The sequence below is a fragment of the Uloborus diversus genome, chromosome 7 (assembly GCF_026930045.1).
Source record: "Uloborus diversus isolate 005 chromosome 7, Udiv.v.3.1, whole genome shotgun sequence".
NCBI classification, from domain to species: domain Eukaryota; kingdom Metazoa; phylum Arthropoda; class Arachnida; order Araneae; family Uloboridae; genus Uloborus; species Uloborus diversus.
The window spans coordinates 140,631,430-140,850,661 of NC_072737.1; the positions used below are offsets into that span (position 1 = coordinate 140,631,430).

The 219,232-nt window shown below is 32.9% G+C and overlaps 5 protein-coding genes across 6 annotated transcripts; 3 read left to right on the forward strand and 2 right to left on the reverse strand.

The window, feature by feature from the left end:
- The first annotated feature begins 8,418 nt into the window (after positions 1–8,418).
- On the forward strand, positions 8,419–68,441 carry LOC129225964 (recombination repair protein 1-like). 2 transcript variants are annotated; one of them, XM_054860530.1, is made up of 8 exons: positions 8,419–8,489; positions 18,190–18,384; positions 18,525–19,733; positions 24,996–25,197; positions 28,217–28,279; positions 40,758–40,901; positions 64,576–64,756; positions 68,188–68,441. In XM_054860530.1, exons 1-8 carry the CDS (start codon positions 8,475–8,477, stop codon positions 68,303–68,305), a joined length of 2,127 nt encoding a protein of 708 aa, XP_054716505.1. In that variant the 5' UTR covers positions 8,419–8,474; the 3' UTR covers positions 68,306–68,441. The 2 variants fall into 2 exon arrangements, with proteins under 2 accessions (XP_054716505.1, XP_054716504.1); XM_054860529.1 differs by lacking the exons at positions 64,576–64,756; positions 68,188–68,441 and having other exon boundaries at positions 28,217–28,289; positions 40,758–40,896.
- A 5,007-nt stretch (positions 68,442–73,448) lies between these two features.
- LOC129225797 (ATP-dependent RNA helicase DDX42-like) lies at positions 73,449–164,995 on the reverse strand. Its single transcript, XM_054860307.1, has 19 exons — positions 164,858–164,995; positions 152,119–152,344; positions 149,161–149,317; positions 143,351–143,412; positions 142,909–143,062; positions 140,347–140,607; positions 138,407–138,514; positions 133,736–133,804; positions 131,735–131,863; positions 124,850–124,949; positions 121,685–121,732; positions 103,907–104,098; positions 101,293–101,373; positions 93,202–93,303; positions 93,013–93,114; positions 90,856–90,980; positions 85,149–85,256; positions 81,381–81,494; positions 73,449–73,769 (listed from the first exon to the last, which is right to left on the reverse strand). Exons 2-19 carry the CDS (start codon positions 152,337–152,339, stop codon positions 73,638–73,640), a joined length of 2,265 nt encoding a protein of 754 aa, XP_054716282.1. The 5' UTR covers positions 152,340–152,344; positions 164,858–164,995; the 3' UTR covers positions 73,449–73,637.
- A 249-nt stretch (positions 164,996–165,244) lies between these two features.
- Positions 165,245–175,420, forward strand: LOC129225798 (uncharacterized). The gene is made up of 5 exons (XM_054860308.1): positions 165,245–165,345; positions 169,641–169,669; positions 169,791–169,862; positions 172,122–172,281; positions 174,600–175,420. Exons 1-5 carry the CDS (start codon positions 165,265–165,267, stop codon positions 174,729–174,731), a joined length of 474 nt encoding a protein of 157 aa, XP_054716283.1. The 5' UTR covers positions 165,245–165,264; the 3' UTR covers positions 174,732–175,420.
- A 12,213-nt stretch (positions 175,421–187,633) lies between these two features.
- Positions 187,634–207,458, reverse strand: LOC129226039 (COMM domain-containing protein 3-like). Its single transcript, XM_054860615.1, has 8 exons — positions 207,191–207,458; positions 204,514–204,619; positions 201,196–201,259; positions 201,077–201,111; positions 199,283–199,343; positions 196,335–196,391; positions 189,161–189,220; positions 187,634–187,785 (listed from the first exon to the last, which is right to left on the reverse strand). The coding sequence occupies exons 1-8, from the start codon at positions 207,318–207,320 to the stop codon at positions 187,729–187,731; spliced, it is 570 nt and encodes a 189-aa protein (XP_054716590.1). The 5' UTR covers positions 207,321–207,458; the 3' UTR covers positions 187,634–187,728.
- A 272-nt stretch (positions 207,459–207,730) lies between these two features.
- LOC129226085 (ORM1-like protein 3) lies at positions 207,731–216,836 on the forward strand. The gene is made up of 4 exons (XM_054860676.1): positions 207,731–207,815; positions 208,855–209,041; positions 212,699–212,850; positions 216,452–216,836. Exons 2-4 carry the CDS (start codon positions 208,868–208,870, stop codon positions 216,585–216,587), a joined length of 462 nt encoding a protein of 153 aa, XP_054716651.1. The 5' UTR covers positions 207,731–207,815; positions 208,855–208,867; the 3' UTR covers positions 216,588–216,836.
- Positions 216,837–219,232: the final 2,396 nt, after the last annotated feature.

Consider the following 219,232-nt stretch of genomic DNA (forward strand, 5'->3'; position numbering starts at 1 on the left):
GTCTAAAGAAGAGGCATGTAAAAATTCAATCGGATGAATTTTAAGTATTCTGTGGCTTTCTCTGAATGTTTCTGAGAAGATGACTTAGTTTAATCGTCAATTTATAATCAGGGAAGCTTTTGAAAAAAAAAAAAAAAAAAAAAAACAAGGCTGCAAGAGCAGCTTATTCATTAGCTCTTATTTGAATTTGATTGATGTTTAGCTCTCATTACTAATTTTGTTGAGTATGCATTATAGCCGTAAGAATCAAAGAAGGTTTTTTCAAAAAGCGTTTTGTTTCAATCTTTATTTTGTTTTCAACGGAGCATCGTTTTTTTTTTTAAATATAAAGTTAGTCAATACTACGCTACTGCATCAAACGAGCTTTATTATGGAAATATCGATAACAAAATGGGCAGCAAAAGAGAGTGCTAGTATACTTTAAAATCTAACATACTCTGTTGCTGACCTTTTTTGTTCTATATGCGTCCCTTTTTTGGATTGTGACAGGTAAGTAAGAATAGTTATTGTCCAACGTTATTTCAATTATGGTGTTTTGATGTTCGTTCTATCTCATTTGCTTGCACAATGTAATAATCATGATAAATTGATAATATTGTTTCGGTAAAAAGCTCAATTAAAAAACAAAATTACTTGATTTTTCTCACGTGTTTTGCTGTTTCAAGTTGATAGGATTTCATTGAAATCAAAAATAACAAATTCAAGTACACAATAACTTCAACCAGAATCTTGATAAGATTTAAAACTGTCTGTGATTCAAATTATCTCTTAAATTTCTGCAAAAAAAAAAAAAAAAAACGCTGTACTTCTCCCGAGTCTCGAGTGCCATATTATGACGACAGCAAAAATGTCCATAGTCGAGTTCCACAATGATACCAGCATATTTTTTCAGTTATTCTTGTTGCTTTTTCAACATTGGGAGTACCTCAAAATTTGTGAACAACCTTTGTTGCTCACCCAGAGCCGACCATAGGCCATTTCAGGAAATGTTATAAGTTTTATAGGAAGCGGGGCACCCATCGACCAAACGGACAAGGGGCCCTCCTTGGCTCTCTGTGGCCCAGAGCTCGCCAAAATATGTATCTAATCATACATAATTGTTTGAAAAAATATAAGAACAAGGATCGACCTAGACCTGAATTGGGTCCACTTTGTGGATACTTCACAAAATTTCACATTGTAAATGCAGCTCATTCACAAAAATTTGCATCATGAAATAAAAGTCAAGATTCAGAGTCTCCCCTCACCATGGGACACTACAGATTGAAAAAGTGGTGACCCGCAATAAAGACTTTTTGTGATTCTATAGCTTGGACATTAACAATTTCCTTCGTACACCTAATTAAAAGGTTGCACAAGCATCATTTTGCCACGTTCATAGCTATCAAATTGAAATATAACCTGGTAATTCAAAATGATTCACTTTTCAAAAATAAAGAAAATTCACAAAATATTTAGCTTTTTCACAAAATGGGGTCCCAAAAAATAAAAACTGGATGGATCCCTGAAAAACTTTCTACAAATTTAGTTAGGTATCAAAATTATTGTCCAAGTAATCTCATTAAGCGGAAACTACCATATGGGTACAGAGTAGAAACTCGAAAATTCAAGGTAATTGGGGGCTCGTATCGATGAGAACTCGGATTATCCGGAAAATTCTTCCAGATTAAATTTGCACCCTTTTTAGAGAATGTATGGAGGAGCCTCTTTTCTTTGTGCAAAGAAAAGGAAGTATTGTCTTCATGGAAAATTATCACAGATATTTCAGCATAAATTTTGCTTTAATTACCTCTAAGCAACTTTTTTTTTCCTCACGAGATCTGTACGCTGTACGTATTTATTTTTAGATTTTAATAAAAATCAATTTTTCGGAACTAAACTGTATAACTGATAATATAAATTAAACACCTCAAATTAAGTGGAACTTCTAACTTTCGAGACTCCATTGTATATATATATGCAAACATGTGTCTGGTTTTATGATTAGTAAATGACAAAAGTACTATTGAAAAATTTAACTAATAAAATGGTTTTTGAAAATTCAAAGCGTTTCTTATTGTTATGCCATACATTAACGTATACAGTATGACTCTGCAACAACTATCTGAATCGCTTTCAGAATTTGAGCAAAAATAAAGGCGATTGCACTCGCTGCAATTTGGAAAATTATTATTCTGTCGGCGCATGCTATTATCCTTCTCTCCGCAGCAGCACTTGTTAGTACACTTAGCATGAAAAGCGTTAGCTTTTCTACTTGACCAATTGATAGCTCTTTCTCTTTAAAAACAGTTTTTCTGAATTTCAACATTCATACAGTAAATACCGTCGCCTCTGCTTAATCGCATAACGGATAAACGAATATCCCGCTTATAAATAAAATATCCCGGAACCGAATATTTACAATGCCGTTGATGCAATGTTAAAAATCCCCACTTATTCAAATATATGGTGGAACTAACAATATTTGTGTAAATGGGGCCGACAGTAGATTAAAATGTACTATCGGAAAAATCTAATAATACGAATGGGGTGTGGTTGATTTGGGTAACTGTAGTTTTACCGTAATTTAGAAGTTTTTTGTTGTTCTAAATAAAGCATATTCTTGTATTAAACATTTTATGTAATGCATATTTCTAATTACCAGTAAAGTTTCAAAGAATCAAAATAGAGAAGATCTTTCAAAATGACTTGTTTTCAATTTAATATTGAAAAATGCAAAGATGGTATAGGTTTACAGTAAAATTTGGTTTATTGTATCTTTCATTTTATGCACATTACACTAAAAAATATTTAAGGGTGCTTAGTGTTCAGTCTCCATCTAAGTGATTTAAATATGGCCAGGGGCAGACTGGCCCGCGGGCCAATGTGCCCTCAAGCCTAAATCAAGCCTTTTAATCAATTTAAAAAAAAAAAACATTTAAGTGCAATTTCCTTTTTTTTTTTTGCGTTCACGAACCTGTGTGACTTCCCTTATCTGTTTCTTTTCTTTTAACTCGTAAACCTGTGTACCATTGTTTTTTTTCCTTTCTTTTTCTCATCTTTTTGTTGCATTTTTTTTTTGTTTACACCTTTTTTTTTGCGCCCTTTGGAGGCCAAGGTTGACGCCCTCTTGCGGGATCCAGTCCGCCCCTGAATATGTTTTTTGAAAATGTCCAAAGATGTAGACAGGACTACAAAACTTTTGCTAGGGTAATTAAATTATGTGGTTGGTGGACCTTCCACACCCTGAACATTCCCATTACCTGAACCTTCGTGGTTCAGGTAATGGCAAAATGAAAAAAAAATTTGACCATGAGAATAACTGGGCCAACTGTCAATATCTGATTTTTTTGCTAAATAAGTACTGTAGGATGCTGGCACATATTCAAGATACTTTCAATCCAGGGCTCGTCTCCTAACTTGCATCTATGGATATACAGTGAAAAAAGTTTAACATGATATATGGTTAACACGCAATGATATATTAGTCCGGACAAAGTATTGTGTAATTTAATTCAATTTTTTAAACAAAAAAAAAATTTAGTCCCTTCAGTTTCATGTTAATTTTTTTTTTACCGTATTTAAAAATAAATTTTTCAAGTTAAAATTTTTTATAGTGAAGCACAGCAATTCTCAACCAGTGGTCCGGCAGACCGGTACTGGTCAGCAGGAAAAAATCATGACCAGTCCTCAAACACTTTTTCTTCATTCACGTTTTAAAAAAAAAAATCCTGTTAAGTTTCCTTTCTTTATTTATTTATTCATTTAATTTTATTACTCTGCAACAATTTTTTAAAAAAACTTTGCTGTCAACACAATCTTTTACGAAGTTTTATCGTTCCCCGAGTCGGAAGTTTTTTTGAGCAATCACGATTGCTTATTGCTTTCATTTGACTGTCCTTGACATTACGGTTCCTTTTTCAGCTTGGACGGGCTGCAGCACCACCGTCCACCCGCGGCGGCGCGGCTGGTCCCGAGCACTCTCCACCTGAATCCACTTTTGCTGGGCCATGTCCTAGACACGCATGCTCATATACACTCCCCTACGTGCGCACGCCTTTACACACGTACACACGCCTACGTGCACACACGTAAGCCTACACACACAACTATACACACGTAACCACCCAGGAGGAGGGACATGCTTGGGGGGGGGGGAGCCGTTTCTAGAAACAATAACTCTAATCAGTAAGGTCTTGTCGCAACTCGTGATTGCAAAAAACATAATTTGAATTCAAAGTTTCGGAATTCAAATTAGAATTAATTGGGGGAAGTAGGTCACAGATTTTACTTTTTTTTTTCTAAAATAAATCCATAAATGGAGGAAAAGCCACAGCCTCAAAAAAAAAGTGTCGCATGTTTTTAATATAGTCTGCAAATATAAGTTTTTTTATATATTTTTTAAAGAAATTTAAATGGTCTGCAAACTTTTTTCAACAGCTTTTGCCAGTCTGCGGGTCACAAAAGGTTGAGAAGCGCTAGTCTAAAACACTCAAATGCTTTTTATGTCACGGAAACGTGTAATACAGTAAACCTTCATTTATCCAGACAACTGATGCCTTCACTCATTTTTCTTTGAGTTTGTACATCGACTTAAAAAAATAAGACAAATACAGTTTAACCCGGATTTAACAATTGTCAAGGGACTGGAAAAAGATATTAAGTCAAGGATATCGTTAAATCGAGGAGCATAGACATTCAATGCAGTCAAACCCAGACCAGTGAAATGTATCCTTAAATTCAGAAATTCATTAAATCAGGTATCGTTAAATCGAAGTTATACTGTAGATTTTTACCCTCTGACAAAAGCTCCAGCTTGCTCTCCCTAGATCTGGCAGTTCAAGTATTTCAGGTGTGTAGTCAAGAGGGCATGATGTTCTCCAACTCTTTAATTTTCCAAACCAGTGTTCATTGAACATACCACTGATTCATCTGTAAGCATTATCCTCCACCTTTTTTTTTTCAGGACTACACCAATTAAATGCTGTAACAAAAATCAGAATATGATTTTTTGAAAATTTCATCAAAAGTTTTGTTTTGCAAATATTAATTTCTTCTTTGATGCATTAAATGTGAATAGTAAGGTATATTGCTCAAAAAAATCAACTTTTTCTAAAAATGTTAGTCTGGTCTATTTTAATAAAAGCTAGAACAGGTAATGATACCCCCTTCCCCAATATGGTTGAACATGGAGTGCCCGATCAACCAAAAGTGATGCTCAAGCTCTGGTAAAAAGTGGTGCCCGCATCCATGAGAAAATCCGTACATTTTCAAAGAAGATGTTGTGTACTAGAAAAGCATTGGAGCATTCACACTAAATGGTAATCAAATTCAAAAAATGCCACTTTCATCCTACTTGTGCAATCTGCAATATATGTTGTACACGTATCCTGGTACAAATTGAGAACTCATTGTTTTTTGCTAAGTTAACAAAAGCTTAACATGTAAAATTAGTACTCAGTAATATTCAGCTGGCAGTCCACTTTTCTATCAGTACCTTTGTAGAGATGTTTAAAGATATATCCTTTTTTGTGTTTTTTGGCAAATTTAGAGAATATTCAGTAGAGATAACCGTTTAAAATTAAAAAATAGAAATTAAAAGTACTATTCTGTAATACAGCTAGAACTATCATATTTTGTCAACATGGAATAAATGCAGCTGCTTTACTTTAAAGAAAGAACTTTTTCAGTTGAAGTTTTGAAACTGGAAGTATTTTGTGATATTTGATGAAACTCTTGTTCAGAAAAAAAGAAACAGAATATATCCTGTTAATATGTACAAGGAATAGAATTTAAAAAGAATTAGTGTTGACATATAAAATTTCCATTTAGCTTGAAGCAAATAAAACTGAATTTTGTTCATTAAAACCAACACACTGAAAATCAAAAGAATCTTAAATGCAGATCTAAAGTTGCAAATTTTAGGTTGACAAAAATATCAACTGTAACAGCATTTTAGGGCCAACAATCATGCGTTAAATATGATAACGAAGCTTTTAATCATTGTTTCAAGCTAAATACAAAAATTTACCATTATTTCAACTTTAAATTCTACCCTACATATGCATCATTCGAGCGTAAAAATTTAAATTTATTTTCTATTCGGAACTCCAGCGCTCGAATACGCTACCTTGCGGTGATTTACAAAACTGCCGATGGAACTAAAACATTGCCACGTTTTAGTTAAATGTGTGTCTGTTGACGTAAACACAGGCAGTTTGTTCTGAGTATTTATTAACGCAATCGATGTGTCTTAGTTTGCTTTCAGCTACAGAAATTAATTCGTCCCCTAAGAATATTCTCGAGCTTCTCAAAATAATGTTAGTTTTCCTTATTTCTTTCAAAAAAGTATTAAATGGTAGACGCGTAAACAAGAAAACTCTGGATTAACAAAATTGGATAACGTTATACCAGGTAAAATTTTTTATTGTATGAATTTGTAAGAATATGAGTTTTTTTTAATCTTAAATTAATTTAACTAATCATATTTTACAGCAGCATTTAGTTGGAATGGACAGTATGCAAAATATTTTCTTGGATTTATTATCGTAGAACAAAATGAAAAATGTTTAACCTAGAAAGAATTTACTTTATTCCTTTTATTCTCAGCTGAAAGGTTTCGCCAAATTTGTTTAGGGTTATAATTTTGGTATTGTGCGAGCAAAGTAGCCTTGGCGAGATTTCGCGTTTTTAGTTAAACCATTTTTAATTTTTATCATGAGTGGAATAAAATGGTAGTAAGATTACAGAATTCGATAAGTGAAAAGAAATAATGGTCAATCAACTGAAAAGAAAACTACCACCATATATCCGTGAGAATTTTGTTGATGATTTAAATAACATGACACAATTAAATCGTAACTCAGAAATTAGAAAAATCGAAACAGAAAATTTTTAAATGAACCGATTCGGGAATTCGAGAGAAATAACTCAGCTACAAATGGAAAAAAAAAAAAATAAGCGCTAGCCAAGCAAGGCAAAGAAGTATCATCTTCTTTCGATAATAATTTGTAATGTCATATTGAATTTTCTAGCATTAATTGTTGTTCTTGTCAGGCCACAATTATTATTTAGTTTTATCAAGAATTGATAAATATCGAATTCAACATCGTGGAAATAGCTGCTTAGAACTACGAACTACGTAGTTTGCATTAATCTTTGACGTTTAGTAATGCTTCTTGAATTCTCATTTCTTTCTACGTGGGCCAGAATATCCACAAGACTTTGAAAATTAATTTAAAAAGAATAAAGCGAAAAAATCATACGTACGAACAAAAATCACAACACTTTTAGCATTTTCTTCGTTACCATGTGCGTTTGTTTTAGTTTTCAATTCCGCCATTAGACAGTGACTTCAGTGCCCCCTACAGTTCGTTGGAGTTGCGAATCCCCACGTTTAAGGACCGCTGTACGAATGAATTTCTAACTTCAACATGCAATGTAAATGTGTTCCTCTAAAAGAACAGACAAAATAAAAGAGTTGATTCCGCCAAAAATTCAGTGGATCAGGTTGTCAGTAGTTAAAAAAATTAAAATGATTTAGAATTTTCGACTAAAATGCACTTTTTCCATTTTGTTCTAATGCTCTCAATCTGCGCGGCAGCCAACAAAATGTAAATAAGAGTAGTTTCGCGGCCTATTTGTGCAAAAACAGTATTCGACCGGTCACGTGACGAATTCGCCCGGCGAAAAAGCGCGGTCGCTCTGGTCGCGACCGAAATGACCACGATCGGAGTTTGTAAACACGAGTGGGTTTCGTTCGGAGCCCCCGAAGAGAGTTTATAAACACTCCTGGTCTCGATCGGTCGCGACCGGTCTCGAGTTTAGAAACGCGCCCAGAGTGTCGGATTCGGGGCCGGAGGGTCCTGAGTTCGAACCTCGATGGTCGAAGACCCACCGTCGTCATTAAAGGGGACTGGGCGACGTTAAATATGCTCGTGGTCTCAATGTCCTCCAAGTGAAACGATACCTCTGGGGGTGCTAGGACCAGGCAGCTATTAGCTCCTGGTCTAGTTCTAAATTCTCATTAACTGTTCGATCCGGCCTGGTTCTAAATTCTCGAACTGTCCATAGATGACACCACCATCTATTGTGTCGTCTTCTGGCACGCAGTCCTTCATTGAGGCCCAAAGGTCTCTTTGATAGTTTGATAGAATCGCGGGGAAAACAACGGCGTTCGGCACTCTACTCTTTCTAGGCGCTAAAGCTTTCGTTCGACGAGCACGACCTCGTAGCAACCGGTAAGTTGATCACGTGCTCGAATAAACCAATCAACAGCATAGAATGGCAACAGGTGCGGTAACCGGTTGATCAGAAAACGCTGCGGTTAGTAACCGGTTACTCACCGGTTAACCGGTGAAGCTTATCAAACGCAACCATAGTATCGTATTTTCTTCTTCACACAACTCAGCACGTTTCGTTACTTGCCGCGAAAATTTCATTATTTCGTTAGTTCCGGTTCCGAGTGGTTTTGGTTCTGTTAGCTGTCGTACGCCATGTCTCGTAGTGGTGTAAGTAATTTTTGTTTTCATTCGTTGAGTATTGTTTATTTACAGGTTTTATGTGTTTTTAAGCAACTGTAAACTGTTTTGGTGCATATAAAGCCAAGTAATATTCCCTAGGTTTAAATTTTGGTATCGCAAATTGAGAGGAGGGGAGAAAAAATTGGGATCAGTAGGTAAATGGTTTGGGAAGTTCATTCTCTTTTAAATGTTGGACTATAGGAGTACAAGAGAGATTATGATGGATGCTGTAACATTTCTCTTCTGTTCGGATCATCAGCGCTTTCATCCATGAGAAAACTAGAAGTTAATTCATAAAAATACAACTCAGGACAACAGGTCTAGGTCTGTTTAATTACTCTCTAACATTATAATTATTACGACATTTATGGACAATGTATCTATACCTAACTATTAGTGTTCATTATTACTGCACGGTGAAATTCCAACTTGATTAATCATACATTTTATTTATTTTTAATTAAAAAAATAATTTTGTTGTAAGATTTTTGACATATAAACAGAATTTTTTAAATAATGCGTAATTAAATTTAAGCAGGAATTTAGTTTTAAAAACTATTATATGGACAAGGAGGTCTATACTACTATTCCAATAAGTTCTAAATTCATCACATGTGTGTCGGTGGTTCTTCTTAAAACATAATTGGTACTCTGTAACTCGGCCGAGTACTTGGTACTCGGCCGAAGTGCTACCCAGTACGTCTCTAATGTAAAATAGAAGTTTTTAGCGCCCTTTTTTCAGGCCGCGTGAAATCCCAATTTCTCTGACCCCCCCCCCCCCCCCCCCCCCCCCCCCCCCGTTTCCTCAATTTAAGAGCCGAAACCCCGAGCTCTAAAAACTAGAGAGAAAATTGTTAAGAAAGGAAAGCATTCCTAAAGAATCCTTTTTGCTTATGATGGGAAAAAAAATCCTTCTTCCAAACGCTTTTTTCACATAGAGAAAACGAATTACATGTTTTGTTTTTTTTTTTAATATTTTTGTGACACTTTAAAAAATGTTAGGTGTGAATTAAAATGTAGTAAGTTCAATAAAGAAATTGCTTGAAGTGGCCCACTCGGCGGTGGGCCCAGTCGGGGATCCCCGACTAGCCGACCTGGCCACTCCGCCCCTGCTGCGAGGAGAGGTTGAGTACATGTACAGTGGCTCTCAAAAGTGTTTGTACACTTTGAAATATTTTTAGTAAAATCAAAATAACGCGAAACTGAATTCGAATATGAAGTCCAATATTTTTCCACATCATTCCTATCCTACGTCATTCTAAATAAATCCCTGAGTTTTTTCAAAATACAGTGAAACCTGTGTAAGTTGACCACTCGCGGTGCAGTACTTTGGTGGTCAACTTAGACAGGTGGTCAACTTATAAAGGTTGGTAATATTTTTTTTTTTTGTTATTTCTTGCACCATGTATTCATTTTTTGAGGAATTCACCCTTGCTCTTGCTGTTCAACTCACTTTCATTGTTTAATATTATTGAAAGCGAAACAATAATTAAAAATACTATTCAAATAATTTTATTAGTTTTTCCTTGTTTTCACTATATTAGACACTTTAGTATTAGAAATTCCATATATGCCAGCTAATATTCTCTGGCTTTTTCCATTTTCAGTTAATTTTAATATTTCATACTTTTTATTAATCTCAAGTTCAGCTAACTTTCTTTTGAAGTCTTTTTATCTAAAACTTATAGCACAAAGAGCAACAAGCTCGACTCTCCCAGTTCATAAAGACCAAATCAAAATGTCATGTCTCTTAATCCCTTGCACCAGCAACATGTAACTTTACTCATTAGCAAGCCCAGATCTGCGGACCCGCAGTGCGAGAGGCCCGCGTCCTTAAAGCGGCTAACAGCCCTAGAAATTGAAGAAAAATTAGAAAAAAAACCCCTAGCATTAAGGCTTATTCACTTTACTATTACACACTGCAGGCCACTAGGGAAGAGCCCTACATATTTTGCTGCAGTTGGAATCAAAATGTATAGATCCGGGCCTGCTCTTTTTAGCACAATTCCTGTGTTGTCGCAACATATTGTAACTGAAAGGAAAGACTTTGAACTTCTCTACTGACACGTATTTTCATTGAACAGAGTGAAAAAGCTATCTCAAATAGAACAATAAATAAAAAACAAGTTTGGAGAATAAAGAGCAGCACTAAGCTTTATGCTGCTGTTTAGTTAGTAAAATGCTGTTCAGTCATCAAAGCATTAAAAACATTTTTAGAAAGCTATGAAAAAAAAAATAATTAAAAAAAAATAAATAATAAAATAAAATAATTTGCTGAAGAAAGTTAAAAAAAAATAAATCAAGTGGTCAACTTACAAAGGGCTTTTTACAATACTCCAGACCAAATTCGGCATACGTTAGTGGTCAAGATAGACAGGTGGTCAAGATAGAGAGGTGGTCAAGTTGCAGAGGTTTTCCTTCATTATATGAGATAGGGCTAATTCCGTTCCTGACAAAAGCGGTCAACATAGACAGGTGGTCAACTTACAAAGGTGGTCAACTTTACAGGTTTTACTGTATTGATATTTTTGAGTGTCCCTCGGTGCACCTCCCCCTCCCCCTGCTGGTTACCAAGAACCTTTTTTTAAATGTAAGAATATGTGAGTTTTTGAATTAAATGCATGACTTTGGATTCATTTGCTCACATCTTTTTGCATTGAAAATACTGGCTCATTGTAATCTCAAAACTTGTCTTCAATATTTTCCACTAACTTCCACTTTTAGCACTGCTTTATCATGTGAATAATTTCTTTCTGATGCTGGAATCTGCTAATTTTTGTGTCTCTCATACAATTTTCATGCCTTGTACATATTTTGCAAACAAGCAAATTTAATTAAAAAAAAAAATTGATTCATTGCTACATTGCAATGTAAGGTTGATGATGCATCATGATGTAGAAATTCCTACATCGCCCAGCCCTAGTTCATTGTAATATGATTTCACTGTATTTATTTAATATAATAACTGGAGACGTACCGAGTACTCGGTAACTTACTCGGTACTCGGCCAATAACTCAAATTTAAATTTTGAGAATAATGAAGTTTGTAATACTTCAATGGAATAAATTTTGATTTTAATGTCCTTAAAGTTAATAAAACTTATATATTAAAAATTATGCAAAAAAGGTAAGTATAGAAAATATGGAATTTTTATATTAAAAATGGATTTTTGCTATAAACAAAAATTAGTTGTAAAAAATATAAAAATACCTTTGCTTAGAAAATAAAAGGAAAAAAAATATGTTAAAAGCACAGTGCAGGAACACTGCAGACACATGTTTTGGCTTACAAGGAATTCCTTTTTCAATGCACAAAATGGGAGCTTGTGGATTTAAAGGCATCCGACAAAAGTCGGATTTTTTTGTTGAATGTCTTTACATTCTTTAGCACACAATGTTATGCACTGAAAAAGATGTTCCTTGTAACGGGAGGGGGGGGGGGGGCAGAAACACGTGTCTGCAGTGTTCCTGCTTATTTGTTTTATCTGCTTTTAAAAATTATTTGTTTGGCGGACTAGAACTATAATTGATTGGTATACAGTGAAATCCCTTCCAATGGACACCCCTCTTATGCGGACAACTTTTAATTCCCCAGTTCCAATGCAAATAACATTATTAAACCTGTGTCCTGGAGACACCTCTCTATTGTGGACAAAAAAAATTGTTCTTTTAGTGTCCGCATTAGAGGGATTTTACTGTAATTTGTTTTATTTCCAACTTGATTAATCATACCTTTTATTTATTTGTTTTTAATTTTGAAAATAATTTTTTTGTAAATTTTTTTATACAAACAAAATTGTTTACATAATGCATAATTAAATTTCAGCAGGAATTTAGTTTTAAAAACTATTATATGGACAAGGAGATCTATACAACTATTCCAAATAGTTCAAAATTCATCACATGTGTGTCGGTGGTTCTTAAAACATAATTGGTACTTGGTAACTGGGCCGAGTAGAGAAAAGCTGAGTGCTCGGCCGAGTACTTGATACTCGGCCAAAGTGCTACTCGGTACGTCTCTAATAATAATTATATATGGTTAAATTTCTTGATTAAAACTTTTGTATATCTTTTGATATAATTTTCACTTTACACATTCAAACTCAAATTTGTCTTTATTTTCCCCTTCAAAACGTTTTATATGAAGGTATTCAACAATCTTTTAAAAAAGAATTGTTTTAAAATGAATTTTGTAAATACAGTAGACCCTCATTTTAGGGGGGGGAGGGGTTACGTTCCATGGAAATGCCGCGTAAATCGAAACCGCATAAATTGAGGCCTAATACTAATGTTGAATTAGGGGTTCGGTTCCATAGATAACAAAATACTTCATTCTAGTGATGACTAATTGTACAATAAGTTTAATGTGTACTTATATCGACTTAAATGCACAACATGCATAAAGAAAACATAAATTAATTTCGTGTTTTGTATAAAGAAGAGCCGACTATGATAGTCTTTTGGCAGTCATAATGAGTTTTTCTCTAATTCTTTGCAGAGCTTTAATGCGTCCATGCTCACTTGCGTCATTTCCATGATAGAATGTCACTAACAAATCAGAACAATCATTTCTATTGTCTAGAAATGGCTCAAAATTTTCAATGTGAACAGTTTTGGTTGTGCGTCACCGCCATCAGTATACTCATTAGTTTTTGGCCTCCTTTGTTACTCCTAAAAGCTCTTCTCCTAGTGAGTTTTCTGAACTGTGTGAGTTTAATAACTTTACTTCTGAAAAGAGCTCTGGAACCAATCTCATAAAATGTCTCTAGTGGCCCAAGCTTGATTACTAGCATGCCAAAATGCATTTGATTGCGCTTAATCTGTAATCTGTAAGAGTTTGGATTTTGAAAGAGGGGAAAATTTTATCTGTTTGCATTTCCGCATTTGCGTAAAATGGAAACTCATCCGCGTAAAATAAAATAAAGGTGTCAAATCTTAAACCGCGTATAATCGAACTGTGTAAAATGGTATACGCCCAAAATGTCGCTGCCAAAATGTCGCCGGTCCAAAATGTCGCCAGTCCAAAATGTCGCCGGTCCAAAATGTCGCCAGTCCAAAATGTCGCCAGTCCAAAATGTCGCCAGCCCAAAATGTCGCCGGTCCAAAATGTCGCCGGCCCAAAATTCGCTAGTTCAATTGGTACGAAAAATTTAAATGTACGTCGATGCTTTTCAGCATAAAAGTTGCGAAAGAATATTAATTGCCTTTCAAAGTAAGTTCCTTCAAAAATTCCAAACGTTTTCTCCTGTCTTAATTCGTAAACATCAGATTAATTCCAGAAAATCAATAGTTTTCAGAAAAAGATACGTTTTTCTGTATACTATTACAAACGTAAACATGCGAAAGGCTGCTGCAACGGATTTCTCTTTCTCGTTTAATCTGATTAATAATAATACTCAAGATGTAACGCAAAGGATCAAGATGTAACGCAAGGATTCAGACAAAAAATTGGTATGGAAGTTAAACTAAACTGTTCTAAAGGCGAATGAAAGAATAGTGAGGCGCGATGTGAATATGGCAAGAGAATAGGCGGTTTCTATTTTTTGGCGTAATGAAGTAAAAACAAATAACTCCTTCACTCTAGCATATTATTACCTTAGCGACAAGTCAGTCATTTAGGGGATCAGGGGGAATGGCCCCCGACTTTGAATTTTTTTTTTATATATACAAGTGGAAGTGGTTTTTATAGCAATCCTATGAAATTTGCATTGGTTATATGCCCGTTATCCTCCCTCTCCCCTTTCACTGGAAAAATTTGAAATCACGGGTCAGGGTGGAAATAAAGTAGAAAGGTATCTTAATGAAATTTAATTTTCTCATAGATTTTTTAACATCACCCTAAGAACTAAAAAAAAAAAAAACTGTACGTTTTCAGTGAGATATACGTTGGTTAAAGTAAGATCAAAACTGTTCTGAGACTTTTTCTGGAAATGAAACTGAAGAAGTTTAACAAGACTGCTCGAGACCTTCCTCTGAGAGGACATTTGTATGCCCTTTGCGACCGGGATTTTGGGACAGCAAAACAAATGTTTAACAGAGATGACAGATTATTGCCGTGGAAATTCCCATGTCTTATGAGTAAAATTCTGAAATTACGTCGAAATGTTCACCGTCAAATCTTTTGAAATCAATGAAACCCGTAACTGCTAAAACAGGTGTCTTTCACTCAGATTTTTGAAAAACGACTCTACGCGATGACAAATGTTTTCAATTCTCAACATTCATGAAATTTATATATTCGATAGAACATCAAGGGGGACAATTTCAGAACAGCTATTTTATTAGAGGTTTTCAAGAGGATACTTTCATGCTTGCGAAGTAGCGCTTGTCAGCTGAATCACATTTTCCAATTTTAAATAGAAAAGAAAAAATTTCATAATGTAGGGTGAAATAACTGATATCAATGAGATTATTCAGATCAATTTTGACCTAGACTTATTTTTAAAATGAGTTTCAAAAAGTAATAGTTCCAGCTCGATATAGCTTGGTAATTCAGAAAGAAAAGAATACTGATAATAATAATAATAAACAAATAAGTTTTTCCCTCTCAGAAAAAATTGCTGTTTTAATTATTGAATTTTTACTACGTAAATTGTATAAGAATGCAAACTCAGTTTTTATTTAACATCCACGCTAGTTAAAGTGCTACAAAAATGAGAGGAATACACGGCTAATTTAGATTTTATTGATATCTTGCTCAACCTCTCATATTTAAATTCAGTATATTTTTCATTGTTTATTTAATTACACTGACTCACGTAAACGATTACGAAACTCAACTTAGAACGAAAATAAGGCTTGTTTTCGTTTAATTTCACTTGCATACTACATTTTTGTATGAATCCTCGCATTACTTCTTGAGATATAGCAGTCACATAAAACGATAAAAATTATTCGGTGATCCATCCTTTTGGGATGACTGAAGCCAAAAATAAATGAGCAACTCGCCCTTTAAGATATACCTGTAGACCAAATTTTGTCTTAACCCTTGTACAGTTGACCCTCGTTTTACACGGGTGTTATGTTCCACGGAAATGCTGCGTAAATCGAAACCGCGTAAATTGAGACCTAATATTAGTGTCAAAATAGGGATTAGGTTCCGTAGATAAAAAAATACTTCATTCTAGTGATGACTAATTGTATAAAAAGTTTAATGTGTACTTATATCGATTTTTATGCATAATATGCATAAAGAAAACAAACGAATTTCGTGTTCTGTTTATGAAGAAGAGCTGGCTATGATAGTCTTTTGGTGGTCATTAAGAATTTGTCCTCTAATTCTTTGCTGAGCATTAACACATCCATGACCACTTGCGTCATTTCCTTGATAAAATCTTCCTTTACTAACAAATCAGAAAAAAAGATTATTTCTATTGTCTACGAATGGTTCAAAATTTTAAATGTGAGCGTTTTTGGTTGTTTGTCACCAGAGTCGGTATCCTCGTTGGTTTTGACCGCCTTTGTCACTCGTAAAAGCTCTTCTTCCAGTGAGTTCTGAACTGTGTGAGTTTAATCACTTTACTTCTGATGGAAAAAGCTCTGGAACCAATCGCATAAAATGTCTCCAAGGACCCAAGTTCGATTATTAGCACGCCAAAATGCAGTTAGTTACGAGTAATCTGCAATCTATAGGAGCTTGGGTTTCGAAAGAGAGGAAAATGTTACCTGTTTGCATTGCCGCATCAGCGTAAAACCGAAACTCATCTGTGTAAATAAAATAAAGGTGTCAAATCTTCAACCGCGTATAATCGAAACCGCGTAAAATAAACCTGCTGAAAACGAGGGTCTACTGTATTACTTTTTGAGATATATCAGTCACAGATAATAAAAAAGAAAGGGAAAAAAAAACATTCGATTGCTCCACCCTCTGGTGTCATTGGCCCTAAAATCTGTCCCCCTGCTGCTTCCTAACATTTTATTTGATTCCGTTCATCATTTTTTGAGCAATGACAGTCACGCATATCGATGAAAACGTTCAGTTACTCCACTATCTTGAACGAATTGACGCAAAAAAACCACGCAGCTCTAAATCATATATGGGTACTTGCGGGTATCGTTCGAATTCTTACTACAGGTTTTGACGTAGAATGGCCCCAAAAAATCGGTCACATACAAACGCACACTATTCTTGAAGAAAAGTTTAAAATAATTTATCGAACGTCAGAACTGAACGCCGTCAGAACGTTTTACAGTTGGTAGATAGCGAGTCACAAGAAATAAGATAACGTAACGCTTGTATTCTATTTGTTTGCTGAAAAACAGCCGAGAGTTGCGAATCAAAACGGAATAATCTTTTTAGAATTTATCAAGAAACTCGGTTAGTCCAGTCCCATTTTTAACGGAGACATTCATTAAAGGCAGTAATCATTTATTCTGCAAATTTGGTGTTAAACAGCATTTTTGTACATTTGCATTTTTCTTACCAACTGAGTGAGCGAATTTTGGTTCTACGACATTTTGGACAGGCGACATTTTGGCCCGGCGACATTTTGGATCGGCGACATTTTTAACAGGCGAAATTTTGGATCGGCAATATTTTGACCCGGCGACATTTTGGACAGGCGACATTTTGGACCGGCGACATTTCGGCCCGGCGACATTTCGGCCCGGCGACATTTCGGCCCGGCGACATTTTGGGCAGGCGACATTTTGGATCGGCGACATTTTGGACAAGCGACATTTTGGCCTGGCGACATTTTGGACAAGCGACATTTTGGCCGCGACATTTTGTCCCGCGACATTTCGGTGGCGACATTTTGACCCCAAACCGTGTAAAATAAACCCGCGTAAAACGATGGTCTACTGTATTTTGAAGTCATGTCAGTTTATTCATTTTTTTATTTAATAAAACTTAACTTTGCACCATGCAGGAAATGAAGTTGTGTTTTTTAGAATGAATGTAGATGTTTTCCCACTTACAATTACTGAGAAAAAGCTTATAAAATGAATAATAATTGTTTAATATATCTAAACCTAAACAAAATATTTCTTGAATTGGTATAAGTTCCAAGTACTAGGAAGTTTTTTCTTTAAAAGAATAGAACAAAACCAATTAATCATTTTCAATGTACATGAGCAAGTCTTGTAGAGCTATCGCCTGAATTATTTTTAAATGAACAAAGTTGTTTGAATGAATGCGGTCATGTACATGTTAAAATCATGAACGATCTTCTGATGAACGGATCATTAAAAAGAAGGGCATTGCCCATTTCTAATTTGTACCTCACTAAGAACATTACAACAGAATACTCGTATTTCAGGCTCTGACTTAGCTAGATTAAAACAGTGGTGTCCCCCTCCCCCTTATGAGGAAAGCCAAGAGTTAGATCCTCCCCTATAACAAAAGAAAAATACTCCTCAACCCCTCCCCACCCCCCAGTTGGGCACCCCTGATTAAAAGATATAGAAGCTTTTGCTATCTTATTTCTACCTGTATCATGGTATGAACAAAACTAAGATTACAAGAAAAAAGCATAGTGTATAATCAGGATAAAAGGAATCTGGTTACTAGCATTCAAATTTGAATGGATTGGTTTCTTATTTACACTGATAATTTCTCTTATCTTCAATTCTGATCATGAAATTTACAAGTTTTCTTATTTTCTTACTAAGCAACGATTGAAAAAACCAATACTTTAATTTTTCCATTCAAAATTTCCTTAATTAAGTTTTATAAAAAATATTTTAGATGAAAAGAAAGAATGTGGACAATGGTCTTTTAGAAAATTTAGAAAACTCTGCTGCTAATCCCTGTAATACGAATGGTCCAAGTGTTGTTAGACGGGGAAGATCCAAAAAGAAAGATATTGAAGATGCTGCTTCAAATGCCTCGGATGCTAATGAAAAAACTATGGAGCTGCCAGCCTCAAGACAAAGAAAAAATGTAAATATTAATCTAGCGTTATTCTGATAGAAATTTGTAAGTATAATAATATGTATATGTGTGTGAGTGTTTTTTTTTAACTTAATGTTTATTTCAATTTTGTAATGTTATAGTTATTTTTGTTTTATTGCTTTTTGTAGGTTAAAGAGCAAGGGATAAAAGGTGGTGAAATTTCTACAAATGGCGATAGTAAAGCTGAGAGTGGAACAAAATCTACTGATGAAGTTCTAAACCCAAAGAAACGGGGTAAAACCAAAAATAATCGCATTGAAGGTAATTTGAAAGTAGCCGATATAAATGAAGAAAGTGCGCCTGTAGAAGAGAGTGAAGCAGATATTGCACCTAATCTTACAAAACCTAATGCAGTTGAAGAAAGTAAAGGTATATTGCAAAATGGAAGTGCATTTTCTAATAACGCTATTGATCCCAGTGAGGAAAGCAAGAAGCCTAATAAGCGAGGTAGGAAAAAGAAGCTGGATGAAAAGACTGGCGCCGAAAATGGCAAAACTGCTGAACCTGAAACTGAAAAAGAAGATCCAGTGGTTGAAAAACTTCCTGTCAAGCGCGGGAGAAAAAACCTGAAGTCTACGAAAATAACAGAAGGTGATAGTACTGAAAGTGTAAAGGCTGCAACAAATGAAAAAGTGGTTCCTGACGTTAAGGACGATGAGAATGTCGATGATAAAATCAAAAACATTGTACCTGAGAAACGTGGAAGAAAAAAAGTCGAACAAATTCCAAAAGAGGAAACTGCGAAAGCTACCACAAAAAGTAATTCTAAAGAAAAGAAAGTAAAATCAAATGAAAATATTGCATCTAAAAAGAAACACAATGTTCCTGCATTACTTGATGAACCACTTATTCAGGAAAACAGTAACAATGAAGAACTATTAGAGATTGAGACAAAAACAAATGAACCTGCTGATAAAAAGAAGAAAAAAAATGCTGCAAAAAAATGTCCTACTGTTGACCTGAAGGACTGTTCTGTTATGTTAAAGAGAAATGAAAATACAGAAAATGCTCTGCAAGAACTTGCCTCTATACCACTTCAAAAGAAATCTGATGAGGATAAAAGTAAAATTACTAAATCAGCAGAAGATCAGGATAACGGTGAAAGTTCAAAGGGCAAAAACAAGAGAGGACAAGATGGTAGTGAAGATGATTTTAAACCAACTAAACCAGCAAAAGTTCCTAAAAAAGCTACTAAATCTTCAGAACCTAAAAACATAGCCAAAACTCCTGGAATTGAAAAGTTAGATTTTAGCAATAAATCAACTAACTCTAGTGGTAAGCCTTGGAACTTTAAAATCTCTTCCTGGAATATCAATGGTGTTCGAGCTTGGCTTGAGGTACATTCGTTTTCTCTCTTTTATGTATTAACTGTCTTTTGTTTCAGCACCTATGTATTTTTTAAATTTAAATTATCAGCAAAAGTTGGAATTTTTTAATTATCAATTATAAGAAGATTTTGAGGCAAAGGGCTCTAAATTCCTATAATGCCATGGTTCCAGGTTCAAAACTTACCGCTACCCATTAAGTATGCTAAGAGTATATGCTTGTTGGATCCTTGTATCTAAAGGTCCCATGGTCAGCGACTAGCAGTTACCATAAGTGCAGGTTTTCTTGAGATTTGCAGCGACCATTCCAGAACTGCCAAAATTGTGGAGGTGGTAGTGCTATAAATCAATCCTTAGTGTCAAACTAAATCCCTATTTGAGTCCCCCGCTCACGGAAGATGGATCAACCCCAGTGGCGCAACCGGGGGGGGGGGGGGGGGGTGACTAGAATGTCTTTCAAAAACATTCTTATTATTAAAAAAGGAATGCACCTTGGGAAAATAAAGTAATTTTAATGAGAAAAAAGTGAAAAAAATCTTAGTGCCTTTTAAAAAGACCCTTAAAATAAAAGTTTTCAATAGTTGTAGATTATTGATCAGTTAAGCACATCCCACACCTTTTATATCTTTCATTTCCCCCCCCCCTTTTTTTTCTCATTCCTTGTCCATCTCAAAAAAGGAAAGTCTTCAAAATGCTAAGCTTTAGAAGCCTCCTCACCCTGCTAAAACCATTAAAGATATTCTTTTTTCTTTCTTTTTAAATTAGTGAAGCAGTTTCTAAGCATAATTTTAATTAAGATCTAATTAAATTAAATATTACTTGGCATTCACTGTGTTCAGGGTTCGCCGATATATATCATGATATATATCCGATATTTATTTAAAAAATATCATGAAATTTTGATATTTTTGATATTTATTTTTTCAACTATGGTATTTTCAATTTAAAAAGTATATTAATCAGTAATATTGTCCATTTATTATTAAAAGTGACCAAAAAGTTATTTTCTGTATTTTTATGATGTATAATACATCATTAATAAGTAATATAATATTCCATTTTTACTTGTATTTTATATTCATGAAATTATTAGTAATATAACAATTTCAATTCTATTGAAAATGCCTAATTAGATATTAAACACTGCTCAGAACAAAAGAAAATGTCTTATGATTGAAAGTGTAATGCATATTATTTACTTCTGAATCATGTAACTGTAAAAGTAAGTAACAGAAGAAAAATGAGTAAAACAGCTAATCCTAAATTAACTCCATTAAAATTAATGGAAATGTAAAATGAAATATTAGATATAAATGATGAAAGAACCATTAATTTTAAGTCTATATAATGTAATTATAATGTAAGAAAATAAAGAGTGATTTGAGATGTATTTACTATTTTGACTACTTTAGTTTCTGCTAATTGAAAATATAGAATATATATCAAAATATCGGACATTTTCATTGAAAATAAAGGATATATATCAAAATATCCGATATATATCAAAATATCGGATGTTTTTGGCGGCGTTTTAACTGAACGTAAACAAAGTTAAATAAATGGTAAGTCTAGAAGATTGACAGTAGCGCTAATTCTATCAAGTTCTATGCATTTACAGCGCTGAAGCATATTTTGGATGGATGCGCGAAACTTGGGTTTTTATATAAGTTCTTTGCATTAACGGATTTGAAGCTGTAATGATTCATTGCAACTCTATTGCTTGGTATTTTTTGAGTTTAGTTTACAAAAGTTGTTGTCAAATACCGGAATTAAAAAGGTTAAAAAATTTCGTATTCTTTTTTCTGTTAAATGTCTTGTGAAATAATGGCACTGCTGAAAAAATTGATTTACCTAACAATGTGCATTTTGGATTGGATCTGCTGAAAGAAAATTATTTGCATTTTTAAAATCAACATTGAAAAATGTCTGTATCGTTAGAAAACAATTAGAAAAACAATAGTTTCATATGTGTTATATATTATATTTAACCAAATGACTATTTTACTATTGCAAATTCACAATTTGCGTCAGATTTTTGCCAAATAAATGGCAGAGAGGTCCTTTGATGCTCAAGATTTCACATAGGGTAGTTTTCGTTCGCAATCGGAACCACCTTACGCCCCCTCCCACCGGGGGTTTCCTTTTACGAATCCAGTTTCCGACGGATCTTTGCCGAATTTGGCACAGTGATTCTTTGATGGTCAGGTATTGTCATAGGGTTTTCGCCTACCTGTGAGGGAAGGGGGGAGGGTGCAAATAAACCACACGGGAGGTTTTCCTTATGCAAATCCAGTTTATGTCAGATTTTTTCCAAGCATGGCACTGTAGTCCTTTGATGCTCAGGAATTCACATAAGTTTTTTGTGCCCCAGTGGAGTGTGTGAAGATGGACCACTTTTAAGGGTTTCTCCGAAAAATCTGTGAAACGGAATGATTACGAAAAATCCAATTGAATTTTGAGTCGTGAAATTGCTCCTTCTACACATTGACAGGAAATGTTAATGCTATTTTTTTTCTTTTTTAAAAAACCTGATTGTTAAATATGCCTCACTAGACGAAACTTTTATTTTCGAGGTAGACCGTGCAACGCTGGATAATGCAACTATTGACATGTACATTAGTAAAGGTATATTTCATAGTTCTGTGTGCTTAGTGGGTGTATGGTGTGATTGTTTCCAAAATTTATAGCTGCATTCTTTCAAGATTTATTACTAGTATTTTACTTTAATGTAACTCAACTTAGAAGTAAAAAGTCTTAATGCAAAGGCTATTAAATGATTAAAAATAAACTGAGACATTAATACGAAATATAGTTTTAAGTATATTCAAATTATTGAGACTGCTCAAATCAAAAGATTTAAAAAAAATAATGAATAGAATCTTTAAATTTTTTTAAGCACTTTTGTCATGCATTGAGCTATATTATTTGCATGCCCCCCCCCCTTCCAGGAAAATTTTGAATTAAAGAACCAATTGCATTTATTATATTTGGTAGTATTTTTTGTTATTTTTCAATATAATATGCACTGAACTATAAATGTTGCCCCCCCCCCTCGAAACTTTGAATTCTTCCACAAATATATCAATACATCGAAAATATCAATATTTGGTGAGGGATATATTGTGGAATTAAAGTTCGGAAATCGCCCAGTCCTAGTTGGGGGTAAACTTCTCGAAATATGGCTCTTAAGCACAGCTTTAAGCTATTTTTTGTCACTTTTGAGAGAGGGGGGGGGGGTATGGCCAGAGTTGGCTTTCTGCCCCGGCAGAAGCTAGTTTTTGCCATGCCAGTGGCAGAAACTGGTTATAACTGGTAAAATCCGATAGAAATTGGCAAAAACTCAAAAGTGTCTCTAATACTCAAATAATCACTAAATGATATTCGTGTAAGTAAAATAAAAAATCATTTCATTATTTAAAAAAATAAAATCCTATACTAGTGCGCTTGATTTAGTTCGAAAAGGGAACTTTCCAATTATTGCAGATGGTTGTAATATTTGGATTAATCTAACAAATTACGAAAAATCATATGGGTGCTTAGGAAAGGGGAGTGACATAAAGAATTAAACAGGCATTACTGATTGTAATTTGCTTGCTTATATGCTTCATCTAAACTGCTTGTGATTGAAATTAACTGTGCTTCAAGAAGAAAATGCCAGAATTTTACTTGCCAATATTAACATAGATTTTCTACCTAATGTCACAGCTTTGCAAAAAAATTACCCACATTTCTCAAAACATATTTTTCCCCTCAAATTTTTACCATTAGCCCAATTACTAGTTGGTAAAGTTAAAAAAAAAAAAAAAACTGTTTAGGTTTTAGAAACCACCTTTTCCAAGGAGCAACTGCACAATCCAAACAGTGTAACATTTGATTTGGAATTGTGATAATATTGTAATTAAATCGTGCTTTTCTTAACAACTAATTATTTTCTCCATGCTTTTTCGATTGTCTGTCAATAATTAATTTTTTTTTCTTTTTTTGGTTTTTGCCAGTTTCTGCTGCAAATGTGGCAGAAAGTGGTTTTTGCCATGCTGGTTTAAACCAGTTTCTACCAGTGGTTTTAACCACTTCTGCAGAAACTTGCCAACCCTGGTTATAGTTTCTTTTGGATCCATGCCTGGTTGGATCTGCTTATGACAATGACTTGTATGACTTAAGAAGTGTCATATATATTAAGATGGGACCTTACTAACTGAATGTGTTTTGCGTAGTTAGTGGCTCTTTGATTTTCCTTACACTGGATGCAATTTTATTCTCTTGTACAGCAAAAATCCATTGTGTTCTGTTTGAGAACCTGGGTTGATAGGTGGATCCTATGAGATCAAGTACTACTCAAAAATGCATGGTAATCAATAAACTTGTGACTTGTGACATACATTACAAATGCGACGACCAGCAACAGGATCTGGGCCCAGCTAGGCTGGTCCTAGTCAGTTTATAAGTCCCCAATGAAGATCAATGGCCCTCTTAAAGCTATCCACCCCCTTGCTCATTACCACCTGTTCCGGTAAGCTGTTCTAAGTGCCCATGACCCTACCAAAGAAGTAATTTTTCCTGATTTCCAGGTTAGCATGAGATTTGAACAGCTTAAAAGAATGACCCCTTGTCTTGCTTTCTGTGAGAAAATTTAACCTATTAACGTCTTTCATTTTGATAAATTAAAACAACTGAATCATGTCCCCTTTGACTCTCCTTTGCTCTAGGCTATACATATTATAAGTCTGTTATCAAAGTCTAAATCTGAAAGTCCTATTACTCATCTAGTAACATTTCTTTAAACCCTTTCCAATACAGAAATATCTTTCCTGAGGCAAGGAGACCAATAGTGAACAGCATACTCCAAATGAGGTCTTACTAAACTCCTATGTAACGGCAGAAGAATTAAATTCTGTACAGCCGAGATCTGAATGTGATTTTTAGAAAATTCTGTAAAAAGATTTGAGTTTTGTTTTGCTCAAACTAGCATAAGTTACAGAAAGCTAACAGTAGTTGAAGTGCTAAAACAGATAGTAAAATTAAAAAAAGAGTTTTTTTCTAAATATGCAAGACTTTTGTAATATCGTAATACAGTAAAATCTCATCTATTCATTTCAGAGGAATAAATGATCATTCCCATTTTAATTACATTGTTTGAATTCCAGTTCAATGAATAAAATTGCAGTTCCTTGAATTCATTGTTTTGGGATTTAAATATAAAAGCTGTGCTTTTTTTTCCCATCTTTATAGATGTTTTTTTCCCAGCCCAGTTATTAATTTCATTTTTCTTTTTAGAAGGACGGCCTTTCATACATTAATCATGAAAAGCCAGACATTATTGCTTTGCAAGAGACGAAATGTTCTGATGATAAACTACCTGAAGAAGTTACAAAAATTGATGGCTATCATTGTTATTGGGTTGCTGGAGACAAAGATGGGTATTCAGGAGTTGGTCTTTTATCAAAGCAAGAACCAATTGAAGTGAAGTATGGAATCGGTAAGATCATTTATTATGAGTTATGTTTTTCATTAGAATTTCAAATTAGATATATCCAGAGATTGTATAAAATTTTTGATTGAAACTGGATACAGTCACTGGTACTTATAATGAGCCCTGATTTTGGGGCATATTTGATTCGATTAAATTCTATCTACCTATAGTGCAAGCAGAAATTTCCTTTGCCCCAACGAGAAGGAAATTTCTTGTTACGACACTGGTACATAGAATTCGATTGAATTGAACATAATCGAGTTGAATTAAGCCCTTAACAAGAAAATCAGAAATACTTGGTTTGTACAATAGAGAGAAGAATAATTCGCGTTTAGTAAGCGGACCCCATTTGTAGTGAGTAATGCATTTGTGATTCATAAAATGCATTGACTTCCCCTTTTCGAACTCGGTTAATCTTTTCTTGGAAAAAATCCTTCAATATTCCAAAATCAATTGATAGTTAATAAGTAGAGCCTGGATTTTGACAACCTAAAATATCTTAAAAAGTGAAAAAAAATTGCAAAAAATATGCAGTGCACTTAATATAAATTCTCTTTGATTTGAACATGAATTTTCACTTGAAACACTATTTCTTAGTAAAGATATACATACAGTGGCTCCCAAAAATGTTCATACACTTTGAAATTTTTTAGTTAAACCGAAATAACGCGAAACTAAATTTGAATATGAAGTCCTATGTTTTTTCGCATCATTCCTATGTCATTCTAAATAAAACCCTGTAGTTTTTTCAAAATATTGACGGATCTTCTTTTTGAAATGGGTCAAAAAACGAAGAGACAGAGAAATAATATGCCACAAAAATCATTGTATGCTCAAATATTTTCGAATTAATTCATGATAAAAATTATCATATGTCGTTTTTTTATTATTTTTGCATTGTGTTGACCCTTAAAAATCATTTGGCTCTAAATTTTTGTTTATTTATTCCTTAATATTGTGCTTATTACTTTAAAATTACTGGTATTCGTAAAAAAACCACAAACGCCATTCGAAATTAGATTTTTTTTTCTCACAGTAGCGGTAATTTGGTTTGAAATGTCTCTAAATTAGTTAAATTATTCCATTCTATAGTAAAGTGATTGATAAAATGCTTTAAAGAAAAGAATCGGACCGAAAACAAGGTAAGAAAAGGTTAACCGTCAAAGTTGACAAGGGTTGATCGGTGATTTACAGTTAAAAAATTAATGAAAAATACACATTTGAGTGCTGTAAAAGTTTCTGCAAAGTTAAATGAAAATCTTTACATTTAATTTTCACCTAAAATTGTTCGCCAAGTTCTCTGATTAAATAGATTAAATGGGGACCTCTTCCCGCAGAAATTTTCTTGGCTGTTCGAAAAACAGAAAACATACGCTTTTCATCGCAAAATCCATGTTAAATAAGCTCAAAACGTTTTGGAATTACGTCTTACTTACAAATAAAAATGAATTCAACATTTTTGGTTAAATTTTTGTATAATTGTAAATAGAAGAAAAAAAATAGAAACTTAATCTGAAGAACTTAGTTGGACCAGCTAATCATCACGGTGAAGGTGTTCTTGTGTGAGGGTTCATATCAACATGAGGACTTGGTAGTTTGGAATTTTTTGATGATATAATGAATCATGCTGTTTATTTAAATATTTTAAAATCCAATTTTAAATTCTTAGCCAAAAATTTAGTTATGGGAAACAACTTAGTTTTTTATCAAGATTTGATTAGAAGCACACAGTTTTCAAAGTTTGCGTCTAGTGCCTCAAAAATTGTCTTAAAGTTTAGAAAATACCCCTTCAATGTCCAGATTTGAACTTAATGTATCATATTTAAAGATATTTTCAGGCTAGATTACGAAAATACAGCTTTGAAACAAAAATAGATCAAAGTGTGGTTGAACACTTACTCAGAAATTATGCAAAAGAAAAAAGAATGAAATCTATGCCCCGGTGATTAAAAGGTGTTGTTGATACTGCATGATATTCTACTTAATAAAAAGTTAGATTCAATAATATATAGACATTTTTAAAAGTGTACCAAGACTTTTGTGACATAAAAGTTCTGGCACTTCTTGGTTTTTGATTTTTAAAAATTTAAGTTTTATTATTTTTAAAAAAATTTCATGTAATTTTGTTGAAAATTGATCATATATCGTATGATTAAATACCTATTCCGAAATATTAATTCTATCCAATGGATAGGAGTCCTACTTATTGAAAGTCGTAGGTGTACGAACACTTTTAGGAGCCACTGTAATTGTCTGAAAATATTCACAATAAAGTAAATAAAGTACATTTTTCATTCAAGTTCACAGTAATGTTAAAATGGCAAAATACTAAACAAAAAATGTGTTTCCCTGTTTTTATTTTTCTCATTAAAAAAAAAAAATCAATACAAAAAAAAAATAATACAGTATAAAAAATCTTTTAAAGGCCCTGAAAAGTTTTTGAAAATTGCACTTATATGAAAAAATGCTTTAAAATATGAGAAAATGCCCTAAAATGTCTTACAAATGCCTAATAAGATAAAAATTGCCGAAAAAATGCAAATACACAGTCAGCAAACAATAGTAACCAAAATTAAAAAAAAAAAGACATTTCCCTGCACTTTGCACCTTTGTTGTTTTTTTAATGAAATTTTTTCTCCTTCATCTCAATAACTCAAAAATTTTTCCTTTCTTCATTCAAATAATTTTCAAACTCCTGTGCATAATGCTATTAGAATGGTTTTTTATCTCCCCCACTTACGTGTCATCAGTGGACAATAGTCAACATTCCAGAATAAACATTATCCTCCTGCCTAACGTATTTTAGTTTGTTTTTTTGTAGTTAATACTTTCTAAATAAGTATAAATGTAAGATATGAATTTAATTGTTTCATCATTAGAATTATTTGCTAACAGAAGTCTCTCCTTGAAATCCAAATGATACAAACTTTTTTTGTCCTTGATAATAGTATTCACATTCAGCTTTTAGCAACTACTTTTTGTGTAATTTTTTTAAATAGATTTTGAATTTTTAACTCGTTTACAGGTATTGATCAACATGACAATGAAGGCCGAGTCATTACTACTGAATATGAAAATTTTTTTTGTTGTTGCTGCCTGTAAGTTTATTATTACGTTAAATTTTTTTTATGAGCATTACAAAAAATTGTATATCATTTGAATTTAATATATTAAAGAAGTAAAATTTTATTATGTGATGAATAGACTCCCAAAATTATATGAAGGGGCACAGGGGTATTTGAAATTTCCACTTGCGTACCATGCATTAGGGCTGGGCCATGTTGGAATTTCTACATTGTGAGGCATCGCCAACCTTACATCGCGATGTAACGATGCATTAGGATGTAAGTTTTTTTTTTGAACTAAACTTGCTTGTATAGCAGTTTCACAAAGTATATACAAGATATAAAAATTATATATCATGCCATACTATAAATTTACTGCTTTCAGCACCAGAAAGAAATTCAGGGTTCGTACGGGTCATGGAAATCCTGGAAAGTCATGGAAAAAAAATAGGCGAATTTCAGACCTGGAAAAGTCATAGAAAATTGAAATTTTCATTGAAAGTCATGGAAATTTATTTCAAGTCACGGAAAAATGTCCTGGACAAGGAGAAAGTAACAGTAACTGAAGAAGCATTAGAAATCTTGAGTGATTTAACAGTATAGCACATAAAAGCTATTAAAAGTGGAAAATTGAACAATCCCAAAATCAAATCTGAATTTTGAAATCTCATTGCATCCACTTCTTTCACATCCGCTTGCTTTTTTTTGCGATGTGATTTTACTGCTTGGACATCACTTAAAAAGCAGGTTGTATTGCATCCGAGTTCAATTCTATCATTCGTAAGCACTTAATTATTAAATTTATCAGAGTTTATCTCAATTTGTTGAAGGTTTTAGAAAATAAAGATCTTTAGTCTGACGAAAGAATACAGAAAAAGAGGAATTCTAAAACAGTAGTGCCCAACATACGGCCCTCAAAACTAATCCATGCAACCCACTGCTACGTTCAATGTCAGGAATCAAATAAGTTCTGGAATTTCTGAACCTATCAATTTATATGCATTTTGAAAATGCAAATAAGTAAACAAAACAAGTATACTTTTGAATCGGAAGATTGATTCATTACTGAATGGTTCTATCAAAAAAGATCTGGTTTACGGCCGGATGCAAGTAAAACGATCGCAGGTCGCTCTCTCGTATTTTACGTCATCTGCGATTTGTGCAATGCAAGTTGTAACAAATCTGCGAGCAACGCGGCAAATTACAACTAAACTTTGTGAGAAGGCAAATCCCGCCACAAATAAACCTGCGAGCGACATTAATGGCGGTTAGCAGATGTTGTGTAGTTGCTCGTTGTAATTTTAAGGTGTTGGAGTTTGAAATTGAACGATAAAAACGATTCAATTCAAATGAGGAATGCCTGCTATCAGTTGACAATTTCTAAAGGAAACAGCAAGAGCAGGAAACAGTTCTCAACAAGTTGTTAATGTCTGGTACTACGTCCAACACAAAATGAGCTGCAAAAGAGTATGCTAGTATACTTTTAAAGTCTACATACTCTATTGCTGACCTTTTTTGTTCAATTCAGCATAATTTCAAATATTTTAATGGAAAATAAGTTCGTAAGAGTTGCCCTTGTCCAAGGTATTTGTTATTTTTAATGCTCTGCTGTTCTAAACATGAGTACAACTAGCTAGCATATTATAATAATTAGAATCTTGGTATTTGTTATTTTGGCAAAAAACTTCATTAAGAAGTTAAATTACTTTGTTTGAAGATACATTTTTTGCTCATTCAAGGCGATAGATTTAATTGTTTACCATAAGCAACTATACTTTTTTTCTTCCTTGTACTTTACTTGAGTAAATGTTTATAACACTGATAACTCTGTTTTTTCAAATTCTACTTAATTCGAAAGTAATCCATTCAAAATGTAAATACGTATATGCTAACAACTTCTATCTCTTGTTTTGAATGTCTGATGTTTTATCTATTATAATTTGAATGCTTGTATGCAAACTGATTAGCTTCTTAAAACTTCAGGTATATAAAAGTCATTAGTTTTTATTGAAGTACAAACCATTTAAAGTTTTCAATTTGATTTTAATATCATGAAAATTATGGTAAGGTAGTCTGAGAATATTGATGATTCCAAATTTCCGTCAATTTCATTGCTGCAATGGTTTTATTTGAACTTTAAAATGAAATAAGGCTTAACAATAAAAATTACCTGTTCCAAGCGCAATATTTGGAACGAGCAAGCCTGAAAAAGCGCTTCCTCCTTTTTCCGCTGGTACAGAACAAGTAAACGTGTATCAGTCAACGTTTACGCAAACTACCGTTCTTTAACTGCCTTTGCAGCTCTGCAGTTAACGAGTCCAATGCCTTACCAAGCAGGCACCTTGTTCGAACTGAAGCCCTGACAGGGGAGGAAGTTTTTAAAATTTAGAGATCAGTAATAAATAAAATTACAGTTGACTTGAAAGTTCGAGGTTCTGTTGAATTTGAGGTACTTCATTTACATTTTAAATTTAGTTTTTTTAGTCGCTTAAAACATATTTTCATTAAAATCTGAAGATAGAAATTTTGCTTCTGTAAAACTAATTAACTTCCAACAGGAAATAAGGAAAAGACATTGAGAAGGTTGTTTCAACAACTCCCAAAGAGACACGAAATATTTATCAACTAAAAGATATGTATTACGACTACAAGATATGTATGGAGATAACTTGATATGCAAAATTGACATTGAAATTTTCAACAAAGAACATGTTAACATCCCTTTTGGAGAATCTGATTGCAGTAAAAAAATAGGTGCACAACTCGACGCTACATGAGTTTCAAAAACGAAATTTAAACCTTTCACAACTAACTGTTTTTGTGTTATGCAAGATACATCTCGTACATGCGCACTCTGATAGAGAAAACTTGTCGAAATGGTAACCGGTGCAGTCAAAATACGTGTTTTGGTTGTTTAAAACTGCGCAAATTAATATGCAGTGATATCGTGAAAACATAAAGTCATAATTTGTTTAGACGTAGTTAAAGCGAAAAATTATGTTGAAATTTGAGCAATAAATTTTTCGTGAGAATATTCTTTTTCTTTATACAAGAAGTAAAATGTGTCCCTTCTATGTCGTTCGAATAGTGTCAATTTTCAATCTTGAAGAATTTTCTGGATAATCCGAGTTATCAGTAATCGGAGGTGACATGAACCCTAATTAACTTGGATTTTTGAGACTGTACTGTATTTCTTTTTTATTTCAAGTCATCTAATAATGAATGTAGGGACACCCTTGAGGATCATGCATTGAAACTCTTACATTTATTATTTTAAATGAAGATTTCCCAAACATTTTTAATTGATTTATTTTCTGATCTTAACCCAAATACGAGACTTCTTTCCTTCCAAAGCTCTGTCACTGGGACAGAAACTATGCCCCCATAAACCTGCTAATATGATTATTCATTAACAAGTTTTTCTTGAAAGCTGATTATTCAATTTTCAAATTCACCAAGACAATCACTCGATAACCAAAGATTTGAAAACAAACAATTGAATTCAAGAAGGCTTTTGGTCTGATTTTAGGGGTCTTCTGTAACATTTGAGGGATGTGTGTCATTGCCTTTGGGGGGGGGGGGATAGACACTACTGCATTATAACCCTATTCAAATAAAACACTTGAAAACAATTATTCGATTATATATCATATTTGGTGACTGGTGCTTAGCCTCCTCGTGAGCAATAGTGCACCCCTCTGCGACACTTTCCCAGATTTCAATTGTATTAAAAAGAGTCAAGATCCCCAAATTTTTATTGTAGTAACCTCTTGATTATCCGCAGAATAGGGTGGCAAGGTAACCGTGGATATGCGAATTTGTGGATAATCTGCAAAAAAAGGTTAAAACGATGCTAATGCATGCAGTAGCTCAAGAATATCAATAGCGCTTGTATAATTTATACTATGGCTGAAACGATAACAGTGTATGTAAAAAATGTATGTCTCTCATTATTGCAAATGAGTTACCGAGAAAATGGTACAGATGTAACTGAAACTGATCAAGCAAGATTAACCAAAAATGCATAGGAGAGAGGAGGGAATTTTTTTTGCACCAGACTGATATTGTGGTCACCTGTTAGCATCTCCCTATTTTTACTTCAAGAACTACTAATGGTGGATTAGCCACATCGCAATTGTTAGGAGTCCCCACGGAACAATGTACATGATAAATGCTTTACATAGTTTTGTGATAGTCAACGAGCCCCCCCCCCCCCCAAATTGTAACTTTGCTACTAAGAATTATAGCACTGGGACACTAAACCATTGTCTCTCGTAAACCCACCCATTTGCACACCTATAATACAACACCACGGCAAGTCAAAAATTGTTGATTTCGAGTAATACAGAAGTCCCGGATTTTTATTAGTTCTATTAAAATGCAAGACCAACTACAAATGAAAAAAAAAATTAACCCTATTTTTGAGATTATGTCAGTGTGTTACTATAAGAATTTAAGCTAAGGCGTATTACATTTAAATTGATTTTTCTCAAAAAAAAGTTTTTGCAGATGTGGCAGTGTTGTACTAGGTATATGATATGATAATTCTTGAACACCTTTCACGCAAAAATATACCATTTAGTGGTGTTCTCCATATAAGCCATATACTCTCAAACACTTTTTAGACATACAGCGTATACCCTCAAGCGTAATAAATTTTCATATTATAACATACTATGTATATGATCACATACACATATTGTGCTTAGTGGATTACGAAAAATTGACGAGAACATCACTGATATCATTTGACTACCAAATCATCCAAAAGAATTGCTTGATAACCAAGCACTTAACAGCATATATTCTACTACAAAACTATACAACTAAAAATTGAAGAAGCAATCATTTGATTATAAGACCATTCAGATCACATGGTGTCCATTCTTTTAAGAGTGACTGAGCACCCTTTAAAAAACTATTGGTCTGTGTCCCCAATAGGATTCTTGTTATAATGGACTAACACCACTAACAAATTTCAATAGCGCAGTCTGCATCATGACCCCCTGTGGGCACCCCTGCAACTGAATTTCTTAAAAAGTCAACCATTTGAGAGGTCCATTCAGTTCTGAAATTGATCAAGAAACATCCTTGAACGGTTGACATATAGCGAATTGCGAAGTCCATTGCGGGAAAACTCGGGGAAGTGATAAACGAGAACATGAGATTTGGTACTTGAGAAGTTCATTGCTTAGGAATTCATAAGCGAGTGCTCGAATGATCTGCAAAAATCGAGTGATATGATTATGAAAACTGGTTATGCTCATTTCCTCATCCCAAGGTAAGTAAAACACATGGTCGGTTGATTAACTTGAGAATATGTCAAAGCTTGTAGGTTCATCTAACAGTAATTTCACGGCCTAATTAGTGAATAAGGCATGGCCTGGGAAGGACCCCCTGCTTTTTAGGTGCCCCAGGTGGCTAAAATTGTTTGGTTTGACTACAAGAGGGGGGGGGGCACAAAAAGTGTTTGACCTAGGATCCCCGCAACATTTTAACGGGGGGTCCTGGTTAATTTTTAGAATGAAGAAGACAAAAAAAAAAAAAAATTGTCCATGAGTGTGGCGGGGTTAACTGTCAATAGATGATTTTAACAAAGATTTTTTGCTAAGTAAAAATAATACGATACTGGAATACATTCAAGAAATTTTCAATCTAGGACTCATATCCCAACTCGCACCTATGGATATACAGTGAAAAAAGTTGATCGTAAATAAGCTTAACATGAAATATGGGTTAACGTGAAATGATATACAGTAAAACCTATAAAGTTGAACACTAAAGTACTACACCGAAAGTGGTCAATTTACACAGAATTCGCTGTAGTAGTACCTATAGTGGGGTAATTCAGTTCTTCAAACATGAAAAAATATTTCAGTCCCTTCGGTCTTGTGTTAAACTTTTCACCGTATTTCAATTTTTTCATGCGTGAAATCTTTATAATCTAGCTCATCTAATTTAGCAATTGAATTTAAGAGTATTTTGCTATATAGCTAGCACTATCCTGTCATCACTGTATAAATTCAGTTGCTTTACTAAAAAGAAAGAGTTGAAGCTTAGAAATTGGAAGTATTTTGTATTATTTGATAAAATTTTGTTCCAAAAAACCCCACCAAAAAAGGTTTCTGTGAGATGTAAAAGGAATAGAATTCAAAAAGAAATAGTCGACAAATAAAATTTCCATTTAGCTTGAAGCAAATAAAAAGGAATTATAAAACCAACACTAATTATTATTTTAGCAGAATCTTAAATACAAATCTGAAGTTGCAAAATTTTGAATTTTCGACTAACAAAAATATCAATATCGTTGGAATTAGATTAAGGAAAAAAATCATGCATAAAATGTGATGGTTTTGAAGCTTTCAGCCAGCTTCAAGCTAAATCAAAAATTTACTTGTATTTCACCTTTAAATTCTACCTTTTTATCTGTGTCATTGCAGTGTTCAAATTTATTTTGTATTCAAAATGTATTCAGTTTTTCCCGCTAAAACAAGCAAGGAAAAAAAGTTGACAGGGTCAAACATTCTGTGTGTCATGCTGCAATAGTTGAAAAAATTAAAATGCAAGAATGTTTAGATTAAATTCGCTTTTTTCATATTTCTCCAGCGTTTTTATAAAGAGTTTCACTTGCAATCCCCTGTTAGAAACATAAAAAACTAAACTATGTGACTTTACTTTAATTAACCAAAATACTGTCAAGTTAAGTGGATGATTAAATGCACTGTTGACACTAAAAGTCAACTTTTGAAGCAAATTTATTGAAACGTAGTGACGACTCATTCAACCTTTGTCCCATTCAATATCATTCCGCCTGTTTATAAAACAAATATCAGACATTTAAGCATCATCATATTCGTTTCACTGCGTTTTTACTTTACTTAACTTTATATGATGAAGACAAATAAGAATAGTTTAGTTTTTTAAGTGCACACTTATGTTTTGTCCATTACGAGTAAATGCTTCAATGAGCCTGTTGCATTCATGCAGAGGTTTTGCTAATACAGTCGAACCTCCATATATCAAACTTCCACATATAGAAATTTTCTATATATCAAAATCCCAGCAAATTTCTATGTTCATTACATAGAAAAATTCTTTCTATGTGTCGAAAAAATCTCTATATATCGAAAAAAATTTCGAGACATTCGTAAAAAAAATTTTCACTTCAGACTCTTTGTCTCATGAAAAATTATTATTAGGGGAGAAAAATTATGCTCACTAAAGGTTGCTACGAAACTCATAAGGAATCTGGGGTTGAGGGCTGTGTAGATAGGTCGTTGTTCCGTTCTGGAGTTCTTAAATTCCCTCAAGTTCATTTCAATTCAGTTGTAACCAGTAACACTGTAAAATCAGTTTCAAGTTATCCCTTTTGTCTGTTGATTATCATTCCCAACAACCCAGCTTCAGTAAAAATCATTCCAGTTAAGTAGATTGATTTTTTACTTTACTCTCGATTACACTGTCAAAACGAAACCCCCCTAATGTTGCGAATCAAGTTAATTGCAGAAGAATGAAGATGTATGACGGCGCAAAAATGAATTTCTGTTATTATTTTATTTTTCAACTTTTATTTAATCCGATGCTCGTACAAATTAGAAATTGGGTTTTATACACGAAAATTAGCTTTAATTTTAGTGTTTTAGGAGATTTGTACGATAAAATAAGATTGTTGCTATATATCGAATTTTTTTCCGGAAATTTGCTATTTCGATATATGGAGGTCCGACTGTACTCATTTCCAAAAATTAGCAAGTTTGAGATTAAATAGTGTGTAAAGAGGTCATGAAAATTTTCATTGAAGTCATGAAAAAGTCTTGGAAAAGTCATGGAATTTTTTCATCCAAATGGAGTATGAACCCTGGAAATTCATTATATTATAAAGCAGTGCTAAAAGTTCAAGTTAGTGAAAAATATGGAAGACGAGTGTTGAGATTGCAATGAGCCTGTTTTTTTTCAATGCAAAAATTTAATAAATACAGATATTGTCCACATTATTAACCATTTAGATAATAATGCTTTTGTGCTAACTAATGTTCGAAATTTGTCTTCAAAATTAAACACAAAGAAATTATCATACTAAAAGTGATAAAATAAGTTAGAAAAAACATTTTTTCAAAATTTACTGGAACTTGTCCTAATGTAAATTTATCATGGAATCCCAGAAGTAACACTTCCATTGAATATACCCCCCCCCCCCCCCCCCAAAAAAGTAAGATCATTCTGTAATCCAGTATCTCCTCGTAAATTTCGATAATCATCTTCATTTGCCCCTCCCTCAAAAATAAATAAATAACACACACACACCAAACATTTTCAGCTCAGCTGGTCAGAGCGTTTTTAGAAATTTAGTTCCCCCTCCATACGAAGGTTTTCTTTTCTAAAAAAAAAAGTAAAGCAAACAATATCATGCATAAAAACAATTTGCTAGTTCCAGAGATTAATGGCATATGTGGAAAGCACATTGTTTAAAAATTGTTGTGAATCTTATAATACTAATACTACAAGCAACTTTCTCTCTCCATCTTAAATGTATCAGTTGGTTTTGAAAATAGGGGAGGGGGGTACTTTTTCTGGATTTTACAAACGTAATTTATTTATTACTTCTATTACATTTGTAAGGAAAAATGCATCGTTTTACCCTCTCCACTCCCCCAACCCCTCCGCGCAAAACTCTGCTACGATTTTAGGTTTTCAAAGGTTGGCAGCTCTGCTCACATATTCTTGTATTAAAACAAGGTTCCTTGTAGGCAGTAGCAGGGGAGGAGGGCCGCACCAGGTTAGAGGTGCAGATCAGCAGTCGCCACTCCCCAAATGGCGGCCAAAAGTTTTCAATGCCGACCAAAAATTTCAGTGCCGATCGCCACTTTGTGACCAAAAGAAAAAGAAAACCCCCAAGCTACCTTAACCCAAGCCCCCCCCCCCAAAGCTACCTTAGCAAAGCAAGCTTGGGCCAACAAGTGTCCCTTCTCCTCCCTGTGCACACCCCTGGCCTTGTCCCCCTAAAACTCTTATAAAACTTACACTGCACGGATTTGGAGCCATGGACTCCCCAAGGGCCGGTCCCCTAGCATCTGGTTATCAAGATGTGCCAAATTCAGCTCCTTGATACTAGTGCTGGACGATATATCGATATACCGCTGAACACCGGTTTCATAGTCATATCATAAAAACTGGTTTTTACAAAAACGAACCCATGATATATCACAGCCGGCGGTATATCGTAAACGAAACCGATATCTTCAAATTTTGAATTCACCGACATTGGAATCGGCTGCACGAAACCGGTTGAATTGCGATCTTTCCGACGGATGTTCGACTTGCCTGAAGATCGGTGATTCCCCTCCGAGACCTGCGGATTCGAAGACTACGCTCCCCCCCCCTCTCCACCGCACGATCGCTTCCCGTCACATAGCGCGAACGGAGGAGTGTTAGTCATCGGTGCATCTGGCATGGACCACGCTTGCGCTGCTTCGAGAGTGGATGGAGGAGGGGAGGGGAGGGGACACACCTAATGACACCGGTATTTGGTAGCAAGCTTCGTCGTTTCGAATTTCGGAGGATATTCGAATTTTGAACTTGTTGCAGCTGCTGAAACCAGTTTTTTCACCTTCTCGAGCTTCACCGAATTTATCACTAAGCTTTTATTTGGAACCGTTCTTTTGATTTTCTGGCGCTTTATTAATTTTCTTTTCTCTGTTCTCCTTACTTCTTTGTTATTGTTACATATTTTAAAATAATTATCGTTGTTTATTGTTCCTATTGTTATTTTTTTAACTTTACTTCTTAGTTTATGCTTTTAGACTGTTTGATTGCAATTTATATCACTATAAGTTATATATAGTTAACACTTATTCTGAGAAGGGTACTCACAGGGAGGGGAGGAGGGGGGTATAGCACAACTTGCGCCATAAAAAAAAGTTTTTTGGACCGGGGGGGGGGGGATAATTTTTTGATTTATTTTTAATCAAAAAATTATTAATTTTGTTCTGTTTATATTTTATTTCATTTATTTATTTAGTTTGTGGGTGTGTGTCATTGGCGTAGCACAGAACTTTTCTAATAAAATAATAATAAACCAATAATATATATCATACCTGCCAACTCTTCCGGATTTCCCGGAAGTTTTACGGATTTTTATGTCCTTTTCCGTTTTTCCGGTTATGAGCAAAATCTTCCGGATTTTTCACGTTTTGTAGGAAAAAAAATTATCTCGCCAATTTTGGCGCTAACGATACTTTTGTGGAACGCGGCATAGCGTTTTAGGCCAAGTAGCCAAGGAAAGGTTGCCGTAAGAGAATGGCACGAGAAGCGAGGCAAGATTATGATGTCACTGAGTGATACAGCGCATGACTTCATCGGGATCCAATCAAAGCAAGCGTCGCGGCGGGCAACTAGGGGCACAATTTTGGCGCCAATTATCTTTTCATTCTCTCAATTCGAGCTGTTTTTGTTTCGTTCTTTTTTTAAGATGAGTAACAAATGTTATTTCCAAACTTTTAAAGAAAGCAATAAAAGTAATATTAACTAAATGAAAGTAAGTTCAATTGATATGAAATTCATAACTAATATATTGTTAAATGTAAAGAGGGTAGGTGTCCTTTTTGATTTTATTTTGCGTTAAAATCTTGTGGATAAAAATAAAAAAATCTTCCGGATTTTTTTGCTCGGAGGTTGGCAGGTATGATATATAAAAATATTTTAAAAAATAAATGAAATAAAAAGGAAATCTAAAAAATAAAAAAGGGAGAGGGTTGAGAAAAGGGGGGGGGAGCAATTGGCACCTTTGAATTCTGATGTGGTTGGTATCTGAATAGTATTTTATAAATTTTAGAAATTGTCTATATAATGCCAAAATCTTTGATGCAAATGATCCCAAGGTGTGTATTGTAACGCTCTGGTACTGTACCTATAAAGGTTGGGAAATTCTTCAAAACTCTTGTTTCGAATTGAAAAAAGTAATTATTAGTATGATCCTGTAAGAATGAGAGCCTGATTTTGATATGTATTTCATAAAGGTGTGGAGAAGGGATGCCATGATAAGTCCCCCTCTATATGTACACAGCTGATTAAATCAATATATCATGATGTTTACTTTCTGATATATCACGATATGCAAATCCAGATATCGTCCAGCCCTACTTGATACATCCTGAGGAAAAAATGCAAAAAAATTGATTCTTGCATTTTTGTATTGATGTTTCAAGATAAATTTTTGTGACTGATATGTTCACACATGTCTTGCTATTTATTTAAAACCAAATTCAGTATTTTGGAAGTTCTTTTGTTATTGCTTTTAGCTTAATTCTACTGCATACTGTTAATATCTTAAGCATGAGAAAAAAAATAACACTTACTCTACTCTATTTCATTTTCTGCACTACTTGTGATTGAAAAAATTCTTTTTTTTTTTGTTTTGAGAAATATTTTGCTACATTTATTTTTTAACTTAAAACAGTAGTGTCTTACAAAGTTATAATCATTTTGTAAGACTGCAATCAATTTCTGAAAAGTGCAAATAAAGTGCTTTAAATAATTTCAACTGTTAGAGAGTCTTTGAAAATTATTTGTTTTTGGAATTCCTTGAAAAGTTCTTCAATTTTGTCTCTTATCAAGAGAATAAAGTATGAATTGTCCAAATGGCCAGAATATTACTCTTTAGATTCTTATTTTAAGATTCTTTACACCATTTCTTTTAAACCATTTTGTACAATTTTTATCTGTAGCACATTTGATGAAAAAGGGGAGGGGGTGTTGTGGAAGTGATAAACTACACTAAAAGCCGATATGAGCAAATGACGATGTGCTTCTCTTTTTCTCCTCTCTCGTTTTTCCTTTCTGTCCATTAATGTCGACGATTTTGCCGGACAAGCAATTTTTATTTTGATTGATCAAAAGAATGCATAACTTTTGAAATACTTTGTTTACCTTTTTTTCTTCATATTTTTGTAGTCTCAATTACTCCGTATAAGGCCTCAAAATACTGATTTTTGTATCTATTTTTCAAAACATTTCTCCTGGACCCCTAAATTTATGGATGTTCTACATACGACTAAAAGAGGACTCTCCTGTTATCCTTACCACTACAAAGGTGAATAAAAAAATAATAAGAAATAAATATAACAGTCCAACGGTGGAATCATTAAAAATAGGACAGAAAACATCTATGTTAAAGATTTTTATGTGTGTATGTGTGTGTATATGTATTTATGTGTGTGTGCTAGGGCAATGTGCGAATCCTGAAAAAAATTCTGGATATAGCTTTGCCAGGATTTCTAGTATGGGATGCCTACATCTCAAAAATAAAAGACGCCTTTGAAATTCCTTCTTAATTAAAAAACTTAACTATAACTTAAAATGATACTTAAGTAAAAACATTATCAAAAAAGAGAAGGATGTAAGCTTTAGTTTTGTACAAAATGCTAACATGTAATTTTAATTTTGTGTTGTAATTTATTTTTAAAAATTAAAAAAATATTTAATAGTACTTATTTTTCCCAAAAGATGTTCCTAATGCTGGAAGAGGTCTTATTCGCTTGGAGTACAGAACACAATGGGACAAAGACTTTCGTTCCTATTTAAAAAAGTTGGATGAAAAGAAGCCTGTTATTTTATGTGGTGACCTGAATGTTGCTCATGAAGAAATTGGTAGGTATTTTTGTTATTGTTTTTGATTAGATTTGTAAAAGTGAGAAAAAAAGTCGTCAACAAATAACAATCTTGAGAAAAAATATTCATTACCAGCAGTCAACTTCAGCATCAAAAGAAAACAAATAAAATTTAAAAAATGTATTTCCATAACTTTTTGCTCTGAGATTTTGCTGTTAAAATATAGTTGTGATTATTATGGAAGAAAAAAAATTCGACAGATAAGAAATGTGATATTAAAATGTGAACTTACAAATTAGTTGCCAACCATTTTTTATTTAACTCCCTCTGCACCTGGAATGTACATGATGTACATCTTGATTAGAGGTGGGCTATGTCTTTTGAAAGAATCATTCATCAGAGGATCATTCATTCTTTTGATCCGTTCATTTGAAAGACTTTGTTCATTTCATAAAGTTGCAGATGATCCCTCTGCATGACATACTCACGAATATTTGAAATGTTTCATTAGATCAGTAATATTCGTTGAAGGAAAAATAACTAAAATCACCTAAAAGTAAGAAAATATGCCTATGAAAAATGAATCAAAAAAGTTTCACTCAGGTTCAGATGTATAAAGCAATTATAGTTCGTTTTGTAAGATGTCGAATGGTAAGATAAGTTTTAGATTCCAAAAATCCCAGGTTCCATTTCAGCATGTCATAAAATTAAGTTAATAAATTTTATTGTATAGAAGAATAAATAAACTGCTTGACATCAACAAATTTTCAAAATTGAACTTACGTGAAATAGTGCATTAATTCAGGGTTCGTATGCTCCGGGAAAACCTGGAATTGTCAGGGGAAAATCAGGGAATTTTTCAAATTTGCCCCAAAAAATTTTTTATTCAAATTTTTTCTCTGGGAATTTTGTTGTATAAGATCTAATCTTCATTTTTATCGATATTTCTGGGAAAAAAATTGTAAAAATTTTGAAGCAGAATGACGCTGGCAATAAAAAAGTGGCTACCCAAAAAACTTCCGTGGGCTTCAATAGTTCCCTTTGACCAATAGTTCCGTTGGTCCGTTTTGACACTCAATAGTTCCGAAGAAAAAATTCCTTCAGTGAACAGGAATTCTGCTTATACTCAACAGGGAGAAGACAATTTACTACTTCATAAGCACAAGCCTGAAGATGGGAGGGTCAATTTGGGAGGTATTTTGATCGGAAAGTCTTTTCAGCTACGTTTGAAACATAGTCGCCATTTTTGGTCATTCACAAGATGGAAATAGACATGATCCTTAAATGCCTAAGTTTCCAAAAACAAAGCAGAATTGGATGTTAGTTGCAAATTACTAAAAATAACACAATGTGCTGCATCTTTTTTTTTTTTTTTGAGCAATCACGATTGCTTATTGTTCTCACTTGACAGTCCTTGATGTTCCGGTTCCTTTTTCAGCTTGGGCCAGGCCTGCAGCACTGTCCCCCGGAATCCACTTTTGCTGGGCGGTGGCGTCCATGTCCTATACACGCATGCTCATACACAGTCGCCTACGCGCGCACGCCTTTACACAAATGCACACGCCTACGTGCACACTCGTAAGCCTACACACACACAACTATATACACGTAAGTACCCAGGAGGAGGGACATGCTTCGGCGGGGGAGTCATTTCTAGAAACAATAACTCTAACCAGTAGAGTCTTGTCGCAACTCGTGATTGCGAAAAACATAATTTGAATTCAAAGTTTCGGAATTCAAATTAGAGTTAATTTTTTATTATTATTTTAAATAATTTCTTAAGAAATGAAAAATTTTGTTTGTAAAAAAATTTAATCTTACCCTCATTGCCTATGCCTTGGATGTAAATGTGCTAAAAACTTTTCAACTGATTTGTAGTTTCATGAATATTTATTATTTTTAAATTGTTTTCATGCTACAAATTAAAAATAATATTTCTTATTGTCTGGCATAGCCGCCATATTTGGTCATTCCCAGGATGGAAGTATACAAGACTTTTTAAGCGAATAAGTTTCCAAAAAACGGCATTGGATGGTTATTTCGATGCAATCTATTAAAAACAACGCAAAATGAGTTTTTTTCCCTGGATAATTCGTAATTATTTTCTTGAAAAATGCTAAATTTTATCTTCAAAACATTTTTTTAAATTCTAATTAATATAGATGCTTATGTGCTAAAAACTGATTATTTTGTCTTAATTGTAGTTTTTTAAGGATTATTAATTATTTATAACTACTTTTATGCTACAAATTTAAAATTCTACTTATCTTAAATTTTTCACTTAGTCGCCATATTCGATCATTTGGTCTTTTGATCGTTGGATTAATGTTTACTTGAAACAATGGACGTAGACATAAATTTTCATAAACAGAATTGGATGTTTTTCTCAATGTAAACTATGAAAATAACATAAAATGTGCAATAAAGTTATGAAATTTTAAAAATTAATTATTTTCTAGAAAAGACAATTTTTAATTTTAATGTAAGCATCCTTTGATATGCGAAAGAAAAAAAACTGATGATTATTGGCACTGGTCTATTATGGCTGGATGTTGATTTTTGTAATTATGCATTATATGGTATGCCAATCGATGCAACAAGTTTATCATATTTATACCGAAAAGTAGTTTTGTATTTTGCTCAATATGTTTTGTGTTATGTACTAAGAAGAAAATAAAAAAGAAGTATTGTAAACTAAAAGCAGACACAAAAAAGTGCACCATTACAGCAAAATGCTATATCATGCATGACAAGTGACATTGAAAAAACGTTAAAATAAGTTGTGCATACAGTAGAATCTCGAAAATCCGAGGTAATTGGGGCTCATGCTACCTTCGATTACTGAAAACTCGGATTATCCGAAAAATATTTAAATACTTCATGATTAAAGTTTTACACTATCCATACAACATAGCTACTCGTATCTTTTCTTCCTTAGCCGAAAAAGAAAAAAGAAAGTATCTTCTTTACGAAAAATGTATCACTTTTATTCTAACATGAATCTAAATTTTGATTACTCTTAAAAGAATTTCGACTTTTTTTCCACGATGACTGTAAGTATTTACAGTGAAACCTCAATAAGTAGCCGACCGGTTAAGTGGTCACTCCGTTTAAGTGGTCGTTTTTCTTAGGTCCCAAAAAAGTCTCATTCACAATAATGTAAAATGATCCTCCTTTACTTGTCACCAAATTTCATTTTACCCGGTTAACTAGTCACTCAAAAATTGTTTTCTAAAATTCCTTTTCCTTATCGGATCTTCAAAAATAGTGTCGGACTTAGTGGAAGGGCTGTTTGATAGTCATTTTTCCATGAAATCTCGATCCTCCGTTCTGGTCGTTCAAAGCATACTTCTTGCTGTGGCTCTGCCGAGTGCCAAGAGTATGAATCAAACTCCTTTCAGCAAGACATACGAAATCTAATACCTGGAGAAAGTTAGCTCAGTATTTAACATCCGTTGAAGGAACTACAAACACAGAATTTAAAGCTTGATGTATGTTAGAAGAGATCATTTTTTTCCGTAAGCAACAACTTCATGAGTCAACATTGAAGGATTGTATTAATGTATCGTAACTACATTAAAATAAGTTGTTATTTAGTAATGTGTAAGTAAGAGAAAATAAAACAAAGTAACTGTCATTAGTATTTTTCCCCCTTTTTAATATTTCCACTAATTTATAGACATCTACTGCCATTCATGAATACTATTTGTAAGGCTTTTTTTTTCTTCCTTAATTTCCCACTCCACATAAGTAGTCACTCTGCATAAGTGGTCAAAAATTTTTGGTCCCTTGAGCGACGACTTAAGAGGTTTTACTGTATGTGTAAATTTGTAGGCAGCCAAAAAATGCATTTTAAAGCTCCCTGAATTCATATCGGCAAGTTTTGTCCTGATGGGGTCTGTATCAACATATGTACATATGGTGCCACGTTGTACCCTTTCTTTTTCCAAAAAAAGAAATGCCCTCTGATATTCCAAAAGAGTATTACAGGTTCTTGAATATGGAAAAACAATTTTAATTTCAAGTTATTTAATGTAGTATGTTGGTCTTTAATGTATGATCTACTCTACTTAATTCACTTGTAGTTAACGAATATTTCATGCTATTAGGAAGTGTTGTTGATACCGATCTCTCAAGACTATTTTTATTGCTTAAATAAGTTTAGTTAAAGAAATTTCACATGTGTAACAGTTATTGATTTTCAGATTTTAATGTAAAGCATTTTTTAAACTCTAAAAAGCCAAATTGAAGTATATAGAAATCATCGTGAATTAAGCAGAACCTCAGACTTTCAAGACTCGGATTTTCAAGACTCTACTGTACTTTGTTTTCAACAAGTAGTAAAGGAATTAAAATGACCTTTTTGAACAAAATATTTAAAATAACTTAAAATTTTAAGAGGAAAAAAAAAGAAATCAGATTTCAGTTCTTTTGCATGGCTACTTTAAACAATTTTGATTATTTTGAAATTATTGCTTTTTAAACTTAATTTTGAATGAAGCGACTAACCTGGAATTTTCTAGAAAACAACCTGAAAAAGTTGAAGAATTTTTTTCCCCACAAGTGTATGAACCCTGTAGTTCAAAATAGTGATATAATACCTCCAAGTGTAGTAGGTCACAGGTGAAAATGAAACAAAAAAATAATTTTGAATGTGAACTTTAGGTTACATTTTAAAATGTGTAAATCACAAAATAAATAATTTAAAAAAAATCAATCAATTGGCGTATAATACAAGAGAATTAAAAAATGTTTGTTAAAACTATGTGCTTTAAATATACATAAACATAATAAAAATATTATAATCATAAACTGTCTACTTTTTAAATAAAAAAACTGGCGTAAGTTGTCGAGTCGAAAACACCCTTTTTTGACCCTAAAACAAACGCCTGTCAGCTAGAGATGAGATCCAAAAGAAAGTGTTGGGTTCCTTTAAATATTTGTTCCGGCTACAACACTGTTTACATACATATAGTGTCACCAATAGACCTAGCGTAACGAAAAAAGTATATATAAATATATTGGTAGCTCAGCTGAAGTACCGAATAACTTAATCTCTTTTTAGTAAATAAAAGTAAGGTTTCAAGGAAATTCTGGAAGGAAGTCTGAGGTGGAAGTACGTCCAGGAGACTCAGTAGCACATACAGCCTTGAAATTTTGTACAAAATTACTTCGAGCTCTGTCAGGGTTGGCCGGATTGGACCCAATGGGTTTTTTTTTTTTTGAAAAAACCCAATATTTAGTCCACTTTTGGTTTTTTTTTAATTTTCTGAGAAGTTAAAAAAAAAAAAAAAATAACTTGAATACTTTCACAATTTAAACTCTTTTTTATTTGTTCTTCACCACAGACAATGGACATAAAAAATTAATGTTGAACTTAATAGTTTCTCTTAACTCTTAACGGCATTAAAAAATACTTCAAAGATTTTATATAAATATATTTAACTTTTTTTCTTTAACTGGTCAATAAATAACAAATTATCTTGACTAAGTCCCTGTCACGTCTGATTTTCTCGATATTTGTAGATTGTACAGAGGAAAACTACTCTAGCTATAAGGCTTTCATGTGAATTATTTTCTGCAAACCAACACGTCACAAATCTCAAATAAACAAGGTATATTTTTTAGAAATTAACAGGTTTTACAAACGGTCGGACAGAAAACAGAATAGGATGTACAATATTTTCACTATCTTACGAAAAAGTTTAATATTTCTTACTCTGTATACAGAGTAGAAAAATAGGCAACATAAAACTCAAGGAAATGTCTTGATTAAGCTGAAATTCAGTAAAAAAGGGATTTAAACTACTTGAGGTTTCTACAGTAGTTTTGCATAACGAAATGAAATACAATTAAAGTAAAATTCGAAAAAAAAATATGGTAATTAAAAACAAAACAATAGATTTTATCACTCGAGAAGTAACTTTGCCCAACTGTTGGTAATCATGGAAACTAAAAAAATCTGAAACTTCACCACTCTTGGGTTTCGTTGTCTTTACTACTTTTCTTCAGAAAATGCTGAATTTTCCAGCCTTTTTTACCCCAAGACAATTTTTGTGCTTTGTCCATATACTTCTACACTACACTACAATATGCTGCAAGCACCCCCATTTTTTCCTATAAAAAAAAAGACAAAAAAAAACCCCACATTTCTTTTAAAAAACCCAGCTTTAGTTGGGTTTTATTTAAAAAAAACCCAAAAAACCCTGGATCTATGGGCTTTTTTAAAAAAAATCCGGGTTTTTGCCAACCCTGAGCTCTGGGGGTGTGCACCTGGGGCTTTATTTTTTAAAACTTGAATTAGTTTTTTTGTAATTGATTTTTTTAAGCTCAAATTCTGCATAAATGGCCTATTATTGCCTGTTAAAGAGGTGAAAAATTACTTACACATATTAATATTATATATTGTTGGAAAGAGTAGAATTTTCTGCGTCCTACGCAATTTGTTTCAGTGCTCTACTTAAATATGGCAGGAATCATTTGCGTTTTTAGCTTGAACTTTTTTAGGCTTAGCTAAAATTTAGGCACTACTTTCTTCATTAAATCTATCAGTAAAAAACGAAGGAATTGTCCTACAGTTTTCTTTTTGACATGACTGAAAAGAGCAGCTTTTTTTACTCCGGATCTAACTCGACCCATGGTCGAAAAACTGAGCTTCTGTCTCCAAAAGGAAAAAAAGTTACAATCATACAGCATCGCTCTCTCAAGTATCAATATTTATCTACCATTTTTTTTTCTTACAATTACTTTAAATACTATACAGAAATATATTATACTAGAATTATTTCTGTACAGTATTTAAAATAATTGTAACAAAAAAATAAATAAATAAAATAAAATTCAGAATAGGGGGTTCAGCATTTAACTTTTTGACTGAAGACGCTCTTAAAAAGCACAGAATTTCGTTTAAAACTTATAAATTCCGTGATTTTAACAAAAATAAAAAGATGTTTTAATTGTTTACCTCTTAACAAAGCGTAAATATCATCAAAAATTCGAAAAATCGGATTCCCATAGCGGATGCAAAGAGATCGCAATTCTCAAAGTGAAGGCATCAAAAGTATAAAAACAGCTTGTAAAAGAAATATTTTTGATAAAATTATTTTAAAATTGCATTTTAGAGTCCTATGATAAACATTTCATTAATATCTGTGGACACAGTTGACGCAAAAAATTAAATAAATAAAATAAACCATCTATTCAGCATTTTAATTTTTGACTCATAAAAGAAAACGGAATTTTGCTTCAAAAACTTGAAATGAGAGTTCTAACAGAAATAAAGAGACTTTTCATTTATTAGCATTCTAATAAAGCGAAATTAGCTTGAAAAAAGAACAAAATATGATTCTCATATCGGATGTTAAAAGATTGCATTTTTCAAAATGTAGACATCTAAAGAAGAAAAAAACGGTAATTAAAAGAGTTTATTTAAAGTTAATCATCCTTGTTAGTATCGAAAAATCAAAACCCATATAATTTTCTCCCAAAATAACAATTAAACATCGCACCACACCGTAAAAACGCAAATATTGACCATCTGGTAAAATGATGAGAATATTTTTTAATCAAGTCATTATAAAGGTTCAATGCCAGATGCTAAGTGGTGATAATTTTAAAGTTGGTAACCCTATCTGAAGCGATCATATTTTCCCCCCACCCTTACTATCACTTTGCAGTTCTAAGTTCATTTCGCAGATATATATTACTATTATTGTTTATTAAATCATAAGCGGAGAAAAGTGCTTACCAATGCCTTTTCAGAAAGTTTACAGCAACACCGCTGCTAATTAGGTGTGATAAAACAAACAACCATTATATTTATTTGGCAGTAGCAATTATTTATCGCTTGCAGGAACATCGCAAGAGTGCCGATTTTCTTTTTTTTTTTCTTCAAAATTAGCCGATTTTGTATAAGCTGATCCCTCTAATTTGACTTTTAAAAAAATCCGAAAATTATCGGTTTATACACAGAAATATGCGTTATTTTGCTTTCAGATTTGTTCTTTCAATAAACAATTTGTGAAAGATCCGATCTTGTTTATCAGAATTTTGTGAAGGGTCCGTTTTGTTTGATCGGGATTTTGTGAAAGGTCCGTTTTGTTTGATCGGGATTTTGTGAAAGGTCCGTTTTGTTTGATCGGGATTTTGTGAAAGGTCCGTTTTGTTTGATCGGGATTTTGTGAAAGGTCCGTTTTGGTTGATCGGATTTTTGTGAAAGGTCCGTTAACGGACCCAAATATCCTCTGGCCAGACCCCTGATCTTCTTTGCCTTATTCAAAAACTTTTAGGGTTTCAATTTCAACCGAAAATCTTGGCTCAACTCAATTCAAGCCCCGAGCTAAAGAGCATAATATATTACTGAGACCATGAATATACAAAACTGCAGTTTTGCAATCTCAGGAGCCCCTTAGCCCTTACGGCTCTGCAAGTTATTTTGAAACCCGGGGAAGGGGTGCTTTTTGATACAAAGAGAGCTCATAATGCGTTTTAAATCTGTTTCTTTCTAACTGAAGATTTAAATCTTTGCAAATCAAATAAGTTTGCAAAGCAATCTTCGGGGGTTGGTGAGCATTAGCGAGCAAGGGGCGAAGCCCCCTAGTTAAAGTCTCACCTAAATTTTTTAGAGCTTCAAAATTATTCCTCAATATTATTCCTTACCAATAAGAACAGAAAAAAAAGCAACACATTTTTAATGGAAGAAAAATTACACAGTAATAATCCTTATATTAAAAATGTCTGGAATATTGAATATAAAATAAGTGACTTAGAAGTCGCCAAGTTAAAAATAAAGCCATATCAACATAGATAGTATATGATAGGAGGGATGTTATAGAAGACAAAAGGATCGCCAGAAAAGTAATAAAAGGTATTTTTAGAAATGCAAAAAGTATGAGAGGGATTTTCGCAGGTACGTGGGACAGGAATTGAAAAATCCAAACATTTTGTTAGTAACCCAAACATATTACACAAAACATTACTAATGAATGCATTGGAAAATTACAATAATGAACTGCAATAGTTAAAGAAAAATGATGAATAAAGCAGAAAGTAAAAAGGTTTGAAATGCATATATTGTACTGCACTGAGAAAAAGGAAATAGTCCAGTTGCATACTTAAGGAAAAAGACCCTCCGTGCGAAATTTCGTGAGGAAATTGTGAGATCAATGCTAATACATTCCTTATGGCCTATATAACAATGCCTCACCGGGTGTTTTGCTTGAACTTGTGTCAGATGGCCTGTGTGACGTCATTAATCCAAGATGGTGGCAGCACTAGGTATTGATGAAAATCTTCGGTTTTAACTGCTTTTTGAGGCACATTATGATATTAATTCAACTTATCTTATAAATTTAATATTTTAATACTATTATATTTAAAATTTAAAAACTAATTACCAATTTAAAATGAGTTATTCATTTAGGGGTTTTTTTTTTTCAATGCAGATTTGTAGTAACTAGTGTTCCCGCTAGGCCGTTTTTGAAGGGCGCAGCGCCCTGCCCTTTTCCATATCAGTAGAATGCGCCCTGCCCTTCTTTTAGATCGCGAAATGCGCCTCGCCCTTTTCAAAAATGAGAAATTGCACCCTGTGTTTTTAAAAAGATGCATCGACCATCATTTCGACTTGCCGCGATATCGGGACAATTTCATTTGTCCAGCGATCGTCTGCTAAAACGCCCATGTCTTATCCTTGTTCCCAGAATTTCACCCTTAAAACGGCCCCGTAAACAAAAGGGGAAGCAAACACCTAGGCAAAGAGGGGATGAGATTCTCAGAACTCAAACAGGCTTATCAGTAGGAAACAAAGGCACGTTCTTCCCTTCTACTGAGGGTGGGCTTTTGAAAGGTTGTGGGAAGGAGTAAGATCTTCTGGGAAGGGAGGGATCTTTGTTTCATTCCTTCCCATCCTTGATCTTCTGAGAATTAACAATGAGAGAGGGAATAGGACATTTTCCTAACATTTCAGCCCTTTGTCTCCGTTTTTCGTCTGCACGTGTAAATTAGGCTTAGCTAATTTTAGCGCATTGCTAGTCCATCTTTTCACATTTGTTTCGGGAAAGTTAACTTTCTGATTGTTTCCTAAGAAGAACATAGTACAAAGCTTACTGGGCTAAAATGCAACGTTATTTTTTAAATATCTTGGATTTTTAACCCCCATCCCGAGCCCCCCCCCCCCCTCAAAAAAAAAAACGTTTGAAATGGAAACATCGTATTGACATTCAATTCTTTCCTTTTTCCTAAGTATTTGTATTATCTTTGTATATGTGTGTGTGTGTGATTCATATAACAGATTATTTAAAACACTTATTGACATAATAAAATGCATACTTTTGACATACTTGTGCTTTTTTCTAACAAAAATAATCTTGCACTGTTTCTTTTATAAATATTATGCAATTGATTTTTAAAAAAATCACGAAATTAAAATGCTGAAATATTAAATTTTCACAAAAATTGTCTGAGATAAAAATCTTAGCTTGACCCAAGCTGCTTATGCATTGCATTTAGGAGCGCCTACATCTGCCAACACATTTGTGTTATGAATTTGAACTCCAAGACTAGGAAATAAAGTCTTTTTAGTTTTGCAACTCGCTACCACTGCATTTTTGAAGCACTGCACACAGTATTTAAAGTTAATTATTCTATTTGAAGTGTAATATATTTAAAAAAGGAGAATTTACACTCATCAAAATTTTGATGCCTACTAGAATACTTAATGGCACAATGCACTTTACTAGGCAGTTTCTTTGTTAGGAAGGGGAGATCAGTAATTAAATACTGTTCTTCTTAAATTAAAATTCAAAGGCTTTTGAAATGCCTAGAATTTTTTTTTTACTCATAGGTAGTTGAAATTATGGTCTGAAAAGTTTTGAAAAACACCCAAAGCCAAGTTTCAGCATTAGCTAAATGTTCCTATGAAGTGTGGAAAATGTGCTTAGCTTAGTTGGCATTTGTGTGTGTGTGGGGGGGGGTTGAGCTAACCCTATTCTGATGACAAGTGCGTTTTCTGGATGAAATCATATTTAATACTAAAGTCAGTGGTGACTGTGATAAAGGGGGGGGGGGAGTCATGGTGCAGACTAGATTGTTTGAATTTTTGCAAGGTGTTTTAAGTGTTATTTCTCTTCGTTTGGGGGGCGGGGGCGCTCAGTACTTTTTGAGTGGTGCATCATTGATCTTGGATGGGGGGACACCGCGTTGAAATAGTGCCGTTTTTTAAAAAGGTGCCCCTTTCAAAGGCCAGCACCCTGCCCTTTTTTTTTCTAGAGTGAACACTAGTAGTAACCAGAAACAGTAAAAAAATATTTTGAAAAGCTTGTATGATAAAATCAAATTTATTATTCCAAAAAACCTGCAAAATAATTTGTATACACGCGTTTCGGGGTTATAAGAAGCATTTTTTTTTTCAATTCAGAAAAAAGTTACAACTTCCGTTACTTAATATTAGAGATAATGATAATTTTATTTAAGCACTCAAGTAATGAATGATTGATTTCATTATCTAAACTCTGATTTTAATTCAAAATATAGATTTAAAGTTAAACAAACAGTTCTTACTTAAAGATCTTCATCTGAAGCGTTATCAATATCGCTTTGTTGGCTATGATTTTCACATAAGTCCTCATCATCTTCACATACAAAGTTCAGTGCATGAAATATTTTGAGATTTGCGTTTACATGAAACAATGCATTTTCCCTTTATGCAGCTGCATCGAACTAATTTTAAAATGGACTCAAGAGCACAAAAAAAGTGTACACATAACTGTAACATAGAAGTTGTCTTTCTCTTCTCATCCGAAGTCTGACGGTGATGTTAAATTTGGGTGCTATTGGTCAGCAAGATGCCATTCCAATACCTCATAATGCGCTCTTAAAATGTAAAGGGACAAAGATGCTCTTGCAGGAGGCAAATTTTAATTTTGAGTCTCCTGCTTGGAAAACATGAATCAAAACATTCTCCTTTATCAGAAATCTTTGTCAGCGGCACATAAACAGAACAAATAAAGCCTTCTTTCAATAACAATTTTATCATTTGTAACGAATTCTTCAGTTGACCCTCAGATGAGTCAGAGGGTCGAGAGTATGTTTGTCAGCCGTCTCATAAATTTTCCAAAAAGAAGGTTTGCCCTTCTAAGCAAGTGAGCTTGTTATATTACTTCCTGACAGAGCATAGAGTCATAATATTCCTCTTGTTTTATCTAGTCCTAATGCGGTCATAATGCTGGTCGCTCTTCAGTTGCTACCTACCCCAGTCAAAAATGTGCATGGACATTGAAATGATTTTAATCAGAACAATGCTAGCAAAAATACATCGGTGTCAGGTGAATATATATGAGTACTGGTTGCTCTTTCTCTAGAAGCATGAAGATAGTCCAGTACTATTTTAACACCCGCCTCTCCATGACTGCTTTGCAGTGACACATTACCTTTTAATGATGACTTAACTTCATTTCTCCAGCTTACAATTAGGTTTTTTTCAATGCTGCGTGTGTATATTAATGCTTTATTCGCCAGATAAGCTGTAAAGTTATCCTTTGTTTTTACATGAGAAAATAAGGTCTTCATGTGTACGTTTTTAATATTAGTACAATAGGTTATTTTGAACTCAGTGGGTGTTAATGTGGGTGTACTTTTTTTTCCGCATGGCGGATTGGCAGATTTTAGCGAGTTTTCAATGTATGTGTCCAACACGAAGTGTGTTTCCTCATAATTTAAAAGAATTTCCTTGATCTTATTATTAAATTCTGCAGCTAAATCATTAAATGTTTTCACTTGCTTTGGTTTCTTCTATGATTGTAGCTGCGCCATTCCATAAAGAACAGCAACACTGTAAGATTCTCTTTTCATTTGCTTCGGTATGCTTGAGTCTTTCATTGGGTTCGGCAAAGAATCTTCGATGCTGCTGTCTACTTTTTCTGAGCTACATTCTTCTAAAACCTTCATTAACTTTAATTTGTTTTATGACAATTTTATCTACCCATCCAGATTAAACGTAGACTATGGAACAGCCTAAAATCCATATGCTGTTTTTAAATCAATATCTGCTCGACTCCTTGATACAACTAGCAGAAGTTTAAATAACGATCGGCTTTTAACTGTAGAACAGTGCCAGCTATATTTGTTGCAACTTTCTTCGTGCTATTTTTACATAGATTTATCTTTTCTTTTTTCATTGGGGCCCAGAAATTCATGTTTTCAGTTTTAATTCTCTCTCATTTGAAAGTGGCGTACATGTCACGGCCTTTGTTTAAAATGCCTTAAATACATCTGTTTGTATGACTTCATTATGTTCAGACTTTATTGTGTTAATAAGTTCATTTCCTTCATATATTATAGGGCTTGTTGATACTCTGATGGCACCATATATACATTGCACATATTCGTGTAGTCGCTTTCCTCTTGAACCTATCAAATGATAATGTTTACTCTTTAACGCTAAACGATTTTTCTATTGAGTTATGTATTTACTATTCTACCAATTACTTTCATACTCCTTTTTTCTTGCTCCAAAGCTTCATCTGACTCTAAAGTACAAAAGGGTACAAAAGACTTTTTAACAGCCCAATTGCCTTCCATGAATTCATTCCGAAGATTTTGTTGCTTTACTTTAAGACGCTTCATAATAGTCAAGTACCATGATATCATATTTGCATAACTTGTTAAATTCAAAGCAAAGAAATAGGGAACGAAACCTTCGAATGAAGAAATGTGTAATTCCCAATTTCCTGATCTAACATACCGTATAAAAGTAACATGGTATCCATTATATGCATGTATAACAAAGCAAGTTTAAATGTTGGTCTTCCAATTGATTCTGTGTCCTCAAATCTTTCATTTTTTCATGTATTTTAGAATCTAGTATTATCTACACTATATTTGAGGAAAGTTCTTTTGTTTCACAATACTTTTTTTTCTTAAAAGCAATTTATTTTTGCATTATATCATCGCATTGAAATTTCATTTCTTCAATATGTATATAAAAAGCATCGAGGGTAACATTTAAATAGTGCAATCCTTAATGTAGAATGTGCTTCTGTAGCCCGTCTAACACACTTTCCTGCAACAATTTTTGACACTACAGATTCACTGTATAACTCAGTCAAATTGTCGTCATGACCTGTACAAGTTTTTGTTTGACAAAGTAAGTTTTAAAACTGGTTTGTATAATCCAATATCCATAGTGATTACTGTTGGTAAATTTTTCCTTAAAATATATTTAGTTACATGTACCGGTTTCTGCATGAACGTAAACTACGTTAATGAAATGAAACTAGCGTTCTAAAAGATGCAAGAAAATCTCCTAAGGCATAATTATACAGTTTATAAGGAATTCTGTTAAACGATTGTACAGTCGAACCTTGTTAAAACAAACTCAAATGAATTTTAAAAGTAAATTTGTCTCAACAGTAGCTTGTTTTATTTGAAAAAAATAGTTTAAGTATAAGTACAGTAGGACGGGGATTGCAAATATAGTTCGCTTTAGCAGTAATTCATTATAAGCGTGTCTGAATTAACGAGGTTCGACTGTACTAATGTTTCATTATTTTATCCTGAAAACTAACAATATTTTTTAACTGCAAAAACTCACCCGAGGTGCTTTTAAACTAGCTTATTCTGAATGCCAAGTCAAAAATGAAGATTTCAGAATTTTTTTTTAAAATGAGTTAATAAACAAATAAATGAAGTATTTTACTTTCAACTTATAATAAGAAAAGTAATAGAATATTAATCAAGCAAATTCACCAGAAAATTATCTCAAAATACCAAAAAATTGAGTCGTTATTGCAATAACTCATTACACCCGCTTTCTTGGATTGATGACGTCATACAGGCCGTCTGACACAAATTCAAGCAAAACACCCGGTGAGGCATAGTTACACAGGCTATAAGGAACATAATAGAATTAGTCTCACAATTTCCTCACGAAATTTCCCACAGAATGTAGTATGCCTCCCTACTAAAATTAGAGATTAAGAGTTTAAAATTTGAAGATTAATGTTTTTTTTTTCTTTTTTTCTTTTTTTTTTAATGCTATTTTATCTCAAGTGCATCAATACAATGTTCCAAACTGCTTACCATTCAAAAGAACGGTCGTTTATTTTTTAGGTGAACGAACGGATCCGTTCATTTTAAAGATTTCATTCTTTTTGACCTGCTTGTTCATGAACGACACATCCCCTAGTCTTGATACACTCATTTGGGGTAATTGAACCATGTTTGAATGAACCAACATTGAAACCAACCATGAAACCAACTTTGCACTGTGTCATATTTTTTAGTAAATTTAACTTGAAAACGAATAGGAGTTCTAATGCTTCATTATTATTTTTCATTACTATTATATCAGGGTGGCGACATGAACTGTAAAAAAAAGTTCCCTGACTTTTCCGTGATTAAGTTCACCAAATTTCCCTGATTTACGTTACCAATGATAATGGTTTTCTTTCTTTGCTCTACTTGAAATCCATTGTATGTTTGTATAAAATGCAGTATTTCAAACGTTCTAAGTTGTGTAAAGTTGTTGAACTAAAGATATATTTTAAAAAGAGGCTACTTTTTTAATAAAATGGTTTTAAAAAAATAAGTAAATTTTTTTTTTGGGAAAAAAGCCTACAAAACAGTATATTAAATTTTTCTACATGGAAAGATTACAGAAAATTAAAAAAAAACTTTACTTTCAAAAACCACTTAGCATGAGAATTTTAAGAAACTATTAAAATTACTCCTAAAAACATATGTGTATTTATGATAGAACTAAAAAGTAATTGAAATTATTTTGAACTAAGTTTTCAAACAATATAATAATTGTTGCAAGAATAACAAGTAATAGTGAAAGAATAGAAGTAATGTAATTATTCTTATATAACTATTTATGCAAAACAGATGAAACCATTTGACATCCATTCATAGGGAGTTTTTCTCTAATCAAGAACATTTTAACAATTTAAAAATAAAGATATTTACTTCAGGGGTCTGTTCAGTATTTTTCACAGGGTCCGTTTTTTTGTGAAAAATAAAATAATTTTGTGAAAAATGAATTAATTTTGTAAAAAATCAAATAATTTTGCAAAAAAAAAAAAATTTTTTATTAAATCGAAATTTTAGTATTTAGAGCAGGCATAAACTGCATCATTTAAACTTAAAGTAGAGTGTTTTCCTCTTCTATGCTGAGAATATCATTCTAGGATGTTTTTCTAATATTTGGCGGGAGGGGGGGGGGGCATCGTTTCCTTAAGTAGCAATATTTATCTACCATTCTACATAATGTTAAAATATACTAATAATATTTCTGCACAGCATTTAAAATAATTGTAACAAAATAAATAAATAAAACTCAGACGAGAGTTCGGCATTTAACTTTTTGACCCAAGACACTCTTAAAATGCACAGAATTTCGTTTTAAAACTTATAAATTCCGTGATTTTAACAAAAATTAAAAGAGGTTTTATTTGTTTACTTCTTAACAAAGCGTATTTATTAAACATCGAAAATTCAAAAAATCGGATTCCCATTGCGGATGCAAAGAGATCGCAATTCTCAAATTGAAGGCATCCAAGGTATAAAAATGGCTTGTAAAAGAAATATTTTTGATAAAATTATTTTTAAATTGCATTTTAGAGTCATATGATAAACATATCATTAATATCTGTGGACACAGTTGAAGCAAAAATAAAATTAAAGCATCGATTCAGCATTTTAATTTTTGACTCATAAAGAAAATGGAATTTTGCTTTAAAAACTTGAAATGCGTGTTCTAACAAAAATAGAGACTTTTCATTTATTTGCATCCTAATAAAGCGAAGTTAGCTTGAAAAAAAAAACAAAATATGATTCTTATATCGGATGTTAAAAGATTGTATTTTTCAAAATGTACACATTTAAAGAAAAAAAAAGGCAAGTAAAAGTTTATTTAAAGTTAATCATCCTTGTTAGCATCGAAAAATAAAACCCATATAATTTTCTCCCAAAATAACCATTAAACATGGAACAACAACATAAAAACGCAAATATTGGCAAGCTGGTAAAATGATGAGAATATTTTCTTATCAAGTCATTATAAAGGTTTAACGCCAGACGCTAAATGGCGATAATTTTTAAGTTGGTAACCCTATCTGAAGCGATCATATTTTTTCCCAACCCTTACAACCCTTTGCAGTTCTAAGTTCATTTCTCAGATATATATTATTATTCATTAAATCATGAGCGGGGGGGGGGGGGGGGGGAGAAAAGTGCTTACCAAGCATTTTCAGAAAAGTTTACAACACCGTTGCTAATTAGCTGTGATAAAACAAACAAAATTATTTAAGACTAAACTTATTTTCAGCTGTTAATATCTTTCCAAGAAGCAAACAACAAGCATTATTGGCAGTAGCAATTATTTATGGCTTGCAGGAGCATTGCAAGAGTGACGATTTTTTTTTTTTTTTTTTCAAAATTAGCAGATTTTGTATAAGCTGATCCTTCTAATTGGACTTCAAAAAAGGTTACAAAAATTATCGGTTTTATCCACGGAAATATGCGTTATTTTGCTTTCAGATTTGCTCTTTCAATAAACTACTCGTGAAAGATCTGAAAGATCCGTTCTTGTTGATCAAAATTTTGTAAAGGGTCCGTTTTGGTTGATCAGGATTTTGTGAAAGGTCCGTTTTGTTTGATCAGGATTTTGTGAAAAGTCTGTTTTGGCTGATCGGATTTTTGTGATGGGTCCGTTTGCGGACCCAAATATCCTCTGGCCAGACCCCTGTACTTAAGTACACAAGTTAACTCTATTTCAAATGATTTCAGCATGTAACGAAAAAAATTCTTAGATTGCTTTTGTAACAAACAACTTTGAAATACAAGGGAAAAAAAGAAAAAAAAATTAGTTAATTTCAAAATATATAAAAGAAGAATACAACTTGGTTATAAAATTAAAGAATCACTTAAGTCTGAAGAAAAGAAAACCTTTAGAATCTGTGGTGACAACAAATAGTGCAACGGCAAAAAACGAAGTTTTTTTTAATTGAAAGTTTAATTTTAGCAATTAAATTAAAAACGCGAAGTAATAACTTTTAAGTTTTTATAGTATTAATTCAAAAGCCGATTTCGATTCTTCTTGACCATTCGATTTCTTCTTGAAATCGTGATTATAGTACACTAATTACTTTGAGACAGTGGAATAAAGGCAGAGGAGCTTAGGCATTAATGAAGGCTTCCTCTTTGCCTGTATGGTTGTTATATAACAAAAAATGTGTGGATGTTGTTTATATTGACTTTCAAAAAGCTTTTGACAAGGTACCGCATGTTGCTCTTCTCAGCAAGTTAGCTGACATTGGAATAGGAGGAAAAACTTTACTTTGGGTTAGAAATTGGCTTACTGGTAGGAAGCAAAGTGTAGTTGTGAGAGGAAATCATTCTAATTGGAGTGATGTTTTAAGTGGGGTTCCTCAGGGATCAGTTTTAGGGCCTCTTTTGTTTATTATATTTATGAATGACATCAATGAAAATATTTCTGGAAGCATGAATTGTTTTGCTGACGATGTAAAAGTTATGGGGATTGTCGAAAATGAAGAACAAGTAAAACAGCTGCAAGAGGATTTAGATCATATTACTAAGTGGGCAGATAAATGGGGTATGGCAGTTAATGTAGGGAAATGTCAAGTGCTACACTTAGGTCATGGAAATAAGCGTATGAGATATCATTTACAGGGTTCAGTCATAAATCAGGCAGAAAATGTTATGGATCTGGGTGTCTTTATAAATCAGGACTTCAAGTTTAGTCAACAGTGCAGTATTGCTAGTAACAAAGCCAACAAAATGCTTGGGTTCATCAAGAGATCTATTTCAAACAAATCTAAGAAAGTTCTTCTGCCTTTATATAGGAGTTTAGTAAGACCTCATTTGGAGTATGCTGTTCAGTTTTGGTCGCCTTATCTGAAGAAAGATATTTTCGTATTGGAAAGGGTTCAAAGAAGGGTAACTAAATTAGTAAGGGGACTCTCAGATTTAGATTATGATACCAGACTTAATAGGCTTAACATGTATAGCCTGGAGCAAAGGAGAGTCAGAGGGGACATGATTCAGTTATTTAAATTTATCAAAATGAAAGATGTAAATGGATTAAATTTTTGCGGGGAAAGCAGGACAAGGGGTCATTGTTTTAAGCTATTTAAATCTCAGGCTAACTTGGAAATCAGGAAAAACTACTACTTTAGCAGGGTCGTGGGCACTTGGAATAGCTTACCGGAAGAGGCGGTAATGAGCAAGGGAGTGGATAGCTTTAAGAGGGCCATTGATCTTCATTGGGGACTAATTAATTGACTAGGACCAGCCTAGCTGGGCCCAGAGCCTGTTGCTGGTCGTCACATTTGTATTTGTATTTATTTGTATTTTACGTAGCATTGAAAGCGTAAAAGGAAATTTCAAGCTAGGTAAAATAAACAACTAACAGACACAGAAGCAATCTTAGGATGTTCATCCTGTGGTTAATAAGTAAGATTCAATGCTTTGACGTTGAGGAAAAAAGATGCACAAATGTGTGGCAGTGTATAATCGCACCTAATTAATTTTACTTTTTTTTAAAACAGATAATTGGCGGAAAATGCGTAGGGAATCCAAGTACTTAATTTTGTAAAGCAAAAAAAAAAATTTTTTTTTCCTTCATAAAATCAATTTTCCCTGATTTTTTGTTATTTTTTCAAAATTCCCTGACTTTTCCCTGATTAATAAAGTTCCCTGGCTTTTCCCTGATTTGTCGCCACCCTGTATATTATACTTTGTATTCAAAATTATGAATGAATCACATTTTTTATGCCTCTCAGTCAATCATTTTATTGGCATATTACTAAATGCATGATGAATGACCTGCATTACTAACAAGCACATAGTAACTCGCTTTGTATTTAATTTTAAATATTTGTATCCCTAAATAAATATTTTTAGTGTTTTTTGTTGCAAAAAGCCCCCCAAATTATCTGGCATGCTAGAAAATTCGAATTTCCCGGCATGCTGGTCAACCTCACTTTTTTCTATCATGCTGGCTGATGCAGGGTAACAACTAGAGATTCACCAAATATTTAGTTGGTATTCGGCAACCGAATGTAAACAAATTTAATTGTTCGATAATTGGTAAACGAACAATATTTTTTATACATAGCATGAAGGTTACAATATTTTATCACTGTACAAAGTTAATTCAAATTGTTACTTATTAATTTTACCACATTAAAAGCAATTTGAATGTAAAAGAAAACACTCAGATGTTAAATTTAAATTTTGTTGATTTTGAATTTCTCTTAAATTATATGGCACATTACAATTTGACTTACTTCTCAAACTCATTTAAATATGACACACCATAACCAGGAAAAGAAAAACATAGTAATAAGTAAAGTCAATTTATTACTACTTAATATTAACTGCTTATTTTTTTATTTTGCTTTAATTTCTAAAGTTTTGCACCATATGAAATATTAACTTTTGTTTAAAAACAACCTAATTAATATGAATCATTGTTGACAAAATTTAATAATCCTTTGTAATGCTTGAATTTCATTCCTCATTTTTTAATGATGGTACAGTTATTTATCAGTTATCGAAAGGATTAACATATCAAAAAACCACTTGAATAATTTGTACTGATATTTTGAGCAACTTTGTATTTGTGTGTAAGATAAATGTAAAGTTCTTTATTTATGATATAGCATGTTTTATATGTTTACTATATTAGTTTATTTTTGCTTTAGGAAGGATTTACTTTCAATTAATAACTATACATACTGTATAACAAATAAATACCTTTGTTCTGAAACTTCAAATAATCAGTAATCCAACGTTAAGTAGTACAAAAAATTGCAAATTATTGCAGACACGTGTTTCGGTGTTACAAGGAACACCTTTTTCAATGCAAAGAAATGTGAGCTTCTGGATGAAAAGTCATCCGAGAAAAGCAACACGGTGGAACAGGAGATAGTATGAATATCAAAAAATAGAAATTAAACAAAACAAAAAAAAGATAAAATGACACCTAGAGGCAAAATTTATTATATGATTCCATCAGGAAAAAAACCGTTAAGTAATAAATTTTCCAAGAAAACCCATAAACAATGCAAAAAGTCCAAAAATGAAACCAATCTGAATAAATTAGCAATAAATTTACCAGCGGGAAAAGCTATGTATGGAAGCCATGTATCAAATGGAGAAGTGCAGGAAAAAACAGAGTGAAGGATAAACATATTGGAATTAGTTAATCAACAAAACGAAATAAGAAAGCAAAAAATGAAAAAAATAAAAGTAAGACATGTACGACTTTTACATAAAAATAATAAAAAATTAAAAAAAACTAAAACAATTTTAACAAAGGAGTCCACACAGAAGAAAAATAGGGAATTGCAGTAAGATCGTTAACTAAATTAGAGCGGTTCCTCAGGATGTGGAAAGATTCCCAAAAATCAAGATCCAACAAATAGAGATTTCTAAAGATCCTAGTGAAAATGAGTTAAAAGCTATTTCTTCTGCTGTCAAGTCTGTTCAATCTATTCCATTAAATGTTAAACGCTCTGTTATTCCTTCTATTGCTAATTGCGCTAGATTTTATGCTTTACCTAAGGTACATAAAGCTGGCATTCCTTTCAGGCCGATTGTTTCCAATATTGGTACGGCTTCTTATAAACTTGCAAAATATTTAGTCTCTGTGTTTTCTCCTCTTATGAGTCATAATGTATTCACTGTAATAAACTCTATCTATTTTGTCAAAAAAATTCAGAATTGCGTTCCAAATAATTCTTTCATGGCTTCTTTTGATGTGAACTCATTATTTACGAACGTTCCGGTCGAGGGTTCATTGTTATGCCTTCAGAGTAGACTGTCTGAATTTCATTTTACCTCTAAGGAAATTGAGGATTTAGTTTTCCTTACTCATACTTGTCTTAAGCAATGTTCCTTTGTTTTTAATGGTAAATTTTATTCAATGTCGGATGGTTTGGCAATGGGAAACCCACTTAGCCCCATCCTTAGTGATATTTACATGCATTACTTTGAGGTCAAGTTGTTTCAGAAACTACAGTTTCAATTCTATGTTCGCTATGTTGATGACTGTTTTGTTCTTATGAATCACGATCAACTAAGCATTGATGATGCTTTATCTATTTTAAATTCCATTGATCCTCATATTCAATTCTCTTGTGAAAAAGAACAGAATAATTAAATTGCTTTCCATTTCTGGATGTTCTTGTTTCTCGAACTGAGTCCGGTTTTGAAACTACGGTTTATCGCAAACCTTTTGCTGTTTCATTACCCCCACATAGATTATCGTTTCACCCTCCTAATCAAAAATATTCCGCTTTCAACACATTTGTTTATCGTGCAATGAATATTTGTTCTTCACCTGAGCTTCTTCATGCGGAACTTAACTATTTAAGAGCTGTGGCTGTTGATAGAGACTATCCGCCCACCTTAGTTGATTCCATTTATAAAAAACTTTGCAAAAAATCTCAAAATATTGTTCGTAATAGAATTTTTTACACTAAGAATTTAGTTGTTCTACCTTTCTTCCCTGGTATTAGTTTTCAGGTTGCTAAGATTCTGAAGCGATTCCAATTCCAAGTGGTATTTTCTCCTATTAATAAACTTTCTTTCTCTTCTCTTAAAGATTCTGTTCATCCTCTTAATTGTTGTGGGATCTATAAAATTGTTTGCAATTGCGGACTCGGATACATCGGACAGACCGCCGTTCTTTAAATTTCGGTTAAAAGAACATCAAAGCTATGTGAGAAAACAACAGTTGAATAAAGCCAGTATTGCTCAACACTGTTGGGAATCGAATCACTCTTTTGATTTTAACTCTTATCAAATTATCCAAAAATGCCCCAATTCGTTGGATCTTGATTTTTGGGAATCTTTCCACATCCTGAGGAACCGCTCTAATTTAGTTAACGATCTTACTGCAATTCCCTGTTTTTCTTCTGTGTGGACTCCTTTGTTAAAATTATTAACTAATTCCAATATGTTTATCCTTCACTCTGTTTTTTCCTGCACTTCTCCATTTGATACATTGCTTCCATACATAGCTTTTCCCGTTGGTAAATTTATTGCTAATTTATTCAGATTGGTTTCATTTTTGGACTTTTTGCATTGTTTATGGGTTTTCTTGGAAAATTTATTACTTAACGGTTTTTTTCCTGATGGAATCATATAATAAATTTTGCCTCCAGGTGTCCTTTTATCTTTTTTTGTTTTGTTTAATTTCTATTTTTTGATATTTATACTATCTCCTGTTCCACACTGTTGCTTTTCTCGGATGACTTTTCATCCAGAAGCTCACATTTCTTTGCATTGAAAAAGGTGTTCCTTGTAACACCGAAACACGTGTCTGCAATAATTTGCAATTTTTTGTGCTACTTAACGTTGGATTACTGATTATACATACTGTAGATCAAATAATGATGTTAAATAGAAAATGTATTTATACTTCTTGAAGTAGATAAATATTTTCTATTTTAAATTGGCGTAAAATTCAAATATTAGTTTTAACAGTAAAGTTTGGTGTTCGGTGCATCTCTAGTAATAACAAACTGAGCACAAGATTTGTTATTGAATCAATTCATTCATGTTTAACCATGCATTTAAGAAAATGATTTCTCTAACCCTGAATTAATTTTCATTAAATGATTCATGTTCAATGTAGCTTTACTTTTATTGGGATCATCCATTTTCTTTCATTATTTATGTGACATAGATTTAGCTAATCCTAAAACCAATAAAAAGAATGCTGGATTTACAAAGGAAGAAAGAGATGGGTTTTCTGCTTTACTAGAAGAAGGTTTCTTGGATACATTTAGACATTTGTACCCGGATGTCAAAAGTGCTTATACTTTCTGGACTTACATGATGAATGCCCGAGCAAAAAATGTTGGATGGTAAGTCATTTTCTGGTAGTACAGTGAAACTTCTATGAGCGACTACCTACCTCCACAGGGCTCATAGTCCTCCTATATCTCCTATATTTTCACAATTTTTCAGATATTCTCCTGTATTTCCTATATTTTCTCACTAACTCCTATATTTTTTTCATCAGATGTTAAATGCTACCCAAAAATGCAAAAACCATTTTTTCTGTTTTGTCGATGTTGACATATATACTAAACTTCTGTTTAATTAATTTTATTTTTATGAAATGTACAAAATATAGATGATTTTGCTTGCAACTTTTAACTTGTTTTCAATTATTTTTTCCTTTTAATGAGTTAACTTTAATTGTAATAGTAAGTCATGTTAACTTTAAGTTTACGGCTGTAAAGATTTTGAAAGCTTTTAATTTTGTCTCATATAATCTTACATGTAGTTCAAATGAATGGTGGTGGCTGAAAGGATTGTTTTTGAAAATGCTGTGTACAGATTTTGATACCAACTGAACTTTGAGTACTTCCAATGTTTCAAAGCTTGTAGCTCGCTAAAAAATGTCTTGATGAACAAAGCCATTTTATGCTTTTTTCAAGTTTGTTCTTTTTTTGTGTGTAGATTTTTCAAGAACTTCAGGAATTGCTATAATGCCATTACAATGAGTGCCGGTAATTGAATCAGCTATTTTAATGGATCAAATCCTCAAAAACAAAGCAAAATCCAGTTTTAACATTAAAACATTGCTGAATATTTGAATCAAACATGACACTTTAATAAATCAAGCATATGAGACTGACCATTTCCTGCAAACGTGATGCATTAGCGTAGTCTTTTTTTCTTTGGCTTCATTTAGTAAAATTAGTTTTTTTTTTTTTTTCTGTAAGTAGTGAAATGAAGGGGAGGCAGAGTGTTGCACACATTTTGTAATGGTTTTCTCGAGAAAAGTCCGACAAAACCAGTGAGACGAAGAGAGACGTGGAGTCAATGGGACTTGTGCTCTCGGCTTTCTCATTGTTTGTGTTAGCATTGAAGCAATAATGTATTAATACCGAGGACTAAGGGTAGATTTATGACGTTAAAAAAAAATGTCCAAGTTAATTCTTACCTAGTTCTAGCAATCAATAAGAGATGCATTTTTCAAAGCACATAAGTTAAAATCTAAATTTTGTAATTGCTTTTTCATGCTGTTTTGCACTAAAATTCTTTAAATAATCAGCGAATGAATATTTTGAGTGAGTAGTATACTTGTAATGATATCTCGTTTGACTAAAAACTTCATTTAAATTCTCTTAAATTGTATGTAGAATTCTACGTTTAAAAATAAAAGAAAAAATGCACACACAATTTTGCTTAATTGAATCTAAATTGTTTGAAACAAACATGATTTATATAAGTGGCCGTGGGTACAAAAATTCATTTGCTCTCACATCTGTTACTCTTCACATTACTATGACTTCGTGCATTATAGAATTGTATTGATAATGGCGCTCAGGTTTTTTTTTTTTTTTGTTCGGTGCTTCAAACATAATCGATTCTATACATTTTCGAAATTCCTGTATATTTTCTACCTAACTCCTATATATTTTTCCTTTTAAACTCCTATATATTTTGCTACCATACTCCTATATTTTTCCTTTTAAACTCCTAAATTTTTCCTTTCAAACTCATATATTTTTTTCCACTTGCTATGAGCCCTGCTCCATTAATGACTAATTTTCTTCACTTTCGATGTTCCTTTCTACAGGGGTGTCCCCCCTAAGAACAGGGGCGCACCCCCCTAAATATCGCAAAGACCCCTTCTCCAAAATCAAGAGCCCCCCACCCCCATAAAAACTATCCCTAAAAAACAACCCTCCTAAAAATTTCAATGGGTCAAGTCTGTTGCCGGTGGGCAGCGCTGCAGCAAGCTCATCTAAGTGTTGCTGATCTGGAAAAAATATGAGGGTTTGATTTGTATATTAAATGGGAGGTGTGATAGTTTTGAATACTTTTGGGAATATGTTTAAAAGAAAAATCTTCATGAAATGATGATCCTTTGCTTCCTCGGGATCGACTTATATCAAAAAAGTGAAAACAACCAAGCCAGCTCACGGCACACTTTCAAAATAACCAAGGAGTACTACAAGGCACTTTACATTGAGGTTTGTGATATGGTGCAATCTTACATCAACTGGACTCACACACGTCATTGCAATTGAACAAGAGTGCTTGCTTTTATTAAACAGAAGTGAAACAAATTTTGAAAAATCAAACTGAGTTCTTCAAAAATGACTTAGACATTGAGAGACTGCGTTTACACTTGAATATGTTAGCTGATATCACTAATAAAAAAACAACTGGTCTTAAAAAACATGCGAAAATTAAATTACCTGTGCGTGTTTGTATTTATTTTTTCCCTTTTTCAAAGCCAAAAAATGTGTCGGGCTTGTCGATTTTTCGAGGTTCTAATGTTGATCATATAACTTTAAAATGCTTAAAAAAAACTTTAAAACTCACTATTTTTCATCTCAAATTTAGAAAGTTTCCCACAGCAAGACCCCAGGTTTGCCTCCCCCCCCCCCCGCCCCCAATTTTTTTCCAGTCTGCGTTTCTGGGAGTGCCTTTTCATTCAAGTCAAGTGTCTTACTTTATATCAGTGCCTATCTACGGCACTGCAAGACTCCCCATAAAATAGAACAAAAAAAATTACTAAGACAAGTGACATGATTTAGTTGAACCAGAAAATTCGTAAACCAATTTTTAGATTGTTTTACTTTGAAAACGCCATGTCACATACTGTTTATTTGTTAAAATTATACACACCAGATAATATGGCATTTTCAAGGTACAAAAATCTGACCTTTATTTGAGGTGGGGGGACCTCCGAGGGATTACATAACCCCCTAAACCCCGGTGATGTCCAGCCCCCTAATAATTTTTGCAAGTCGGCGGCCTGGCATCGTCATAACATCAATATTAAATAATGAATGGATAGATAAATTAAGAAAAAAAGTTCACATTTTGTTCTTATGAATACATGATAAAAAGCAAAAGGCGTTTTTACTAAAAATTTTGCCTGGGCGCTGCAAATTGATTTTCATACTTGCTTGGTGTGTGCAGATACTTTACATATTTATACACAAAAGTGATGACTAGCAACAGACTCTGGATCCAACTAGGCTGGTCCTAGTCAGGTTTTCTATATTATGCAGAAAATTGAAGAATATTTTTTATTAACAGCCTAAAAAGTTTTAAATGCTACATTTTTCCCATAAACAGTCAATGGTTTTCCAAGTAGAGTAAAAGTTGTTTTCTCAGTTCCTGTTGCAACTCTGTAAGAGTTGGCGAGAAGGCGGATAGAGACCCTTTGTTTCTTGAAATTGCCATCCTTACAGAGTGGCTGACAGACTCCTGATTTTTTCACAGTAAAAAATGATAAAATCAATTAAAATTATTTTATTTTTTCCAGGCGTTTGGATTACTTTGTCATATCAAAACGCTTTGAAGATTGCCTGTGTGATAGCATCATTAGAAAAGATATCTATGGAAGTGATCACTGTCCCATTACTTTGTTCCTGGCAGTTTAGTCATGTTATGACATTTTTAAAAATCCTTTTCAATTTCCATTGTTTTTTATAGTAATATTCTTCGAGATGAAAATTGTTCAACTGTGATAAGTGTACTTCTATTCATTCTCATCATTTTATAAAATAAATTTTTTAAAGTGTGTTGTAATTTGTGTTTTGATTAGATCATTTTTATAGTTTTAGAAAAAAAAATTGGCTGCGGTCGACTAAGTCATGAAATTACTTATTTTATGGAAAAATGTAAAAGGATTCTGATTTTTTTTTTTTTTTAATTCCTTACAATTCAGTAGTTATGTGATTTATTTCATAAATTTTGGAATTTGCAGAATGAACACAATCGAGAAATCATCGAATTGCCAGGGAACTTGAACGTTCTGGAACAGTTTGGGGAAATTTCCAAAAATTGATCTGAATTTTTTCGTTATTTGAAATTTACTTCAAAAATTTCTCAATGTACATATTTTACTAATATTGTTCTTTGTAGCATTATTAAAATTAAATTCTAAAATCGTGTTACTGTAGAAAGTTCTTAGATTTACTGTTTATTCTACTTAATGCCTAAGTTTTGAGAAATGCATTTACGTAGTCATACAGAAAATAAAATTGGGGTTTCATTGTAATTAAAAACTCAAAACACTTCAAAATATCATACAGGGTGTCTAATCAAAAAAAAAAAAAAAGTTTCAACTTCCCTGACGTTTCCAGGTTTTCCAAACAAAAAAATTTTTCAGGTGCTTTTTCAAAGGTTAGTTTAGCTACTCTCGTTATTTTTAAGCACTTTCATTATACTTGGCCTGATTGTCATGGAGTAATCTGAGGCCTGCTTTTGCTTATATCTCAGCAAAGAGACCACTTAGAGACTTCGGGATTTCACTAAATGATTCGCTTAATCTTAAGGTACAACTTAATGCTGAAAACTTAATATTCTAAAAAAAAAATATTTCAGGATGAAAAACTGGAAATTCATGTCATTTCCCTATTAAACATTAGAATATAAAACCCATTGCTACCAATTTTATTGCTTTGCAAAAGTAATGTTAATAGTAATCATAATGAAAATTGTGAATCAAGGCTTCTCTGAAGCAAGCATGACATGTACACTGTCATTGCTCTTGTCGGATTTTTATCCTCACCTACACCAATGATTGATCACAGGGCTAACTTGTATGTTGTGAAACGTAAATTACTTTGGGAAACCTTAAATATTTAAATCAATTAGCACACAAATAAATCATGAGAGGAACATGGATTAGTTTTTAGTGCCAATTACTTAAAGTTTCAGGCACGCATATAGGTTTTTCTTTCTTTTAGTATGGAGCATTTAAATGAAAAAATAAGGTGAAGTTTCGTGGTGGTAACATTATTTTATTTCTGAAGTAAATTTACACTAAAAAGAACAAAATAACAGATTTTTTAAAAAATACTAAGTACTTTTCACAATGCACTCAAAAGGTCAAAATAACTTTCCTGGGTCAGCAAGAACAATTCCAAGTATTCCTGTAGTTTTCAATGATTCCAAGAAACTGACACTACAAACGAAGAAAAGTGCGGCTCAAGTCATTTCAAATCAAACTTTCCCATTAAGAAAAATATGCATGTTTCAACACTCAAATTTATAATTGAAAGCTAGATAACGATAAGAGAGAGAGAGAGGGGAATTCTCTTCATGACTGGAGCCGCACCTTTCTTCATTTGTAGTGCAAGTTTCTTGGAATCATTAAAAACTACAGGAATACTTGAATTGTTCTTGCTGACCCAGGAAAGTTATTTTGTCTTTTTGATTGCATTATGAAAAGTGCTTAGTATTTTTTTTAAAAAAACTGTTATTTTAATGGTTGGATGTGCTTATGCAACATTTTATTGCATGTTACACTTATGTTTTGAACTATTACATCCATCCCTGAAACAGGCTTTGGTTTTTGGGAAACTTTTAAGTTTTTGTTTTGTTTTAAGTTTTGATTTGCGAAATTTTGAGAACTTTTAAGAAATTACTTTATTAAATTGTTAAACATCAATTACACCTTTTCAGACAGGAAAGGGGCCATTAATTTACCAGCCTAGAGTCTTATTAAAAAACCTTGCAATTCTGATATCACCGAATTAAAGAAACCCAACTTTGCTTCCAAAATTTCACTGCACTTCCACATTGATTTTACTGTGTTATAGGTATTTGTATTCGGTTTAACATTTGCAACCTCTGCCTTTTGAACAAAGACTTGAGAAAAGTGTGGCAAAATGTCTAAAGCCCTTTGTGCAACAGCTGAGCTCTCTACCCTCCGAATCAAACAAAATTTTGTTGGAAAAACTTTTTTTTTGTTGACATTTTTAGTTTGTTTGGCTCCGATTCAAGAGGAATTGTTTCAAAGCATTTAAACATAAATTAAGAATCAAATCTCTACAGAAATACTACACAAACACCCAAGTAATACTGAAATTTGAGCTATAATCGATAAAATAGTTTACACCCTTCTCTTAATTACTATAAATAGCTTATCTTATAACTGGTATGGGAAAACTAAAGTTTTTCATTGGTACTTGCAGAAGCAACATAAGTACCATTGTAAGGGGGATGTAAACTTCTCAACCCTCCCGCCCAAGGTAAACTGGAATGTGCAAAACTAGAGAACAAGGTGTTTTTGAAGAACTGGTTTAAGGAAAGAAATACTTTCTTATTGTAATTTTAAGTTGCATGAATTTCTGACCAAATTTATTTTACTAAACTGCATAAAAGGAAAAATCTTTTGAAACTGGTTATAATTTTTAAAATACTTAAGGTTTTCTGCATGCAAAAGTAAAATTTCCCGACATTTCCAGTACAAAAAATTTCCCCCCGACATTTCCATGTGGGTAGACACCCTGATCATATCACATTTTTCCAATTTCCAAATACTTTTCGCTGTTCCAGATCAAAATTCAAAGAAATTTTTAAAGGTCAAGACAATCATGTTTATACTAGCAGTACCCGCTTGGCCTTGTCCATTTTAGAAAATTAAAAAAGTCATTTGGTTTGCTTGTATATCGACATGTAACTTCTGTTATGCATTCAGTAATATTGTTTTTCAAGATCTCTACATATAGTGGGCAGATTTGAAAATTTTCCACCTACAACTAGGCCATTCTATGTGACGGAACGGGACATTTTGAGTATTTTTTTTCTCAAGATTTTTTTTCATAAATACAAGTTAGAAATTATATTTTAGATATCAACAGTAAAGATTTGTCATAATAACTATGTAGCAGATCAAAAGTTATTGTTTGAACGACATGCAATAAAATGCCCTGTTCTGTCATGATCATTTTATTGCGTGTGATTATTATATTTTATTTATAGATGATAAGTTTAATGTTCTACGGAAATCTTATGACAAAACTTACTGTGTGTGTTGCTATCAAAAATAAAAAATATCTAGCTTGTTTTATTTGTATTTATACAACAAAATATCCCAATCCACCAAATGGAATGGTCGAACTATCAATTGATTAGTCTTTATTTCATCAATAACTCTATTTTTTGCAAGAAAAATGCATAAGAAAGCAAAATCATGATTGCATACACAGTAGGCGCAGCTTAATGTGATCACGGTTAACATTATCATTCGCTTAATGTTATATTAGAATCACGAAGACCCGGAACACTTTTATATTAACATGCATTAAAAAAATTGGATATTGTAATCATTGTTTTCGTTTATTGTTATCACTTTTTCATCGATTTTTATCTTTTTCTCTTTTTTTTTGTTACTCAATCAACAGAAATACAAAGGAAAATAAGTTCCCTTCTTATTGGTAAAGAAGAATTTTTCTCTTTAAACTTTGAAAGTTACAAAAAAAAAAAAAATGTAATGAGATTGAAAACAAAATGAAAATTTAAACAAAAAGCGAAACCGTGCTGGAAATGATGGTGAAGTTGGAATCTGCTTTGAAACTGTGGTTTACGAATGTCAGAGAAAAGGATCCGCGAGTAAATGGTCCGTTAATGCAGAAAAAACTTAACTTGAAAAACTTTTTTCTGTTTTTTAAAATGAGCAACAAGACTTTAGCATCGGAGGGATGGTTTATTCGATGGAAAAAATGAACTATGCATCCTGCTAATTTATAATTTTAAGCTACGTTTAATTGAGTAATTGTGATTTTAATTTGCAGTTGTAAAAATAAATGCTTCTTAATTGAAAAAAAATCTTCATTTTGTGCGTCCTTGATTCCTTTCGGCTATTGTTGTCAATTGGTTGGTTAATGTTATCAAAATATATTTGTCCCTAAGTTATCACATTAAGCAGTGTGTACTGTAATTATGTCCGCTCGTCACTGAATTTGAGGTATCTTATGCGATACTTATAAAAAATCTTGTAAATGTTTTGCTAAGTGTTATGTTAAGAGTAAGTGTTTTAACTCTATTTTTTGCGAGAGAAATGCATAAGAAAGCAAAATCATGATTGAATATAATTATGTCCACAGGGGTGATTGTGGTCCGGTATTTTCGGACGTATTTCCGGTATTTTCATGTCTGAAAATACCGGAATTATGTTCTTTTTTCGTTATGCTTTTATCTCCCTACCTCCGCAATTTAGTTTAAATTATATAATACTCATCAAATATACATGCAAGAGCCTTAAGATGGACAACTATCCCTTAAGATATAAAAATGTCAAGATAATTTGTATAACACCAGCTCAAAAGTAACTTAGTAAGCCATTAAAAATTTAATTAAATTTTGACACAGAACTATTTAAAACTATGGCAAAGGTGCACTTAAGTAATAGCGGCCAAAGATTACTCCCCCCCCCCCCACGTTCTCGCTTTGAAACTTTCAGGTATTTTTTGATGAACTCACAATCACCCCTGTCTTGTCACTGAATTTGAGGCATCATCTTATGAGATACCTATAAAAAATCTTGTAAGTGTTAAGAATTTCACATTTTTAATTATTGACAAGAGCTTTATATATTTCTAAACTTGAAAACAAACTGGAAGCTGGAAATATTCATGTTATTTCAATTAAAACTTGTAGTTTACGCATAAAATAATTGCAATATGAACTTGCTGCCTGGATTTAAATCCTAACTATGCTGAAAATCAAATTTGTAAGAATCCTGTTTTAAGAGCAGGTATTTAAAAAAATTGTCATGTGTAAATGAAATGGATTTATTATATTTTAGCTTTTATAAGTATACAACAGACTGACAAATCAGGATTTTACCAAAGAATGAAATTCTTTACACAGATGATTTGAGTTGCAGCAGGCAGTTATGTACAAATATAATACATCTCAGATATAAAAACTGAAGAAATGACATTCAATTGTCTGTTCAAAACTATACAAAATGAGAGAAGTTTACGAGTTATCCCAACGACTTTTTTTCCTCTCCTTTCTATTTTTTTCTTTTTGTTCACGGGCTGCAGCTTCTTTAGCACTCATTTTCCAGGCAGTGTCAGTAGCTGCTGTGAACTGGGATTTATACTGTGCCTGGATGAAAAATTTAAAACATGAGCTAAAATAACATAACTATATACAGTAAAACCTGTCTACAACGATACTGTTGGGACCTTAAAAAAATAATGTAATAGACAGGTTATCCTTATCGAAAGTTTGATTATTCATGCTGACGTTTTGCTGGGGCCAAAAAAAAAAGATATAGACAGGTTATTGTTATAGACAGTATCGTTATACATAGGTTTCACTGTAGTTAACATTATATTTTTAATATGCATTATTGGAGATTCAAAATTTCTGGAAATTTTCAGGCGGCGAATAAACGTTTTCCACCCATTTTCTTCTGGAAAAATTTAACTTAGGCTGCAGTTCGAAAAATTAAATGATTACAAAAAGAGTAATTTTGGACTGAATTATGTCAGACCAAGCAGAAATATTTGATATTTTTGTGTGGAAATCATTGTTTGGTTATAGACAAGCATTTAAGTTGTTAGCATGGCACAAATAAAAGGTTTACATGATGAACAGACAAATTTCAGATGATATAAAATTAAAAAAGAAGCGTTTAAGATACATATGCAAGCTATAAGCTGCGTAGGGGCGCAGTATACTGATATGCAAGTATAACACGATAGTAAAAAGTGAAGTGGTAACACAAGCAGAGACACTTGGAGCAAATAAGTTATTTGACATTTTTTACAAGCTACAGGGTTGCCAACCTTAGGGAAGCAATTTGAAGTTGTGTGGAGCAGCTCTGGTATTTTGCATAAAATTCAATAAAAAAACCTAAAACCACTTATCTAAAATTATTTTTGAGCTTTGATAATCATTTTAAGTACTAGCATAAAAATAAAAAAACAGCTTTAAACACGATGTCATGCTGGAAAATGCTCTATTGGGTTTGTAACCCTGCAAGCTATGAAAAAACTGAAGAAAATTTACAAAAAAAAGAGAAAGACTTACAGCAGTATTGTTTTTTTCTACAATTATTTTAAGACGGGTTAAGTAGTCCTGCATTGTGGATTATTCTAATTAAGGTAAGTAGTACAACAGTACTTTACTTGAGCATTTTATACACGACTTTATTCAGATTTTTCCTTGTTTTTTAAGTTATTTTTTATTCTTATTGATTCTATTAAATTGAACTGATTTAACTTCAATTTAAAAAGTTATAAGCTAGTAAACTGAAATTTTTTAACACATTAATTTTAGAAAGCCTATTTACCATGCTTATTTCCTGTTAAGTGCAGATGAATTGGTTTTGCCATGTCCTAAGGAAAGACCCTATATCCAGGTTCAACTGTATACATACAGGATCAGGCATACCAACCTCTCGTATTTGAAGAGGGTGCTTGCTGTATTTGTATAGTTGCATTGGGGGTACAGTGACCAGGGGGGGGGGGGGGAATTGAAGTAGTGTGTTGTGGAGAAGTAAATTATTTCTGGTGTTTCTTTGATTACTACTCGGCGAGCATTTTGCATTCAGTTTCGGTTTGGCCGACATATCCTGTTTGGATAGAAAAACTATCATGCTGTGAAGTCATTGGACAGGATCCTTCTGACACTCCTATCAGACAAACCCATTGCAGATGCTTGTTAAAGGAGATTCCTAGATGAATACTCTCTCACACACAGTTTCCAACAAAGGTAGCACTGTCCCCGGACTCCCATTTCCCAGCATTGTCAGGAAAATGTACCAGTAAATAAAATAATTTATTTCTGACAGCGACTGCAGTATATTCATTCAACACTTTTTTTGAATTGAACCTTATTATCTGTTAACTATGCGGTACATAGCAAAGGTATTAAATATTTTTCACAAGTTCTTTTGTAACATTTCATGTATATCTGATTTTATATTCTGAAATAATGCTTGATGAACTAAACAAAAAGGTGTTAATTGCAAGTGTTAATCACATTACTAAACACAATAATTACTCAGTATCTTTATAGCGGCTTATATATTTTTATGATATTTTGCAAATTGTAGTCTCTTTCTTCGATTAATGGCACTCACAAGTGGCTTCCTTATTGTAACACAGCTTCTTAGTCCAGATTTTTGAAGTTCTTGTTGAATTGTGCGCTTGGAAATTCTTTTACTTCCCTCATTGAAGAGTGCTGTGAGTTGAATGGTCGATTTCTTGTGATTTTTCTTCACTAATCGCTTCAGAGATCACCGGTCATGTTCGTCCAGAATGGATTTAGGATCACAAAGATGTTGCGAACACAGGTAGCTTCTCCGCCATCTTTTTACCTTTTAATAATGCGTTGAACAGTTCGCAATCCTATACCACTAATTTCAACTATGTCTTTGCATTTTGTCCCACTTTGGTACAGGACAACAATTTGCCCACTTTTGAACTCGGTTACATCACTTCCTTGAACACAACTACCGATTCCAGCCATGTTTACTTCGAACTAAACAGTCTCCTAGTGCAACGCCAGCATTTTAAGCTTGCATTGAGCAAAGATTTATGCAAATATCTGTAATACTCCTCGAATCACCTTCTTCCAAAACTGGAACACTTAAAATTCGGCCGCAACTTTATTTTTGGACACTTAGTGTATATTCTCTTTTTTTTAATACAGATTAGTATGTAACACAAAACATATTGAGCAAAGTACAAAGCTATTTTTCAGTATAAATATGATAAACTTGATGCATAGATAGGCATACCATATAATGCATAATATCGAAAATCAACATGAGTCGATCATAGGCCGAAGCCAATAATCATCAGTTTCTTTTCTTTTGCATATAAAAGTTGTTTACATTAAAATTAAATTTCCTTTTCTAGAAAATAATTAATTTTTAAAAACTCATAATTAATTGCACATTTACTTCCAATAACATTGAGATAAATATCCAATTCTAAGAAAAAATATAAGATAATACGTAGATTTTTGAATTTGTAGAATGAAAATAGTTATAAAAAATCAACAATTTTTAAAAAACTACAATTAAGACAAAATAGATAGTTTTTAGCACATAAGTGTCTAAATCAATCAGAATAAAAAAATATGTTTTGGAGATAAAATTTCGTATATTTCCAGAAAATAATTACGAATTATCCACCAAAAAGGTTTGCACATCTTGCGTTGTTCTCAATAGTTTGCATTGCAATAAACATCCAATGCCATTTTCAGAGACTTAGGCACTTATAACGTCTTGTGTACTGCCATCTTGGGAATGACCAAATATGGCGGCTACGACAAAAATTAAGAAATAATTTTTTGAATTTGTAGCATGGAAACATTTAAAAATAATAAATCTTCGTGAAACTACAATTTAGTTGAAAAGTTCTTGGCACATTGTCCAAGGCAATGAGGATAAGATTAAGTTTTAAAAAATAAATTTTCATTTCTCAAGAAAAAATTACATATTTAAAATAAAATTTAAAAAAAAACAAAACAATTTGCAGCACATTTTGGGTTACTTTCATTAGTTTGCAGTTAAAGAAAATATCCAATTCTGCTTTGTTTTTGGAAACTTAGGCATTTAAGCATCGTGTCTACATCCATCTTATGAATGACCAAAACTGGCGACTACGTTTCATACGTAGCTCAAAAGACTTTTCAATGAAAAACGATTTTTCCGATCGACCCTACCTCTGCAGGCTTATGCTTCAGAAGCAGTAAATTGTCTTCTCCTCTGTCGATTTAATGCATAATTCCTGTTCACCCTAGGAATTTTTTTCTTGGGAACTACTGAGGAGCAAAAGTAGCGCCCGCAGAAGTTTTCTTTGGGTCGCCCTTTTTTTTATTGCCAGCTTCATTTTTCCTCAAAACTTTTACATTTTTTTCTTGAAACATCGATAAAAATGAAGATTTGATCTCATGGTACAAAATTCTGTGGGAAAAAATTGGACAAAAAAATTTGGGGGGCAAAATTGGAAATTTCCCTGATTTTTCCCCGACATTTGTAACTATATCATTTTCCCTGACAATTTCAGGTTTTCCCGGAGCGTACAAACCCTGTCGAATATAATGTACAGTTCTGTTTTTGAGCTTGAATTTCGAAAAATTATCGGGGGAGGCTCCCCAGAACCTCCTCTCCCCTCTAATGTAAAATATATAACTAAAACTGTTTTTTAAACTTCAATTTCGAAAAACTGCTGGGAGGTAGTCCCCCGACATCCCTTTTTTAGACTCAATATTATCCTCACGATTAAATTCAAATTGCTTGTAAAGGTCGAGTAATATAGCCCCCTGCTAAACCAGAAGCTAAATCTTCTATCTCTCTCTGCACATTGAAATGTGTATGAAACAATTAAGAGCTGAAAAATGCGTATCTCCCCCCCCCCCCCCAGTTCTCTGACTTGGGATGCCCTAGCGCACCCCTTCAAATGCTATGGAGCAATCCCCACGAACGACAGTCCCTAGAATAAGATAAAAAATCTGGAAAATTAACTCCCCCGAAAATTTCCAACAGTGCAGGTTGTGCCATGTAGGCACCCTTTGAATACTAGCATTTCCCTCTCAACAACTGCTTGTATTCCTTATTCAATACATGCAGTAATTTAGAGGATGGCCTGTTCCCTTGCAGCGAAAAAGCAGTAGGTGGCAAAAACTGGAAGATTAAAAGCAAAGCATTTCGAATCCGAACACTGAAGTTGTTTTCGGAAAAAGGGGAAAGGGAGAAGGTTTTTAATTGCAATTTGTGTTACGGTACACCTCCATTTCAACAAAAGAATTGTTCGTAATAATGACATTTTTAGTACGAAATGAATTTTTAATCAATCTATATTGCACTTTATATTTTGTTAAAAATGCAAGAAATCAACTTGATAGAAAAATGTAAAACAAGATGAATGGATGTGTAAGGGGGGAGAGTGGCATTTTGAGGTGTTGCCCCACCTTGGAAAATTCCCAGATCCAGCACTGGAGAGATTTAACTCCTAAAATTCTATCCTTGGGCATGGTCTTGGTATGGTCTGAAGTAGGCCAAGTGTTTTTGTTTTCAGTACAAAATATGAGGCTGTCAAGTTTGATACTTAAACATGAATAGATTTTTACAACAGAAACATGTCGACTAAGTTGGAACCAAATGCAAAATGCTCACTATGTAATAATCACAGAACCACCAGTACAAATATACTCCTCCGCTACACACGGCAATGCCATTGCGACTACTGCAAATGGGATTGTCAGCCTTGCTTAATCAAAAATCGTAGGTTCTAAGAAATATTATTTGATTTACCGGGGTATTTGATAAGGCAGGGAGATTGCCAACAGGTAGCACTAGCTCTCTTTCTTTGCCTGCTATCTCAGTGTTTGTTAAAATGCCAACTGCATGACAAAAATCATATTGGGGTCTATGCTTCACAAAGTGTCGAGAACACCTTGGTGTTGAACCTCATCCTACACCCCGAAGAGCATTAGAAGATGATATAAACAATTCAAAGACACAGGTTGTTTGTGTAAGTAGTGGAAGCAGTTGATGCAGACATGCTTGCAAAAGTTACGACGAATTTGACTACTGTGTAGACATAGGCCGTGCATCCGAAGGTGGACAGATTGAGCACCTTTAATTTTGTATGTAAAAAAACTTTATTATTATCATTGTAACATAAAATTTATCTGAAGTGTATTTTTACTTTCTTCTATATCTAATACATAGAAGAAAGTATTGGATTCGTGCAAATTTTCGAATTTCGAATTTTGACGGATTCGAACGTTTTGAGGTGTGCTGAGTCCATTTCGACTATTTTTGGAAAATGTCTGTCTGTCTGTGTGTGTCACGTCTGTGTGTGACCAGTTTTTTGTGGCCGCTCTACAGCAAAAACTACCGCATGAAATCGAACGAAATTTGGTACACATATGTGCCCCTATGTGAACTTGTGCCCATTGGTTTTTGGCGCGAATTCCTCCAAGGGGGGTGGAGCAATGGGACATTTTTTGAGTTACGCGTGCTTGCTATTCCTCAGGAAGTAACTGGCGGAATCAGACAAAATTTGGTCCATATGTTGTCATTAACAGGAACAGGTGCTGATTCAATTTTGGTGTCAATAACTCAAACGGGGGTTGAGCTATAGAACGTTTTTTGTCGTCGATTGTGACTGCTGTATCTCAAGAAATAATGAACAGAATGAAAGAAAAATTTATCGGCAAGTAGTCCTTAGTGGGTATAAGAGCTGATTTTATTTTGGTGTCAACAGCTAAAAAGGGGGGTAGCGCAATCGCCCGTTCTTTTTTTCCATTGTGAGTGCCCTATCTCAAGAAGTAATGCTGCGTTCTGGTTGAAATTTGGAATATATGTGAATCCATACGTAAACAGGCATTGGTTCAATTTTGACGCCAATCGCTCCAAGAGGTGTTGTTTTGTTTTGTTTTTTGAATAAAAATAGCTTTATTAATGCAACAATAAGAAAGATAAATCGTAATAGATTGTCGTCTGCGTATTTCTCGTGATTTTAATTGAATGGAAATGATCGGAAATATTATCTCAATGATTTAAAATTTTTAACTGTTGCCATCTTATGTTTGTTAACAAATAAAATATTTGTAATTAATTCAAGCAAGGCTTTTAAAATAACTTTCAATTTTCGCTCTTTGCTTTGCTTTTAAAATAATTCAGACATTGGGATGGTAGTCAAGTTTTTGCATGTGTAATTTTGTTTTTGTTGGGAATATTGCTTCCTCGTCAAGCATGGGGAGGGATCAGAAAAAAAAAGAAAAATATAGAAGAAAGTTTCGTGATGGCCACAACATACTAGTTTTAATAGTTTTCATAACATATGCATTTCAAATCAGGTTATTGTTTTTTAAACATCCTGTGTAATACATATGAATATTATAAAAAAGTAACTTTCAACTAGAGTTATGAAATCTTTGTTTTAGCACCTCATTTCAATACAATATTTTTGGAAAATGATCTGAAATCGTGGATTGCTTGTTCCAAAATCTTTTGGGAACACTGTTTTAGCTCCTTTTTTCTGTTCTTGTTTGGCGTGTTTTACACATTTAATATTTATCAATTTATTATCGTCAGAAATGTGTATATTTTTTTGTTATTTAATTTGATTATCAACAGCGCTGTTTATTGTTTTTATTTTCATAATGCAATTACAAAAGAAATTATATCGAATGGAGGAAATGTTTTGATGTTTTCTCGCCCGTTGATGGCAAAAATTATTGTTTTACATTTTTACATCAACAATTATTCTTCCTTAACTCATTTCTAAGTTATTCAAAAATATTTGTGAAAGCTGATAAATATTATTCGATTATCCGAGGAAATTATTCGATTGAGTGGGGATCTATAACATTGCATCTATAGGGAAATATTTGGTTCCGACAGGTTTTATTTGTATAAGCGGGATATTCATTGATCCGTAATCCAATTAAGCGGGGCTGACAGTATACTGTTACCGATTGATGCCACCTTTATCACTTTATCGACTGCCTTTCTGATTCTAGAAATAAGGGAAGATTATCTATTTTTGCTTAAACAAGGTTCTATAGTAATTTGAACAAGTTACATTGAAGAAAAATTGGTAATATTGTAAATGCGTCTTTTTATCTTAGAGTATAAAATACAAGGGACACAGAAAGAAACCTGCCTGAAGACACATGCATCTGTTTATTAAATACCATATATAGTATACAATTATTTTTGTAATGATAAAAAGTTGCTTTTATTACCTGAAAAGCAGATTTCATAGCAGATAGCCTGTCAGTTTGAGGTCCATTAAATTTTGCAAAATTAGAGTGAGAAATGCTGGGCAGGCTATCTTTCTTGCTTGATGAATTAGAAAACTGAAACAAAATATTTATTTAGGAATTTTTTCATCAAAAGTATTTATAAAAACAAGTAACATTGCAGTATTTGAAAATGGTGCATAAATATGAAAAAGAAACATTAAATATAAATGCAGCAAAATTTGTAAAGGAATTTCAGCAAACAGTTTGTTCTAGAATACAAGAAGCTTCTTACTTCATGTGTTCAGATCTTTACTAATATTATAAAGAGAGAGGGCAGATTTTTGTGTGTTTATATGTTCGAGGTAATCTCCGGAACCACTGCACCTATTTGAAAAATTCTTTCACTACATGAAAGGGGCTTTCTTACTGAGTAACATAGGCTATAATTTGGAAAAATCCGATATATAGTACTTTTTTTATTCCAATTTAGGCCCAAAATTTCACGTAAATTGCCTATTATTGACTATTAAAGGGGTGAAAAATTATTTGCACATATTAATATTTTATATCATTGAAAAGAGTAGAATTTTCCGCGTTCTAAGCAATTTGTTTCAATGCTCTTACTTCATTACGACGGGAGCAATTTGCATTTTAATGTCGAACTTTTTTAGGCTTAGCTGAAATATTGGCAATACTTTCTTCATTAAATCTATCAATAAAAAGTAAAGGAATTGTCCCAGAGTTTCCTTTTTGACACCGTTGGAAAAAGCGACATTTTTTACTCCAAAAATATCTCGACCTATGGTCGAAATAGTAACCTTCTATCTCCAAAGAAAAAAAGTTACAAGCCATTAAAAATAAAGTTTGAATAAATCTAATCTCCATTAAAATTACTGATGTTTTGTTTTGAATTGAATTGCCATGGTTACGTCTTTTAGCTTTGCTTCATTTTAATATCTTAAAGGTCCACAAACTTGGCCCCACGGAATTTAAGCAATGGGGAAATGTTTTCGCCAATTCTGCATATTTTACGATCTATGTTATGATAATTCCCGCAGACAATGTAGAAATTGCAGGAAGAGTTTGAAAACTAAGAGTCTTAGCTATTTTCCCAATTGTCGCCAAATTTGTGGACGCCAAAGACCAAGGGGCAAAGTTCTTCGGACATGGCCTTGCTGATAGTGGCAGAATCAAACAAAATGGGGTTGTTTCCTTCAGTCAAAAGAAGTACTTTTAGTCACTGAATTTTTTTTTAACAGAACGGTTCAAACACTTGATAGTTTATTGAATTTTTTGAACTTTTCAATTTACAAAGTTTGAACAGAACAACATCTGTCGGGTCCTCTAGTATTTAATAAAGTTGCGAGTGAACATGACAACGACAAAACATGGTTTTTACACCAAAAGTAATTGATTTTAGTCAACCATTGTTGAACAGGAAAAGAAAAAAAAAGCTAATGAAAAGTCAAGAAATCAATAAAAAATGGAAGCATTCACAAGAAATACTGGAAAAAATGATTTTTTAAACATCAGAGTTCTGGAAAAATAATTTACCAGAGAGTGAGAATTTTCTCCATCCTGAGTTCCTCAAAAGTATCGTCTATTGACTATCTGAGACAGCTAATTGCAGAAAACTATTCAATGTTTGACTATTTCCGAAAGATCACCTTAGCTAGAAACACTAACTGCTACAGTTGTTGCTTAAACCAATGAGATGCTTCAAGTTATTATGATTGATCTCATATAAAGCAGAAAATGTATCATCAAAGCTGATCTTTTTAACAAAATAAAGATTATTACTTTGGAGCATTGCATTGAAAGCCATAGCAGTTGGAGCATTTTCAGAACTTTGTGTTATTTATATAGTATCTTTTTAGTGTTGCATGTTGAAGATAATTGCACCAAGATGGAGGGCTCCACTGCAACTTAGTAACATAGTTTACTCTTTACTTTTAAACAACTTATGCTTATCTTACGTAGATCATTCATTCTATTTGGAATTCTTCTCAATGAAATTTAAATGAAACCAAGTGAATGAAATAGAGCATTAAATAACATAAGTTCCTTTAAAATGTAAATTAATGTGTCAACCAAGTAAAACAATGTTAAAAGCTTTGTTATTTATTGCTAATTTCACCAAGTAACCACATTAGTTTTGTTTGTTTGTGAAATGATCTTATTTAAATTTTGGTTCTGAAAAATGTAGTTTGAATTAGCCAGAAAGAAGTTAATTTTAAACTTTTACTTTTATGTGATCATAAATGAACTGTCTCTTACATACATATGTATATGAATAGAAAATGTTGCTATTATCAAAAAAATAATAGCTAATTGTTAAAAAAAGATTTCTTTAAGACAGGAATCCAGCATCTGTAGGAGTCTCATACTTATTCATATTGAGGATTATGCAAATCTTAGACTCCATCAGTTTAAAATAAACATTTTTTAATTTTAGAATTCAAAAATGACAAAATAATAGTAAATTACACCAAAAAAGATTATTTTATAACTTAGCCTTATATTTGAATTCATTCCCATAAAAAATAAGGCCTTTTTTTGCATTTAAATAATAATGATTATAAATAATATTAGTTTTACAAAAGAAACTTTCTTTATTTACAAAAATGTGTACAATTCATAGGATTAAACTTGAGTAAAAGGACTAAACAATGAGGAAGATTTTTGAAATGGATGAAAATTTTAAGTAGCTTCATTAAATTTTTTCTGATAACAGCATACATTTTTTATGCATAATAGATTTGCATGAGCAATTTATACTGATTTGCAAAGAAAACAAATGTTAAAATTATTTTGATTTGATATTCTGAAAAATTCAAAATTTACTAGTTATCAGTTTACAGGGTTTGTATAAAAAGTAACCGAACTGAGTTTGTGACGCCGAAGTAAAACGTTTGTAACCCAGATGTTGGTGCTCTAGTGGTGGTGGGGGATCGAGGAAAGGGGAGCGAACCCAAGTCAGTTGCCTCCAAAGGCTCGGAGGGTTAGCATCGTGCGAGAGAGCAGTGCATGTTTAGTGATCTCGTCGGAATGAAAATGGAGCATACCATCGAGCAACGTGTTAACATCAAATTTTGTGTCAACAATTGCAGAAAACTCTTCAAATGCTACGGAACCTCTTCAAATGGTCAGTGAGGTTTACAGTGAGGAAGCTTTATCCAGCACTCAAGTCTTCCAGTGGCACAAGAATTTCCGAAAAGGCGTGATTACGTTCACGACGAACAGCACGTCGGACGTCCATCAAGCAGTCAGACGGACCCAAATTTGCAAAAAGTGCATGATATGTTGAGCACTGATTGTCGTCTGAGCATCCGAGCAATCGCAGAAGAGGTCGGGATCGATAAGATGACCGTTCACAACATTGTTAAGAACAATCTGGGCATGAGGAAAATCTATGCAAAGCTGGGGCCAAAACACCTGACAGACGAGCAAAAGGAGCGTCATGTGCCGAATACGGCACCACCGGACTTCTTCTTATTCCCCATGGTCAAGAGAGTACTAAAAGGGACGTGGTTCGGGACTCCAGAAGCTGTTCAACTCGCTACGATGAGGGCTCTAAAAGCTTTACGGGTTGCCGATTTCCAGGGGGCATTCAGGGACTGGAAAATCCGGTACCAAAGGGTTATCGACTTTTTGAAGATTTATAGAGAAAAAGTGTAGAAATTTTGCCAATAAATATGTTTTCTAAGCGCAGTCCGGTTACTTTTTATGCAAACCCTGTACTTCTGGACACAAAAAAGTTAATCTTACCATTTCTTCAGAACCTAAACCTGGTCTTTCTTTGAAACCAAATCCTTGTCCACGATTGACTTTCTTTCCTTTTCCCTGTTTAAAACGAGATTTTCGGAACCAAGCACTCTAGAATGTGAAAAAAAATTGGAATTATGCACAGACATTTATGCATATACATCTTTTGTAAAAACAATTTACAATTTTGATTAATTTCAATAACAAGATAATATTATTTGACAAATGGAAAAATGGATACAAATCAAATTTACCCAGCTACAAATTTAAACTACCATTCAACTAGGTTTTTTTAATTTGACAAGGATAAAGTATTTTGAAATGATAGAAACCATTTAGTTCTTATGCAGTAAAGCAAGGGTGAAAGAAGAAAAACATTTTTATTGCTTTAGTTAAATAGCACTATTCTGCCTTGCTAAATGCTAAAGTTGTATCTGCAGCTTTGCTGGCACAAAATTAAGAACTGCTGTTTAAAGTTTTATGCCTACCTTATTTGATTCAGACTTCACTTTGTCATAATTCTTCTTAAGTATTTATCATTTACAAATGACTATAAAATAATGTAAATAGGTAAAATAAGTTATAAAGAACTAACAAATGAAAATATCTCAATTTTGATTTTAAAAAGTGCAGATACAACGTTTGTATTTTGCACTGCAGTATTGATATTTTTAAATAGAACACACAAACACATAAAAAGAGACAGAGATTTTTAGTAACACAAATTTGAAGAAAAAAAAATCATTCTTACACAATTCTTGTAAAAAAGAAAAAAAAACACCAATTTAAAATTCTTAGAGCATAAAATTTTGGAGGAAAAGATAATTAAATTTAACAGAATCATAAAATCAATGCCGCAGCAGAGGGGCGGGGGGGTAAAAACACCCGCCAGAGGCCTTGTTTTTAGCATTATTACCAATCCTAACACAGTAGTTTTTCGTATGTGAGGTCAGTTTTCATTAAAAAAAATAATAAATAAATAAATAAAAATGGCTGTGCTAGTGCTGAAAAGCATTTATATTTTAATTACAAAAGCAGATGTCAAAATGAAAATAAAATGAAGTACATAACAATAGTAAACTCTAAAAACTATAATTTGTTGAGTCAACTTGTACATTGGAGAAATTATAAATCAATAAAAAAGCATGTTGATCAACTATAGATAAAAGCTTTTGTTGAATGTTTGACACTAATACGTTTTTATTGTGTTAATGTTTTATTGACCAATAAAGACATATTTTCAGAGTTCCTTGTAACATTGAAACTCATACATGTAGGCAACTATTTCCATTTTTAAAAATTATTAACATTATTTTTATCAATTTATCTTCTCCCAAAAGTTTTTGCACTTTTTGAAGAAATTATATTTTTAAAATTGAAAAATATAACGATATTAGCAGATAGTGAATTATAAAAAACGGTGAAAGAAAAATATTTTGAGTTTCATAAGAAGCAAATGAAGTTCTCAATTTTTAGCAGAATGTAGTTAAAGAATTCTTTTATTAATAAATACTGTCATAGAAAACTTCCTAATTTAATGACCGAGAGTAAAAATTTATAATTGCAAATATTTTTTTATTTTTTAAAAAACTTAAATCTCTTATAACCTCTTGTTTGTTTAAATTCATAACCGTGATTTTAAAAAATGTCTCTCATTAAAAAAACTTTAATGAAAAGAAAAATATTTTTTACAAACTATGTTAGTGATAATGTCTAATTAACCATTTCAAACAAAATAAAGTAAATTCATTCGGCAGTTAGAAAAATAATGTATGATCTTTGAACTTACGTGCTGACAAATGGGAAATATTAAAGACATAAATATGTCTTTGTTAAGTAAATGAATTTTGAATTATATTTACTCATTCATTTCAAGAATACCACAACAAAATTTCAACGAGACATTGCTTTGACAGAAAGTGAATCAGCAGAAGGAATATGCAATTAGAAATAATAATAATAAAACTTACAAAACAAATATAAAATATAATGAAAAATATCCATTAAGAAAAGTAGTTAAGAGGTTCCTATTAGGAAATGATTCCAGAAAACAAAATGTGGGATAAAATATAAGTCACACAGGGCAAAAAAAAAATCTTAGGTGCCCAGAGTTTAAGAACTGATTTAGTTGTATTTTTAGGGCGCTGAATTGAAAAATGAAATAATTTCTCTATCAATGCTGCTGTTATGCAAGATGTGCGCAGTTTTAAATCCATTTTGTGCACTTTTAAAGCAAATACAGGTTTCTGAAACAAGTATTACGTCTGGCTGTTAAAGACTGATTCTTTAACATTATAAAGTGGGTCTTTAACACTGGCACATTTGCTTTATCATCACACTGCACTCCAATTACTTTAAGGAAAATTCACTAGATGAAGTAAACATGTGGCAAGTTTAGTAACAAAGCTTCATTGAGTCCAGGTCAATTTTCAAGCTATTGCTTTGCATGTGCTCTCTTCTCACGATGTAAATCAAGTTGGAACAGTGGTTGGAATTAGCGTGCTACAAGTAGCGACACAACTGTAGTAGCTACATATTTTAGTAGTTTGTAGTGTAGAGCACTACTTCTGAAAAAAAGTAGAGTAGCGAGTAGTTCAATACAAAAAAATGCAGTTTGTAGCGATTTCAAGAAAATACTTTGAAATAAAGTTTCAAAAAAAAGAAAGAAACGAGGTTTTAAACGAATCTGTCTAATGCAAGTCTTAAGCGAGTAAAAGTTGCACTAATCAGATTTGCAAGACTCTGAGAAATAAGAGCTGACCTCAAGCATATTATTTTGACGCCATACGTTCTGTTTGACGACATTATTTGTTTGGCATCGAAACTTTTACATTTCCCCAATATTCGCCTTGAATAGAGCATGTATAGAGCTGTGTTATTGAATAAAAATACTGTTAGAATGCACATAATCAATGAGAGAGAATGGCATAGAATGAAACAGTACAGTTTGTATAATATGTAGCAATAATAAAATGCAGCACTACAATAGATGCAGTTATTATATTCGACGCATTTTTAATTGTTCAAGCAGTTCTTTAAATTTCTGTAGTTGTCAGAAACTTTATATTTTTCCTTTCATTTTCAAACTTTAGATAAACACCCCATTTATGTGAAATTATGTTTCATCAATGTCATATTTAGAATGAAAAATATGCGGAGTGGCGATTTGTACGTTAACAAAACGATGTTTCCACTAGCATGGTGTGAGGAACTTCCGCTTTCAGTGATGCTAAAAAAAAAGTCCATTCATAATACTAGTATTTAGTTCGCCATTCAGTTCTGAAAATTTTTGTGTTGCGGGTGAGGAATTCACGTTAACTCCAAAATTCATTCTTTGAGAAAAACTCGCTATATAGCTATTTTGCGTTTTTCGAATCGCATTGCAGTGAGAGTCCACTGCAATTTCAAATTGCACACAGAAGGACAGTATTCTTAGTTATGTTTCATATTTCTGATATTTATTAACATTTGATTTTTAATACTAGTACTGAGTTTGGGATATTTTTCCTATTTCTTTATTTTTTTTTCTTTTTTACTTATTGAGTTTTGACATATTAACATAATATAAGTCAATTATTAAATATTGTAAGTTTTTGAGGTTATTTGGTAAAATTGAATGTTTTTATTTCATTTTATCAGTGGCATAATAAAAGAGATGGCGTTCACGTCCAGACCGTAGCTTGAAGCTCAAAATCAATTATTTAGCTCCTACAAAATATAAGTTCCTATAATGGAAATTAAAGTTTTTCTTTTTTGCTTAAAATATGTTTTTCATCATCTAAATCAATTTTATGTATATGTATTTCTAGGTAAAATTTAAATCAAATTATGCATGTATCTATTTACATTTTCAAGTAGCCGAGTTGTACTTCTTGAATTAAATATTCAATGTCATTAAACAATTAAAAATTTGACAGTAGAATTCTTTCAACTTTTCAATCCAACTTTCAACTTTTAATTTCTTGCAGCAAATATTTGTAAAAATTGTTAAAAATGTTTGGAATGACAAACTGAATCAGTAAAGTTAAGGAAGAAGGAAAAAATTCTCAGTAATATTCCATGTTCAGATAAGCCAATTTATTAATTTAAACAACTTTTTGAATTTTTTTGTTCAATCCGCAAAGAGTGTGCATGTGTATGCTTTTCATTTATTCCTTTTATAAAAAATAGCGAAGCAGCGACTACTTTTCGAAAATAGTTTGTAGTGGCTACATTTTTAAAAACAAGTAGTTGCAGTTAACTACATTTGTAATAAAGTAGTTGTAGTTCACTACAAAAAAAAAAAAAATTGTTTTTCCAACCACTGAGTTGGACCTCTACATATAAAGTTTGCAGGGTCTGATTAAGATATTAATGGATATAAGACCAAAGATGATTTCAGGGCCCTCAGTAGTAAAACCTAATAACACAAACATTCACAGAGAACCTTTATTGGCAATTTCTGGCGTACTATTGCACTTGTACAAAAAATTTATAGGGGTTCAAAGCATCCTATGAGAAAAGGTAAATAAATAAAGGAGAAAACTTTACTTTTCTTAAATAATAGATTAGAACAATTTTAATCATTTTGAGGCCCGCTCTGAATATTTGTACAACATAATACTAATAAAAATTCCATGTTCTGTATTTTGTTTGATCTAGGGACGTAACTTAAACCTGTATCATGTATAATTCATGTCTAAAATGTTATATCTTAGAAATTTGAGCTCCTAAGCAAAAACTAATGTTGCATTTGAATTCAGGTTACAGCTTTCGAAATCATTAGTAGTCTGCTGCTCCAAGACCAGTGAGAACTGCTTTGGAAAACCAATAAATAGAATTCAGTAAATAGCCCATGGGACTAGTGGTCAATCACCATCAATCAATATAAATTCCATATTATTTAAATTTAAAACATTTTAATTTTACATTTACAATATCTTTTTAAAATTCAATTTAGATCAATTATTCTGACATTAACATTAGGATGGTTTTGTGAAATACCATAAATAAGTTGTAAATGAAATGGTAATAAATTAATGTAAAAGCATATTCCATGTTAAACTACATTTCAAATTAAATGAATCAGTCATTCTGTTTATTTACCAATATATCTTCCTGCTTACTGGTCCATAGGACTAGTTCTTACTAAGAACTCATAAAGCTGGGTCATCAAATTTGTACGAAATCAGTTCCAAATACGCTGGCACCAAAATGTCTACTGCCTTATGTAATGTTATATTTCACTTTATATAGAAGGGAAATATAGGTACAATATTTTAATGTTTCTATCAAGGACTAAAACTGAAATTTCAAAAGGATCCAAAAGGGAAACACAAAAATTATTATTATTTATTTATTTTTTATTTTTCATTTTATGCAAGGATATACTTATGTAAGTATCATACTTATAAATATGATGATAAGGTTTGAGCAATTGAGAAATAGTTTACCTTTATGAAATTAATAAATAAATAAATAAAAATAAAATAAAGTTTAGAGAACAAAATAATACATTTCGGGATTGTACGAAAATCTATCTTGCATTAGGAAATGAAATTTGTGTAGAAAAGACATTCATGCAACTGATCATGAAAATAAATGGGTTTCCTTTAACCACAAAACACAGGCATGCAATTTTTCTAATCTTTTTTTTTTTTTTTTGCTTTAACATTTTTTTTCCTTGCTTATTTCTTCCGGAGATCATTATGTTACACCTCATAACTCTCACCTGCATTGCAAGATCCATCAAAGCTTGGGGGACAGCCTGATTAGCACCTTCAAGATTCCTGACTAAATGTCCTGCAAATTCTTTATCTTTATCAGTAACCAAAGTATAAGCTATACCTTTTTCTCCTGAAACACAAATCATTTATATTTTATTGCAAGAGCTTGTTTTTTGCATTTTTTTTAAAAGTTCCCCAGTTTTTGCTTCCATGGGAGACATCAGGATTCCGTCCAGAAGGAAGCAAAGTTAAAAAACTAAAAGCTATACTTCATAAACTCTTTGATTGAATTTAATTGTTTAGCTAATTTCATAAATCAACCCTCTAACAGGTCAATTTTTTTAACAAAACCACCTTGAAAATTGGGCATATTTTATTTTTGCAATATATATATATATATATATATATATATATATATATATATATATATATATACTAGAGGACCCGACAGACGTTGTTCTGTTCAAACTTTGTAAATTGAAAAGTTGAAAAATTACGATGCTCTATCAAGTGTTTGAACCTTTTTTTGAAAAAGAAATTGGTAAAAAGAAAATGTTTTAAGCTGTTTGGTGTCGGAATGAGTGTATTTATTACAACTTGATTTATCTAATGCCCACTGAGCAGTTGTTTTATTAACTATTTTTTCTCGCATACTTGAAAAATCTTCATAGGTTGTATGATTTGTTCCTTCCGCCATACTCAAAGGATAAAAATCTTCCTCAGATATTAAGTGTAAAAAACTAACTTCCAATCTGAAATAAATGGCAAATCCCGCTGCAACATCCCCCATATGAAGAAGAATAAAACAATCGAAAGGATATCGTTTAAAAAAAAAAGGATAAAGGTAAAAACAGTTCTCTGAATAAGCGAAAATCACTCATCTCCCTCCCCTCCCGATGTAAAATAAACACATTCTTCAATTAAAATGACTAAACACTCTTTAAAAACCAACAACAATTCTTTGCAATTTAAAATATTTCGCCAAATAAAAAAAATACAATAAATTACATTAACAGTAGCTTTAAAATGCAAGCAAATAATCCCGCAATTCTATTGTTTATGGCCAAATTCGCCAAGCCACCACATAACTGTGATCTAGCCGATCGGTGATCTCCGACCGATGAGCGGTCCCATGAAAATTCCTTCTGTACAGACCAGCAAAGTTTTGCAGTTACTGGATCATTTGTAGTTCTTATCCTTGTCACTGGTCCAATTGACCAGTGACTTATTTTTAAATTTTACCCCTGCATATTTTGTAGCATTATCTATGGCTTTAAAACTCTTCAGTCAGTGGATTTTTGCTTTGTCTTACTATGACTGATACAACTACAAACTGTTGTAATACTCTAATAAAGCATTAAAGTTACAATGAATGAAAGAAAGGCTGTCACCTATTTATTAAAGAAATACAGTAGAATACCTTTATAACACCCACCTATAAAATGCAACTCTCTATAAAATGCACAACTATTCAGAAGGGAACAAGAGGTTTTTCAGTTCAATAAAAGGGCTTTATTTTGCCTTCAAATGAAACAATTCTTTGGAAAATTAAACTTTTGGAACAGTCTAGCATTGGAACAGTACATCTTTTAAATCATAAGTAGTATTCACAGTACAGAAGCACCAGATTATTCATGAAAATACAGTAGCTGTTACATAGATATAATTTTTGCTTTGATATTAATTGTACTTAAATGTATTCTTATATGAAAATATACTGATATATTCTAAAAAAAATTGGAAAATTTATTTTATTTCTAAAACGATCTATATAAGTAACCTCAGACCTCAAGGTGCGCGTTATAACGGTCTCCTACTGTAATCCTCAAAATCTGCTCATTAAATGACAGGCTATAAGCTAACAGACAGACATTAAAAAATAAAAAAAAAACATGGAATGATTTTTGTATTTGTCAAAAATAAGTTTGACCTTGACAAAAAAAAAATTGAAAAACTCAGAAAATGAAACATTATTAGCGAAAAAACAGCATCAACCCAAAAGAGTATTCAAAGACTCAAATGTGAGAGCACCGATTCAGATTTTACTTAAATTTACTTTTTTTTTTAGAAAGAGAGAGGGAATAAAGCACAACACCAGAATAAAGGAGAGAGAAAGAAAGTAACACACTATAAGTAGTTTTTGTCAAAAAAAAAAGACTTACCAGCTCGACCAGTTCTCCCAATTCGATGAGTATGAGTATCAATATCTCTAGCTATATCGTAATTAACCACGGTTTTCACATGAGTAATATCCAAACCCCGAGCTAAAATGAAAGATATTTCACTTTGCAAGACACTCATAACTAATCGTTGATATAAGTATGAGTACATATGAATCATTAAATTATTACCAGCAACATCAGTAGCAACTAAAATTGGGACTTCTTTCTTCTTAAAAGACAAGATGACTTTGCTTCTCTCATTTTGATCAATATCACCATGTAGCAAAGCAGCTGCAACAGCAAAAGAGTTTGATTAAATGCTGTAATTATCACAAATGCTCTGCTTTAGGTTCATTCCATGCTCTAAATAGTTATCTTCATTTATTCCATTTATTATTATTTCAACACTACATTGGTTTAAAAAAAATTATTTAGAGGCAAATTATTTATCATCAAAACCAAAAACAAGTACCTGAACAACAAATCAGCATTTCAATTGCTACTAGAACCATAGTTCATACACTAAACCTAAAAATTCTCACATGGAGTGTTCAAGGAATTTTCAGAACTATTTGGAAGTAAGAACTTTTTTACAATATTAAAATAATAAGTGCCGATTTAGTTCTAGCTCATATCAAAGTTTCAGCATTAGACAAAACCTTTAACACCTCACTATAAAGTTTTAAATTCAATCTTTAATAGTGGGCATGGCATTAAGGATCAGATTGACTACCATTGAGTATCTAAAATAAAAATAAAAGTGCAATACTTAAAAATAAAAACTAATGTATACAAACAGTAATTAAAAAAAAAATTAAAATTCATGGTTAAATTTTGCTGTGATGGTACTATCAAGAGACGTATGATGAAATATTTTATCAGTATAGTCTTGTTTATTCCGCCCTAGTTTATCCGTAATTTCGGACTATCCTAAACAACTTTGCAGTTTTTTTTTAAAAATATAATGTAAAATTATGATAGCAAAACATAACTATAAGTATGTCTAGTATTCACTTTTTATTTTGGTTAAAAGTACAGCTTCTGCATTGATTGTACAACAGATTATGGTATTCTAACAAACAAAACTGCAGCTGAACTATAAGGATCGAGTGTTTATATTGACCATGCTTTATCCAAACAACACACCAGAAGACAATGGACCAATTCTTTAGTTAAGAAATTATGTGAATTTCTTTTTTTTTTTTAAATTTATGGTATCTAATACATTTTGAGTTTTTAAATTCATGATTTCTGCTGAAACTTCCCATGACTCACAAAATGCAATCTTACCAGGAAAAAAAAAAAAAATCACAAAAATATCATAATTAGTACTCTATAAAAATAAAATTGCAACCATCTAATCTATACTTTGCCCAAATGTTTCTAAAAATTTAAAGTGAAATGTAACGAGCTGAGCTGCTATTATACCTAAAAAACAATTCATGTAACAATGATTAATGATATACATGATATAATTACAGAGTTTTAAAAGGAATATCTAAAACTCTGTGATTGCTACCAAGGACATACATTGATAAATCTAAAATGATCCAAAAACAACTTCTGGTTTGCGACAAATCATACTGTTACAAATTCTGTAAATAGTAATTATTGTAGGAACGTAACCTGTAAATAGTTTCCCGTAATGAATATACAACCCCTTTTTCGTATGGCTAAATTATACGACCCCTATTTCCTTTTTGTTCATTGATAAAATTTGATAACGGTCTACTACTTTACAGAAGCGTGTGGAATATTTGAGAAATTTCTTTTCGGTGTATTTAAGCCGTTAGCGATGGATAAACAGTTAGTTTCGATTGATATTTCGAACTGAGAGCATTTTTGCTCTGTTTATAGCGAGGCATTTCGCTGTGTTGTTTTCGTATTTGGAAGTAAATACGTGTGTAAACGTTGAGTTTACGGTGTTGTGCGATAATTGCTTAATTGCTGATGAATAATTTAGCAGTTGTTGAAGATCTTTCCTGTGCATAGTGTAAATAAATTTCCTGTGTTTTTATCAAGAACTGTGTCTTCATTTCAAGAAAGTGGAAGTCGCACCGAATCCGTTACAATTTGGCGCCCAACGTGGGGCTACTTCAGGACTTTCTTGCAGTAAGTGTGACTTTGGACATTTTTTCATAAAGACTTTTTAAATTTGGACTTTATTTTTATGGTGATTACTCGCGCAATGGATGAACAATTGAAACAACTTCTTGATGCAATCAACTCTGTTAAAAATGATATGACGGCTAATCAAGAACAATTAAAAAATAATATGGCGGCTAATCAAGAACAATTAAAAAGTGATCTGACTGCAAGTATGTTGGCAAATCAAGACCAGTTAAAAAGCGATTTAACTGTGCTGAAAATGGACTTAACGTCTAACCAAGAAAAAATTAAAAACGACCTTATTTCGGTAAAGACTGTGATGGAAAATAAATTTAATGACATAGAGCATCGAGTTGATGCTATTGAAGAAAAATTTGATACCGTTGAAAGCCGATTCAACGCTGTAGAAAATAAATTTGAAGAAGAAGATAGAAGATTTCATCTACTTAAAGAAGAGATCTTTAAGGACGTGGAAAGGAGATTGGCGACCGCGGAAAGCAGTTCTGTACAGTTTGGCGCTCCCACATCGATTGCTCGACCGTCCATTAAACTTGCCACATTTGATGGCAAAACTTCGTGGCAGGTTTACAAAACTCAATTCATGATAGTGGCGGAAGCGAACGGATGGGACTCTGCTACCAAGGCCTGCCATCTTGCAGCATCCCTGAGAGGTGACGCAGCGGACATTCTTCAGACCCTTCCGGACAGCCAGCGCCTGGATTTCGCCGCCCTCACATCTGCGTTGGAGCTTCGCTTCGGTGAGAAGTGCCAGAAAGATTTCAGCCGACTCCAGTTGAAGTCCCGTTTCCAGAAAACCGGGGAAACCCTGCAAGAGCTTGCGGCGGACGTCGAGAGACTGTCTCATCTTGCTTTTTGCGACTGTCCTGCAGATGTTCGAGACAACCTGGCACTCAACTACTACATCGACAGGGTTCGAGATCCGGAAATCCAGAAAGCTCTACGGATGGCGGATGTCAAAGACCTGAATTCTGCCGTTGTGTATGCGATGAGATACGAGGCCGCCCAAGAAGCAACCCGTGTGGATCGCCATCTAATCCGGACTCAGGAAGCTGATGAGTCTGATTCCAGGTCGTCCCACCTCGCTGAACTTGAGAGAACACTCGGTGACTTGACAAGACATTTGAGCAGCATAACAGCCACAAAGAAACAAGAGCAGAAGTGCTGGAAATGCGGTAGTGAAGGACACCTGCGAAGGAGTTGTCCGGCTCGCCAAGCTACGCGAGGGAGGGAAATCACTACCACTAAAGCTCTGCAGATTTCCTCTTCTAGTAGTGGCAGTGATGGACTTTTCATTTACGCACATGTAAATGGGAACCCCTGCAGACTGATTGTTGACACTGGAGCTAATGTGACAATTATTAGGACAGATGTGGCTCGTGAATTTGGATTGAAACTGCTGTGGACATCGCCACGCGTAAGTCTCCAGACTGTGACAGGTGACAAAATTGAGATTGACGGTAAAGTGGACTTGGAAATAGTGTTTGGGAATGCCACCTACCATCATACGGCATTCGTCGCTAATATCACGGACCCCTTCATTCTTGGATTGGACTTTTTGAAGAAATATGACTTCACTCTCGATTTCAAGACTAATGAGCTGCACTCGATGAGAGAAGACATAGCCGTTTTCCCTGCAGAAAGTGATGTAAAATCCGCTTATCAAATAATAGCTCAAACAGATTTATCGATTCCCTCAAGGTCAGAATCATTAATACCTGGCTCCCTTGAAGAAAGCAATAGTTTTCGATTTGGACTCATTGAATACCCTAACCTAAGCAATAGCTTAAAAGGAGTACTGGTAGCATCTACGCTTGTGGACCTTTCTAAGGATGTAATTCCTGTGAGAGTCGCCAACGTGAGTGAAAGGCCAAGGAATATCCGAAAATGTGAAGTGTTGGCAACTTGTACTCCAGTAAACTGCATCATTAGAAGAATCAATTCCCCTGAGACTGTGTCTTCTGAGTCCTTGACGTCGAAGTTAATTGGGAGTGCGCCATTATCGAAAGATCAAAGAACTGCTGCGGAACAATTGGTGGACGACTTCAAGCATCTGTTTTCATCTACATCGGAGGATGTTGGCCGTACGAATTTAACGCAGCATAGGATTTACACTGGAGAACACCTCCCTATTAAACAGCATCCAAGACGACTACCGTTCGCCAAGAAGGAAGAGGTTGAGACCCTCCTGAAAGAGATGAAGGAGAATGATGTAATCGAACCTCTCATCCAGTCCCTGGGCTTCTCCCATCGTCTTAGTCCGAAAGAAAGATGGCTCCACCAGATTTTGTGTCGATTACCGACGGCTGAATGAAATCACCAAGAAAGACAGTTACCCTCTTCCACGGATAGACGACACCTTGGACACTTTTTCCGGACACAAGTGGTTTTCGACCCTGGACTTGAAGAGCGGCTACTGGCAGGTTGAGATACACCCTGATGACCGAGAGAAGACAGCATTTACAACCGGACAAGGCTTATGGCAGTTTAAAGTGATGCCCTTCGGCCTCTGCAATGCACCAGCTACGTTCGAGCGTCTTATGGAGACAGTGTTAAGAGGACTTTAATACGAATCCTGTCTGGTCTACTTAGACGATATCATCATCGTGGGACGCAGTTTCGAAGAACATCTGGCAAATCTTAGGAAGGTGCTGCAAAAGCTTAAGGAAGCCAATCTGAAGTTAAGTCCGTCCAAATGTAATTTGTTCCGCCGGGAAGTGAACTATCTTGGTCACATCATCTCTTCTGAGGGTGTGCAAACCGATCCAGAGAAGGTATCTGCGGTCAAGAGTTGGAGTCGTCCTGAAAACATCCATCAGCTGCGAAGTTTCCTGGGGCTCTGCACGTACTATAGGAAGTTTGTGAAGGGTTTTTCCAACATTGCACGACCTTTGCATAAGCTGACGGAGAGCAAGCAAAAGTTTGAATGGTCCAAAGAATACGAAGATGCATTTCTACGACTGAAGGAGGCTTTAACATCAACGCCTATCCTCGCCTATCCTCAGCCTGAAAAAACCCTTCATACTGGACACTGATGCGAGCAACGAGGGCATCGGAGCTGTTTTATCCCAAGAAATTGACGGAAATGAACATGTCATCGCTTACTGGAGCAAATGCTTATCAAAGTCGGAGCGAAATTACTGCGTCACCAGAAAGGAGTTACTGGCCATAGTGAAAGCTGTAGAACACTTCCATCATTACCTCTACGGCCGAAAATTTCTGCTTCGGACAGATCATGCCTCATTAACTTGGCTTTTGAACTTCAAAAATCCGGAAGGCCAGATAGCCAGATGGATACAGCGGCTCCAGGAATATGACATGGAGATCAAGCATCGAAAAGGGTTATCTCACGGTAATGCTGACGCTTTATCAAGGAGACCCTGTCCTGAGAACTGCCACTATTGTTCCCGAATCGAGAAACAGTATGGAACGACTAGCCCTACCGCCTATCAGGTGACAGTGACTCCAACATCATCAGAACCTGATCCATGGAGTGATGACCAAGTTCGAAAAGATCAACTTGAAGACCCCGACATAAAACCAATTTTAGAGTTCATGGAAAGTGACAGTCGACGCCCTAGCTGGCAGGACGTTTCCATCTTCAGTCCTGCAACAAAAAGATACTGGGCTTTATGGAACTCACTCCATTTACGGAACGGCGTGCTACACCGGAAATGGGAATCTGACGAGGGCAAAACATCTAGGTGGCAGTTACTACTTCCCCGATCACGGATCTCAGATGTTCTTAAAGAAATCCATAGTAGTGCTACTGGAGGACATTTTGGTGTCCTGAAAACCCTCAATAAAGTTCGGGAGCGCTTCTTCTGGAGCAAGGCGAAGGATGACGTGGAGAAGTGGTGCCATTCTTGTGACGCCTGTTCTGCTCGCAAAGGACCGAAGAAAAGAAGCAGAGGGAAGCTACATCTGTACAACGTTGGAGCTCCTTTCGAACGAATTGGGATCGACATCCTGGGTCCTCTACCAAGAACTGCTGATGGGAACAAATACATTCTTGTTTCCATCGACTACTTCACCAAATGGCCGGAAGCATATCCCATTCCAGATCAAGAGGCTACCACCATAGCAGAGACTCTAGTCCAACACTGGATCTTGAGATATGGAACACCTTTGCAGATTCATTCCGATCAAGGGAGGAATTTCATCTCTGCTGTGTTTAAGGGCCTATGTCAAATTCTCGGAATTGAGAAAACTAGGACAACACCACTACACCCACAATCGGACGGCATGGTGGAGAGATTTAACCGCACAATCCTGAATAATCTCTCACTTATGGTATCCAGAAATCAACAGGATTGGGACAAGAAGCTACCTTTGTTCCTGCTGGCCTACCGCAGTGCTGTCCACGAGACTACCGGATATGCCCCATCTCAGATGCTCTTCGGACGAGAGCTTCGGCTACCTTGTGATCTCGTCTTCGGTCGTCCTCCGGATGCGCCTGCATCGCCTGAGGAGTACATCCAGGATCTCCAGGCCCGGTTGGAAGACGTTCATAACTTCGCACGAGAGCGAATCAACATCGCGGCGGAGAAGATGAAGACCCGATACGACACAAGGTCTACTGGACATGAATTTAACGAAGGCGACAAGGTTTGGTTATGGAATCCCATCCGACGGAAAGGTCTGTCACCCAAATTGCAGTCGCATTGGGATGGACCCTACAAAGTCCTTAACCGACTAAATGACGTCGTAGTGAGGATCCAAAAATCACCTAATGCAAAACCTAGGGTTGTACATTATGATCGGTTAGCCCCATACTATGGCCATAGTTCATGAGTATTACGTAAACAACCATGGTTGATAACATAAAAGTTGTAGATAATTTTTTTGCTTTTAATGTTTAGTAATATTTCTTGTTATTATTGTGTTTCCTATGTATCTGTTAGTTATTAATTAATGTGAATATTTGTAAACTTTTGATAGAAGTTCGACACCCTTTCTGGGGATTGTACTGCCCGGGACGTGCAGTCCTTAGGAAGGGGGCAATGTTACAAATTCTGTAAATAGTAATTATTGTAGGAACGTAACCTGTAAATAGTTTCCCGTAATGAATATACAACCCCTTTTTCGTATGGCTAAATTATACGACCCCTATTTCCTTTTTGTTCATTGATAAAATTTGATAACGGTCTACTACTTTACAGAAGCGTGTGGAATATTTGAGAAATTTCTTTTCGGTGTATTTAAGCCGTTAGCGATGGATAAACAGTTAGTTTCGATTGATATTTCGAACTGAGAGCATTTTTGCTCTGTTTATAGCGAGGCATTTCGCTGTGTTGTTTTCATATTTGGAAGTAAATACGTGTGTAAACGTTGAGTTTACGGTGTTGTGCGATAATTGCTTAATTGCTGATGAATAATTTAGCAGTTGTTGAAGATCTTTCCTGTGCATAGTGTAAATAAATTTCCTGTATTTTTATCAAGAACTGTGTCTTCATTTCAAGAAAGTGGAAGTCGCACCGAATCCGTTACAATACAAAATTTTAAACAGGTAAGAATTTACAGGTAAAGAAATAATTATATTTTCTCTGAAAAATCTGATATGAAACACAACAAACTTTCAGTCACTACATACAGTAAAACTTGTCTACAACGATACTGCTGGGACCTAAAAAAAATCGTAATAGACAGATTATTGTTATAGGCAGTTTGAATATTCATGCTGACATTTTGCTGGGGCCAAAAAAATCTGTTATAGACAGGTTATCGTTATAGATAGTATCTTTATACACAGGTTTCACTGTATTTTGAAGAAAAGTTTTAATTGTAAAATGATTTTCCAAAATAAAAGAATCTTTTAACTTGCGACAGTAATGACAGTAGTGCCCTCCCTTCATGAGCAAGGGCGCACCCCCTCCCCCATAAATAACATGAAGACCCCCATCCAAAAAAAGAAAAAAATACCCCTCAAAACACCCCCTCCCCCTCAAAAAAAATTAACTTAAAACAGGCTGTGCCACCAAACCCCCCCCCCCCCCCCACGGTGGGCAGGGTGGGCCTAATAATGATGTAAAACTACTGGTGAATAGCAAACCGCTAAGCTTTTTATATTTATATATTTTTATTTTTTTACTTTTGAAAATAAATATTTTATTTTGAAACAAATAAAGAATCTAAAATCTAATTCTTACTCACCATCATATTCTTTTAACTTCAAATTATTACATAATTCTTCAGCATTGAGTTTCTTTGTTACAAATATCAAAACGCTCCCAGCTTTAAAAAAAAAAAAACAATAATAGCAAATAAATAACTTGTCATCAAACGGAGGCTAGTGCACACAACTCTCAAAAAAAATCATTAAGATGTCGAAAAAAAAAACACTACATAGACATTGATTAGTAACATAAACTGATAAGTAAACATAAATGCAAATTAGACTCTATATCTTTGCTTATATGCAACTTATTTTGGAAAAAATTGAGATTATTTTTTGTTCAAAGAGCACTTCTATTAAAACTGATAATTATAACTGAGCAAAAATACTTAAGCTATGACTCAAGTGTACTATAGAAATATAATAACCATGTGCCAGACCTACAAGAAAACAAAAAAGCGATATGAAAATATTATAAAATGAAAGAAAAGAAAGTAAGTCATGGCAAAACATGTCACATAAACTATCAAAAGGGCATAAAAAGGGGGGGGGGATGCAAAGCACAAAATGAATGATAAATTTTAGAAGAAAGTGGCATAAAAGCAGAAACATTAACTAACTTGAGAAAAGTTTTTTAAATGAAAATGATTTCCTAAAAGTTTAGTTAGAGTTACACAAGAAAATAAACATTGACAAATGATTTTGATAATACATTAATTGATGATAACAAATGATCCATACAACAAATTCTAAGCTATTTAAAAAATGCAGATGCATGTGTTCCTTATAAATTTAAATTCAAAGCTTGCTCACAAGGGAAATCTTAATTTGAAAGCCCAATCACTTGAGAGGAATAGCGATTTGCTGACTGACAGACAGAAAACTTGATAAAATGACCAAATTCTTTAAATAAAAAAAAATTGTAAGTAAAGTAAAAAAAAAATTAATTTGAATTCTTAAATTTTGAATTCAAATTATGTTTTTCGCAATCACGAGTTGCGACAGGACCCTACTCATTGGTTACTACTCTACTCACTTATTTCTAGACACGGCTCTTGTCCCTCCAAGTCTACCCTCCGGTTGAACGGAGACGTGTGTATTAGTTGCGTATGTGTAGGCTTTTGTGTGTGCGTAGACCTGTGTGTATGCATGTTGGTGTGAGTGCGTATGTGTATGAGCGTGCGTGTGTCTAGGACATGGTCGCCACCGACTAGGAGCGGCTGCCGGAGGACGGAGCCGTGCCTGCAGGTGGCGGTGGTGGTTGAAAAAGGCACGGAACATCAAAGACGGTCAAATGAGAACAATAAGCAATCGTGATTGCTCAAAAAAAAAAAAAAAACAGAATGGATACATTTGTTACAGGCATTTTTTTTAGTGACTTTCAAATAAACAGAATCAATGAGAAATGGAGATAACCTTGCTTAACACAACGGCAGTTTTAGAAAAAATAGGTTCTGAATTGAGTGGTACACAAAAACAGAAACATTAAATACACCTTGAACAGGGGGAAGAGGATATAATAACCGATACCAGAGGATATAATACCTGATTTCAGAATACTTTCGGTTTGAAAGTTTGAAATATATAACAGTCAACATGTAACAGTTTCTTAGAATTTTGATAAAATTAGAAGATGAAGAATCGACGGAATTATTGCAGATAAGTATGGTCTATGGTAGCGCAGAAAATTAAATACAAAATCCTTGGAATTTAGTGATAAGATACGATCTATAGTGGCACTGGGATCTAGCCTTAGTTTATTAGAAAAAAGCAGTTTTCAGCATACTGTAAGCTGCAATAAAGTAAATTATATGACTCAGAATGCAGTAGCAAGTCAGGCATTTGCAAAACATGGGTAATGCTTATAAAACGCATTTCACACACTTAGACTGCAAAATTCAAGTATCTTTTGGCAACTGTTTTAAAAAAATTTAAGGTGAAAATTATACTATTCAGCGGGAGGAAAGACAAAAAGTATAGAGAATTAAAAAAAAAAACCCCTCAGAACTAATTCAACCAGAAGTAAGTAGTGGCATTGTTTGTGTTAGTAAAATACTTGTCATTTATGTGCTTTATTATCATGGTTTACGTTCGGCAACTTCAACCGTTGGTTTGATCACATGACCACAAATGATGTCAGCAGTTACTAACGGGTTGCTCACCAACCAATGCTTCATTGAACACTTTCGGTTGATCACCGGTCACTTACACCGACAAGGCGCAGACAAATAACAAATGGGTGAAAAATTCTTATAATTGGTCAAAAATGTCATGTGCTTCAATCTACTAATCAACCAGCTTTAAATTGCGATCTACTGGTAGATCAACAAGTGAGGCTCATAGAATGACATCGGTAACAATCAGTTTACCGGTAGCTCTTGCAGAACGCTGCGGTTAGTCACCGGTCGACCAGTTGAGGTCAGCGAATGCAACCATGTTTTGAACATCTTAAAAACAGGTGAAAATTGAAAATGAATAAATGTTTTGAATTAAAAAATCACTGAATTGAACCTATTCTAAATATTCCTAATCTGTATCATCACATGAAAAATATTGAGAATGAATATTTCAGTAAATAATAATCAAAGCAAAATGCTTCCTGGCATATTACAAGTGGGTACATGCAGTAATCGAGTATGATCTTGAAATTACCTGATAAAAGTTCAACAAGTTTACTAGTTAGCCACACCCACTTAGCTGGAGCTGCTGGCATGACAAGTACAATTTGAGTCACATCTTCATTAGCTTCTCCAAGTTCACCTTGAATAATGCGAACAGGATCTGTCAAAACATCTCGAGCTAAGCGCTCAATTTTCTTTTTGAATGTAGCACTGAACATCAAAGCTAAAAAAGAAATAAGAATTGCAAGTAACAACGATTAAATAACTTTTTTCGGTAACATAACTCCTTCATAACTACACGAAGACATGAGAAGAAGCATTATGAATATATTTCTCAAAACATTTAAAAAAAAAAAAAACTCTTAAACTTGCACATAATGCATTTTAACACTTCCAAGACTGCAGGATCTGTTGCTAAGAAATTTTTGGGGACTCCTTATAGATGTGCAGAACTACAAAAATATTTTTTATGTGCCTCTTTGGATCCTCTCCATGCCCCCATAGGCATCACCGGGGGTAATGTGGTACCCCCATTAGCACATAGAAATGAAAGTTAATACGAAAGTGGCTAAAATTTTACATTTTTAGGTTCATTAATTTTTTACCTCCTACGCTTTAAAAATCCTTTTTTACTCACATATTTGAAAAATTTTCTTAAGCGAGCAAGTATGGGAGCCTTTCCAAGTGCAATTTCAATCTCCTGGTACAGCGGTACCCCCATTCCTGAAGCCCTGCGCACGCCTATGCATGCCCCTATGTTACCGGGTGTGATGCTATCCAGACATTTGTGACATGGTAAATCCACCACTAAGCTTATATCCACCCAATGATTTACTATTACAGGAGCCCCTCGTTATACCGTTCTTTTCTTCTGTCTTCCGAAATATTAAAGTCAAAAACCTTGCTTTAAGTTTGAAACCATTAATGAAAACATAATGGTATGTATAGTGTTCACTCTAGGGAAAAAAAGGGCAGGGTGCTGGCCTTTGAAAGGGGCACTTTTTTAAAAAAGGGCACTATTTCAACGCGGTGTCCCCCCCCCCCCACCCAAGACCAATGATGCACCACTCAAAAAGTACTGAGCGCCCCCCCCCCCCCCCGAAAAAAAATTAAGAGGACAAATAACATTTAAAACACCTTACAAAAATTCAGTCTATTCTGCACCATGACCTCCCCCCCCCCCTTCGATTGTCGTCACCACTGACTTTAGTATTAAATATGATTTCATCCAAAAAACGCACTTGTCTTCAGAATAGGTGTTAACTCCCCCCCCCACACACACAAATGCCCACTAAGCTAAGCACATTTTCCACTCTAAAGGAACATTTAGCTAATGCTGAAACTTGGCTTTGAGTGTTTTTCAACACTTTTCAGGCCATAATTTTAACTACCTATAAGAGTAAAAAAAAATTCTAGGCATTTCAAAACCCTTTGAATTTTAATTTAATAAGAAGAGTATTTAATTACTGATCTCCCCTTCCTACCAAAGAAACTGCCTAGTAATGTGCATTGTGCCCTTAAGTATTTTAGTAGACATAAAAATCGTGATGAGTGTAAATTCTCCTTTTTTAAATATATTACACTTCAAATAGAATTATTCTACTTAAAATACTGTATGCAGTGCTTCAAAAATGCAGTGGTAGCAAGTTGCAAAACTAAAAAGACTTCATTTGAGCTCTATTTCCTAGTCTTGGAGTTGTTCAAATTCATAACACAAATGTGTTGGCAGATGTATGCGCTCCCAAATGCAATGCATAAGCAGCTTGGACCAAGCTAAGATTTTTATTTCTGGCAATTTTTGTGAAAATTTAATGTATCGGCATTTTAATTTTGTGATTTTTTTAAAAATTAATTGTATAATATTTATAAAAGAAAAAGAAACAGTGCAAGATCATTTTAGTTAGAAAAAAGCACGAGTATGTCAAAAGTATGCTTTTTTTTATTATGTTAATAAGTGTTTTAAATAATCTGTTATATGAATCACACATATACAAAGATAATAAAAATACTTAGCAAAAGGGAAAGAATTGAATGAATGCCCTGTCAATGCGATATGTTTCCATTTCAAATGGTTTTTTTTGGGGGGGGGGGGGGGGGGCTGGGGATGGTGGTTAAAAATCCAAGATATTAAAAAAATACCCTTGCATTTTAGCCCAGTAAGCTTTGTACTATGTTCTTCTTAGGAAACAATCAGAAAGTTAACTTTCCAGAAACAGATGTAAAAAGATTGCTACACAATTACTAGCAATGCGCTAAAATTAGATAAGCCTAATTTCCACGTGCAAACGAAAAACGGACACAAAGGGCTGAAATGTTAGGAAAATGTCCTATTTCCTCTCTCATTGTTGATTCTCAGAAGATCAAGGATGGGAAGGAATGAAACAAAGATCTCTCCCTTCCCAGAAGACCCTACTCCTTCCCACAACTTTTCAAAAACCCACCCTCAGTAGAAGGAAGAACATGCCTTTGTTTCCTACTGATAAGCTTGTTTGAATTCTGAGAATCTCATATTCTCTTTGCCTAGGTATTTGCTTCCCTTTTTGTTTATGGGGCCGTTTTCAGGGTGAAATTCTGGGAACAAGGATAAGACATAGGCAGGCCCGGACTGGCCATAGACTTGACCGGGACTTTTCCCGGTGCGCCCTCTCGAAAGGCGCCCTTTTGTTCTTTTCTTATTTTTCGCAACAATGTTTTAGCAAAATGAAAATAAATTATGTGGAACAAAGAAGTGATTTTGCATGTGAATATTTTCACATGCAAAAGCAATGGTCTTCTTATTTATATAAACGTTCCCTTTCATTGCCCCCAATAAAGGCAATTAGTCCCCTCTCGTTTCGTAAACGGTCTGCTCCCAGGCCTGCTGCCCCATCGTTTGTGGCTTATCTTTTGCTCCAAGTTTCAATTCTGAGGACAAAAGCGGACCCATGGTGTTTCCCCAATAAAAAAGGGATGTGAGGGTGAAAGTAACAGCACATATCTATGGTCAAAAATACGAGAATGGTTTGATTTATTGACTGTACTTAAGTTGCTGTAAAAGAGCGGATAGCATGACTCCCTGTTCTGCTAACGATAATCATGAGTGCAATAGAAGCAAGAAGACATATAATGTTAATTTTTGAAATCTGCGCATTAAAAATAGTGTAATGTCGAAATAAGCCGCATAAAAGCAATAATTTAGTGGATGGATGAACACGATGACAGAAGTCAGATGTCGTATTTTTTGTCACATCACAAAATAACTTTTAGGACAAGACTGCACGGTGATTCCTAGATTTTGGAGTCATGGCGCCCTTTTTAGAACTAAGATATTCGCATGGTGCCCTTCCCAAAATAAAAGTATGACTTGTAACTGGCAGTCAAAAATAAATACGAGTCGTGTATCTGCATTGAATAGCCCTTATTTATCCTGCAGAGGCTCTGTAAAAAAAAAAAGTTTCACAAATAATAAGTCTAAATTAATTGAGAAAAAATAGTTAATTTTCGATGTGGTCCTAGGAGGACTGCAGGGCACATTTGAGGAATTACTGGACTAAACACAATAAAGATGCCGAAAAATTTTAAAGATAAAACATTTTTCGATTTTAAACTAAGTTTTGTCAATTAAAATCATTACAAGTTCTAGATCTTTGTGTTCAAAACATATTCCAGTTTTTTTAGTTGGACTTAATTCTTTCACTGTCTTTTTAGCCAAATGTGTGTACAAAGGAAGGGGGTCATGGCATAACCTTCGGCATTGAAATTGTTAGGAGTTAACTTAAGATATTTTTTAAATCTCATTTTGGGGGTCAAGTTCTCGGGAGGGGGAGCGCTGCTTAGCATTTGGAGGAGGTTCGTCATTGCCCTGGCGGTGGGGGGTTGTCGCCCTTATACAAGCTACAATACTACCTTAAAAATATTAATATTTGAATTCCTGCATAAAATCATAATATTATTACATTTTATGCTGCCTTTATATCATTTTGGGAAGTTTTTTAATCTGTGTTTTCCTTCAGATGAAGCTCGATACTGCGCCCCCCACGCCCTGACTTGTGAAGGTTATTATTGATAAACTTTGCATCGATGAAACAATGCAATTCATTTTGAGCGGCACGAAGTTTGAGTTTGAAGAAGGAATGTATAACGATGTTGTTAATAAGTAAAACGCAAAGCTATTACTTGTGACGTCGTGAAGGGGGGGGGGTGTCCGCCTCGGGTTTGACTGTCTGGGGGGGGGGTGATACCCAAAGTGGAATTACAAGTTTTTGATAAAAATGAAGCTGAAATGCAAGACTCCTTAGAATTAAGACTTCTAATTTGAAAATTTTACAGGGGATAGGCCCGCCCGTACCCCAATATTTCCCACCCCACACCATGGAATCAATACGTACTACTATACTCAGAATTAGGTTCATATTCTCAATACTTAGACCTAGTAGTGACCGCTTATAACAAAAAACTGAAAACCCATTAGCTCTCTGTGTGTGTAAAATAAGTTCAAAGTAATTACGAGGCCGACAATTTCACAGACCCCCTTACTTTTTTGATCTCTCGACGCACACATGCGTCTTGGGTAAGTTACATAAAAAGCATTCATAGTTTTTATTTGCCTTATGTATATTATCCCACATAAAATTTTGTTTTTCACAAATACAGTTGTTTCTGAAAATTGTAATATTTTCATGTTTACATAGAATTTAAAAACTTTTTTTTTTTGCGTTTAGAGGGAGAGGGGGGGAGGGGTGACACATCACTAATTACCGCTCCGAGTGTCACCCATGCTAGGTACGCTACTGGTATTACAAATATTAATAAGAGTCAAGAAAGACTATATTAGAAATGTAATGTGAGAAATATCGAAGTAACCTTATTCGTTTTCTATCTGCAGTTAGTTTTTACATATCAGGATAGTATAAAGCCTAAAAAATAAACAGCACTTTTTTTTCACAGAATAAAAGCTAAAGATTCTAACCATTACAGCATTTTATGAGGGTCTTTCGAAGCATTCTTGTACTGTGCAAGAGCTTTTGACTAACTATCTTTTGGTAAGCAGAAAAAAGGGAGCATACATGTAGACCACACACTTGTTTTATGGCTTTAAATAACGCCTTTTAAGATGCTTTATATCGATAAGGATCTGCGATGCTTGGGTCCTGGGGGATTCGTAGCAATGGATTTCTGTTGGACAAGGGAGGACAATTATCATAAATTTTATGCAGTTAGACTACAGAAGTCCAATTGCCGTTACTTACATGAATCGAAGAGTCATTTGGATCAGATTTTTGCATTAGTGAACAACTAATTTTGAAGCGGCAGCAAAATTGGATACATTAAGTCAAGGATCTTTTCAACAGTAGGTTACTCGTTTCAGTTTTCATTTTCTTTTTATTGTGAGAATATTATCCTTCATGTATAATCTTAAATTATAGAATTACAATCTATGATTCATAATTAATGGCATTATGATCTATGTGCTGCGAAATGACAAATGATATTGCAAAATTTTCGACAATACATATGGTTAAAAAAACAACTCACTCAGATAAGTTGAAAGGTCTTGTGTTATCAATTGAAAACTATTATTTTAAAAAGTAAAAACTACTAAGATCAAGCCTGTCCTTGAACTATTTTTTTTTCATCGTCCCTCTGTTTTTAATATGATTGGTAGTTTTTATGACGGCTCTGTCTAGGTCGGTCGCGTCAGTTTTCAAAAACAAAATCTGACACTCAAAAAGTTCTCGAAACTTTAAGACAACAATGCCATGAAAATGAATACAAACGCTTAAAATGTTCGTTTTTGCTATATATATAGTGTACTTTAAAAATATAACACTTTGGACAGCGAGAATTTCTTAAATGAATTTTCAGAAATTAGATCCTGATTTAAGAATGTGGAGGAAAAAATATCATTACGAAAAACCCTCTTGTTTTCTTATGCTAACAAAGAACTTGTAATTTTAATTTTACTTTTAAAAAAAATAAGGAATTCTTAAATGAAAAAAGGAGGCAAGGGGAAATTGGACATGGTCAAGAAATTTATTTGTTCTTCTTTTAAACTGAAGTCTTTGAGTCTTCTTGCAAAAGTTTTATTGATTAATCAAATCAATTCATTTATTCCTTATAATGGTCACAAACAATAATAGTAGTTTTAAATGTATATCCATACATAAAAAATGATTTCTCAAATAATTTAATTTCAAGCTTTTCCCAATAGTTTCAGTGTTATTAAAATGATATTATTTATTACGTATTTCAAAAAGGCGATCAGGTGCACTGGATGAGTTAGAGTTCGATTGGTTGTATTTTCCCCCAAGATATTTGCTATGACATGATCATGTTACTAATAAAAAAATAAATAAATATAGGATTTGAAAAAAAAAATCAGACTTTAAAAATAGATTTTAAGGACTCTAGATATTACTTATGTTTTATTTATAAAAAATATGTCTTGCAAACATTCAGAAAAAAAACATATTTTAACTCATTTTCATGATAACTTTATAGCATACATAAGCCAATTTCATTACAAATGCATAATTCGTATAAAATTTGACATTTGAGATGGAAAAAAAAAAAAAAAACAATACTTAAGTACAAAACAAATGCGTAAACATAATTTGAATAATCTTTTGATTTTGAGGACTGAAATCAATTAATCACTAATGTCATGTCTCATGTTATATCCGCACTAAATTCTTCATCTTAATTACTCTTTATTAATTTTCATTTTTGATAAATTATAATATTTCTTGATTTACCCAATTTGTAAAATCAAGTTTCCCCTTCATGACTGAATTCCTTTTTTGTATTGCTATTCATCCAAAAACATACCTTTTTTTAAAAAGTGCATTTATAGAAACTAGTAATGGCCTGATATTCATTACCACTCGCTCTTACTCTCAAAATAATTGCATAACTAAAATGCTTTAAAAGAACACCATGCAGAGATGCAAAGATTTTTAACAATCCAAAGAAAAAAAATTACTTATGAAATGATATTTTTAATTTATTCTTTTTGAGTTTTGAACTTTAGCACAATAAAGTGGAAAAAATATTTTAAAACAGTCTTTGAAAACGGACAACAGTTTGAATTGTCATGTACATACATCTCTTTTTAATTTTAAATTGCAGAAGCATTTTGTCGAAAATGACAAACTAGCACATGCAGGGACGAAACGAAAAAAAAAAAACCTGAGCATGAATATTGATCGCACGGAGAAAACTTCGTCAGCTTAAAGAACCGACAAATTCATGTAATAAAATGATAGCGTCATGTTTTAAAACAACAACAGATACCAGTGAAAAAAATTCAATCGACAACACAAAAAAAAAGTATTACTGCAAGAGGTGTTGTTACTTAATGCTATTGAACTAGTGAATGATGCATTTCAGAAGAAAGACGAACAAGCAATGAATTTTCGGAAAAAGTTTCTGTTGAGAAACATTTAGCAAAACTTCTCATTCTTCGAAATTGAAAATTATTCCCCCCAACCGCCCCCGCGACGTTATTCACATTTTCAGGGTGTATTTTGGTGGTCTTTCCTCTCTTTTTTTAGGGGAGTCTCTTTCTAGGGGGTGATCATTAATATTTAAGGGGATGTACCAACACTCTTTCGGGGGAGGGGGGAGGTCTCTTCTACTATTTTTGAACTTACAAAAAATATGACTTCTCGTTTAGACATTTTCAGCAACAAAAAAGGGCTTTATTTGCTTCTCAATGATTTTTTATCCTTTTAAAATGGTCGCTCTAAATCTTAATTTCTTAGATATTATGGAGGCTCAGTCGGCGCCCTTCAACTCAGCTTTCTCGCGCCCTGTCGATCACCCAGTCCGGCCCTGGACATAGGCGTTTTTGCAGAGGATCGCTGGACAAATAAAATTGCCCCGATATCGCGACAGGTCGAAATGATGGTTGAGGCATCTTTATGAAAACACAAAGTGCAATTTCTTATTTTTGAAAAGGGCGGGGCGCATTCTGCTGATATGCAAATGATAGACATAGTATGTCAATCTAAGTGAAGGTCTATTATCATTTTTTATTATGTTAGATAACATTTTACATATTTGCAGTTTTCATATCATTGTTCCTTAACGAACGCTAGAATCCGTGATGTAACTAGTCTTGGAATAGAGAACGGCACGTGTAGTGGGCGTTGCCCATGACGTGACTACTTTAAGGTCGATTCTTCTTGAACATGTGACGTCACGTACACACGCTTCGGGCTTGGCCACTGAAGATCACGATCAGGTAGCATTGAAGTGAAGATATGCTAATGAGATTCTGAATATAAGCAAAGCTGTTATCAGTTGATCTCTCTCTCACTTCTTGCACAGCCTAGACGCGTTGGCTCATGTCAGGCAAGCCAACTTGCTGTCTGTTCAGCAAGCTTAGGCTGTTAGCCTTTTTTTTTGTTTAATTGAAGTAGTATGACGTTTGTCCATTGAAGACTTCGTTCCTCATGAACGATAGTCGGGTCAATTGATAATACTTATTAGTCTAGGTCAACGGGGTATTTGCAATAATGATATACTTATCCTTATTTACTTTTTGTCAGAGCCATATACTTTGTTTTTTATCTTTTAATAAATTAATTGATGTTTAATGAGCTATTCGTCTTCAATTATACTGATTCACGAACTCCAATTTCACTCTGCTAAATATATTACGTTGTTTGGGCAAGAGTTAGTTTCAATCATACCTTCCCATCCAACAAGGGGTTATGGGCCCAGATTGCCTTTTCCCTGTAGAGTTCTTTGAAAGTGAATCAGTTGTAAATTTTTTTTGAGAATAAAATTTTATTTTTTTCGAGCAAATACCGCTGTGCAAGAAAGTTTTATTCGGGGAGGCCGTAACAAGCGATGTGTAAGAAAATGGTGTTAGTCGTTTCCTTTACCGATGTTCTTCAGTCAAATTACGAAATTTCATAGAGATCTCGGATGTTTGTGGAAAACCTACACTAGTTGATATTTGAAGCGGAAATTTTTTGGAAGTGAACTCTTTTTCTACCTAATGGAACTGTAGGATTTTTTTCATCCAAGACTCTATTTATCGCGCATGCGAATTTAAAAGTCAAGATTTATAATGGCTACTTCTGGGGTTACCATAGAGCCACTTACGAATGAAAATTATACGGAATGGGCAATAAATGCAAAATTTCTTCTTATGGACAGGAATGCGTGGTCCATTGTAGATGGATCGGAAAAAGTGCCCGTTATCAGCAAGGAAGCCGAAATCACCGCTAGAGATGTTCGCGATTACGAAATACGAAGAAGAGCCGCGCTGTCAATTATTTTTTTAAATATCAACCAAAGTTTAAAGAAAATCATTGAAAATATAGAAGATCCTGCGGAGTCATGGAAGAAATTAAGGGATCATTTCTTCCCTAATAATCGATGCGTTCAAATGCAAAATTTTAATCAATTAAATCAGTGCCATCTTGAAAAGGGAGAAAAATTAAATTTATTCGCCGCTCGCCTTCAACGAATTTTTGATAACATAAAATTAGCTTATCCAGAGTTTCCCGAGGATTACCTGACGTTTCACCTTCTCCAAAATTTACCTAGATCATATGACAATATTGTCCAGAACATTCTCACACGTCCTGCACCTGAGTTTAGATTCGATAAGGTTGTCATTGATCTGATAGTAGAAGAGGGTCGCCAGAACCTTAATATGGAGAAAGAAGCCAATACATATGCTTATATGACAAAGATTATCTGCCACTCGTGTGGCGAACAGGGCCACATTAAGCGTGTATGCCCAAGACGGAAAAAGTGTCATCCACCACGGAACCACCAAACGACTCAACGAGGTTATCCCCGAGAAGTCTCACCCCAGCAGAGGAGTGACAGACCCAATCGATGGAACCGAAGTAGTATACCTCAAAACTCAAATTTTGAATTGGTAGCCAATGGCTACCAGATCCTCACAAAATGGTAGCCAAATCTCAAAAAATGATAGCCAAACTTTATTTTAATTTAAATTATTTAATTTATTTTATTCCGTTTATTTATTTAGTATGAGTGTATATGTCATTGGCGTAGCAAAGAACGCTTCTTATAAAATAATAATTAAAAATAAATAAGTAAATAAAAAATATTAAAAAAAATAAATAAAATAAAAAGCGAGCTAAAAATAAAAAAGAAAAAGAGGGTTGAGGAAAAGTTTTGGAGGAAGGGGGGAATTGAACTTGGGGAGAACGGGCACCCCTACCCAGATATTATTTAACACATCTTTTACAAACTATAATCTGCATTAATTTATCTTTAAGCAAAACACATCACGATAAAAAAATAAATAAATAAAAAAGATTATTATTATTATTAATTTTTTTCAGCTTTCAAAACTTCTAGAAACATCACAGCTTTCAACCAAAACACGAGTTAGTTCCTTGATAAAGAAAACAACAAAATACCAAAAACTTGAACAGAATGTAAAACCTAAACCATTTGCGATTCTACAAAAATATTTTTTTTTTGTTTTTGCAAATGCATGCAGAATTTTATAAAAATGGAAGCCTGGGTGTCAAAAAAATGAATAAATAAAAGGTAAACAATATAAAACAAAACAAAAAAAACAAAACAAAAAATGAAATAAAAGATCCAGCAGAAGAAAAAAAGGGTTTCAGCCGTCTTCTTTCCACCTTCTCTAGACGCAAGGGTGCCATTTTTTTATTATTATTTATGTGTTTAATAAATACGATTGTACTTCTCTTTATTTATTTTTGAACACACATTTTCCTCTTCTAACTGGTGAAAATGGACAATCTACAACGCCGCGCCATTTTGAAAACGCGGGACGCGCCATTTTGAAAACGCGGGACGCCATTTTGAAAATTTACCGCGAAACTTAAAAATAACAACTTTTTTAAGGAGAAATAAAGTAAATAAACGGATATATCCTCTCCTCCAGTAGGTTTTATATTTTAAAAAGAAAAAAAAAGGAAAAACAAACAATATGATTAAAACAAAAAATCAAAAATCTTCGAAAAGAAAATTTTTTTTAGCGATATCGTTTTTACCTTGTCTTGGTGCATTTTGACTCAAAGGTGCCATTTTTGTTTAATCATATGTAAACCAAATGTATAAGATTAATTCTTTTCAATTCTTTTTATTTCGGAAAGGACATTTTCGTCTTAACTGGTAAAAATGAACAATAACAACGCGACGCCATTTTGAAAACGCGTAGTTTAAAAATACTTCAAAACGAAGAAATAGCCATTTCTTAAGGAGAAATAAAGTTGAAAAATGAATTTAAGATCAAAAAAGCATAATTTACTAAATTGGTGTATGAAATTTGTCTATTTTTACGATCGCGTGTAAAGAAAGCCGAGTTTTCGAAATAGAAGTTTTGTAACGAATTTGTCGTGATTGCGATTTTTGTTTTCTATTCAGAACAAGAACACATAGCACAATTAGCCACACTTGGACAATACTCCCACCCCCCCCTTCCCTCCTTCACCCCGGCGATACGATAGCCGAACTTTTAGTGGACAAAAGAATTTGGGAAAGGTCATATGTCAAGACTATAGGTCAGGGAAGGTTGCATTGGCGAATGGTAGCCACATTGGCGACTGAAGTGAAAATAATGGTCGCCAAAATTTGAAAATTGGTCGCATTTGGCGACTGGCGACCGCGAGTTTTGAGCTTTACGAAGTAGAAACCGAATTCGAGGTCGCCGATGGAATTCCAAAGGACGGAGACGGTCATTTTCCAACGACAGACGTGAGTACGAATTATATTTTGTCTCTGAAGCTAATTTAAGTCATTCAGGCACAGGGCGATCTAGGAACCTATTTACCTTTGATACAGCCGCCTCTCATCATTTTTCCTTTAGAAAGGACTGGTTCGTGAATTTTGAGAAAGTTCGGGATGTTCGTATGGCGGTAGCAGTAAAGGAGAAAACCTTTCCAATTGTCGGAAAAGGAGATGTTAAAGTTAATTTTGGTGAAAAAACTGTAATTTTACAAAATGTATTGTACTCTCCCCAATTACGTCGTAATATTTTATCTGGTACTAAATTTGACCAGGGAGGTGCAAAATTTGTAGGGGGAGGAGGTTTCGTGGAGGTATCTAGCCAAAAGGGTCCAATTTTTAAAGCAAAACTTGAAAATGGCATGTATATTGTTGAAACTGTGGATAATGAAATCTCTGAGAATAATCATGTAGATAAGAATCCCATTCCTGAAAATAATTCAGTAGATTTGGAAACTTGGCATAAGCGATTTGCTCATGTGAACGTAGATTCTATCAGACAAACTGGTGATTTAAAATCCGTTAATGGTTTACCCAAATTTAAAAGTATAAAACTAAATTGTGACAATTGTAAAATCGGAAAATTCAAACGCGTTAGTTTTAAGTCTATAGATAATATTCGGTCGAAACGACCGATTGAACTCCTTCACGCTGACGTTTGGGGACCATATAGTGTCAAAGGAAGGAATGGAGAAAGATATTATTTATCCATAATCGATGATTTTTCTCGGAGATGTTCACTTTATCCAATTTGTAATAAAAGCCTAGTTCCTGAAATTTTGAAGTATCATATTTTAAGAGCAGAAAACTTTATTGGTAAAAATGTAAAATTTGTAAGAACAGATAATGGGTCTGAGTTTGTAAACAATGAGTTTGATGATTTTTGTAAAGAAAAGGGCATAAAGCACGAATTAACTATACCATTTACTCCGATGCAAAATGGAGTAGCGGAAGTCTTTAACAGGGTGGTAGCTAACGCAACTCGCGTAATACTTCAAGAAAGCGGATTACCACAAAATTTCTGGCCTGAAGCCATGTTATATTTTGTCTATACGTGGAATCGCGTCTGCCACAAAAACCAGAAAAAGACACCTTTTGAACTGTACGGAGGCAGAAAACCTTCGGCTCGTCATTTAAGAGCATTTGGCACAGTTGTATTCGTAGCTATACAAAAGAATTTAAGAAATAAACTCGATGCAAAAGCTCAAAAAGGAGTGTTGGTCGGTTATGCTTTTAAACGAAAAGGATATCGTATTTTTGTTCCTGAACTCAATAAAATTATAGAATCCATAGACGTGTCCTTCAAAGAAAACACTTTCTACAAAGATGAATTCGCGAGCGTAAAAGAGAAAGAAAAAGTCACCCCAAATTGGCCTCTCACTCAAGTCGAAAGTTCTGACCTTGACGAGACGGCAGAAGAATCTGTTTTCAGTGAGGAGGGGGAAACTAGTCAAAGCGAATTACAATCAGAATCAGAAAGCGAAGTTGACGGGAAAAGTAAACCTTTAAAAAGTGTAACTTGGGTTAGAAAAGTTAGACCCAGGACGGATAGTTCTAGGAATGATATTTATTTTTTTGAAAAAGGGAAAAATACCAGATTAAGATCCATGCATGATGTTCACAAATATTGCAATAAACATAATATCGCATATGATCCAAATATGTTTAGTTTCGTAGGTAAGGACCTATTTGAAGGTGAAATTTCCGCTAATAGACCAAAAGTAGATTTGAATTCTTCATGACTAGCGGAGGATATTAAAGTTCCGAGTACTTACAAACAGGCATTAAAATCAAAAGAATGGGATCAATGGAATGCATCAATGAAAGAGGAATATGACGTGATGTTAAAACGCGAGGTGTGGAAATAATCTGAATTGCCTGAAAATACGGTACCAATAGGATCGAGATGGGTTTATTCGGTGAAGAAAAATGAGGAAGGCCAGGTAGTACGTTTCAAAAGTAGATTATGTGCTCAAGGTCATACTCAGATCAGGGGCCTAAATTTTTGGGAGACCTACTCTCCGGTGGTCCAATTCGGCATAATTAGATTTTTTTTCGCACTATTAGTAGTATGTGAAAAATGGATGCATATTCAATGTGATATTAAATGCGCGTATTTGTATGCACCTTTAGAGGAAACCATATTTATGACACAACCTCCAGGTTTTGAAATTAAAGGTAAAGAACATTTATAGTGTAAACTCAAAAGGGCTATATACGGCTTACATCAAAGTGGCCGTTTATGGTATTATGAAATGGAAAAAGTTTTGTATAAAATTGGTTTTTCTAAATTTTCAAGTTGTAATTGTGTTTATTTCAATGAATATGTAATTTTACTTCTTTATGTCGACGACATTGTTTTATTTGGTAAAAATGAATGTTATATAAATAGCGCAATCAACATGTTGAATGAATACTTCGATCTAAAAGTATTAGGAAAAACACGCAAATTGCTAGGGGTAGATTTCTTAAACGAAGAAAATGATTTGTGTTTAAGTCAATTGGAATATATTCAGGAAATTTATGAATGTTTCGAAAATTTTAACATTCCTGTAGCATCTTTACCCATTAGCAAAGGAGTCATTTATTCAAATGTTGATTGTCCTAAAACTGATGATGAAGTAAAAGAAATGACAAAATATCCGTATAGAAATTTAGTAGGTTGCTTAGCATTTGTAGCAAATAGAACTCGTCCAGACATCTCATATGCAGTAAATATTTTTAGTCAATTCCAATCAAATCCTGGTATAATTCATTGGAATGGCCTTGTCAAATTACTCGGATATGTTTGGAAAACGAGAGATTTAAAACTAAAGTTACAATGCAGCAAAATTCAATTGATTACTTTCTCGGATTCTGACTTCGCGTCAAATCGAGACGATCGCACATCCTTAGGCGGACAAATTGTTTTTCTAGACAAATCGCCGATTGAATGGCGTACATTTAAACAGAAAAGTGTAAGCTTATCCACTATGGAGGCTGAATTTGTTGCAATGACAGAATCCGCTAAGGAATTGATGTGGTTTGATAGGGTATTAGATGAATGCATCGAAAATAAAGTAATCAAAAGATCTAAATTCAAATCTATTCTTTTTGTTGACAATCAAGCATCAATCGATTTTGTAAATTCACCTATTGAAAACCATAGAAGCAAACACATAGATGTGAAACTATTTTTTATTAGAGATCTAGTTTGTAAAAATGTTTTTGACATTAAATATATTCGAAGTAAGGAAAATTTGGCAGATATTTTCACGAAATCTCAAACCCGTTTTGAATTGCAAACATTTATTGAAAATATTTATTGTGAACAAAAATAACATTGTTTTTAAGAAATTTTTTTTCCCCCAAATTTTGAAAATGTTTTTTGTAACTCTTGACTATTCGTATTTGCACTTACATCATATGATATTTTTCATGTTAAATCTCTTACAAGGTGAACAATTTGATTGATTGTTATCTTCGTTAAAAGTCAAGTAAAAGCCACTAGATCGTTTTCCAGTGGGGTAATTGATGAAGTGATTAGGGTTAATTAATTTTTGAACGGGAAAAATTGTAAAATTGTTAAAATTACTTTTTCGAAATATTTAATTTTTTTTTACCTAACAAGTATAAAAATATTAAAACTGGAATTTTAAATGGTCACAACTTTAAGGGTCAAATTTTTAAAGGACCAAAAGTTTATGATAAATTGAAAAAAAAAAAACATGTTTGAGTTTCTCTTAGCGATGCAGAATGCCTTATGAGAAGTTTAAAATAGAACTCAAACATAGTATATCAATTTTTTTTTTTTTTTTCAAAAATTCAATTTTATCATTGATCAATATTAGAAATCCTAGAGTTTTTTTTATAATGTATTACGTATGCTGATTTGAACAGTTACTTGTGTATTTTTTTTCATGTTTTTTTCAGACAAATGTGTACAAGGAACTTTCAATTGAGAAGAAATTTAAATTGATTTAACAAGATGAACTTTCCTCGAACATGAACTGTTTTCTGATGTTGTGTTTCTCGGATGTTACGGATCTCCGGAATTCCTTTTGTTAATGTTGAAATAAGTGTTCTTATAATTGTTGTCCTATTAACATTGTTATTGTGTTTTGTAAAAGGATATGGCTAAATTTTTAAAGATTGTTTAATATTATACTGTTTTCAAATTTTTTTAGATTATCAAAATGATAATGGGGAGGCCTTGATAGACATAGTATGTCAATCTAAGTGAAGGTCTATTATCATTTTTTATTATGTTAGATAACATTTTACATATTTGCAGTTTTCATATCATTGTTCCTTAACGAACGCTAGAATCCGTGACGTAACTAGTCTTGGAATAGAGAACGGCACGTGTAGTGGGCGTTGCCCATGACGTGACTACTTTAACGTCGATTCTTCTTGAACATGTGATGTCACGTACACACGCTTCGGGCTTGGCCACTGAAGATCACGATCAGGTAGCATTGAAGTGAAGATATGCTAATGAGATTCTGAACATAAGCAAAGCTGTTATCAGTTGATCTCTCTCTCACTTCTTGCACAGCCTAGACGCGTTGGCTCATGTCAGGCAAGCCAACTTGCTGTCTGTTCAGCAAGCTTAGGCTGTTAGCCTTTTTTTTGTTTAATTGAAGTAGTATGACGTTTGTCCATTGAAGACTTCGTTCCTCATGAACGATAGTCGGGTCAATTGATAATACTTATTAGTCTAGGTCAACGGGGTATTTGCAATAATGATATACTTATCCTTATTTACTTTTTGTCAAAGCCATATACTTTGTTTTTTATCTTTTAATAAATTAATTGATGTTTAATGAGCTATTCGTCTTCAATTATACTGATTCACGAACTCCAATTTCACTCTGCTAAATATATTACGTTGTTTGGGCAAGAGTTAGTTTCAATCATACCTTCCCATCCAACAGCAAAAGGGCAGGGCGCTGCACCCTTCAAAAACGGCCTAGCGGGAACACTAGGTATGTACTTCACTCATAAAAGGTCTTTCTTCTTTATTTTGTCAATAAACAAAACGAAAATGGTTCTTTTCTTTTGAATTCGCCAGAAAAGCAGCAGCAATTCCTGTCGTTCAAATGTACAGACTATTTCAGTTTAAGATAGTTTGTAAACTACTTGACATTTTCTTGGTACTAAACCATTTACAAGGAGTGAGAGACATGATGCAGGTGTCATACTGGTCCATGGGAAAAACATACGCCCTTGTCTGACTACTGCCTTTTAGTACAGAAAAGATTTGTGCTCGGTTGCACAAATCAGGATTAGCATCAAAGAAAGGAAGAATGACCTGGACCATCAAAAGAGTTTTCTGGAAACATTCTAGTTACTTTTACTTTGCACATCCTTTCTACAGTAAACCGAAGGGATTAGAAAGTCTATTGGGAATACGAGGGTATTGGAACGCTCACTCTTATCTCGCAGTAGCTAAGAAAGATCATATTCATTCGTCATTTAACGTTTGTACCTTTCTGATGATGAAATTTATTTAAATTTTAGTCTTGTATAAATTTTAATACGTGTGATAGTACATTCGTGAACTACATCGAAACCATTTGAAAATCAATTCAAAAAGAGTGAATGCTAATTTACTTGTATGTTGGATGAATAAATATTTTTAATGATCTGGGTTATATTGCGCTTTTTCTTTGTCCCAAGAAAAGCACAAAATAATGAGGCGTTACTGTTTTTTCCTTACACCTTATAAGCAAAGACAATGATAAAGCTGCTTAAGCATTTTCTTTTGTCGAAATCAGCTTGCATTATATCTAAAAATTGCAAATTAAAAAGGGTTTAGGTTGTATGTTAACCTGTCTACAGTTTAGCCAGAGTTAACAGCTTAACTATTCGGAAATTTTTTGGGTTGATTCGCTTGGGTTTAATATAGACACAACAGGGGAGACATTTTAAGCTTTCATGCAAGCATGCATGCGGCCCAATTCAAACAGTAGCTGTTGTTGTGGAAAAGCCAAAACAGTGCTGAATGGTGGGGTTCATATTTGAATTTTATACAAAAATACTATACAAAATGTGTTTAAGACAAAAATAAAGGTTTTAACCCAACAAAAAGGTTTACTTTGTCTGTCTGGTCTCACATGGTCACATATTGAGCGAACTTGTGGCTCTGAAAAAGAAAATTTCAGAATAAATTTTTTATAAAACCAATAAATAAGCACATGATAAATAGGTTCTACTATGAACATCATTATCAATATAATTTAATGGAAAAGGTGTTAGATACACATATAAGTATATCCTGAATACACAGACATATATTATATATCAGAGGGAAAAAAAAAACAGATCAAAGAGAAAAAAGGAAGCATATTAATATGAGTCATACATAACAAATTAAAAAGGAAAATAAATAGAGAATTAGATTGCAATAACTTGTGATTTTCAGTTTTCAATTTTGAATGTATTGTTGAACTTTTTTTTTGGGGGGGGGGGGCAGATATGAATTTTCTGCAACAACTAATAAAGTAGGCTTACAGCACAAAAGTTTTCATTTCCACTGAATAAATGAATGCAAATATAATTACATACCATTAAAAGACTTACAAATGTTTAATGGGTCATTCCATAGAAATGTCAACCTCAACCTCGGAAATTTTTTTACCACAAAGCCTTAATTGTGACCTATCATTTCATTCAGCATACTTTCTAGTACATAAATCCAGTAACAGTTTGCAAAAATTTCATTCAGTGTTTTTCTTCTGGCTCTAAACGTGCGAGGTTGTAGGAAAGGCTTAGCATGTGCAAAAAACATGCGTCTACGTTTTCTTGTACAATGTAAAAAGTTTTGCAAATTTTTAAAATAACTATGTTTATTCTAAATGATTAGATGTTGGCCCAATAAAATTGACTGTTCTTTTTGCATACATTATAAGATAAGTATTTTAATTAGTTTGGTTATTTCACTGAAAATATTTACGTTACGTTAGTCACGAAAATGTACAATTTTCTGCTTAAAAACTAAACCAGATGATTGAACCAAACAGCACTTTTTATTTTCTTACATCTGTGTCATATCTACTTAAAAAGTGCAAAATATTTATTTTAGTATCAGTAGATATAAAATAATTAGTGTGACTAACGTAACATTTGAGCTGTGACTAACATAACAGTTTGCATGTGACTAACGAAATATTTTAAAAATGACTGCTAATATTTAAAACTTATTTAATTTAATGTACATTTTCATAAACAATTTTGAATATGTAGACATTCTATATTGATTAAAAATATAAAGGGTGAAAAATAGCAGTAATATTACATTTTAGACCTTCTGTTTACTTAGAAAAATACTTTTTTAAAGGTCTTTATAAAGATACTTCCAAATTTAAAGAATTATTAAAAAAGAAAAAAGGTGAGTAAAGCAAAATGAGTACTCTACTGAAGGTGCATTCAACGCAAGAATCCAAGCTTAAGAATTAAGATAATAGAAATCAAGTCTTAACAAAGAAGAACGTCTCTATTTTTTCGAAAATATATCTCCACCTATTATTAAAATGACGTTACAGCTGCTCGTTGGAAAACATTTGAAGATGTTACATGATACAGTGACAATAAGCGCTGCTGCCATATATTTCAGAAAATGCAAAAATGATCATTTAGAAATTCAAACATTTGCGGTGATATCTGGAATTAAAATGCATTCTGCAAAAACGTTCGAACATTTTTTTCCAATATTACATTTTAATTCAAAAGGATGCACAACACTATTTGTTCGATGAATCAGTATAAAAAATAATATGCCACTGAATAGTATTACGGAGTTTCTTATGACGATAACTAGTATATCAGCAGAATACTTGAATTCAGTGAAACTACCAACTTGCAAAAAGTTAATTTTTTAAAAGAGAGATATTTAGGATTTAATTAGCCCAAGAATGATGTTATTCAGTTTGTAAAAGCAGTTTTTTTTTTATTTGTTTATTTGTTTATTTTTTTTTTATTTTTTTTTTTTTTTTTTTGCACATTCAAATTTAGTTAAATGAACTGAATCCTTCCATTCAATTTCTTACACAAATATAGAAAAAAAGTAAAGAAAGAACCATAATACGACACAAAGAAGGTTCCTAAAAAGTGTAAAAGTAATATAAGAGCAAGAAATTAATTATAAAAAGTTTTTTATATGCATTCATTGCTCGTTATTCGATGGTTTCGTTAGTCACGTTACGTTAGTCACACACAGTTTTTCGGAAAAGTACCATTTAGGGCCAAAAAAGATTCATCTGTAACAAATCTGTAGTACAATTTTAAAAATAGATTGTTTACCTCTTACAAATATATCGGCCAATTTTAAATGCCTGTGTAAGTTTCAGAAAAAATTGCTTCGTAACATAAGCATTGTTTCTCAGGGTTGCAAAAATGTTACGTTAGTCACGATGCTTTTTTTGGTGAAAAAACACCTGCCAGCGCTTATTTTGCTTCAAATTCTTGGTAGAAATGAAAAATAGTCACCTTGTACATTTTAAATCTGCATATTAAACCAAAACACATTTATTTTTACTCCCGGTGTAAGTAAAAAGTTTTAGTGAGTTTGAAAATCAGCTGCGAATGTTACGTTAGTCACTATGGAATGACCCTAATACATTCCCATAAACTTGCAATTGCTCAAACATAAGAAAAAGAAAGGCAGCTAGTAGGAGAAATATTGTTTGAAAAGCTTGAACTACAAAACAATTACGATATGTTAAAAGATTTTAGAATAAATAATCAAAGAAATTCCTTTAGATGTAACAAATATGATACCATTTAGCAAACAAATATGCATTTCAAAAATATGAACGTAGACTATTTTTACAAAGAGCAACATAAATCTTAGTCAAACAAATTAAGTAGTAAGAATGCAATTTTTAAAATACTTAATAAGTCAACTTTGAAAAGTTGCATTGATTTTTAAAAAAAGCTATTTATAAAACTTGCATTATATTAAAAAGAAAAAACTGCAAATTTTTTAATTTGTTATTTATCTCTAAAGCTTTGCTGGTTACTTGGTATAAATTGGACTTTAATGTGCCAATAATGTGCAAAATTTATAAAAGCATTTCGGGAGCAAATATTAAGTTGTTAAAAAAAATAAAAAAAAACCATGCTTAGATAAACAGCATGGTTAAAAAAAAATCTGGTTTAAACCATGTTTTACCAAAGTGGTTTAAACCACACAAGCATGAAAAACTCCAAATTAAATTTCCTCATTTGAAACTAGAAAACTAAAAAAGAAAACATTTGTTACCAAATCCCATGTCAAACATCCTGTCAGCTTCATCTAGTACAAGGAAAGTAACTCTTCTAAGATTTGTAGCTTTTGCTTTGACTAAATCTATCATGCGCCCCTGAAAAAATGAGATCATAATGAGGTAAGGGGAAGAAAGATTAAGAAAACTACATTTCATGAATTAGAATACACATACGGTGAAAATATCAAAAAAATAATAAGTTTTTCAACATGACACTTCCATAAGAAAGAATAAATCACTTGAAGTATTTCCACAAAAGTATGACCTGATCAAGAAATAAGCCCTATTAGGATTTGCCTTGGTGCCCTACCTCTTACATAAGCCCTAGTCAAGATGGTCATTCAAAAGAATACCATGAGACACAAGAGCCATGTGACACAACAACTTATTTACCAATAACAACATGGGTGCTTTACTACCAGTGGTGGCGCTAGAAAATCCCCGACGGAGGGGCAAGCTTTCCCGACAGGGGGGCATAGCCAAATTTTAGTTTGCAAGATTCCCCCCCCCCCCAATTTAGGTGATAAAGAAACTAATCATTCTTGGCGTCTAACAACACGAATTCCCCATAAAAATTAAAAGCAAACAATAAAAATTTTAATGAAGATAAAATAAAATAATTAGAAAAATAAAATTAAATTTAAAATTAAAAACATGAAACTAGGCTTTTGTGAGCAGGTTCATATCGCGACATCAATAAACTAGAACAGTGTAAGAAGCAGAATTTGACGAAAAATCTGAATATGATGTAAAATCATTAAAAATGTGTGCTCTACAGAGTTTATGCAGAGAAAGAAACTTAACAACATTAATGTAGTTGTGAATGTAATGTTGCTCTTACAGAAATGAGGGGGGTCCGGGGGGGGTCCTCCCCCGGAAAATTTTCGAAATTGTAGCGCTGAAAACGCAATTTTAGATGATCTTCAGTGGTTTCATGCAGACAAGGGTTGGATGCTCACCTCCAAATAATTTTAAGAAATTGAAATCCAATAAACGAGATTTTAGTCGATCTGTAATGGTATTTTGTAGGGAGTGAGAGTCGAGGTGCACAACTGAAAAAGTTCCAAAATTAAAGAAACAAAATTGTAGGTCATGTATTGTAACGTTAGGGAGATGAGGTTAATGACCAATTAAGATATTCAGTGTACCTCCCCCCTCCTTCTTCCGTAATCAAACCTTATAAACACACAAATTTACGGGATGGAAACTCTAGGGCTCAAGAGTATAGCGGTGCTCATCCACTAACTCATCAACATATTTATTAGGGAGCAGAGAAATCCACATCTTAAGTAAGCAGAAGAACAAACAGTAACTAATATTAAGTTAAAAAATTCAAAAGAAACTTGAGCCCGATGCCTAGCTTTATATTAAGATGAACCTCGCGAGTCAAAACATGTATAAAATTAAATTTATTTATATTTTCTTTCATTATTTTATTTTTCCGAGATAACTTGGGAAAGCACGAAAAAGGGAATACAATCACAACTACTAAGTTTTGTTATTGCAAAAGCAGAATCAAGAGAAAAAAATGAATATCTTTTGAAGAGCCTTGCTTGCTAAAACCAATTACAAGTATTTTATTTGATAACAAATAGAAACTGGAAACGGATAAAAATTTTGCGCTAAAAAAATTAGAAAAGGTGCAAATTTTTACGGATTTTAATTATTTTCTATGGTAATAAAAGGTCTACATCGCTTAGGCCTAGCTGGTAGTGGATGGAACCGGCGGGCCGCATTGGATTTTGCAATTAAATAGTATAAAAATAAATCCATGATTTTTCCTTCCTTTCTTTCTTTTGATCGTATAAATAATCATGATAGTTTCATAGGGACCGCCAACATATTTCATTCCTAGATTTTTAAAAATATCATCCTGCAAATCACAGATTATTTGGAAGAAAATGTGTGGGCCGCCGAAGCATGTTTGAAATCTTAATATATAAAAATCAATGTCCTGAGATAACATATATATATACATATATATATATATACATCAACACACAGCCGAAACCGCTGAAGCTTCAGACTTGAAATTTGGCAGGTATGTCCGCATGATTACAAAAGTAACCACTAAGAAAGGATTTTCCGAAATCTCAATTAGTTTGGGAGAAATTAATTAAAACTCCTTAATTTCTGCGAAATTAAAAACCTGTCATTGAAATTCAAATCCCTTATTTTCGAAGGCTTTCCTTCATTCAAATCATTATTCAGTACTTCATCTCAACTTTTGGTCGATAGCGAACTATAAATTTGATATTGTTTTTGTTTCTCACGTGATTCTTCTAGGCTTTTCTCAAGTCAAATCATAATGTTTCTGTCTTTTGCTTTTATTTTTTCAAAACTAGAAACGAAGTTTCTAAGAACATCATCACAGGCGGACTATCCTTTTGAATTTAGAAGAGTGCAGTTTCCTGTTAAAGTTTGCTTTGCAATAACCATTAATAAGTCACAAGGACAGACATTAAAAGTAGCAGGGATCGATTTAAGAGAAGACTTTTTTCTCACACGACCAATGTTATGTAGCTTGCTCCAAAGCCAGTTCATCAAGCAGTTTAATAATTTTAGCACCAGAAAAAAAACTAAAAATGTCGTATACAAAGAAGTTCTAGCTTAAACATAGGTATAACAATAAAATGTGGATGACCTGTGTTTGCAAAGATAATCAGTACTTTAAAAGGATCGCTAATAACAGTTAAAGATCGGTTAAGGACAAGGGCATATATATATAACGAGTCCGGGGTCCCCGGGATCCTCCCCAAATTAGAAAAAGTTATAGGTAATAAGTAATTATTATAGGGGATTTTCGAAACTAAGTGCACCAAGCACTGTTAACCCCTGCTAATTCCATTACCCGAGCAATGCCGGGTACGGGAATGCTAGTAGAAAATAAAAATTAAAATGTAGTAAGCGAGATTGAAATTATACAAATGAATAGTCACACCAGTAGTTCTAAGCAGAACTGAGGAGTCGGAAGAAAAATGACCGACTCCAACTTCGGGAATTTTAAAGCCTTCGACTCCGATTCCACAAGAACTGGCAGGGTTGCAGATTTTAATTGAAAATGATCGACCCCGACTCTTGAAGTTTTAAACTTTCGACTCCAACTTCTTGACTTCAAAATCGGTCCGACTCCAACTTCTCAGACTTGGTTCTAAGTTTTGAATGCACAAAACGAAAGTAATGTGTGTGCGTGTTGTGCAATCAAAAAAAATAATAATAATTTTAAAAAAAAAGAAACGAAACTTAATAGTATGGTCAGCACCATGCTAAACTTAATAAACAAACGAAGGTGAAAAATCGCGAATCTCGTTTTTTAAATTCAATGGTTTGCCGCAGTACTGAAAAAAGGCTATTACTACTTCGAACAATAAATTTTACACTTAAAGTTATCTATAAAAATTAATACATTGAAAATAACTAAACGCGTCTAATGGACAAAATTTTGTTTTGGCTCTCCTGAAAAGAGCCAATTTTCAGATTCGTTAGTTCAGCATGGTGCCGACGATATTACGCAATAAACAAATTTATTAAGTATCAAAGTGATTAACATTAATTGCACCAATTTTATCTTGTGTAAGGTTTTTTTTGTTTTTTTTTTAATTTACTATATACCTACCTTTTTTTTATTTTTAAAATATTTTGAAGCACTTTTCATAATTCGAAAATACATAACCATTAGTTTCAAACTTTTTATTGATCATGTCAGTTGAAATCTGTCATACTTTCAAATTTTAAGTTTGCACTCACTTTCCAGACCAAGAGGAAAAAGTGTAAATTCTAAGTCTTACCCCAAAATTTCCATACATGGAGCTTTTTTGCAGATCTACGGAGTCGGAGGGAAAATGGTCGACTCCAACTTCAAAAATTTTAGAGCACTCAACTCCGACTCCTTTACCCTAACGTCAGTTCGATTCCAACTCTCACTCCGACCCAGCAATCACTGGCAGTGTTACGGCCATTGGGGGAAAATGACTCCAACTCTGACTCTTGTCATTGTTAACCAACAAATTCCGATTCAGACTCCTTCTCTCCAAAATCACTCCGACTCCACAGCACTGCTTTTTTTACACTATTTTAGCACTTGAAAAAAAGCATATTAAAAAAAAAGAACATAACTTGATTAAAAAAAAAACTTAAACAAGACTGAGCCTGGTACCAGTTTGTAAGTTGGTTTGATCGATTTCGAAGGAGCAATGTTGACTTTTGAATTAGACCTGGTCCAATCAAATAATTACAGCTGCATGGACTAAGCGCAGCTTATTGCAGGCTTTACTTTAAGTTAGAAACATGAGTTTCGACTACATGATAACATCTGAAAAAATGAAATTTGGAAGCAAAATATATTTTCAATTGCCTTTAGCACATGATTTATTTATTTATTTAATTTGGCCTTTTCCAAAAGGTTCGCCCCTCCCCTTCCTCCAGACATTTTTCTCAAAAAGAACCCAAACCTGATGCAATACCAACCCGACGCTTAATAATCCAATGATTGTTTAGTTGTGCCAAACTCGATGTTTACAAAATCATTCTCATTTCTTCTTCATTCCCAGCAAAACTATTATGCCCCCTAGTATGCAGCCCCCTAGTATGATCCCCTGATCCCCCAGTATGCAGCCTACAAACAAGATCAATATAAGTTTTTGAGAAACATGTATTTAAAATGTTAAACATGTATTTGCTTTTATTACATTAGTCAAAAGAATTTTTTTCTTGCGGCATTTGCCGACAAAACATCATTACACTAAAAAATTAAATCTACTTTAGTACGCTTCCTTGTATGAGGTAAAAGGATCGTTTACTCATTGATGTTTTGTTGTAGAATAATCCAACAATAATCAGATAAATTTTAAATAACTATAGTAATAACTTACTTGTAACTACAGAGTGAAAATGAAAGATAATATTGCAGTTATTTACCCAGAGAAGTATTTTAAAACGCATCAATAGTGTGTCTGCACTGGCTGAAGTGCTGTTTAGCAAATGTAATAGAAAAGGAAAAATCTCCGAAGCATGTTTTTTCTCCGATGACCCCCCCCCCGTCTCGTCTTGGCTGTTGTCATTCGGTACATATTTGTCTCGTAACCCGATAACCAGATGACGACGCCTTAGATCTGACCGGAAATCACCACTACATTCGGCAGGGACGTGGATAGTCAAGGGGAGATTGTACTCTTTTATTAGTCGTCGAAACCAGCTCATCGATAAATAGAAATTTCAAGGATGAAAAACACACCATTTCCCCCGTAGCAATAGCTATCCCTTATTTTATCACCATTTGGGCGACGTTAAAAGGGGACTTATGGACTCGGGCTAAATTGCAGGTGTCAAGGTGGGTGGCCCCGAAGGGAATTGATTTTTTGTTTCCTTTTTTTTTAAATATTTAAGATACTTCTACTTTTTTCTATGTTTTTCGAGTTCATATCCGAGGAAAAAAATTTTCATTTACGATAAACGCCAAAGCAAACAGATTCCCCGACGAAATACAAAATTTTCCCCGACGGGGGGGCAAGACGTTTCCGACAGGGGGGCAATTGCCCCCTCTGCCCCTCCCTTGGAGCCACGTCTGTTTACTACTGAACGCAACAACAAATATGCACATTTGAAATGAAACAAAACAAATGGATGTGCTTGATACAAACGAACGTTTAGCATTTATTATTTTCTAAAAGAGAACGAGATAGAAAATCAGATCCAGCTTTTGGCTTTGGAAAGGGACATATTAAGTTATGATCACTGGAATCAAAAGGGACTAATAAGAGTAATATTAGTTATGGACATACTAAGTTAACACAGGATCAAGTGTAATATTAGGGCATAGTTGGAGGTTCTGTTGCTCACTATCAGTAACTTCTCTCTACCTTCAAGTCCCCAAAATGCAAATTTGGTCACTTTAAAGGGAAGTCATGAAACTCTTGGATCCATGGTAGAAGATGTAATTGTGTTAATGACTTTGTTCATTTTTGAATGTTTGTTGCGGATGTTCTTGTGCTCCAAAGATAGTTCATATTAAAGGAATAATTAAAATAATGGAAATGTAAATAGTCTTCAAACTTTTCCAAAAGTCTTGATTATTGCTTCCGCTAAGGATAGTGCATTAGGACTATACAGGGTCTCCCGCAGAATGTCTCTAATTGGAAGTAATCTTGTTTGATGATGTTTGGGGTGACTACTGACCACTCATAGATATAGTTGGGCGTAAGCTGGATTCTGAATCAATGTTTACAAAGAGCGGAGAATGTGTTGTCCATATGGACCTTTATTCCTCAATAATGATCTGTTCTAAGTCTGGCAATGGGTGATAAAATATTTTTGGGGCAATCATATTTTTTTAGTAGGAGTTTTTTTAATAGGTCTGAGAAAATAACTTGTGTCCAGCCATTGCATTTGTTTTTGTGAATGTTTATTAAATTGAAATAAATGTACTAAACTTTAAAAAATGCATTTTTTATAAAGAAATAAATGTATTTCTTAGCCTGGCATGAATGTCTTTTTAAGCAAAGAGCAAATATAAAATATGGTGAATAAAAAAATAAGACATACCCTGAAACTCAAGTCTAGCATATCTTTTGCAACAAAAATTAAAATAAGGCCGGGTCTTATTTTTAGGGAAAGACAGTACAATATTGCAAGATTAGCATTTTGCATGCACACTAAAAAATTTATTTAAAAAAAAATACCCTTATATTTTGTAACACTAATAAAAAACTTTAAAAAAAAATCTAGTACTGTAATATTTTCTGAAGTTCATACGACAGCAATATGGACTAAAATGTGTCAAATTAAATAACAGCACAAAACATCAAGCATTTAAAATTCCTGTGGAAAAAAAACTTTGTTGTCTGTTTTTAAAATGCCATTTGCATTAAGGTTTTTTAACTTACAGGAGTTGCAACTACAATCTCAGCTCCTTCTTGCAAAGCTTTGGTTTGTTCCCATTTGCTTCCTCCACCAAAGCAACAAACTACATTTATTCCATAGACTTTACCAAACTTTTTAGCTTCAATGTAAATCTGAAAGCGTAAAGAGAGAGTAAAATAAATAGTTATGAATTAATTTAAAATATTTTTGAATGCATATGTATTAAGGAAACGGTACAGTTATTGCCCCGAATTCAGTTCCTGGCCATTTTAACTTTGACGCTAAAAAAATAACAATCCTGAGGTCAAAAACTAGGTTAAAAATATGTATAAGAGCAGCATGTTTAATAAGTAAAAACATTTCAACAAACTGACACTAAGTGATTTAGTAGTTAAGTGATTTCTTAGCGGAGGAACAAAAACAGGCCGTTTCCTTAATAAAAAGTTAAGACTAGGTCTTTTTCAGATGATATTTTGAATGTAATAGTTGCTAAAAATCAATAAAATGTACAGATGGGATGCATAATCAATTGATTTGAGGTTTCCATGTAAAAATAGCTTTAAATAACCTAGAAAATTTTATGTAGCCAAAAAATGTCACAATAATTTTGAAAATTTCTAGAAACTGGCCATTTGCAATCTTAACATTAATTCTGCAGAAATTTAGCTAAACAGCGTCCAACATTGTCACACACTAGATTTGGCAACTGCCCCTTTACCTCCAAAAGTAAAGGGACCTTTCTCTTTTTAGAATTAAAAACTAATGATCGATTGAAAAGCGATTTTTACAGGGTAGATTTATTTACTCCACGAAAATAAAAACTAAAAATTACAAATAAGTGGACTTTCTCCTATTACTTCATATGAATTGAACTTAGAATAGGGAAGTTGCAACCCATTAAATGTTCATATTTTGACTATTGGATATTGTTAATTGACCCTCAAAACTAAAAAATTCACCATCGCCGAATTTTAAAACACCGTGATTGATTTTTAATGAATTTTTAAAAATTGACGCGCAAAAGTGCGCTCTTCTGAAACGTCACGAGCTTACGTCACAGGGCACTAATGGGCAGCTTTCCGCCGAAGATCTCTTGTTTTCGCTAGGGACATTTTGAACGAGCTGATATTTTTATTTTTTAGAAATTCAATAATCCTTTTGAACACACTATGGAGGCCGGATTCGTTAAAGCACAATCTAAATAATCTTCCTCAAGTGACATCAATGATGATATTCGAATATTTCCGAGAGGATGAGAGGTTTAATGTTCCAGAAACGCGAGGAGTTAAATGCGAGGAGATAAGCCTCTTATGTTTCGTCTTCGAAGTCAAATGCACCTCCTACGGCTTCTCCCGTATCCAAAGAATGCATGACGTCACTTCCTATGCCATTTGACGTTACAAGCTCTTGAACTTTAAAAATTAATTTAAAAAAAACTACTTATTGTATCACAAATTTTTTTTCACCTATGATGTTCATACATGTTACTCTATCATATAAAAATAAAATTGAAAAATCGAAAACTTCCCTATTGGAAGAGGGAAGTTTACAGCACCCATTCCTCCTCTTTTTTTGAGGCCCATGTTCTATATTTTCAGAAATTTTTTGCTCAGTAATGTAAAATCCAATAATATAGCACCATTTTATACATTAAAAAAAAAAAAAATCAGCTTCAGGGATGCCACCTCTAATCCTCCCACTTTTTTTTTTTTTTTTTTGACCCCCACTTTTTTGGTATATTAGTCATCTATGATGACTTCCTTGCCTATAAGTGCTGTATTAGTCATTAATTTATACTCTGGAAGAATAAAGATTTTTTAAAAACCTGTTATGCTATAATGTGGGTACAAAATATATCTCCTATTACCCTTGAATATATTTTATTGCATTTATTGAATTTAAGAAAATCATATTTATGCTGTTTTTTTTTGCAATATTTTTACATATTCCGAAGTCATTTTTCATACCCTTTATTTATTTTTATGTTTTAAGAGTCTTACAAATGCCTCTTGGACATTACGTACCTGTTGAGCCAATTCTCTGGTTGGTGCAAGTATCAAACCAATAGGTCCATCACCTGCTTCCAGATCTCTCTAAAAATAAAACAAACATATGAGCATCACAAGAACAACATAATGCTAGGCTTTTATACATGGAACGGTATTTAAGTCATAGCATATACTTACATACATTATTTGAAGAATTTTTTATTGTATCATAAGTAATACAGTGAAACCTGTGTCAGTTGACCACTTGCGGTGCCGTACTTTGGTGGTCAACTTAGACAGGTGGTCAACTTATAAAGGGTAGTAATGATTTTTTTTTTTTTTTTTTTTGTCATTTTTTGCACCATGTATTCATTTTTTGACTGATTGACACTTACTCTCTCTGTTCAACTCACTTTTATTGTTTAACATTACTTTGAAACAATAATTAAAACTTCCCCCCTCGTTTTTTACTATACTAGACACTATAGTTTCAGAAATACCATATGTGTCAGGTAATTTTCCCTGGCTTTCTTCCTTTTCAATTAATTTTAATATTTCATACTTTCTATCAGTTTCAAGTTCGATAACTTTCTTTTTGAAGCCATTTTATGTAAAACTTATAGCACAAAAAGCAACAAGCTGAACTCTCCTGGATCATGAAGGCCGTTGAAACTGTCCTATTTCTTATTTCCTTGCACCAGAAATAAGTAACTTTACTCTTTAGCACAATTCCAGTGTTGCCACAAAATATTGCAACTGAAAGAAAAAACTTTGTAATTTTCTACTGATACCTGTTTTCCTGGAACACGGACTTCAAAAGGCTATCTCAAATAGAACAACAAATAAAAAACAAGTTTGCGGAATAAAGAGCAGCATAAGCTTTATGCTGCTGTTTTATCTAGTTGGTAAAATGCTGGTCTGGCATCAATGCATTAAAATTATTCTTGGAAATAATAATAACAATAATAATATAATAATAATATAATTTGTTTAACGAAAAGAAAAAAAAAACAAGTGGTCAACTTACAAAGGGTTTTTTACAATTCTCCAAACCAAATTTGGTGTACATTAGTGGTCAAGATAGACGGGTGGTCAAGATAGAGAGGTGGTCAAGTTACAGAGGTTTTCCTTCATTATACAAGATAGGACTAATTCCGTTCCCGACAAAAGCGGTCAACATAGGCAGGTGGTCAACTTACAAGGGTGGTCAACTTTACAGGTTTTACTGTATTTAAATTGTGTAAAATAATAAAGATAAACTAAAAAGTATTTCTTGCTTCTCAGAAGGCTTTAAAAGAAAATTGAATCTGTCTTTAAAACAAGTATGTTGTGGCCATCACGAAACTTTCTTCTATATCTTTCTTATAATTCTGATCCCTCCCCATGCTTAACGAGGAAGCAATATTCCCAGCGAAAACAAAATTACACATGCCAAAACTTGATGACCATCCCAATTCTTGATTTATCTCAAAAGCAAAGCAAAGAATGAAAATTGAAAATTATTTTAAAAGCCTTGCTTAAAATAATTACAAACATTTATCTGTTAACAGACACAAGATGGCAACAGTTAAAAATTTTAAATCATTGAGATAATATTTCGGATCATTTCCATGCAATTAAAAGCACAAGCTGCTGTTACGATTTATCTTTCTTATTGTTGCAATTAAAAAGCTATTTTTATTCACACAAATAAAAAAAAAATCAGCCCCCCATGGAGCGATTGGCGCCAAAATTAAACCAACGCCTGTTTACATATGGATTCATATTTATTACAAATTGCACCCAGAACCTAGCATTACTTCTTGAGATATGGCACTCACAATGGAAAAAAAGAACGGGCGATTGCGCTACCCCCCTTTTTAGCTGTTGACACCAAAATAAAATCATTTCGTATACCCTCTAAGGGCTACTTGTCGATAAATTTTTGTTTGATTACGTTCATTATTTATTGAGATACAGCAGTCACAATTGACGGCAAAAAATGTTCTATAGCTCAACGCCCGTTTGAGCTATTGACACCAAAATTAAATCAGGATCTGTACCTGTTAGGGACAACATATGGACCAAATTTTGTCTGATTCTGCCAGTTACTTCCTGGGGAATAGCAGTCACGCAAAACTCAAAAAACGTCCCATTGCTCCACCCCCCTTGGAGGAATTCGCGCCAAAAACCAATGGGCACAAGTTCACATACGGGCACATATGTGTACCAAATTTCGTTCGATTTCAAGCGGTAGTTTTTGCTGTAGAGCGGCCACAAAAAACTGGTTACACACAGACGTGACACACACACACACACACACACACATATACACACAGACAGACAGACATTTTCCAAAAATAGTCGAAATGGACTCAGCACACCTCAAAACATTCGAATCCGTCAAAATTCGAAATTCGAAAATTTGCACGAATCCAATACTTTCTTCTATATATTAGATATAGAAGAAAGTAAAAATGGGAAATTGGATCTCAATTTACTCCAATGGAGAACCGGGGGGGGGGGGATTTCAAATTTCACATGAGCATTAAATGAAACGTAAACCAAATTAAGCTTTTTTTAAAAAAAGAATTTGGAAAGGTTGAAAAAAAAATCCTAATTTTGGGTAATTTTTGTAAATTTTAATTATTTATAGAATATGTTGAATTCAATGGTTTCCTACTTTTGTCCATCCTGTATAACCTTGAGCAGGTGACTACTTTTCCAAATAAAAAATACTGGCATAATTGACAAAAAAAAAATGTATGGAGAATTGATAACCTTTTCTAAAATAATAGGAAACATCTTATACATATAAAATCTGAGTATCTATCTATCTATCTATCTATCTATCTATGTCCAAGCTTCTTCTCCCGAACGACAGTGAACTGACCATCGAACCAGGTATCGATGGATTCGTAATCCTCCCGTCTTCATGTTTGGCTATTTAACATAATTCTCCGATAATAATTAGCGGAGATATCAATTAAAAACTTTTAATTATGACTCTTAGATTTCAAAATCAAATCACTATTTTTCGAAGGCTTTCCTCCATTCAAATTATTATTCAGTGCTTCATCTCAACTTTCCATAACAATGCTTTTATTAAAATGTATAGCGGGCGAAGAAAATCATTGAGATGAAAGATCTGTTGCCATTTTTTTTCTCGAATATGAACAGGTAAAATTCTTGTTTTTATTTTGAGGCTTTTCCTGTAATCAGGGGATTTAAAATGTTTACTTTTTGGGGTTTTCCGCAATCTGCCGCAAAATTTCAGACTTTTTTTTTTTTTTTTTGGTTCAAGCCTGATTGTTAAATACGCGTCACATGACATAACTTTCATTTTCGAGGAGGACCGTGCACGTCGTAAAGTAAATGAGTGATTTACAAGTTATTTGAGTTCTTTGAGGGTTTGTACCTGGAAAAAGGATTGATGTAATTCTTGTACGACCATGTGGATAGAATCCATCCAAATATTTATCTGAGTGGTATGTTGCATTAATAAACACCCGGGCAACGCCGGGTAGTAGACTATTTTATGTAAAAAGCGGATTGTTATTGTGCATAAATATTTCCGATATAGTCTATCAGATGTAATTCAGTTTAACGTGAGTAAAGATTATAGTTGATAATGCATATATTTTCCCCTTTTGTGCTGACTGAAAATGTACTCATAACTTGTATCATTGATAACGATTATTAACGTTGATGAGGTGTTTTGGCAAAAATATGTTTTACTGGTGTTTTGCAAACCTTGCTTTACGCGCATTTATTTATTCCTTAAGGCGTTAGAAACTAGTGTCAGTGTACTACAAAAGCATCAACTGGACTGCTCTTACATTTTTTAGGTAGCCCGTGCAACGCCGGGCACGCAGCTAGTAGAAGTTATAACACATGAGGCACTTAAAAGCAAAGGGGCATAAGTGACAAAATTGAAGATAGCTTGTAAACTCTCTAATTCTATGGGAAACAACTTTGTTGTGGGTAGAGATGCTAGTGGCATTCCTAACAGCAGTGCTATCCTGCATGATTTAGAAAGGGGGGGAAAGATACATTAAGGCTCCCATGTGATTCAAACTTTAGACGCATTTCAATCAGAAATCTTCCTTCACCACTTACAACCCTTAGATTCTCATTGCATTACACATTATTTTCAGGGCTTGAACAACAGTTTTGCCTTAGTGGTAGAGAAATCTTCAATATTAGAAAGGCATTTTTAAAACTCTCCATAGATCCAAACAAGTATGATTATAACAAGTATAATGATTTATAAACAAGAGGAAAAGGTATTAACTTTCAGTTTATGCATTTTCCTTCAAATCAATCACTCTTCTTTTAAAATTAACAACTGTTATCCATTTAATTTAAACCGAGCAGCTTATGAAAAGGAATTTAAACAAAATGATAGTATACAGGTAGAAATATTAGCAAATTGCCCCTTTTAGAGGTTATATAATGTGAAATTATGATAACCACAGTTCAACACTTTTATGATAATCGAAACAGTTTGATGGGACTTTCCAAACTCAATATTTTGTTATTTGTTTGAATATTAATAATTATTAACATGAATTGTTAGATTCATATTTTATAACATATGTGTAAACTGCAGTTTTAACATTTTAGTTGCAAAAGTTATCAAAGTACAAAATAAACTTATTAATCCACTCTTAAAATAATGTCGAAGAATTAATATTACATAATCATATAATTTAAATCCATAGTTACCTGATCCATAATATGTACTATTAGAGGCCAAATAAATGCAGCCGTTTTTCCAGAACCAGTTTTTGCAATACCGATTACATCTCGACCGGAAAGAGCAGCTGGAATGCCCTAAAAGTTATTTTTGTTAACTAGAAATCCAAAATTTTTGATTTTGCAAAACAGTTATAAAAAAAATAATTTCCCGATTTGAAACAAAGTACTTGGTGTAACTACAGGAGGAGAAAGTAAGTTTTGCATTCAGTAAACAAGATAACCAAAATAGCAAAAATAAATGTCTTGTCTTAAAGGTACATTATGCATTTCAGTTAATATGTTGACAAAATTAATTCAATTAAAGTTTCTGCAGTTTCAAATTGTTTAAATTGCAATATTATATATGGAAGAGTTTTTGGAACATATAAACAATTTGACTGATTTATTTTTCAAAAATCATCCAATTTTTTTTTCTTTTCCTTGTTTCATGGAGTTCTTAGAGAGTTTTTAGTAAAATACTGCTTTATTTCAAAATGTTTCGAAAAAGACACATGTGAACATGCCTAAAGCTAGTATGAACAAGATTCAACAAACCAAATAACTGTATTTAAAAATTTAAAAAAATCTTCTAATTAACAGAATATATTGAAGAGGCAATAGCCTATGATGAATTTATATTGTATAACATTGTATCAAAATGAAAACATGTTTTTTACAAAATTACTACACATACTGTATATCATGTACACAACTTGAATTTAAAAGTTTGGTAACTTATTCTGATCTGACCTCAACTGAAATGTATTTTAATACATGTTCAAAGAACAATATATTCGTCTAATCGAAAATAAAAAAACTGCAGAGACACTGCTAGTGATGTAACACACAAGTTTTGAAGGTTGGGGATATTTCACTGGCTTCTTTTCACTTTGGATAATGGCTATACCATAATTTTGAGGAAAATGAAGATTGAACCTGCTACTGAGTATAACATATTTTAAGGACCTTTTTTCAATCAACTTTTTCAGTTAAACAAAATATTTTGTCTTTTTACTTTTTGCAACCATTACATAAAACAAAATTGCAAACCAACAACCCAGTAAAAACTTTTTTTTTGAAAGAAAAATAATTAGCAAGTTATAAATAGACCATAATAAATAAAAAAAAATTACTTTTTTCATATTAAGCTTACAATGTCACAAGGTTAGTAATCTTAATACTGTTAAGGGGCACACATAACCTAGTCTGTCACATCTGCCAAGCTTTGTTCACAAATGTCTCACGAACTTCCTTAGGTTTAACTAGCAAAAATAAAGAATTTTTAATTCAATAGAAATTAAATGTTGTCATACATTCACCAAAATGTTTATCTAATGTTTGCAGAAATTAATTTTAGTTTATTTTGGTTAGTCTAATTTATAATTTCAATAAAAGTCAGTGCTAAAAATTGTGTACATCTTTACAAGCAATGAAATTGCACTTAAAAGAAAAATAAAATGACAAGGTTGATTGGAAAATTTTTCACTGGTAGAACTGGTAGCCTCATATAATAAGAATTATGCAAGATGTTTTATTATTTTGTTGCTCAGATCAAGGAGCGACTACTTTAAATAAGTGTAACTTAAGGCTTTTCCAGAGAAATGCAAGAACTATACAGCCATGCTAAGCACAAAAGTCGTATCTACACTTATACTCACCATGTGGTTCTTTGTTACAGATTTCACTTAAATATAATGTTTCATGGTTCATAATGTAGTCAAAAGGAAATATTATTTTAAAAATTCTGAAAAAGTTGTGCCTGAATTAAATACATGAAGGCGCAAAATTTTAAACGGCAATTTTTCAATTTGAAGTCGGCTGCAGATACAACTTTTGCGCAAAGCAGGGCAGCATAGTAAATTAACAAAAATACATAAAACATAAATCACAATAAAAGCAAAATTCAACGGAAAATATTCATAATATACCTGCGCTTGAATAGGCGTTGGTTGGGTATATTCAGATTTTCGAATAGCTTTGATAAGTTTTTCCTCAAATCCAAAATGAGCAAAACTTGTGGCAAGTTTTGGAGGGGAGGGACCAGAAACTTTGATTCCCATCTTATTTCTGACTTTCTCCATTTCTAGATCAGATAAACTGGATATTTCTTCATGCTCTTCATAAAAGTTTTTCTCAAAATCAAGATATTCAATTTCTGAGTGATCAATTGGAGGCAGGGGATCAATGTACTGAAAAGAAATCATTGTTTGAATTGGATATTTGTTTTGAATTTTAAACAAAACAATTTCAGTGTTTTATTTACAGCCTTTAAGATCAAAAATAGACACATGAAATTTAACAAAAATAGCATGGATTCAAATATTTTTCAATGTATAGCAGCAGAAATTTAACCAAAATTCACTTTTATGTCAAAGAAAACACACATGCTATTGTTATAATGATACATTCAGAGAATATCTTGTGATTCTTTTTGTGTGATAATTATTGCCACTATTCCATGGGTGCCAACTGTTGGGGGGGGGGTCATGACGCAGACTGCACCATTGAAATTTTTAGGGGGGCTGTTTTGAGGGGTATTTTTCACTTTTTTTGGTGGGCTCTAGATTTATGGGGGTTCTTTGTGATATTTAATGGGGATGCGCCCTTAGAGGGGCACCCCTGACTATTCTGTGTGCATAAGTACCATCACTTCTTCATTTGATCAGTTGATTTTTATGATAACTGCATGGTTATAATAAAGACTTACTACCCTTACAATTACTTGCATATTTCAAATTTCATGAAAATATTAGAGTACAATTTTCAGTTGCACTCAAGTACAGTAAAACCTCGTTTAGCAGGACGAACTGAGATCAAAAATATATGCGGAGAATCAAAAACTTGGATAATGTAGGTTATATGAGTCGTAAGGAAAACAAATATTTAAATAAGCAGATTTTACCGTTTATTACAATAAAAAAACATGGGATGTATGAAAGATATGTAGCCTTGTTTACAAGATTAAAAAATGTAAGAATAATTTTTTATGTCATTCTTTAACAAAGAATTGGTCTATTGCCATCTGTTTCAAACACGTGAAACATTTGAATGTATCACAATCATGCACACATTTTCATAAATGGATCAAAATAAAAAGCACATGTTTAGCTTACTTGTTGATAGATTCTTGCTGTCACAATTTAAAGTTATCACTCATGTGAGCATGAAACTACTTTAAAAAGTCCACAATTCTGATCCAGGTTATTCGAAAAGTAGAATAAACGAGGGTCTATTGTGTAAAAACATTTTGATACATATTTCCTTTTGATAATTTAAGTTTTCTTTCTAGTGAATGAGAAAATGGATATGAAAACAGAGATTAAAAACCATTGCTGATAGCTGATACAATAAGCAAAATCAGTCTGTACACATGTCAACTAATAAATCTGAAGATAACTTTCAGAAAGCAGTTGATCTAGCCTTATGTATGCAGGTACTGAAATCAGAAGGAACATAGTAATAAAACATCTTACTCCCTTTGAACATTATAAATTAAAATAATTTAATTTTATAAATTTTAAAACCAAAACTAACAATCAGTTTGCAAACTGGGATTAAAACATACTATTTTATAGTCTACTTACTTCATACTAAACAAAACAACAATAACTATTTAAGAAATAAGAATATGTAATTTAAAAAAAGTACTAAAATCACAATCAAAAACTTGGAAATGAAATACTTTCAACAGAAAGAAGACATAAGATTTTTTATTTTATTGTAAATTTTATGGATTAAACTATTATAATTTGTATTTTATTATAAAAATATTAAAAATTCAATATCAAAATTTTATAGCTGCAAAAAAGCTCGAAGTTGAATCATGTCAAATGAGGCAGTAAGAAGCAAAGGGATGTAAGTGGACAGTTTAAAGTTCTGAGTAAAATATGTTTTGAGTTACTTCAGATCCTAGGTAGGCTTTCATTGAAATTTCTTTCTATGTCTTGCTGTATTGCAGAACCTATCAGAGCAACTAGTAAAGCTTGAGCACGGATAGATGGCGGATGACCTTGAAGCAGAACATCATTTGTATCATTCGTAATCGATACAATCTGCTGGAAAGTACCAAATAGTAAGAGGTACGATCTCACTAATCCTATTTATTCTAAAATATTACCAAAAAACCTATTACAAATGATACAAATGATGTTTTTGCTTCAAGGTCATCTGCCTGCTTTTCGTGGTCAAGCTATACCATCTCTTGTTCCATAACAGAGAAGGTGTTCACCTAACATTTGCCTTAGTTTTATCGAAATTTTTAGGTTTGGCATTTACATCCCTTTGCTTCTCAGTGCCTCAATTGGTGAATGAAGAATAAAGTCAAACAAGATATAATAGTTTGTTAGTTTTTATATAGTGCTACAACCTGTTGGAATTTTACATTGCATTACAGTCAAAAACTTTAGTCAAAAATAATAATGATAATAATTATAAATTAGTGAAAGAAGTGCAGTTCTTTTAAATCTAATGAAGAGTAAATCAAGTCATACTTTTGTTTTTGCAGGTGCAATAGGATTACCATCTTCATCATATTCTAATTCATTTTCACTGTCTTCCTTTTCAAGTCCAGCAGTTGGATTTTCTTCTATATATCTATAATATGATTCTTCATCATCTTCATTTTCAATATCATCACGTATGCCCCTGTAAAGAAAATTCATGTGTTGAAAACAAGGAGAAAATACAAAAATAAATAAATAAATAAAAATATTTGGCATAAAAATCTGAATGATAAATGACATTCTCAATTTTTCATTCACATACTTTTATTTTTCTACTCACAGTTATTTCTACTTTGAGTAAAGATCATTGTAAACTTTATAGGCAATGTTTAGAGGAATACATGTTTACTTACTAACATAATTTAGGTTAAGAAAAAGTTAAAAAAGAAAGTTCCTAAAAGCTAAGAAAGTTATTACAACAGACACATACTTTACTTCCTCTTTCTTTTTTTTCATTTTTTCTATATGCTGATTTTCCATTTGAACTTGATCCTAAAAGAAATATTCTTTAAACTTTTAATTCACATGGATAAATTTTGTACAAAAATGAACACAATGAAGATAATTTCACAGCATTTAACACATTTTGGGGGGGCTTCTTGGATGCTCCATGTCAAGAGTACTATTAGCATTTTTCTGTAATTTTTCAGCAATCCTTAAGCAGCTGCTTTTGGTTTACAACATCTCTTATTATTTTTTAAATAGTACACAGGACAAATTGTTAAGTTTTTAATGTTTTTCTTTATACATTGTATGCTTGTTCAAAGTCTTACTGTTCTCGTCAAAGTATTATGAACCACGCCAACAGTCAACTGCAAAATCACCTTGTATAATGACGCGCAAGCATTTTGATCAGAGCTCCTGATGAATGCTGATCTAAAAACATTTTGTTGTCTTATGTCTGTGTGATTTGTCAGTATCCCTTATTAAAAGACTATGTGATTTGCTCTTCTAATATTTTATTGGAAACTTCCACTCTGCTGTATAGCCCAGCACAAATCATACAGTGTGGCACAAAAGTTTAAGCACTATGCAAATTTTTGAATAAAAACAAAACCATTCAACGGAATGCTTTAAAATTTCTACTCTAGGTGGCTAGTATGATCCTAAATATGTGTCTGAAATTTTGAAAAATATAACCGTAACAAAAATCAGAAAGTACAAACGACACTTTTTTGGCTGTCGCAAAAGTTTATGCACAAATCAGATTTTATGCAAATATCTCTTGAAATGTAATGTGTGAAAGACCAGTGCGGGTCTTTTCAATGAATTATAAAGTGTAGCAATGGTTTAACGTGTTATCAAGATGCCGAAGTCTCTGCAGTTCTTGCCTGAAAAAATTGCAAAATTCTGGAAGCAGAAAGCTGAAGGTAAATCCGTTTTGGAAATTTCATTGATTTTAAATTGATTTAAATGTGGTAATTATATTTTTCTGGAAAACAATTCAAACCTGCGTATCGCTCAGGAATGCAGAGAAAAACTACCTTTCATGAGTATAGAATTGAAAGAATGGCTCTAACTGGAAATTTGTCTCTTAATCGGATAAAAACTCAACTTGGCTCAAAAATATCACATGACACTATTAGCAGACGAATAACCAAATCAGGATTTATCTAAAAGCAAAAGTTAGCTAGTAAAATTTTCTGAAACAGTGTCACAAACAAGCAAGACTGCAGTGGGCAAAGTACTACATGCATTATAGTGACGAATGGCTTAGTGTTATGTTCTCAGATTTAAAAAAAATGGAATTTAGACGATTCTGATGGGTTCTCATATTATTGGCATGCATTGAAGAAAGATCCGAAGTGCATAATCAGTAGGCAAAAAGGTGGTGCCTCGCTCATGGTACGGGACGTCTTTCACTTCAACAGACAAACTTCTCTTAGCTTTCTAAATGAAGACAAAATTCAGAAGTGTATCAAAATACTCTAAACGAGCGTTTGTTACCATTTGGTGAAGTCCAAGGTGGTCCCAGTTGGACTTACCAGCAAGAAAACACTCCAATACACACTTCTCGTAGTACAAAAGAATAGTTTGCGTCTTAAAATATCAGTGAATTAAACTGGCCAGTACTTAGCCTAGATCTCAAACCGATAGAAAACATGAGGGGAATTATCTTACATGAGGTATACCAGAATGGGAAGCAGAATTGCTTTGTACACGAGCTTAAATTGGCAATCGAAGAAGACTACTACAGACTCACTTCCAAAACCTTCCATAATCTCGAGCTATCAATAGAAAATCACAAATTCAAGGTCATCAGATGCAATGGTAACACCATAGACTACTAAAGACTTTTATGCTTTCTTAAATATAAATAGTTCATTTCTGTGCCTAAACTTTTTGCGACAGCAAAATTTTGATTTTTTTATGAAATCTTATGTTAATTTCTATATGAATTGTTTCCAAATTCGAAACATGAATTTGTAAGCTGATTGTTTAAATACCATACAAATTTTAAAGCAATTCGGTGTATACTTTTCAAAAATATTTTTTAGAATAGATGTTTTTATTTAATTACATTGGTTAACCAGGGTTGGTAAAAAAAAAAATGGTTTTTTTTCAAAAAAAAAACCAAAAAAACGGTTTTTTTTGGTTTAAACCAGGTTTTTTTGGTTTAAACTGGTTCTTTTGGTTTAAATACTATTTGCCAGAAAAACAATTAATTTTTGGAAGGTAATTAAGGTTCCATGCAATAAACAGTTATTCAATAGTCACATTATACCTAATTTCTTGATTAATTAAAGAGATTAGAACAAAATCTTGTAACTAAATTAAATAATTAAAATAGCTTTCTGCAGGGAAATATTGATTGAAATGTTTGACTTGATTAACATATTAGTATGCATGTATATATAGACCCTTTATGATACGAAATATTGGCTTCATTTTTTTTTCATCAAATGAAAGCCAGATTTGGTCTTTTTTTCTACCAGAATTAGACATTCTTTTTAAAACAATATGAGTAAGTAACTTTTGTAAACTGCACAGGTTAGCTAAGGCAAAGCAAATACCAAAATCCCAATTCCGATGAACAAAAGGGGGGGGGGGAGGAACTAAGAATTATCTTCACCCAATAGTCATAAAGCAGCATAGGTGTATAGCCAATCAAAATCTTTTGAGCACACAGAATCCAAAAAAAAAAAAAAAACACCAATGGAGAGTGTAGTTTATATGTGAAGATTTATATATTTCTCAATCAATTTTTACACATACATTTGCATTTTGTTCTGGGAATTTAAAAATTTGTCTTTTAATCTTTCTACATTATAATATAAGGAACTATTATGTATCATAATATAAAGTATAAACTTTTTTTAAAAATTAGATTCAAAAAATATTATTTGTGTTCACCTGCAGAACAAATCTTAATTTTTAGGTGCAAACAATTAAGTTAGACTGTTGATTACCTTACAAGTCAAAGTTAAAATTCCAGGAAAGTGCACATAAATGGGCAAAAATGTCACACCCCTGCAACAGGAGTGATCAATATAATGGAATGGATTGCATCTACAATAAAAGATTCAATCCTTAGTAAATCTTAACTAATCATGCAAATTAAGCATAATGAAGGAAGTTGACTGAAATCTGCTTTATGGCACATATATGAAATAAAAAATATATTAATATTTTTTTTCGATTAAAGCTTGTAATACATTTTGAGGAAGCAACTTTGCAATTTTAGTATTTATCTCTGCAACTTAGCTAGGAACTTAGCATAAATGGAATTTCACATTTTTCAATATGTGTGGGGAAATCAATGTAAACCTGTAAAATGGATTTTTTTTGGATTTTTTTAAAAAAAAACCATTTTAAATAAAACGCATGGTTTTTTTTTAAAAAACCAATTGGTTTAAACCAAACAACCCTGTGGTTAACATGTCGTATAATGAAGTTATATCGTTACGAGGAGACAAAACAGATTATCCATGGATAGTGATGTGGATCGGGTAAATACCCAGTGGGTAGGTAAATATTTTTTGGGTATTTACCCAAGGCCTGAGTAAATACCCAAAAACTGGGTATTTTATAAAAAATGCAAAAAAAGTGAATGAGAATTTTTTTTAAAAACCTAAATGTGAAATAATTGGTAAAACTGATATCATACTTATGTATTACACAGTTTATAATATTTTTTATTGAAAGACTTGATGAAATCATGAAAGAAACATATCGTGAACCAAAGAAGCTTTCTTTTCAATGTCATAAATGGAGAAGTATAAGCAATTCATTATGAACTTCAGGATTTTAAAATCACAATCTAGGTTAGTCATATCCAAAATGAAAAAAAAAAGGGAAGCATGAGGGATGTTTGGAAGAATAAACTGAGAAGTTATTAAGACACTATGGTGTTATTTATTTTATTGATATTTAAGTGATAACATGGAAAATATAGAAACAGTTTTCACATTAATAAGCAAAAAAAAAGCAAAATTTTCTTTTCTGTTGCCTTGCTCATTTGCATTTGCTCCCCTGTAGGGTGGGAAGGTAAATATTTTTTTGGGCATTTATCCGAACGCAGGGTAAATCCCCTGTAATTGCGCATTTTGCAAAAAATTTTTAGGTAGTATTAAAAACAGGTGACTATTTTCTTTTTTAAACATAAACCCTAAAATAAAAGATTAAAAATTTTAAATGAATTTTAAATGTTTATGTATATTATGTGTGTGTATATATATATATATATATATATATATATATATATATATATATATATATATATATATATATATATATATACAGATAGCTAGATAGATATATATAGATATAGATATATATATATATATATGTGTGTGTGTGTGATACAGAATACACCTGAACAATTGAACTAAGTTTGGAGGAAGTTTCTGCATAAGATATAGGTAAATAAATAGTAATAATAAATTGAGTGACATTTCGTTACATTTTGATGTCATGCAGGGACATATTATTGGGTTATAAAAGACTAGGACCTTAAAAAATGATGTTTGCTTTTTTTTTTGTAACCAGTTAAGCTTTTTACTTTTTGTAGAATGGCTTTTTATATCTGAAATTTGGCTATCAACATTGATTAGGCATATCCAACACATTTCATGTGAATATCATATTAGATTGCTAAGCTGTTTCACACAATAATTCTTTAAATATGTGATCAAAATACAATTTTTGGGCAAAAATTTATTGTTTTGTATATGGTTGATTGTATATATACATAATGGAATACATACAGAAAAGTATTTTAGTTGAATATACATTTTTGAAATAAATACCCGGGTATTTACCCATTTTGGGTATTTACCCGGGTATATACCCTGGGTATATACCTCTAAAAATAAATACCTGGGTATTTTACATCAATATCCATGGATTATGGGTTGAAAAACATTGTTCAAAGCAAACAAGCTTGATACAGATTATAGACTCAAAAATAAGAGTGGGAAAAGGTTGGAAGCAAAACAGAAATTACTTAAGACCTGTTTTTGTGCAACTTTTTTAGTGCCAATTTTTTTTTGTGCAGGATACAAAAGTTTCAATCAGAATGGGACTGAAATCTTAACAAGTGCAAGGTAGTATCTTCGAGTGACCACAGGAGCACCCTGATGAGAAGTCACTGTGACCTACCAAAAATGTCCTTATTCAGAAGATTTTGCCAGACGATTCGGCAAAACTATCATTACTTGGTTTATTTTGACTTCTTTTAAAGAAGCAATTTCTAGTTATATTGAAAGTTTTTGGGTTATTTTCTATGTGAGGCTCTCTTTATGCGGTCCCTATCCACCGTACAAGAAAAATATTTTTTAACTATGTTGTGAAAACTATTTTTCAATTTTTTTTTATGCGGTCCCTACCTACCGCAAAAAATTGGTTTGGGTGCAGTTTTTAAGAAAAATTATTTTTTCTTCACTCAGCTTTTATTTTTACGATCGTTACATGGCGAGTGGATATTTTCAGGTCTAATTTAAAAGTTCATCATAGATTTAAAAATGCATTAATATGCAAATATATTTTTCCTGAAGGTTAGAGTCCTGTCATCAGGTTGAATTTTCTAAAAAAAATTCTATTTCAAAAATGATGATTTGTAACAATCAACCATGTGATAAATTTAGTACAAATGGACTGAGCATAAATTAGTAGTATTATGATATTGTATGCAACCTAATCGAGTTGGATAAAAGGAGGTCAATTAATTGAGCTTTATGCTGCTTAAAATTTGAAAAGTCAACATACAATTCTTTAATTTCAATAAATGCTCTAACTCACTTCCAAGCCAGCCATAAATGCATCTAATGGATCATCTTCACTATCTGAGTCTCGCTTTTGATTCTGCAAATCCCAACTCGGACTACCAGGGGCAGGTATATAAGCTAAAGTATTAGAATTTGTTGAAACTTCTTCTTCATCTTCTTGTTCAAAATACCTGTTTGAAAAGAAATTCCATGTAAAAATAAAAGCTGTATATTTGCTTCAGTTCAACAATCTATAACAATTACTTAGGTAAAAAAAAAAGATGTTTGAAACAAATACATATAATGAGTAAAATACAACAATGTGTATGCTTGTACAAATAAAAACAATTGAAAGGAGTTAACAGCTAGAGCAGAGCCACTACTCTGCAAACAGCTATTTTGAGGCTAGAAATGAAGCCTCTTCATCAGTGCATAAAAGAAAAATGGTTTACAAATTCTGAACTAATGGACAAGTGAATGACAAATGCAAGATGAGAAGGAGTGAATAAACTGGAAGTGGCCGGAATCGGAAACATTACGTCATCAGAACAACAAGGACATCTGAACTTAGGAAAAACATCATGGGCAAAAAAGTTTTTTAAAGGAAAGATTTCCAATCATTAGGGAAAAGAGGCCTGCTCCACAAATTATCAATTATTAAAGCATAATTTTCCCAGATGTAGTAATATTCCCAAAAATCTTAATTGTAAGTAGAAGAACAATCATGAATAATTTTGCCAGATGAAGAATATAAATTATGAGTGCAGGACCAACAATGTTGGGTGGAGAACAAGAGGAAAAACAAAAGTTTAAGGAAAAACAAAATTGTAAAGTGTTTTTGGAAAATTTCTCACCAGAGCAGATTTCTGTCCATTGAAACAGATTTAACCTGCAAAACTCTGCAAAAAAAGTGGGTTTTGTTAACTTTATAAAATGCAACAACCTTTCCTACGCTTAAATATTTTATTCTTGAAATTTATTTTTTTACTAGAGGACCCGATAGACGTTGTTCTGTTCAAACTTTGTAAATTGAAAAGTTGAAAAATTTCAATAAACCATCAAGTGTTTGAACCTTTTTGTTGACAAAAATAAGTAAAAAGAAAATGTTTTAAGCTGCTTTGAGTATATTTATTACTCAACATGATTTATCTAATAACCACTGAGCAGTTATTTTGTTAACTATTTTTTCTTGCATACTTAAAAGATCTTTATAAAATTTATGATTTGTTCCTTCAGCCATACTCAAAGGATAAAAATCGTCCTCAGATATAAACTGTAAAAAACTAACTACCTATCTAAAACAAATGGCAAATCCTGCTGCAACTCCCTCATACGAAAAATAAAACAATCGAAAAGATATAATTTTTAAAAAATGATAAAGGTAAAAACAATTTCCTGAATAGGCGAAAACCACTCACTCCCCCCCCCCTCCTGATGTAAAATAAACATTCTTTAACTAACATACTAAACACTCTTTAAAAACCAAAAAATTCTTTGCAATTTAAAATATTTTGCAAAATAAACAAAAAAATACAATAAATTACATTAACAGTAGCTTTAAAATGCAAACAAATAATCCTGCAACTCTTTTGTTTATGGCCAAAGTTGCCAAGCCACCACCTTACTGTAATCCAGCCGATCAGTGAGCGAAGCGAACTTCGACCAATTAGCGGTCCGATCTTTTGAGGGAAAACTTTTAAATCCCGCTCTCTCGCTGAGCAGTTGTATCACTTACTATCTTTCCTTGCGTACTTGAACGATCTTCATATATTGCTTAATTTGTTTTTCCGCCAAAGATAAACATCTTCCACTGCACTGATCTTTTGTGTATAGAACTACCCTGTTGTAATTTATCTGAACCAAAATAAAATTTGTTTTGTCTTTAAATTCCATCGTCTTTTCCTTTAACAATGTACTGATTAGTTTGATAATCCTTAAAGTATTCTTGCCATTGGTACCGAAACTCGGTTGGATTTGTGTCGAGAAACAAATGTTGCTAGGTACGGTACTTTCTGATTGTTTGGTTAGTGAAAGAAACCCAATTTCTTCCAGTACTTAATTTTAAAATAGTATATCACGGGACCTAGAACCGTTGCTTTCAAGAAATGAAGGCTTCACTCTCTTTTTCTATGTTTTATCTATTCTCAATTGACATGACACAGTAGGAAAATTGATTACAAAAAGCGTATTGTCCTTTGGCAACGGGTTAAATATTTGTTTCAATTCTTGCTCAACAATAGGTTAAAATAAATATTAACCATTTGGGAGGTGTAACAATCCAATGTTTAAATTAATTAATTAACAAAAACGGTTCTAATTCGATCCATCTCGCTTCTATATAAACCATGCTTGACACAATTTAATTAGACACAAAAATTTTTATCAAAATCGGTCCAGCCGTTTAAAAGTCTTATGGTTACAAACATCTGCACAGAAGAAATATAATATTAAGATTCCTGAAACAAGTTTATCTACAAAAAAAGAACATATTAATGTGTATACTATAAAAATAATGTATAATGAATATAAAAATAATGTTTGTCTATACAAAAGAGGTTTCCAATACCTTACTGTCAGGGAATCAAAAACTGAGGGGTGTCCGTTAGGAGGGGTTTTCTGTACTTCAGACAAAAATCTCACTGTATTATTTTAAAATGATAAAAACTAATTAGATTTATTTAAAATGATAATCAAATATTTATTACAGAAATGTAGAGATTGAGAGATAACTAGTTTAAAAACATAGAAAATGTCATTAAAATATAAGCAATGTGAGAGTTCAATATGCATTAAATACAGAAAGAGTTTAAAAATGCAGTGCACACAATGGAAATGAAAGCTATTTCTCACATCATAACAGCTGTGAAACACTATTTGTGTATGAGTTTTAAACATTCAACTTTAATTTTACAGAAGATCGAATTAGGTTTTGTGGTTTTAAACATTCTCATACCAAATTTATGAATCTGAAAATAAACCAAAAAATTCTTACTCTTCCTCAGTTTTGGGTCTTTTGCGTGGTATGCCATAAGATGCATCTAAAGCATTCTGGGTTATTGCTTGCAATCCAGTATAGCCATGTTTATTCACCATTGTTGGCGGAGGCATAGCAGACAGCGAATGTGTGGTTGATTGATCTTGTTTCCTTCCACCAAGTGAAAATCCACCAAAACCAAATCCTTTAGGTTTGCCATCTCCTCCTTTATGAAACATTTTTTCTACAAAACAAAACATGAAGTTCAGGGTTCGTTGATACATATCATGATATATATCCGTTATTTATTTTGAAAATATATTTATTTTTTCAACTATGGTATTTTCAATATAAAAATTATATTAATAACATCATCAGAAGTGTGAGCTTCTGGATGAAAAGTCATCCAGACTTCTTTGCATTGAAAAGGTGTTCCTTGTAACACCAAAACACGTTTCTGCAGTAATTTGCAATTTTTGTGCTTCAAAACGTTGGTTAATTGATTCATTTAATTTTCAGCACAAATGTACTTCTTCGTTATATATTGTTTTGCTTTTCTTTCAGAAAATTAAACAATTTTTCACGCATATATATATTTTTTTGGTTCTGCTCATGCCCCCTCATATGAAAAATTACAAACTTAAAACTAGGAAAACAGTGTTTTGTTCACTAAATTCAAAAGTTCATTTTTATTAGTAAACTTGTTGTGAAATTTGCCAGTAACATTTTTATTCCTAGTTAAAATTCAAATAGAATTTTATTTCCTTCACTCAAAATAATAACGTAAGAAATGAAAACCAGACAAGTGTTTACAGAACAATGAATAAATAAATTTAAATGAAAAAAAAGCATAAAAATATATTTTAAAAAAAATGATTAAACTCTGTCAAATTATTTTTTTGCGCATGCCGGGGGGGGGGGGGGGGGGGGTCCGCGAAGTTAGTCATTTTTCCGGAGGCGGTCCGTTTGTGGATGTCTGAAGTTTGGGAACCGCTGCTGTAGATTGCAAAAAGATAAAATAGTACTGGAATAGAACTGTTATACATAAGTAATAGTTTTGGTTTTATTCGAAAACATAATTTCAAGTCAAAGTAGGCTCCTAAAGATTAGGAGGAGAGGGGGGGGGGGGGCTATTTTGGCACATTCCTCAAATTTTGATTAATTGTTTCATTCTGGTGCAGGGTTTAAGCGGAGTTTAAAACTTCTTTAGCAAAAAAGCTAAAGTTAGAAAAAAAAGTTTAGCAAAATGTTAAAACATCGACATTTAATGAAGCCCAAAAATTCATTTATTAGGAGGTCAGATTGTAAATAAAGACTCAGTACTGGCTGTCGAACTTAATAGTAATTGAAACATTTTCTGAACCAAGAATTGTAATATTGATTAAGTTGAGTATCGCTGTTCTTGTTTAATAATCTCTCTGATCATGCTTCATGCATAGTTTTTCTTTTTTTTTAATTCTTTATTTCTGTACCTTTTTATTTGAGAAAAAAGCGAAAACGCCTTGTTTTATTTTCGCAATTTAAATAGGTTTTTTGCATTTTGCGAAAAAATGCGACCGTAGCGGAAACCCTGTTCTTATGAGTTCTATAGAAATTTCACGCCCATTAACCAGAACTTGGTTCTGGACAATAATGATGCGTTAATATTTGGTGAACAAGTGCGGCAAATTTAAATCGCAAAGTGATCTGTAATTTACTTAACCAATCCTGTGCCTGCTTTTGATTTGCAGATTGATAATGCTGCATTTCAAAGGAAAACGAAATGTTTATGATCCTACTGCACATCCTTCTTGTGCATAAAAAAGTAGCATGTGAAAGCATTTTAATAATTCAAATTTAGAAAACAAATAATGAATATAATAATTAACCAAATTTCAAGTTGCAGTACATAAGGAAAGTTAGGCACAAAACAAAAACACTGATTGCGTAGAGGATTTCGGTCGAAATTTCATTGCGCTAAAATAGACTCAATGCAAAAATTGCATATGATCATCCAATACTATCGGTTTACACTCACCCTCTTCCCCTGCCAATAAATTTTGAGCACTGACTGTGGTTCAGTGGGGAAGATGTCCCCCCAAAACCTGTCAGCCGATCCAATTAGAGGGGGATGAAAAATGCTACAGTTCTGTCTTTCTCCTCCGAAAGCTAGAAAATTTCTGTCTGATAAGTCTTCTTAACGGGTCTCCAAGCTATTTCAGGTATGGGGCCCCCTTTTGTAATCGGGACAACTTTTCTGTCGGTGGCGAAAGAGGTCATGTTTAAGTTTTTTTTTTAATTATTATTTTGCCCACTATGTTTGTCATTTCCCCTGTGATACATAAAGCTATAATTTCTTTTTATTTTCTGCGCTCTTTTTAACCCCTTAACGATTAGATAATTTTCAATAAAACGGTCATAAAAGTGTCTATTTTTTTTTATTTAAGAAAATTATGTAAAAATAAGTACATGAACAACATATGATCCAATTTTTCATTTTCAATATTTTTTAGATTGAAATTTTAAAAAAAATTAAAATTTTATGAAAAGTCAACAAGAAAGTCCAAGCAAGTAGCGAAAATTTAAGAAATACGTCTTTTAAACATTAAAAAAGGGATTTTATTAAACTTTTGTGTAATATAAGTAGTGATGTGAATTGTATAAATACCCAGCAGGTAGGTAAATATTTTTTGGGTATTTACAGAAGGCCTGGGTAAATATCCAAAAACTGGGTATTTTACAAAAAAAAAATGCAAAAAGTGAATGGGAATTTTTTTAAAAAATTTAAATATGAAATAGTTGATAAAACTGATACATACATATGTAATTACACAGTTTATAATTTTTTTATTAAAAGACTTGATGAAATTATGAAAGAAACATATCATGTAAACCAAAGAATCTTTCTTTTCAATGTCATAATTGGAGAAGTATAAGCAATTCAATGATGAACGTCAGGATTTCAAAATCACAATCTAGGTTAGTCACAGGGGCGTAGCTAGGGGGGGGGACACCCCCCCCCCCCCCAAACGTTTGTCTCAAAAAAAGAAAAAGAGAAAAAGAAAAGAGAAGGGAAAGAAAAAAAAAGAAAAAAATCAAAGCGACTTTTTTCTGAGTAACAAAGGTCAAAAATTCACTTTGTTCCCCCCCCCCCCCCCAATGCCATTGAAAATCTGCTCCATGAGTGACTCTCAAGTACAAAGACACCTCCCTCTGCTGCAACAATTTTTTGATAATTGAGTGAAATTTCACACTTCGCTTTAGAAATGATTGATTTGTTTACATCCACGTATATGTAGTCTTTCTTTGTCATAGATTCTGCAAATTGTTAAAATTGTTTAATTTTATGAGCGGCGCAGTGGTAATATTGCATAACAGTCGAATCTGTATATTTCGAATTTCACAGGAAAGAAAAAAAATCGAAATAAAGAGATTTGGAGATACGGGGGCTTTAAGAAACTTTATAGAAATTTGGAATATGATGGTGAAAATTTGAAATTCATACTAAAGACAATATGGGCTTTTGATTAAAATTCCTCTGTATTAGTTTTTGTTAGGTATTTACTCCTTTATTACATTATTAAGTGCTTTATTGCGAGTTTAAGGAATCGTTTTGACAGTAAAAGAAACTTTAAGCATATCCTTTTCAAGAAAAAATCTTTTATTGGTTTTTGGTCCCTGATTTTTTTTTTTTTTTTTTTTTTTTTTTTTTTTTTGATTCATTATTTATCCTTTTGAGGTTAGCAATTGCTGCAAATCTAACTTGGCCAATATTCTACGATTTTCCGTTTTTCATCACTTGAAAAGATCTTATACTTTTTCTTTTCACTCCTATCATTTCGTTTTTCTTAGGAATCACAATTTTAAGAAAGAGAGCAACCAAAGAACAGTATTAATCCAGATAACAGAGCAAAATGGCTTTTAACTTGAAAAGTTCATCTTTTACATGTCAAAAACCTCTGAATTTCACCCCTTTACTCTTCTTTCAAGAAAGTGCGCGAAACGACTGTCCTTTTGTTAATCTTCCTAAAAAGCCTATTCGTGGAACGCATTTCTCCCCTTTTTTCCACTGCCTTCTCAGCTCTTGAAGACCATTCCTTTGTTTCTAAGTTGAAGAAAATGTTTTTGTTTGTTGCTTTAAAGATCACTGGGCTTCGAATCCGAAAATGATAGCATAACCGGAGTTCGACACGATAGAGGTTTTTGTTGGTCTGGTCTCGTGTGTGTCATAGGTCATAGTCAAAATTGCCCTTGCTAACTAGAGTATCCATTGCAATCACATTGATTTTTCAGCCAGTATTAACTGCGTATTCTTTTGGAAACGTACAATCTGTTTAGAATAGTACATTTTAAGTGAAGCCTTTTTTAAACCCAAAGAAAAAAATGAAAATGACGAAAGGGATTGCTCTAAAAAGAGAAAGTTAACGTCGTCTGAAGAAAATGAAGTACAGTCTGCAAAGCAGCATTAGTCCCATTGGACCATTCTAAAGGTAATTTTATTTTAATTCAAAAGAAAAAACTGCATAGCATTACATGAATAAAATGTTCAAAAACAAAATGAATCTAGATTACTTCTGTTAGCTTGGTTCGCATTAAAAAGTAGAAAATAAAAGAGACTTCTGTTTATAACACTCGAAAATTGTTGTTGCTCTCTCAAATAAATATTTATGTAAATTCTAAAGCAGCTAATAAAATTAAAAATAAAAACTTGAAAGAAGAACAGATGGTATGTAGCTTTGAGCAAATAACTTTCTACCGTCTATATTTCTTCCCTAATTTTTTTTTATTCAGATTTTATTAACTGCTTTAGAATTAGCACAAATGTAAAAACATAAAAAGCAACATATAAATTTAACGATATGAAAAGCAATTTCATTTTTTGCGGGTTATAATTCAAGAAGTCTTTTTTTATTTTATTTCATACTTTTAGTGCAAACCAAGTTAGAAAAAATAGTCCTTATAGTCTGACCACCGATGAGATTGAAAGCCAAACATCCAGTTTACAGGCGAAAATGGATGCATCTATTAGCTTTCAGGGGTGCCAGCTTTTGTAGATGTGTGTTAGCCTCTAAATTAAGCAGTCACACTGCAATGAACGGAACACGCTCATCAGATATTTGATTTTCTCCTGATTTGGATAGAAAGGTTTTGACAAGAACCCCGTTGCTAGAAAATTTCACTTCAAATTAAATGGAGGGAAAAGAAAAAAAAAGTATGAAAAAAACAAAAGAATTTTCCATAACATTAAAAAATATATAAAAAAAATTCTTTGCTTTTGTTTTGTTTGACACAAGTATTAGACTTGGGGCACCCCATTCTAAAGTATGTAAGATTCACTTCCCTCTTTTTATTTTTTTAATACTAAAAAAGATATACAGTGAAACCCCTCCTAACGGACACCCCTTTAATGCGGACACCCCTCTTATGCGGACAGTTTTTAATTCCCCGGCAGAGAGACATTAAACCTAATGTATAAGGAACCTCTCTCGTACGGACACCCTCAAATACGGACACGGACACCCTTTTCGAAGTCATTTACATTGATGTATCCTTTTTTGCGGATAGTATTTAAAACTTGAGAATTAAATAGCTACTCCATTGAAAGGCTTCATTTAATGCAAAGTCGACCAGCTTATGCGGAGATAAAAAAAAATATTTCTTTGCAATTTTACTTTGCATCTACTGCGTAGCAAAAAATTTTCAGCTTGACACCGAAATGCATTTTTCATTCCAAAAAACATCATCAAATCGTCAAAAATAAAAGAAAAGAAAAGAGAAAATGATTATTCTGCAAGTTTCTGTCTGTATACCCCCACCCTCCCCCGTTGCCTTGTTCCTTTTCAGATGACTAACAAGCAGGCGTGTTGTGTCTAAGTGGAGCCGAGTTGACGCGCCATCTAACAAAAATATTTTATAGAGAGTAAAAGTAAAGCCAATGCAATATCATAAAGTAAACTTAAGGGTAAAAGCATTCAGTTGTTTCATCGTTCTCATTGAAATGGCTCTGAATACTCATCGTCAGCGTCGTACTCTTTCTCTTAAAGAAAAAATTGAAGTTATAGATTTCGCAGAAAAAAATAAAATTGGAATACGGAACATTGCTGAAAAGTTTGGTGTGGGACGCACACAAATTTGCTGTATATTAAAAGGAAAAGAGAAGTTTAAGAAAGAATGGTTCATAAATGGAAACCAAGAGAAGAAAAAAGATTTTCCTAAAAGTAATGCCCTTGCAGTGGATGAAATTGTGTTTAAATGGTTTGTGTCCGCAAGAAGCAAAAATATTCCGATTTCTGGCCCTATTTTACAAGAAAAGGCGAAAGAAGCAGCTACTGAAATGGGTATAGAAAATTTCAAAGCTTCCAATGGATGGTTAGATCGTTTTCGAACGAGACATGATATCGTTTTTAAAAAAATATGTGGTGAATCCATGGATGTGGATGCTGACGTTTGCGAGAAATGGTTTGAGAAAGTGCCTAGTTTGATTGAAAATTACGAGCCATGTGACATTTATAACATTGATGAGACCGGTTTGTTTTATAGAACTCTGCCAGATAAAACCTTAACTTTACGGAAAGAAAACTGCTCTGGTGGCAAAACCTCCAAAGAACGCTTAACAGTTTTGTTGGGTGCCAGCATGGATGGTACAAAATTAAAACCAGTTGTCATCGGAAAAGCAGCCAGACCTCGGTGTTTTAAAGGACTGGATATAAAAAAATTACCTGTAGACTGGTATTCAAATAGAAGAGCGTGGATGACAACCAGTGTCATATCTGATTGGCTTGTAACTTTTGATAAGAAGTTGGGGAGAGAAAAAAGGCATATTGTTATTTTTATGGACAACGCGCCCTCCCATCCCAAAGACTTTCACTTGAAATATATAGAAATAGTCTTCTTGCCAGCAAACACAACATCGAAATGCCAACCTATGGATGCTGGGATAATTCAAGCATTTAAAATTCAATAAAGACAACTAGTTATGAAGCATTTAATCAATAAAATGGAAGAAACTAAAACAAGTAGCGAATTGTCCAAAACAATTGATGTGTTAGATGCAATCAGCTGGGTTAAGCACGCATGGAAGGAAGTTAAAAAAGAAACAATAGTAAGTTGCTTTAATCGCGTTGGATTCAAAAAAGGATCTGCCACAGAGGAAATTGACAACGAAGTTGATTGTGACTATGATGGATCCGATTTGCAGTCGTTAATGCAACAAGCAGGGTTCACAAATGTGACCGCTGAAGACTATGCTCCCATCGACGACCAAGTTTTCACTGAAGAAAGCGAAACAGAAATTGCAAGCATAGTGCGCGAAATTAACGAAGATCATACAGTTGAGGATGACGATGAAGATAAACTGTCCGTAAAAGAAGACGTTAAAACAATTAAAAATGTTAACGAAGCTTTAAGCGTATTAGATGGACTCAGGGAATTTTCAATTAAACACAACGATCCTAAAGGACTAGACTTGGTACAAGAACTTAAGATACATTTCGAAAATGAAAGACTTTCATCGATCAAAACATATCAACAGACATCAATCGAACAATTTTTTAAAAGTACAAATTAGGTATGTAATTTTTATGCGAACCTGTTATTTAAATCTCTTTGAGTGTGCAAAACTGTAATATTTGAATTTAACCTGATTAAATAATTGTTTATTATGTATATGTTGGTAAAAACTAGTAAATTAAAAAAAAATCTATGCATATGAAAGAGTAGAATTCACACATATTTCATTTAAGATTTCAAAAAACATAAACAAATAACTAAAGTTAATTAAATGAAAAAAACCTCTGTAAAGCGGACACCCCTCTCTTACGGACAGAAAAGTTTGTCCCGTTAGTGTCCGTAATAGAGGGGTTTCACTGTATATATATATATATATATATATATATATATATATATGGTATATATATATATATATATATATATATGGTATATATATATATATATATATATATATAAAAGAAGTAACACCCCCCCCCCCCCCCCCGAAAGTCGGCTCTAGCTTCGACACTGGTTAGTCATATTCAAAATGAAAAAAAAAAAGAAGCATGAGAGATGTTTGGAAGAATAAACTGAGAACTTATTAAGATATTATGATGTTATTTATTTATTTTATTGATGTTTAAGTGATAACATGGCAAATATAGAAACAGTTTTCACATTAGTAAGCAAAAAAAAAAAAAAATCAAAATATTGTTTTTTGTTGCCTTGCTCATTTGCACTTGCTCCCCAGTTTCTTCATGATTCAAACTATTTTTCATACACGCAATTAGTGATGCAGGGTGGGAAGGTAAATATTTTTTTGGGTATTTATCTGAAGGCAGGGTAAATAAATCCCCTAGCAATTGCACATTTTGCAAAAAAAAAAAAAATAAATAAATAAATAAATAAATAAATTAGGTGGTATCAAAAGGTGATACTTTTCTTTTTAAAAACATAAACTGTAAAATGAAAGATTAAAAATATAACAATTTATGTGTTATAATTTTTTTAATTAAAGGCTTAGTGAAATCTTATCAAAAAAAAAAAACTGTCAGAATTTAGAATGAACTATTCTAAAACTAAAATAGGATGACAGGATAATTTAAAAGAGAATTTTGATATAATTTTCGTGAATTTATCTTTGCCGGTGGTAAATGATTATTTCCACACCAGGCATTTGTATATTCATTACATTCTCTCCCCCACTTTTTATCTTTTCAAAATTTGGCTGCCGCTTCAAAGTATGCATTTTTTTGGATTAGTAGTGCGTATGCCTAACGATCTAACGATCCATTTGTGTTGCTTTGTAGTTCTGGTACTTAATACTTTGAGATTTCCAGTGCTGATGAGTTCAATCTCAAAGCAGCTTTTCTTTTTCTTTGGCTTTGTTTATATATATATATATTTTTTTTATCCACCCCCCCCCCCCTTTTCTAAAAATGTTTAATTCCTTTTTGTTACTTGCCATTATATATTTTATTACACGTTCGGTGCAACTTCACACTTTCTTTGCATGACGACGCAGTTCTAGAGGGAAAACACTGGAGATTTATTTGCAACTATCTACAAGAAATATCGTTAACAACTGCTAAATTCACCATGGTAATTAGGCAAATATCAATTAACACCGTATACTCAATGATGACACACGTATTTACATCCAAATACCCCAAAAAAAACACAGCGAAAATGCCTCACAATAAACAGAGCAATGCTCATTACGAATTTTTGTCAGCTGAAAGCATAACTAAAACTTCACACATGCTGAGGTTATTTATAAATCCTAGAGAAGTTTCCACAAAATTCGAAATGCTTCTCGTATTTTCTTTTTATTCCATTCACAAATGTTATCCAGGGACCATATACTTCAGTCGAATGTTGGGGGTTGTAAAGGGTGTCCCGAAATTAATGCAAGATTTGAATTTGCCGCCATTTTTTCAATATATCGTTGGGCAACCCTGAAAAAAGAACAATTTGACAGCTGAGAGTTTAGGGTAATCAAAAATGGAGCGTTTTACGATACAATAACGCGCATTCATTATTGAACAATTGTTTCAAAAATAATGAAAGATGTGGCTGGTCAAGCAGTTACTGTTATTGGCGCTCGGTATCGCAACACGGTTAATGCACGGGTGGTTGTGGGCTTGTTGACATAGACCTTTGAATTCAAATAACCCCATAAGAAGAAATTTAAAAATGTTAAATCACACGATTTAGGGTGCCAATTCTGATCACCGAAATGAGAGAGTACGCAACCAGGAAATACCTTATGCAGTAATTGAAATGTTTCACTCTAGCTGTATGGTACAATAACACCCTATTTTTACTAACCCTAAACTCTCAACTGTCAAATTGTTCTTTTTTCATGGCTGCCAACAATTTATGGAAAAAATGGTGGCAAATTCAAATCTTGCGTTAATTTTGGGACACCCTTTATGTACATTACAAGAAACTATTTACAGGTTACGTTACTAAGATAATTTTAGATGAAAAAATAATGGAATAAACGCCAAATTTAGCTACATTACAACAAATTAATCATAAGAATAATTACTATTTACAGAATTTATAACAATATATATATATATATATATATATATATATATATATATATATATATATATATATATATATATATATATATATATATATGAGATGCAGAATACTTCTGAACACTTGAACTAGGTTTGGAGGAAATTTCTGCAAAAGATATAGTTAAATAAATAATAATAATAGAGCAACATTTCGTTACATTTTGATGTCATATTGGGATATATTACTGGGTTATAAAAGACCAGGGCCTTAAAAAATTGATGTTTGCTTTTTTTTTGTAACCAGTTAAGCTTTTTAATTTTTGTAGAATGGCTTTTTATGTCTGAAATTTGGCTATCAACATTGATTAGGCGGCATATCCAACACATTTAATATGAATATCATATTAGATTGCTAAGTTGTTTCACACAATTATTCTTTAAATATGTGATCAAAATACAATTTTTGCGCAAAAATTATTGTTTTGTATATGGTTGGTTATATATATACATAGTGGAAAACATACAGAAAAGTATTTTAGTTGAATATAAATTTTTGAAATAAATACCCGGGTAAGTAAATACCCATTTTGGGTATATACCCTGAGTATTTACCCCTAAAAATAAATACCCGGGTATTTTACATCACTAAATACAAGTGAAGATAAGTAAATTTTTCTTGTATGGTAAATTTCAAAGCTTGAGATACAGAGGCCAATGTCACAATCTGGTAAGTTAGTACCAAAATTCCTTCCTGCATCTTGCAATTACATTTAAAATCCGCAATTACGTTTAAAATTGACTGGTGCTGCCATTTAGTGTATAAAAAGAGAAATAAAATGCATGCCGGGCCAAAGAAATGAATTGATTTTAATCGTTTCATCGTGTTAATATTGTACACCCCAGCATGGCAATATCACGGGCGCAAGAAATGAAGATTGAAACCCCAGCCCGGCATATTCACGGAAGCCAGAGGGAAGGGGTTAATGTATTTGCCTGCAGTCCTTTTTAGATTGCTCTTAAGAGACAGAATGGTATCAAGAGAGTGATGCAGGGTTCCCTAATTTTAGTGAGCCTGAGGAAATTTTGAAAAATAAATATAAAATTCTGCATTTTGCAGTGTTATAAAGTGGAATTGGAATCAAAAATATCCGCAAAAAAATAAGCAAACAAAACTTTTTAAAAGTTATATATTCTTTTGCAAATTGAGATAACACACAGTAGAAAGTTTTTTGGGGTTGACACATCGATGAAGCAGTCGACAGAGAGATAGAGCGAATGAGGAGAAAGGATAATGCATTGTTACTTGCTCACATGAGCTTTTGATACAGTTAGTTTTTGATCACCCCAACAAATACTGTGGAATCACCCGGACCCCCAACAAAGCGGGGGCCTTAAGCTATGGCTTGTTCAGCTTATACGTAAATCCGGCCCTGCTTGTATGTGTGTGCATTCAGACCACACACCCAAAAAAATAAAAATTGCATCCTATTTCTAACTATCTCAAACATAACACTTTTATAACAGATACTAGACTATGTTCCCCTTTAAAATAAATAAATACCTTTGTGCTGAACAGAAAAGTAAGAAAAAACGTCAAAAAAGCACAAATTGCCAATTACAGCAGAAAATTGGCGATTTGTGCTTTTTTGACGTTTTTTCTTATGTTCCTCTTAATCCACACGGCAGAAACAGGCTGTAAACATAAGGAGAAAGTGGGGGGTCAATTAAAAGTAGGGTGGGGGTTTCTTCCACAAACATCTTTCTTGGCATTGGTGAAGTGAAGTTAAAGTAAGTGTTTAACTAAGCTTGAATGCTCAGCTAATTGTTAGACCGCTGTGATAGCCACACAGTGGTGATCAAAACCACTTCCATTCTCACAGCCAAAAAACTCCATAGTGTGAGCTCTAATTTGATTATGAGTTGTTGATCACAAATCAAAATCATTTATTACAAACAAACATTAAAGTATGCAAATAAATATGCAGAAGTGTGATAATGGATGTTCTACAACAGGTAAGACATTGAAATTTTCAAACAGTAGTCTGTGCCATACACAAAGCATGTCTGTGATTGTTGTTTCTGTTATCATAGCCTAATAAAATGATTTGCAGCATACAGAACCTAGCGCCCTTTTGGGGTTTCAACAGGGGCACCTAGATGGGAGGCCACTGTGACTTCTAAAAAATTTTCTTTATTTGGCAATTTTTGCGGTTTCTTTTAAAAAATTTTCAATGATGCCTAACATTCCTCATTAGATGTTACGTTTGTATGATGCATGCATGCTTGTATATATTATCATTCATTAACATTGGAATTTCATTCGGTACACTGAGAATTTTTCCCCTTCCCTAGTTCGGGGCGCCCCTGGATCTCTCTCCCCTGGGTTTCACCAGTAGCGCAGCAAGATGTGTTGCCCTGAAGATGGACTAGTTCATAAGACCAAGATGCATTGTATTACCACATTAAGATTGGCTAATGTAGCTTAAAACTAAGGGCTGCTAAGGGTATTCTGGCTGCGTCCCAGGGTTTCGCCGTTAATGCTCAAATTTTTGGACGTTTAAATACTTGTATGTCAGCACACTTATTTTTCCAACACCGTAGTTAATTGTTTGTTGCGACGAGAGGACACATTAGTTTTTAAGAGGGGTAGAAACAATTTATTTTAAAATCCATTCTATAGGTTAGCTGCGATATCGAAATCAATATCAAACTTGAGACATCTATAAGTATTTAATCCTAAGTCTTAATAACTTTACCTCAGTGCAAACACAAAACATAAAATGTATTATTCCGTTCAATCAACTACAACTTTATAATTTATATTTCTTCAACCATGATCACAAAAAAAAAATTTTTGTCAACAAGCGAAAAACAAAATATACATTGGAGTTTAGATGTCAGATTTGCTATTTTTTTTAAATGGCCCGGCTGGAGGTTCAAAGATTTTTTGTTGTTTCGTTACACTCGTTTCAGGGTCACTGCGTATGGATTTATTGCTACATTTGAGTAGAAATATTTTTTGTGTCCATGAAGCTTTAATTTATATCCTTAAGAGTGTTTCTGCAGCAGGGGCTCGTTCGAACAGACTAAAAAACAGGTTTTACCGACAGAATTTATATTATGTAATTTCATTATTTATTCGACGTTTGGCATCAAAACTAACATGTCAATAATAATGGGAACTGTCGGCGACGTGTCGGGATTTGTATTATTTACCATTAATATTTTGCTATATGTATCAGAAGTAAGTTAATTTTATGGAACAATTTTCACTCAGTTATAGTCTGGAAACATTTTTTGCTGTTTCGGTCTTATATCTTTAAAAACAGCATTTTTCTTTAGAGTTGTCAGTGCAAGGTGAAATAAAAAATTTTGACCAACTGATTGTTAATATCTGTATTACATGTTGCATAAGTTTTGGTTTTATACAGAAATGCTTCAGATTTCTATCAGGCACTCTGCAATTGTTTTCCCTCGTGTTATGATTATCAGTCATAGCACCTCACACCTGTTTGTTATTCATAACAAATCCATGTTTTGAAAAGATTTCCTTTCCTATATTTAAACACTGGTCAAATTCTTGTATTCGAGTTTTCATATTTATTCATGATTTTATTTGTAATCGAATAGTTGTCTAAAATTTCATTTTTGATGAATGTCAAATTTACATTTAAATCTTTTTCTTCCTTTGGATTAATATTTCAGTGTGCACTATGTTTTCGTAGAAAAATATTAAGTTTAATGTTGGTACTGGGTTAAAATTTTCACTAACCTTTAATAACTACCATAACTTTCGGAAGACCTTGGTTTGGAAATGTCAGTGTTTGAGTTAGCACATTTCAGAAATGTATCCTTCATGGAATTTCATTTTCTTTAAAATACAAATTGCAAATAGATTTACAAAAAAATTGATCTCCAGCATCAGGCTCTTATCTCAGCTATTTTGATTTGTGGGTATAAAGCAATCCACCGTCAATCACATGCAAGCAAACATAGTTTCTGAAAAACTAATGAATAAATAAAAGGCTCTTGAAAAAACAATTTTTCTACATTTGTCTGAGTGTAATACCCTGAATGATGTACTTGGCATTTGCCAACATCTGAAAGAACAAATTGAAGCTCTGTTATTGCCTACAAACAGGGTTCGTGATTTTTTTATTTTTTTGAAAAAATCAAAAAAGTCTGATTTTTTTAAATTTAAATTGGATTTTTGTGATTTAAATCAGATTTTTTTAATTGTCATTAAATTTATTTATTACTTTACATTTATAAACATAATATATTTTATACAGTAGATGAAAATATTCAGCTTATTTTTCAAACTAAGATAAGTTCTCTAACTATTCGATACATTTTTGAGATTTATGAATACATTTAATACTTTGATAAGAAGTGATTTTGCTTAAAAATATGGTTTCCATCATCATACATGTTTTAGTGTAAAAGAATGTTGAGCAATTACTTTTCTTAATTATATCAGTGATGGTGTATGAGAAAAATTGAAAATTTTTATTTGGTTCTATACTGAATTGAACTGTAATTTTGGAGCAAAAGCAATATTGCAAGAACGAAAATCTGTTTAACACACATCAAGATCTATGTAGTTTTGCCTGCTGAAGTTAAGATTGTATAATGCAGTGTAGTTAAATTTAGAGCAACACATTCTAAAAATGCAAAATTAATTTATAAAAACAAAATGAACTGATTTTAATTAAGGATTTTGATTTAAAAAATCACTTAATTTAAATTGATTTAAATCAATGATTTTTTTTAAAATCAATTGATTTAAATCAAGCTGATTTAAATCAACGAGCCCTGCCTACAACCAATAAAATCTACGTTGAAAATGCTATATCATGGCAATTTTTTTGTTTGTTATCAGGGCTAATTCTGATATATACAAAATAAAAATAAATTTTTTCGAGCATCTGCAGCATGTGTTTTGTTTTGTACGAAAAATATGTGTTTTGTGTTGGAGAATGTTTATTTCTTGTTATTTTACATGGCAGTGTTGCCCAACCTTTTTTTACTGAAGGGACGCACCTCACATTAAGATGAATCTCTAGGTCCCAAATAAATATAAAATTTAATATTTGGGGAAGGGTTGACAAGGTTTTGGACAGTACGGTAAAAACTCTGTTTTTGTTTTTAATAAAAACCACCTGTTCTGTCCTAAATCAGTTTTGTACGGTCCAAAACCCAACCCTGATTCGGGGTTTTTTTTCCAGATAACATGGAAAAGGAAGGAAAACTACAAAATAAGAAAATTGTTATCGTTATCATTACTACATGCTTCATTTATCAATACCAAGTTTCCATCTATCTTAAGAAACTAATTTCTTTCATAGTCATACAGAAGTTATATTTGGTTCTAAATTTGCAACTATCATTCTTACTACCAAATGGAGATGGTCAGTTGCTTTGGAAACTTCCTGAACGTGGTTTGTAATTTATAACATTGAACATAACAGGCCAAATGGATCAGCTTTGGCCCGCGGACTATGCTGCAATGCTAAGAACAAAAGTTGTATCTGCAACCAAGTTCAAAATGAGATATTGATGTTTAAAGTTTTGTGTCTCCATGTATTTGAGTCAGATGCAACTTTTACGAAAGTTGTTTAAAAATATTTCCCATTGACATATGACCATAAAAATTTGTATTTCTAGGTTAAATAGGAGACAAAGAACCACCAGGTTGCTCATGGTGCCATCATACAAAATGGCTTTACAAAATTAAACAAGAAGTTCTGTCTAGAACTAGACGAGCCTACTTTCCCGTATACCCATACTACTTTCTAGTACCTGATCAATATTCTCAAAAATAGCTAAAATCGCAAATTTTTTCAAACATATTTTTTTAAAAATATTTTAAGCTGATTTCTAGGAATAAAATATTCCTTACTTTTCTTTAAAAAAATGAACAAATAAAATAGTAGCACCTTTTAAACAAAGCAGCTAATACACTTCTTTCCATTAAAAATAAAATCTTTAACAGCTTTCAAAACGAAAAAATAATAATAAGTTCATTAAAATAAATACATCATATTAAAAAAAAATCGTTTCTTTTTCCCCTGTTTCCAAAAATAATTTTTTAAACGAATAAATAAAAACAATAAAATGTCAACTTAAGGAAATAATTTTCATTGTCAAAAAAAAAAAAAAATCGTCTGCACATATTTTTAACATAAATGACTTCGAGTTTATTCACCGAAAACTGAATACCTAAATTAAAACTTTAGCGTGAAAATAAAAACAAGTCATATCAACAATAATTATTTCACAGTTAAAACCACAGCAGCGGAGTCGGAGTCAATCTCATTTTGGGATAAAAGAGTCGGAGTCGAATATCCAAGAATCGGGGTCAGTCATTTGTCCTCCTTGTATAAATGTTTGCCAAAGCTACAAAGTCAGAATCAAAGTTGGGGAGTCGGAGTCCGATTAATTGTCGGGCACAGGAGTCGGAGTCAGGAGTAGGTCGTCAAGAGCTATTTCCAACAAAGTTTGTTTGAAGTAAATCCGCCTTTAAGTTTGGAATCCATATTGACTTTCAGTTTCCCCTTAGGCACTAATGTTAAGAGATTTGAACTGTTCAAAATTGAACGAAAACTTGTTCAAATCAAAAAGATATTTTCAATACATGTTTTTCATCAAAAGCTTTTCCCTACAAAGTTTGTTTGGAGCCACTTCGCTTCTAAGTTCAAGATTTATTTTTGATTTGAATTTCCCCGCAGGCACTAATGTTAAGTTTTTTTGAACTGTTCAAAATTGAACGAAAAATTGTTCAAATCGAAAAATGAATTATGGGAATGAGATGTCCTCGCCGAGATCTTTCTAACAAAAAAAAATTAGTTCGAATCGGACTATTCATTCAAAAGTTATTAGGGGGGACAGACAGACAGACCGACAGACATTTTCCCCATCTCAATACCCTACCTTCCAATTTTTAATTTTTCAATATTTATCTAACTATTTTATTTATTTTTGACTTTTTTTTGTTTTTCAGGATATTTTTGAGATGTATTAAGCCTTCTTTCATGCTTTTTTCTTCTTTCTCTGATTTTTACTGGGAAAGTAGGCTAAAAAGACCAAACTAATTGAACCTCTATACTGATTGGCTCAAAAAAAAGGAAAGAATAGATAATTCTTAGTACTATTCCATGCTCAAATGAGCTAATTTATTAAATCTAAATTTCTTTTCGAATTTTTTTGTTCAATCCTCAAATAGTGTCTGTGTGTTCATTTATTTTCAAGTAGTGAAGTAGCGACAACATTTCAAAACAAGTTTGTAGTCGCTATATTTAAAAAAAAGTAGCTGTAGTGAACTACATTTGTAATAAAGTAGTTGTAGTTCACTAGGAAAAAATGTAGTTTTCCATCCGCTTGTCCCTTTGGACATGGAGTTATTGTGAGTTGGCTGTATATGAGATTATTGAACTCTATTGCAATTTTGTTATTTGTCCTGTATTTCTTCTTTTTACTTGTTTGCTGTAATTTTAATGATCTGCCATTAAAAAAATAACAAATATTGTTTATTTATAGGTTTCTGCTTACTATTGCAATCATGATTTGTAAGTATTTACATTGATTTACATATTAATAGCCTCTAACAACAATTTGTTTTGCTTTATTTTTTCATCAAGGTTTTTCATGTGAAATATTTTGACTAAAAAATCTGTTAATATATCTTAGATGCCGGGAAGATCAATATTGTTGCGGTGATAATATGTGCTGCGACTACGTATATTCTCCATGGTATTTCTGGTAAGTTTTATTGCAACAAATAAGAATCATACTGTACCTATTTCCTAATATGTGAACTTCCAAAAGCCACATCTGAGAATTTTCCAGGGGTAGGGTATGTTGACCATATTATCTTAAGAGATCAAAAAAGTAAATTTCTCCACTTTTAGTTTCAATATTAACACTAGGACGGCCGATATTCTGTTATACCTAGAACGGCCGGAAACGGTCAAAATGACTGTCCTTTAAAATAAACTCTAAATCTTGTATAGAAATACAATCAATTTGCAATAACTCAAATTTAAAGGGACCAATGAAAAACTTGGATTTACCGCTTGTTTCAGTTTTTGACATTTCAATATTAAAAACCCTCAAATCTTTTAATTAATATGTACATATACCAGATAAAATTACAGAACTTAAAAGTTTTTAAGCACAATATGCACAGTTTAATCAAAAATATCATGAGAAAAAAAATCAAAAGCATGGTTTTGATTTCGATAATGCTGGAACTCCTCGAATAGAGCTGATTCTATTTCAGGAAAGGTGCACATCTTCATTCGGTTCAAACTCGGATTCATGGCTTCTACCGCTTCAAAAGTTTCTTTTTTTCTTTTAATATCATTGACAGAGTACTTGCTTAGCCATCTTTAATAGTAAAGAAAACTCTCTCTCTCAGGAACTTATGTTTTTAGTAGTCTTTACTTAGGTCAGCCTTTGAACAGCTACAATCAGTTGACAATTTGACAGCTTAAAAGCAAATTCGTAGTCCAGCAACATGTCAAAGTGTAAACGTAGAGTACAACAAAAAAAGACAAGCTCATTTCCAGACGTGTAACTGCTTTATCGCACATTGGCTCAACAGGTGCTCTTCTTGCTCTAGAGATCTATTGTGCAGGAATTGCAAGTGAAGGTGAATTGATTTTTCTCTCGTAGTCACTTGTTTCTTTCTTTCTTTTTTCTTTCGTTCTTTCGAAAAAAATTTCGAGTCATCTTTGAAAAAATTTCGAGTTAAAGGAAGTTTACTTCCTGATATTGAGAATAATTAGCATGGAATTAAAGACAAAGGAGTCGGGACTTGATAAAAACTTCGAGTTATAGTAATATTTGAGTTATCAAACTTCAAGTAATCGCGAATTGACTGCATATCTAATGAAGAAAAGAAATGTATGTTAATTTTTATATAACTTATAACTCATACAGTTAAACTTGAAACAATTAGATAAAACAAATAAAAAATATGTTTCAAACATCTTTTATGTGTGGTTTGCTCAAATCCAATGGAGGTAATTTTACTTAAGCCATTAGAAAACAAGAAAAGAAAAGTTCTAAAACTTGCACAAGCAAATATTTCTATAAAATACGAATGGCAGAAGGTCAAAGACGTAATATCATCAGTACTTTTTCTGCCTTTTGTATGGAATTTTCCTACAAAAGAACAAACAAAAAAAAAATCACGTTCATTTTGACCGCTGTCGTCCGTTCTAGGTACATTCGAAATATGCATAGCAACAAAATAAAAATTGATGTTTTTTTTTTGTGAAAGATGTTTATCAATATTTAGACAAAGCCATAGCACATCAAAGGAATTAGTCAAAACCAAAAAAAATTGTGCTCATTTTTAATTCTTTTATGGTCAAAATGACCAGTCGGGCCATTCTAGTGTTCAGAAAAATTACCTCGTTAAATCTATTGAAAAAAAAGTTCTTGGCTCCATACTTTTCGTTTGCATTTTTGCAAAGAAATCTTTAGCAAAATATTGATCAAAATTTGATTTTTGTTTTTTTAACCAAAAAAAAAACTTTTTTGATTATAAATGTTTTTAAAAAATTATTTGACTTCAATCCAAGTTCTATAATGAGCTGCAAGTTGCCACCCCAAACCAGGACTAAGGGGCAGATTCAACTGAAACATTTTTCGAACGTTTTCCCTTTTTCCATCGAATGCTTCGATCACCGGCTTCAACTGAAACACTTCGAAAGTTTTTTAACCACGTGACACATTCGAGTGGTTGGATTCGAACGATTGTGAAGATTCGACTGTTTAGTTGTTTATCTTGCGTATTAGAATGGTTTATCAGTATTTATTTTTAGTCAACATATAAAAAGAGTAGAATTTTTTTCCAAATCTTTGTCAGTGATCATTGAATTAGTAAGTGGTCATCACTTGAAAATGTTACTGTATTTTCATTACAGATTTTGTTTACTATGCATAATATAATATTAATTTTACTTTTTTTGAAATCCAATAATTTTATTATTATTTTTTTTTTTTTTGCAGGGCTGGAGTTGTCTTCATGATTCTTGTACTTTCTGCTTGTGGGGGTTTGTTTCGATATTGTTACGAGAGCAATTCATATGTAGTTCATACCAGATACTCTTTCAAAGACAGTTATTATCCAACTAAAAGTGCCAGTGAAGAAGATAAGGGATTGAGCAGTGTAAGTCACTAAGTTCTCATAAAAGAATAATGTGCATAAATAAGTACTTTATTTGCGTCAAAAATAGCCAGTTCAGCTTATTTTTCAAACGTGACATTGTGTTTTTTTCCTCCATCTAGTTATGTGTTTTTGCATATCTTTTGTTTATTAAGTTTTAAACTGTTAATCAATAGGTATTGTAATTTATATCAGCTAAACAGAAAGTCATGTTTGTTGATACTTTAAAACGTCTGTGATTTCAAATTATGTTCAGCTTTTTACTTCCTTTTACAAAAAAGGAAGTATTGTATTCCCGAAAATATTTTCACTCAAAGTTCGACCTTAATTTCCATTTTGCTCACCCCCAAATTAACGTTGAGTTTTTTTCAACCCGACCACACGTGGATAAGTACATAAGAACGTATAGACACCAGAAATATCAATTTTTGACATTCCCCGAGTTAATTACAACGACTTTTCTTGTGACGTCCCCAGTGGCGTAGCTAGGGTGGGGCGGAGGGGGCGGTCCGACTCTGAGCGACCCTTTGCTGGGGGTGGCAATTTCATGCTCTTGATGTGAAAAAAGTTCAACGTTTCCCAATAAGGAAATCATGTTTTTGATCAATTCTTGGAGGCAAAAAAAGAAATTTTCGTTATAATATGAAGCTAACACTTGATTTTAAGAAAGTTACTTGGAAACCACCTTATTAATAAAAAAAAACTTTTTTGAGGAAAGATTACAACAAGAGTAAGAACCTCTACAAGTTCAAATTGTGACTTAAAACTTCACAATATATATATTTTTTTTTTACATAAATAGAACCAAATAGGAGGTTCCCGAGTAGCATCAACTCATCGGCCGTTCATCGAAATCCGATCAAACTTTGATTGGCCAATGATCGGATTCCGATGAGTTTTCATCGGAAATTGCTCCAATATGTCTCATCGGCAATAGTAGAATCCGATCATCGGAATCCGATGAATTTTGCTCCCTATACCGATGAGATTTGGAGCAATATACGAGCAGTGCTGTTCGGAGGCGATGAATTTAGTATGAAAATACGATGAGAAGTAGTAACAACTGCGATATAGGGACAAGCAGGAGGTAAAAAAAAATAACAGTGGGAAGGGGGGTCCGCCATCTTGGATGATCACGTGACCCTTCCGCCATCTTGAAAACTTTCAGGAGCGATATTTTTGGATGACGTCATTTGAGACAATTATTTAATATATTTTAATATTTTTTAATAACTTGTTTATTTAATTTCTAATTTAACAACTTTTGATGGACGTGACTCATGAGTTCAATCAAAGTCGCTTTAGCCAGGAATCGAACCCTAGACCTCTGGAATACGAGATTCATATGCTAACCATTAAACAAGTAATGCTCTTCCCAAGGAGGAAAATAATGTATTAAATGGAAAATCATCAGTGGCGCCATCTATCGGGTGGCAAGGCCATGACAGATTTCTGAACGGAAAGTGAGAATTTTATTCAGTGAGTATACTTGTGGCGCCAGCTAGCGAAGAGCCGGAGTCGATCATTTTGCCCGCAAACTGAGTCGGAGTCGGTAATTTTGGGAGTCAAATTGAACGGAGTGGACTTGTTTTGGAGATAGAAAGAAATCATTCAAGAGTCGGAGTCTCATTTTGTTCGCAATTCCAGTGAGGTAATCGGGGTTGGAATCGTGGAGTTAAAATTGAATTGATTTTGCAGCAAATCGGAGTAAACCCTTCCAAAATCCAGGAGTTGGATTCGGAGTCAATGTCTCAATCATTTTTCCTCCGATTCTCAACCCTGAATGTTGATCTGTATAGCCTTACGTTTGATCAATAACCGGATATTTGAATAATAAAACTTATCCTATTTTAACAGTTGAAAGATTTCCAAAAATTTTAGATTGGGAAAATTTTTATCGGAAAATTTAAACGACCTACTTTTTTTAAGATGAAATGTAACTCGGCAAATTTTCATCGGAAAATTTGATCGTTATGATCTCTTTTTCCCATGAAATGCAGCTTGGCAAATTTTCATCGGAAAATTTGATCGTAAGGATATAGTTTTCCGATGAAAAACAGCTCATCGAAAACCCTTCTCGGATTGTGATCGCAACGATATCAGCGTGCATTACACGATGAATTTAGGAGGAGTCGATGATCGGCCGAGCAAAATCTGATGAGTTGATGCTACCTGGGTTAGGACTGGTAAAAATCAGAAAATTTAAAAACCTGACCTTTTTTGAACCACCCTACTATGCTTGCTTTCTGTGAAAAAGCTTTTTAATGTCATGGTATGAACTATTTAACCTATTAAAGATTTTTACTCTTTTTCCATTTTAGGTGATTATTGACAGTGAAGCTCCACCTGCATACTCTGTGGCAGCATATTCAGATACACCCGAAGACTACCAGAGATTTTCCTCCTATGAACAAACAAAACATTTGGCTAACTCACGAACTACTTGCCACTGATTCCAGGCGACTTTGATGTTTATGCTTTTATTTGTTTATGGAAGCTCCTGGGGACCACATTCATAGAGCTCTTGGTTCCTCTTAAAGATATTCATCTCTGCTGTACAGTCTCCTCGCAGTGTGAATTTCTTCGACTGTTTGTAAACTTTCTTGAACTGTGTAAGGGGACAGAGTTTTAAATATTTATTTTCAAAAACTGAGTAGACATCATATCTGCATTGCATTTGACAGATAGTTTTATATGTAATTGTTATAAAACTTGGTTGTTATCATATATCTGGAATATAGTATTTATATCTTCGGTTGTACAGTCATATCAGTGGTTTCATCCAACGGAAGCTGTGAATGTTGTTACACATTGATTTTGAAGGTAACAGTATAAAAGTTTATATAATGCAAGCTCATTTAAGTTTTAACCAAGCAGAATTTATGTATGAACATTTTATGTTTGAAATGTATTCCAGAAATGGGAAGTTCTTGTGCATTTCCTGAACTTGTGCCAATTTATTCTGTAGTCTTTTTATTTTATTTTTAAGTTAAAATTTAGAGTAGATTCATTTTGTGTCTGTACATATGTTTTGAATTGACTAAAAAAATTTTTTTATATTCAGCCTAGTTTGAAAAGTTCTTTTTTGTAGCCCTCATAATACTTCATATTATTCTAATAAAAAAACGCTATACTGTGCCAATGATGTTTTTTTTTTTTTTTTTTTGCTTTTAATACTTCTTAGAAATTTAAATGAATATGTTGTTTGAATAAGGGGGGAGGGGACTTTTTTAGGCATTGATAGATCACATATTACATGTAACCTTGTATGTATTAGACATAGATATTTCTATGCCTAGTATCCAAAATTGGAAGCTTTTGTCATGCATTATCCAGAATGTATTAATATTATTCAGAGTCCAAAAAAAGCAAGTAAATTAAATATAATTAGTTTGAAATAATAAATATTCATAATAATTGGAAGCATTTTAAAATATTACTATGATAGTGAAATTGTAACAAAGTTAAGGCCGCATAAATTCTTGACATCAAAGATTGACCCAACATAAAATAAACTTTTAGGTCTTCCAGTATTCCTATCAACAATTTAAATTGGATATTTCATGCTGTTCCATATATTAACTTGTTTTAATCAGGTCTCATATAACATCCATGCCTGTATCCAGATGGTTTTGTCTGCATCTTCTTTATTCTTTTGTTTGGGTTCTATGAACAAAAAAATGCTGAAGTTATATGGATTAGTTTTATAAAGCAAGAGGCATATCTTAGTGTCATATGATAGAATACTTACAGTAGTGATTTTTCTGAACCTAGTCCATATTCCTGCTAAATTTCTAAACAATAACTCGAAGTGTTTTTTATTTCTGTAGTCAAATCCAGAAGACACATATAACTATGCTGGTGGAACTGATAGATAAGAGAGCGGAACTAATGTTATCTTGCAATTCCATACTTCTTTTTATAACTTTCAAGGAAAATGTATTGAAAAGTATTGTTGATTATTTTTCGGCTCTCGCTTATGCACTGGCTAAATATGCCTGAAGAAAAAGATATGAGATAATTACATTTTATGGCAGTGAGAAGCAAAGGGATGCAAGTGGCAAAATTAAAAATTTGGAGATAACCATTGCAAATGGTAGGTGAACACCTCCTCTGTCTTGGAGCAAGAGATAGTACTAGTAGGTGCTGCTGTACAGCCTGATTTAGGAAAAATAATCAATGAAAGCCTACCTAGGACTGCAACTTTATACGTGTTTTACTCAGAACTTGAAAATATCCACTTGCATCCCTTTGCTTCTCCCTGACTCATTTATAAAAAGTTCCAACTTGAAACTCAAGAATGTAATAGGAGCATTTTAGACCAGTGTAAATACTGAAAAATATAAATAGAATTTCAAACTGAAGATGTAACACTAGTTCAACCAATCAATAAGATAATGAAAACTGCAAACTATTATATGCCAAGTGTAGACTTTGTCATCTTTGACAATATTAGGAACATAACTTTTAAATGCAACAATAGTGTGATTAGTGTCAGGGGCGGCAAATAGGGGGGTCAAGAGGGGGCGGTCGCACCCCCAAATTTTTTGAGCAGAATAATAGAAAATGGGTGAATTCAAAGTATGTTAGTCGGAAACCAATGTTTATTAAAGGAAATCTCGCTGGTTCTCAGCAACTATTTGATGAAACTCGACACATTCTCACACTAGAAAAAGTGTTTTTCGTTATTTGGATGATGACTTTGAAATTCATGAAGTATTTTCGGCTTTTTCAGAACGTAGAAAACTAGAGAACCATGGTTAATTTTAACTAAAGAAGACATTGCTTCATATAGGCTAAATATTTCACACTTGTGTGCCCAGTGTAACGACGGTATGTCCAATATGAGAGGCTCGTGAAAAGTGGTGTGGCAGCATGGTTTTCACAAGAAAATTCCTTGATATTTTACATTTACTTTTACGCTCATTTTTTTTAAGTGTATAATTATTTAATGAGTGTTTTTTGCTTTCTTCTGCTAGAAACACGTTTCAGCTGCTCAATACATTATAAGGTTTTCAGAGAAACTTCTTAAAAATGCATATGATTATTGAATAAAAAAGACATATCAACCAAATACCATTTATGGGGCTCTATATTTATGCAATCGCGGAGTGACACACGATAATCTTCAAGAGTTAAAACGATAAAAACATTTCTCTATAACTTCAAAGCAGTGATTTGGCGACTGGAAGAATTATTGCAAAACGATTCTTTCAATGGTGGAAAAGCTCATGCCCTTTAGCATGTATGACTTTGTTTGAAGTTTTATTCAGTTTGTTTGCATCGGGAAAAAGTTTTTGAAAAATGCTTTACTCTATCAAAATCAATATCTACAATCCGCTACTCGACAATTCAAACCACAGTTCAATCTGCAATTGATGTGTGCACCATTCTACCACAGTTCAATCTACAATTGAAACTGAAAATAGATTTTTTATAGATGTATATTGCAATCAATCGTGAAATTTTTCAAAAAAATCCTTCCTCTAAGCCAATTTTAAAGAGGCGTAAAAAAAAAAAAATCCACATGATGATGTGAAGTCAAACATTGATTTTTGAATATTTTGTATGAAGTAATAGATTCAGTTTCGAATGAAATTAACACGATAATGAGATTTGATGATAATTATTTGTTTGTATGGTCGACTGGGATTATGGTTATTTGGATTGGATTATGAAAACGAAAAATAAAATGTTTCAACAGTGAGTAAAATTTTTAGTGTGAGGCAAGAAAAATTACAAGCAATATACCGAAAGAATGGTTTTCACATCCAGAGACTGCAGTTTCGTCCTTGTTATGGACTCATAAGTCTGGAATAGTGAATAACAGAACTAGATGATATCCCATTGATCTGAGAGCGCCGACATGACTAGATTATTCAGTGATGAAAAGTTTAAGCACCTCACAGTTTTTGAAGTAGCCAAAGTGATTTTGAAGAGCAAGGTATAAAAAGTTTTAATTCATAACTTTGTGTTACTTCAATTATTTTTTAACTATTACAATCAGCTCAGCTGATACAGAAAGATTTTTTTTTTATATCTCAGGAGGTTAGAGATATTTTCGAAACACAAGGGGGGGGGATACTTTTTCCATTTAGCTGAATTAGCAAAACAGCACGACATTGGGCACTGATAGATAGATTAGTAACACGATTCCCCTGCTCTTCCAAATTCCAAAAATCATGCATTATAACTTTTCCAAAAGGTATAAAATTTTTAGTAGTGGGATGTTTTGTATTATAACTTTTTAGTCAATGAATCAAAATTTTAATTGTTTCTAAACACTAATTTTATTTATACTAAACCGATTTTATGACAACTTCTTGTTAGCTAATGTGTGTTTGGTTTCGCTTTGGGGTTATACATATTTAAGAAATTCGACCCCCCAAATGAAATGGTGAAATGCCGCCTCTGATTAGTGTGAAGCCTGAAGTGGCTTTGGGAGATTTGCAAAAGAAATTGAGATTTTTGTTCCTAGATTTAATATTTTCAGCTTGCTGTAGTGCGATATAAAATTGCCTTTGAAAAGAAGAAAAACTTTAGTTACAGATTTAGTGCACTGGGCTTGTGCACATGCATCAATCTGGTGTTAGGCAAAAAGACTTTCAACAAAGGGTACTAACAATGAATGCTTCCTGTCAACAATAATTGCTTGTCCCGCCAATAAAATGAAAGCTTTCTGCGAACACAAATCCTAGCTGAAAAATTTTCTGCAAGTAATTATTTTGCCCAACTCACCCTTGAATAAAGGATTAAATCTATATTCAAATATAAAAGAGGTCAAAAAAATTGCTTTAAATCATTTATTTATTTTTTTGCAATAACATAGTTTGCTTTTTTCACAAACTGAAACTAACCAAAACCATTTTTTCCCCCCACACATGTGCTTTAAAAAGCTTTTGGAAAAAGGCTTCAACAGAAATAAACTTTTTTTTTTAAGTCCCTTAATATATTTTTTTAAAATTAATGTTAGCAGTTTGAAAAAATATTTCTGCACAACCAAACATTTTCTGCAAACACAATTTGCGCGTTCGTCTATATTATGCAAGACTGATTATCAGAAGGGAATTTCAAAACTTGTGAAAAATAAAGTATTTTGTCTTCCTCTTGAGATAATCAGAGGTGCCCATCGGAAGGGCGGTGGTAAAGCTCTAAACTAGGAACAGGGCCGCGCCAAGCCTGATCGGCGCCGTCGTGCATTCGTCTTTTGAGCGCCTTTATGCAGTGACGTTCGAGCAAAATAAAGTTTTACTCCTGGGGTCAGGTTTTGTAGACAAATGCAATATGAAAAAATTCGTTTGGCATTTAATTTATTAAAATAAAAACTATCTGTAAATTTTCAATTTTGAAACATGTGTTTACTTCATCTCTCTAAGTTATTTCGCGTATGGGCGGGTGTAAGGGACGGGCGATTAAAACTGACTTTTGGAATTTGTTTTTTTCTCTCGGAAACCTTCCATTGAGCTGCCGTTAAAAAAGAGATGGCTAGTTTCAGTTAATCAAAGCATTTTACCCCAACAATGAAAAAAAAAAACAAAAAACACCGCTCTAAATATCTTTTTTGTTAATAAAAAAAATCTTGGAATGTGATCGAAATAATTATTGTTGCAGCTTAAATTTCTAATATTTGATATACTGTCCAGAAGCAAGATGTCTATTTCTGGACTTTATATTGATCGATATTTAGTATGTTTCTGAAGGGAATTTCAAAATATAGAAAATTCTGAAAATCCTACTTTACCGAGATAGCAGGGTTTTTTTCAGGCTGGACCCGATTTGACGAACCCGGCCTGTGATATGCTAATGCGTTTTTAGGAAAAGAAAATATTTTAAACATCAAAGTTAACACCGACACCGCTCTAAATATCTTTTTTTGTTAATAAATATTGAAACTGTTATGCCGGTCAAAATATGACAGCAGAGTACTGAATAGATTTCAAAATTGAAGTGTAGAGGACATTTCCCCTTAAAATCTGAAACTGATATCATTTCCGGTAAAATCAAAATTTTAAAATATGGAACTGTTACGAAAGGCATTGAATTTAAGATCCAAAACAAATACATAGTCTCTCCAAAGTTTTTTTTATTTTTTTAATTTAAAGCACAAATAGTTAAAAAGAAAAAAAAAGGGGGGGGGGAGAGGAGAATCAAGTAATTATGGTCAACACTTTTCGGAACTAAAAAAATAACCTAAATTATTATACACAATATATAAATATTACACCCATTTAAGTAATATGCAAATGTGCTTACCGTATTTTTTTAAATGTATGATAACATGAAACAGTAAAATTACAAAGAATTAAAAATCACAAAAAAAGACTATGTTTGCACAAATTATAATATTGATATTCACCTCAAGAACCAAAATGGGGATAAGCAAATTTCTTGCTCCTCGTATTCTCGACCTTGTGTAATAAAGACATACCGAAATAGCATTCATGGCTCCCCACATTAAGAAGGAAAATGCTAATGTATGCATTAATTAAAGTCACTTGTTTTCAGTGTAAAAGATAGCGCTTTTGAATAGCATGTTTAGACACAAGTCGATCATTTTTCCTTTTAGATTCTCAGCGAGACGGATTAATTGTTTCAATGAGCAGCAGGGTTGCCAGACGTCCCGGATTTCAAGGGACAGTCCCGTATTTTGAAAAATTGTCCCGCGTCCCGGGGAACTTCCATACGGGACGGCTAAAGTCCCGTATTCTAACAATTCTTCCCGCTGATAACAATATTTTACAAAACGAGACATTATTTTAAGGGGAAAAAAAGTAAAACAAAAAATGTGAAATGAAGAATAATAAGAAAATCAGAGAGCAAAAAGTTCCAAGTTGATTGAGTCAGACTTGGATTTACTGTCAGTTTCAACACTTTCAACCTACAATACCAAAGCTAATTTTCAAACAAAGCGGTCAGCTAGAGAGCAAAACAAAAATTTACAGAAGTCAGGGTGTTTAGCTCATATAGTTAACACTGCATTTCACCATGCTGTTGATGCTTTAGAAATTGATGTCAAAACTATTGTTTTAAAAATTTATCCACATTTTTCTAGATCTGCAGTTAAGCGGAATAAGCTGAAGGAGATTTTTGAGTTTGCTAACCTAACATTTAAAGAGCAACTAAAGTTTATCCTGACACGATGGCTAAGTTTAATTCCTGCTGTAGATCGACTGATTAAATTTTGGCCTGCTCTCATGAGTTATTTCATAAACCACCCCTAAGCCTCTGCTGCAGAAAGTTATTGCTTTTAAGTAAAAAAAGTACAGCTGAAACATGATGTGAAACCAATGAGGTTGCATTAGTTTTCCATTTTCTCTGTAGGGTAACGGCACCAGTAACAGATATGCTTAAGACATCTCTCTCGGGTTAACAAAATTTTTTGAGCCTTTTATTTATTTAGACCTTTTAAACTGTTTTTCTCTCATGAAACAACATCTCATCTAACGTATGGCTGCTTCCGGAAATTAGTTGGGAATTAACTAATTCCTCTGAATTAGTTCATTCTATTTTTATTTGCTCAGTTTCAAAAAAAGGTCCGAACCCCAGTAGCAGACTCGAAAAAATCTGATGATACCCAGTAACAGATGGGTTGAGGAAAAGATGAGTAATGGTCAACATTCCTTTTTCCTCTTCAAAATGTGCAAAAGTTCTTTATTTTTAGAACTGAAGCCTTATTAAATTTTAAATGAACATGAAACACCAGCTGACCTCGTGGTAGCTGTTCATAACCTTCCACCACTGCCTTGTAAATACCAATTGGCTCATAAAATTCACTATGATAAACACTAGATTGTTGCACCGTATTCATGGGCCGCAGCAATATCAGTTTTGCCTAAAATTCTTATTATTTAAATCCAAACTTATAATTGTCTGTTACTGGACCCTTGTCTGTTACTGCTGCCGTTACTCTAATGCGTCCCCCGTTTTTGAAGTTGTCCGTAAAAAACTTCAAAATGAATCTACAACTGCAGCTGGTAATTTTATGATATTATGACACATTTGGTAAAACAGCTAGAGAGCAGATTTGAAGGTAAGTTATATGAATCGTTCGTCAGTAAAACCTTAAAACATCTAGACGATAGAAAAATACAATGTCTGACTGAGGGACACCAGACATTTTTTGAAACAGCTGTAAATTTGCCTGAGAAAGTGGTTTGATTTCACAGATAAAAATCCCCTTTTTTGTTTTAAGACCAATTGAACCGTTTAACTTGTAGCAAACGCAAGTAAAAAAATAATTAGCACCCGTTCCTATCAACGTCGATCTGTTTACTGAACTTCGTTCTCTTGCTTACTTTATTGTTTGAGTTCGAGTTCCTCCAAAAATGTGCTCACCCATAAATATGAGTTACTGAGAGAAATCTTCCGAAAGTTATTAAAATATAGTTGTTTATCACCCTTTAAAAATGCATAACCAGTAATTGCACTCAACCTCAAAAATACCCCCCTCCCTTTCACTCTTCGAAGCCTGTTCGGTAATTACGGTTCTTAAATCTGGCAACGCTGATGAGCAGTATAACTTCACTGCCTCGATTAGATATCATGAAGAATTCCATTTTACTTTTTGGTTAGAGTTTTTCTTCTCTTCATTTGAAGCATTTTTGTTCGGTAGAGCTCGGCGCCCTTTGGGCTCTGGCGCCATCGTGCTCCGCACGACCTTGCACATAGGGACGGCGCGGCCCTGACTAGGAATTCTGAATGGTAGCTGCTGGCTACCAAAGTCACAAAAAATGGTAGCCATTTTGTTTTTTTAAAGTATGCACCCACCGCAAAAAGGAAATTACCTATTCGCTGTTAGTAATATTAATAATAAATTAAAAGATTATGATACTCTACAAAAATAGCATACAGAATTTCAGTGGATATATTTTTTAGTAAAAGATAAAGTCATACAATTAAAGAAAATAGTTTTCAAATTTTTTTTTTAACTTAATACAAACATGCACAATTATACCTAAATGAAAGCAAATGTGAGGATCATACCGGCTTCATTAGGTATATTTATTAGTCAGAAATTTTTGTCCCCTGACATGGTTATTTCTCAGGGAGTTTGGACTTGTAAAAAGGTCGTAAGCGAAAAAACTAACTCTTGACTGAAAAGAAAGAAAACTCGTGATCATAAAAACGGATTTTTTAAATGCAAGTAAATGTAAAAATGTCAAGAATCGATTTTTTTACTTTAATTAAAAATATTCAGTCTGAAATGAAAGAAGGGAAAAAAAAGTATGAAAACAAGATAACGCTCACTAGAGATTCAATAGAAGGATTCAAGGAGAAAGTAATTTTTTTTTTCAAATTTCAAGAACATTTGTACTTTTAACTTATGTCCTACTATCTAGCCACTCTCTTTTCGGAAGAACACGAAACAAGAAACATTCTGCAATCCTGAGAAGCGAACAGCATAGTAACTACAACAGGATGTTCACACGATTTAACTTATAGCATCGTACTACATACGGCTCAAATAACTGAAGAGAAAATTTAAAAACTTTGGTGGCAACTTCAACCTTACAATCCAGATTTGGTTGCAAGTAATTATCAACCAGCCTGCTGAAATTACTTCTTAGTAGCAAGCTACACTGGCCTCAAAAAGTTAAGGTACACCTGGTTTTTTGCATCTAATTTGCAAATGAATGAATGCAGAAACAAAAAATTAGGAGGATATGTGCATTAAATAGTTTTTTAATTGAATGCGTCTTAGAAATTTGTATAAGTGTATTGCAAAAACGAATTATAACAACTTAATCATAGAAGAAATGTCCATTCTAGAAGAAAACAGAACATCACAGTGTTATGTAGTAAAATGTCATAGAGACAAACAAAATTGAGTTCTAATAAGGAATGTGTCCCCCCCCCCAGCCCAATTAAATTCATTGGTGGCATCGATTTTCTATGCTGTCTATTAAGTTGTTGGACACCAGAATAGGAAGGAAAGACCAGAAGCTGAGTAAGCCTTGTTCCAACTCATGTAACGACCTTGGAGGAGGATTTAAAGCAGCAACCTGTCTGCCGAAGTAGTTCCAAAGATGTTCTATGGGATTCAGATCTGGAGATTGAGCTGGCCATTTCATTCATTCCAAACCGTGGTCCTCAAGATACTCCTCAACAATCCAAGCTCGGTGAGCATTACCATCTATCAGAATGAAGTCATTACCAATAGTACCAGCATATGAGCGGACATATGGATCAAGGATCTCATCCCGATATCGCAAACCAGTCAGACTTCCCCATGGAACACATGCAGGTCAGTGTGACCACCGAGCGAGATCCCTGCCCACACACACAAACCATGTGATTCCACCATCTCTATAACTGTGCCTTTTAACAGTGTTGATTCGATGGTATCTAGTGCGCTGTTCTTTCCAGATCAGTAGACTCCCTGAATCAGTCTCCGATGTAAATCTGGACTCGTCTGTGAACAGCACAGAAGCCCATAGCTGCTGGGTCCAGGAAACGCTGCTGGGTCCAGGAAACATGTTCTCTTGCCCAGCCTAAGGGGATCGTTTGCTAAGGTTCGTTGAGCGGAAAACACGCAACTGGTTGTCTTGAGTAGAGACCTGCACTGTGAAGACGATTTTGCACCGTAGTAGCAGAGATTTTTCTTCCTGATGCTGCAAAGTCGTCCGCAGCAAGCTGCATCACAGAAATGGTTCTTCTCCTTCCCGCCGAAAGAACTAGAAAATGGTCTTCTACAGGGGTAGCTCGTGGTCGGCCTGGAACAGGTGTTCTGGACACAGAATCTTCTGATTGGTATCGATTCCAAAATCACTGAACAACACTACGAGTCACATTGAGACATCAGCTTCAGCCTGAGACAATCCCATTTTCATCCATCCAACTGCCCGCCACCTTAACGAATTGGGCAAACAACATCTGCGGAACATTTTTTAAACTATTGACTGCCAACAACAGTTGAAAATCAACACAACTTACGCACAAACGTATGAAAGCTTGAAATTTGCATATTTTTTTCTCACTCATAAAGTTTTTTTTCTAGAAAAAAGTGGCAGTTATTGGTTTTTTATAAATGGTTTTAAAGTTCGTTATTATCATTCATGCAATCTATGCATTTTATTGTTACTGCCATTTTTTAATGGTGAGCTTTAAAAAGCATCTTGTACCTTAATTTTTTGAGGCCAGTGTATTTGCAATTGAAGATGCCGGATATGTGGTACACTGATGGCTGAGACATTACACATGAAATTTTTATGCAGCAAATATAATTAGAAAACTCGAGGAATGACATATGAATGTATCAACGTAAATTGTAATGTTGAGAAATAAACACTATTTTCCAGTATGTGCAGGTACACTACAGCTCATTAATTTCAATACACTTGCCAAAAAGTGGAAAAGTATGCATATAGTGTATTTAATGTATGCATATAGTGAATTTAATGTATATGTTTTTTTCAATGATACTATTTTTTTGATAAAGTTGTAGGATTAATTTCAATCACTTTGTTGGGATTAGTAAATTAATTACTCTTTGAAAATGAAAAAATTTGAAAAATGCAACATTTAGGAGAAGGTGGAATAAAGCAATAAACGCATCAATTCTAATCTATGTGAATTCCAAATAACTGAAGCCATATTGCATATATCCAGAAGTGTACACTAATGATTAACACTTTAATATTTATTAAAATCTCCACCAGCTACGAGGGTGGGTAGAGCTTTGCAATAGTCCCGCATAGGGGATGTCAACTTCTAACTGCCTCACTAATTTCATGACTAATTTATCTTGGAAGTAGGTTTCTAAGAAGCAATTTTATTGAAAAATAATAATATGCCTTGCTGAGTAAGTAGAAAGTACAGAAATTCCGCCCACAAAAATTGGGAAAAATCATTTAATGGGATGAAGTCAGGGTTCGTACGGGTCATGGAAATCCTGGAAAGTCATGGAAAAAAAAATAAGCAAATTTCAGACCTGGAAAAGTCATGGAAAATTGAAATTTTCATTGAAAGTCATGGAAATTTATTTCAAGTCATGGAAAAATGTCCTGGATAAAGAGAAAGTAACAGTAACTAAAAGAGCATTACAAATCTTGAGTGATTTAACAGTGTAGCACATAAAAGCTATTAAAAGTGGAAAATTGAACGATCCAAAAATCAAATTTGAATTTTGAAATCTCATTGCATCTACTTCTGTCGCAGCTGCTTGCCATTTTTTGCGATGTGATTTTACTTCCTGGACATCACTTATTTTGAATTTTCTGTTATTTTCAACACTTCTTATGTTTCATATTATGTAGTAGCAAAATTTCACGTTCTTAGTTTTGACACACCCACTCAAAAAAAAAAAAAAAAGCAATTCAATTGCATGCGAGTTCGACTCCATCACTCGTAAGGACTTAATTATGAAATTTATCAGAATTTATCTTCATTTGCTGAATGTTTTAGAAAATAAAGATCTTAAGTCAGCCGATAGAATACAGAAAAAGAGGAATTCTAATGCTCTAAAACAGTAGTGCCCAACATACGGCACGCAAAACTAATCCATGCGACCCACTGCTACATTCAATGTCGGGAATTAAACGTGTTCTAGAATTTCTGAACCTATTAATTTATATGCATTTGAAAATATGCAAATTTGTAAACAAAACAAATATACTTTGGAATCAGAAGATTGATTCATTACTGAATGGTTTTTTCAAAAAAGATCTGGCTTAGAAACATAAAGAACTAAACTATGTGGCTTTACTTTAAAGAACCAAAATACTGTCAAGTTGCATGGATGCTTAAAGGCACTGTTGGACACTAAAAGGTAACTTTTGAAGCAAATTTATTGAAACTTAGTGATGTCTCATTCAACTTTTATCCCATTCAATATCATTCTGCCTGATTTTAAAAAAAATATTTGACTTTTTACGCATCATCATATTCACTTCACTGCATTTTTACTTTACTTAAATTTATATGATGAAGACAAATAAGAATAGTTTAGATTTTTAAGTGTGCACTTATATTTTTTTCCTATTATGAGTTAGTGCTTCAATGAGGCTGTGGCATTCATATAGACATTTTGCTAATGCTCATTTCCAAATATTACCAAGTTTGAGATTAAATAGTGCTATTCTCTTCGTGTAACGAGGTCATGAAAATTTTCATTGAAGTCATGAAAAAGTCTTGGAAAAGTCATGGAATTTTTTCATCCAAATAGAGTATGAACCCTGTGAAGTTAACAAGACAAAATGACGAGCATTCATATTTTTATCATTCAGACAAATTTAAACCAAGAAAAATGCCCTGAGGAAAGAAATAACATCATTTTTTCCCCTTCATCTTAGTAAAAGAAATGCAGTAATTTTCTGGAACTGTGTTGAAATGATTCGATCTGAGATGAATAAAATAATCTGACATTTTTTATTTTTTCTAATTAACAACATTACATAAAAAATAACAATTTAATGATTTCAATACATTTACAAAACATACAAATGAAAATATTCAGGCAGCATTACGGTCAATGCACTTTGACACATCTTTCAGCTTCAGCACCAAATCCTAGAAAGAAAAAATATTTTCTTGCAGAATAATGATGCAGTTCAATCTAGTAAAAATTGTTTAATATGAAGAATGAAATGTGTGAAAATCTTTTTAATGGTGGGTGAATGAGTGAGACTGGGTAAACAAATATATACATTTCTTTCAGATTATATTCTACTTTTAAAATTTTTAGTTAATTTTATACTTTGACAAATTTTAGTTTTCAGGAACCTTTTATTTGTATTTACTTATTTTTAAACATTTTAAGAAAGCTGCATGAAAATTATCAAGCACTTTAAACAATCAAAAGTTTATCAAAAATTTACAAGCAAAAATTAAACAAATTTCAGCTTTTGTTATGAAATAGTAATCAAATTGATGAATAATAGTGTACAAATTAGAGGAAATACATACAGACCGGCCAACCTAATGAAGTGAAAAAACAGGATATTAGGTCAGAGTTTCAAGGGAGAAAACAGAAGATTTAAAATGATGTTATTTGAGGGGGAAAGTATTTTTAGTTCAAAACACACTAATTTAAAAACACACACCTCAGAGTTCTAAAAGATTCCTATGAAAATAGCATGCAAATGAAAGAAGCTCATCAAACATTATTTTACTAAAAAAAAAAAACCTAATGCAATTTATATTTGTCATTAGCCCTGAGACACTTATGGCATCTTACAATAAGTTGGAAAAACAAGCTTTGATTTCAAAAGTAATTTTTCAGGTGAAGGAGGGGGGACCTAAAAGCAAAGGATGTCAAAAGTATTTTAGAATTTTGGGTCAATAGGCATTGCACTGCATATAATTCAGAAAATTATCAGAAAAAGGACTAACCAGAAATAGATGCAAAAAGATTGCAGCCCAATCACCTGCAATGTGCTGAAATTGCCTAAGTCTTTTTAGTATAATTTTTCAGTTTTAGAATGTTGCGAGACCAAAATTTTCGGCAATGTTGAAATTTTTCGGATCACAAATACCCCTGATTTCCCCCCCCCCAAGAACATATGATATATATACTGTACAAAACAGTGGTGCTATAGGGTCTTGGAAAGGTCGAGAAGCTATGGCAGTGCCCTTTAATCCGGATTAGAAAAACAATTTCCCTTTTACAAACAAAAATCCCAATAAATTACAATAAAATGATAAAATAAAAAATCTGAAGAAAAACTGGAGAAATTACTATTTAAATGTAAAACTGGGAGATATGTGAAAAAAAAAAAGAAACGGGAGAGTTGGCAGGTTTGTATTTAAAACGATTTAATAGATGTTCAGTAACTTACCGCCCCATAGCCAGGGCTAAGGCGCGGTGTATTTCATGTATTAATAGATGTGCTTTACTTTGTGTTCCAATAAAAATTATTCACTTGAATATCAAAAACAGACAAACCTGAAGTTGTTCCATTGAGCAAGAAAAAGTTATATCTTTCTCAGTATTTGTACAAGAATTCTAAAAAAAAAGGGTACTTGTTAGTTTATGTATTTATTCATTTATTGCAGTTGCATGAAAATTTTAACTAGTAATTATACATAAAAACAATTTAAATTATCTAGAATGCTTTTTTTTTTTTTTCAAGCTAATAAAATTGATAGAATTTCTTTATATACAACTATATTACAAGATTTCTCAAAAATATTGACAGAAGCATAACTTCAATTTCTAAAAATAAGTTTAAGGATCACATGAGATCAACTTTCAGGGTTGGTATAAAAACAGGTTTTTTTTTTTTTTTTTTTTTTAAGTTTCAAAAAAAAAGAAAAAAAAAACTGGGTTTTTGTGGTTTTTATTACTATTTGTAGTAAAAACAATTATATTTTAGGAAAATCATGAAGATTTTATGAGTTAATTGTTAAGGAATGCTTAATGTTTATATTTGTACCTAAGTTCTTTGTAATTAATTAAATAATTAAGAGTAAAATCTTGTCATTTCATTTCCTCATTTTTGGAGATTTCTATAGGAGAAGATTGTTTGAAAATCTTTAACTATTATAAAAAAATACAAAATGTAAATGGGTCTCGGTATAAATAATAAAGAAAATAATTTACTGTCCTAATTCTGACATTATTAATTACAAATAACCAAGGAATGGATTCTTGCAAATTAATTTCCACATAATCATAGCTATCTACTATAAATAAAAACAGTAAAATTAAAATCATCCATTCTTAACCATGGAAAGTATTTTGCAGTATTTACAAATTAATATAAGTCTGATGTACATTATACAACTTTAAAAATGAAAAGATCAACGCATATTTTGTTTAAAGATTTTTCAAAAAGTTACAAATCATGTAATTTATTTACCTAATGTATCAATGACAACAATTATAGAAAAAGGACAAGTAGGTTTTAAGAAAATCATTATGTTTTCCATTGTAGACATTGTTTCTCTTAGTTTAATACATGTAGGAATACAATTTCTTTTATCAAAGATAAAAAAAAAAAAAAAAATCCTTTTAATTATAAATCTCAGTACAAACTTAAATGAATTATACTCTTAACATATTTTAATAATGAAGATTCATAAACCATGTTTGTTAATCCATGTTTGTTGATTCTTTCACCATTCATACATGAGACATTTTTTATTATACTGGGATAAATAAAAGTTTTTTGAAAGGTGAAAATTTAGCATCAAATTTCTTTTATAAGAGCACATAGTTACAGTAATGTTTTCTGTTTTCATAATTTTACATTTTCTTTTCTTGCTCAAAATACATCGTCTATTGGGGATGCAAAACGTGTGTGCAGGAATAAGCACAATTTTATCCCGACTCTAAGTGTTATTGGATTTAAGTTTTTTTTTTTCTCTCTTGTCATTTGAATATTCTAGTGTTAAGATATTTTTACACTATGCATCCCTTCAATGGTACATACTCCATTCAATAAATCTTAACTAACCAAGCAAATTACGTAGTATATAAAGTTTGGTTGAAATATGCTTTTTGGACTATTTTGAAATACAAAAGACTGAAAAATAATGATAATTAAAAATAAAAGAGCTACTTTTTTCTATGTAATTTTAGAAAAGTTCAGTTGGTCTGCCTTATATTTATATAGCAAATAGGAAAGCTGCATAGATTTAAAAAATAATAATAATAAATAAAAACTATTTAGAAAACTTGCATTATCTTAAAAATATAAGTTTCTAAATTTATTAAATCTGTAATTTATCTATAAAGCTTTGCTAGTTACTTAGAATTAATTAGGTTTTACTCTTAGCAATAATGTAAAATTTATAAAAACATTCTTGGGGAAAAAAATGAAAATTTTCAAAAAAACCATTTAAAAAAAAAAAACCACTTGGTTTAAACCAAGGTTTAAACCAAACAACCCTGTCAACTTTTTAAAAAATATCTCTCATAATTGTCAGCTTTTGACAGAAAATAGGGACCACATCATGAAATTTTAAAATAAAGTAAGTAAAGTTTAAAGTAAATGCTCTTTTAATATCTTGAGAAACGAGCTGAGCATCACATTACTTCCTTTTATGCTAATTTAATGATAATAGTGCCTTAGACTTGGAGAAAAAAAAGAAACACTTTAAAAATTTTCACCCCAAGTTTGTTGAGAACCAAACATGGGCTGATTTATGGGGGGGGCAGAGGGGGGCAATGCCCTCCCCCCCAGTTTCGGGAAGACTTTACACAATAACAACACATCTTCCAAAAAAATTTTAAAAAATCATTTTTTTTTCTTTTTTGACTAGTTCAGAAGGGAGAAGGGAGAATTATTATATTTGGATTATTATTTGGATTTATTGAGGGGGGGGCATAGGGGGCGATGTCCCCCAGTTTTGGGAGGACTTAAAATAGTAAGAACACATCTTCCAAAATCTTAAAACAAAAAAATCATTATTATTTTTCTTTTTTGAATAGTTCAATGAAAATGAAGAGAATAGTGAATGTCCTTTTCTGATGGGAGGAAAAAAAAAAAGAACATTAAATACAAATAGTACAGCTGCCACTGGGGTGCTAAATATATGCCTATATTCACTATTTGGACTGAAAACCATTTGGGCAAGTATATAAATGAAAATATAGGCTTAATGATCTATGCATTCAGCTGCAACACTTATAATAATTGACAAATATTAAATTAGAACCTAAAACAAGGAAACCCCAGTCCCCCATTTGCGCTAACAGAATGATCTACTCGTTATGATTTGTTTTCTTTCTCAGAATGTTTATTTCAATTTGCGAGACTTCAAAACGAGATACAGTAGAAGACCGTTATAACGCACACCTTGGGACCAGACGTTTTGCGTTTCATAGATCAATTTCACAAATTTTGAAACTAATATCAGATATATCTATATATTAGCACTTCAGAATGAGTTTTATCTGCAATGAGTATTAAAGCACCAATATTACAATTAGTTATTCACAAATAAACGTGTTTCACAATCAAATATCCTGCACTTCTGCCAGCTTCATGGTTTGCATAACAGCTGCATTTTCAAGAGCCGTCTGGTATTTTCCAGTTACTATGAATACTAATTTTCAATTTAAAGCTTTGAAAATAAGATGGAAAGATGAAAAACTTTCAAAATTTAATTTGCCTAACAATTTTTATGTTTTGCAAAGCAAAACAGAGGGATTTTTAAACTTCAAAACCTATTGTTTACTTCTGAAAGTAATGCGGTTTATAGAGAATTGCGTTATACAGGTCGGCGTTATAACGGTCTTCTACTGTAATTTTGTGTTCTTACAGACAAAAGATTTTGAAGAACTTTCTGGAATTCACACCTTCAGATTGGTAAATTGTAAAAATCCTTTAACCGTGTAAACTGACAAGTTTTCGTAAAAATTACCAAAAATCTGCAGGTAAGAGTGAATTACATATAGGGCCAGATTTGCCTATAAGATAAATTAGCTATAGCTTCGGGCGACTGCTTTGAAGTGGGTCCGTAACTCGCAAAAAATGCATCATTCGCTTGTTCCTTAATTTGGAATTTGTTCCTTAAAAAATGAAAAGTGCTTGAAAAAACTAATTTAATTTTCAAGTGCTTGAAAACCTTCAATATTTGGGAACGTGTGGCTACAAACCTGAAATTTTAAAATTTCTAACAAATGGTAGGGGGAGGAATGCCAAAATATGTCAAATTCAGCTCCTTGCTACATCCCGCATCAAAAGTGTAAAAATCATGGTGCTTACTTTTTAACATATTACTTGAAATAAATTTTTTTGACTCATATGTTTCATATCTTGATATTTATTTAATCCCAAATGCAGTATTTTGAAAACTCTTTTGTATTGATTACTTTTATCTTGCTTCTACTGTATATTGTTAATCTGTTTAGCCCGCAAAAATGATGCAATACCTCTATTCCTTTTCATTTTCTGCACTGCTTATAATTAAAAACAAGGTTGTTGTAATGAGAGAAATCTATAGTTTATTTTTTCTTTTAAACTTAAAGTAGCTGTGTTTTTTTTTTTTTTACAAAGTTTGAATAATACTGTACAATTGTATAATCAAGAACTCAATTTCAGAGACTGGAAAGAGTGCAAATGACGTGCCTTAAATTATTAAATGTTCTAAAATCCTTGAAAACAATTGGCGCAGTATAACCTACTATGGCTCTTGTGCCAAAACACCCAATCTAACCAACCAAACCTTGAAAATAATTAGACAAGTCTTTGAAACTCCTAAGCAAAGTGTGCTTCAATTTTATTTCTTATCAAGTGTATAAATTATGAATTGTTCTAATAAGTAGTATGCTACTCTCATGTTAAATATTTTCTAAATCTGTATGGCGTTTCTTTTAAAGTATTAACATCACAAAGCACATTTAAACCGTAAAACTTAAAAAAAAAATGAATAAAATATTTGTCTTTTTTTTCTTGAGATTTTTGTCTATCCAATTAACCCTTATAAGGCTTCGAAATGTAGAATTTTATATCCATTTTACAAAATTTCCTCCGGGGGACAAACCTCCGGAACCCCTACATTAGGGAATATTCTATGTCCTACCTAAAAGTTAGCCCTGCATCACTCTCTTGATAGCAGTCACTTCTCTTAATGTCAATTCAAATAGGACAGCACGAAAACACATTAATGAAAACGACACACAAAAAAAAAAGTAAAGCATGGTCTTATACATCACAGGAAAACAGACCAAAACATCGGGGGAGGGGGGGATTTAAATGCCGCTCAAAAAAAAAATCCTGCCCCCCCCCCCAGGAACTCAGTCTTAAATCCGCCTATGGAACCAAAGCAAAAAAAAGGGGGGGGGGGTTATACCGATTAATTTTCCCAATATTGGCAATTTTAAATGTGATTCAATGGTTAACTCTCTAAATATCGCCAATAGTGGCCAAATTAAAAAAAAGATTCATAAAAAAAATCGCCAAGCTGGTGACAAAACTTGGCGACCAAAAACTTGGCGATATATCGCCAAGTGTTTGCCAAATTATAACACCACTTGAGTTTGCATTGAAATTAACAATGATTTCTCCCCAAAAAGGTGTAAAAGATTTCCTTTGAAACATCGGAATGCAACTATAAAGGGAGGTGCACAACTAGACCCCACTAGGAGTCTACCAACCAAATTTCAACTTTCTAGGACATACCGTTCTTGAGTTATGAGAGATACATACGCACATATGTATGGACATCACAAGAAAACTTGTTGTAATCAACTCCGGGATTGTCAAAATGGATATTTCGGGTGTCCATACGTTCTCAGGCATATATTCAGGCATCAGGGTCAAATTGAAATAAAAACACAATATTCATTCCGGGGCGAGCAAAAGGGAAATTAAGGCCGATCTTTGAGTGAAAATTTTTTCTGAGAACACAATATTTCCTGTACTATGTAAAAGGAAGTAAATGGCTAATTAATGAAAATTCACATAGCTATTTAAAGAAGATAAGCTCCCGAATGACTTTGGCTGTGACAAATATCTTTTCATCCATTTGCTCATTTTTCTGCATTGAGAAAGGGGTTCCTTGTAACCTTGAAACACATATTTGCAATACCTCATAGCGTTTGTGTAATTTTAAGATTACCATTTTGTTTCTAACATATCACACAAATGCAACCACAGACTACAATTCAGCTGCTTTGAAAATATTGTAACAGTGGATTGTGGTCCATTGCAGGCCTGGCTCTTGGGGTAAGCCACCCGTGTATCTCCCTACGACGGCAAATTTCATGATGGCAAAATATAAAAAGGCAAAAAATGAAGAAAAAAATGAAAAACTCAAATTTGTTTCTTGATTTCTTTTTTTTTTTGCAGCAATACGTGAGAGTATGCTCAATGAATTAAAAATATATCTATACATTATTTAGACCAGAGGGCAGCACTTTTCAACATTGCCTGGGGGGGGGGGGCAAAACTACTAGAGTCAGCTCTGGTCCATTGCCAGCTATAATACAATCGACTCTTTGTTTAACGACTTTTAAGAAACCACAAAATACCCTCCTTAAGTAAAATGCTTTCTTAAATAATGTTTTTAAAACTACAGTGGAGCATCCAGGACTGTTAAAAGCAGTCTTTAAATTGAGAAAATCATTAACTAGAGTGTCCTTAAACAGACAGCCAACTGTACTAACAAAGACAGAAAATATTGAAAATGTAGTAGTAAATTTATTTTTCTTTCACCCTAAAAAGGATTTACCCTAAGTTATGGATGCACCGATAAGCAATTGGTTGATTACCGTTTGATTGGCTGATGGCGATTAAACAGCTCCAGATTTATTATAGTGATTTTTAATATACTACAATTTTTCCATCATTTTTTTAAAAAATTTTAATTCACTATTCTGGCTTTCAGAATTAGTAAATAGTTTATTTCTTTTAGCAACTATTTATTTTTCCTCCATTCTCATGATTTTTCTTTAAAATGTTTCCAAATTTTATTCAAGTTCTGGTAATATTTTTATTATTATAATTGTTGATAAAATTATATTATGCTAGTAACTAGACATGCAAACAATAATATGTTCATGGACCGTTGTCTATTGACCCTTTTAGTTTAGCATTGATTTTTTAACGAGCCATTTAATGGCTCGTTAAAAAATCAAAGTCAATTAACCAAGGCCTTTTATCTTTATGGGAATTATAAGGCAATCTTAAATCAGGATGCTAAAGGTAAAGTGAAAAAAAGTACTGACACCTAAGATTTGTGTAACATTGTATGGATGATAGGTGTGCAGATCAATCAAAAATAGAGAAATTAAATTAAAAAAATTGATCTTGTTTCAAGTGTTCACAAAATTCAAATAAAAAACTGAAACATATTTAAATCGGGAGAACTACAGCAGGTCCTGAATATCCCCAGCCACTAAAAAACCTTCTATTTTCGAGTGTGCAAGTCGACTGGCATGAGCGTGAACTGTAATAGCTAAAATTTTAAATGTTGGCGAACTTAGAAACTTGTAATAATCTCATTTTTTTAAACAAAATATAGCTCTCATTGTTTACTGAATATAGCGGAGAAATGAAAAATTATTAGTGTATTTTGAAAAGTCATAGGAAAAATTTTAATGGCACACCACATTCAAAACTACAGGACGACTAAATACAAAGAAAAATCAGAGATGAAATTGAACCTACCCATGTTTTCAGTGTGATAAGGTAGTTCAGTTCACATATCTTTTCACAATTGTTAGACTGAAATATGGAAAAATATGATGTATACATAATATACACATTCTTCAACTAAAATGACTAAAAACTCTTTAAAAACAAAAAACAATTTTTTACAATTTGAAATATTTCGCCAAAAAAGCAAAAAACACAATAAATTACATTAACAGTAGCTTAAAAATGTAAACAAATGATCATGCAACTCTATTGTTTGTAGCCAAAGGCGCCAAGCCACCACGTTACTGTAATCCAGTCGATCAGTGAGCGAAGTCAACTCTGACCGATTAGCAGTCCGATCTTTTGAACGAAAACATTTAAAACTTCATATGTTGCCTAATTTGTTCTTTCCACCAAAGATAAAGATCTTCCAGACATACTTCGATGATTGGGAATCTGGCGATCTTTTTTCATTGGCGTCAATTTTTGGCTCCATTGCGCAAGAGGTATTTTTTGTTGCAAAGCTAAAGAAAGAGAATGGAAACATTTATTTACATAGGGCTACTATAAATCAGCAGGGTTATCAAAATAAAGTTTATTAACGCCAAAAATGAGAGGACCACGACAGATTCCCAAGTATCGAAATATCCTCGAACTTCCACTGCACTGATCTTTTGTGTACAGAACTACTCCGTTGTAATTTATCTGGACAAAAATAAAATTTGTTTCGTCTTTAAATTCCGTCATCTTTTCCTTTAATAATATACTGATTAGTTTGATAATCCTTAAAGTATTCTTGACATTGGTGTCAAAACTCAGAAGCGGAGAAACAAATGTTGCTAGGTACTTTCTGTTCATTTGGTTAGGAAAACCAGAAGCACCGATCCGGTCGCATGGTTCAACTAAAACGACAGAACACACGTTTTGTGTGAACCTTCCAGTACTTTACTTTAAAATATATCACGGGCCTTAAAATCGTTGCTTTCAAGAGAAATAAAGGCTTCACTCTCCCTCTCTATGTTTTACCTATTTTCAATTGACATATCACAGTACAAAATTACATTACAAAAAGCAGAGCTGGCGCTCTTATTGTCCTTTGGCACCGGGTTAAAAATATTTATTTCAGTTCTCACTCAACAATAGGTTAAAACAAATATTAATCATTTGGGAGATATAACCATCAAATGTTTAATTAAATAATTAACAAAAATGTTTCCCATTCGATCCATCGCACTTCGAAACCATGCTTGCCACAACATAATTACACACAAAAAATTTGATCAAAATGGGTCCAGCCGTTTAATAACCTTATGGTGACAAACATCTGCAAAGAAGATTTTTATACATTAAGATAATAATAATAATAATAACAATAAAATTTGAAAAAAAAAATTGCAGCACATTTTGCATTTTTTTCAATAGTTTGCAATTAAATAAAACGTCCAGTTCTGCTTTGATTTTGGAAACTTGGGCATTTAAGGATCCTGTTTACTTCCATCTTGTGAATGACCAAAATTTGCGACTACATTTCACACGTAGCTCAACAGACTTTCCGATCAAAGAAACAACTTTCACCGATTGACCCTCCCATTTTCAGGCTTGTGCTTCCAAAGCAGTAAATTGTCATCTTCCCAGTTGAGTGTGTGCATTAATTCCTGTTCACCTGAGAATTTTTTTTTCTTTTGAACTATGGAGAGTCAAAAATGACGGCTGGGAAAGTTTTTTAGGGTCGGCACTTTTTTTTATTGCTAGCATCATTTTGTCTCAAAATTTTTACAATATTTTTTAGAAAACATCAATAAAAATGAAGATTAGATCTCATAGAACAAAATTCCTTGGGAAAAAATTGGAAAAAAAAATTTGGGGGGCAAATTCCGAAAATTCCCTGATTTTTCCCTCACATTTTTACCTGTCTCATTTTCCCTGACATTTCCAGGTTTTCCCGCAGTGTACGAACCCTGTAAAAGCAAAAACTGAAAATTTTAAGCACAGTTTTACAGTCATATTCGGCCCTCTTAAAAATTCTGAGGGTAAGCTCAAGCTTCCCGAGCCTTTTGAGTAATCAGGCCCTGCTTCCCTCAGATCAGACAACAGGCAAGTGAGGAGCAACACTGATCCAATGGAGGTGCTTGTGGAGGCAGCCGTGGCCAGATTAAATTTGGAACATAGCAACAGCTTTGTGATAAATTTGTTTTCTAACCTGTACAAACTCTTGAATTTATAGAATTATATTATTCATTAATATTATCAAGTATATATTGTCACCTCTGAGCAACAGTAAGACATTTAATCCCAGGAATAGCAGTAAGATTACTGTTCCTTTAAAGCAATGATATTATCTTTGATACATTATTCTATCACTTATTGCTCATGTCATAAATTTAATGAGTTTTAGTGGTGGTATTTTATTTTATTCTCTCATTTTGTTTTCATATTCTATAAGCCAAATTTTAGATGACTTGTATTTTTTTCGCATTCCCTGCAACTTTGACTTATTGAAGTTTCACTGTATTTGAAATCGATTGATTCATAGAAAATTCCATTCATGTTTGATATGATTCAAAACTATAAAAGAAATTAATTGAAGTGATAAAAGAATGTTTATAAACAAATATTGTAAATAGAAATTTTTAAAGTTGAAATTAACTCCAAATAATTTCTGTTGAAAGCTGCATGCATTTGAAACTTGTTAATCTAATTCTGTATGAAGCTTAGCTTTTCCTATTACCTGATTACCTCTATTCAAAGACCACATCTCTAATAGATCAATTTTTTAGGACCGGTAAGTGATATCTTTAGGGATATTTCACTATATTTATATTTGCATTTCGAACAAACATGCAAAATAAAGTGTTCAATTGCTGTCAGAAAAATATTTAGTGCTATCTTTCCTTACTATGCTGCAGCTTTGTCAAAAAGAGGAATTTAAATAATTTTAGTCCAAAATATCTAAAATCATCAAAAAAAAAATTAAGTACCTTAATTACATAATCTTGTCGCCATTTTACATCAATAATACGATCATGACTCCTCCCGACTCTGAAATTTAGAAAGAAATGTTATTACAGTACTTTTGAAATGAATATATATATATATGTATATATATATATATATATATATATATATATATATATATATATATATATATATATATATATATATATATATATATATATATATATATATATATATATATATATATGGGTTTGGCAAGTTCTTCGAAAGCAGAAAAAAACAGTTGGAAGAAATATAAATGTCTTCCAAGTGGGAAAAACTTGAAGAATTTATCATATAAATTGCGATTTCATAAGATAAAGTAAAAGTATTTTTGAAATTAAGCTTATGTACATACAAAGGCGTTCCCCCTACCCCCTCCCTCCAAAAAGACCTATTTTTTAAAAGTTTTTTGATAAAACAAGTCTTATCTTTTATAATGATATCCATTACAATACAATTAATACATTTGTCCCATCAATGATGTAAGTTTTCAAAACGTATCCATCCCAGTTCCATAAAAAAGTGGGAAAGAAAAATATTACTAACTATTTCGTTGACTCATAGAAGCTCTAAGTATTGTTGAGACTTCTTTTTTTAAAAAACTTCAAACACACTACATTTTATGCCCTTGTACATTTTTTTTTCAATGAAGATGACAAGCATTTATATGTTGTATCTGGAATCATTCCAAAGAACAATTTCCAAAGAACAACAAAGAACAACAAACCAAGATCTAAAACATATGAGTAAAGAACAATTACTTGTTTATATCTAATTTAAAATTACGAAATTTGACACATTAGTATAGCCAAAATGCATCAAAAGTGATAATTGTCAGCAAACAACTAATTAAACATAATTCACATGGTATATGTCATCTAACTAAAGCAGAAATTTTGTTCCGACTGTTTGGCTTGGTGCCTTAAGCACATGCCTTTTCACTTAAAGGTTACGGTAAATAGAGCTCTACTTATAACTGAGGATTGAAAAAATCTTACCATTTTGAAAGACTTCAACCAGATTATCAGTAGCCATGACAAGAATCATAAGATGCACGAGACACATCTATGCTGATAGAATACTCTCATCGAGGGCCAATCATTGTACTTGTAACTACATTCCATATTGAAAAGTTTCATTAACAAATTTATAAATACAATCGTGAAGACCAGCAACAGGCTCTGGACCAAGCTATGCTGCTCCTAGTCAATTTATTAGCTACCAGTGAGGATCAATGACCCTCTTAGAGCTATCTACTCCCTTGCTCATTACAGCCTATTCTGGTAAACTGTACAAAGTGCCTACAACACTACTGAAGAAGTAATTTTTGCTCATATCCAGATTAGCTTGGGATTTGAAAAACTTAAAACAATGGCACCTGGTTTTAGCATCTGTGATGAAATTTAGCTTATATATGTCCTTCATTTATAAATGCCCTCCATTATAAATTTCCTTAATTTTAATAAACTTAAATAGTTGGATTACATCCTCTCTTACTCTCCTATGCTCATGACTATATATACTAAGCATTTTAAGCCTGGAATCATAATCCAAATTAGAAAGTTCATTTGCTAACCCTGTAGCCCTTCTTTGAACCCTTTCCCAATAAATTGATATTTTTCTCAAGATAAGGAGACCAAAACTGAACAGCATACTCCAACTACACCACAGATCATCCTGAAAGTTTGTGGTACAGAAGAAATTCAAGAAGTTACAGAATGTTTTGCAATTTATAAAAATAAGCAGATAAAATGTCCAATATATTCAATGCTTACAAACTCAGTTGAAGTTGAATCATATCCTTCTTTTCCTAAAAGAGAGAAATAAAAGTTAAAATATGAAAAAACTGGTTTTTATGAAATTTTTAAAACAAAAGTTAGTTTAGAATATTCACTTGATATTTAGATAACAAAGCAGAGATACGACTTGTGTCCATACCACATTCTTCAAGAGTAGCACTATGTTATGAAAAAGAAACAAAATTCATTGAGTCACATCAATGTCAAAAGTAAATTTATTTATTACCATACTGTGCTTCTATAAATTAATTCATAAAAGCATATTGAATTCAGATTTTTCAAAAAAAAAAAAAAGTAGCACTGAAATTCACTTTTAATACTCAAATCAGACTTTTCTTTCTTTCTTTCTTACTTTTTACTTTGTTTGAAGAACTGGATACATTTTTGTTGCAGAATATCTATATGGAAGATCTTGTGATGCAGATATAACATGTTCAGTAAATTCAGTTAGTGGATGAAAGCATTTAGCTTCAAACATTTCAATTTGCTTAAAACAGAGCTTATTTTTAATTGGTTTAAAGAACACACACATTATTAACATCTACCAGATTTTTTCTGACAGAACACCAAGTATCAAATATATGTTTTAAAACTAAATTTGAAAATGTTTAGTAAAATGCAAACTTACAATTTCACATAGCCTCTAAGCAAAAATTCAAAAGATTTTCAAAAAAGAAAAATACAGAAAATTTCACATGACATTGTTTTGAAAGAATAAAATGAAATTAGCATTTAACTAACAAGCTAACTAAAAGGGCATAGTACTTATTACCATTAAAATGTCTTTTTTAAACATTAAGTTTTGATTAATCAGGGGTGATCACCAAGGGGCACCCCTGCCCCATGGGGCAGACTGCACCATTGAAATTTTTAGGGAGGGTATTTGGAAGGGTAATTTATAAGTTGGGGAACTCTAGATTTTTTTTGGGGGTCTTTGCAATATTTTGGGGTGTGTGCCCCTGCTCTTAGGCAGGATGGGTACTCCTGGATTAATTATAGTAATCATAAAAAAATTTTCTTGTTTATATAATATATGCATTTCTAGAAAACATCTGAATAAATCTTGAAAAATTAGTCTGACACAAAAAAATCCTTAGATAATTTCTCCATAAAGAAGTTGTAATGATTTTAAATATTTTGCTTGTTGCAAATTCGGTGCTACTTCAAACTTTCTTTAAATGACAACACAGTTCTTGAGAAAACACAGGAGATTAATTTACAACTATGTACAAGAAATATCATTAACAACTGTTTAATGAGCCATAGCAATTAGGCAAATATCAATTAACACCGTAAACTGAACGGTAACACATGTATTTACATGAAAATACACAAAAGCACAGCGCCAAGGCTAATACACTTTCCAGCGCAACGGCTGAAAAGGAGACTCCACAGTTAGAAAACAAACTGACTCTTCCTCTCATTCACAAGATGTCCGGCGTTTCATACTCAGCAAAGAACTATCCAGAAATTGATACAACATTCTATCAATCTCTCATATTTTCTTTTTATTCCATTCACAAATCTAATCCGGGGATCAAATACTTCATACGAATGTGGGGGGTTTTATATTCATTACAAGAAACAATTTACAGGTTAAGTTATTACGATAATTTAAGATGAAAATTAATGGAATAAACACCAAAATTAGCCAGATTACAACAAATTAATCATAAAAACAATAACTATTTACAAAATTTGTAACATTCATCCCTACTGGGGATTGTACTGCCTCCGTTCATCAAATAATAGCAAAAACAGACTTTGCCGTAACCTCCAGAACAGAATCATTAATTCCCAGAACCTTTGAAGAAAATAAGTTTTCAATTTGGCCTCATTGAAAATCTTAGCTTAAGCAAGGAGTGCTGGTAGCATCTACGCTTGTGGATCTTTCTAAGGATGTAATTCCTGTGAGAGTCGCCAACATGAGTGAAAGACCAAAGAATATTCGGAAAAGTGAAGTGTTGGCAACTTGTACACCAGTAAACTGCATCATTAGGAGGATCAATTCCATCGAGACTGTGTCTTCTGAGTCCCTGACATCGAAGTTAATAGGGTGTGCGCCATTATCAAAAGATCAAAGAACTGCTGAGGAACAATTGGTGGACGACTTCAAGCATCTGTTTTCATCTATATCCGAGGAAGTCTGCCGTACTAATTTAATGCAGCATAGGAACGACACTGGAGAACATCCCCCCATTAAGCAGCATCCAAGACGACTACCGTTCGCCAAGAAGGAAGAGGTAGAGACCCTCCTGAAAGAGATGCAAGAGAATGACGTCATCAAACCTTAGTCCAATCTTTGGGCCTTTCCCATTGTCTTGGTCTGAAAGAAAGATGGCTCCACTAGATTTTGTGTCGATTACCAGCCCCTGAATGACATCACCAAGATAGAGTTACCCGGATCGATGACACTTTGGACACCCTGTCTGGACACAGGGCCGCGCTGTCCCTATGTGCAAGGTCGTGAGCCAGATTTTTCACAAAAAACCGACCCTGTAAAAAATCCTGGAGAGATCCCTGCGAATGTTAAGGGGTTGTATATTCATTACAAGAAACAATTTACAGGTTAAGTTACTACAATAATTTCAGATGAAAATTAATGGAACAAATACCAAAATTATAACAAATTAATTATAAAAACAATTACTCCTTACAAAATTTGTAACACACTTATAACATTTAAAACCTCATAACATAAGCATTTAATTAACATTAAGTTTGAACTGATATCAGAGGTGCAGGGAGGGGTTGGGTTTGTAATTGTTCCAGTACCAGAACAGCAATGAAAAATAGTTTAATTCAGAGTTGTGACCGATGTTTTGTGAAAGGGAAATTTATTTTTCCAGAAAAAAAGAACTGAAACGGTGTTCTGGTGCATTCTAGCACCAAATCCAGTGCATGATGACAATATATATTGATTTGTGAGTTGTATTATAACCAAAAACTTGCTCCAGGCTGACATGAATGCATGAAACTGATTTCTGATGATATTGTAAAAGACAGTCGCAGACTCATGCTTATTTTTTTATGATTACATGAGTGTATATGACGAACTATATCAATCTTTCCACTTTGTCCAATATTGAATTTGCAAAGCCATACTTCGCACTATGCAAGTGAATTAATTTAGAGCATCTTCATATTTACTACTACATCCACAGGATTGCATACACTTGGAAGTTTACCAAAAACATTTATGATTTGTATGGATGTAAATAGTTATAGGAGAGCTCCTTGATCTTCAATGGGGATAGATAAAATGGTTTAGGACCAGCCAAGGTTCCCTTTTTTGTCACTTTTTTAATAGTATTTAATATACACACTCAAAATGCAAGAAAATTAAGAATCTTCATAGGAAAAAATAAAAATGGTGGATAAAAAGAAAATTTCTCAAAATAAGTTTTATTTACCTAATGGATGGTCCATTTGCATCATTCTTGGCTGCTTCTAAGACAAAACTTAATAATGCACTGTGAGTAGTTTTGTGATCAGGATCTACAATTTGCTTTTCACTTTCTAAGGGAAAATAAGAAAAATTTTAAATTCATGAAAAACTTTTAACAAATTAAGTACAGTAGACTCCCGATTATCAGGAATAATGTGGCAGATTGGCAGTCCGGATAACAAAAAATCCCAACAGGACGAAGCTTCATCTTCTAACTCCATCCTGTACTTAATTTAAAGCACATGCACATTACATATTTTAGATAAATAACAAAAGCAGAAGTAGTATTTTTTTTATTTAATAGATACATATTCAGTTTTCATTTTGAGACTAAGAACTTGATGGAAGACTGTTTTTGCTTTCCAGTCCTTTTACGAAAAGCAATGTCTCTCCACTTACGCAAGCAGATTATTTCAGCTGGAGTTACTTCCTCTTGCAGACTTATATACTCAAGAGCTGCCTCAATACTTTTAAATCCTTCTGAGTGTGGGATGAGATTTCCAGTGATCTCCTTCTCCTCCTCTTCTCCTGGTGTTTCTTCTTGCATGACCATTTCTACGATGTCATTGTCTGTCATTTCATGAGCTTCGTCACATGTGTTTTATTGTCAAGGATTAACAAAGCTTTTCTCAGCAAACTATTGTCTTTCGATAGTCAGTACAAATTCATTGTGAAACCAAGTCTTAAAGATGGCTGAATTCATCCACACTCTTTTGATGTATGTAATGTAAAGGCAGCGATTCCTGACTTTTAAGTTTTTTAAAAGCTCTAGGTTTTCTTGCCTTTCCTATCAAAGTCAATCTAAGTTTATGATTACCAGTTGCATTACTGCAAGTCAGGATGGTGACTCTTTTCTTAATTTTCTTTTATCCTGGAGCAGTTGCTTCTTTTTTTGATGCAAGCACTTCTGTTTGGCAACATTTTATAATTTAGGCCCGTTTTATCGCAATTGTAGAGAGCGCAGAAACCTTCTCCTTTAGCATAAATTTAGAAATATCGTTTTTGAACTCAGTTACAGCCTCTTCATCTGATGATAAAACTTCTCCACATATCCTAATCTGGCGAATACCAAATTGTTTCTTCCAATGATACAGCCATCTGTCACTAGCAGTATATTCTGATTCCATTCCTTCTAATTGTCACGAAAATTGTAGCGCTTTTTCTTTCAATATCGGCCTAGTCACATGCAAACTATTTCCTCTCATGTGTTCTGTCCATAAAAATAAAGCTTCATCAATCTTTTTGTGCCTACCTGTTAACATAGTTTTTCTTTATTTTATTCCATTCCTACTGCCTAGGCCAGCACACCACTTATCGATTTCAGCACGATCTTTTTTCAAAGGTGTCCATGATACAGCTTCTAACTAATGTACCACCTGTGTTATTGGGGTATCAAGATGCACGGAGGTTGCGGGCAGGGGAAAGAAAAAGCAAAACATTTTAGTATTCTTTAATTTTCACATGCACTTCCATGACCAGTTTTACAAATGACCAATTTCAGACATTCTTTACTAGGCTGGATAGTACGGAGTCCGGATAGTCGTGAGCCGGATAATCAGGAATCTACTGTACATTGTTTTACAAGGTTTATCATAGACTCAATGTATTACACTTTACACACTATATAACATTATAAAATCTAAGAAAAAAAAGGAGAGGCACAAGAAGAAAGAGCTGTTTGATATAGACAAAAATTTATCTTTATGATGCACATCAGGCAGAAAACTGACTTTGGTGCCTAAATCCAGAAAAGCACTACTAATAGCAAAAAAAAAAAAAAAATAGAAACCATGTGTAGGAGTCAAGAGTAGTTCAGGAAAGCTCTCCGTCAGATATGAAAGTTTAAATGTTTAGTTATTTGCCAGTAGCAGAAGATACTTTTAGTTAGTAGTCACTCCCCATTTTTTCTTAAGTATTTGACAGTCTCCGAGTCTAAAGTTTTTCTTTTTGCAAAGAAAAAAAAAGGAAAAAACCTCACCAATCTGTTTTAAAAAAAGTTTTACACTTTTTATGGTCCAAAAACACAAGTTTTTTTTTTTTTGCAGAAAAGGTGTTGGGGAGGTGGGGGGTGCGGGGGAATAAAACGTTGCCGTCACTAATTTCCAAGGAATAGTTCAAAAAAGGTTAAGAAACGCTGGCTTAAACTGTAAAATGCATGGAAAAATTCGTTTTGAACCCCAAACGAGCCCTAAACTTGTCCTTAGACCCTTTCTGATAATGATCTGCTTCCAAACCCAGAAGCTGAATCCACCTTTGACAACAGGGGTGTCTTCGTAAATTCTCCAATGCTGGAACATTAATGAGAAATAATTGAACCCTTAGTCATGACCAGTTTTATGTGTAAGAGGAACTTTTTTATTCATAATTTGTGGCAGAATGGGAGTGGCGTTCCCCGCACCAATTCACCCTAGCTACATGTTCTCTCACACTTGATGTTATCTGTGAGCATTGTTCATGGGCCCGTAGGCGAGGCATACTTACAGTACACTAAGTACAAGGAGTGAGATTCACTAACAACTCAAATTGTTCAATTTGCATAAAGCACTACTCGGAGCGGGGCCCCTTTATTTTACTTATTTATTATTTTTTAGTGTGTATTAAAAAAAATAAACACTTTAAAATCCTATGAAAAATATTTTTACCTTTTAGTGGAGATTTCCCGCAAGCTACTTCAAATACATCATTCAAAATGAAGTCAAACAAATTATCAGAAAGTACTGAGTTATCAGCAGCAATGGAAATTCCAGCAAGGATATTTCTACTTATTTCCATTGCAGTATTTACGGGGCATTTGTAGAAACGAAAATATCTCGATATTTGTTTCTTTGTTGAGTAATACTTGAGGTTTTTATTATTTTTAGTGCTTATCTCGATTTTACACCGGTCACCACCGATGTAAACAAACCAGCTAACTTATTAGTTCACTTCAGTTATCATTGTAATAGCTTATGTTTCGATTTCAGATGAAATTTTGCAAGAACGCAGTACAAAAAAGTTATAGAAGACAATTTTTATCTAAAAATTTAATTTATGGCAAGTTACTTTGCTGTAGCTATTGTAAAGAATAAATTTCTAATCCAATTTAAATGACTGTTTTAACTTTAACCACGAAATACAGCAAAATGATAAATTTTTGTGATTTTCATTTATGCTTTCTATTCATATCAGATTACTAATAAGTAGTTAAAAGTTGCTTCATAAACCTCAATACTGAATGGCGTAATTTGACTAAAATATCAAGAGTAATTTTGCTTAAGTTGCTGATAGGTTTGTTTTGATTCGTACATTCAAATAATTAGCTCATATTTTAAAAACGTTTGTTGATTTGTACAAACATAAGCATACAGTGTATGTTTATAGCATATGTTTATCAACATACATTATTTTTAAATATTTTGAATAATGCAAGTGACCCGTGGCAAAATAGTGAAACTTTCCATTGGATAAGCTTTTGAGAGATTTGTTCCTTATAGTATGTCAAAGTATAAACCTGTTTGAATTAACTTTTTTGGGTTTTCTGATTTCTAAAGAGGATTTTCACACTCGAATTTGTTTTTAAAAAATACATATTTTTTATTTTCTTCTTATGTGCAATAAAAAAATTTTTAGGTCTTTCAACTCAAAAATTATGTGCTTTAGCAGTGGCGGCCCTAGCTCTTGAAAGGCCCTGGGCTATTTATTTTTTGCAGGCACCCACTTTTTAAAAGAAAAATAGCAATGAAATTGTAACTTATTACATAAATTATATGTTTTTTGATATTAAAAGGAAATATTCGTATTCATAACCAAAATGAACACACCATATGAGATCCTCATGTGCTCAGAACAGGTCCGAATATAGGTACCCGCAATGCAGGGGAGGGGGGGGGGCATGGGAACTAAAGGGCCTGCAGACCTTAGTGGCATAGATATTCAGTAAACATTCAGGAGCCCTGCTGAATTTTCACAGGGGGACACAAAAATTATAGATCCGGGCTTGGTTTAGAGTTATTTTTGCTTTTTGAATGACTAAGAGGATTAAGTGTGAGTAAAATGCATTGAAGAGTAAAAACTTCTTCAATGCATAATTCAGTGGTGTGCTACATTTTCAGTGTCAGGGTAACCTCAGCACCTAAGAGAGATTTATTACCTCCGGCTGTTGTACGGCTATTCCAGATTGATGATACCAATGTCTGCAGTCTCTGGATGTCGTAATGTAGTGAGGTGTTTGGTATTTGTCTTGTAGCTTTGACTGTGAAATGTTAATTGTGTTTTGGTCATTATAGTGCAAACCTTTATTTATTTACTTATTTTTCATTTTATATAGATCTGATTTAAAGATGATGTTAGGAGGGACACCAAGTGAAGTGAATCCAAATAGTTCTTGGTTGAATGGCAGAGGAATGTGGCTTACATATACAATTGCTGTTCTATTGTTGCATTTAATATTACTTAGCTTTCCATTCTTTAGTGTTGCTTGGGTTTGGACTCTCACCAACGTTAGCCATAACACTGTAAGTTTATTTAAGTTGTACTCTTTATCTGCTAATAAAATAGAACCTATGATGCTGTACAATTCTGAAATTTGAATTTAAAAAATTACTTTTCATCAGTTTTAATTAATCTTATTTTAGTGTAGGAATAAATAAATGTCTTGAATTTTTATGATGAGCTGAGAAAGCCAAGTGTTATGCTGATTATTGTTACAAAATATTTAATTTACTTTTTCTCCCCCACGGGCTTGAGGTTTTTTTCCGTTTTTCAGATTAACTGTATAAGGTTGAAGATTAATTGGTGGTTTACATTTGATATATTTACTTTTAATATTGGTGGGTTACTATTAATGAAAAAGGAATACTTTTGAGGTCATTAGTCCCTATTTCCAGTTTAAGTTTGTATTTAATTGCTTGAAAATTTTTTGGAGGTCCTTTTTCCCCCTACCAAATAAATGTTTGTATGTGGCGACTGCAAGTTTTGTTTATTTATTTGTTTTTTGAAAACACACCTTGTGATACGATTTTTTCTAACATAAATTAGTTATTTCATTGTAACCTGAATTGGTAAATGATATGGATGTCTAACAGGTCACATTTCTTAGTTATAGCATCACAATAACATTTTCATTCACCCTCATTTATATTGCGATAAACATCATTTAATTTCATATTTATTTCAATAATCTTTACTAATAATAAAGCTGAAAGTCTGGATATCTATCAGGATTTCTGGATGTCTGTGATGCGCATGGTGCCTAGACCTTTCGGCCGATTTTCATGAAATTTGGCACAAAATTTTGTAGCATGGGAGTATGCATTTCAAAGCGATTTTCCAAAAATTCGATTTTGTTCTTTTTTATTCCAATTTTAAGAACATTTACCTGAACAAATTATTATAACATGGACGAGCAAAATTATCATAATGTGGACTAGCAAATCACTATAACGTGGACGATCAAACCACCATAACATGGGCCAGAAAATTCATCATCCATTATTTGCAAATATACAGGCAAACCAAATGATCTTTTAATTTTCAACTACAGGTAAAGCCGTGCAGGTACCTCTAGTTAGAAGCATAAACAGTTATTTAGTATAGACTAAAAAATATCATCTGCAACCGTTATTGTTTAGTAGAATATTTTGTTTTAATGTTTTTGTTGCATATATGAAACTTGGTGTGAAGAAAAGTTTTGTCAAAGCTATGGATGAAAATGGCAAAAGATTTTTGTGCATGAAAAGTATTTTTTTCCCCAATGATGCTAAATTAAAAGAAAGAAGGCTTTTTTCACCCACAAATAAGAAAACTTATGACAAACAATGACCTTGATGAAAAACTCGCCTAAAAAGAACTAGCTGCATGGTTGTCTCCAAAAGGAGGTAACTAGAGGATTTTTAGTCAATCATAAAACTGAAAATGCCAAGTTTTTCATGAAAAATTTGTTGAAAAAATGTGAGACGATGATGTGCTAAACTTTGTTCAAAATTCTCATTTTGATTTTTCCCTTCTAATCTTGCAATGTTGAGTGAAAAGCAGGGATAGGAGTTGTCCTAAAAATCCTAAAATTTCAAGTTTATCCTAAATTTCCTAAAATTTTCATTATTTATTCCTTACTTACGCAGAAAAATAAAATTCAACATAAAAATGAAACTTTTCATGATGCTATTGCCTATATTTTAGGATAAAATAAGTTTTGTAGACCCTAAGAAATTTTCTCTAAAAAAGGAACAGAGAAAAACCTATGCTGCTGCGGATTTTTTTTCTGGAGAAGGAGGTAGGGGGTGCCTAAACACATGCTCAATATAAAGCTATTTGTTTTATCTGTACTTTGTCTTGCAATCATTCCTCTTCTGCAAAAAAATATATAACAATAAAATAAGAAGGAAAATAAAAATCGCTGTACAGCAAATTTTACAGAAAAGAGTTAGGGGAAAGGAATATGATCTGATGCTTTTGATTTTTTCCCCTTTGAAAAGAAATGAAAAGTTTATATGAACCCGGTGGGGGGAGGGGGTAAGAGGTATCAGAGCTAATTGAAATAAAATAAATACACTGTGTTAAGTTTGAACCCAAATATAAACACTTGGTTCAGAAAATTTATTTAGAGCAAAATTTAAATGATTTGTCCCCAGGTAAAAAGTAATATTTATTTTTATATTGCTTATCTTGTGTGTGGTTTGAGAATTAGTTTGTTCTTACAGTTCAAAGAGTCAGTCTCCTTTGTGTTTCTGTTCAGTTAAGTTGAATTATTTCTTGCACATATAATTTTTCAGTTTAGTCACTAACTTTTTGCTTTAAAAATGTAAATAGTAATTTCTTTTATTAAAATGCCACGTAAAACGAAATTCTCTTCCTTGTGTTTGGAAAACACAGACAGAAAAGTTCAAAAATTAAAAATTCAGGATTGCAAAATTCCACATTGCAGGAGAATGACCCTAAAAAAAATATTTTTATAGACAGGTTATTGTTTTAGACCGTTTGATTATTTGTTGCTGACGTTTCGCTGGTACCAAGGAAAATATCGCTATAGACAAGTGTATTGTTATGGATAGTATTGTTATACTCAGGTTTCACAGTATCATCATTTTCTTTTATAACGTGTGGCTTATTTTTCTACTCAGTGCTAAACCTGTGCTATTTCTCCTCACAATGTATGTACAGTGCTGGCCAAATTATTAGACTAAGACTGTTTTAAAAGTTAATTCTTTATTGATTACATAACTATAGACACATTAACGAACAGTGAAATAATTATCTAATATTTAGTATGCTTTCACTTGTTCTTGATGAGCATTTTAAGTCTTTTTGGCATATTTTTCACAAGGTTTACACCATTTCTTAACTTTTTAAAAAGGAGGTAAAAAATTGTTTATAATCACTATTATATATACTCACATACACATACTCACTAATTACCTAGAACTAACTTAAATATAACAGAGCACACTAATAAAAAGAACAAGTGAACTGTTTAAGCTGATTAAGGTTATGTTCCTGGTAGGTAGATAAACAAAGCAGACAGTGCTGCCACCTGCAAACATTAATTTATGCTAAATATAACGTAATAATCAGTGTACAGTATGTACTGTATCTCAACAGTAAAATAAATAGTATTTTAGTACAAATAGTGAACAAAAAACCAAAAAAAAAAAACTCTTTAGTCTAATAATTTGGCCAGCACTATAAATGTGTATTAAGACTATATTTGCATTGAGATTCAAAATATGAGTAAATGAACATGTTTAGATTTGATTTAAAAATTTCAGGTTTCAGCCATTTATTTAAATTAAATTTGTCATAACTTTAAAATGGTATGTTTTACAATAATTCAGTTTATATATTTATGTTTAGCAGGAACAACTTGACATAAATCAGCTATTTAACCCAATGTTACTGAAAAAGAGTAAAATTTCGTCACATAGTCATAATTAATGCTTACAGTTACTATCATCAGAGTGCTAGGAGTTTCAGCCGAAATCTCCCACTCTTATTTTAAGCATTCCTTTTTTGAAGATTTGTTAAAAATTCTTCCAAAATTTATTCAACGACATGCAGTCTAAATTTAAATATTGATACTGAATATGTTGTTTACATAAGATAAACTTCTTGTTTTGGTTTTTTAAATGCAATAAGTTTTGTCAAAGCATTTGTTTAGTTTTATTTTTGTTTTTCAGGCTATGTTTATCATACTTCACATTCTCAAAGGTACACCTTGGGAGTCTGGGGACCAAGGTAAAGTTCGATACCTGACCCACTGGGAGCAAATTGATAATGGTGAACAATTCACAGCTACTCGTAAATTTTTGACAGTTGTGCCAATTATCTTGTAAGTATTTGTCACATTTACTCTGCTGTATTAAGCTCAGAAGTCTGATCTGCACTTATTATCAAAATTGAGTTATTGTCACCAAGTGATTCTTAGTTTTTGTTACATAATTTACCTATATGCAATGTTTTACGGTCATTTGTGAATGAGACATGTTTTTAAAAAAGGTATGTAGAACTATTTCTTTTACTGAATATGGGTGTTTGTATTTTCCATCATTTAATTTACACATGTACAAATACTTCTAAACTGGACCCTACTTTTGAACACCTGTGTGTGTATGAACTTGTATAAGAGAATTTTTGGAATTTAAAGTTATTGGGTAGGCCAGTTTCGTTAGTAGTCTAAGGGCATGGTAATCACCCTCCAGGAAAAGGAGGGTACGGCTGCCTCCCCCAAAAATGGTTTAGATTTTTACCTTGAAAAAGGCTGCCATTTTACATATTTTATCGTGCATATTGCACAAACCAATAATATTTGACATGGCATTTTTAAGGTAAAAAAATCTAAAAATTGGTATACAAATGGGATATTATGGTTCAATTAAACCATGTCACTTGCCAAAAGGGACATTTTTACAGCTTTATTTTGTGTTGAGCCCTGAAGTGGACATTATTGCTTTTGTATATAAAACTAAACCCAACTTTTGAAGGCCACCAAACTTTCCCCTCATATTTGACACACCATCATCTCAGTCCTCTTAAATTCTGAAGTGGAAAACCCCATGGAGTCAGTGCTAGGGGAAATCAAGTAATGTTCACAGCAGTGGTGCTGGGTTTTGAAAATCTGTGGGGGTGCTCAAACACAGTCCAAATGGGGGGGAGGGGGTGAACATTGGCAAATTTTCATATGGTAAACTTCAAGAAAATGCTTCAGTTTTTAAATGAGAAGTACTAAAATGGGAATTATCTACTTTTACTTTAGGTTTTTACTATAGAACAATTCCACAAGTATGTAGACCAACACAAATATTAAAGCAGTACTTTACCAAAGAAAATGCTAGCGAAAATTATGAACATAATAGCTTATTTGTTCTTTTTTTGATGCAAGTGCTTAACTGAATGTTAAAAAAATACGTAAATAAATATATAAAACTAAACAAAGACAAATTTGTACTGATATTTTTAAACTACGAGAGAAATTGATTTAAAAAAAAAAAAAAAAATTATATTATGCACTAAGAATAATATAATTGTGAGGTTAGAAAAAAAAACTTACCTTGAATATTTCTAAAACAGCATAAAAGTAAAGCATTTACAGAAATGCAGAAAAAATATCAAATCAAATTAATGAATTAAATTCAGAAATTAACAAAAAAGGATGAAGTATAATGTAGTATACAAGAAAAAAAGATTCTTGGGAATTCCAGGATTGCTTTCCAAAATGGTAGTATTAAATATGAAGTGACCTAGTGACTTTCAAATGTTTCGCATGTGTAAGAAAAATACATTAGATGCAAATATAGCAAATAAATGAGTTAAAAAAAAACGTATTTAAGTCACCATTAAGAAAGTAAATTTCATGAAAGATGGAGTTTTTTGGCATTAATGCTATTAAAATGGAAAAAAGAATATCCCGCATGCAGTTTTCTGTCGCTGCATATTTCTATAGTCTGGAGGTCATCCTTATTGAGGAAAAGAGAATTTCTCCTTATACTCATATTCCCTTATTTCTTCTGCTTGTTGGTTTGGCATTCCCACAAATCTTTTAGGGTGTGCTCAGGGACGTGCACAGAAATTTTGGCGAATGTCACAAATGACTTTTCCAGGCTCTCCTCCATATTGTATACCCCTATATTTCACGCCTAATTTTTAAAATATTGGGCCCTCTTCAGGCTCAAGCCCAGGCCAACAGGTATCCCTTCTCCCCCCCCCCCCTGTGTGCGCCTCCTGCATGTGCTTGAGTGTCGCATCAGCCCCAGAGTTGGTGCCCCTTGGTTCACCATACTTAAAGAGTTTGATTTTTGGCCTGTCTGGCGTAATTTGACTCTGGAAGGTTCTATAATGAAGTCAGTAATAATCTGCAAGCATACTTGTTACATACTTTTCTTGATGTATCTTTTTATTACTGAAATGTTCTAATAGAATTGCCCACTATACATTGTTACTGCGGCCCAATTGTTTGGGAAGAAATTCAATTAAGAGTGAAGAAAGTATTTTTGGAGACATATTGCAGCCTAATTCTTCAAATGATTTCAGCCTCTCATCCACTATATATCTGCAACTTTCATGCTTTTAATTTCATAAGAAGTTTTCCACTGCATCCTTGAAAGAATCATCCAAACCTGTGTTCCTTTAAAAAGGCGAAATTAAGTTCTTTAATTTGTGGTCCTATGAAAAAGTCTCGTTTAATTTTTGCATCACTAAATTTGAGAAAATTAAGTTAAAGTACAAAAACATTACATTTTTGTCTGTAAACTTTGCAAATTTTTTCATTAAACCCAATTTAATGCTAAGAGTAATTTTTCTGCATAAAATTTTTATGCTGAGACTTGCCTAGAACTTTCTTCATATATTCATAGCTTTCTTTCACATTGGTTGCAGAATTTTTCCTCGAGACCCACTGTGGTAATCTGATAGCTATTTCTGTTTAGCTGGGATCAGAGGTCAAGTGCAGAGAATAGTTGTTCAAATGCTGTCTACAATACTTTACACAACTTTTGCAAAAACTAAAATGACTATTAATTTAGGCAGGTCCGTGTCCAGGATTTTATAAGAGAAGGGGTTTCAAGGTTTTTTTCATTCTTTTCCACTTTGTCAAGTTTTGAACAAAATTCTTTTATAACATATTAGGTATATTTGGTTTAATACCATGAAAAAATGCTTAATAAACTAAATAGGAAGGAGTTCATTGAAGACTCAAAGCTTTATTATTAATCACTAAGTATTTTCCTTGCGGTAACAGTTCTCTCTCTTTGTGAAATGCCAGATTCATCATAACCACGTTATAGGAAGCATTTTGCTCGCAGTGGATGCTTTGTATTATGAAATTATTCAGCAGTTCTTTTGCCATTGGTTTCCAAAATATGATTCCTGTTGGTGAAGAGGGGACAGTTTTAAGTTTCAGCTAAATTTCAAGAAATTTTTTTTTAAAAAGGATTAGTGGACACAAACATTAATGCTAAATTTAATTTGAATTTCTATATTTTCTTTATTTTGCTTGTTATTATTTTTTTCTACTGAAAGGGGTTTAACCCCCAAACTCCCCCCCCCCCCCCCTGGACATGACCTTGAATTTAGAATCTGGTGTGCATAATTTTATATTTTTCTGTTTAAAAAGTGTTGTATAATCAAAATCAACGTTGAACTAACATAAAAATATTCACCTTATAACAACTAAAAAACTATACATGAGAGTAAACTTTTGGAAGCAGGTGTGGATTCCTCATGCAAAAGTACTCAGGATAAGTAAAAGAAAAACACTTAATGTTTCAAGTAATAATTGCTTTTTATTTATTATGTTCTCCTCAAGGTCTGAATATTCAATGCATTTCTTTCGAATTGGTTTGAACATTTTTGTGAAAATTTCGATGATTTCATGATTAGATAAGAAGTTAATTTTTAGGCAATAAATCTTTATTGAAAAAACTTCTCTTTTTCAGGTTTTTCCTTACCAGTTTTTACACGAAATACGATTCTACTCACTTTCTAGTAAATTTTGTGTTTCTAGTTATTGTTCTTCTGCCAAAGCTACCTCAGTTCCACATGGTTAGGCTTTTTGGAATTAACCAGTACTAAAGACTATTTCGCATGAAATGTTAGTTGTGTAGCAGATTTTGTACACCTGCTCGAATTTGTACTTCATAAGGCAACTCTTAAATTAATGGTTTAAATGAAAGTTTTATTCTTCTGATGTATTAATTTTGTACATTTTTGTACATATGTTTAGATGAATCATCATTTGAGTGAGATTGTGAAAGACATTGTCAACGTTTTTGTGAAATGTATGTAAATATCGATTTGTAAAATTTTTTTGTATCATAGTATTCGTCAAAATAGTTTATTTATTTTATTTTTTTATGTTATAAACATCTGATAAAAGATTTCCTTTATGAAGATGGTTTTTGAAGGTCTTGCTATTAGTTATTCATTCTTGTAATTCATATTATTTTTTAAATTACCACCAATTTATATCTACATCAGGGCCACTCCACAGAAAATGGTCATTTTTTGTCCTGCACGTGACGCCTCATATATTTCATTAAAAATAATACTTCATAATATTAAAGAACAACTTTTTTCTGCTTTACAAATTACAAACTTATGCATGACTTCTTTAGCAAAAGATTTTGTCATTACCCTTTAAAATTATTAATTTTTAATGATAAATATATGAAGTTTCACGTGCATGACAAAGGGTTGACTTTTTCGTGAATGGTCAATCATAGTGTTTGTGCTTCGGAGTATTTAAAAAATCTAACATAAATTGCTAACAATTGTTGTTTCTAATTCAAGTCAACTCTCTCTAAATTTATTTTATTACGTAAAATTATCCATAAAGTCATTTAGCAGTACTGTAAGTTTAAGGCTGTTATTACTTATCATTAACTCTAAGAAATCTCACTTTTTTTTTTTGGAAATATAACTTTTAAAGTGCAAAATTTTAATAAAGTTGCGATTTTGTGCTTGGAAACACTATTTCTATTTTATAGTACACACACAAAAAAAAATTTCTTACTTTTATTTCATTTAAATGTTTTTATTTTGGATGTAGTTTAAATTAGGAACTTATTTTCAACTAAAGTTTTACATCTTATCAAAGATCAAAATTACAATTGATTTTAACAGTAACCAAGGCTGAATTTGCATCAAAGCTCATGGAGCTCCTGCACTTTTTTTAATGATTTTTTTTAAATTAGCAAATTAGTTGGTAAACAGCAGAACTCATCAATATTGGGCTGTGGAGCCCACCAGTAAATCAATTCCAAAACTGACGAACAGTCGTTTTCTTCCTTCATAATACTGCCCATTCATTCCTTACAGAGATATTCACACCTGTAACATAATTTTAGGGGAGGGAATGGGACATGATTCAGGTTGCTTACATCTGAATATAAGTTTTAATTTTTATACCCTTGACTGTTAGGAACCATTATGTATCATAATATAAAGTGTCAGCATTCTAAAAAGTTTTCTTGTAGTTAAAAAATTAAAAGCCAAAGTTATGAATTCCTGCAAACTTAGTGCAAATATACAGTAGAATCCTGATGTAACGTCTCCCACATTTAACGTTTTCTCCGGATTTGTAGCTTTTTCTCGTTAGTCTTGATTTTATTCAATACCGTTAGTGTTATTTTTTCCCTCACCACATTTCTGTTTTAATGTTTTAACCCGAAAAATTCCGGCTTGATTTTGCTTGTTTTTCTGCAACAAATTATACATTATATTTGTTTCGAAACCAGAAACATGATTTAAACCATTATCCTGACTTCATTCTATTTAAGCTCGCTAAAAAATTCAATGGGAAAAAAGATTAATGTGTTAATAGGCACTGTATTTCATATTCTCTGCCTGGAAGAGTTTAGCACATAACTGCATCACTCATCATGGTGATGATTAGGGCTTCTAAGTGGGGGGGGCAAAGAAAAACAACTAAAAGCTATAAGACTTTTAGCAGCAGCAAAAAATGAAAAAAAAAGAAAAAAGTTCAAAGTTTTTTAGGGCTGGTTTTGAAAAATTTGAAGCAGATAAGTGGAAATTGATGTAAGTCTAACAACTTAACTCACGTTTTCTTAAGATTTTGATGAATTTTGTACACAATAACTTTCTATGAAGAAACATACATCAATTAAACTTACATTATTTACCCCGAAGTATTTCAAGGTGTCACTTGGTAATAATTTTATTAAGCAAGTATGGCTCCTTTAAGTAAAACAATTGATTTACTAATATCTGAACAATGAATATATAAACTAAAAGTTATTGCTTGTGCTAAATAATGTTTTGTAAACAGATATACAAAGTAAAACAAATAATTATGTTCTGAAAATTGACATTTCTGCTTTTTTCATAATTTTAGGGGTTTTTTCCCTAAATTGGAAAATAAAATAAACTAACCATAAAAAATAGGGGGGGGGGGAGGTGCCTCCCTCCCTGAATCCCCACCACTGTTGCTCATTGTTTAATGAAATGTGAATTTCCATTCACATTCTGATCAAGTCAGGCATAACACACTAAATACTGTTGATTTTCTGGATATTTACTTCTATTTTGAAGAATTCAAAGATTGTGGTACAAATTGTATCACCTCAACAGTTTCAGAACTATCAGATGTGGTAAAGCCATTAGACAACAAAACTGAAGATGAACTCAGAATTGCACTTTTGCTTGATGCTGCTATGAAAGTATTCAGAAACTCCTTTGAGTGGGTATGATTAACAGGA

Coding starts and splice junctions, on each gene's coding strand:
- LOC129226085 (XM_054860676.1), top strand. CDS start 208,868: ATGATGTTAGGAGGGACACCAAGTGAAGTGAATCCAAATAGTTCTTGG. Junction 209,042..212,698: donor CCAACGTTAGCCATAACACT/GTAAGTTTATTT, acceptor TTTGTTTTTCAG/GCTATGTTTATCATACTTCA. Junction 212,851..216,451: donor ACAGTTGTGCCAATTATCTT/GTAAGTATTTGT, acceptor TCTCTTTTTCAG/GTTTTTCCTTACCAGTTTTT.
- LOC129226039 (XM_054860615.1), bottom strand. CDS start 207,320: ATGGAAATAAGTAGAAATATCCTTGCTGGAATTTCCATTGCTGCTGAT. Junction 201,260..204,513: donor GCAAATGGACCATCCATTAG/GTAAATAAAACT, acceptor TTCATAACATAG/TGCTACTCTTGAAGAATGTG. Junction 196,392..199,282: donor GACAAGATTATGTAATTAAG/GTACTTAATTTT, acceptor TCCATATTTCAG/TCTAACAATTGTGAAAAGAT.
- LOC129225797 (XM_054860307.1), bottom strand. CDS start 152,339: ATGTTTCATAAAGGAGGAGATGGCAAACCTAAAGGATTTGGTTTTGGT. Junction 124,950..131,734: donor AGATTGTAGTTGCAACTCCT/GTAAGTTAAAAA, acceptor TCATTTTTTCAG/GGGCGCATGATAGATTTAGT. Junction 81,495..85,148: donor GTTTAGGTTCTGAAGAAATG/GTAAGATTAACT, acceptor ATTTTGTTTCAG/TTTTCTAATTCATCAAGCAA.
- LOC129225798 (XM_054860308.1), top strand. CDS start 165,265: ATGTCAATAATAATGGGAACTGTCGGCGACGTGTCGGGATTTGTATTA. Junction 169,670..169,790: donor TACTATTGCAATCATGATTT/GTAAGTATTTAC, acceptor AATATATCTTAG/ATGCCGGGAAGATCAATATT. Junction 172,282..174,599: donor AAGATAAGGGATTGAGCAGT/GTAAGTCACTAA, acceptor TTTCCATTTTAG/GTGATTATTGACAGTGAAGC.
- LOC129225964 (XM_054860530.1), top strand. Junction 19,734..24,995: donor GTGTTCGAGCTTGGCTTGAG/GTACATTCGTTT, acceptor TTTTCTTTTTAG/AAGGACGGCCTTTCATACAT. Junction 28,280..40,757: donor ATATGAAAATTTTTTTTGTT/GTTGCTGCCTGT, acceptor TTTTCCCAAAAG/ATGTTCCTAATGCTGGAAGA.